This window comes from Alexandromys fortis, unplaced genomic scaffold (assembly GCF_014885135.2).
Source record: "Alexandromys fortis isolate MF-2015 unplaced genomic scaffold, M_Fortis_MF-2015_v1.1 scaffold_115, whole genome shotgun sequence".
Lineage (NCBI taxonomy): Eukaryota > Metazoa > Chordata > Mammalia > Rodentia > Cricetidae > Alexandromys > Alexandromys fortis.
The window spans coordinates 1,145,396-1,433,753 of NW_026067989.1; the positions used below are offsets into that span (position 1 = coordinate 1,145,396).

At 45.6% G+C, this 288,358-nt stretch overlaps 5 protein-coding genes across 16 annotated transcripts in view; 3 read left to right on the forward strand and 2 right to left on the reverse strand.

Moving 5' to 3' along the window:
* The window catches only part of Pcsk2 (proprotein convertase subtilisin/kexin type 2), a 210,155-nt gene extending 178,770 nt beyond the window's left edge, over nt 1-31,385 (forward strand). The window contains exons 7-12 of the mRNA XM_050159601.1: nt 1,771-1,859; nt 8,726-8,901; nt 18,601-18,816; nt 20,588-20,688; nt 22,090-22,317; nt 29,420-31,385. Coding sequence (XP_050015558.1) covers nt 1,771-1,859; nt 8,726-8,901; nt 18,601-18,816; nt 20,588-20,688; nt 22,090-22,317; nt 29,420-29,906 — 1,297 coding nt within the window. The 3' untranslated portion in view covers nt 29,907-31,385. The remainder of the gene's footprint in view (nt 1-1,770; nt 1,860-8,725; nt 8,902-18,600; nt 18,817-20,587; nt 20,689-22,089; nt 22,318-29,419) is intronic.
* A 9,693-nt stretch (nt 31,386-41,078) lies between these two features.
* Bfsp1 (beaded filament structural protein 1) lies at nt 41,079-123,952 on the reverse strand. 3 transcript variants are annotated; one of them, XM_050159593.1, is made up of 9 exons: nt 123,531-123,642; nt 75,646-75,974; nt 66,306-66,366; nt 59,028-59,123; nt 56,671-56,763; nt 53,244-53,351; nt 45,278-45,498; nt 43,492-43,577; nt 41,079-42,162 (listed from the first exon to the last, which is right to left on the reverse strand). In XM_050159593.1, exons 2-9 carry the CDS (start codon nt 75,900-75,902, stop codon nt 41,219-41,221), a joined length of 1,866 nt encoding a protein of 621 aa, XP_050015550.1. In that variant the 5' UTR covers nt 75,903-75,974; nt 123,531-123,642; the 3' UTR covers nt 41,079-41,218. The 3 variants fall into 3 exon arrangements, with proteins under 3 accessions (XP_050015550.1, XP_050015551.1, XP_050015549.1); XM_050159594.1 differs by lacking the exon at nt 75,646-75,974 and having other exon boundaries at nt 123,531-123,952; XM_050159592.1 differs by lacking the exon at nt 123,531-123,642 and having other exon boundaries at nt 75,646-76,182.
* Nucleotides 123,953-124,111: 159 nt separating this feature from the next.
* Dstn (destrin, actin depolymerizing factor) lies at nt 124,112-149,571 on the forward strand. The gene is made up of 4 exons (XM_050159595.1): nt 124,112-124,278; nt 144,141-144,448; nt 146,096-146,172; nt 148,367-149,571. Exons 1-4 carry the CDS (start codon nt 124,276-124,278, stop codon nt 148,474-148,476), a joined length of 498 nt encoding a protein of 165 aa, XP_050015552.1. The 5' UTR covers nt 124,112-124,275; the 3' UTR covers nt 148,477-149,571.
* A 3,233-nt stretch (nt 149,572-152,804) lies between these two features.
* Rrbp1 (ribosome binding protein 1) lies at nt 152,805-216,748 on the reverse strand. 9 transcript variants are annotated; one of them, XM_050159582.1, is made up of 24 exons: nt 216,451-216,591; nt 191,295-193,173; nt 177,058-177,206; nt 176,027-176,149; nt 172,549-172,701; nt 171,722-171,840; nt 170,244-170,397; nt 167,679-167,817; nt 166,113-166,282; nt 165,947-165,981; nt 162,745-162,835; nt 161,988-162,080; nt 160,351-160,440; nt 160,189-160,272; nt 159,981-160,070; nt 159,388-159,480; nt 159,192-159,263; nt 158,503-158,598; nt 157,806-157,889; nt 156,005-156,100; nt 155,261-155,344; nt 154,817-154,915; nt 153,713-153,856; nt 152,805-153,339 (listed from the first exon to the last, which is right to left on the reverse strand). In XM_050159582.1, exons 2-24 carry the CDS (start codon nt 193,150-193,152, stop codon nt 153,301-153,303), a joined length of 4,155 nt encoding a protein of 1,384 aa, XP_050015539.1. In that variant the 5' UTR covers nt 193,153-193,173; nt 216,451-216,591; the 3' UTR covers nt 152,805-153,300. The 9 variants fall into 9 exon arrangements, with proteins under 9 accessions (XP_050015539.1, XP_050015546.1, XP_050015542.1 ...); XM_050159589.1 differs by lacking the exons at nt 191,295-193,173; nt 216,451-216,591 and adding exons at nt 188,043-188,093; nt 188,200-189,278; XM_050159585.1 differs by lacking the exon at nt 191,295-193,173 and having other exon boundaries at nt 216,451-216,748.
* Nucleotides 216,749-256,331: 39,583 nt separating this feature from the next.
* On the forward strand, nt 256,332-271,350 carry Banf2 (BANF family member 2). 2 transcript variants are annotated; one of them, XM_050159616.1, is made up of 4 exons: nt 256,332-256,891; nt 258,982-259,119; nt 261,735-261,863; nt 271,174-271,350. In XM_050159616.1, exons 2-4 carry the CDS (start codon nt 259,072-259,074, stop codon nt 271,318-271,320), a joined length of 324 nt encoding a protein of 107 aa, XP_050015573.1. In that variant the 5' UTR covers nt 256,332-256,891; nt 258,982-259,071; the 3' UTR covers nt 271,321-271,350. The 2 variants fall into 2 exon arrangements, with proteins under 2 accessions (XP_050015573.1, XP_050015574.1); XM_050159617.1 differs by lacking the exon at nt 256,332-256,891 and having other exon boundaries at nt 258,886-259,119.
* The last annotated feature ends 17,008 nt before the right edge of the window (nt 271,351-288,358 follow it).

Genomic DNA, 288,358 nt, shown 5'->3' on the forward strand with positions numbered 1-288,358 from the left:
AGCTAATTTTGTGCATGTTCACACAGGCATCTTATGGTCCTCATGTGACAATAACCCTTTTCTCAAAAGAGAAGAAATACACCCAGCTACGATAGACAAATACAATATTCTACAAAATGGTTGGGGTGGGGTTGGTGATGCCTAAGTCAGTTTCCCTGATATAGAATAAATTAATGCTCTTGCCTTGATGGTTTGCCTTGGGCAGTGGAGACATGTGATGTATCCCCTTCATTTTGGTTAACTCCCATCCTTTTGTCTCCCTGTCATCCAACCCTTTAAACCTTCCTACTCTAAGTATCCCCCTCTCTACTTTTATATTACCTATTTTCTACTAACCCTCTCTCCAGGCAGCCCCTCTCAGTACCCTCTCTCTAATGCCCTGGTTCCTAAAGGTACTCCAATTAAGCACACGAAATTACAAGTTAGAAACTAGGGACCACATATGAAGGAGAACATGCAGTGTTTGTCTTTCTGTGTCTGGGTTAACTCACTCAATATAATTGTTTCCAGAGCCATCCATTTACCTGAAATTTTATTTTTCCTCCCATCCTAATAGAATCCCATAATCTGTGTACCACATTTTCATTCTCCATCTGTCAGTTGATAAACATATAAACTGATTTCATTTCTTGACTATTATGAATTAAGCAGTTGCAAACACGAACAAGCTAGTGTCTATGGAACAATATGTACAGCTCACATGTATATGTATAAGAAGTTTAAATGGGGTTTACTTATAATGGGGGGATAATACCTCAACTAGATTCCATATGCTACTAAATAAAGTCCCAGTACCAGGAATGGGCTACCTCTTTTTGACCTGTTGACCAATGGGGTTACATAACCCCCCCAAAAAAATTACAGGTTATTACCAGTCCTATTGACTACCTTCCAGAACCTAAGAGTAAGACCCTGTTTCTTCAGGCTTTTAAAGTTTTCAATACAGAATTCTCTCTTCTTGGTTAAATTAACTTAGAGCTTGGTTTGTTGTTGCTACTGTTGTTGTGTTGTTGCTGCTGTTGTAGTTGTTTTGTTGTGGTGTTGCTATTGTTGTTGTTGTTTTGGTTGTTGGGATTGTTTCCCTATTCCCTCTCTTGGTGTGTTTGTCATTGATATCTAAGAAAAGCTAGTGGATTTTATATTCTAATTGTGCATCCTACTACTTGGCTGGATTTTTATTTATTGGCTTAGAGTATTCTGGTGTCTTCTTCAGAGTCTTTTATGTCTAGGATATCTAACCTGAAAATGGGGGTCATTTAACTTCTTATCCAAAACTCTACCAGAATGTGCTTTTTTTTTTTTTCTGTGTCAAAGCGGAAAGCTAGTTCAATGACAGTGAGTGATCATCACTCCATCACTGAGAGGCCGTATCTCAGTTCTGTATGCTGAGACACCCTTGAAAGTAACTACCCACACATGGATCCTAGTCCTTCCAAGGAACCCAAGCTGACCAACCACCAGTCAGCACACAACTATTTTATATTGTGCTTCATTTTTTAAGGAAACCTGCGAGCTTTCCACTGGAAAATACTTCGAATTTTAAAATAAAGAAGAATTGTCACATTAGTAATATAATGTTCTCTTTGTAATAGGAACAACCTAGGGTCAGGAAGGTCACTGGAAAAAGTGGGGGAGAATAAAAGGGAGCTTCAGAGTGGAACAACAGAAAATTGGATATACCACCGGTGGCCTCAACCTCAAAGACTCAGCTAAAGAAATTCCCTACAAATGTGTGACCATTTGTCCGACTTGTGTCTGTTTTCCCCACAGCCATGGAACCAGGTGTGCAGGGGAAGTTTCCGCAGCCGCCAGCAACAATATCTGTGGAGTCGGTGTGGCATACAACTCCAAGGTGGCAGGTGAGCCAGCCCTGCCAGAGACAGGCACCGTGCTGGGCAGTCTGCCCTGGGAGCTGCCGCATTCTGATCTCCATTCTTGCAGGGGCCAACAAAATTCTCCCCTTGGTCAGGGTCTCTGAGACCCACAGGTGGAGCGAGCATAGGGAAGACATTTCATCTTCACCTGTACACAGCAAGCTTTCAATATCCCTAAGCATAAGACACCAAAAAAATAGGCAGGCCACAAGCACATAACTCAAATGTGAACAGATTTTCATAAATGTGACTTCTATGAAACCAACAAAATCCAACCAGACCCCAAAGTCCCCCTCCTCATGACCCTGTCCCCAGGTGTTGCCAGTACTTACCCAGCAGTAACCACACTCCTGTTTTCTGACAGCGAAAATGACCGTTTCTGGTGTTCAACTTGATATTAATGCAAGGCCGCTACTCTAAAGTATTGTGGCAATGTCACTAGCACTTTGAGAATCACATACAGAGCATACGGAGGTGGGTGAGGGCTGTTTATAAAGATGCCGGGTGGCCTGGAAACTGATTTACATGACCCATGACTTCAAGGAGACATGGTCCATGCTAAGGAACCTTTTTGAAGGCTGGATCCAATGCTTTATACGTTTCTCTTTACAAGGGTTTTAGGAATGGGAGCAGAAAGTCGATGGAGATTTAGAGAGAAAAGCAACCAGACAGGCTCAGAAGTTTTCAACAAGATGCCTGAGAACGGAATGTTTTCTGATTGTTCTAAGTTTGGGGTCAAACTGGTTCTTAATTCAGTCAAAGCTGAGTCGCCGACTCTTGTTTCTCTTTCCTTTTAACAATTTTCTTGATAATTTCTTTCCTAGCACCCTACTGAACCCTAAGCCTACTTTGTGCTGACACCTGCATATCTAGGGGCCTAAATAAAGCAAATGAAACACTACAAACCCACCCTTAACTGTTTCCAGAGTGCTTGCAGAAACACCTGCCTGAAACTGGGTGCAGAATTTCACAAAAGAATATATCTGGAGGGCTGGAGACTTTCCATTGGCAAAGTGCTTGCCTTTTGAGTACAAGGACCCGAGCTTGATTCTCAGAGCCTACATAACGTCAACAAATATTATTATGAAGTACAACAACCAGCATGGCATGATAATCCTAAGAGGACAAATTTGAGAGGGGAAAATATTTTACTCAGTCAGGATGACAGTTCTAAATGCTGTCGTGTGTGTGTGTGTGTGTGTGTGTGTGTGTGTGTGTGTGTGTGTGTGTGTGTTTCGCTAAAAATGAACCTAACTCTTCCCGAGAATTTTCCTTCAGGAACTTCCTATGCAATGTCGAGCTAAAGCGCCATCTGGTGGTCAACTAACATAATTGCTAGTCTGTGGCATTCTGGAGATGTTCAGTGACAGGTTAGGGAGGCGCTGGTGGGAACACTTGGTGGGTTTTGATTCAAGTTGTCTTGAAAAGAAGAAAGAAAAAGACTTGTCAGAGTTTAGTGGCACAGGCCTGTTATCCCAGAACATGAGAGACTGAATCAGAAGCATCTTGAGTAAGAAGCCAACTTCCGCTACTTAATGAAATTACGAAATAGAAAATTGATTTTCTGACGGGGATTAAAGAGACCATTAAGTGCCTCTTCATTTGCTTCCTGCCTGTCCATTTCTTCAGTGCATAGACTTTGCTCATGTTTCCTGTTGGTGGTCAAGCACTCTTAGTATGTCATAAATAACTGGTCATACGTTTGTTTCATTCGGTGCAAACTTGGACACAAAGCCACCAGTCCATCCAGACTCTACTTCTGTAGATGTGGAGCTAAGATGACCAGCGGTTCTACTTTTCTACAGTTAACCAGTACTCCCAACACTGTCTGTGCAATAGCTAACACCCACTAACCATCACGTGAATATTGTGTGTTGTATGCTAACTTCCCAAACACATACGAGTCAGTCTCTGGGTAAATGCAACTTAGGTAAAACCTCGTGAAGTATGAATTAGAAGGTATGGCTAGGATTGGCTGCTACCACTGAAGACAGATCTTACCCCGTTATGCCACTCGGGCTCAATCAGTCACTTTTGGAATCAGCCTCACAGAGACATCCAAAATGATGCTTTGACAATTCCCAAGGAATTCCTTCATCAGGCAAGTCGACACCTAAAGCCATCTGTGTCGCACATGGCCATGTGATTGCTGCTTCTCCCTTGTCGACCACAGTCTCCACAAAAGCAGTGTCTGTCTACTTGGTCTTGTATTAGCACTGCAGAATCCAGGTCAGATTCTGGCTCACAGTCTACGTGCAAATCCTATTTTCTGAATATGAAAAAAGAATGAAAAGGAAGTGGACAGAGGGAGTCAATGAATAAACTCACTAAGATATCAACGACCACTTCATGAAAGAATGGGTAGGTCAGTAGAAATAAGAGACTGGGGACATAAAGGCACAAAGCCAGTGGATTGTTACCCAAGGAGGTGAAAGAGGCCCTCATACCAGATTCATCAACCTTTGCGACTTTGCCTGCATGAGATCAGTTCCCAGCAATCAGAAGCCTTCTCCAGACACTCCTAGCTTCTCAAATATACTGTAGGAATGTCTGGGTACCAGGCATCAGTGGGAACTTCCCAGAGTGTAGCAAAGAGGCCTGTCTAGTGACCCTTTTCACAGTGCTCTGGAAACCTCCAGGCGGAACAGACTACAAGACCATCTGCCAAAATCTCCTGCAGTTCAGGTGTTGAAAATACAGTGTGTGACTTTTCCTAGGTTCTCATTTTCAGGGTCTCAAAATATTGGTACCCAGAAAGGCTCTAACAGTCCAAATATCCATGGGTACTTGAATAATGACAACTATAAAACTAACAATAACAACCAACATATTACCTGTCCGGCCCAATGCAAAACTCTTTGCTCTTCAATGCACTCTGCAATTATATCGCATTATTACATCTCTATATGACACATAAACTCAGATTTAAACTCAGTATTAAATCTCAGTGACCACATCTTATTAAACTATGAGATTCTTTTGTACCTGGTATCCCTGCTTAGGAAACTATCTTTACTGACAAAGCTGAATCGGGATGGAATTGCAAGCCTGTATGACTGGGAACCAACTCTGTCTTCATTTTTTCCATTCAGGGGCTTGTAAGACCCTCAGAAGTCCCCTTAAAGGGACACCTAAAAAACTGGGCACTCTGGTTTCGGGCATCTATTTTTAAGGACACAGTTGTTACTACTGTTTCTCCACATAGCCAAGGAAGGAGGGAAGAAGAGTTCCAACCAGGTTGGCTCTAAGAGTAATTGTCAAACATGGAGACTGGTGTCCCGGGCTTGTTGTTATACAGGCAGATATCATGCATACACACAGATACACTCACGTGCACACACTAAAAAGGGAAGATTGGAAAAAACTGAAATGTAAAATCTACCAGTCATAAATATGTAAATGTACAAAAATAAAAAAAAAAACCTTCCCAACAACATGACTTGCTGGTTTGTCAGCCTAACGCTGCTGAAAACTCAAGGCCATGTCCAGCCTTTGGGGAGATGCTGCCCCCCCAAAAAGCCTTCAGATCACCTTGAGCCTGTGTCTTGATCGCTAATAGTACTGTCATTTGCAGAATTAATACTGCATTTCATTCAATAAATGTGTACCTCAGTCCTCCTGAGGTTAACATAATTAAAAGAAATGCCAGGAGTCTGGCCCCAAGAATATGAACGAACTCAGCTCTCGGTCTGCGGCCACCCCTGCCTCTCCCAATGCTGAAGCAGTCAAATGAATACATATCAGCGATTACATTTCCATTCAGCACAGAGAGAAAGTGCATGATAGGATGAAGAAGGAGGGGCCCTCCAGAACCACAGTCGTAAAGAGAAAGAGGGTCCAAGGTGCAGGGCTGCCATCGGGCAGCTGGTGGGACAGCAAGGGCTACTTTGACCATTATTATGTTTCCCTTTCTTCTTTGTGGGGTTGGCTGCTCAAGCCTGGGTCATTAGTACCAGGTAAATCCAAAAGCATCTGAGCTTTCTCCTTAAAATAAGAAAATGTCCCTCTGTTTCTTTGCCAACTACAACACAGGAACGATTTCACTTAAAATACGTTCTGTTCAGTTTATCCTGTAGCCCAGTGGTCTCGGTGTCAAATTGTTGCTGGCTAGCTGATTGAACCCAGGCCTGGGTGTCTAGCACTGAGCGAATCTGAAAGCACATGAGCATTCTCCTTAAAGCAGGAAAATTACCGGCATCACCACTGTGCACAGGCTACATTTCATAAGTAAATAGAGTAGACATAGGTCCACAGCGAAATGTATTTTTAAGCTTTCTTACAACGCAACTTCTAAAAAGTTTGGAACAGTTCTTAATCCAAATGAGCTTCGTCCCAATGAAAAGACTCCAATCCATAATTGAACGTTAGTTGGCATAAATGGGTACACTGACTTAGGGGTTAAGGCAAAGGCAGAGGGATTAATGGCCATCTTTGGCCTTTATTGCTTGTTCTTCTGAACCTGTTGTTTCTGTTGGAGAAGAAAATACCCTAAAGAAAGCAATGACATCAGACACAGACATTCATTCTTAAGAATTCATCAGTCTTGCCACGCAGTGGTGATGCACACCTTTAATCCCAGCACTCAGGAAGCAGAGGCAGGCGGATCTCTGTGAGTTCAAGGCCAGCCTGGTCTACAACAGCTAGTTTCAGGACAGGCACCAAAGCTACACAGAGAAAATCTGTCTTGAAAAATGAAAAAAAAAAAAAAAGCCGGAGAACAGGAGCCTCGGTGTTGCTCATGTTTTAACAACTCATTCACAAGGTCCCAAGTGAACTACGTTAATCCCTTCCAAGAACAGTGTTCCCACAATGACGTAATTTCGTCAGCTCTCATACTGCTACTGAGTATCCAGGAGCCAGCACAAATCTTTAGGAAGCACACTCAGATCACAGTGGTTCCCATGAGTAAAGCCAGCACAGCTTCCCAACACTCTACGGTGCAGCTGGCACATCCCACATGGCAAAGCCTTGCAGAGAGCAGTTTAGACCAGATTCAGCTGGCTCATCTCACTGGCTGCTGGTGAGCCCTGGGGTCAGCCAGGTGGTCATATGATCAGTGAGTTTGTCCTCTTTGTCCTTTCTCCTTGTGTCCTTGTGTGCAGCTCTGATTTGCCCAGTTCAATCCTAAACATCAAGCTAGAGCATCTCCTGGCAAGATGTTACCCAAAGACATCAAAGAATAACAGATTCACGAAGATACCCCAGTGTATCATGTACCCTATTACTGAGCATTTATACTAACCTGCTCCATCTCTGTCTCCGCCACATTCCTTCCAAGCTGTGATGAGCTGATGGTTCCTCACCTCTTGTACCACCCCATCCCCTGCTCTCTGCACCCTGGAGCTTCTTGCTAAGTGTCCATTGCTTCTTTCCAGTCTCAGCTGCATCTAGAAACCTGGCCCCATCAACAAAGGTCAATTCTGCACCATAGGAGGCTGGGTTCCCACTTAGAGGCTTAGTAAGGATGCCCTTTCACACCTTGTCCCCCCAGTAAGAATTCAAATAAATTTTGTTTGGAGAATAATTCTTTTCTTCAAATAATTACTCAAGTAAGACATGAGTGAGGTACTCAACCTCATAGAAGAGAAAGTGGGAAGTACACTTGAACACATTGACACAGGAGACCACTTCCTAAATATAACCCCAGTAGCACAGACACTGAAAGAAATAATTAATAAATAGGGCCACCTGAAACTGAAAAGCTTCTGTAAAGCAAAGGACACAGCCAACAAGACAAAACAACAGCCTACAGAATAGGAAAAGACCTTCACCAATCCCACATCAGACAGAGGTCTGATCTCCAAAATATACAAAGAACTCAAGAAATTGATCATCAAAAGAACAAATAATCCAATTTAAAAAATGGAGTACAGACCTAAACAGAGAACTCTCAACAGAGGAATCTAAAATGGCTGAAAGACACTTGAGAAAATGCTCAGCATCTTTAACCATCAGAGAAATGCAAATCAAAGCAACTGTGAGATTCCATCTTACACCTGTAAGAATGGCCAAGATTAAAAACACTGATGAAAACTTACCCTGGAGAGTTGTGGGGTAAAGGGAACACTCCTTCATTGTTGGTGGGAATGCAAACTGGTACAGCACCTTTGGATATCAGTATAGCTATTTCTCATAAAATTAGGAAACAACCTTCCTCAAGACCCAATAATACCACTTTTGGCTATATATCCAAAGGATGCTCAATCCTACCATAAGGACATGTGCTCAACTATGTTCATAGCAGCATTGTTTGTCATAGCCAGAACTTGGAAACAACCTAAATGCCCCTCAACCAAAGAATGGATAAGGAAAGTGTGGTACATTTACACAATGGAGTACTATACAGCAGAAAAAATGGCATTTTGAAATTTGCAGGCAAATGAATGGGTCTAGAAAACATCATGTTGAATGAGGTAACCCACATCCAGAAAGACAATTATCATGTGTACTCACTCATAAGTGGCTTTTAGACATAAAGCAAAGAAAACCAGCCTACAAATCACAATCCCAGAGAACCTAGACAACAATAAGGACCCTAAGAGAGACATACATGGATCTAATCTACATGGGAAGTACAAAAAGACAAGATCTCCTGAGTAAATTGGAAGCATGGGAACCATGGGAGAGGGTTGAAGGGGAGAGGAGAGAAGTAGGGGAACAGAAAAAAATGTAGAGCTCAATAAAATCAATAGAAAACAGACATGAGTAAGGTCTGGAAAGGAGTGGGTAGGGTGATCTGAGTACCATTTTGACCCTCGGACTCCGTGAAGGTCCCCATGTCCTCCTTTACCCCCACATCTTCTGAGAGCTGAGGTACCAACGTCTTGTTTCTCTGTTCACCCCGTGCGCAGGTATCCGGATGCTGGACCAGCCTTTTATGACAGACATCATCGAGGCCTCCTCCATCAGTCACATGCCTCAAATGATAGACATCTACAGTGCCAGCTGGGGCCCCACAGATAATGGGAAGACGGTGGATGGACCCCGGGAGCTCACACTCCAGGCCATGGCTGACGGTGTGAACAAGGTAAAGAAATGCCTGTCCCCACAAGGCTCCAGGCCATACATGAGGTAGGACACGGAGGGTAAACTAGTGGTGACAATACAGTGGACAAAGTGGCAGGGTGTGGTTGAAGTGGGTCTCTAACTCTGAAGGTCCATTTAGATCCTGTGGAAAGTAGGGTTTAGCCATGCAAGAGGTGCATGGGAGGGAATTCCAAGCAATTGTATGTGAGTGAGAAGCAATGACGTCAGAAAAGGTGAGTCAGGAACAAGGCCTAGTCTGTGTGATGGGGACAGAGGAGGAAATTTGTACAAGACTCTGAGACTGTCATCCTACTCTGAAGGAGTTTCTGCTGAGCTGACAGGTTGTCTTCAAGCGAAGTCACCCATGCATGCCAGAAATGGACCAGCACTGGCCTCTTTGTGACATGCTCAGTGGAAAGTCAGAAGCAGCCTACAAGCTGCCGGTGGGAGTGTCTCAGCCCACACTCGATGGCAGACCCAGGGGCAGCAGCTTCCAAGAAAAGCCCCAGTGCTTCTACGATAGGAGGTCTGAGCAATGAATTTTGTGGCCATTGATTCCTGAACTAGCTCAGCAATGGACAGAGCCAAAGAAAAGGCACCAAGTTGGAGCCTCCAATAGGAGGGCAACCGGGAGACACAGCTTCATAGTTAACGAAACAATGCTGCCACCTAGACAGGACACAAGTCAGGTTCACAGAGCAAAGCACTCCAAGACCCCATTCCAATCCCTTGTACCTGAGAACCTATCAGCAAGTGATTGCACCCAGCCTGTCCTGTTTTGTTGCCTAGAGAACAGTCATATGTGGAATCCTTCAAGGGACTGGGATCATTATGAGATGTAAATTGGGTACAATGTGGTCATGGCACTGGGAAATGCCCACACCATGCACTGCTGACCCTTTGTCAACTACCCTAAGACTTCACGGCATGAACACAGCCTCTGTAGATATTGTGGGTCCCATGGATCAAGAATTCAGAGAGGGCACATTAGGGGTACCCTGACTCTTCTTTGGATTGCTGGGGCCTGAAAAGCCACAATATTTGTGATTTGAGCATCGGTTCCCAGACCATCTTCACAAGCTGTTTTTGCATCACTGAACTTCAAGCATGGCCACTGGCAAGCCTTGGGGAGAAAAGTAGTGGGAAATGCCATGGCTCAGCCAAGCCTGCCTGCTGGGGCCAAGACTTCATTTTAACAAGATTCTCTCAAGGGCAGAGGAGTGCTGCTATCAATGACTTGGGACTCCATGTCTCATAACCCTGAGATACTAAGACCCTAAAATAGCACCTTACACACCCACGCTAAACAGGAAGGGCATGACAACAGCTTACATTCTGGGAGTGACAGTGTCTTATAGATGTCTAGTGACCAAGCTGTATGTCCTGCTTAATCTCTATGCCACAGGAACAGACATCTAGGTAGCTGAGCCAAAGGACATCTTTTGAGGAGGCAGGAGTGACAAGAGCAATGGGGTGATTCAGGCAGGTCCTCACGTAGCTGAGGGAGAGTTAGGCCTCCTGGATCCCAGATAGCTGTGAGATGTACGAAAACCCACACTAGGGCTCTTCCACCCAGATGCTAGGCCACCTCATCCCTGTTTTCTCTGGCTTCAGAACTCCTTCTCTTCAGTCCCTTGGTCTTCCTTGGGACATGTGTTCAGGTAGTGGAAAGACCCCTTCCCATCCTCTCTTGTCACAGCCTGGCAGTCTCTGTACCACTTGTCCCCACTGCTCTCAGGGAAACCTTGGCCCCAGATTAGGAGACACATCCTCCCCAAGCCTAGGTTTCAAAATTAATGTGGTTCTGTTTAAAAGACTCAGGACCGTGACATTTCTAACACCTTCTTTTTCTCTTCTTCTTGGGACATCTCACAAGGTGGATATTCGGCCTCCCCCACCCTCTAATGGAGAAATCTCTCATGTACTGTTGAATTCTGCCAAAGATCTGAACAGAATTATAAGACCATATGTCACTCTGTAGCAGGGTTGAATAGTGTGCCCCATTTGTCCTCTTGAAGTCTTAACTTCAGAATATAGCCTAATTTGAGATTCAGGTCATTGCAGAAATAATTAGTTAAGATGAAGGCCTGTTGAGTGGGTCAGGCCCCTAAGCCAGTATAATAAGGATAAAAATCCTTAGTTATTAATTAAAATGATAGTGTTTGCCCACAGACATGCTCAGAGGGAGAATGTTGCACAAAAATAAAGACAGAGGTCCCAGGACCCATGTGTAAGCCAAGGAATACCAAGATGTCAGGAAATCACCAGAGACTGAGGAGGATGCATGAGAGCCTTCTTCCAAGGTCTGGGGGGGGGACGAAATTCAGTCGACACTTCAGTCTCAAACAATGAAATTCCAGGGGATTCCAGGGCAGCTCGGCAATTAATTTCTGCTGTTTAGAACACCCGATTTGTAGTACTTTGTTATGGTAGTGCTAGAAAATTCATGCACCCTTCCAATCTTAGAAAGGCCATCAGAAAGGGGCTTAGCCAGACTCTGTAACTGTGGAAAGACCTGGTCACTATTCCAGGTCACCTTGATATCCCCTGGCTCTCTCTTTCATAGGCAAGATAGCCAATCACTGGTCCGATGACAGTTTTTTTTTCTTCTCTTTTGCAAACTCAAAAGACCATCTTCCTTCATTCTGTACCATAGTTCAAGAGCAAACACTCAAAAAATTCACAGAAAACCACAACCAATCCAAATACAGAGTTGAGGAGACTAGTCCTGAGGGACAGGTCTACAAAACACTCCCACAACTATAGTTCAGAGATCAGTGTGGAAGAAGGGCAGGAAAGGTTGTGAGAACTGGAGGATCGGGGAGTTTGCTGTGAGATTACGTCACCTAGTAACATTAGAACCCACAAAGTCTCACCAACATGACTGCCCAAACATGAGCTGACCAAGAATGACACCAGTAGAATTGTCAAAGTGGATATGTGACTTCGGGGGGGGGGGGGGGGGTAATCTTAATGACAGAAGTGTCCCTGCATAGTCGGTGCCATGATGGAGCTGCTCCTGATGACGTCACACTGAGAGCTTGAAATCAGGGATGGAAACTGACAAGAAGAGCTTTGACTTCCTTCCAGAGAATGTGTTGTTCACCAACACCTCATTGCTTTCCTTCTGTCTTAGAAGTTTATACTCCACGCCCACCCTGTAAATAGCAACAGCCTTGTCCTAGTGAGGCTGAAAGTTCCCTTCGGGGGGATAGGACTGGAATAAAAGCACCTGACACCCTGAGTCACGTGTTTCTGCAAAATGACAGGTTTTCCATCCTGTGGCCATGGAGGACAGCTTTGCTAAGTAAGCCATGACCTCACTCTATAGAAGAGTTGTCTCCCTTACATTCAATACAAGTTTTAAGAGACACAAAGTCCTGAAAGTGAACAGCTTTGTGTCTTTAACGAAACATCCTACACTTGGGTGGGGCCTGGTGGGAAACCAGCAAAATGTCCTGTTCCAAGGTTGGTGGCGATCTGCTGTTGAAATTGAGCCAATCCGAATCCGTGTGGAAGACCCTGGCATTAGAACGGCACAAGCCGAAGGCCTACCAATGGGACCTGGTTGGAGAAGGTGGTGTCGCTGCTCGGCTTCACATACTCAAGGCTGGGAATCTTGACACATCACTCAGCTTGCTTTCTTAACATGTGACTCACCGCATGGTTGAAAAAAAAAAAAAAGCAGACATCCAACCCAGGGCCAGACAGCAGGAACCTAGGGGGTATTTGGCAGGTGTCCATTTATCCAGCAGACATGGTACGTTTTGGCACCTGAAGCTGGAAGGATCCAGGCAAGTAAGTGACAAGTGCCCTCTGGCCACATTTGCAATGCAGATGCATTTGAAACAAGGCATCCCTGGGTGGCTCCTGTCATTTCATGTGCTTCCGAATGTCACATCTCAGAGCTGGATCCCTCTCTCCGCTCCATCTGTAACCTCCCTGTCTCCACCTGAAAGGCATTTTCAAGCGCAGAGCTTTTGCAAAACATGCCAAGGTTGCTAAAAAGCAAGAGAAAAATCTTCATGACTTATCTTCCGACAACAGCATGCAAATATTTTGCCGAGGAAAGCGCACGGTGAGGTGGGAAAGACATGTCCTGTCATCTGGCTTCTCCCCAAGCTGTGGGAACAAGGCTTTGTCTCAAGATCACACTTTTTAGACAGTTTGGAGAATTCTGTAAGCGGCAGCGTACTATACAGCAGCGAAGGGCTTCTCATCTGTTCAGCTAATCTGGTTTACTCTAAAGACAAACCCACCTGGGAGAGACGATGTCCATTCACACATGGAAGTCTGACCGCTACACACAGTGGCAACTCTTACATTTGCCCTTTAATATTAACACCCTGCAGATAGGTTTTGTTTGACCAATATAATAACAATAAAAATGAGGAGGAAAATGAAGAAGTGGGTAAGAGCGCCTCAGCAGTGGGCACCCTGTTTGCCATGGATTTTACCATTCCCAAGTGCCTAACCCGCTTCACACGTAAACCTCATTTATCCGGATCTTTAGAAATGTCAGTTTGCCTCTTGTAAGTTTTCTCAAAGAACAGGCAAGATGGAAAGAAGGGAACTGACAACCTGTGTCGGTGCTCAAATGTCCTCCAGGCATGCATAGTTCTCTGGGTTTGATCCCCCACAGGCGAGGCAAGGGTAGCACCAGGAGTGAGTCTGGCCCTGTGATGAGAACCAGAAGGGACCAGCTCAGGCTGCATGCTCAAGGAAAAGAATAAATCGTTCCCCCTGCCCGTGCCATATGGCAGTCTTGCCTCTTTAACTTGGTAGTATTTATGTTCGGTTTAGAGTTAAGGCATTCTCCATAGTACACCAGAAATTGATAACAGAGATCCTGAATGATGAGGTGGCCAGTAACTAAGCTCTACCTGTGCTGGCGAGCTTTATGTCACCTTGACATGAGCTAGAGTCATTAGGGAAGAGAGAACGTCAATCAAGAAAACACGCCCCCTCCCCAGACTGGAAGGAAGGCCCGTGCTGCATCTTCTTAATTAGTGACTGATGGGAGGGCCCAGCCCATTGTAGGTGCTCTACAAATGCAGCCTGAGCAACTCACGGAGAGCAAGCCAGGAAGCAGCCCTCCTCCACGGCCTCCAGGTCCCTGCTTTGAGCTCCTGCCCTGGCTTCTCCGAAGACTGGAGTATAATAAACTGTAAGCTGAACAAACTCTTTCCTCCCCTCATTGCTTTTGCTTATGGTGTTTTATCACAGCAATAGAAACTGAACTGGGACACAGTCTTTACTTTGAGATCTCCCGAAAGCAAACCATGAGACAAGGCTTGAATTTGAGATCTGAGCTGAGCTTGTGTTCAACTCAAGTTCGAGATTTGAGTTGATGCTATTTTGGAGGCAAAGGTAGCACCAGGAGTGAGTCTGTCTGTGTGATGAGAACAAGAAGGGACCAGCTCAGGCTGTGTGCTCAAGCCAGCTACCCTATGAGCAATGAAAATCGTAGATTACCAGAAATACATGTAGATACAGTAAAACTATACTGGTCGGGTGCAGAGGAGCTAAGACAGAAACCAATGGATGAGATTTACTCCCGGGGGTGACAGCTCTAGCAGTCTAAGTCGGAGGGCAGGCACACAGAGAAGCCTTCGGCCTCTTGGGAAACAGCACTAAGACAAAGAGATGCCCATGTTGGCATTTGGAAATTCCCAAGCACAAGAGGTTCTGAAAACCAAAGGATCTGGGATGACACCGTCTGCCATCTGTTACAGTCACAGGAGCAATCTAGTTAGAGACAGACAGAGCACTGGAGAGCATACATTCACTGCGTGGATGGACAAATATGGCCCCTGTGAGGAGAAGGATGAGGCAACAGACAAGCCACCAGAGAACACGGACTCTCATCTTCCCACACCTTTTGCTCTGCCGCTCAGAAGAAGAATTCAGACAGCATGAGGGAACCTTGAAGATGACAGAGGACTCATGACGCTCCTCCTGCATAAAGGGAACAGAGACACCCAGGACAGTCAGGAACATTTGGGCTGGCTCTAATGACTATATTCCAGTCCCTTATTAATCTCTTTTCAGGACATCTGCTAAAGAGAGCCAAGAAGTTATGAGTAGTTAAAGACAAGCTGCAGGAATTCTCTGTGGTCCTGATGAGACTGCGGGCTGATAGATTGTCCTTGGGGCAGACGGAGGATGGAAGGACGGAGGGCACGGCACAAGTGTCAGCTTTCTGCACTAGAATGCATGAAGATGATGAGCCTCTTGCAAGAGAGTGACTCAAACACCACCGCCCAGGATGAGGGAGTAGAGGCTGACTGAAGAGAAAGTGATTAATCAGGTGTGGGTCAGGCAAAGCCCTGGAGCTGCTTGATGAAATCTAATCAGAGTGTGGGTCAGATACAGCGGCAGCAGTGCCAGGGCATCAGCAGGTGATGGATGCCTCCTGGCCAGAGCGCTCAGGGACACCAGTCCTGATTTAGCCTCTGAAGCCCAAAGGATGCTTGGCCTAAAGCCTGCAACCCCGCCTCTGAAACGGTTCACATACTATTACAATTCTTCCCTTCTTATCAGGGACAAAAAAAGAAGTGGAAGAAGGTAGAGGGTGTAGGATCAAGGGGTTCACGGTCATTTTTGGCGACAGAAGAAGTTCAAAGCCTGCCTGGGCCACGTGAACCCCAGTCAGGAAGGAGAAGTCTGCCTAGCATGTACAAGACCCTGGTCAATTCCCAGCACCATAAAAACAAAACTAGTTCATATTGGCATTTATTATTTATAGACATTGACACTAGAGTTATCATAAAGAGCATTAATACAGCTATGTGGATGAAGAATCTTCAAAAATGCATTCCTTCTCATCAAAAATTCCTTCTGTTAGTAGCTCCACCTAAGTAAACAGAGATATTTTTAAAAAAGACATAGACGAAATTATGCTCATTTTAAAAATTAGGCATTATTTTAAAACTAGAAATAATTCTCCATGTATATCTAAAAAGGAGAGAATAAGTTGTGAAATGTCTATTTAATAAGACTAATAAAGCATAATATAAAATAGCCTTAATCACATGAACAAATGTTAATTATATAATAGTAAAAAACGCATTTTTAAGCAGGTCAAGTAAAGTGAATCTATTTTATTATCCCAGGTCCATTGCAGAAGCTAGACTAATGCTTTGCCTCTCTATATAAAGCTGTCAGGAACCACAGAATCACGCTAGGAATCACTTATTCACAGGTTATAAAGAATTTCTATTTTCCGCTCCACCGTCTATGCATTTCAATTGTTCTACATTGCATGTAATTTTCACAATAAAAAGCTAAATAATTTCTTAAAGCATGCTAACATCATAAGACGTCAAGGTGAAAACCAGACGTGGTAGGGCACACGTGTGACTCCAGCATTTGAGAGGCTGGGGCAGGAGGGATTCTGTGAGTTCAAGGCTACGCACAAGGTGAGCTACAAAACAAGGCCTTCACTTCCATTCGGTGGCAGCTGCTCTGCAACCCAGCCCCCTCCTACATCCTTATTCATGCATTTGTGAAAGGCAAGCTAGTGACTGGCTGGTCTAAGGAAGCTTTTGAATTGACCATCAGCTGGGGCCATAAATTTGACTGCCATCTTGACAGGCTAAGTCAGATTCGTTGCCCTGTATAACCAAGGTCCAAGACATAGCAGGGATGTAGAAGGTTCCTTAAGTCTTGTATTCAGAATCTTTTCCTGCTTGATATCTCTCACATTTTGATGGTCAGATCAAGACATGAAGTCAGTCAGGATCCAAGTAGGAAAGAGACCCCCCCTTCTCTTCTTAGACAAAGCTGCAAAGTCATATTACAAAGGGTATTGATACATGGAATTATGCAAGCAGAGGTAACAGTGACACACCCTTCACACTAAGGTGCTTCCTTATATCAAGGATGCTTCTCTCTTCACTCACTGGCAGCCTGCTCAGGGACTTGCAAGGGAGGATTATCCAGGTATCACACCCAAATCTGAACCTGAGAATATGTCAACATCAGAAACCATCTGTTTCCTCTTCGCCCTGATTTCCAAGAGCGTTTTCTTATTTTGATGGAGCCTTTCAGCAGTATAGATTTACCAAGAGTCTGAAGACAATTCACAGTTTGTGGTCAAACAATTATTAGTGAACTTATCAACTCAGTCACGGGCTAATTAGTTCCTGGTCCTGTTAGAAGGAATTCAGAATGCCACTTCTCCTTGTCAAGAGGAACATAGACCTTGGAGGTGATCCGGTCCCTTGTTTTCTAATGATTATCTCCACCTAAAACCACTGAATCAGAACCACAGATTCCTGGTGGCCACACAGGGGTTTTCTCTGTCTTCCCCCACCCCTTTTCTTTCTTTCTTCTTTTCTCCCTCTCCCTCCCCCTTTCCTCCTCTCTTCCACCTCTCCCTTTAGAGCAGTGGTTCTCAACCTTCCTAGTGCTGCAGCCCTTTAATACAGTTCCTCCTGTTGTGGTGACCTTAACCATAAAATTATTTTCATTGGTACGTCATAGCTGTAATTTTGCTACTGTTATGAATTGCAATGTAAATATCTGATATGCAGAATATCTGATATGTGACACCCCTCCCATGAGGTCAAGACCCACAGGTTGAGAACCACTGCTTCAGAGGGTTTCCCAGCCACTCTGAACCAAGTTGTGGAGAAAGAGGAACTTGTACACCTGCCCGCCACTTCCCACACTGCATGGCTACCCTCCTCTCCACTCCCCACCCAGTTCCACTGCCTCCACAACAACAGAGGAGAAAGCAACCAACAAATGCCTAATCCTGGTTAAGGCAGACAGGAAGGAGACTACTCATAGAGGCAAGGAAAGATAAATAAAATAAAATAAAATAAAATAAAATAAAATAAAATAAAAATACTAAGGGCAGAGACTGGACAGGAGCAATACTGACTTGAGTCACTAATAACCAGTTTATCTTCTGTAACTGATGATGGCCAAGTGGGATAACTACCGTGCTACCCTCTGGAGCTCAGATTTCATTGGCTATTGTGTTACTTCCTTACATTAGGCTTTATTCCTAGAGTTGGTCCCTTGCCCCGGTCAAATGGTATGTATCATTTCCTATAGGATTCTCTTATTAGCCAACTGGATTTCTTAAAGCTATATGCACATATGTAAGATTTTATATCATACTGGTTAAACATATACTTCGTTTTTATATCTACATATACAACTTACGTAGTTTAATATAAGCATGTACACTTAAATTTCTCTGAACACTTGCATATAAGAATAAGATCACAATAATTGCCCCTGGGGGATTTTAACTTTTCTTTTCTATATACTTTGATACTTTTTATAATGAGCATGTACTACCTTTGAGGCATTTTGAAAATCAGTTCACTGGCATATTTTAAGGCTTTTTAAAAATACGTTTATGGGTAAATTTTTAAAGCAATGCCTCTAACCTTTGTTAACCTGTTAGTCTCAGCTAAAATTACAAATTCTCGTGAGCTTATATTTATCATTCTTGGGGCGGAAATCATTTCTACTATTTCCAACCGGATGAGAGTTTCCAGCCCAGATAAAATGAAGCTTTGGTTATTTGATTGCACACCAGCATTGGCTTAAATCCTGACCCTCCCTAGACAAGGATCTTACCAGGAAAGGAAACCCCTAACCCCTAGCCCCAGGCCAGGACCCCGCTGCTCCCGTTTGCTCAATGTCGGGACTTGGTGCCACATCTTCCTTGCTCTACCAGGGCCGTGGGGGAAAAGGCAGCATCTACGTGTGGGCTTCCGGGGATGGCGGCAGCTATGACGACTGCAATTGTGATGGTTATGCATCAAGCATGTGGACGATCTCCATCAACTCAGCCATCAACGACGGCAGGACCGCCTTGTACGACGAGAGCTGTTCTTCCACCTTGGCATCCACCTTCAGCAATGGGAGGAAGAGGAATCCCGAGGCTGGCGTGGTACGTGCAAGCTACTTCCGGTCTGGTTCATTAGCGCCAGGGGCCCCTCTGTGACAGACTGATCTCTCAACCACGCTCCCTTCTCTAGTTAGCACAGCTTCTGAGGAGAACATCCAATTTCTCCATGTCTAGTTTAGCTTAACCAAGGTGGAGACCGACCCTCTGCAGGTGGGAAATAAGATCCTGCGGCGAACCTTTTCCAGTTCATTTTCTGTAGACTTCCTGGTGTGGCATCTTGCTTTGGCATGCAAGTAATGACGAGCTCTGGTTTACCAATAGGTTTCCCGGCATGTCACTTACAAGGAGAGGAATAACTGTAAGAACTGAGACATCACATCAAGCTACAAGCACTAAGAAAGCACCCCTGCATAATAGCAGCTAGAAACATCCCCAGGCTAGGAATGAGGCTGCAAGGGGTAGAATTCTTGCCTTAGCAAATACTCGACCCTGGGTTGGATCACCAGTACAGCAAAATAATAATAATAGCAATAATGATAATGTCCATGGGTGGACTTCTGTGGCTCCTTAGCCCTCCTAAAGGTGAGCCCAGCTGTGTATTTACTCAGGGGAAAAAGTCTGATTTCCTCATATTATAAAATGGTCTCTGTCTCTCTCTTTCCTGAGGAAATCCTCTTCCTTCCAACCAGGTATCACAGTGAACTTTTCTTCCCATGCAGAGCACAGTAGCCCTTCCAGGACTTCTGCCTTTCTGGTTACTGTGCTCACATTCCAGTGTTTCTTTAGTCCTTCAAGCCAGACATATGACTTAAAGCCATGAATAAGCTACATCCTAAGTTTTAGGCCATATGGTCAGTCTTACAAATGAGCAAAGAGGGAAAGAACTTTTGGCTACAAGAGATGCTGCCCTTAACAACTACCCATCATCCCTCTGTGGCCCTCCTGGGTGTCCTTCTGAGATTAGAGAAGAAAACATGCCAACTCCTAAGCAGAATGGGACTTCAGCCCCTCTTATCCATCCAGAGCCTAGCAGAAAAAAAACAATAGAGGCCAATTTCCATCCTGTTCTCTTTATGATACCTTGCTCCACCTTCTGGGAGCCCAGTCCCTATCCAGAGGCCCCAGGTGATGAGATTTTTGTCGTCAGCCCTCATCTATGACACATGTTGTACTTGGCTTGAGAAGGGCCCTTCTTTTGAATATTGTAACTTTCCCAATAGACCACCTTTAAGCCTTCCTAAAATAATAAGCTCGCCTGAGAACCCTGTAGAGGGAGAAGAATTTCTGTGTTTTATACATGATCTCAATGAAAACCCAGCTCTCACAAATATTGAAAATGAAAGTGTTCTCATTGAAAAGTCCTGTAACACTCTATTAACCCCTAATACTTTATTTAGGGGATACCATGTGTCCCCTAACTGAAGCTGAGGAGGAAACCAGCACACACCAGGGTTTCTTGGCATGTCTCAGAATACCTTCGTAAATTTTAGGTAGAAAGGAATATTTGTTTTGGATGACCTGCCCTTTCCAGTTAGAATAACTTGCCCTGTCTCCAGAAACCTAGTCTTCCCACTTTGGGAATCCCACCTTCTCCTTCCGGGAGAGAAATGAAATGCTGATGCAGGTCATGGTATCTTAGAATGAACTCATGATGATGAATCCAAAAGCCAAGCTCAGCGCAACTCAGCCCACCACTGACCATTGACTCTTCAGAACAGCTTAAATAAGATAAATCGATACTACCGTGATCCTCAGCGTCTAGGGCTCAAACAGTGTGTCTTGTTCATTCATTACTCAACATCCTCTTTTCCAGGCCACCACAGACTTGTACGGCAACTGTACTCTGAGACATTCTGGGACATCTGCAGCCGCTCCTGAGGCGGCTGGCGTGTTCGCCCTGGCGCTGGAGGCTAAGTATGTTCCTGTTGAGGGCCATGAAAGTTTCAGGAGGTGACAGCTAGTGTTCAGATGTCAGCCTACCTGAGGAGTGATTCTCCGGTGGAGGCTAATCCTGTCCAGACAAGTCTGCAGGACCATCAACTCTGGAAACTGTTGCCCGCTTTTGCTAAAGAAAGCTTAGTGTCTCCCAATACCTGCATTGTAGTGTGTAATCTTATGTGATGTGTATATGTGATCTCATGATTGCACCTCAATCGTGGGATCTAATCTGCCTTTACTCACTCGGCTGCAAGCCCAAATAAGTGTCTCTCTTCAGCCTTTTAACCTCTATGGACAAGGCTTAACTCTGTTCCTTGGGATTTGGGTGAGCAAAATGCCACTTGCCCGGGCCCTACACACACAAATTGGACAGTCTCAGTAAGCTGGAGTGAGGAGGGATGAGCCTACTGGAGTCCTAAAGAAATGCATGGTTCTGCACTGAGCAATCACCGTTCTTTCAGCATGCATGCTTACTGCATGAACTTCCCAAGAACCCCCACCCAGAGCTGCTACTTATTTCTCATTGGCCAGCCCTAGTCACAAGACCACCCCATGCTTCAAAGGAGGCTGATAAATGTGCTGTCACTGAGCATGTAGCCATTCTGAATAAAACTGAGGTCTATTTTTTCCTTTTATTTTTTTTAATTTTGAGGTTAGAATATAATTATACTATCTCTCTCCTTCCTTTTCCTCCCTCCAAACCTTCTCATACACCCCTCTCTTTTCCAAATACATGACCTCTTTTTTCATTATCATTGCATGCCTATGTACATATGTATTCCTAAATATAAACTATTGCTTTTCTGTCAAAAATCAGATTTCCATAGGTGTGTGGATTGATATCTGGGTCTTCGATTCTGTTCCATTGGTCCTCCTGTCTGTCTTTATGCCAATACCAGGCTGTTTTCAGAACTGTAGCTCTGTAGTAGAGTTTGAAATCAGGGGTTGTGATGCCTCCAGAAGTTCCTTTATAGCACAGGATTGTTTTGGCTATCCTGGATTGAGTACTGTTCTTTTGAGGTCTGTGAGGAATTTTGCTGGAATTTTGATGGGCATTGCATTGAATCTGTACATTGCTTTAGGTAAGATTGCCATTTTTACTATGTTAATTCTACCTACCCAAGGGCATGGGAGATCTTTCCATTTTCTGGTGTCTTCTTCAATTTCTTTCTTCAAAGATTTAAAGTTCTTGTCATACAGGTCTTCTACTTGTTTGGTTAGAGTTGCGCCAAGATATTTTATGCTATTTGTAGCTATTGTGAAGGGTGATGTTTCTCTGATTTCTTTCTCAGTCCATTTATTATCTGTGTAGAGGGCTACAGAGTTTCTGAGTTAATCTTATATCCTGCTCCTTTCTCCCTCTGTACTCTGTCACAGCCTGGATCTGACCTGGAGAGACATGCAGCATCTGACTGTGCTCACCTCCAAGCGGAACCAGCTCCACGATGAAGTCCATCAATGGAGACGGAATGGGGTTGGCCTGGAATTTAATCACCTCTTTGGCTACGGTGTCCTCGATGCAGGTGCCATGGTGAAAATGGCTAAAGACTGGAAAACTGTCCCTGAGAGATTCCACTGTGTGGGAGGCTCCGTCCAGAACCCTGAGTAAGTAGGGGCCATACTTCTTCTGCCACATGTGGAAGATGTCCCCATTGCTGATAACCCCAGGTTCCCTCTCCATGACAGGAACCATACTGGGCTTCATTTGAGACAACCAGCTTCTGGGAAAAGCTATGGAGGTACACAACTCCAGAAGACAGTTGCGCAACTCAGGACCTATGCTGTAACTATTCCCATAGTTCATAGCATTATTTTTCGGTACACGGGTTAATCAGCCAATATAGCAACCATGCAGATCAGTAATAAAACATGACTAATGTCCCAGAGGCACCCTGCAAATCTCTTCCATCATCATCTACCTAAGAGCATTCACTAAATCACTAGTCTTGTTTGTTTGTTTGTCTTTGTTTTTGCTTTTCAAGACAGGATTCCAAAGTTACAGACCAGGCTGGCCTCTAACTCACAGAGATCTGCCTGTCTCTGTCTCCCAAGTGCTGAGATTAAAGGTGTGCGCCACCACCACTAGGCCAAGCAATCACTATTCTAACTCCATAGTTTGATTTGCCTATTCTATATTTAATATAAATGGAACCTACATTATGTTCTCTTTCACATACATGTGTGTGTGTATACATATATTCTTATGTGGAAATTTTTATTTGTGAATTTGATCACGTTCAATGTATGTAGTTTATCTTGGCTGTTGAAGGGTGATCCATTGTGGGACTACCACTATTGTTAATTCTTATCAGTGGGACAAGGGAAAGGTTCGATTTTATTCTGCATGAGATGGGCTGTGATTTAGAGGGGTTTGAGTGAAGCCACTGATTGGGTCAAGTATAGCTACCCTCCATCCATTTCCCTCAGTAAAGAGACCTCTTCGTTTAATTTCTTTCTCGCCTTATTGGCCCATCTGTAAGATGACGCAAATAACTTCTGTATTGCATATAGATCATGAAAATCACAGGACGTAAATATTTGTTTGCAAAAGCAGAATTAAAATAAGATATCACAGTGTAGTTTAGGCTGACGTAAGCTCACAATTCTCCTGCCTCAGCCTCCAGAGTGCTGCGATTGCAGATGTGTCCACCAGTATTATTTGGGTTTTGATGGCTACAGCCACTGCTCTTACCTCTAGCCGTAACTTCCTTCTACCAGTTCGTGAACTTAGCTAGAATCAGACAGCATGGGTGCTCCCATTTCTGGTTTAATTTGCTCAATTAAATGTGTGAGCTGCAGCTGCAGTGTTGCATGTAGTAATCTCTCTTTCATGCTCACTGCCGAGTTTTGTGTTGTGAGAATTCTCCTCTGTGAAGCATGCCGTTTAAAGGTGGTAAAAGAATCTACCTCCCTGTCCCTTTCAGGAACCTCCTACTTCTGCCTTTTCTGATGATCATCTGAGCTCAATGAGACTTGATTACACTAAGAGGCGTCCTCTCTTCTGTTTCCCTTTCTTCTTGTCTGCTCTGCAGCTGTGGTAGTCAGTTACCCAGACCTGAATTCAAGTCTGAACTTTACCTTTTTAGACCTCCCCACTAAGCTTTTGGGCTTCCTCACACCCCTATTTTGCCAGTTTCCAGTCTTTGTGATCTGACCCCGTTGGCAGTATGGAATCTGCAAACGCCGTCTCAGTATAATGGTTTTGAACTCGTTGGAGAAAATAGAAAGCGTTGTAAAGAAAGTCAATTATATTGAAAATACAACAGTGTTTTTAAAAGTCAATTTGTGGTGAACCAGTACCTGTTCTTTCCTGTAAACAAACAAGAAGTTCTAATGTGCATCTAATTTACTGTATGTATCTAATGTACACAACAAATTCGGAGCAGTGATTGGGGAAATGCCATTGCAAAGCCAGGCTTAGTTCCACACACCTGTGATCTCCGCACTGGAGAAACTGGGGCCAGAGAATTACAACGCCTAGGTTACATAGCAAGACCCTATCTTGTTTAAAGGTTACCGCAAGACATGTGCAATATGGGACGTGAACAGGCTCTCACAACGGTATGAGAAAGTTCTGTATCAGGCCCACATGCATGAACAAAGCAGAAGCAACGTCTCCCTTATGCGTTAGTGAAAGCTAAGATGCAGGCTTTTTTCCCGTGTGAATGAACACGCTTCTTGAGTTCCTTGGGCTCCAGAAGGGCATCTTCTTTTGTTCTTTACCAGCACAATGGCGCTGGTGCCTCTTCCCTTACCAGACTTCTGGGAGGTGTTAGTGACACAGGGTAGAAAGCTGGCACATGGTGGGCACCTAATCAGTGCAGCTTTGTCTCGTCCTTTCATCCGTGATTTCAAGCAGTCCTCGTTCACACTTTCGGAAAAGTGGGATAATAATCTCTTAAGACTCAGGAAGAAATAACTGTCTGGTTCTTGTGCGGATTCCAATTTGTACTTTATGTCTAAAGCATCCTCTGGTGGGAAGGTTTGGCTGTTCCTCCTCCAGTGAACTAGCCTATTCTCATGGGGGACAATCCACCTGTGAGCAGGCATCCTCTCCTAGGTGAGCTTCCTTCCACTGATGAGAATTCTCCCTAAATGAGCATTCCCTCCTGCGTAAGCATTCTCCCTAGTTGAACAGTCATCAGTGAGCATCCCCCATGGACGAACATCTTCCCTAATTGAGCATCCTCCCTGGATAAGCATCCTCAATAATTGAACATACTTCCATGGATGAGCATCCTCCCATAGATGAACATCCACCCATGGGTAAGCGTCCTCCCTGGATGAGCATCCTCACTGTTTACTCACTGGGTCCAAGAATGTGACATAAAACACCTCCTTGCAGAACCCCCACATTTTCCCCATAAACTACTCCATTATCTCATAAAGCATCACATCAATCCAAACTGAATAGGGAAGCAAAGATTCAGACCAGGATCTATGACTATCTAAAAGCACAAGCTCCAAGGAATTTTATGGATACCTGCATCAGGTAAATGCATTAAAGACAGCAAAGGCACCAAAATGCATTGGTGTTTAAGGAAAGAAAGGTCGGCACTTCTCCCTGGGATTGATTTAACCAGAAGCGAGCCCAAGTTTGAATTTTCCACTTCCCTCCCTGTGTCTTTCATCTGTCTGCCGTTATAGTTCCTGGCCTGTCTGTGCTTGTGTCTGTGTCCCGTGTCTGTGACTGTTACTATTGCTGTGTGTGTACCTATGCCTGCCTGATGTCTAAGTGTCCCTAGCAAAAGACATTGGTCTGTATCCATTTAGTCAGCATCATATGAGGAAGGGATGAGGGACACTTTATAGAAATCTTCAACAGTTTTGCAGGGAATTAAGTCATTTGCATCCGCTGACCCTGAAGCATTCAATACTGCAAGCGTGCCTCTATCAATATCTGCATGCTGCTTCCCACATTTATTGCAGGTATTGGTTATATAAGGTTGCTTTTGACCTGTTTGCTGTTTTCAACAAATGATTATCATAACACGCATGCATTGCCCTCTGGGCCCGAGGTATGGATAATTTAAGATTAAAGCTGTCAGTTAGCTTAAGTGGTAAAAGCAGATTACATGGGAAATCCAAGGCAAGTGAGATTGGCTGTGCACTGTTAAACAAACAGGCTGAGTACACAGCAGAAGATCACTTAAATCTTAAGTGGCCTCAAGTTATTTATTCATAGCTTGGCTGTAAGATCCAGTAAGAACAAAATCCTAGTCTCTTAGAAAATAGGAAGTAAAACCGGGTACTCTCGAGAGTTCCTGGAAGCTTTTACATAGAGTATATACAGCCAGTATGAGCCTGGGAGATGTGTTCTCTCACTGTTACCTTTTACAAATGAGGAGGCTGAGATGCAGAAGGCGTGAGAAATATGTTCAAGGTCAAGAGAGACCAAACCAGAACTAAAGGAAAAGACAAGGCCCAGGCTCTTTCCACTACAACTCTGACCTTAGTTCACTGATCAGATGACCTCCTGTGCTCTTGGGCCCTGTTTCAGGCCCTGTGGTAGTCCTGCTGCGAGCTCAGTGGGGTCCTCATGGATCAGGAGATGAAGTTGGAGAAGGTTGAGGGCATGCTGATGGTCTCCTAACTACTGAGTGGCCAAGATTATATTTGAGAGGAGGCCATACAGGCCCTTATGTGCCTCCGTGAGTCTGCATTGAAGGAGGTGATGCCTGGAGGATTTTTCATTAAGTCTCCTAGAGACTTTGAACCACTCCTACCTATGGAGTGGGTCCTCCCTGCCCCCCCCCCAAAAAAAAACCAAACATAATTGCTATTATTGAGACTTCGCCTCTGTGGCTCATCCTTTGGAAGTCACTAAACAGAGAGCACTGGGACACATGTCTGCCTGGGGTACTGAGGGCTCCTCCCTACTCAACATGACTACTATAACTGAAGTCAGTTCTAGAAGCCTTGAACACTGGGTCTCTGGGTGGAATTTGAAAGAATTTCTGGAGAAATGTGGAGGCTGTGGGGCTTTTATAGGTGGTGGGATTTATACCTGCACCATCCAAAATAATAGTGGACGGCTATTGAGCACCAGCAGGTAAAAGCACAAGTGAGTAGCTCCAGTTCCCATTCGGTCTGATTCCAGGAAGTTTGTGCAGAGGTGGCCACCAATAGCTAGTTACTATTGTCAAGACTAAGGCTCATCTGTAGCTCCTCCTTGGCAGGAAAGGTGAACAGGGCAAAAAGAACAGGAAATGGCAATTTAGTGACATTAGGAGCATGCCTGGCCAGCCCACGTTACTGTCTTGGACTCGCGCTCCTGTTGCTGGAAAGCCACTACCTATTCCGCACACACAGACAGCATAGCATCCTGGTTTCAGAGAACTCAAAGGCCAGACAGGAGGGCTGAGTGGGCAGCATAGGGCTGACCATGCCACTCGGCAGAGAAGACCCTGCTGACCTGGAATCACACTTCTAAGAAGCTTTGATAGAGGGATGAACAGCCTCCATAACCGCCACTTCCCACGACACTCAGGCTGCACAAAAACAGCTCGTACCGCTAAGAGTGGTGATTGTCAGGTATATGGGTTTCCTCGGCAGTTATCTTCCCAGAGAAGGAGGCAATTTGAAAAGCAATTTTCTAAAGAACTTTATCAAGAGACTCAGTGAAGGGTGCTCAAGGAGGATCAAAGGGAAAAGAAAGCCGGCTGTGACCAGCTGTGCCAGCCATGTGCAAAGAACAAAATGAACTCCACTGCCCCATCACCCGGGTGGAGGGGGGCGCTGAGTTCAGGACACTCACACCCCACCCTCTGTGCATTCCAAGGGCACCATTGCTGCAGCTCCTGTAACTGAGTTTGTGGTGCAACTGAATTCCAGGCAAATTTGGGAAAACGTGTTAAAACCTGATATGAACGCCGGAAGAGGCGTGGAGGAGAGGGAGAAAGAATGTGCTTTGCCCTGGAAAAGCTGCTGAGCTCTGCACAGCACTTCCGACCCCCAGTGTCTTCCTGTGGGGGTCACTGGGCAGCAAACCAGAGGGTCTGTGCAGGAACGGGTATCCCACTGGGGAGTGCTCACAAACGCAACACTATGGGCACTGTGGGCATTTTATGCCCTTGAAAGGAGTGTTTGTTGTCTATGATTAACGAAAGAATCACAATTATCAGTTTAGGATCCACAGCACAGGCATTGTATGGGGCCCACTAAGAAATGCTGCTTCTAGGCAGGAATCGACTGATTGCTCGCTTAAAGCAATATACACAACAAGATAAAGAGACAAGCCACCCACACACCCCCAGGGCTTTCTTTATGGGACTTGAGCACCAGGCTTTTGTGCACCTCCTTCTGTAAGGTCAGCTGCTCTGAAGTGTCCGGGAGCGTGTCTGCACTGAAGGCGGTCCAGAACACAGCCTAAGAATGGGCGCTCGAGGAAGATTCAAAAGATCTGCTCCACAGCCACCTGCCCTTTTAACTTCTTCTAAGCTAACTCTTCCTAAGCACAGGTCTCTCTTTTTTTTTTTTCATTTAAAATTAACTTTTTTTTCCTATTTTCTTTTTATAAAAACAAGATGCCGTCACTATGGTAAAAACCAAAACACAAGTGAGGAAAAGAAAGAAAAAATAAGAAACCCCTGAAAAAATTGCTATCCCACAGCATGTGCGGAGGCTTTGCTCCAGGACCACAGATGTTCAGGACATCAATGAATACTCCTCCTGTAAAATAGTGTCCTACCATACCCATAACACACGCCCCTGTGTGCCCTGCCTCATCTCCAGATGTGTATATAAAATTAAATAAATGTTAAATAGATAGTTCTTAAACTGTATTGTTTAGGGAAGAATGACAATGAGCGAAGGTGGCTCTCCTATCTGTGATTCTCTTTTTTCCTTTTATTTTTAATTCTTCTCTCATATAAAAAGGGGGACATATTGGGAGTCCAGGGGAGGTGGGGTGGGAAGTGGAGAGTAGATATGATCAAAATTCATTGTATACATGTAGGAAACTGTCAAAGGACAAATTTTAAATATTCTTTTTTTTTTAAGAAAAAGAAAGTCATTGTTGGGCTGGAGAGATGGCTCAGAGCTTAAGAGCATTGCCTGCTCTTCCAAAGGTCCTGAGTTCAATTCCCAGCAACCACATGGTAGCTCACAACCATCTGTAATGAGGTCTGGTGCCCTCTTCTGGCCTTCAGGCATATACGCATAAAGAATATTGTATACATAATAAATAAATAAATAAATAAATAAATAAATAAATAAATAAATAAATAAATATTTTTTAAAAAAAAGAAAATCATTGTGAAGTTTTGCCTCCATCTGAGTTGCTCCTAAAGCTAACCCTAAGACAAGACCTTGCCAATTTGGGACACTGAGTCATCCCACTAAGAGACAGGGATGCCACTCAATCCCTGATATTGTCAGGTGTCCTGCACACAGACTGAGCAGATACCCGTGATGTTCTTAGGGGAGAAGCTGGGAGGTCTGAAGTGGAAGGTGGTCAGGCTACGTGAGAGCTGTAGTTACAGGTGACTACAGGGGGCTTAGATGTGGGGACACCAGCAGTGGCTGCGTTCCCTTTACAGGGGAGAGTCTATGCTCAAGCTCACAGCTGATGTGAAGCCCAAAACCCAAGTCAGTCTCAATAAATAATCCCCAAAGCACTTGCTCTTCCTGCTTCAGATGGTGTCTTGAAGCCCCTTCCCATGGTATGCGTACCTTCTCTTACCAAATCTCCTCTCTCTGCCCTCAGAAAAATACCACCCACTGGCAAGTTGGTCCTGACCCTCCAAACAGATGCGTGTGAGGGGAAAGAAAACTTCGTCCGCTACCTCGAGCATGTCCAAGCGGTCATCACGGTCAACGCGACCAGGAGAGGAGACCTGAACATCAACATGACCTCCCCCATGGGCACCAAGTCCATTTTGCTGAGCCGGCGTCCAAGAGACGATGACTCCAAGGTGGGCTTTGACAAGTGGCCTTTCATGACCACCCACACCTGGGGGGAGGATGCCCGAGGGACCTGGACCCTGGAGCTGGGGTTTGTGGGCAGTGCGCCACAGAAGGGGTTGCTGAAGGAATGGACCCTGATGTTACATGGCACCCAGAGTGCCCCATACATCGATCAGGTGGTGAGGGATTACCAGTCTAAACTGGCCATGTCCAAGAAGCAAGAGCTGGAGGAGGAGCTGGACGAAGCCGTGGAGAGGAGTCTGCAGAGTATCCTGCAGAAGAACTAGGGCCATGCTTCCATCGCCACCGCCCCTCCTCCCTGTCTCTGCCTCTGTCCTTGCTCCACGGTCTGGCTGCCACCAGCCACCCAGCAATTCCTGTTACCCCCACACAAGCAACCCCAGCCTGGTCTGCAGCTTTGCTCACTGTCCATGATTATTTCCACTACAATGGAAGCAATCGTTTTTAATTCTGTAGCCCAAATACAGCATTCCTACCAACATCTATGTCCTATGTGTGACTCGACCTTTATTTCTGTCCCGTAAGTGGGTGATACACTGTAAACAAAACAGGGACATCTTTGCCCTCGATTTTTTTTCCCATATCTGAGAAGAAAAAAGAACGCATCTAAAAAGCCACACTTGGTGGCTCAGGAACACGTGTGGTCTCAGCCGAATTGTTACACGCATGGAAGTGCAAGCCGGCAGGGTGAGCTCCGCAGCTCCAGCACGGGGTGGGTGGTGGCTTGAACGAAGCTAGACTATTCTGGGATGTAAACTGAGGTTGCACGATGAAATAGATGATATCCCTAGGGAACCCTAAACACTGGGCAGGGTGAGGAAACTTCAAAGACACGCACATCGAAAATCACCACCGATACCCAAGTCGTGTTCCTTCCACTCTGCCAGGGTGAGACATAAAACTGAAACATGTGGCTCTTCTGTCCCCCAGCTGCTGCTCTGCGTTGGCATAGAATCAACTGGAGCAGCCAAAAAATGCCTGTCTTGCACAGAGTTCATCCACACACCCTCAGTTCCCCGGTACCCTTTACACGGCCACCCGAGGGGGAAAAGCGGCCAGGCAGGTCGCGCAGCTGTCTGACGAAGGGCAGTTTACCCGTTTTAGAAACAGGAGCATTCCTTCTCCTGGAGGGTTTTAGACTTCCTTGACGTGACACAATCAAGAAGGAAGAGGTTTTCTGTTTTGTTTTGTGTTGCGTTTTGGTTTTGTTGTTGACAGCTTTTACCCACATCCACTTGAGCTTGGATTTCCCAAAAGCATCACTGGAGTGCAGTGTCTCCCTCCCCTCAAACTGTGCTTTCATTGATGTGCCGGGCAAAAGGGCCACTGTCCCAGGAGTAGCCGGTAGATGAAAAGGGGTACATCAGAAGACACAAGTGTCCATATTGAAGTGGACCTAGACTTTCAAGGAGCCTGTTCCACCCCCTGTGACATGTGCCACCTCATTCCCCATAACTGGAGGGCCAGAAGGAAGCAAGCGACAGCCTCTTTTAGAAAAGCACATGTCATCTTGGCAACTCAAACCCTTGAGAATCTCTAAGAAGGGGACAGTTGTCAACCTTAAATGACACCATTTCATTTCCAAACAGTTATTACCAAGGTCACCCATGGTCACTTGGTGTCCCCACCCAAAGATTGGCTTCTTGCTCAAATCTCAGTGCTCAGTCATCCCACCCCACCTCCAGCCTCCCCAAGCTCCCACCCTCCCTTCCCTGAAGCACGAACAGAGTCTGGAGTTCCTTTACTGAAGCCAGTGACAACATAGAAGCACTGGGGTCCCATTCCCTGAGGGCAGCTTTAAGAGAGAATCATGGAAAGCTTCTTTCATTCCTTTTCTCCACCATATTAGCAAGAATCTCGTCTTCTCTGACACCTTGTAACTTTCCCTGTATCATGCTTTTCAGTGTAACAATATTTATGATTTTTTAAAGAAATTTATTACTTGTTGCAAAGGTCTTTTTCAACCACCTTATATTTAAAGAAAAAAAATGGTAATCACTGAAAATTCATTTCACGTTAATGGTCTGGAAATAAACCAAAGGACATTATGTGTGCATGTATGCATAAGTGCACACGGAAATATATATACATATGTAGACTATATACATGTGTATATGTGTGTATATATATACTTGTAAAAATGTACATACACACATATACCTAAATATGTGTATATTCTGTATGTACTGAAGAAATAGCCACCATATACATCTCTAAAAGAGTATTCAGAAAATATCATAATGATTCTGGCTGAATAAAAGGCCGGTGGATATTCAGGTGAAATGTCTGTTCATCTCTTCCCAATATGACACCTCTGTAATTTTGAAGCTCTCTGTATAAACATTAATGTCTTATATAAGCAGCAGAAATATAACATAGTTGTCCATATTTTCACATTTGTGGTATAATTTATGAAATTAGAGAGTAACTTATCAGCTTCTTAATATAAATGGCAAGTTTTGATATGAGTATATAGTATATAAAGGTATAAAATGCTAAATATAATATTTGGTCTCTATTTCATTTTTGGCATCAAATACACAAAACTATGTCTAGACAGTGCTGTTTTTATGATGCCCTTGATTTTAATGCAAGAGACAGTTATTTATTTTCAAAACTGAAAATAAGTAAATAACAATCAGGTTAATATTGTTACTCCATGACAAAAAAATTTTTAAGGAAATTTTAAAAATATGTTGTACATTAGGAGGCTAAACAATAAAATATACCTTCCAGAAAATATGTGGGATGTGCTGTATCTTATACAAAACACTTCCACCCATTGTAGGAGCCAAAGACAGATCTTAAAAGTCTGCTTTAGCAAATATGCTTGACAGATGCGTAATTAGCAGATAAGTCACATGATCAACATGTGATCAACAACAGCATTTCTGAGACTCCACTTACATTTGGTAGTGGGCTGTAAATTCAGTGTAGGTAATCAATACCAGAACTTCTAACAGGGGAGCGTAGGTCAATCATGTATATTAAGTACTGTTTCTTGAGGTACATGATCCCAGTGCATGGGGGAGGAGAGGGGAGGGGAGGTGACCAGAGAAAGAGAGGAAGAAGGACAGTGTGTGTGTGTGTTTGTGAGTGCAGGCGAGCATCTGTCTTTCTGCCTGCCTGAGCATGTGTACAGGCCCATGATGTAAAATGCATGTCTTATTGTGGGTCACAATCAAACCTCTTTTAGAGCAGGACTTGGTAGCACCCGCCTTTCATCCCAGCATTTGCAAAGCAAAGGCAGGCAGGCAGACACCTCTGGTGAGTTTGAGGCCAGCCTGGTCTACATAGTGAGTTCCAGGACAGCCAGAACTATGTAAGAGACTGTCTGTCTCAGAAAAAAAAAAATCTTTTAGAAACACGATTCTAGAACACACTACAGAGATCAAGCTATACTATAATAACAGAGAGACTCATAATCTCAGTGGCTTAATACAAAGGTTTATTTGTCATTCCCATGAGTTCAAGTGAGGGTTTAGATAACTTTCCAAAGTTACAGATCTCCATGCCCTGAGAAGGGATCTAGGCCATTTCAGTTTCGTGTTTCGCTGTCTGAACATGAGGTGGCGTCTCATCCTCCCTCTATGTTCATGAGACATGCATACACGCCTGCCCACAGTAGCAGCCAGTTCTCACCAGTGAACTGACATGAACACGGGACAGCTGGGAAATGTTGAAAAACTAATGAGATACTTAGTGGGCAGTGGATCCCACAGTGCCTGATCCTGTAAAGCAAGTTCCCAATTCTGATTTACACGATAACCTCTCCTCATGAGTGGTACTGTGCTTTATTGCAAAATAATTGTACCTCACCACCATGTGACTATATAGTATTCTAAATATAGTTCAAAGTAATTCATTATAAGCCAGTTATAATGTTCTCTGATCCTATATTTATTAAACTCAATTATTAAAACTTCAAGTGAGCCTATGGCTAAAAACAGATGTGGAAAGAAATAAGGCCCAAAGTTTGGTAATGGGACATTAAAACACTATAAACCAAATCTTTTGTTCAGGCATTGATACCCTAAATATTAAGGTTTGGTGTGTGTGTGTGTGTGTGTGTGTGTGTGTGTGTGTTTTCTCTGATCACTCTTTTGCTTAATTTATTTTATGTGTATGCATATTTTACCTGTGTGCCTGTTGGATCCTTTTGAACTGGGCTTACAGATGGTTGTAAGCCACAATGTAGATGCTGAGAATTGAATCTGGGTCCTCTGCAAGAGCAACAAGTGCTTTTAACAGCTGAGGCATCTCTCCAGCCCCATTTTTAAATTATTACAGTTATTATCCCATGCCATCATTACCCTTGTCATTAGAAATTAATGATCCATGTAATGGAAACATTCATTGATTCAAGGGATTGTAGGGAAACCACACAGTGCAAAACCATATAACCAAGAACTTTATATTTAGATAGAAAGAGAAGTGCTAAATAGATGTGTTGAACTCTTATGTTGAAACACTTCATAACTAGAGTGTTTGTAGATGCAAGAATCTAATTTGATTTTTTTAAAATAATAAAAATAAAACCACAATGGTTTTAGAAAAAGTGAATATATGCTTAAAATAGCATCAGCACATGTCTCATGGGTCAGTGCAAACGATTTGGTTATGTCTAGTAAAGTGATTCTCCACCTCCAAAAAAAAAAAAAAATGAGTTGATAGGAAGGGTGGGAGAAAGAACACTCAGCCTGAGGGGCTTAAATACATGGAGAGACAGGCTGGCGGGAGTTGGCAGAGAGAGACTAGCATGCAGGAGAATCCCAGTCTCTGAAGAGTGGAAGTCTGTTGAGGACAGAGACCACTGCAGCGGGGTGAGCCACATCGAGATGCAGTGCACTGGATACCATCCCCTGCCACTGACCCCAGTCCAGGTCCTTCTGGAGTCATTAACTGCATCTTAAGGATGGACACACCACACCGAGAGCCAGAAGACCTCACTCTACTACAATTCGCCCGTGAGCACCTGAGTTTTCCCTTTAGCCTCTTGTTCATTTAGTTTAACCCTTTCCTTTCATTTAAAAAAAAAAACTGATCAGACTTTATTTCAGATTTCTAAGGAATCAAGAAGCAAAAATCTGATCTGGAGGTAAATTCCTGAGGCCAGGCTGCTAACTCAGCCCAAGGAGGTGAAGGCTCTATGTTGCTGAACTCCTAATTCCCAGCCTGAGTGGGCTGGGGCAGAGTTAGGGTGAAAAGGAGGCCCAAGTCATTCAATAAAGAAGTTGTCAATCCCCTAAATCTAATGTCGACAGTCACCTATATATATCGAGGAATCTTCTGACCCTTTGGCCTTTCCACCCTAGCATGGAGTGTCTCACCCACTGCCTTATCAAAATCCTGCATCCAAGAGACCATCCCATGAACTCTTCCCAGCTGGAGGCTAAACCTTACTGTTTTCCCTTGCGATCCCAGGCCTCAGATCACTGACTTGGCCACAGGTGACAGGTAAGTAATGTGGTCACGGGATACACACTTGTGTTGGCGGAGACTGTTTCCCAGCCACCCAGAATTCTGAAGAAATCACTCAGAAACTATATTTTTTTTGCAATATTGTTTGGCTGATAACTTAAGCGTATTGCTAGCTAGCTCTTACATCCTAAACTAACCCATCTCTATTAATCTGTGCATCATGATGAGGTCGTGGCCTACCAGCAAAGCTCCAGTGGAGGCTTTGTCTCCTGTGGTGGCTACATGGCTTCTCCCTGACTCTGCCTACTCTCTCTATATATCTTTTCCAGCCTGGCTATATTCTGTTGAGTCATTGGCCAAAAGCAACTCCTTTATTCATTAACCAATAAAAGCAACAAATATACAGGACTTCCCATACCATATCCCTTTTTCTGTTTAAATAAAAAGGAAGGTTTTAACTTTAACATAATAAAATTACATATAACAAAACAGTTATCAAGCAAGAATTATAGTTACAATATTTATATCTACTTTCTCTTTTATCATAACTAAGGAAAACTATAATTATAACTATCTATTCCTCAACTCCATCAAAGACCCCAGAAGAATATGATATTACCTAAGTTAACAGGAAGTGCAATGTAAGAAATTTCAAAAACTCTAGAATTAACAGAGACATCTCACTGCCTGGACAGTCACCCAAAATTCTTTTGTAATGTTGGAGAATTCACCTTCAGCCTACAGGTCCATAGTATCTGACTGACTTTTCCATGAAGCAGGAAATGTCAACGACACTTCCATATGTATTGGCAGTTTTTCAGGTACTTTCTTCTGTGTCCTGCAGAATGTCTGGAAGGCTCTTTCATGAAGCAGGAACCCCAGACGACTGTCTCACCCTCTTTATGTAACTTCAGCAGTCATTTTTCTGTGTGTCCTGAATGTACAGTTCACACAGCATAACATCAAGCAGTCCAGGCAAGAGCAGTTTCTTACCCAAATGGCTAACAAACTCCATAAGGAGCTTCGATGCCCACTATCCTCTTGAAGGAGATTAGCTTTAGGACCTTTGGGGTTGCCCAACAGAAACCAACTCTAGCTCATGGAACAAAAAGAAGGTGGAATAATAAATAATCTCAGAAGTAAAACTGGAAGAACTTGGCCAAAACCATCCTAGTGAAGGGACAGAGATCACAAGAGTCTGAGAACCTGGATACAGAGCAGGAATCAGGGGTGACTTCAGGAGACCACACCCATTAGAGAAAGGCTGTAGCATGCTGTCTTGGGTTCACTGACTGATACCAATGCGAGGGTGTCTTATGGGTCTAGAATGGGTGATTCACTCAGCCCTACACCAGTGAAGGCAGAATATCTTGACTGACAGTATGATAGGAGTTGTATCCAGAGCCAGAAGAGCAGCTCATTACAAACCCAGTGTTATGGATACCCCATTATGGCTGGGAAAGGAAGAATAACCAATGTCAATTATTATCTTAGATTGTTTATTTTCCCAGAAGCCAATCCTAAGAACAGAGGTCAAGAGAAAGTGGCTTAGTTAAAAAGAAGCATCTGTGTTGAGACGTGAAATAGGGAAGGAAGGAGGCCAATAGAGGGCAGCCGACAGGTGGGTTTCCTCCTGGGCATTGGGACCCATCATGGACCTTCAAGAGAAAATGTTGCATATTCCTCGGTGGTACCAGAAGAGGAGGAGAGGGTTGGGTTTTTCATTCTGGGTCTTATCCATCCTCAGTTGAGGCTGCCCAGGAGCATAAGCTCCACAAAGCTCCCAGCCTTCTCAGTGGATAAAGCACTCTCCAATAGCCTTGGATATCCTAAGGTGGAGAGTTCTATGTGTCTGCAGCCGGATTTGAAACCTTTGGGTGCAGACATGGACCAGTACCACAGGGAACCTAAGCCAGGCATGCAGATACTGGCCTGGGATGTTTGGAACTGGACTGGAGTGGGAACTGCCATGCAGCTCCCTCGGGGAAGAGGCAATTTCAGGATATCTCACTCTGAAGAAAGAGTGAGAAAAGGTGGAGAGCTGTGCTGGACACAATGGGGAGGCTGCTTCCGAGTGCCCATTGCTACTAATGAGAAATGGAAATAAGAGGTTTGGAGATATGGAAAAGAGGGGCCAAGAACTAAGCCAGTTCTGCAGCTTTCTAGGTCAAAACAGAGCGAAGGAAGCCGGCAGTAGGCCCAACAAGATGAGCAAGTGAGGCTGGTCGCAGGGTAGGTGAGAGCAAGAACTCAGCCATACACCCAAGCACCCGCTGACAATATTCCCACTTTACACAGCATAACAGGAAACGGTGCTCACGGGTCTCTGCCTCCCACTCTGACCTCTTCTCCTTCCATTATATCCCTGAAGTCAGTCCTCCTCATTTCTCCTCTTCAAACAGGCCAAGTCCATTCCTGCTCCAGGGCCTTTGCACTTAAAATTCTCATGGCCTGAAATGCTCTTCCCTCGGATCTGCACAGGATGCCCCCCCTTTATTATTCAGATCACAGGTCACATCCCCATGGGCTCTTCTCTTTACTACTCAATCCCAGGTAGATGTCACCTGCCATTCCATCAGCCTACCCTATGGACCACCCTCCCCCCATTGCACCGTGTCTGATTTCCCATGTGCTATCTGTCTGCTTCTGTATTCTCTTCTTCCCCACACCAGAACAACAGGGTTGGGGAGCAGGGCTACAATTGGTCTCATCCCTACAGTCTTTACAAAGCCTGTCAGGATAGACTACTCCCAGTCTGCTTTTCCTGGCTGATTAAATATAATATAAAATGGCCTTTCATCCCAAAATGATACAGCATGCCTTCTTGTATAAGGATATTCACTGAACACAGAGTCTGGACAAAAAAAAAAAAAAAAAAAGCTTAGTGGGGAAAAGAAAGGCCTTTTGGTGGCTGGTGGCTGTTAGCGTCGAATATAATAGACACAGACACATGGGCCACAGTCCCGCAAGCCAGGGTCCAGCCTGTGGATCACATCATTCTCTCTCACACTTTTAAGCTATAAATATTTCAAACTGCAGAATGGACTGGCTTCTCCATTCATCTTTCAGAAGGGACAACAAAAGCATATTTCTTTCTTGAAACCAAAGCCTCAAATGAATTTGGAACAAGACCGTAAAAGGCTCTGTTTCCGGATGAAAGGTGTTAGATACGACAGTCTTCTGTCGTGTCTAACAAAGCCGTACCACAATGGCATTCATGACCCTGGCAGTTTCCTCACACAGCGTGCGCCTGTCCTGCCAGCCGCTTGTTTTCCCTTTTGGGGCCAGCACAACAATCTGCTTCAGTGCATTTACTTGGTCCCTCGTGTGTTCTGGAGCATCCAAGTCAAGAAACAACTTTTTAGACGTTGTAAGTTAAAACCTGTTTCTAGACTGTTAATAGAACACTAGATATATACAGGCAACTTAGAAATTTCTGTGGGCTGAGTATAGTTAGCCAGGTATAAAGTCCTGGGTTCAACCCCAGACACACACACACACTGTTTATAAACTTCCATGGCTGATACCGTTTCTATTTTATAGAATTTGGCATAGCAAGTCTGTGTGCCATGGGAGGGTGTATATGGGTGTGAGGGAGGTGTACAGGGGTGTGTATATGTCGTGGTGGTGGTGGTGGTGGTGGTGTGTGTGTGTGTACAAAAGATCTTACATGCTCAAATGTGACAAGGCTGTGCTATTACTTGAAGTCATAACAAATCTGAAAAATCTCCCCCTTACATGTCTGGCTGCAGTATTTAGTCAATAAGTGCCTGTTGGACCACTTCCCTAGCTTCTTACATGTGTGCATGTTTGTATACATTCGTGTTGGTATACACGCATGCACGGGGGTAGAGTAGAAAGTGGGTGAGTTCTTCGATTGCTTCTCAACAGTGTTCATGAGGCAGGGTCCCTCACTGAACCCAGAGCTCACCACCTGGCTAGACTGGCCAGTGAGCCCCGAAAGTCAGGCCGCGTCCACCCCCACACTCCTTCCCAGCGCTGGGATTGCAGTACAGCACTGTGCCCAGCTTCTTACATGGTCAGGGCTCAGGTCCTCGGGTTTGTGTAACTCCTCCCCTGGTCCTTCTTCACTAACTTCTAAACCAGCATTTACAAAGTAGCACGCAAGTTTGCTTCTGGAAACTGGATGGAAAACTGTACTTCCCGGGTGAGAAAGTTTTACACATCTCACACAGAAGAACACTTGGTGCATGTACTGTGGCAGACAGCATCTGCTCTGCCTACGTCCTCTTTGCCCTTGACATTTCCGTGGTTTCTGTGACTGACTTCCAAAACTCACAAGTACTTCTTTCCTGAGGACATCCTTGGCCTCCAAAGTTAACACGCGGAATAGCCACCTCCCACGGACTGACAACAGTTCGTGAGTCAGTACCACCAGGCCCAGGCTAACTCAGCCAGGCGCTCTCTTCACACCCCCAAAGCTGTTCGGTGAAATGCAGCTCTGCTGGACCTGCCTCTGAAGAGCACCTTTCCCATTGGCTGACACCATGACTGCCTCTCCACTTCCCACCTGGCTCTTCCTAAGGTCCTATTAGAAAGAAACTTTCTACATTCGAATGTCTGCTTGGTGGGTGGTGGCTCCAAGAATGCAAACACCACAAGCCTCAGTTCAATTATCCAAAGACCACATAGGAAGTCAGGCATTGTATGCTGGAGAGGCAGACGGGTGGGTCCCTGGGACTTGCTGGCCAGCCAGACCAGCCTGACTGATAAACTTCAATCCAGTGAGAGGTTCTATCTAAAACACAAGGTAGACGGCACCTGAACAACAACATTGTCCTCTGGTGTCCACATACATACACACACATACACACACACATACATACACACACATATATGCATACACACACATATCCAAGACATTTGTACAACTGCACACATATGAACACTCACACACATGCTCGTGCACTCAAACAAACACACATTTACTTCAGGACTGACTTTTGAGGGATCCCAAACTTACAATTTCTCACCAATTTGAAAGACCCAGATAAATTCAGACCCCTCTAGCAGAAAGAGTAGAGCCAAAAAAAATCTAGCAGGGAGAGAAGAACCAAATATCTAGGTTAGCCAGTTCAGTGCCTCTCTTCCAGGAACTAGCTGACCATAAAGTTAGATTAAAATCTTGAGAATAATCTTGAGAAACAGGGAGTTACCCCCTTGTGATTATCACTGGTATTTTCGGAATTTTCCAATGACGCCCTCCGTACCCCCTTTGGGTTATTTGGTTATGGTTTCTTCCCTTAAATACCCCTTCTCCCAGCTACTCGGGGTCAAACTCTCTACCCCTGCATGGGAAATGAGTTTCAGCCCCAGTGCACTGGTTCCTGTTCTGTCAATAAACCTCATGTGATTGCAGCAAGGACGGTCTCTCGTGAGTTCCTAGGGGCTCATGTTATCCCGAGACTTGGGTAAGAGTCTCCCCCACTCCGAGGGTCTTTCAAATTCATGTCTAACAAAACCCTCAGCCACCTGAACATACACTTGTGCTTGGAATGGAATGAATGACCCATTAACATCAACTTGCTTTTTTTTTTTCCTCTGTGAAACCCAGATACCATTTAAGATCCTCTTTTTTTTTTTTTTTTTTTTTGAGACAGGGTTTCTCTGTAGCTTTCGAGCCTGTCCTGGAACTAGCTCCTCTTGTAGACCAGGATGACCTTGAATTCACAGGGGTACGCCTGCCTCTGCCTCCCGAGTGCTGGGATTAATGGTGCCGTTTGAGATGATAATGAATCTATTATCTGCGGCAGCTGAGTCCCGACTGGTGGACCAGGCCTCTCAACCGCACACTTAAGGGGCTGAGGCAAAAGGATAAAAAGCTCAAGGACACACTGTGCTGCACAGACCCGGCCTCAGAAACAAACCAGTAATGAAGCACGCTGAAGAGCACGTCCCTTCCTAAGAGACGGTGGTGTGGTGACCGTTAAGAGAGCATCCTTGTTCTCAGCACGGCTGACCCGAGGCCCTATTAAACAGACAAGAGATATGGTGCAAGCAGGAAAAAAAATCATTTTAATGAGGGTCACTGGCAATGCCAGACAGGTCAACTATGATCTAATCCAAACAGGAAGCCATCTCGAGGCACCTCACCTACACTGGCCCCAGATGCTTTCTTCTGACGAGCCCTGGCATTTTAAGAGCCCTTCTCTCCCGGTTTCTTGTTGGCCTTTGTCTTTCCAATCACAGTCTCCACAATGACAGAGGTTTCTTCATAGGTCTGAATACTCTCTGTTGAAATCTTCTCAATGGATTCCACCACCTCTACCTTCTTAAAAGCTAAAGCCTTAGAAGGGCTTTTTGCTGGCAGGTTACTGCTCTTACTCCCAGGCCCCTCTGGTCCACCCTGATTGGACCCAGACGTTTGTGAATGGGATGTAGATGATCCATCAGGACCAGGTATGATCACAGAACAGGGTTGCCTGGGCCCCTCATCTTCCTTCTGGCCATCATCTTCTTTTGAGTCCAGGTCTTTTGGTTCCTTGGCTCCTATCCCATTCTTATCTGTAACCTGCTGGTGGCTTGAGTGGTCACCTTCCCTGCCCTGGGGAACCCCCTGTCCATTCTCCATGGGTGGCATGGGCTGCCCAGGAGAGGGCTCCACATGACCATCATGAGGCACAGAAACTACCACCCCTCCTCTAGCTGGGATGGAGGAGGAATAAAACTCAGGGGCCACAAAACTGGCATCCCCCGTGACCAGTATATGCCGCCCTTTGGTGAAGAGGTCAGGGGGCGGCTCTGGCACAGGCTCTTTGGGGCCACTCACTCTCTCTTTGATTACTTTACACAGCTTCCCAAAGGCTTTGCTTATTTGGGCCCCATCTGGTACATCCTCGGGACCCCCCTCCTGGGTTGGACTTCCTTCCTGTCCACCCCCTGGTCCCAGCTGAGAGTCACTGTTGGCTTTAAGTCCCACCTGCCCTGGGTTTGGTTCTTGCAGAGTTCTTAACTGTGCATCTTCCAGAGTTTCGCCCACTTTGTCTTGAGCTATAAGCTCCTTTCTTTTTGGGAGGCTCTTGGGGAGGATCTTTTGTCTCGGTTTAGCCGCCGTGATATCCTGCACAACCCTGGCGAGATCTAAGGAAAAGCACATGGGCAGTGAGCCAACGCATGTGTCAACGAGAGGGAATGATGAAAGCCACTGAAAAACAGGACAGCAATACTGAAGGGGGGTGTCCAGCAACAGGTGGGTGTCCAGCAACAGGCTGAGCCACAAACAACAGGAAAGCAGCTACGGATCTCTCACCCATGCTGAGGTCCCAGCTCAACCAGTTGGGAAACTTCGCGTGTGTCATATGGTCCCTCTGGATTTCCCCAAAGAGAAGGAAAGATGCTACTTTCTCTGACACTCACTTGTCACCCTCGGCTGCAGTAACACAGAGACACGTGTACTGTACCATGACACCAACGGGAATAACTCCTGTCTGGGTTCCATTCCCCCTGCTGTTCTCACAGCAAGGTGCCCAGATACAGAGCTCACAGTGGGAACTCGCTCCACACAGTCATCTCTCTACCTCTCTCAAAAGAAGCACAAGGCAAGACTGCTGGGCCTATGTCAGGTTCGGGTAGCTTCAGGCCTGGAGACGGCATCTACCTACAGTGTTCCTACAACCTGATTGTGATTATCCCTTGATTGGCATTCCCTTCATTTGGAGCTGAGAGAGGAATCGATGATCTCACATTCAGAAATGGATACATATCTGTATTTCCTCTGCAGTTAAATGTCTCCTGTTGAGGCTGGTGTTCCTGGGTGGGCTACCCACCATGAACTCTTCTCTTCATAACTTCTTGGCCCAGTTACACATTCTATTCAAAGGAGCATATCAAAGAGAGAGGAAAGGCAATCTCCCTCATATGAAAGCAACTTCTGTGCCATGGAGGGAGCTCAGTCTGTAAAATACTTGTTTCACGTGTATGAGGGCCTGAGTTTGACTCCCAGAAAGAAAGAGGTGTGGTGGTATGGAGAACAGAGGCAGGAGAATGAGGAGCGAGGGGGCAGATGGTTCAGCAGGCAAGTTCCAGGCCAATAAGAGACAATGTCTAAATAAATAAAGGTAGTGTGTGCCATTAATTACAGCACTCAGAAGACAGAGGCAAGCAGATCTCCATAGAGTTTGAGGTCAGCCTGGTCTACATTGCAAGTTCCAGGTCAGCCAGAGTTACCTAGTGAGACCCTATCACAAAAGCAAACAAACAAAAAAAGCAAAACAAAACAGAGTGAGCGTCACCTATGGAACAACACATATGCACAGCCACATGCACCTGCACACACACATGCACATGTGGAATTTCCAGACGGGTCAGAAGGGAGCATGGATGGCAAGCGGGACAACAATCACTTGGCTTTGAAGAAGAAAGCAGAGGAAGCCAGGGTTGGAAGGCAGAGCTGAGCTTGAGGCACGTTACCTTTCACACTGGATCCGAGGCTGAGAAAGGCCTCATGGCTCGGGGTGATCAGAGAGATGGGAGTCTCGATAAAAGCCGAGCTCAACCTGGCAGAAAGAACCAGAAAAAAAGGTGGCACCATCTTTAAGTCATCAAAACAAACAGAGTGAGGGACAAGATCAAATCTCGATTCTTGAGCAAAAATGGAAAATATATATATGGAGAGGGGGAATGAGAGGAGAGAGAGGAGGGAGAATAAAAGGAGAGAGGGGAGACTGAGAGGAGAGAGAGAGAGAGAGAGAGAGAGCTTTCTCTAGATGGAAGTGTGCATGAATTGCACATTACAAACTGTTAACCTCATCGACATTACCACACTGGGCAAGGACACCAAAGATGTCCCCATGTCTTCACACTGGACAAGTACACCGAAGATGTCCTCATTTCTTTAAGCTCAAATCATAAACAATGAAAAGGCCAAGGGCACTAAACAGTGACTACTTAAGAATCTAAAGCACCATTTCTTTATCAGATGGAGCCTGTGGGCTTTCATTTTTCAGTTAAAGAACAGCCAATCGAGGCTGAAATATTGAGGGCAAGCAAGATATTCTATATGGGATACACAATATATGGGATACATATATATTTAGGATATTGTGTCATATATGTGTATGTTACATATATGTGAAATATAGGGTTTAATGCATAGAATATAGGACATGAAATAATAAATAGGATAAATAATATATAACATTTTTAAATAACATAATATGCAAATATAAAACTGTTTAAAGAAACTGAGGGAAGATGTAAGAAATTACTGGACCTAGGTAGAATGGTCAGTAGTTGCTTGTTCCATACTGTACCATGTTTATCTCTTTTCATCTACTTTAAAGGTGACATTAACAAGCCAGCCAAGGGGGTACACCATTAACTTTTGGGGATGCTCTTTCCCTAACACAAAAAACTGTCAAAAGGACACGAGATGCAGTTCTCCAGTTCTCACAGGTGTGCTAAAGCATTCACAGAAATGGAGGCACAATGTGGGGCTACCCCAGGACACACGGCTCCTGCTAGAGGGAGAACAGACAAAAGCTGGCTTTCCTGCCAAGTCTTCATGCCAGGCGCACACAGCCAAGCTAGAGCACTGGGAGCAGGCGGAACTCTGCTGTGAGGCGCTTGGAAAAGGAGGACTCCTGGTCTCCTTCAACCTAAATTCAAAACATTGGGAGGACTGATGTTGAAAAGCCACCACTTGATGCCCGACCTATTCTCGGAAGCTTATCTATAGATGGCTATCCGCACAGCCCAGAGAGAGAAAGAGGAAACTGCCAGCAGTAAGTGGGGTTATCGCAGTTCTGTTATGGAGGAGACCGGCACTGATCACGCCAGACAGTAATCACAAGGGTAGCATTGTCAGCAATAGCAGCAACTCTAAGCACTCCTCAGTGTTGTGTAGCGGAGGAGACACAAACCCATGATCTCACCTGCTAGACCATCAGTTCCCAGGGGGAACACAAAGCAGCCCCCTAAAATCTGCTGTTTCTGGTCAATCTACTTAAAATAGCATGCATACCTGCAGCCATCCCCGCCATCCCTCCCATGCTCTCTGCCCAAACCTTCTCCAGTGCTCTGCACACTCCCTCTGCCAGAGTCAGCCATCTTCACGTCGAGGGTGTTTGCGTTTCCTGGCCCGCCACATCACTAGTCCCTCCAACGGTGCCTAGCACATAGCGGGCCCTCGACAGAGACTTGTAGAATGGAGACGTAGACAGAGCAGAAAGCCACGCGTACAGATACACGACCATACCTGTTGCCTTCGCTCTCAATGATCCGATGATACCGGTCTAGCTCGTTCCTCAGGGTCTGCTGGGCCACAGCCAGCTGCCTGCAGTCATAGGATGACCTTTCCAGAGACCGCTCGGCCTCCTCTGTCTCCTTCCGTAGGTTTTCGATCTGTTCGTTGTAAAGCTGTATCTCATCATCGTAACACTCGTGTGCGTGTTTAATGGCTTGTTCGAGGGATGCTGTCTGTGGGCAAACACAAACTGCGTGAAACGCCTCACGTCTTCCCCCCCAAGACAGATAAACGTTAACGCGGGGGCTATCAAGAGGGGGCAGTGAGTATGAGTGTTGCTAAGCAAGCAAAAGGACCTGAGTTCAAATCTCCAGCACCAACGCAAAAGCCAGGCATAGCCCCCACATGCCAGTAAGTTCAGTGTCAGGGGGATGAGACACAGGAAGATCCTGGGAGCTTGCTGCGGAGCCAGCCTACTCGAAGTGGTTATTTTCGGTACCAGCAGGAGACCCAGTCTCCAAGAATAAAGTCAAGAGTGTAGAGAAAGATACTTGGCATCCTTTTCTGGCTTCTCTGTGCATGCCCATAGGCACATGCATATCACACACACACACACACACACACACACAACATATAAATGTAAATTAAGCTTTTAAAGATGTGGTGGAAATAGAGAAGAAGGCCATTTTACATTGTTGCTGGAAATGTGAACAGCCTGTACATGAACTTAGAGACAAGCTTACTATATGCAATAAGACAAAATCTCATCTCAAGAAGAAAAGGATGTGCTATGTATGTGTCTTTTAAAAAATGAAACAAAACTGCTTCTACCAAGAGCAACACTTCTCAAACTGCTCCATGCATTAGTGCTGCCAGGCATGGGAATACAGGGATTCTGAGGATCTAGCAAACTACATCTCTGACCACTTCCCAAGAGATGCTGACAGTCATGGTCCATGGATCATGGTTGAAGCTACAGAAGGCTAGACAAACATTTATATCCAACTCCAGGCTTGTACACCTTAAGGTGCTTCCTGCATCCAAGCCTGTATATCCACACTAGGTAGCCTGGTGACGATCATTGCTAAGACAGATAGACACTTCCGTCAGTGGTAATATTTGGAAATTCAGCATATAAAGGTGTTTAGGAAAATATCCATTGCATTGGAAGGATGAATGGGTAAGGGAGCAAGTACATGGATTGAACTCTTTTATGAATGTGCATGTGTGGTAAGGAAGGATATTTGTATATATGTGTATCATATATGGTGTTGTAAAATATGTATGGGTATATGTGAAGATGTGGGAAATGAGTGTAGTATACCAATGTGTGGGTGTGATATTTGTATGTGGATGTATGTGATATGTGTATGGGTGTATATGTGAGGAGTGTGTACATGTGTCTATATATTGTGCGTGATGCATGTAGGTGTATGACATATGTGTATATGATGTGTATAATGTATATGTAAGTGTGCGGTGTATATGTGTATGGCATGTGTAATGTGTGTATGTGGGGTATGTATGTTGTATGTGTATATGGGTGGACTGGTGGGGGTGAGGTGTGTGGTAGAAGGTGTGATGTATGTACTGAGTGTGTGGGGATGTGGGCTCATGAACAAATGCTGAGGTCAGAACAGGATAGCAGGTATCTCCTTCCATCATCCTCTACCTTATTGTCTGGAAAAATATCTCACTTAACTGGAAGCTCATCATATTGACGAGGTTAGCAGGCTAGCAAGCTCCTGGGATCTGCCTGCCTTCAACCTGAAATATAGAACCAGAGTTGAGCCAACTCAGGAGAGCCCATCATATGCCTTGTGCCTGGGGCTCCAGCAAGGGCGATCTCAAAAGCAATGAAGTGGCGGCAGGTTCCAGGCTACCATGAGGACATGTAAGCGGGAGCCTGGGCTGCCATTCTGAAGCCACGACCTTTTGAAATGTAAACAGAGAAGCTTGTTGAGAGAGGTGTGTCTTCAGACAGAGAGATGGAGCCAAAGAGGGAGGATAAGCGGAGATGTAGGAGCCTGTGCCAAGAGGAGGAAAAGAAAGGAGAGAGACAGCGAGCCAGTGCCTTGGATCCAGTTTTTGGTCCCTGCTACATACCTGCTCTCAAATTTCATAAGCTTCCTGTTACAACCAGTTCCTTGGGGGGTTGAGGAAACCTTCCCAGCAGAGAACACAGCATGAATCACTTTAACCAAGACACTGAAGTCAGCACTGTTAGGAGAAATGGTACCTCTCACAGGCTCTTCCCCCAAAGCAAGGACCCTCAATCAGATCCTGACAATACATCAGAGGAACCCAAATGAGGAGAGGACGGGTCGTCAGAACTCCCCAAATCACCAGGGTTCGCAAGGCAGACACCCTAAGACATGGCAGGAGCTCAGGAAGGCACAGGTACTATCATCACTTGGGAAGTGTGGCATCCCTGTGAATTTGCTGTATTTCCTCATTGTACTAGGTAGTTCTAAAACGTGAACTTGTGGGAGGCTGGGACAAAGGATTGCAGGATGTGGTAGAAATTTCAACCTTGTAGAAATCTAAACTTATTTCAAACTACAATTTCCAGTTTAGGCCAGTCGCTGCAGGTTTCTAGTGCTCTAAAATCAATCTCCATCCAACAGTCACCTGTAATGTCAAGTGCCAAGTCACACCGCCACCTGCTGGGGCAGCCACATGCTCTTGTGCATGCACAGAGGTCACATACTCCAGGAAACGCTTTCAAGAAACAAGGGAATTGTAAGACCCTTCTGGGGATTGAATATTAGAGTTGATTCAGGGAAACATCAAGGGAATGTGTGGAACCACGTGTCAGGGGACGGAGACACAAAACTTGAGAGCATCCTTGTTCATCTTTTGCATGTGCATGAAATGGTCGTCAATCAAGGAAAGAAGGAAAGGGGAGGGATGAAAAGAACCTATGTCCTTCCTGAGTATGGCTTCCCTGTCTAGAGTGGAAGTCCTGATGTGTAGGAAAGTGTGTGTCCTAGTAACGAATCAACTCACCAAGTTCATTACGGTCTCATCAGGGCAGGGCTGCTTTTATTCTTTCTGCTACAGGTGAGGAAACTGAGGCATACCGGTGAAGTGACTTTCCCATCAACACCAACAAAATGCAAACCCAACTGTATAGGGTGTGAGACACTTCCTGAAACTGTGGCCTCTCTATCCTCCAAAGCTACAGGTGAGCTTTGTCGGTAAAGGTGCTTGTAACCAAGCCTGAGTTTGAGACCCAGGGCCCAAATGACAAAAGAAAGAATTGATTTCTAAGAGTAGTCCTAAGTTGTCTAAGAATTCCACACACGCGCGAATGAGCACACACACACACACACACACACACACACACACACGCACACACACACGCACGCACGAGCACAAAACCAGCAGATAAATGTGGTGTTTTGTTTTGTTTGGTTTGGGGGGAAGAGAAGCCTGTGTTCTGCACGGATTGAGCGCTAACTTCCAAATCTCACCACTAGATGGCAATGAGAACCTTAATGAAAAAAAGAGGCCTGGGTGCGCCCTGCTTGGCAATCAATAGAAGAGTTTTCATTCAGGTTCCCTCAAGACACCAAACTGTCATTCCTCCTCTGCCTGGAAGACGTGGCATCTCCTGGAAACTTGGGCATCTTGAAGGAGGGGTCCCCAGTTCCGTTCTCAGACTCTGTTCTTTTATGCTGGATCTAGAGTCTCTCAAATGCCTGTGGAATCGGCTGGAGGACTTGTTAAAACAGGGGCCAACAGGCCACGGCTGGTCAGAAGTACCCATGAGTTTGCATGAGTCTGCATCTGGGACCTAACAAGTTCCCAGATGATGCTGACGCTGCTGGGCCAGGGACCTTACCCTGAAGACCCCAACCATGGAGCATTCTGGAAGTACCAAAAACCCTAACCAGAGACAGAACCATCTGCTGCAGCCCTGTCAAATGTCCTGTCCCCAGTTCTAGCCTTGGCTTGGCTAAAAGGCTATGCAACCAAATCTCCCATAGAGGTCAGCCACTCACTGTGGGAACACAAAGGCTCTTAAACCAGCAAAACCCCAAAGGTGACCAGGCTCAAGCCTGGAACGCATAAGATCGGTCACGGAACATTCTGATCAATCCTACCCCGTCCCCTACACCTGCCACACCTCTCATATCCCCAGTGACCCATATTTGCACCTGTGGTTCTCAAACCATGATTCCTGAACCAGGACCATCACTGTGACCTGGAAACTTGCAAATTCATGATACATATCCACCTAGTGTCTACTGTTACACCCAGTGGCGATCAGAAACTATTGCTTTCAATTACAGCTAATTAGACAAGCCCACGGTCTCTGTGAACTCAGTCCCAGTGTTATCCCATGACAATGCTAGATGGCAACAGACTTTGTAAGTGTTAAGTTCTTAATTAGTCTTTCTTAAAAAGCAAGTTATTTAAATTAATCCTAACCACGTAAGCCCATACAAGAGGAAGGAGCCAAGTCAGTGAAGTTGGAGCCAAGGGATTAGACACAGAAGGACTTCGTGTGCAGCTGCTGGTTTTGAAGACGGTACAGCCTTGGGCCAAGGAATGCACCACCTCTACCACCAAAGTCAGCAAGGAAACGGGTCCTCCCTACTACGGGCTGGCAGAAGTGACATCTGCCAACAACATGAGTGATAAGTGACCCGGAAGCAAGTTCTCCCATAAGGTCCTCTTGCTGGGACCTTGGTGTGCCCACTCCTTCACGTCCTCAGGGAGAGCCAGAGCAGAGAGGCCAGCCGTGCTCGTCCCTCTGTCTGACTTACAGAGCAGTGAGAACGCGTGCTTCATGTACCTGGGTTGGGACTACTTGTGTAGGCAGCAAACTTGGGTTTCAGTAGACCCACAGCTGTCTTTTGTTACTGGATATAGTCACCCTCAAGTCCAAGGAGTCCACATCCATGGACTTGACCAATTGGAGATTGAAAATATTTTTATTTGTGTCTCTGCTGAGCCTTTTTGGTCATTCTTCTCTAAATAAAAAAATGAAACTACTTACACCCCACTCACACTATACTGGGTGGTGTAAGTTTCTAGAGCTGAGTAAAGCATATGGGAGAATTGCATAGGTTATATACAAATACCAAAACACGTCACAGACTTGAGCATGCATGAACATTAGGATCTGCGGAGATGTGACGACAAATTCCCCTTGGAAACTGACAAGCGGCTGTCCAAGCCCTGCAGACAGTCTCAGGCGTGTGCTGGCCCACTTGCTGATATGTGAAAGCAGTGCGCATTTGCAGAGGCCATGCTTCTCGTTCTGCACTTTACCCTCTTGCAGAGCACAGTGGGGGCAGCAAGCCATAGTTGAGTCGGCTAGAAGAGGACACATAAGACCATCTATAGGGCGCTGTGCTGTGAAGTCAGGATGTGCAATAGATGGGTAAGCAGAATCCATTTTCCCCTCAGCCTATCTCAGCTTGCCATGGACTCATCAAAACATGACCTCGCAAGTCAAGGATAGGTGCATAACACATGGAATTATTTGGTAGTTTTTTTGACAACTATCTTTATATAATTGGCTTGCTTTTAACATTTTCTGAGTAGGGGTTCACAAGCCTCACCAGACTACCAAAGCCTAGGAGGGAAGAGGGAGACCTAGATGAGGCTGTGAAAACCTGCCTTAGACACAGAGATCAACTTAGAAGTCTCAGAAGTGAAGCCGGGTCGTGGTAGCGCACGTCTTTAATCCCAGCACTCAGGAGGCAGAGGCAGGTGGATCTCTGTGAGTTCGAGGCCAGCCTGGGCTACAAGAGCTAGTTCCAGGACAGGCTCTAAAGCTACAGAGAAACCCTGTCTCAAAAAAAAAAAAATTCTCAGTAGTGGCATAAGATGAGAACAGGGCATGACCTGAAAGTTCTACCTCATGTTCCAGAAACCAAGCTAACCCTGTCATTTCACACTCAATGAATTGTAGCTAACAGTTTGAAAACCATGAGTTTCTGAGACATGGCAGGTCTTCATCTGCTTCCTGAGTCATATACACCACACATGCACAACACATACCTTCCATATGCATGCACATATATCCTACATAGATACATCACACCCTCCCTATACACATCACATTTGTACAGTCAACAAAAACAGATGTGTATCCAAAGAAAGAACATTCTTTGTGCCCCCAGACCTAGAATTTTCCGTACCAGGCTAGGGTTCATTTCATTAGTATCTAGGGCTGTGGTTTTCAACTCTGTCACCCTGGCCATGGAAAGTGACGTATTTCACACCATAAGTCACATTATATGTGTGCACTTGAGCAAAGGCATATGTCGTCAACCATATACAGATATATTTCAGACAAAGGTTTTCCAAAATTACTCTACACTTTTAACTCCCAGTCTGTTCCTTCTTATTCTCAGTTCTCAGACACGGAACTGTCTTCTTTCTTTCTACCAGTCCATTCTATTGAACGCATTTTACACCAGTGAGTTATAACTAACAGCTTGAAAACCAGAGTCTCCAGAACCATGACTGAACCTATACCCACTTCCTCAGTCACGTGTAAAGCACACACACACACACACACACACACACACACACACACTACACACATCCCACATACATGTACATATGCCCTATATGGATATATATCACATGTTTCATATAAAAATCACATGTATATGCTATACATATACCTAAAATACACTCATCTAACATACACATACATACAGGCTTCAAACACCATACTGCATGAACACACCACAAACACCCTTCACATTACACAAACATGTAATATACATACCACACACACTTTACAATATACTCCACACACAGCACAAATACATCACACCTGCTCACACATTACACACGACACAATATATACATGTACCACACATACCATATATACATCCCACACATATACACAGATATAACACACACATTCTCTACATAAACATTTCTTTGTCTCTCCCTTCTCCCCTCTCTCCCCTTTCAGGTCCTCAGAGGAAATCACAGTGATCAAAAGTATCTAGCGCCTGAGCTGTGGTTATATCCTGAGAAGAATGCATTTTAGGGTCATGACTCAACTTCTCCCCTGTAATTTTCAGCTCAGGGACAACCACCGTCCCTGGCTGCTTTCCAGTGTCCCCGGAAATGCTGCACAGTGCAAGCTTCTTGAGCAGCCCAGCGGGGATGGAAAGCTGGATGTCAGAGGCTGAGATAAAATGTGGGTCCGGGAAAAGTTTTAAGTTTTTCCCAATGCTGTGGGCAGGAAGGCAGGACTTGAGTGACATGTCCATCTAGATGTCAGAATTTTAGATCTTACTCTCTTTTGTTCCTTGGGTGTACTTATCTACTAAATATAATTTGATTGGTTTAGGACATGTGGCTACCCAGCTGTAGGAAGGGCAGCATTTAAACCCAATATTCTCCATCGCTGTGCCCAGCTGCATGGAAACAAGAAAGATAACATGAAAGAATCAAGACTGTGAACCATAAAAGCCACAACTAAAAAGAAACAGACATGGGAGCCTCGTGTTAGCAGATATCTAACGAGAGGGAAACACTGGCACAAACCACCTGCCAGCCACCATCAATTCCATAGAAGAGACCATCAAGAAAGAAGAAACAGGAAGGCCCAGATTTGGGTGAATGTGGGATTAGAACCCTGATATGTGTCTGCCTCTAACAGGTTTGACATAGGCAAAGTGACCCCATGAAAAGGGGTATTGCCCTTGGTTGGAAAAGGCACAACTCAATGGAAACACAAGAACTACCATGTGATTGGGTGTCCATGTGTTCCTAGCTCCATTTCCCTGGGACTCTTCTTAGCTATGTGCTAAAACACACAGCCTGGGAAGCCTCAGATCAGGACAAAGCAAGGCATTTAGTCACCTGCTCAGAATACTACAGTGTAGGACACAGAGGTGTTGAATCTGTAACAGTCACAGAAATGGATACCTATGCCTGCATGTTCCATTCCTATAAAATGTGTAGAGGACCCTGCTAGGGATGTGGGACATACCTGGGCCTGCAGCTCAGCTTTTTGTGCCTGCAGGTGAGTGAGTGCGTCCTTGCCCTCCTCCAGCTGGCTCCGCAGGGCAGCCACTTCCCGTTCTGTCAACAGCTTCTCCTGCATAAGGAGACCAGACTCAGGCTCACACAATGAAGAAATGCAAAGATGAGGGGGCAGTGAAAGAGTAGGGCCCCTTCTTTGTATCTCCCAAGTTCATGTGCCAATGCCTGATTTGCCAAGGTATTGGTGAGTGGGAACCTTTGGAAGGTGACTAGGGTCAGATGAGGTCATAATGTGGGGCTCCATTAGGAGCTCATATTTATGAGAAAAGAAAGAGTTAACAGGAGGTTCACCCTCCCAGCCACCACCATGTGGGCACACAATGAGGGTGAGCCTGCGGCAGGTGCCAACTCTGTTGGCAACTTGATCTTGGAGTTCCAGCCTCCAGAGCTGGGAGCAATAAACTAAGGGTTCCTGTGACAACAAGCTGAGTCAAACAGGCCCACAGTGGCCACTGTCTGAACTGTGAACTACTAAAGAGTAAAGTTCAGACAACCAAGATGGGGAGACACAGACATAGAGCTCTTAGTGCCCCGGACTGACTAGTCAGACAGACATTTGACTTTCAAAGCCTTTGTTTTCCCTTTTGTGAAAATAAAACTGTGGTGTGCAGATGCTCATTTGGCTCCGGGTTCTGTGCCTATGAAGATGAAAACCATTTTGTGCTCTGAGCCACGAGCTATGCAGGAGTCATCCGGCCCCACAAGGTGAAAGGGAAGTAGGACTCTGAGTAGACCACTGCACAGGCCTACGGATGATCTGGACGTCTGGAAGGAAGTCCTCTTCCAATCTGTTCACAGTCTGTCCTGACTTGCCTCTCCACTTGCTCAGAAATACCAGTGATTCACAAAGGCTGATTGTTTAGGAACCCTGCCTTCAGCACAGAGGCCACTGCACTCCCTCAGAACCCATCAACTCAAAGCCGAGTCTACACTAAGTGTAAGCCATGTATAGAAGGCAGTGTCTACCTAACTAACCAGTGTCTACCTAACTAACCAGTGTCTACCTAACTAGCCAGTATGCAGAACTCCTAAGTCAGGATTCACAAAGAACAGAATACTTTCTGAATCTGTGCCTCTCTGTCTTTCCTGTGTATACGTGAACAATGCTGGTGACAATAAGTACCCCATCCACTGCCATCAACAGTCAACAGCTCTTAGGGAAAGATTAGACCTCAGGAGCTCCACCCCATCCGTGCCTACATTGACCAGCACAGTCTTGAGCAAACCCTATGCAGGTAACCAGGGAAGTTGTAAGTTCCTGAGAGCAACAGCTGTTATCAAAGGCATTGGGGTGGGGGGATCTTTCAGCCTTGAGGCTTTCAGTTTGTTTGGTTTTTTAATTAAGTTAAAGCATATGGCAAGCCTATCTCTCTGTTCTATAGTCTGTCTGCCCTCTGCATGCCCGAAGAGCACAGCTCCGCTCTGAGGAGTCCAGTCATTGGTGCGGGGCATGGCTTGAGCACTCTTCTAGGAAACTGCATAGGCACCGGGGCTGAGAGTCACTGTCTTAGGTCATTCTTGAAACAGACAACAAAAATCCCTGTCAGAATCTGATCCATCACTCCAACCAAACTTTGGCCTGCCTACCCTAACCACCGAGGAAAGAACATGAAGGCATTTTATTTCTTTCATTATATTTGATGCCAAGGACCAAACCCAGGCCTTGAACATTTAAAGCACACCCTCATCTACTGAGCCGCACATCCAGCCCACATTTCAATGTTAACTGCATCACTTTATCTATGCTTACATGTAAAAAATGCCCAGTATCCTGTCAAGCAGCTGGAGGACTAACTATAAAAGGACATGGGAGTTTGGGACTAGATCAGGATGTCACATCTCACACGTGCCATAGGCTCACACAATCGTGGACAGAGCTGGCCCTTGCCAACGTATTCCTTAAGTGTCCTGAAGTTCCAATTGTATGGCCAAACTGCTAAAAAAGAATAAGAAAACAAACAGCCTACTACAGTTTGTATGCCCCCCCCCCAAAGGAATCCCCAACAAAGCAGAGTTTAGAGCGGGGAGTCTAGTTGAAGATTCTCTGTCCTCAGGAATGGACTTGAGCCTCTAGCAACAAGCTTGTAGGAGTGGCTTCTCCCTCTTCTGTTCTTCTGACAGTGAGGACTAGGAACTCGCCTCTTCTTCCCCTTTCCACCTACCACCAACTAAGGGAGCCCAAGATAGCCCCTAACCAGAAGCTGGTGCTTTGATCTTAGATTTCCCAAACTCCAGATTGTGAGAAACTAATTTCTGTACTTTATATATAATTCGGTCTGTGGCATTGTACTATGGCAGCACAAACAGGCTTTTGCACCTCCCTGCTTTAGGAATGAGCAAAAGAGGTGAACAGATATCTCAACAAGGAAGATCCATGAATAGTAAATTAACACATACAATGATGCTCAACATCAGTAGTCACTGGTGGGGGCGGTGCAAAGCCAACCCACAACCAGACTCACTACATACCTAGGAGAGAAATAAAACAAGAACCAAAGCGAAGATTGAGATAGCTAGCACCGGCAGGAATTCAAAACAGGAACTCATTCGTAACTACAGGGAGTGCGCAAATGGCCTGACTCAACAGAAATACGGTCTTTGCCCTCTGAGAATTCATATTGGATTTTAATCCCTTTTGGAACGCACTGAGAAGACGGGAACACATGCCCATAATCTCAGCGTTCAGGAGGCCGAGGCAAGAAGATTGCAAGCACCAGGCCAGCTGGGATTACAGAGGAAGACTAGCTCAAAAGAAAAATAGGGGTGCTTAGTCAAGACTATGAAGGGATCATTAGAAAGTAATTAGGGTTGGATAAGGTTATCAGGGTCCAGTTCCCTCGATGAATCCTGCTAGCTTTATGGGAAGAGAGAAATCAAAGGACACACACACACATACACACAGGACTCGTTGCTTTGTTGTGTTCTACACTATCTCTGGACACTACCAGCAAAAACACTGTAACTAGACGAAAACCCCAATCCTCTTTTATTCCTAGCTTCCCCAGTCTATTATTGCATTGTTGGCAACAGAAAAGAGACTAATACGGCACACCATTTTGAATAGCATCTTGGCAGTCACTTTTAAAGTATGTAAGAGAGAACAGCTCACACTTCCTAGGAGAAGATACCTAAGGCAATGTTAAGGGGCATAGATAGCTTATGTCCCTTACAGTCTACCAGCATTTACGGTCAGAACAAAAAACAAAAGACTAAACCTCAAACCTGAACATCACTCAGAAGTAGGTAGGGGTTAACTTACTGACCCAGTGCTTGTTCCTGAACCTCTGAGAAGGTCAACTGGGTCCACAAGACTCAGAGTATGGCCTCCCCCAGGCCTGGACTGCTTTTCCTGCAGCCATGGCTCCAATGCTTACCTCCCTCGTCCCACCAGTAGCCGGGCACACTTGAGGAGCGGCCTGAACAATCTGCTGCAGGATGCTGATGTAGGTCTGAATTTCCAGAAGATTCTGTCACGGAGGGAAAGAACTTTCATTACAAGTGGTACTGCCTGATGCGTCCCTCCCGTCCTGAGGGAGCCCAGAAACTAGTGCCTCCATGCGTCCTCCCACAGCTGTGAGCACACTGGGAATGACGGAAGGGTCAGCTGTGCTGCAGGGAGGGCACCGTGGAGTGGGCATCCCACCTCGTCAGGAGAGCAACCGGGCAGAAGAGTAAACCGAGGCTTGGCTTATTTTGCCACGTCCTTTCGGCTACCTTCCCACACTGCCTCTGGCTTCACAGAGACCTGGATGGCAAGCGAATGAGAGGAAAGGGGATCAGACAAGTCCTGGAAGCTGCAAAGGACTCTGACAGCACAGAACGGTGTTTCAGTGAAGGGGCAGGTTTAGCCAGCCATGCTGAGACTAAATGGCTTACTGGCTGTGCATGTTCTCAGGCAAGCTTTTGATGTCTCCTAGAATGGGAGTCCTTTTATGAGACAGGGCCAACTATCTGCAGGGGGGCCTGGTGACCTGTACCGGCCAATGCACCTTTCCCAGATATGAGCAATGACTGATAACACAGCCCCTCTACAGAAAACAGCCCTGACCAACCACCAGTCAACTTGTCCGAAAAGCACCATGGACCCTAGCCCATGACTGAAAAAGACCAACCTCGGAACGCCAAGCGAGACCAATGTTCCCCTCTCTCCCTCTATCCCCATAGCCCTCCACTCACATAACTGGGGTACATACATCACCATCTCAAGCTCTGCCCACAGGGGCTGACCTGAGTCCCTCCAAACCAGGCTGGGGTCCAACAGATAGTGAATGGGAGCGTCCCACCCTATTTATTGTTCTAAATGCTTTCAGGGTACTTTGGACTGCTTTGGGACTGCCCCCAGGCATTGCTCTCGGGATAGGCACAAGAAAGATAAATACAAGGAAGCTGCAAGGTGTGGAGGAGGAAGCTGGCAAGGGCCTGGAGAGAGGCTGGAAGGATGCCAGAGAGAGTTCTTCAGTGCAGGGTGCAAAGCACACACAGTAGGACGGAGAGAGTGAACACAAGGCTTGCTGGGTCCTACAAGTGGTTCTCCAGAGAAGGACCTGGGTGTGGAGCGCTGAACTGGGCAATGAAACAGGGCCATGTGGCTAACAGGACAGGGAAGTGACCAGGGAAGAACACTGGCCGAGCAGGGCATGCCATCTGTTGCATTTCTATGGGCACGGAGCTCATGCTGCCGAGGAGCTCTTCCAAGTCCTGCTACCCAGACAAGAGGAGCCCAGGGAGTTTACATCATACATCCCATCGGCCACTGGATGTGGCTGCTCCAGGCGTATGGAAATCCTCCCGTATTTCCTATGAGACAGAGCAGCTTCCACCTGCTACAGTAAGGTCCTTGGCAAAGAGGTACAGATACTGTATTAATGAAATGAGGACTCTTAAAAAAAAATGAACCCCACAGAAGGAAAGCGTCTTCAAGAAATTCCAGCCTGGGGTGAGACCAGGTAAGAATCCTAAGGCCAATTAAAAAATTCCCCATTCACCCTAGAAGAAGGGTCCTCACAGCCATAGCAACTTGTAGCTAAATCTACGCAGGTTCATTTCCTGGGTTTTGCTACTTCTTTTCTTCAAAATAACAAGGAAAATTGAAGGAAACGATGAATTCTGGCCTCACCAGCCCCTTCCTATCTCCATCCAGGTTTCTCCTGGTAAGTCAAGGCTCAACAGACCTAAGATTCGGGTTACAGAGGGAGACCAGCGCCCAGAGAGCATGGGCGTTCCTTTTTTATTCACCCATGGTTAGCCCACACAGTGACACCCGGATGCCACTGCATTCTGAAACACAGTGAGCAGCCTAGCGAGGCCAGACTGCTCACTCCCGATTCCCCACTGCTAGGATTTGATCTTCCAGCGTGTCAAGGCTCCTAAATAAAGGTGTCAACTGGCTGCCTTGAAGGCACAGCTAAGAGTTATCAAACAATACCTTAAAATGAAAGCACTCTTCCTTTTTGCATTTTTCTGAGTTGAAACAGTTGACTGCTTGGCAGAGATGCAGCTGTCTAGATAATTTTGTAGATTGCAGTGTGCAGTAAGGACACTAAGACCTGCTATCGCAATCCCCAGCACACTCTCTATACACCTCAGGCTGGGTAAGTGTTGTCCAGTGGCTGACTTGTGCTAGTTTAGGGGAATATAATCCCAGGTGGCTCACTCCAGCAATCTTCTGTCCAACCAAACCCAAACTGGGTTTTCTAGAAGAGAGGGTTTCCTTCCCATATGTGCTGGTTACCTTTTTGTACCTGTCCTTGGCCACACTGATGTCTGCCTGAAGAAACTGTGCTTCCAGCTGCAGGTGCAGGTTACGCAATAAGGCTTCATCAGCTTTCTGCAACAAAAAGAGTCACACCAGGGTCACACTTAGGTGTACCAGGAACCAGCGTGCGAACACGGGGACTGCATAGGGACTTACTAAAACAGAGTCTTGTTCAGTGGGTCTAGAATACTGCATATTCTCCCACACACACACCACGGCCCCTACGTGTGTGTGTGTGTGTGTGTGTGTGTGTGTGTGTGTGTGTGTGTTCAGGCTTGAGGTGTGTACAAGTACACCAGCTTGCATTTGTGGCGGTCAGAAGACAACTTTCAGGAGTTGATTCTCTCCTTTCACCATGGGTTTTTGGGGTCCCACTTAGGTCATCAGTCACACACAGCAAGTGCTTTTGCCTCCTTGTGCCATCTTGCCAGCCCTAGATGCTGCATCCTAAACAAACACTAAGCTAGTCACTGGGCCTAGTTGAGAGCAACAGTTCTCATTACGGGGTGATTTTGCACTCAAAGGGGACATTTGACAATGTCTATAGATACTTCTTGTTTTTGCTAAGAGAGATCTTACAGACGGACGAGCCCTTGGAAAGCACTGCTCACAATTTCTTAAAGCCACTGGTACCATCCTTCACATAAAGTATATCACAGAAGCCAGCCACTGTATAAGATCAAAACAAAGATGCTTATTTGTTTTTGCCCCCTTGGATGGAGATGGAGATGGACCTTATATGTGCTAAGGATAATCTTCCTGCAGATCATAAAAAGCCATAGACAGCCCATATGTCCAGCAGCTCTATTCCCTTAGTGACACTTCAACCAAATCCACAGAACTTAGGGGTCCGGCAAGGGCAGTTCAAAGTCTAAAGTCTTCCTTTGCAAGAGCACTTGGACCAGGCTGATCAGTGGGTCCCTCCAATGGTACTGGAAACTTACAGATGATAACAAGACTGGAACCTGCCATGGGATTTTCTGGGATGCCAAGCAGAGAGCCTATCCTGCCAGACACCTACCATCCTTCCACATCTCCCCCTGGGGATCATGCAGGACCGGCACTAGCTCCTACAGAGAAATATTGCAAAGCCACCTATGCGATAATAAAATGCAAATACTTGTCTTTAAAATAGGAGTTAATCAGATGCTCTGTAAGCACATGTCTTGCTTGGAAGACAATCGTGTAATAAACTGCCCCAAAAATCCCAGGGGTAAGCGGGTGCTTTGGGACTGTGCAGTTGCTGATATGATGAGAATTTGTTTCGGAAGCACGTTCCTTTATTTGTGCCAGAGTGCAGAAATGTGTAGACGCTTGTGTTTTCATTATGCCTGAGATGCTGTCAGCTGAATTTCCAAATGCCGCAGCAACAGAAGCATCTAGATCTTTTAGAATCAACTGCCTGTGTCAACTGTCTAATTTGAGAAAACAACCCCACCCTGACTTTGTGTGAGCTCGAAATAGAGTAGCTGGCTCACAAAACAGATCACAGTACCTGAGAGCTAGCTAGAAATGCAAACGCACTCGAGGATTCCAACACCCCTTCCAGGTGCGGGGGACACGCAGTGAAGTCCACATGGTCCAGGATATTTACAGCCCCGACCCCACTGTGCTGGGAATGGAAGTCAGGATTTTGCATATGCTATGAAAACACTTTTCTACTCACTGCATCCGAGACTTTACAGCCTTTTTTGAGAAAGGAACCAGAGAGATAATTGAAGTTCAAGGACAATCATCCTTGACAACTCTTTCACAGGAATTCTAGGCTTCCATCAACACTCGGCTGTTAAAGAACAGAGATCCCAAGTTCATTAACACCACTGGCAAAGTAGGAGTTAATTTAAAAACACATTTCCTTCAACCCTGGATCTCAAAAAACCTTTTCAAAAATGTTGCAAGTTGCTCTCTGCATCTGCCTAGAGGAGGCTCTGGGAGAGCTGAGACTCCGTTTTCCTTGGCCTCATTCTCCGCTCTCTCCCTCTGCTCTCTGGATGCCCTTCCTCCATGTTCCTTTCCTGCCAGCCTCTCCACACTCCAGCCTCCTGCTAAAGGCTTCCCTTCCAGGACCCCTTCTCTCCTCTTCTCTGGAGTGAGTAATTCTTGGTCATGTAGAAGCTGGTAACCCTGAAGGTGATTGCTTCATGTTCCCATCTTTTCTGCCCTGGGCCCCAGAGCCTCCTGCTCTTTCCCACAGGGGACTTTAGAGGCACATGAATTACATGCTCGTGGGCCAACCTTTGAAGGTTTTCATTGCCTTTAAGTAAACACATGTACCTAGATGCTACATCGATCTAAATTATTTTAAAGAGAGAGGAAAGAGAATCTCTTTCCTTTAAAGTTCACGGCTTAGAGCCGTCTCAGCTGATAAGCAAACTCAGGAATTATTGGCAGCCAGTAATCTTCCAAGTACATATATGTGGCCATGAGTTATAGAGACTGCACAGACTTGAACATGTACTTAAAAGTCGTCTGTGGTTCTTGCTCCATCTAAAGGCTGAGAATATCACCAACTCTGGCCGTACTGTTTAGGCATTCTGTTGAAGGTTTTATTTTCCTTCAAAGGGGGTAACAAAGAGCAGCTTGCTTTGGCATGTGTACTGTTGAGAACCAAAAGTGTTCTGTTCTAGAAGTCTCATTGCATGAGCAGCGTGACTATATGGCAGGTACGTGAACAAAGAGCCAAAGACTGTATCCGTGTCTTCCCATGGCCACACCGAAGGGTGACTCCTTCCTGCAAGTGACACTACTGGAGTTGGCTCTGAGACTATGTGGAGAGTCAAAAGTTGATTTGACTAAGCAAACATCTCCAGACTTGTTTAGCAAAATCACTGGTCCAAGGCTGGCAGGAAGGCTGAGCAGGTTAAGATACCTGCTGTCAAGGCTGATGACATGAGTTCAATCCCCATGCACCACATGGTAGAAGGGGAGAACCCACCCCTGCGAGTTGTTCTCTGACTACATGCAATGGCACATGTCAACATACACACACACACACACACACACACACAGAGACAGACAGACAGACAGACAGACAGACAGACAGACAGACAGACAGATAGATAGATAGATAGATAGATAGATAGATAGATAGATGTAAAGGGAAAACTGAATCACTTTTCCGAGCATCATCAGGATGAGACTCCACTCTTCCAGCCTCCTCTTTCTCGGCTGATGATGTCCACAGCCCACAAGGGTAGACAGGCAGATAGGTCACCATTGTGATCAAGGCTTGATTCTTCTGGAAACCCTGGGTACTTGTGAAACTCTCTGTGCTAAGGGGAATCAACTAAGGAACGTATCCACTCACTGCTGATCTTGGATGACTAGGATTCATTTCCTGGGGTGTGCACACCTTGCGCTTCTGGGATGAGTGAGTCATGTTCCCACAGCGAAGCACAGGAAGTCTTCTATGTAGCCTGCATATCTGGTAACAGGTGAAGTGACCCAGGACAAGGATCCACTATCTAGACCTAGAGGCATCTTTAACCTCCAGTACTTGACTTTGGGTCTGGCTTCTGAGGGACTCGGCTTCTCTGATTGCCCTTAGGAAACAGGGAGTAACTGCAAACACTTTCATCTATGCCTGCCATGCATGTGGGAAGGAGCTCTGGGGCTCCATTCGCTCATGGGTAAGTTCCTTCACTGGAGAAAGAAGACCCTGGACTGGTTTCTCTCTAGGAGTGAAATCTGCCCCGTCCGTAACCAGAGGCTGATCTGGGGCTCCCACAAACTGATTCAAGAACCTTCCCAATCCAGTATTTACACGACTTCACTAAACCCAAGAACTATTACTATTTGCTCTGGGTTTTCTTTAGATGAATTCATATTTTCCTTAGGTTTATTTGAAATGTTGAAGTGAACTTTTTATGTAATATGCTATAAATAAAAGGGCAATCATAAAAATCCATGATTCGGGGGGGCTGGAGAGATAGATGGCTAAGCAGCTGAGAGCACCTGCTACTCTTCCAGAGGACCCAGCTTCACTTCCAGCACCCATGTCTGGTGGCTCACAGCCACCTAGAACTCCATCTCCAGGGGGATCTGATGCCCTTTTCTGACTTATGAAGAAGGCACATACACTCAGCATGTTCTCACACAGTCACACACACACACACACACACATATAAATATAAAACCTTTTTTAAAAGTATTTCTAACTGGGGCTGGAGAGAGAGCTTAGCAGTTAAGAACACTTGTTGCTCTTACAGAGGACCTGGGTTCAAGTCTCAGCACCCACAAGGCAAGGTCATAACCATTGATAACTCCATTTCTAGGGGGTCCAACTCCCTCTTCTAACCTCTGCAAACACCAGGCCACACACAGAAACACATGAGAACAAAACACCCATGCACACAAAATAAAAGAAATCTAAGAATATACATAATTCGCAACTATGAAAAATTTACTCCTCCATGAACGAGTTAAAGTCATCTGCTATTCCATTAGCTTATACACTTCACAGTGCGGGGAAGCGAAGCTGGCACCTGTCATATCAAATGTTCTGCCCTCCCACAGACAAAGACTGTGCACTGCCATTTGACAGGCGAATCGCGTATATTGCTAAGTCATTTCATGCTCAGTGGGCGTGGAGACGTTCTCTCACTCCACTGAATGATAATTATCCCCACAGAGAAGGAAGTTGAAGCTCAGAAAGGTAAGTGATTCACCCCAGGTCTCACCCATACTCAGCAGTGTGTTATGATTCTACTAACAGGCAGCTCTCCTCTTCTGGACAGCGTAGCGCACTTGTGGGTAGGAGGGTCTTACCCGGGCCCAGGGCTCGACCACATCAACTCCCTGTGCTAGCCCTCACCTACACTCTTGGTGGCAATATCATGAGAGTTATTCTTGTGGGGCTGACAGTTCAAATACCCACGCTCTAAGTCACGATATACATTAAAGTCCTAGAGCTGTTTTCTCTGAGTTGGGGAAATAGTGGGACATCTTTTCCTTGGTGTTCACTTTCTCTGTTGCCTTATTTTTCTGTTGAAAATGCGAATTGCTTTTGTAATAAGAGAGAGATGACAAAAGTTTTTAAAGCCTTTGTCAATGTCCATCAAGGGTAAAGAGCAGGACGTCACTATGGTGGGGCTGAGAGGGAAATTCTAGAGAGCCTAAATTGCCACCGAGATGAAGGATGCTAGGAATCTATGTCCTTGAAAGCCTTGGCCGGTGAAGAAGGCAGTGGGTCCTCCTCCTGCAGCTTTGAACTATACCCACAGCCAAAAATGGGATGAGTTAAAAGTGTGAACAGAACACCTGGTGCTCATAAAAGAAACTCCCAGCTCTCCTACGATAGGCTTGGAGTCACCGTTCCCCTACCCCACACCCCCTTTACCATCAACCTAGAGCCCGTGTCCTTGGAGCTCTGCTGAAGCCTATCTTTGCCGCCATCTTTCTGTTATGTCTAGCATGTTCAAATACCCTCTCTTTGGCCTGAGACAGTCCCAAATGCTAACTGCTGGCCTGCCCACTAGTTATCAATGGTGCCCCTCTCCCAGGGTCATTGTTGAACAACACATAAGCTGCTCACACGAAGAATGGGCACCAGGTGCAGGTAATATTAATAAAGGCAAAATTAGGCTTCTCCAATTTTTAGTTCTGGTATTTTAATGCCACTTTGACAACAGAGGTTAGGCAAAACTAGGAAGTGGCAAATACCCTGAGTAACCCCTACTGTCTGAAGTGGCTGCCAGTCATACAGAGAGAATTGTAAGGCCAATCTGAGCTCAGGGGGGAAGAGCTTTGTCTAAATTAGGCTTTCTGTTGCTGTCGTAGCACCATGAGCAAAACCAAGTTGGAAAGGAAAGGATCTATTTCCGCTTACAGCCCTCTGATATCTCTCTCTCTCTCTCTCTCTCTCTCTCTCTCTCTCTCTCTCTCTCTCTCTCTCTCTCTCTGCCACTGAATAAAAGTCAGGGCAAGAACTCAAAGCCTAAACTTGAGGGCCAGAACTGAAGCAGAGATCATGGAGGAGTGCTGCTCACTGGTTTGCTCCTTATGGCTTGTTCAGCCTGCTTTCCTATACCACCCAGGACCACCACCAGCCCAGGGGGGCTCACACCAATCATTAATGAAGAAAATGCCCTACAGACTTGCCTACAGGCAACCTGGTGGGAGGTAATCTCTCAACTAACCTGTGTCGAGTTGACAAAACAGACAAGACGAGTTTGGTGTCTCATCAGCAAGCAGAATGAGGCTCTAAGCATGGGGGCATTGGGGGCTGGAAGCCTATGTGTCCTCAACAGTATCCTTCAATTAAATCATCTCCATGACTCTTTCTACCCCAACAGGTGAGCTCTGGCATGATCAGAAAAGATGGTTCTTGTAGCTATTAGCCATGTCTGTGTCTGTCCAACCCTTTTGACAATAAGAAAAAAGGAAACTATTCCCACTAGAAAGAGCTAGAATGTTCCAGAATCCCTGGCACCCCTCCCCCATTCCTCATGCTTGAACAGAGAGGGGGGGTTCTTTCTCTCTTCCCTGAGCCCTTTGCTTCAGAACAGCAACCTCATGACTACTGACTAGCCACAGAACAGAGGTATCGATTTACACAATACACATTGTAGTTTGTGATCAGTATATCAGCAGGAGCATTGTAATGCTGGCATATTGTGAGAGCCTAGAACTATGGCCCATGTGTTGAGAGCTTGATCCCCAGTGCAGAGGTGTTAAGAAGTAACAGGACATTCAAGGGGGGAATAGAGGGAGGGCCTTACATCCTCTACCCCAGCTATGGCTTCCTATCTTACCATGCAAGTTCACCTCCCATGCTCCAACACTGATGCCTTTTACCCTCAGCGAACCAAGCCATCAGCCCCTTCACCAGAACCAGGATCTAGTGCATGGGTTTGTACTTGCAACTTCCAAACTGTGAGATTAGAAACTCTTGTTTATTTACAAATTACCCATCCTCAAGTATTTTGTTACATTAATGGAAAGCAGATTAAAACACCTAGCATAACACATCAGCTTTGTGGTCGACATTTCTCTTATGAGATCACATACCATGCATCATAAGGTGCACTTGTCCATTAGCTCAGTCACAAAGATTCAGCTGAAATTAAGAAGTTGGGGAGTGGAGGGAAAATATATAGCACAATAAAAAAAAAGAAATTAACAAGTCAAGGAAGAAATGACAAGAAACAGACAAATCCTAAAATAGTGGAAAGGGGGTTATGGGAAACAGTTGCTCCTACCATTCAGTCCGATGCTGTAAGGAAGCTACTTACAACAAGGCAGTATTCCACTCACCTTGTTAAGCCGGTCCAGCATTTCTTTCAGCACCAATTGACTTTCACGCTCATTTTCGTATCTGCAAATCAGACACACGGGCAGAAGAATTAGACAGCTTCTAGGCTTTCACAGTTATAGATCGCATTACCAGTGTAAAGTTCTATCTCAGATAATACCATGTCCTTTTTTTTTTCAAGAAGGTAATTTCAATTTTAAAAAAATAGATCATTCCACATTTCATTGCCTGCTGCTTCCCGATAATTTTCATACCCTCAACCACAAATAAAAATGTGGATAACCTAAAATGATAAGCAAAACAGAAGCCCTCCACCCTGGAGCCTCAAAGCACCTCAGCTGCCACCCACCCAGCACCCGAGGGTGAGGGAATTATATCTGAGCATAGCTGTAACCCAAGCACAGCCTCCAAACAGAGACAGGAAGGGCTGCCCCATTCAGTCTGTAACAAATGACCGATTTCCCAAACTGTTCACACTTGCAACTTGTCAGTGTTTCTGTATTAATCATTTATCCTTACAACCAAAGGAAGTGATTCCTGTTACCTTTTGGGGAAAGATGTAGAACAAGGTTGAAAACCATGCCCCCAGGCTAGGGATATGGTTCAGCAGTAAAATAGTTACTGCACAATCATGAGGACCTGAGTTCCAATCCCAGCACCCACATAACAAGCCAGGCACAGTCCTGTACACGCCTGGAAAACCTGCACTTTAGGAGGCAGAGACAGGAGAATTGTTGGTGCTTGGTGCTTGTCAGCCTCGCTGAAAAGAATTCAAGATTCAGATGCAGGGAGAGATCCTGCCTCGAAGGAATAAGTGGGAGGATAATAGAGGAGGACACTGGATACCATCCTCTGGCATTCTAGTGCATGTACAAGACACACCCTCACACAAATATGCTTACCCCCCAGCCTGCACACACATGGGTTAGAGAAGGAATAGAAGAAGAGGATGTGGAAAAGGAGAAGGAGGAGGAGGAGGAGGAGGAGGAGGAGGAGGAGGAGGAGGAGGAGGAAGCTTCGCTAGAAGCTGCCCAGCACCATGCCCCTATCCTTACAGCACCACTCCTGCCTAGCAAATGGATGAATGAGCCAAAGACTCGGCACCCACGAGGAGCAGCCCTCAGCCTCTGACAAAGGTCAGATAAATTAGTAAGGTAAATCCGCTAGCTTGGATAACTGATGCACGCGGTAGGTGCCCATCGTGCTCACCTACTTGACGACACACTTGATGATACTGGCTGCCTTCCGCTCTTGTCGCCCTTCCTAACTCCCTGGCCAATCAATGCTCCTTGAGGTCTTCTCTCAAATAAGCTACTGATTGGGTTTCTAAACGATTCCAAACTAATAGAAGGGGGTGTAGGACTCAAAGTATGACTCTGATGTGTTTGATGACCACACCACCTTGGCTAAGCAAGGAAGTCCCAGTTCAAAACAGTTAACAGGGGCTGGAGAGATGGCTCAGTGGTTAAGAGTACTGCCTGCTCTTCCAAAGGTCCTGAGTTCAATTCCCGGCAACCACATGGTGGCTCACGACCATCTGTGATGAGGTCTGGTGCCCTTTTCTGGCCTGCAGACATACACACAGACAGAATATTGTATACGTAACAAACAAACAAATAAATAAATAATTTTTAAAAAAAAAAACAGTTAACAGCTCACCTGCCACGAGGAATACGCTAGTCTCTCCTATTTCATTTCTTCCCAAAGTTCTAAGAAATGATAGGCAAATATCCCAGAAATTATTATGGTCAGAGAGGGAAGGGCTCTTCCCAATGGACCCCGGCCCTCATTCTATGCAATCTGCCCCCAATATGCATTCATATCTTCTTCCAGGAGTTCCAACCCTTGGTGTTCAGCAAGCACCAGGCTGCTTAGATGGAAGCAATACTTCCCAGCCCTCCCAGCCCTTCATCCAGGAGTGGTTGTAGCTGAGTCTTAGCCAATAGGATGGAAGCATAGGTCTGTGTGGGCCCTTCCAGGTAACGTAGGCAACAGTAAGTCAGCATCACCTCATGTGCCCTGCAGTTTGAAACGTGGATGCTGCCATCTTGAAGTTCAAACAAAACCTTCAGAATTTCAAGTACTATAGAGCAGCACAGTAAACTGCACGCCTAGACTTTATCCAAGAGAGAAAAGAATTTCCATCTTGGATAAGTTAGTGTTATGTTTTGAGTGGTAAAATATACACGAGTAAGATTAACTGCTTGTTTAAATGATTTTACCTCTATTTTTAATTATGTGTACGTGAGGGGACACATGAGCACAGGTCCCCATGGGAGTCACAAGAGGAGTTGGATCCTTTGGCGCTGGAGTTGGAAGCAGTGATTGGAGGAAGTGGAGAGCCTCCTGAAGAGGATGCTAGGAACTGAATACTGGCCTCTTCAAGAGCAGTAATGAATGCTCTTCACCTTTTCTCTTTGTTTTTGTTTTGTTTTGTTTTGTTTTTGTTTGTTTGCTTGTTTGTTTTGTTTGAGACAAGGTCTCACTATGTAGCCCCAACTGGCCTAGAACTCAGAGATCTGCCTGCTTCTGAGTCCCAAATATTGGGGCTAAAGGTACGAGTCACCATGCCCAGCGAAGCGTTGCCACTTTTAAGCATAAGTGGCGTTAAATGTATTCTCTGTGTGTTGCCCAGCAATCCGCACCATCTACCTCCAGAACTCTTTCACCTCGCAACATTATGCCCATTAAATACTACCACCTCATCTGCCCCCACCCCAGGCTATGCCCATTAAATATTAATGCCCTATCTGCCCTCACCCCAGGCTTTGCCCATTAAAACTAATGCCCATCCATCCCCACGCCAGTCCTTAGCAACCAACATTCTACTCCGTCTCTGGGAATCTGCCTACCCTAAGTACCTCATGTAGAATCAGTATTTTTCTTCTTGTGTCTGCCTTGAGTCCTCAAGGTTTCCTCATGTTGTGATATATGCCTGAACTCCCTGGCTTTCTCAGGCCGAATGCTGTTCTGTGTCCTGTATATACCGCATTTGCTGAGACACGCCTCAGACAACGGCACCCCGGTGCTTATGCAGTTTAGCTATTGTGAATTGCTGCTATGAGTAGGGTGGGCAGTGCTAGTTTTCAAGTCTGCTTGTTTGTTTTTTCCATCTTTGTGTTTTTTTGTTTTATTTAGTTTTTATTTGGTTTTGTGTTTTTCTTTTGTTTGTTTTGTTTTATTTCTCTGGTAGCCCTGACTATCCTGGAACTTACTCTGTAGACCAGGTTGGCCTCGAACTCAGAGATCTGCCTGCCTCTGTCTCCTGAGGGCTGGGACTAAAGATGTGCACCACCACTGCCTGGCTAAGTGTTTTGGAAGGATTCTGAGTAGAAATGCTGTATCACGTGGTAATACTGCATCTAGCTTTTGGAGAGAGTTCTCTATGGTGGCTGCACCCCTTCACCTACCTCTCAGTGAGGCCAGTGCAGCCCATCCTTGCAAAGACTTGTCCCTTGTTAGCCATCCTAACGGATATGAAGTAGGCCAATGTCACTTTGCAGCTTCTGTCACTTACCACAGGAACCACTTCTAATTAATCCCATGCCCACCCCAGAAAGCACAACTGTCTATGGCCTGGACATCTTGGCCCATGAGTCAAAGTCAGGTACTGACAACCCTGTGCTATGTGTAACCTCTGTGTTCTCAGAATTAAAAAGGCCAGGAAGACAACCAAACCCAATCAAAATTGCATTCCAGTTCCAAATGGGCTGAGCAGCTTGCTGTTCTTTATGCATCTCTGAATTAGTTTTACATTTCATATCAAGACGCCATAGGTATAGTCCTTTTCCTTTGTGGGACTCTAATGGAGCCAGAACTTGTTTTCTTAATGGGTTATTATCTTTGAGAATAACATTGTTAACAAAAATCTAATTTTCTCCTGGCTTTTTCCTGCTAGAAACATCCAAGAGGCTGTGCAGTTTAACAGCATGTTTTGTAATGAGCACAGCAACACAGTCTCGTGGGTAATTCTCGTGCTACAAAGATCCATCTAGATATATTAAAGATAAGTGATTTCATTATACAAAATTAATGACACGAATTCCCAAATTCATATCGGTTAGCTCAAAAAGTAAAAATCATACTTTGTGTTTCATTATATAGTTTTTATATAAATTGTTGTTTTGTTTTCAGCAATTTGGATAATTGACAGCATTTATCATTGTAGTCTGATACTTTTCCTTGTTTTTATGATTCTTGCTGTTTGCTGTTTTCTCTAATCTTTGACGCACTGAAAATACGACTGTGAACTTATCCATGTTTCAGGTGGAGAGCGTCCAGCATGCTGTGGGCCTCGAGGCTCCTGCTTCCCACTTCCTGTGTGATTCTCACCTGGCTTTGGCTGCTGCCAGTTCACCTTGAGAATGCAAACGCATATATGGGATGCATTTGTGTGTGTGTGTGTGTGTGTGTGTGTGTAGTTTTTTATAATGATTTTCAAATCCCACTATCTAACAGAAAATATTAAAACTTCTCCATGGGGCAATGGTAGTGAATAAGTCAATGAGATATTTAAATCAACCTCAAAGCATGAAGAACTGCTCCGTGGTGGCCATACAGCTTGGAAACAAGATGAATTCAGAAGACCAGCAAAATTCAATATAGTTGTTGCCCGGTGAGGTCTCACAGAAGTTCTGCTCATTCAGGTCTGCAGTGACCATGTCAGAGGAGCAAGGGGTGGCAGTTTAGGTTCAGGAAATTGGTTCACCAGGAAGGCAAGCTCCTATGGGTGAATCTCGGCTAGTCAAGGCCCCTAGAACCTTGGCCTCAGAATGTCTCTCTTGTTACCACTGTGTCTTTACATGTTCACTGCTGCCATTTTTCTCTGGTATCTGTCATGGTGTGAATGGGTGTGGGGAGATCTCCACTGCCTTTAATGCAGTATGATTATCTCATGGAAAATCCTGTTTTACTGGGCACTTTTACCTGTGGATTGTTATGGAGATGACTTCCTCCTAAACTGTACCATTTAACTGAAGCAATAATTTTATACAATAGTGTTAGCTTATATAGAATTCTGATGCTTGAGAGCCTTTAATAAATATAGTAAGAGATTATGATCGAGATTAGTTTAGTGGGAAAATTAGCATAGGTAAAGGTAGGATAAAATGTTGGCCCTGCCTCTGATAAGGCAGAGGCTGCAGAGGATAAGAAAAATGAAACAAGAAAGTGGTACACAACTGGAACACACAAGTTTCTACTGAGGAGCTGTATAGACTGTGTCTTTGGTTAAGGATTAAGAAAATCAACTGAGTTCCAGAAGCTAAGTCAGCTCGAGTTCTTATGTTCAGAGATGTGTTCACGGGTTCCGGTGTGCATCACAGCTGAAACAATGCCTTAAAAATAACTCAAGGTTGCCGGGCAGTGGTGGCAAACGCCTTTAATCCCAGCACTCAGGAGGCAGAGGCAGGCGGATCTCTGTGAGTTCGAGGCCAGCCTGGTCTACAAGAGCTAGTTCCAAGACAGGCTCCAAAGCTACAGAGAAACCCTGTCTCGACCCTCAGAAAAGTCCTTGTGTGCCTGTTTATCTGTCCAGGAGTTCGCCTACTCCGCATCTCCTCTCCAGTTCCTCTGACCTGCTGAGGCTTGCCATTCATCAGCACCCTAGGTGGGATCCTGACATGTTGGAGATTGTGTGTGTGTTTCCCTTTTTTGTGAGCCCCAGGAGTTAAGTTTTGCCCCCTCACCAGCCCCAGATAATTTTCACTGCCTCAGATTAAAAAAAAAAAAAAAAAAAGCCAAGCTGAGTGATAGTCTGCCAAATCCGCTGGCGCCCCTCAAACCCTGAGCTGATATAGACTGGTCCTCATGGCAGCAGTACAAGTCACAGCAGATGATGGCATTCCGAGGACCCAGGGCATCCTGCCAGTCCATCAGGCTGCCTTGGGTGTCTGAGCTACACGACACTGTGAATGTATTTAATGCCAGCTAACAATATATGTCAAGTGATTAAGATATACACTTTACCACCCTTGCCAAAAGGGGGGCTTACTTGGCCCACCCAAATGAAGTTAGCAGTTTAGTACGACATTCCGTAGCCTACAAAACCCAGAAGGGGAAACTAGGGGTATAGCTCAGTTGTTTAGAAAGATTGCCCAGAATGCACACAAAGCCCTAGATTTGATCACCAGCCCCAAATAAAATTGGGTGTGGTGAAGCACAAGCTCCCAGCGCGAGGCAGGTGGAGGCAGGCAGATCCAAAATCCAAGGTCATCCTCAGTCCAAGACTAGCCTGCAGTTTTATACTTCCCTGTACTTCTTGGGCCACCAGCACCATCTGAAGGAAAGCCTACCTCTGAGTCACATTCTACAGGAATTCAATAATGGGTTTTCCATGACTCTGCTTTGGACAGAGTGTTAAGCCAGGACAAGGATGTCTCTGTTCAAGCCCTGCTACCATAGGCTCTTTTGAGACTTATTTCCCCAGAAGAGATTCTCGTCTTGAAAACTGGCTTCTGTGGCTCAAAATCAGGAACAGAGAGACTGATGGGAAATGAATCACTGAATAGGCTGTGGTAGATACGCTCAAGTGCAGGTGACAAAAGAACATGTTAGGGCAAACCTTTCGCCTACCCTAAAACAAAGGCTCCAGAATCCAGCTGATGCTAGAGGGACCAGCGGAGCCCATGAAACATGAAAGATCTCGCTGAGTATCCGGATAAATACTTGCAATCCCAGAACTCAGTGAGCAGAGGCAGTAAGATCTCTATGAATTCAAGACCAGTTTGCTCTACACAGAGTTCCAGGTCAGCCAGCACAACATAGTGAGACCCAGACTCAAAAGAGAAAACTCTTGGCCTCTTTGAAGTCTAGAAGAGAGCCTAGGCATATGCATTTTAGGTTAATTTATATAAATTTTATTATTTATCTTTAAGTTTTTTAAAAAAACAAAACAGATCTTACCCTGTAGACTAAACTAGTCTAGAACTCACTGTGTAGCTCAGGTTGGCCTTGAACTAATGGCAATCCTCCTGCCTCAGCTTCCCAATAGCTGGAACCATAGATGTAAGCTACTATACCCAAGAATTCATATAACTTTTTGATGGATAATTTTCTCACAGGCTTAAAATTTAAAATATATTTGAAAGTTATTTCAGTAAAAATAAAAGTCTCCCTCCTGAAATCGGTTTCCTCCAACAGAGTCTCACTGGCTGTACACGAACCCCACTTCGGGGCAGGGCCCCAGCCCTGCAGATGGACAACGCCAGATCAGTATTTTTGAAGGTTTTTAATGTCATAACACTTTGTCTGGGATCTTCTTAAACTTTACAGATATTTTGCTTATACATTATGGTTTCCATATGGTAATGAGTTTTCTGTGTAAACAAATGTGTGTATCTCAGCATCTTCTGTGTTATTTATACCTTTTCTTTGACATTTTTCCCCATTTGTTGGCTTGTTTAGTTTGCTTCTGTTTTTTATCTCATTTTATTTTATTATTTTTAGATACCTGCTTGTTTTCTAATGAGAAAAAGAAAGAAAATGTATGGTTTTGGGTGAGCGGGAAAATGAAGAGGATCTGGTAGGAATTGGGGGAGGAGGACCATGATCAAAATATAGAACATGAAAAAAAATCGATTTTCAATAAAAAGAGAAAGAAGTCTCCTGCCCTGCTCATTCTTCCTCATCCCCTCCAAGCAATCAGTATGGGTGGGGGCTTTTTTTTAACTTATGCGTAAAAAAAAATAAAACCCACCTCTCTCTTCTTCCCCAGTTTAAAAAACTTTAATGAAAATAACACATTGCTCTTTTTACCACTGCATTGTATTCCACTGAATAGACAAAGCTCAACTCTACATCCTGCCTCCAACTGACGAGCATCCAGCTTGGTTTCAGGCTTCCTCTAATGACGATGCAGCTGCAGCGGGTAGCTGTGCAGGCCCTCCATTTCATACCAGCCAGAGCGGATCCTGGAGAAAGTCCTTGGAGTGGCCTGCTGACTCAAAAGACACATCTCTTTCTCTACCTTAGAAAGGCGATAAGTTGTTCTCTTTCTTCCTAACAGCGCTAGGTGGTATCAATGCCTAATTCCATCTGTAGGGGAGGAGGCGTTCCCAAGAGCAAGCCTTCTAAACCATCTTTAAACTATTATTGTGAAAACACTGGCTCTGACTTAGGAGCTGTGAGACCCCCAGGCCCAAGAGGCTCCAGTGATCTCCCCACTGATGCTGATGCTGCCACAGATGCTACCGCTGGGCCTCGGACCACACCCTGACTATCCAGACTCTAGAGACCACACATGCAAACATAATTCCCAGATGTCACCCACGACACCATGAAGACTATTAGGCATTGCACGCATGGATGTGAATTCCATGTCCCGCACAGCCAATCATGGATCTGGCCCCCCTAGATCCCTTTACATTCTGAGCCTCAGTCTCTCTGCAAAATAATCCAGTAAGAACCTGGCTGTGAGGGTTACAACGCAAGGGACATAGCAAAAACCTAGTGCTGCACCAATGGTTACCGAAGCTCTAGTTACAAACGCTAAATTATGAAACCAACATAGGTATCCAACAACAGAAGAGTGAATGAAGAAAACGTGATAAAGGAAGATAGATGACAGACGTGTGTGTGTGAGTGTGTGTGTGTGTGTGCGTGTGTGTGTGTGTGTGTGTATTTCGGCCATAAAGAAGAAAGCCATAAAGACGCAATTGCAACTGGAGACAATCATATTGAGCCAACTAAGCCAGTTAGTCTCAGAAGACGAATATGTGTTCTCATTTGTGGTTCCTAGATTTTATATAGTCACATAAAATCATAGACACATATATGAGATGTAAGAAATGAAATTGTTAGGGGAAAGGGAGATAAATGAGACGGGGGAGAGATGAGAAAAGGGAAGGGAGAAGGGTACAGGGAGGAATACCGTTAATGTACAATATATACCTGTAGGAAAATTAAATTGAAAAAAATTTTACCAAGTCAGAGAAATTGGTCATGTGAGAGCGCACGTTCTGAAATTCTAGAACCAACAGAAGCGATGTCTGCTGGCATTAAAATCAAAACTGGAGGGGGGGGCGCCGCACCTCTAGGGTGCAAACCACCTTGCTTATTTGGGTGTTGGCTCAACGTAAACGCTGAAAACTCGAACTACGCAATTAAAATCTGTGTGTTTTGCAGCATATTACACCTACATCCCAAACCACATTGAAAGCAAATGAAACTATGCCCTGGGAACCGGAAGGTGCCATCGAATTGGAAGTTGGGTATCTTCAGGATCCATGCATCCGCACGCCCCTCTCTGCAGGGGAGTCTGCACCTGTCCCTCACTACCCCCACCAGCCCCCACCAACCCACCACCCCACGCCCGGCCTCGGTTTCCCTGACAGTGCCTCTTACTTGCTCCGAAACTCGTCGAGCTCTCGCTGTGCCTCGGCCTCCTGCCTCTCCAGCCGAGCGCGCTCGGCCACCAGGTCGCGGACGCGCTGCAGATTGGCCTCGACGTGGCGGGCGAGGGCGTCCTCGGGCCCCGGCTGCTCGCTCAGGCGCTGGAAGGCATCGAGCTGTCGCCTCAGGGCGGCATGGCGCTGCTGGAGCGCCCGGGCCCGCTGGACCTGGGCGGCCACGCGCTCGCCCAGAGCCTGCAGCGCCGTCATGCCGGGTGCAATTCCCCCAGGCAGGACGGCAGGGCCCGCGGGCTGGGCGTGCTCGTAGCGCTCCTGGTGGGCCTGGAAAACGAAGCTGCGCTGGTACATGGCTCCCGGGAGGCCGCGGCCCGCTCTGCGCCCGCTAAATAAGCACGGAGCTTGCAGCGCTGGGACGTTCCAGAGCCCGTCAGCAGATGTGCCCTCAGGGCGCGCGGCCAACAATGGGGAGCCTCGGCCGCTTTTGTGCGCCCCGGATTAGCCGTCCACACAGCGCCCCGGTGGAAGGGGCATCAGGTGAGGACCGCTTTGTTCCACCATTGTTGAGGCCTGTTGCTGCATGACTGGATGGATGGTCAGGGCACAAGAGGTGCATGATGCTCTTTTGACTGGTTCCCCTGGGCACTGTGTAGGTGACCCAAGGCCAGCTTGCTAAACTCTAATGAGTCTTGCAGCAGCGTGCCTGGCACTTTCTCCGGTCCCTTCCTGCTTTCATTACGGAGCTTAATTAATACCGGTTTGGTTTGTTGTTGTTTTCGGGTTATTTAAGCCATTGTAATTTTAACATGGAGAGACTGTCTTGGGTAAGGGGTTTCTAACTGTGCATGAAGAAAAAATGATCTATCACATAAGTGTTGAGGTGTGTTTCTAGTAATTTTTTTACTAATACCTTTATGTATGTATTTCTGAAGACTATGACACATACAGTGACTTAGGAAGCAAGACTAGTAATTCTGAACCTTTTTTTTTCCACCAAAGAGTTGATAGTAAGTAAGTGCTCTGAACATAACAGAAATCCTTATAGTCTAAGGATTTAATAAACACTCCAACTCTCATTAACTTTTATTATAGAAATAGCAGTTGTACTTTAAATTATATATGTTCACACAATTTGATAGCTAGGCTTTGGAAACTTCTAAAGTAAAATGTGATGTTGAAAATAATTAACTATTTGACAAGAATATCCCTGAATATAAATATCCCTGAAAAAAAATATCCATTGAAATATTTAAAGATTATTATCAGAGACCGGGGAAATAGTTCAGTGGGGAGGAGTACCTGCTGTACAGTCATGAGGACCTAAGTTCAAGTCCTCAGGGCCAATGCAAAGTTGGGTGTGGTTGAACAAGCCTATAACTCCAGCATTGGAGCAGGAGACAGACTGATGGAGAAACAACAAACATCAAGTGCTGTCAGAGACTCTGTCTCAGGACAGTAAGCAGAGGGCCATAGAGGAAGACACCTAATGTCCTCCTCCGGCCACAGCATATACACCTGTTAATGCTTACATTTGTATAACCACGTACAGTGCACGTATATTGCACACAATTTTTAAAAAAAACATTATCAAAAGGACTGTTCTTTTCTAAAATAAGGATTAACCATACCATATATTACCAACCATATGATTTGCACATAACTATAATTATGCTACAAATTAAAGCTATCTATTAAAAATAGAGAAGATCACTTAGATCTTTGTTGAGTTTATCATCACTTCAAGAAGCCTGTATAATAATTCAGTATGGACCTAATCCATGTAAAATCTGTATGTGTGGTGCTGTCCCTCTTTCCCTCCCCCTTCTTCTGTCCCTCCCTCCTAAGACATATAAATTTTCAACTGGAAGAGGGTGTGTGGGTATTTTTGTGGGTGTCCCATACACTGCCAGTAGCATGGTGAATTGATTTCCTGCATGAGCAAAACCCGCATGTGACAAGTACTGTAAATCACCCATGACCTGTGACATCATGTGTTAATCAGTCATTGCTACAGCACAAACCACCCCAAGCTAAGTAAGTGGCATGCAATGACACTATGCTCTGGCTCCCCAGCTCAGTGGGATGCTTCTTCTAGCTGCAAGTCTTTTGATTGGCTGAGGCAGCACCATCTGGACACCTTGTGTCCTTCTGAGTTAGCAATGTCAGAAGCCCTGCCAAACTGACTCATACAGGCCTCCTTTGTAGCAAGTTCACTCACATCCTCAAATTACAGGATCACAGACAACCAAAGTCAGGAATTAAATGGGGGTCTGGAGAGATGGCACAGTAAATAAAGGGCTCCTGCCTGAGGTCCCCCCAGTGACCATGTGAAAGTAGAATGTGCTGTTATTAGTCTATGTAACCTCAGTGCTGGGGTTGGGGGACAAACAAGCAGATCTGGGGGCCTCTCTAGCCAGCAAGCTTACTGAACCACTGACCCACAGGTTCAGTGAGAGACCCTGTCTCAAAAACTAAGGTGTAGAGTGAGAGAGGAAGACGCCTGGAGTTGAGCCCTGGCCTCCAAACATGCACACACAGGAGAGCATGCACACTTCAAAGGAATGAAGCGGGCAGCTCACTCAGACTATGACAAGGTTTTGGGTGTATTACCCCATCATTCTAGACTCAACACCAATCCCATCTACCCCACAGAATAACCCCATCGAAGACAAATATAACCCTGAAATCTAACAGAAGAGAAAGCATTGTTCCCGTTTCATACAATGCAGCAAGTATTTTTTTAAACTATCTACTAATAAGCCAGACATGGTGGTGTGTGCATCGACTCAGTTAATAATTGAGCAAGGTGAGTCCCTCCTGCCAAGATACAAGATGCAGAGTGGACTATAACCTTTCTCCCAAGTTGCTTTCAGTCAGAAAGTTCCATTCCAATGACAGAATGCAAACTAGGCCAATAGAGAACCAACGCCTGTGGGCTGTTTTATGCCTGTGATGACAATACCCCAGTGTTAGGGGCTTAACCGGCAGAGGTTTGTTTACTACTCGTGATACACATCTGTCTGAGGTTAGCTCTAACCTTTGCTCTGTGTGTTTATCCACTCTGACATCCAGGCTATTGACGTAGCCACTGTTTTTGAGTCCCGCTACTCAACTTAGAGAAAGAATGATCGCATAAGACTGGCTTTGAACATTTCCAGACAATATCATTGAACTGGCCAAAGCAAATTCCATGCCCCATTTAACTCCAAGTGCACTACTAAGTTAACAGAAGGAATAAGGACTGGTCCTACACATCAACAACCCAATGAGTGCAGCCTGCTGAGCAATCACTCAGTAGGAACAGAGCTCCTGGTATGATGAAGAAATCATAAATGAATGAATGAATGAGTTGGTCCTAGAGACAGGTTAGGAGAGAATTTCTACAGGCCGTAGAATTAAAAGCCTCTCTGGTTTGTAAGTAAAGGTAGAAAATGAATGCTATTAGAATAAAAGACACAAGGTTCAATTCGGGACCCATCACTTCAGTAGGTGATTTAACCAACCTGGTCACAGTATGAGCAGTGAAAACTGGGACGAACCACTTATAGGTACTGGATCACCACCCTTCTCATGTACATTCATATCCTCTACCCCAGAACAGTTACAGGAAGCACCCTCTTTCATGCTTGCATTCTGGGTTCTATAACTTGCGGATGCCCCAGGTGCAACCATGAGAAAGTATCCAGGAAACTCCAGATGAGAAACATCCCATTAACAAACAGAAAGGGGTGGTGTTCTTTAAAATGTAAATTTGATTTCTTGGTTATATCATTATGCCTGAAATGGGGTGGCATCTCAAAGAAGTATTTTTTTTAGTTTTATTTATTTATTATATATACAATGTTCTATCTACATGCATGCCTGAATTCCAAAAAAGGGCATCAGATCTCATTATAGATGCTTGTGAGTCACCATGTGGTTGCTGGAAATTGAACTCAGGCCCTCTGCTATAACAGCCAGTGCTCTTAACCTCTTAACCTCTGAGTCATCTCTCCAGCCCTCAAAGCAGTTTTAATTTGTATTTATCTGATGGCTAATGATGTTGAACACTTTTTAAATGTGTATCAGCCCTTTTTATTATTGCTTTTGCAAATAACTGATTTGATCTAAAGAATCCCTCACATTTCCTTCTTGCTAACTTGCCCCTCCTCTGACCACTCACACATCAACAAGCCCCACATGCTTGATTCCTGACCTCTGAGAATGTGATTTTCACCTGGAATCAGGACCTTGCAAAGGGCAATTAAGGATGCCTGATGCCATCATAGGGTGTGTCTTTACACGACTGGTGTCCCTATGGGAAGAAATTAGAGCACAGCCGTACGGAGAGATGATCAAGTGAAGACCGGGGAAGAAGACAGAGAAAGGGGTCCTGTGATACCTAATCCCTAAACCAGGAAAAGTAAACAGATGTTTAAACTCACTGGCCTGTGTCACTTGCATTCTTTCCCACGATGTAAGGATGTCTGCCACCAGAGGGCCACACTGTACTAAGGTTGAGCACCCTACCAGAAGGTCTCAGGGTAATTGCGAAGAGGATTTGTCCGGTTGCTGCTTGAAGCTTTCCTGGCAAACTGCACCTGTTCAAAAGCCAAGACAGCCAGGCAAAGCCTCCTTCTGAGTAAGGTATCCATTGACCCTGGAAAGACGGGGCAGACTCTGTTCCAGGATCCCCGTTTAACGCAGGCAGTGGTCCAAGCAGGCCCCGTCGCTACAGACATACAGCAATGCATGCTCAGTGTTGCAAGGAGTGGCAAGCTAATGTGAAGGGTGATGACACACTCAAAACTGGCTCCAACTGTACTCATAGTCGACTCGGAGAACATTCGGGAAAGTGAAACTTGAGAGTCAAGCACTAGAAAGGCAAGAGGGTGCTAAGCCTCCTACCTCTTGCAAACGGAAGTGTCAGATGATTCAAATTTATGGAAGGACAGTTGACTTCTTGGTTCTTTGACTGAAGACACATGCGTGCATGTGTGTGCACGCGCACGCACACACACCACAAAAGCAGGACAATAGTAGGTTGCTACTATGATTGCATGGTGCTGGAAACAAGAAATCCTGGAGGGAGTGTTGCTACACTCATTGCTGGAATTTGAATATGGGATGTGGATTAACTAATGTATCATAACAGATTGAAGCATCCTCATCTGGATAATTGTATTTAGGACATGTGAAAACTGTTCTTTGGAAACACACTGGGTTAGGAATAAAGTGGCAAGAATGTAGTTATATATGTAGAGTTATACACATACAAATAAATTCATAGCCTAACAAAGCAAGCAAACCAAAATGTGGAGAAGTGATGGGTTTGGTCAGGGATATAGAGGACTTTCCTTCAACTCTTCCCTCGGGTTTTCTGTAAGTTTCACACTATAAAAGAAAAAGTTACATTCCGGATCCCAAGCCCTTCAAGAAAAGTATCATGCTAGATAACATATATGTATGTGTGTGTATTCTTTGAGAATTTCATACATGTATACAACGTATTTTGATTTTATATAACCCTCACACCTCCTCCAACTCCTCTTAGGACCCTCCCAAGTCTCCCCAGTTTTGTCCATTTTTAACTTTTTAAAATAGTTTTTATTTTATTTTATGCATATGGATGTTTTGCCTGCATGTATGTATGTGCACCATGTACATGTCTGGTGCCCATAGAAATCAGAAAAGGATGTCAGATCCCCTGGAGTGGAGTTATACGTAGTTGTGAACCACCATGTAGTGTCTGGGAACTAAATCCTGGTCCTCTGCTAGAACTACAAGTGTCCTTAACTGCTGAGCCATCTCTCCAGCTCCCTCTTATCTTCTTTAAAAAAAAAAAAAAAAAAAAAAAAAAAAAAAAAAAAAAAAAAAACAATAACCCAGTGAGTCTAATTAGCTCTGCTCATAGGAACATGGGTGTGGAGCCATGCACTGGGGCAGAATAATTGCCAAGGGTCACATCCCTAAATAAGACCTACTCTCCCTCCCATAGCAGCCATCAACTCCAAAGTAGATACTTTTTCATGACAACAAGAAAATGCAAGAAATTATCCACTGATGCACAAGATAGAGTGGTCTCAGCAGCCATAACGTGGCTGACAGCTATGGGCAGAATTTAACTTCTGCCGTATGACTTAACATGCTGAGGGCTTTGACATATATCTAGATTTGCCTTTCTTGCACATAAGACAATGAGACACAACATTGGGATGTTATTGATCAACTCATCTTCACTCTGGCTGTGAATGAAAAATAGCCTTACTCAGAACCTCTGGGATAGAGAAATGTGTCATTGTCTCTGCAGGTACCATCACCCAGATTGAGTGTAGAGAAGCCACTTTCACAGCTAATGTTCCTGTGGATAGCAACCTCACTCTGGTAGTCATATTTTTGCTCTGTGTGTCTCTTTAAGATGTAATAATGAGGCTGAAAGGATGGCTCAGTAGCTAAGAGCACTTGTTGCTCTTGCAGAGGACCCAGGTTTACTTTCCAGTTCCCCCTTGAGAGCTTACAACTATCTGTAACTCCAGTTCTGGAGGATCTGATGCCCTCTTCTGACCTCTGTGGGCACCAGGCATATACAAGGTACACATACATTCATGCAGGAAAAGGAAAACAAACATATGCATAAAAATAATTTTTTATAAAGTTGTAACATCATGAAACAGATATACTACTATTCTTTCAAGTTAACCAGCCTACTTGGGAACCACAATCTCTTTCTTTCTGGAAGCTAACTGGTTTGATGTTTATCAAGCCACTGGCATGCCCACACTGCCTTAAGACAAGGATACTCTGAGGCTGGAGAGATAGCTCGGTGCTTAAGATCACTAGCTGTTCTTCCAGAGGGCCAGAGTCCCATCCACAGCACCCGCTTGATCTCAAAAAAGAGAGAAAGAGAGACTCTTGGACACTCCATAGTAATCAGTTAAAGATGTTTGCTGTCAAGCCTGATAACCTGAGTTCTGGGCCCAGAACCAATACACATCCCCACAAACACACACATACATGCACATAAAATAAGTAAATAAAGATATAATTTAAGAAACTTAAGGAGGATGGTTCAAGCCCTGCTTTGTATCAGTTAGGGGATGGATCCCACAGAACTGAGGACAGACACCTGGGTAGGTGTTTCTGATAAAAATTAACACCCACGAGCTGGAGAGATGGCTCAGAGGTTAAGAGCACTGCCTGCTCTTCCAAAGGTCCTGAGTTCAATTCCCAGGAACCACATGGTGGCTCACAACCATCTGTAATGATGTCTGGTGCCCTCTTCTGGCCTGCAGGCATACACACAGACAGAATATTGTATACATAATAAATACAAATAAATAAAAAAAAATTAACACCCACATTTAAGCACACAGCCGTGCTGGTGCACAACTGGAATCCCAGCACTCTCGAGGCAGAGGCAGGGGGATGGGAGTTCAAGGCAGTCTTGGCTCTATAGTGAGAATGGGACCAAAACCAGCCAGACCTAATGACCCCTTGTCTCAGAAACAAAAACCACTTAAACATACATTTAAGATAGCCATTGTTGGGGGGGGGGGCTTTCTGGGGCTGCAGAGTTGTCTGCTTTGTCCAGGAATACTTTCCCATGATCTGAGATGGGACTGTCTGAAATATTTCACAAGGAAACATTTCCAGATTTGACTGAAGCTGGGAGTAGTGCTATCCTAAACTGCCTATCTCCTGGGCTGTTTACAAGTCCTGCACACCAGGAGCAAGGAGGGACTTGTGGGGGCTGTGTCCTCTCAGTTCTCACCTCTCAACTCTCACAGAGAAGTTTCCTTTCTCTTTCTTTCTTTCTTCCCGTCCCTCCCCCACACAAGGTTTTTCCCTGTAGCACTCCTGGCTGTCCTGGAACTTACTCTGTAGACCAGGCTAGCCTCGAACTAACAGAGATCTTTCTGCCTCTACCTCCTGAGTGCTGAAATTAAAGGTGTATGCCACCACCAACCTGATTAAAAGTTTTCTTTTTCAAAATATGTAATTTTTAAATTTATTCTGTTTTCTCTGTCTCCCCCTCTCCCTCTCATCCTCTGTCTGTCTGTCTGTCTATCTGTCTGTCTGTCTGTCTGTCTGTCTCTCTCTCTCTCTCTCTCTCTGTGTGTGTGTGTGTGTGTGTGTGTGTGTGTAGGGAGTCAGTAGACACATGCTATAGCACTTGAGGGAAGGATCAGGCAACCATCTGTGGGAATCAGTTCTACACCTCCACCACGTGGGTCCCAAGGACGGAACTCAAGCTGTCTGTCTTGGCAGCACATATCTCTCCTTGCTGAGCCATCTCTCCAGCCCCTATACTTTCTATCAAAATTTCCTTGGTTGACAGGACTTAAAACAAAACTCAGAGAGCGACCTGTCCTAACCATCTGACCTCCTGCCCAACTACTGTTACATATTAATGTGTGCAAATAGATCTCACGAAGTCTTCTGCTCCATACATTCGTGTCCTTAAGAACGTCTTCATTCAGCTCTCCACCATCCTGGTAGAACTGCCCATTGGGTTGTTCTTCCTCGACTATAGCTTCATGAAGATGGGACCGACATTGACCTGATCAATTTCAATCAGTCATCTTCTACCTGTGAATCCTCAGAGCCCTGCCCTCCATCCTTTAAACCCTAGATGTGGGATGGAGAGATGGTTCGGTGACCAAGATCGTGGTTAAAAGTGTGCACTGCTCTTGCAGAGGACCAGTATTTAGCTCCTAGCATCCACAACAGGAAGCTCACAGCCAACTGTAACTCCAGCTCCGGGGAATCTAAATCCCTGCTCTGACTTCACAGGGCATTTTGCTCATGTGTGTGCACAGACGCGCACGTGCTCACACACACACACACATACACACGCTTAAAGTAAACTTGTTTTGTTTGTTTGTTTTGTGAGACAGGGTTTCTCTGTTGCTTTGGAACCTGTCCTGGAACTCGCTCTGTAGACCAGGTTAACCACAAACTCACAAAGATCCACCTGCCTCTACCTCCCAAGTACTGGGATTAAAGGCATGTGCCACCACTGCCCAGCTAAAACAAAATCTTTAAATCCTGAATGCCTGGCCCTCCCAGGCCACATCATCTGCCTCTCTTCCCACCACCCACCAGTGTCCTGTATAGTCTGGCGTGTGACAGTCACTAGCAGAACAAGGAAACTATCCTGACCCCTCTGCCACAAGCATACCCTCCAAATGTCTCTCGCTCTGTTAGGCTTAAAATGTTTCCCACTGTTACTCTTTTTTCCCTGGGCACCTGACTGTATTTTATTGATTTCTTGACATTGTCTATAATCTCAGACACTATCCCTGCCATAATCTGTCTTCTGTTAAACCTTCTTTTTATCCCATCTATTCCCATTAGTGACATAGGAACTCAGAGCAACCCGGTATCTCATTGATCAACTCAGTAAAAACTTCTGACACTAAGAGCCTAGTTACAAAAGGAAGAGAAGTGAGTGAACCTTAGATAGAAGCTCAAAATGAGAGATCAAATCGTTGGATGTTGGGAGGGTCATCTTGAAACTTTCACCAGGAAGCTAGATACCGTGCGACCAAAGATAAAGCCTTGCACCAGCTCTTATCAGCAGCTCTGAGGAAGGCCTGGCCTTGTACCCCAGATTTGCTGACTGGACTATTTCAAAGGGTAGAGTCAAATTTAGTAGCAGCAGCCTCAAATTGAAATCTACTCTGTTCTCCACTTCTCTCGAAGCTGATAGCTAGTTTTATGTCATCTTTCACCATTAGAGGGCATGTACAGGAACAGAACACCAATACATTCATTAAGAAAGAAAACAATATGCCAGTCAGCAGAATGACTGTAGTTATGAAACATGGGAGAAGGGAAAATTAATTCCTTGGGAAAGAGCTGCAAGGGAGCGAGAGAGAGATCTGTGAGCGAGCGATGGATAACGAGGACACTTCCCAGGCCTCCTCAAAGGCTGTGGCTTCTCAGATATGAGCCTAAAACAAAACCCGTCGCAAGGCATCCAGGCTGACTCCAGCTGCTCATTTTGCTCTGTGGTCAGCCTTTGCTGAACGCAGCAGTCTTCACCCCAGCCACAGAGCTGTAAGTGGCCCTTGTGTTGAAAATGCTCTTGGGCTGTCCTTAGTGACCCTAACTGTATGACTTGGAGATGCTAATTAAAGAGGCTGTGTTCTCCCGGGGTAGAGTGCAAAGGCCCAACTTTGTCCTCCAAAGTCAATATATTGGAATATTTAGGGGAGCTGCTTTGTTTTTGCTTTTTGTTTGTTTTATTTCTTTTTGAAGTGTTGGGATGAAATCTAGGATCCTGTGCATGCTAAGAAATGTTCTGCCACAGAACTATTCCTGAGCCAGTAGTTGGCATTGCCATCTCTACGTGTGGCAGTGTTGGGGAACAGGTTCATCAGCAGATGCTGTGTCCCAAGACAAGACCCTCAGAGCCAGAGTAACACCCGTCTCCCGGAATGGGCCAGTGGTGCTGGAGCCTGGCACCACTTTCTGTCTTCTTCATGTGGCCACTTGATCCCCAGCTCTTGTCTGCATGATGAAACAGCAGGAGACCATCACCAGAGGCTGAATTGTTGCCAGTACCATGACCTGGGACTTCCCAGCTTCAAGAACCATAAGCCAAGGGAGAAGAATAGGTTGGAAGACTTCCACTGAAGGTAAGAGATTCAAGATGTGGCCTGAGGCTGATTAACAAGGAGTCGTGCGAGCTGCTGAAAGTGACGAGGGTGTCCTGGAGGTTGCAAGGTTGCAGAAGTTGGTACTATCAACCACTTTAGACCATTTCTTGTGTCCTGGTGACCAAATTGACTCTGGTGACCCCATCAACCCTGGCAATCCTGGAGCCCCAGCATCACACACAACAAAGCAGGCGCTACAATTTTCCCCTACACACCAGGGTCTTGCGGGTGTGATGCCTGCAGCAGGAGACCCAGAGGATTGGCTGCTGCAGCTCCCGATCAGCTTCAAACTTCCATTTTTGCTGTTCTGATCCTTTTGTCCATGTGTTGTGCCATGGCCCCCTAAGCTGTATGAGAGAAAAGGGGGTGGACTCTGCCCAACCTTGGGTCCCTTCTCAGGAAGCTTGGCGGGTAGCTCCTGCAGCAGCTACTCTAGGGTATGAAGACTCGATAATTTTCCTGTGTCAGCCTTTGCACTTGTCTGTTTGGCTACCAAATGTCTGTTGTTAAAGAAAATAAATCTGAGCTATCATTCAAAAACAGTAACAACAGATTATTTTTTTAACCTGGAAACTAGAAACCAGAGTGATGGCTCAGTTAAGTAAAGCATTTGCTTAGCATGAGAAAGGCCCTGGCTCCAGCACTTGAGTCTCAAAGCAAACACAACAGAAACAGAGTCAGAAGCCAAAACAAGCCTCTATTCTTCCTAAATTATCTATTTTCAGATGTTCTGTTACAGCAACAGAAAACTAAGGCAGTAATGCACGCTAGATCTGAATGCGCCACTCTTTCCAGGGTTTGCTGTGTCCTGTTCTAGTAACCTCCGCGGTACGTCCCAGGATATCACAAAGATAACAAACCAAGGAGCCCAGCCCTGCTTAGGGGACAGGATTTGGCTGAGTCATCCCGCAGGACTGTCTAGAGCTGCTTCTGAGTGTCTCATGAGAGCCAATCCTTAAACTTGCAGGGCATCTGCCACATGGCTGACCTGGCGGATCTGCCACATGGTTGACATAACGTCAGCACCTTGAAGTCAGTCGTGGTGAGAGTATTTACACCATAGGAACTGACAAACCCTGAAGATGAAACTGTTTCCGTCTTGGCAAGTGGATTGTTAAAATTAACCATTTCCTGGTTTCACCTTACTTACGAAATCATGCCAACTCCTGACAGCTGAGACATTACTGGTGTCCTCTGTCTCTGTGAGCACAAGGAAAGAGCTCAGTCTTCCTGATCATATTGTCTTAACTGATGCTGGAAATTTAAAGTCCCGGTTTTAAAAATCAGATGGGGAATTCGTGAGATGGTTCAGCGGGTTAAGGGCTTCTACGGGGCAACCCTTACCACTGGAGTTAGAGGGCCAAAACCCTTGTTAGGAGAAAAAGAAAGGGCCAGGCGCAGTGGTGCACAGTTGGAATCCCGGCACTCTTGCTGAGAGACCAGAGGTGGAGAGCAGAGAGTGACCCACCAAGCTAAGGAGCCAGCCAGTTTGGGGTATGCAGAGCAGCGGAAACAAGGAAAAAAGAGCCGTGCCTCAGCGCAGTGAGAACCAACTCCAAAAAGCTGTCCTCCAACACCCACATGTGCACTGTGGCACTTCTACTCCCCAAATTCACACACATTTACACATGTACACACACATCACCAATAAACACAAATATCTTTAAAATCCTAAACTAAAATTAGGGTCTCTGACTCTAGAGTTCAATTTTATTTTACATTGACTCAAAAGTTTCTGAAACGGAGAAACCCTGTCTCGAAAAATCCAAACAAAAAAAAAAGTTTCTGAAAATTGATTTATGATAAATTGCCTTATAAAGTTAATATTTTACAGGGCAAATTCAAAACCTGGGGAAGTCAGCCAGTAAACTAAGACTATCTCTAAATAGAGAAAAAGAGATTGGCTTCAAAATAGCCTAGGCCCAGCTGGAAGAATTCTGTCTGTATTTTGGTGCAAAGAGAGACACAACCCCTGGCTAGTCTCAGGATTTTTTTACCCTGAAATAATAACTGACCCTCAGCTCTGTTGTTTTTGGCCAAGTCTTCTCTCAAAGCAAAAATATTGCAACGGCGATGACCTAACTTGGGAGACAACTTCATAACATTTTCGAGGAACACAGGCATCAGCTGTGCCGTTTCCAGAGCAACAGAGGAGGGAGGAGAAAGGAGAGGACAGTATTTTACATTGTAATAAAGGAAAAGAAAAATGAAACTTGACAAGGCCAGCAGCTCGTAGAACATTCCAGTTCAAAGGCGGGTCATCCAGGGTCCATGAAATGCTGTCTTTCAAATTAAAGATGAACACGCCACAGCCAGCGTCACATGCGGGGGAAACACACCTGCTCAACCAGGGGCCTCCAGCAGAAACGCTGAGCTCTGCTTATCATGTGATAAATTCTAAACTGGGCAGCTAGTTTTGACAAAATCAGCAAGAGGGGAAGTCTGACAACACATCTCCACACACTCTAACCAACGGGGCTAAGGGGCCACCTTAGCCTGCAAAGATAGATAGACTCTCCTGAAGGACAGCTCAGAGGGGGGAAAACAAACACTGCTGAGCTGTTTACCTGGCGAGAAGAAGGAAAGCTTCTTGCTGTGACTCGATTTCAGTAAGATGGGGGGGGGGGGGGGACCATTCACGCTGTGCAATATTATTGCTGAGAGAGCACAAACTAAAATCTGTACGCTCATCCATCAGCAAAACCCATCGGCAAAATGCTCTCGGGAGCCTGTTGAATGTGGACTAGTGAAGAAATTTGAAATAATTTGATGCGCCGTATCAAAAGGCATATGTGATTAAAGCCACGGGCTCTTGAGTTAACTCACCCAGGTTTAAAGCCTTCATGATTTGCTGCTAACACTTAAGCCCTCTAAGCCTCATGTGCCTCTGCTGAAAACGGGAAATGACAGTCGTGTCCAACGGAGTCGGCGTGAGGGCTAAATGATGTACTTAGAACGCTGTCTGGCACAAGATGCGTGCTTAATAGACACCAGCCATTATTTTTACAAGCGGCCTGATTTATTTTAACATCGGTCTTAGTTTGGAGTTCCCCAGAAGCTGACCTTGAAGCAAGAATTCAAATCCAGGTCACGTGTCTGGGACAAGGTCCAGGACGAGGGAGGCCTAAACAGGAAAACAGACAGTGATGGTAGTGTAGCTACAGCGCTACTGTGGGCAACTGGAGCTCGACTGGGCTCTAGGAGACAGAGGAAAACACAGAGCAGAGCTAGCCCGGGGAAAAGGCTATGGATGCTGACACCCAGGCAACTCCCTGGGTGGAGAGAGGCGCTTCAGAAGGTGTAACACTCACAGCACAGAAGATGGCAGGTGGTGCTGAGGAGGCCGCCTTCAGAGTGTAACGGCGACCGCTGAAGGAGGCAGGCATCCTGCATTGTCCTGGTTTCTGTATATAATGCCATGCAGAACAGAGCAATGGACCAAATGCCTAACCAAATGTAGAGCAGTCATGATGAAGCAAGAAGAGTTCCATCGCCTAGTGACATCACAGCTGTCTTAATGTTCTACAGCCATGCATTCTTTCTGAGTCTGTGTGACGCAGGTGTGAACACACCTCCAGCTTTGCAGCTATGTAAAAGTATGGCAGCATAGTTCCATATAGTCTATAATATTTGATAACAATTATAATTGGCTGTCTTACTGGCTTATCTATTTACTCCCAATATAGTTTGTCTGCTGAGTAGTCCCAAAGGCCCACATGTTAAAGGCCTATTTAGTCCACAGAACTATTGGGCAGTTGTGGGGTAATTAGGAGGAAGTGAGGTCACTGGAGGCATGCCCTCAAAGGGAAACCCCAGCTCCTTCCACCCACCCCCTTTATTTGGCTTCCCCAGCCACTACGAAGAGAACAGTTGCCTCTGCCCTTTGCCCCCACCTTAAGATGCTGCCTAGTGTGAGCCCAGTAAGCCACTGACCATGGAGAGAAACCTCCAAAACTCTGAGAGGCACAGATATATAGGGTTATAGGCTGGCTACCAGATATTTGTCACAGTAGTGGAATGCTAACTAACAGAACTATATTGTACTTTTTGTCATTCATTTTAATTTACAGTGTACTCTTACCCATAAACAATAATTGGGATGGGTGGGAAGCAGTAGAGAGAGCTGGAGGAAGTAGTAGAGGTATCTGTTGAAAACATATTGTATAAGAGAAGAAATTTTTCAAGGAATAAGTAAAAACACTATTTTTAAAATATTCTGGTTGGGCGGTGGTGGCACACGCCTTTAATCCCAGCACTCGGGAGGCAGAGGTAAGTGGATCTCTGTGAGTTCGAGGCCAGCCTGGTCTACAAGAGCGAGTTCCAGGACAGGCTCCAAAGCTACAGAGAAACCCTGTCTTGAAAAACCAAAAAAATAAAATAAAATATTCTGAAAAGAAAAATGCATCTGTACTGCAAAAAAAAAAAAAAAAATGAAGCTAGAGATGTAGTTTAGTAGTGGAGGTCTTGCTGAGCATGCTCAAGACCCTGAGTTCTATCCCCAGCACACACACATAAATGCACACACACACACATACACACACACGCATGGACATACACACACACATACATACATACACACACTCATGCACACATGTACACACACGCACACACACACACACACACACACACACACACGAAAGACATTCTAGCCAGGTATGGCACTACATCCCTACAATCCTAGCATTCTGGCTAGGGCAAAAGTAGGGACTGGTGAGCTGGCTCAGTGGGTTAGAACATTTGTTGCTCTTACAGAGTATCCAGGTTCAATTCCCAATACCCACATGGTAACGTACAACAGTCTGTAATTCCAGTCCCAGGGAATCCAACATACTCTTCTGACCTCTGTGTACACCAGGCAGACACATGGCACACAGGTATATATGTGGGCAAAACACCCATACACATAAAATAAAGTAAATCTAAAAAAAAATTGTTTTGGATTTTTAAGACAGGGTTTCTCTGTGTAGTTTTGACTGTCCTGGAACTCACTCTGCAGACTAAACTATCCTTGAATTCACAGAGATCCATCTATCTCTGCTTCCCAAGTGCTGAGATTAAAGTTGTGTACCACTACTGCCCAGCAAATCTAAAATTTTTAAACAAGAAAGTAAGTTTACTCACTGTGAATCAGTATGCTAGACTGGCAACAGATTACATACTTTCCTTATATTTGACTCAATCTCATGTTTTGTTTATCATGAACCCAGAGTAATAGATGGTTTGTATGAGAATTCCCCGTGCCCCCCCCCCCACAGGCTTCCATTTTGAACACTTGGTTCTCCGTAGCCGTGTCTGGAGAGATTTTGGTGGTGCCGCCTTGCTGGAGGAAGTACATGACTGAAGATGGGTTTTAAGAGTTCAAAACCACTTACTACTGTCCACTTACTCTCTCTTCTTTATGCTTCCATCTAAAGATGTGAGCTATCAGCTTCCTACTCCCGCCCTCATACCTGCCTTTTGCTACTATGACAGACTCTTATCCCTCTGGACCCATACACCAAAATTAATTCTTCCATAGGGTGCTTTTGGTTACGGTGTTTTACCACAGCTCAGAAGAGCATACAAACAGACAGACTGCTCTAGGTATGAAGGAGCCTGTGCCAAAGATTAGATTTGCATTCTTATGATGTATGGCTGGTGTTTTAATGGACCACCCCTCCAGAACACCAAGCCAACAACAATGGCAAGCCAGAGTTCACTTTATTTTTGCTTTATCTTATTTTTGTAGCCGGGGATCGGACCCAGGGCTTTTGAACACACCAGACAAACTGTCCTGCCACTGAGCTCCAACTCCGGTTCCTCTGTGGTGGTTTGGATGGAGGTAATAAAACAAAAAATAAATATTAACTTTCAAAATCATTTTATAAGTTCTCAGCAAACCAACGCAGAGTTGGGAATGATATGTGCAGTTTAAATGCTGAATCTTCTTTGAAGTTTTTACCTCCTCTTCAGTACTTATCTCTGGGAGTTAAAGCTGTAGTCACATTTTTTTTTTTTTAGTGCTGTCTTTCAGCCAAGCATTCATGGAAAAAGAAAATTCCTCTTTTGTCCAAAATCTCTAAGCTTTTAGCAACTAAATAATAGTTTTTTCCCCAGCAACTGAAGCCAGGCAAGGTTTTAAGACAAATAACATGTTAAGACTTTCCCATGCATCCAGAGAGAGACTCAAAGGCTAAGCCATTATTAACACTGTAAGTTCCATCCAAAACTGAGACGTATACCTAATACTTCTGAGGCTGTTCATGTCCTTTTCATGTGAGAAGAGAATTCATATGTGTGGTCACCATTTCTGAAATAAATGACTGCCTCAGGGCTTGATAAGGAAAAGACTGATAGGTCTGCCTTCATTGTTATAATCTTTTCGTGTATGCACTGCCTGAAAAAAAAACCAACCCATAAACAATGTTAAGGACTAATCAAAATATGAGTGTAAGGTCGCGTATTAGATGAAAGATACGGCGCTACATAAAGAAAACTTAGGGGCTGAGGAGAAGGCTCAGTGGGGAAAGATGCTTGCTGCCAAGCCTGGTGACCATCCTTGGAATTCACATGGGGAAAGGCAGGAAACCACGCCTACAAATTGCTCTCTGACATACCTCTACATGTGTGTGCAAACACACACACACATATACACACAATAAATGCACAATTTTTAAAAGAATTACAAGTTGAAAAGAAAAAGACAAACTTTCAATAGAAAAGTGGGCAAAGTCCAAGCAGTTGAAAAGCTTGTGTGAGCCGAAGAATCACAGCCTTTTTCTTTCCTGTCCTGGAAAGAAAATCAGTTATACTAAGAGGCTAATGCTGAAATGCAAGTTGTTTCTTTAGAGATCTACACAAAGCAACAGGTCTTGAAGAAGGCATATTGTCCCGAAATAAAAAAAAAAAAAACATCCAAACTCACTGCTCATCCAAAATACTACAAATATAAAGTGAACAAGTGGTACCTCCTAACTTGTTGGAGGAGAGAGCCGTTTGTTGGTGCCTGGCTGCCCGGCTAGCTTAGCCCTGAAATAATCATACAGAAACTGATTTAAATTAATTAAATCACTGCTTGGCCCATTAGCTCTAGTTTCTTATTGGCTAACTCTTACATATTAATTTAACCCATCTCCAATAATCTGTGTATCGCCACGTGGCAGTGGCTTACCGGCAAAGTTTTGGCATGTTTGACTCTGGTGGCGGCTCCAAGGTGTCTCTCTCTTACTCTGCCTTCCTCCTCCCATGCTATACGCCAAACCAGTTGTCTTTATTCATTAACCAATAAAATCAACACATAGACAGAAGGACCTCCCGTGCCACCAACAGAGAAGATGAAAGAACCCATAAACATCCATCTCATGCTATGAGCCAGGAGCCCAGACAGCCTGTGCATACACTAGTGGGCCTTCATATAGCATTTCTGGAAATAGTCAACAATAACATGGCGGTTCTTTAAATGAGTGTTGACCTAGTGGTTCTACTACCGGGGATTTAGCTAAAAGATACAGTTGGGTAAATTCATAAACTGTCAATAGATTCTGTCAATGGATTGTGAATTAAGTGAGTATGGGGCTTTTACTTTAAGAGATTGGCTCATGTGACTGCAGGGCTGGCACCTTTGAAATTTATAGAGTATCTTGGCAGCATCAGACAGGCAAACTGGATGGAAACTCAGATCGAATTCTGTTTTTCATTCTAGAGGTAAGTTTCTTTTTCAGAAAATAATATCCACTCTAAATAAGTTTTCCACCAGTTGGATGAGGCCGGCCATTTAAGGCCACTCTGCTTTACTTGAAACAGATAATTATTAATGCTAATCATATCCATGACATACCTTCACAGCAGCACCCACCCAGCAAGGTGACACCCAGAATTACAACACACAGTCACGATGTTGCCTCAGAGAACAGGAGTTATCCAAATGACTGTCACATTCCTGCCTCCTGTGTCAATGGCTCCTCTCCTTTCCTGGGAGTGTCTCATTAACATCTGAGTCTATAGGTGGCTGTGGCACTTTCAGTTTCACGATTCCACTGGCTTTTATACTTCCTCCCATTTCTTATTCTTGCCAGCCCCCTTCAGGGATCAGCTCCCACTCATGGTCTTGGGATTACTGAGATTCCTCATGGACCTATAGAAAGCTTTCTTCTCTCTATTCAGAGGTTGTACTATGCTAGACCTTTTGCTGTCACTAATCGGCATCACCCAAAACACAACAGACACCCAACAACGACGACTTACTCAGATAAGAATGCCCAGAATGGCCGTCTCCGCGATGATATGGAGCCCAGAGGAGGGTGGCTCAGAGCTGGTGTGGCCTAGCTGCTAGACCCAGGTTCATCCCCATGCTTCACTCCGCCATCTTGAGAATGTGGACTGGGTCCCATGTCCACAGAGAACTGCTGCCCGCAGGACTCACTTCAACACAACAACACTTAGGAATCTAATTCAGTTATTTATCCAGCAGCTTTCTGCTGACAAACTACTGTGTGTCAACAGTCTTGTGGGCCTTGATAGTAAAAAGGTTGAAAAAAAGAAAATATAAAAATTCTTGTTCTTGTGGAGCTTATACTCAAAAGAAGAGAACAGGCATGACTAGGTCAGGAAGAAAGGGCAGGGGTCACTAGAGGTTAAAGGGGAGAGAAAGCTGGGACAGAGAAGACCAGTCAAGGGACACCAAAATACAGTTATAGAGGGGAATAAATTCTAATCTTCTACTATAAAAGGGAGACCACACAACAATTTGCTATATATTTTAAAAGAACCAAAGGGGAGAAGTTTGAGGCTCTCAGTATAGAGAAATGATATAACTAAGGAAACACCAAATGTCAATCACCCTGGTCTGAATAGTATACATTATATGAAATATATTGAATATATTGAATTATCACACTGTCACCCATCAATATATACAATTAACATGCCAGAGTAAATTTATGCCCAGCTTAGTGGAACAAGCCCTTATCAGTCAGGAGGTTCCCTTGAGCCCATTAGTTCAAGACCAGCTTTTCTGATGTAGCAAACTTTCATGTAAAAACAAACAAGCAAACACCATGTTAAGTAGATAAGCAAACAAGTAAAAGCCACATTAGACTAATGGTGACAAGTGATACAGAGAAGAAGTAAACACTGAAGGGAACTGAAGGGGTGGAAGCAATATCTGGGCAGAGGATTGAAGTATGTCATAGGCAAGCCCTGTGGATGCCTGAAGAAGGTGTATCCAGACCCAGGGGAGATCTAGTGTGGCAGGATATGCCTTGTTTGTTCAGATTGGTTGACAGGTGATGAGGTCAGTGTGATCAGCATGGATCAGCATGAAGAAGGTAGAATGGACAAGGAGGACCGCAGGCCTGGTGAGCTAGGTCAGAGCGAGAGGCTGGAGACTACGGCATTTCTATGAAATCCTTCACAAGGGTTTAGCGTACCCATGAGAGGAAAAAATAAACCATGGCCAGTTTTAGCCAAAAAAGGGGTATAAACTGACATTTAATTTAACAGGACCACTTTGACCGCTGTGCTGAGGATGCCAGAGGCAAAGAGGCCAGTCAAAAGGTTATTGCAGGAACCTATAGAGGTGATGCTGAACCAGTCCAGGATGATGGGAATGAAGGTGCTGAGAAGCGATGTGCTTTGACAGTTGAACCAATAGAATTTGCTGGTGTGAGGTCAGGAGAGAACTGAAGATGTTGGCATAACTGCCATCCACAAGTTGGGGATAACTGGAAGTAATACAGATCTGTAGCCAGAGCTCAGGAGCCCCATCCTAGCCACCAACACCCACAGACAAATAGCAAATAAACAACTGTGCCTCCATGTTTGAAGCTCTAGAAAGAAGTCAACGACAAAGATTCAGAGTTCGGAAACCACCAGTGGAGAAGGTGATATTTGAAGTCCTGAAACTGGACCTCAGTACCAAGGGAACCAAGTCAAGCAAGTAAAGGAATCTAAGGCAAAAACACACACCCAACAACCTGAGCCCTCCCATTGGGCTCCACCCCCCTACACGTTGGCCCATCTCCTAACACCATCATAGGCTGTTGACCCTCAGTTTTGGCATATGGGCCTTTGAGAGACATTTCAGATCCAACCACAGCGAAGCCCCTTGGACTCTTTGGTGAGAGCAAGGATCCTGTGGAGAAGGAATGGTGAGGATGGAACACCGAACACCACAAGCCAAAATAACACCTGGAGCATAAGATTGATAGGGAAGATAAAAGAACATTCACTTCACTTAACAGCTTTGGCAGATGTGTAGATGTGTTGTCTCTCGTGGACTAAGTTGGGGTCTAGAAAACATCTGGCAACTCAGTATAGTTCCTCTACTCTGTATCCATTAATTTAACAGAATAAAAGATGTTGATTCTTCTACCGAAGCTCCTCCACTCATGCAGCATGGGTTTATCCTATTGAGGGTAAAGAATCAATGGACAGATAAACAATGAAATATGCACCGTGTCAGCTGCTGGCAAGCACTTCAGAACATGCACAGAAGAGAATGCAGGGAGGGCAGGAGGTGAAGCTTTTAGATAGGATAACCAACAATATCTTTCAGACCAGAGCAGAGATCTACCAGTCAGGACTGGGATCTTTGAAAAGACTGGCTTAAAAATAAATAAATAAATTCAGATTAATAAACCTTTATGGTGGCAAGATTGAGCAAAACAAGAGAAGCTATCATTTATTTTTGATACAAAAAAAGTAATAAAAGCTGTGGTTACAGGTGACAGACCTCTTAGTTTTTCGAGACAGGGTTTCTCTGTATGTAGCTTTGGCTGTAATCCCTGGAACTAGTTCTTGTAGACCAAGCTGGCATCAAACTCACAGAGATCTACCTGTCTCTGCCTCCCAAGTGCTGAGATTAAAGGCGTGTGCCACCACCACCTGGCCAGACTTTTAACAAATGGGACAAAGGATACTATGTTTATACTATCCTTCAAGTTTAAAATCCACATGAGACAATATTTTTCTTTTAGAAAAAATGACAAACTATCAAAATGAAGTAAAAAAGTAAAATAACTAGAGAAAGTTGACTTAAAACTTAATTTAAGTTAAATGTAGGTTTAAGAGCAGATTTAAGGCCCCAACAGTTTCTCAAGCTGATACCATCCGCATTATGGTCTAGTTTATTCCAGCTAAAAGAATCTGTTCAGGGTGAAGAGAAAGCAGGAATCCTTCTAATTTATCCTGTCTTGGGGAGTAACCTGGCCCAGGATAGTGCAAGTATAAGGCCAAAAAGGTATAAGTTTATCCCATTTATGAAAATAGAGTCTAAAAAATGATTAATAAACCAATGCAGCAATGAACTGAAAACAAGCCTCAGGGGTAGAGAGATGGCTCAGAAGGTAAGGGTGCTTGCTGCCCAAGCATGAGGACCTGAGTTCAAATCCCCAGAATCCACATAAGGGGCTGTCCATGGCTGTCTGTACCTGAACCCAGCACTGTGGGGAATAGAGACAGGAGGGTTCCCTGGAGCTTTCTGCCGCCAGTATAGCTCCAGGTTCAGTGAGGGACCCTGCCCCAAGAGAACAAGCCCGAGAATGGTAGGGTAGGACATATGACATCCTCCTCTGGCTTCTACATGTACGCTGGTGTGCACACGAGTGCGCGCACATATACACACACAAATATCAGTTCCTCCCCTGCCACATACACAAGGAAACAAGTCATAGCCATGTAGAATGAATCAGAGAGGGCAAGACTTGTTGAACATTAGAAAATCCATTAGTATCAATTATTCTGTTAAATTAGTGGGTAAAACTCCTACGGTCTTGTTCAGCTGGAATTTCCAGCTCCCTTCTTGATCCCAAAAGCCCTATTCCTCTCTCTAAACCCTGCCCTCTCAGAGAATCTCTAAGAAAGAAAAGGCACCGAAAAACACCAGTTCCACATTCTTAGAGGCTACAGAGGCTCCTACCCTGAAGTGGCCAGCAGCCCAAGTCCCCGTCTATGTGCTCAGCTTTTGACCACACTTGGGCACAAACCCAGCTTGTGGCAGACATGTTTTAGCCCCTCTCCTACAAGCTACATAAGCTCTCTGTTTTAGTTCAGGCGTGTAACTTCTCCTGCCTCAATCTCTGGGACTGGAGAACTCACCTGGGAGTTGCTTTGTGCAAATAAGCCTGATCTTTTACTTTTTCAAATTGGCTTGATCTGGCTTGCTGCATCAGCAGAGAAACCTATTATCGCAATACAGAAAACCTATTAGGTCTTTCCAAAAACATTTAGTAAGACTAGATAGGCATGCAGTACTGATGAAAAATAAAACTTAGCAAAAAAAGGATTAGAAATTTGCTTGGCTTCTTAATATATGTCTGCCTAAAACCTGTCACAAAAGAAGTAAGGGCTGGTGGGGTATTAGAAGCTTTTCTACCAGAAAGAAGGGCATGACAGAATGCTTGCCACTACAGCAGTGAGTATTATACCTTCAACTTAACCCATGAGATTACAAGAGTCATTGTTTAGTTAAAAGAACTGGAAGCCAAGAAACAGACCTGTCGTTGTTTATGGCTTGCATGACATTGTTCTCAAGCATCAAAGAAAATCCAGAAAAAAGGTACAAAAGTTGTCAAGGTTGACCATCATTTGCCTTCACTCAACAATTAATTACATGATATAATCAGCAAATCACAAAATACATTTCTAATGTTTCAGTTAAGTCATGCAAAGGCTCTACAAGGAGACAAGTATGAAGTTTTACTAGGAGGCTAAAAGCAAGACCTGAACAGATCCCAAACATGCACTGCTCAGCTAGAATCAGAAAGACACACCTGCTCTACAAGCTGATGACTTAGAAATAGGAGACACTGGGGCTGGAGGGATGGCCCAGTGGGGAAGAGTATGGACCAGTCTTGTATAAAACCAAGTTCTGTTCCCAGTGCCCATGTTGAGCAGTTCACAACTACCTGTAAGTCCAGCTTCAGGGGATCGGGTTCTCCTGGCACCTTTGAGGCACGTACCCCATTCTCACACACACACCACCACCACACCATACTCGGAATTTAAAATAAATATTTTTAAAACTTGAAATACTAATCAAATTTTTACTGAAAACTTTGGGGATTCCCCACACGGAGTGCCTTGTGTTACTAGGGAAACTGGGATCTTCTTTCATGAATTCTTAGTCTCATTAATAAATGAATTTTGAAATGAGCTCGAAAGGAATTTTATTAGAGCTTGAGAGAAAACAACAGGTCAAGAGGGCTACAAATTTTGGCAGTTTCCCAAAGGAGGAAGATAGAGAAAAGGAAGAGAAAAAGCCATGTTGTTTGTCAACAGCCACATAGCAAATTGTGCGTGTGTGTGTGTGTGTGTGTGTGTGTGTGTGTGTGTGTTCAGGGGATAACTTCAGAGGAAGAATGAGAAAGGCCAGAGCATCTGGGAAAGCATGCCTGGGGTTTGGACACAGATATGGGAAGAAGAGAAGGAAAAGTCATGCTTTTCTGAGTAACTTAGAAAAGCAGGCAGGCTTTGAGGCGGTGGCTCTGTGAGTAACTGCATAAGGATGGAGTTTCTGGGGGAGAACAAGGACATTATCCCATTAAGGGAAGGGGATAATTATTCTGCCCTCTCCTTAGCATGGCTGTAGGTGTATCAAGCTTTCCTGGGGGTAATCTCTTTGGTCATGTGATTGAGAGGCACAGAAAAGATGCATGTTTGCAAGGTTCTAATCTCTAGGGCAGCTCTGAATGACTCCATTCAGGGCCACAGGTAAATTTCATGCCTTAGACCATGAGAAAATAAATAGCTTTACCTTTATGGGCCTCAACAAAACTCTGATGTTCACTTTCAGCACCCTCAAAGATCTCTGTGGCACCGCTCTTCAAGAACTGAGACCGTGAAACTGTTAAGGAAATGGGCTGAAACTGACCTTTAAATATAAATATTAAACCATGAAGGTCTAGAAATCGAACTCCAAAGCTGTTCACCAAAATGGATTGGCAGCTGGACTATTGTTTTGTTCACACTCCCGTGTGCAGCCTCCAAGTTGGGGTCCTCATCTAAGAGAAACCAGAGCTCCCTCTGAAACAATTTGAGGAGTATTGGTATTAGTTCTTCTTTGAAAATCTTGTAGATTTCTGAGCTAAAACCATCTGGTCCTGGGCTTTTGTTCGTTGAGAGACTTTTGATGACTTTAGCAGTTATAGGTCTATTTAATTTGCTTATCTGGGCTTGATTTAATTTTGTAAGTGATATTTATCCAGAAAGTTGTCCATTTCCTTTAAGTTTTCCAATTTTGTGCAGTACAGGTTTTCAAAATATGACCTAATGATTCTATGGATTTCCTCCACGTCTGTTTTTATGTTCCCCTTTTCATTTCTGATTTTGTTAATTTGGATATTCTCTCTCTGCCTTTTTGGTTAGTTTGGATAAAGGTTTGTCTATTTTGTTGATCTTCTCGAAGAACCAATTCTTTGTCTCGTTGATTCTTTTATTGGTTTCTTTGTTTCTATTTGGTTGATTTCAGCTCTCAATTTGATTATTTCCTGCTGTCTAGTCCTTTTGGGTGAGTTTGCTTCTTTTTATTCGAGAGTTTTCAGGTTTTCTGTTAACTCTAGTGTGAGATTTTTCCCAACTTCTTTATGTAGGCATTTAGTGCTATGAACTTTCCTCATAGTTTTGGGTATGTTGTGTGGTCATTTTCATAGAATTTTAGGAAGTCTTTAATTTCTTCCTTTATTTCTTCCTTGACCCATTGATGATCTAGGTGAGAATTGTTTAATTCCCATGTGTTTGTGGGATTTCTGGAATTAGTGTTGTTGTTGTTGTTGTTGAATTCTAATTTGAAGCCATGGTGATCTCATAAGATACATGGGGTTATTCTAATTTTTTTGTATCTCTTGAGGTTTGCTTTGATACCTAGTATGTGATCAATTTTTGAGAAGGTTCCATGAAGTGCTGAAAAGAAGATATATTCTTTTATGTTTGGGTGGGATGTTCTATAGATGTCTGTTAAGTCCATTTGAGTCATAACATCTGTTAGTTCCCTTATTTCTCTGTTAATTTTCTGACTGACAAATCTGTCCAGTGGTGAGAGTGGAGTGTTGAAGTCTCCCACTATCAGTGTGTGGAGTTTAATATGTGATTTAAGCTTTAGAAATTTTTCTTTTACATATAAGGGTGCCCTTGTATTCGGGGCATAGACATTCAACATTGAGATTTCCTCTTGATGGATTTTTCCTGTGACTAATATGAAATTTACTTCTTTGTCTCATTTGATTGATTTTAGTTTGAAGTCTATTTTGTTAGATATTAGGATAACTACCCCAGTTTGTTTATTATGTTCGTTTGAGTGGAAAATTTTTTCCCAATCTTTTACTCAGATGTCTGACAAAGACAAAGATAGATGTCTGTCTATCTTTGAGGTTAAGGTGTGTTTCTTGCATGCGGCAGAAGGATGGATTCTGTTTTCATATCCAATCTGTTAGCCTGTGTCTTTCTATAGGTGAGTTGAGTCTATTTATATTAGTAAATATTAATGACCAGTAATTACGAGTTCCTGTTATTTTAGTTTTCATTGTTGGTGATGTTATTTTGTGTTTTTCCCTTCTTTGGGATTTGCAGCTGTGAGATCATCTATTGTCTATGTTTTTGTGGATGTAGCTAACTTCCTTGGGTTGGAGTTTTCCTTATAGTACTTTGTGCAGAGCTGGGTTTGTGACTAGGTATTGGTTAAGTCTGGTTCTGGCATGGAATATCTTGTTTTGTCCATCTATGGTGACTGAAAGTTTTGTTGGGTATAGTAGTCTGGGCTGGCATCCGTAGTCTCTTAGTGTCTGCCTAACACTTGACCAGGACCTTCTGGCTTTCATTGTTTGCATTGAGAAGTCAGTGTAATTCTGAAAGACCTGCCTTTATATGTTACTTGGCCTTTTTCCTTTGCAGGTCTTAATATTCTTTCTTTATTCTGTATATTTAGTGTTTTGATTATTTATGTAGAGAGAGGACTTTTCTTTTTTTTTTCTTTTTTGATCCAGTCTGTTTGATGTTCTATCAGCTTCTTGTATCTATATATGTATATCTTCATTAAGTTGGGAAAGTTTTCTTCTATGATTTTGTTGAATTTATTTTCTGTGCTTTTTGAGTTGGACTTCTTCTTCTATCTCTACTATTCTTAAGTTTGTTTTTTGCATGGTATCCCATATTTCCTGGATATTTTGTGTTAAGTTTTTGTTAGATTTAATGTTTTCTTTGACCGATGGGTCTTCTATCATATTTTCAGTGCTTGAGATTCTCTCTTCCATCTCTTGTATTCTGCTGTTTATGCATGCATTTGTGGTTCCTGATAGTTTTCTCATATTTTCCATTTCCAGAATTCCCTTAGTTTGTGTTCTGTTCTCAAATCTTGAATCATTTCTTTCACCTGTTTAATTGCTTTTTCTTGCTTTTCTTTAAGGGATTTGTTGATTTCTTCCAATTTTTTGTTTGTATTTTTCTCCATTTCTCTGTGAAAATTTTTTATTTCCTCTTTAAGAGCCTCAAACATCCTCCTAAAGCTATTGTTTAGGTCATTTTCTTCTGCTTCATCTATATTGGGGTGGTCAGGTCTTGCTGTTGTAGAGCCACTAGTTTTTGTTGGTGTTGTGTTGCTCTTTGCGGTATTGAGTGCGTTCTTACCTTGTCTACCCATCTTTTCCTCTGATTGGTGTAGTTGGTGCTGTCTGTGACTGTGGTGATCAATCTTCCGGGTGCCAGTGGATGCAAGGCTCAGATGGTTGCTCTTTGTGGTGCAGTCAGGGCCAGGGTTCTAGTCACTCAGAGGTCACTCGGTGTTTCTGGAGGTTGCTTGGAGCTTCCAGGTGTTGCTCTGCAATCCCAGAGGTCTTTTGGGCCTGTTTCTATGGAGGTTGATTGCGCGAAGCTGCTCCTGCTGTGGTCACTGCCTTGGGCCTGCTCTGACAGAGGTCATTGGCTCAGGCCTGCTCTGTCAGAAGTTACTGGCTTGGACCTGCTCCCTCTGAGGTCCCACAGAGGTCTCTGGCTCAAACCTGCTCAAAGGTGATATCTTTTTAATAATGAACAAGTTAGTAGAAAAATAGAGTAACCAATAACCACACGTGTTTCTACACAGTAACGAAAGCATAATAAAATTGAAATTCACATCAATGAGGAAGACCACTCTGAGAAATCAGATATACATTTAAGAAAAAATTAGATACACCCAAAATATATAAAAGTAGGTATACATCATACTATATAAAACTAATTCTAAATGAGGTCTTGTTGGTAGAGAAGGTCTGTGTGTTTGTGTGTGTGTGTGTGTGTGTACGCGCACACGCATGTGCACGATATATATGGTATATGCTCATTAGTGTGTAGGTGAGCACGTCTGCTCATGTGTGAAGAGGTCAGGAGAGGGCCAAGAGTCCCCTTTATCATTCTGTTCTATGGGAAGCTCTGCTTTGCCCCCTCCCCATCCCAAACCCCTCCCCTCTCAGGAAGCCTGTCAAGTGGCCGCTCCTCCCCTGGAGCTGCTCTAGACCTCACCTACAGGGTATTTAAGCTCCGGCCCCTAAATCTACCTTGTGATTTTTTTCCTCCTTCTTCCCCTACCTCACTTCTGGGGGGCCTGAGAGTCACCCGGGGATGCTTTGCTCATTAAACCTTTTTTAAAATTTTGGTCTTTTTAATTTGACTTGACCTGGCTTATTGCTTCAGTGGAGAAACCTCCTATCCAAAAATACTTATCATCTGGTGCCAACCTTGGTAGAGTTGAGCCTTTCCCATGACCACATGGCCATGGGAATCCACTCTCCATTTCATCCTGCCCTCTGCCAGACGAGGTTGGCTTCCAAGTCATTGCCTCCAGAGATCCATGACCTTTTCTGACCTTTTCAGGGTACAACCAGGATATAGCTGTGCCAGGGAAACCCGCATCCATTTACAGAGCAAAGTTTGTCTTTGTTCTGTGGAAACTTTGGCTAGAAAACATTCTATCCAAAGCCACCCCACCACCCCCTACCACTAGACCCCAGGATATCACGGGGGATGCCCTCCAGTCTTTGGTCTCTGGTACAGGAATTGGAAATGGGTATCATCACGGAATCTAAATCTGATCCCCAGTCGCTGCAAAATTTATCCAAATGGGGCTATCTCACACCGTACAAGAGCTTTGCACTTGCTCCCCTTTCCTGGTCTCTGTTTGCCTGCACTCCACTCTTCTCTCCCTCTCCGGGCCATGCTAGAATTCTACCCGCCTGCTTCACCTGTAGCAAATCCATTCTCATTGACTAGATTCTGCTTCTCTTTCCTCTCTCCTAAAAATCTTTTTCCAAATCCTCCCCTTGCTGTTCCAGCTTGCTCCTCCAGGCTTTCTTCTGTTCTGGGGCAGTCTGCACTGCTACTCTGTTTTCCTGTTTCCTCCTCAGTACCTTTTCTTTTGGGCTCAGGTGCATGAGGCACTGCCCCCTTGCAAGCCTGCAGTGCTCCACCCACCTTGGACCCCTGGTACCATGAGTGGCAGTGCCCAGCCATCTGAGGTGGGCTGACCTAATAGGAGCCGAGTTATGGCCAAGAAGCATCTTCTATTCCTATGGTTTCTAAAATGCTGATCAATATTATAAACTCTTATTTCAGGATTTTTTAAGCTGGTCATATGACATGGTTTCCCATGGGAAGTTTTGTTTGTCTTTCTGTTTAAAAAAGTCCAATCTATTTTGTGTATGGATAGAAATGTATGTGGCCACTGCATGCTTGTTTCTGGCTTATTGTGTTGGTGGGGAAACTACTACTGGGGATCCAAAAAAACTTATTGATTCTCGCCTTAATCCTTTGATTGAGGCAAGGTCTATAGCTGAACCTGTGGCTTGCTTTTTTTTTTTTTTCAGCTAAATTCGTGGCCAACCAACCCCAAGGATCCTCTTCCCTCTTCCCTCCTTGGTGCTAGGGTTACAGGGGTTTATGGGATCTCTCAGTAGGTTCTGAGATCTGAGATCTGGTCCTCATGATTATATAGTAAAATATCTTAATCACTGAGCCATCTCTAGCCTTCAAAAGGACTTCCTTAACCAAATTTTAAAATAAAAGTGCAAAGAATATAAGGGAAGGAGAAAAAAATATAAAAATTTGCTAGAAAGACATATTTTATATTAATAATTTTTACCATCAAAGATAAAAGTAAGGAGATAGGAGGAAACTTTTGGGGGTTGATAGATTTACAGAAAAATGGTATAGCAGAGAAAAAAAAAAACAAACAAAAACTCTCCTACTTATCCCCAAATATGAAAGAAAACAATCTATGGCAGCAGAAAGAAGAGAGAAGCATGGCAAGGCTAGGAAAGGGCACAGATAAGTAGTAGACTTCAAGAGACAAGATGAAATCCAGAAATGCTAACTTACGGTGTTACAGAAGTATTGGAGGCCATTGAGGATGGATATCATGGTTTTGCTGAGGGCCATGAAGGGAATGCTATTTCATTGGGTCTAAAGAGTGAAATCTGCCTCTGGCCTAGGCGATGGGCATGCCAGTCTGATCTGCTCCCAAGATTAGAACGTTATAGGCTGTTTTCTTCTTCCCTGAAACTTATTCCAGCTGGGCTTCTCAATCACCTGCCCAAGAGATTACTACTCTGGAAGGCTGATAGGCAGCGTAACACCGTGCTAAGAAGAGGGGAGGAATAATTATCCCCTTAACGAGATTAAGTCTGTGGGGACATTTGCAGAGCCTCCTTCGTGTAACATTGCTAAGCATAACTGACTCAGAAAGCCACAGTTTTTCCTTTTCTTCTTTCCGTCTCTTTGTCTGGATGCACTAAGCTTGCTCATTCTGTCTCTGATGCGGCCTTCCAGGCACACTTCCTGCCACGCGGCTGCTCACAAAACAACCTGATTTCTCTTCTCTTTTTTCTTTTTCTCTCTTCCTCCTTTGGGCAACTGCCCAAATTCATAGCTTACCTACCCTGTAGGTTTTTTTTTTTCTCTCAAATTCTAATAAAATTGTCCTCATGCTTCCTTTCAAATTTTGCTTTATAAATTAATTTTATTAACAAGACTAAGAACACAAATAAGGGATCCCTGGTAACATGTCATCCAATGAGGGGCTCCCCAAAGTTTGGGGTAACATTAGCTCTGCAAAGGAAACAATGGATCCCAACATGGCATGCTAAGTAAGGTGTTAAGGAAGGGAGAGAATCTTCCCTCCTCAGCTCGGGATCTGCAAATGAAGGGAGAAGAAAAGTCTCCGAAAGCAACTACGACAGAAGTAAAACTTCAGGCAGCAGATCCACAAGCTGCTGGGGGCAGATCCTGGGGACGGTTATTTCACTACTGCTGTGGGCTGAAACGAAGGGGAGAGACATCCTACCCTACTGGGGAGAAAAGAAAGCATGAAGCATGATGCGATTACATCCCAAACCCAATGCTACCCACTCCACTGACTAAGTACGTAATGACCTGGAGAACCACGAGAATTTCTGATGGAAGCCGACATGAACATAGACCCAGTGTCCACAAGTAAACTTACAGAAACTATGAAAGACGCTTAAGAAAGAAGCCTGGGCTCTGGAATGCGTAGAAAAATCCATCTGCAAAGATAATCGCCACCCTTGAGAGACAAGAAAACTGAAAACTAGGCAAGGAAAATGTGACCATATAGTACCCAAAGAAGGCAGTGACCACCAGGAAAGGAGTTACCTTCACAGGGCGAGCCTTCCTTGAGGCTAGGAAATCCTTATAGAAAAGCAGGGTCCTGGGGTCTGGAAGGATGGCTCTGCAATTATGAGTATGCACTGCTCTCCCAGAGGAACTGAGTTGGGTTCTCAGCACCCATGCCCAAGGCTCATGACAGCCTGTTACTCCAGCTCCAGAGGACCTGATGACCGCTTCTGCACTCCACAGGGACTGCATGCACACGCAGATACACACACACACACACACACACACACACACACAGTTAAAATGAAAATGAAATCGAAAACAGACAAGACACAAACGTTCTGACTCAGCTGCCCAGGAGACAAGTGGAAGGTCCTATTCACACAGCCCATTCCTGTCTAACCAGTTTGAACTCCAGCAGGATATCACTGACAGACCAGTCTTACCTGTGTGGACTCCAGAAACACAATCTGCTGTTCTCAGCAAAAGAAGCTCAGAAAGTGAACGCAGGGGACCATAAAAACTGTCACACCCAACAAGGAAAAAATATTGACTAATTTTATAATGTTTTATTTTTATTCCCCTATTCCTTGTCTCATCATATTTGTGTTATTATTTCATAATCGTCTTGGTCTAACTCTTATCTTGCTAGCTTGTGTTTTATGATTACTTTTTACTGCACTTATTCTATTATTCCCTTTGACCCACATGCTTTCCCTTTCTTGTTCTTACTTCTTTTTTCCTTTCCCCACTCCTTTTTTTCATTTAATTTCCTTAGCTTTACTAACTTTTAAACTCCATTTATAATAAAAGGTATTCTGACTTCTTTCTCCCCTAACTTTATCAATTCTTTTCCTTGTTGTCCTAACAAACTACCTGTCCAGACAACGTAAGGACAGGAAGAGTTTCTTTGGCCCACAGCTTGAAGGTAGTGTCCTTTGCAGCAGGGACATTGGGTTGTCACGCAGGTGAGGCAGCTGGTCACATTTCCCCACAGTCTGAAAGCACAGAGTGACGGATGCGGGTATTCAGCTTGCTCTCTCCTCTTTACACCATCAAGGAGTCCCCTGTTACTGGAGTTACAGATGGTTGAGCAACCATGTGAGTGCTGGGAACAGAACCCGGGTCCTATGTAAGAGCAAGTGTTCTTAACCACTAAGGCATTGCTCTAGCCCAAGAGCTAGATTTTAAAAGTCAGCAACATGGGTAAGAAACTGAACAATGTAAAGGAGAAAAGAAGCAGGAAAAGTGAGATTCTGGAAAAGAACAAAATTGACATTAGGGGAATGAAAGAACCAACCAATCAAATAAAAAAGCAGTGGGAAGCACCATCTACAGACAACACTAGACAGAAGAAATACTGTCAGGGATGGAGGATGTGGTTGAGGAACAATCATAGGCAGCAATAAAAAAAAATAACCAAAGACAACCCAACTTCTGAGAACTCTGTAACCTGGAGGCAAAACCCAAGACAGGTAGAAAAAAAGAGCTGAGATAGAAATAAAAAGATAGAAAAACTACTCAGTGAAATTAGACCAAAATAATTTCCCAAGACTAAGAAAAGATATGGACATACAAACCTCTAGAGCCCAAAATAGACATGAAAGACATCTCATAGTAAAGTATTGAAATACGGAGCAAAGTAACAATAGGAAACTGAGAAGGAGAAAAAGGCTAGCATAGTTACAAAGGCACCCATCACAGTAACATCAGGACTCACAGCAGACTCCCCATCCCATCCCCACACTCCCTCAACCCTCCAAAAAAAAAAAAAAAAACTCTAGCAAAAAAGTATTATCTCAAGTCCTGAAAATAAATAATTTCTAACAGAGGTTACTATATTCTAGCAAATATATCTTTTTAAGTTAATGGAGAAAGTTCTGCTAAGAAGCAAAAACTAAAAACTCATAATCACTGACACAACATTACAGAAGATGTTTGGAAGAAGGATAATTAAACCATAAAAACACAAGAAAGAATAAATACAATGAAAGCAATATATCAATAAATGAGAACTAGGAAGGAATCAAACATGTCCAACTCAGTAACTCATCCAGACCCTAAGATGAGTAAGGGACAAAGGAAAGAACAAACAGGTGAAGATCAACAAGAAACACAATCAACAAAAGTGTTGAAATCAGCAAATACATGTCAACAGTAACCCTAAATGCTACTGGGTCCAACTGTTCGAAGACACCGACTACTGAATCAAAACACAAAGTCTTAACTATCTGTCACTTAGAGACAGCATATCTCACTGGCAAAGACACAAATAGAAAGGTCAAGAGTGGAATACAATATACCAAGGAAACTGAAGCAGGACATAGGCAGAAACAGTCGTTCTTACATATGACACATCAGAGTTCAAGCCAAAACTTCCTCAAACAAGATAAAGGAGGTCACCATATATGACACAGACCACCAGGAAGATAGGATGATTATAAGTATACATGCACCAAGTATTGGTGCATCTAATTCCACTGGGGAAAAAAACACTACTGTACAAAAATAACAAATAGGTTCACATATAATAACCAGGGGGTATCTTCATTACCTCCCTCTCATCAGTAAAATGAGAAACTTCAGATGTAATCTGTGTCATAGATCAAATGAACTTGACAAATATCTACAGAATAATCTACCCAACAGCTGAAACAAATACCTTCTACTCGGCAGTTCATTGGAATGTTCTCCAAAATAAGCCACAAAAGATCTTAATGGAATAAAACTAGATATCAGTTACAAGAGAAATGACTGAATCTAGACAAATATCTGGAGATTGAAATACACACACACACACACACACACACACACACACTTTTTTTATGGTTTTTCAAGACAGGGTTTCCCTGTGTGATAGCTTGCTGTCCTGAATCTCGCTGTTGTAGACCAGGCTGGCCTCGAACTCATAGAGATCCGCCTACCTCTGCCTCCTGAGTCCAGGGATTAAATGCGTGTGCCAATACCACCAGCATACAACATACTCTTTTTAAAAATGTGGGTTATATGTTCGTGTTTGTGTTTCTGTAAGTATGTATGCAAGTGGAGGGAGTGCATGTAAGTTTATGTAGCTCAGAGGTTAATGCTGATATCTTCCTAAATCACTTTTCACCTTATAGTTTGAGACAAGATCTCTCACTATATCTGGAGCTCCCTTAATTTGGCATGGTTGAAGCCAATATGTTCCCAGGATATACCTGTCTCAGCCAGCACTCTGCATCCCACCCCTTCACACATCTCACACACACACACACACACACACACACACACACACACACACACACGCTGAGCACTAGAGTACAAAAGCATGCCGGCAATATAAACATATGTACATTTTACCAATTGGGCCATCCTCCTAGCCCCTGATCATATACACCCTTGAGGAAATCAAGAAAGAAATTGAAAAACTCCTAAAAATCAAATTTAAAAAATGAAAACGAAACTAACTAGAACCCTTGGGATACAGCAAAGATGATCCTAAAAGGGGCGTTCATAGCTATGCTTGCATAGATAAGTCAAATAAAACAATCCAGTGAGTGGGGCGGTGGTGGCACACGCCTTTAATCTCAGCACTCAGGAGGCAGAGACAGGTACATCTCTGTGAGTTTAAGGCCAGCCTGGTCTACAGAGTGAGTTCCAGGACAGGCTCCAAGGCTACAGAGAAACTCTGTCTTGAAAAACAAAGAAACAAAAACAAAAAACAACCCAATGATAAACCTCAAGTTTTTAGAAACACAAGAAGAAAAGAAAACTTCAAAATTAGTAGATGAGAAAAAAATAATAAAGATCAGGACAGAAATTGATGATATGGAAACTAAAATAATGTAATTACAATCATTGTAACAGGATTGACTCCTACCTGCTGTCCTCTGACCTCTACGGATGTGCCGTGGTACATACATGTAGGGACGTAATTGATTTCTGCATCACATCCTCTGATCTCCATACATGTGCCATGATATAGTAAGTGGGAAAAAAGCCAGATATTCTTTTTTAATAAATTCATTCTTGGACAACTTCATACATGTACAAAAATGCATTCTGATGACTCCCACCCCACTCTGTCTTATCTTCCCCCACATGCCCCTCCCCCACATCCATGTTGTTTTGTGACCTTTGATTTTTGGCAAAGGCTGTCCGTGAGACAATGGAGTTTGATAGTTCAACTGAAGAAAAGACTGTATTCCCTCCAGAATTCATTGGTAGCCAATATTTTAGAACGATAGGGATAGGGCCCCAGGAGCCACTCTTCAATCCCTGGCTGAATGTTGCCATGCCCAGTCTTGTGTAGGTCCAGTGCAGGTCAAACATTCAACGGATGGTTAAACTATGAAACATTCATCCTGTGGATCATGACTTGGCAATAAAACAGAACAAACTATTGACATATTCAACAACCAGAATGACCCTTCAGTATGAAACACTGTCCTCTGTACATGGCGTGCCCTCATGAACTCACAACAGCTGTGGTTTTCTACAGGAAATCAAGCCAGTCAGCATTCCAGTATGGATGGAGGAGCCTCCCCCCGCCCCCCAGAGGTTCCATCCCTGTGGTGCCTGTGGCACTATTAGCACCTGGTGGCTGCTGGGTTAGGAGTCACTTTTCTTTTGGGAGGCTGCTCCTGCTTCACGGGGCTATTTCACATCCAGGCTCAGGCCAGCTGCATTGCAGAAGAAAAAGGAAGAAGAGGAGGAAGCTGTTGTGAGGTGGGAGGGGAGTATCAAGGGGCTCCAGGGAGTGAGACAGGGAGTTCAGGTTGGATATGATCAAGATATATTCTCAAAGAATGAAAAATATTACTAAGAAATCCTCCAAAGAATTGCGCTAGTGAAATAAAAGCGAGCCTCCATTTACGTAATAGTTCTGAAATGACAGAACTGAACAAACGGAGAAGAGCAGATGTGTGAGAGGAGAGATGAGGAAGGACATAGGCGTGGCACCATGAGGGTCACCAAAAAAAAACGGTTCTGCAGGTTAAAGTGCTTGCTGTCAAGGCTGGTGACCCGAGTTCAACCCCTGGAATCCACATAGTGGAAGAGGAGAACCAACTTCTGTAAGTTGTTCTCTGACATTCACATTGTAGCGTGGAAAACGCATGTGTGTGCGCGTGTATGTGCATGCATGTGCACACGCGCGCGCGCACACACACACACACACACACACACGAAAGCCGCCATGAGGCATTCTCGTGTGCTCTGCACTTAGACATATACAATAGCTTTGCCACCCGTTGCGGTTGGGAACTGATGGGTCAGAGTCTGTATTTTTCCTCTCCCTGGACATGAGTCTACATGATCATCATGTAATAATGAGAATCCTAAATGGATGAGATTAGTCATGCAATAAACACACGTGTACACACACACGTGCGCGCGCACACACGTTTATCGAGACAGGGTCTCTCTGTGGAGTCCTGGTTGTTCTGGAACACACACTATAGACCAGGCTGGCGTTAAACCCACAGAGATCAGCCTGGCTTTGCCTCCCGAGTGCTGAGATTAAAGGCAAACACCATCACCTGGCTAAACTTTTTTTTTTTTTTTGGAAACAGAAAAAAAAAATATAACAAAATTATTTCCATTCTGAATTTATTGTTAACAGCATTTGGTTCAATCTGCAGAATTTCTTTGGCCCATTTGCATCTTAGCCCAGGACCTAATCCTCTCTCTTGGCAGACGGTAAGCCCTTCTTGCCAGTACCATCCCAATAGCTGTGGACGTGGCTGCCAATATCACCTTGGCTACCTACAGGGACACTCCCTGTCCCTGCCTGGAGGGTGGGACGTGCTCTATTCCCGTTAGGCTGAAACCCTGATTAATATAAGATGAGAAGCCAAGGACAGCGAAGTAAGAGGCTGCCCTAAAGGAGAAGCACTGCCCAGCATCAGCATCAGGCCTTCGCCAACGCCACTGGAGACGTTGGCCCCATTTCTCTCCTAAATGGAACTTCATCTAAGTATCCCAGCTGCTGGGTCAAAAGGCAGCCATTGCTTCTTCCTTCCCAGCCCACACTGCTATTCCAGACCACACGGCACCCAGCCCTTTGCCACTTTAGGGGGCATCTATGAAGAAACACATGGGGGGATATGGAAGTAACAAGACAACTCGGTGGAGTCAGTTCTTTTAGGAACTGAATTTAGGTTGTAAATGTCAGTGGCCATCCAGTCTGTTTATTTAGAAAGATCTTGCCATGTAGCCCAGGCTGGTCTGGTGGAGCCGGTGATCAGCCTCAACCTCCCTAGTGCCTGTTAGCTACCTTTGTAGCCTGACATAGAAAAAGAAATTCCACATAATTTCTTTCCATGTGCAGATTCTAAAAAGCACTGATTTAATAGAGATAGAAGATGGACTCGTGGCTACTAGAGGCTGGGAGGAGGTGAGAGTGTGACTACAGAGAAGCTAGTTCCACATGTAAAGCCGCAGCTAGATGTGGGGAGAAAGCTCTCAAGCTTTCTAGTGTAAGGAAGGGTGCTTAGAATTGGCAGTGTTCAACGATGCATTTCAAAATACCTAGAATTGGGAATGTTCTCGCCATTACAGAAACTATGGATGGTGGGTAAGACAAATATCCTGATTTCATCCTCACACCATACATAAGCATGTATCTTGTTTGTTTTATAATGAGAGACAGAAAGAGGGGGGATCTAGAGGAGAGGAGTGGTGGGGAGGAATTGGAAAGAGTAGGTAAAGGAGAAACCATAATCAGGATATATTATACGAAAAAAATCTATTTTCAATAAAAAAACCATAATTGTACATAAGTATAACTTAAAAATAAAAAAATTAAATAGCATTTAAGACCTGGATCTTTTACCTGATTTTCCATTAATCTTCCTTAGTCTATGTTTATCAGGACTCTAGACACTGTATGTTTATGTGAGTGTATGTGCATAGGGTATGTAGGTGAGTATGTATGTTTATGTGTTCATGTGTGTTTATGTGTGCTTGTGTGTGTATGTGGGTGTGAGATATATGTATGTGTTTATGTATGGTTTCTGGATATGTATGTGTATAATATGCATGTGTGGTATATGTGTATATGTATGTTTATATGTGTGGTGTGTGGGTATATGTACAATTATGTACATATGTGTGGTATGTGGGTGTTTATGTGTGCATGTTTCTGGTATGTATTTATGTGTGAATGTGTGTGTCTGTTTATGTGTGCGGTATGTGGGTGTGAGGGTGCGTTTATGTGTGCATGTGAATGGTATGTGTGTGTCTATATCTGTGGTGAGTGTGAGTGTGTTTATGCGTGCGTGTGAGTGATATGTGGGTATGAGTGGCTATTTATGTGTGTATATGTGTGCACATATAGGCACTTTGCATCCAATTTTAAGGAGCACTGCTGACCAGCAAGGCTGTTCTGTTAATAAATGTGTCACACAGGACACATCAGCTGAAAAGCAGATTCAAGCCATTTGCCACAAATTTCCTGGTTGTTTCATCAGCTTTTCAATGGGTCTAAGATTTCTGTGTACTTTCTTTAGAAAACACAGTCAGCTTCCTTCATCATTACCAGTAAGCACTGGGCTTAGGAGGAGCCGGGCTGGTGTCTCTCTGGATCCAGTTGCTATTCCAGATCTTGAGCTTCTCTGTGGCCAAGTTTCCTTCACACAGATGTTTTCACACAAGGAAATACTTTTTTCCTTTTTCCCTTTTTTTCCCCTTTCCTGAAGGGAACATATTTTTTCTTTTCACTCTCGTTAATTTTTATGATTGGTAAAATATTTTCATTATATTAGGCAAAAAGAATCTGAACTAAGGATAGAATCCAAACTATTTGGAATATTTTCCTGGCCAGAAAAGACACTACAACCAATCCAGAGGGAAGTTTCTGGTCGCAGGAATATCCAACAGAACGCTGGCCTGCCTGGAAGGCTGAGAAGCCAGGCCTGCCGTTCTCACTCTTCCCTGACAGCCAGGAAGCCGACCACAGTTTATTTGTTGAATGAGCTCAAAGAGGAGCATTGTAACCATGGCATCTGGTTTAGCGGAGTGTTTCTTAGGTCAGGCTGCTGCTGAGCCAATATTTATCATTTTAGAAATTTCCATGAGTCACAAGTGAAACCTGCAGCCGCAGCACCTTTTACGGGCCTTTCTTTCCTAGAGTCGTTTAAAATGGAAAGGAAGAAACGGCGAGCCTAGAATTCAGCACTCGGCCCCTGTTGGCGCACACGCGCAAACCCTCCTGCCTGGAGGATTTACCTCACAACATTCAAAGACTGGGTGCCGCCTGCCAGGAGTACCTTCCTGCCTGCAGTCTGAAGCTTCTGAGCTGGCCTGGGCAAGGAAGGGAACTTCAGAGGTTGGCAGGGAGGAAGTGACTCACTGGCTCAAGGAGCAGGCGGGACAGTTTCCCACAGGATCCAGAACAAAATGATCAACTCCAGCACAGAAAATCTCAGGAGGGGCTCATCTCTGAGAGGCGGGGCCCGAATAGATAACCAAGCACCACCTCCCCAGTGATTTAAAGCATGACAAATGGAGTCATCCTGATGGCAGGATGTGGCGCGTCGTGAACATGTGTGAGGCTAACGCTGTTCAGCCCTCAGTAGATGCTGAGGGAACCCCAGAGTATGCAGTGTGGCAAGTGATTGGTTTTGTCAATACGCCTCAGTTGGTAGAATGCTTGCATAGCCTGCAGGACACCAGGGATTCAATTCTCAGCGTTGTGCATACTTGCCTGCAATTCCAGTACTCAGCAGGTGGAGGCAAAGGGCCCCCGAATTTCAAGATCAAGGTCACCCTCAGCTACGTAGTGAGTCCAGGGCAAGTTAGGCTACAGATGACTTTATCTCAAAAGCAAAACAAAACAGTCAAATAATAGTCACTATGCCTAGTGCCCAAATCTTGGGGTTTATAAACAAAACCCCAAGGGCCTGTCTTCCCATGGCTAGTATAAAATACAAATTACCAATACCAGGTGAAACTCTCAATAATTTTAAAAAATATTTAGTTAACTATTTTAGTGCTGGGGTGATGTGGGATGTCCTTCTGTATATGTGTTGCTTTATTGGTTGATGAATAAAAGTGGTTTGGCCTATGGCAACACAGAATAAAGCCAGGTGAGAAACCAAACAGAGATATATAGAAACAATAGGCAGAGTCAAGGAGGTGCCATGTAGCAGGCGAAGAAAATAGATGCTGGAACCATACCCGGTAAGCCACAGCCTCATGGCAATACACAGATTAATAGAAACGGGTTCATTCAAGATGTAAGAGCTAGCTGGAAATATGCCTGAGTCATTGGCTGAACTGTGTTGTAATTAATACAGTTTTGGTGTGATTTTTTTGGGTCAGGGCGACTGGGAAACAAAAAAGCAGTCTCCGTCTTACACTGGGGACTGAACCCAGGGTCTGTCTCACATAAGCTAAACATGAACTCTTCTACTGAGTTCCACCCCCATTCTCAGTAAACCTTCTACAGCAGCAGTTCTCAACCTGTGGGTCACAATCTTGGGGGGGGGTCACCTAAGACCATCAGGAAACACAGATATTTACACTATGATTCGTAACAGTTGCAAAACTCCAGTTATGAAGTAGCAACAAAATAATCTTAAGGCTAGGGTCGCCACAACATGAGGCACTGCATTAAAGGGTCACAACGTTCTGAAGGCTGGCAGGCACTCTTCTATAGAGGGCCAGCATTCCATCCACACCTAAAGAGGTTGCTTACTATTGTTAACACCTTCAGTTTCTTCAGCAGAGGACGAGGGGGGTTAGAGAGCTGCTCCCACGGACGCCATCATGGCCAAGCTAGCGGGGTGGAGCCAAGACCAAAAACCTGTGACGTGCAGACTCACAGGACGGGGGTCTGGACATAAAATACTGGAGTTCTTGTGATTAAAGCAAATCCTTAGCACTAAGAGACATTCAAATCTCATATGCAGCCCCTACCCCTACCCTCTGCTTTTGGTAGAGGTTTCTTTGACCATACCATGCTTCCTCATTGAGAAGGCCTGAGTTTCCTTGACTGAGTCATTATTTGGTATCACTCCTTCCATGCCTAGATGGGAAATCAGGAAGTAAACTAGAGTGGCCCTTATCTAAAGAAACACACACACACACACACACACCACAGAACGTACATCAGCAAGCCCCATTCATTTCTACCTTCGTGTACCTTAACCCATGAGGTCTAACTTCTTGATAGGAGTTCATCTGTGCTCTCTTCCTCCAAACTTCCTCCTCTCAGTGAACCCTGCAGCTGTCTCTTTCCCAGACACATTGGCCAACAGGAAGAAGAAGCCACACGGGTGTCCTCTATGGTTTCCCTTGGCGGATGGCTTGCTGTCCTGGTGGCATTTCCCGGATGTCATCTGCCACACTGGTTAGGATCTGGAAAAGTCCCAAGGGAGCCCAGTCTCTCCTGTCTTTGATCTGCTGCTGCCTGCAGACTCCTTGTGGCAGGCCTCAGGACTTACTCATCTTTGTGTTTCTGGCTAATACCCTATGTGGGAGCCCAGGGAACATCTTCCAGGTCCAAGTCAGAATGTTTCAAAGGGACATGCCATTGGGAATGGAAACAAAATCCTTGTTTTGCCTCCAAACCCAAGCTTTTTCGTTTTAGCACTTGGCTTCTCTCTGTCATGGGGAAACATTTAGTAATAACAGGCACTAGAAAGACAAAAACAGCCTTTACAAAAATTAGTTCATCTACACTGACGTGGCTAGTATGTTATGAGACTGAACACAAGAAATCCTTGTTTTTGTAGGTCAAAAATAGTTTTGTTTTTAATTTTGCTTTTTTTTTTTTTTTTTTTTTTTGAGACAGGATGTTGCTACCAGGCTGGCCTGAAGCTTGCAATCTTCCTGTCTTAGTCTTCTGAGGGCTGGGATAACAAGCACACACTACCACAGCCCATCCCAAAGACAGCTGAATACTGTAAGAGAAAGCTGCTTAGCCCAACGCAACAGAAAATAATGTGTGCAGATAACATGTGCATGACTTCTCTTACATGCGGATCATAGACTCACTCTGTACAACAGGCTGGCCTTACAGGGTATGGTGGCACACATATTTAATCCCAGCCCAGCACTCAGGAGACAGAGGCAGGCAATTTCTGTGAGTCCGAGGCCAGCCAGCTAGTCTGCAGAGCAAGTTCAAGGACAGTCAGAGCTACACACAGAGAAACCCTGACTTCAAAACAAAAGAACAGGCTGGCCTGGAACTCTCAGTTCCACCTGTCTCTGCCTCCCGAAAGCTGGGATTAAAGGTGTGTGCCACCACTGCCTGGCGGCAGTTATGCTTTTATGTGTTAAATTTTCCTACAAAAATTCTATTCCCTCATTCCTATCCCTGACTTTATAATTTGTGATTGTACTCAACCCTTGACCTCTTCTATATTTTGGAAAGTTTATCCTGATACCAAATACTTAATTTCTTTATTTGTCCCTTTATGAACCTTTTCTGGCTCATCTCTCTTCAGAAAGGCAACCACTGGGTCAGAACTATAGAATAAAGACAGACAGCATGCTTCAGAAAAACCAGGAAGATAACAAGAATGCATGTTTCTCCGCACCTAAGCTACACTGCTGCATGAGCGAGTGGAAATTCCAGTCCTGTGGGTATTCTGGAGACCAACTGTGCATTGTAGATGCTCCAGAAAGGTCAGAAAGCTTTCCTGGGTGGTGGTGGAGCATACCTTAATCCCAGCACTAGGAGACAGAGGCAGGCAAATCTCTGTGAGTTCAAGGCCAGCCTGGTCTACAGAGTGAATTCCACAGCCAAGACTACACAGAAAAACTCTGTCTTGAAAAATAAAAATAATAATAGTAGTAGTAGTAGTAATAACAGTCTGAAGCTTTGTCTTATCTTCTGTTTTGTTTTTTCTTTTCATTCACTTTATTTTTATTCATGTAGCCTAGGTAGTTAAGGATGGCCTTGAACTTCTGATCCTGTCTCTACCTCCCTAGTACTAACGTTACAGGTGTGCCATACCATATCCTGTTTATGTGCAGCTGGGATCAAACCCACGACTTCTAGGCAGACATTCTACCAACTGAGCTGTGTTCCCAGCCCTGGGAAATTTTTTAAATTGGTAAGTAGGACAATGTGACATCGCTAATTTTGGTGGATCTAGGTCTAGGAATTGTGCGGTTGTTCGTATATGCTTACATGGAGCTTCCTTTCCAGAACACCTCCCATAAGCTTTCCTGGGATACCTAGGTTAAGCATTTGGGCTTCAGGGCAGTGGACACAAGGGCTCCTGGAGACTGTAAGCAAGCTTTGAGAGCTGGCACAAGAATTAATCTTTCTAGCCTGAGGAGGAGTTTAATAATTCCCCCCCACACACACACAAAAAAAAAACCATAGTAGTGGCAGTCCCTTCTATTCAATTCTCTGTTGCTTGCATTTCGATGGCCCTACAAAGAAGGGTGATTAGAAAACAGGGGGGGTGTTTAGCCATCAAGGAGGTGGGGACTTGAGAACACACCATCAGTACTCACACGCACATCCACGCGCATCTACCCCAGTGGGTTTCAGGAAGCATTTTCCTCTGGCACTTAATGAAATGCACAGATTTACCATGAAGGAGATAGGGTTCCCAGATGTGTGCACCGATACCAGGTTCAACACAGCTGTCTTGGTCAATGAAATAAGAAATGGTTCATATTCATGTGCATTTGCCCATAAAATGTGATGAAGCTCAGGAGTCACCAAACAAGACTTGTGTGTCGGTAACTCGTGTCCCTGCTCGTACATTCAGAATTTATAGACAGTCGATATGAGAAAAAAAATAACAGCTGAGTGATCAAATCAACTTACAGACAAGCAACACTCCACACAGAAATCCCTGGACGAAGAGGGGTTAAGAACAATGGTTGTACCATTTTCTCCTGGTTTACCTCCAGTAGCACACTGTTTCCTAAAAACACACACATCTGTTGAGTGCTTAACATCTGAAGAGTAACTTTTACTGTCCCATGAAGACCAAGAGATGCCAGAGCCTTAGGACTGCCAATCATCAGGACAGGCAATTCAGTCTTCCTATCTAACATCTATCTGTCTGTCTTTATGTCTACCATCTATCCATGCTCAATAAACAGCACCCATAATGTATATTCTACAACTTCCTTCTCTTTGTTTTCCCAGCAAATACTTTGTCATGTTAAGAAAATGCCAGGGGGCTGGAGAGATGGCTCAGAGGTTAAGAGCATTGCCTGCTCTTCCAAAGGTCCTGAGTTCAATTCCCAGCAACCACATGGTGGCTCACGATCATTTGTAATGGAGTCTGGTGCCCTCTTCTGTCCTGCAGGCATATACACAGACAGAATATTGTCTATATAATAAATAAATAAATAAATAAATAAATAAATATTAAAAAAAGAAAAAGAAAGAAAATGCCAGGCGATTTTGGTCATGTTGCCCGATGGTTGGAGTTTTTGGGCTTTTAAGGACTACCTTGTCGCCTTACCTTCTCGGCAGACCCACACAGTATCTATCCATGGCAGTCACATCTACTTGTCTCCCACGTCCATTTCTCCTTTGTGCCTTAGCAAAGAAACCTGATTCTAAGCTGAGCACACTGCTGGGGGACGGTGACACATCTCATTGACACAAGCAAAAAATTCCGGGACATTTCTTTAAAAAGAAAGAGGTGGCTTTTCCACATTCTTTTCTTCCTTCTTTCCACCAATAGCATGGAAGTGATAGCCAGCGCCCTAGCCATCTTTAGAACATTTTAGACTCTGGGAAAGGTATCTACATACTCAGCAAAACAAATTAATACACCAAATTGATACTGGTTGTCTCTGTACTTCTTTGACACGTGAAGTATGTTTCACATATCAAAATTCAATAGTGGCTTAAACACCTACTTTTTTCACATGCTAGGAATTGAACCCAGGGTCTCATGAAAGTTAAGTACGTATCCTACCACTAAGCCACATCATTAGCCTTGGAAGCCTTTGCAATATAGAACATTTAAAAAAGATACACGCCATATACACCCACGCATTCATTCACTACTGTATACTGAGGATCTGTCCAAGTTGTTATCTTATTATGAAAAAGAAAAGCACTAATGGTACAATTACTTCTATAAACACTTTGTAGAGTTTGGACTTAGTCTAGTCATAAACCAAATATCAGACTCCCTTATTTGGCCATTTGTGCGATGCGTACTAAACTTATGTATACAAGGGACAGTCAAAGGCTGCTCACTGCACACTGTTGGTGATGACTATACACCAGGAACCATCTGGATGACTATCACTGGGGACAGGTTTAATAAATGGTCAGTCATGTTTATAGCAGTTGCAGGGAATGGTAAGAAAAGGTCATTTGACAATCATTAGTTGCATAAAGTGATAGAACATCCAGAATAAAACCCTCACTCAGACCACCAATGTAAAGGAAATATACACAGGGCATTTCCACATAACGCAGAGACTATATCCACGCTAGTGGATACTCAGAAGGCACTGAGAATAAAGGCGAACAGGCATCCACGGTACCTTTTATTGTAGTTTGACTCTGCCCTAGTGGGCCCATACATCTTACCCATATGGCTAGTGTTATTTTCAAAGACTCTAGTTATAGATAAAACAGGGAATAGAGGAGAGATGACTAGTTTTCTATCTTACGTTCTGATAGGGTTATGACCTCTGGCAAAGAGTTTCCCCAGACCATTAATCCACAGCTCTTGGGTCTCATTAAGGTAGAACTTATTTTTCTCTGTTACTCACGTTGGTGGTGTCAAATGAGTTCACTTATATGTTCACAGATTCAGTACCCAAACCACTTTCGAAGTGAGACAAATGGAATGCACCTGTCTCCTATCCAGGGAGCCCTTATATGTTGTGGTCTGAGTGCCTATGATAAACTGATAGACCATAAGCTGGATGGTTTAAGACAAGAAACTTCCCATGATTCTGTAAGCTTGGGAAGTCCAAGATCAAGGGACCAGCAAATTTAGTATTTGCCGAGGAAATTTCTTTACTCAGATTGCTATCTTCTCCATTTGTGCCAGCTCAGACGTCACGTGACCCATTATCCTCCAAAGACCCACCTCCAAATATCATTAAATCTCATTGGGAATTAGCTTTTAATGTCAATATAACATTCTATTAAAACTTGATCCTTCTGAGGTTAAGGAGGAATAAAAATACCTAGAACAACTGGATGTAGATGTGGGGGGGGGGGTTAAAATTCAATGAGAATTCATTGGAACCTGCAGTGAACAGATACATTAATTTGTCTGGTAAATTCTAAACCGTCTTCAGATTCTGGCTTACTCAGGAAAACATTTATTAAGCATGTAGCATGTTGAGGAGTAGGGCCACTTCATGTAGAACACACCCCGAAATTCAGCTTTCCTTTTGGGACTTCCAGTCTATTCTGGAAGTAGTGGTAAAAGTATTTAAAAACAAAAACAAAACAGTTCAAAGCCACAAAACACTAGTGAAAGCCAAAAAAGGTGTCCCCCAAGGAGCAGTTGCATCATGGCCTCTTTGGTAGCAACATCTCATGATGGCATCAGAGACCCTAAATTCTAAAATCTGCCATTTAAACAGTTTCCCGGGTGACTTAGGTGCTTATCAATGCTAGATCAAGAATGAAGTCTAAGATTATGGAATGGCAGCACACACATTCCCTGCGGGGCTGTCAGAGAAATTTCCAGGCTGGCAGGTGATAGGAACACCGGAGACTCAATTATTTGGCAGACCCACAAGAAGAGGGAGTGAGCCTAACAGAGGCAGAGGGGACAGAGAGAACTTGCTTAGGATTCTGGAAGAAGACGTAGAAATTCTTATGTAAGTTAAGGATTCCATTCTTGTGTTTGGACATAACTAGTAGCACTGTGGAGGGTGTAACACAAATGAGATGTGGGAATAGCAGACACCAGTCCTTAAACGAGTGGATCTAATTCTGCACTGGAGAGGAAGCCTAATTTAGTGGGGGGCCAGAGCCCTGGGTAGAAAAAAACAAAAACCAAGCAAAAGGGTTCCAGTTGTAGCTGGATGTAGGCTCTTTCTCACGAGTGTGGTCCCCAACTAGTAATACCAAAGAACTGTTTAAAATGCAAATTCTTAGGTTACATTCTAGATGCCCCAGCCAGAACTCAGAAATCTTCTGAACAAGCTCTTCAGGTGACCCTGACGCCACTGCTGGAGCCAGCTAAACACCCTGTGGCCAAGCTGTAGACTTAGAATTGCCAGTCTGTCTTTTGTTTTGAGGGAAAGAAGAAAATACCCTACTGGGAATCGCGTTTCTGCTACGTAGGCAGAACAAAATTATAGCGCCCAGAAAATAGACGCAAAGAAACACAACGACCATCTTGTCCAAAAGCCTCCTATGTAGAGAATGAAAAGTTTTTGTAGAGATCGTGATTGTTGCTTAAATTAAGTCCAAAAGTTAGGTAATCATCCAACGTCTTACGGGTTCCTTTTATTCGCCACAAAAAAACAACGCTAGGATTCCTGGTGGCCCCGGGTCAGTTGTGTTTCCCTGCAACCACCCTTTGGGAAAACACGATTCCCCAATGAGAAGCCCCCAAGCGCAGCGGAGGGGCCGGGTCCACAGCCCCCCCCCCCCGGGCCACGAGGCGTCCGCGCCCCCCCCCACGCACCCCTGCGGGTCATTGAGCCTCCTTCTTGCCCGCTCCGAAGATAAACAAATCACTCCAGTTTTCCAGCCCTGAAATTAGCGCTGACTCACACAGGACTTTGAACAGCCACTGTCGCCTCAGGAAGGAGGAAAAATGTGCAGATTTTTCCTCTCACGCGACGACCGACGTGCCGGGCTGACCAATCAGCACAGGACGGTGGGAACAGCACCAAAGTAGGTAAAAAAATTCGAGAAGCGGCCCCGAGCGCCGAGCAGTGAAGTCCAGCCCCCCCCCACCCCCCGGGCAAGCCCTGCACCCGCCCGCCGGCGCTCGCCCCTCCTGCCGGTTCTCGCCCCGCCCACCCCGCGCTTCGGTCCCGCCCCCGGCGGCGCGCACACCTGGCCAGGTGGCGACTTCCATGTATGGGCAACAGCCGCGGGGTGGGCGGGGCACCTGTTGGCCCCGCCTCTAGGGCAGGGCCACCTTCCCGGGGGCGTCCTTTGCCCGCCCTTCGCCGGGGAGCAGCGGGCGCTCCTTAGGACGTCGGGGGGGGGGGGGTAGGATCCACGCGCTCCCTGACTCCAGCTCCTGAGCGAGGTTTCCGGCAGTCTTCGGACGGCTGGGCCTCCTGGGTGGGGCCTGGCCGGGGGGCGGGGCTGACTGGTGCATAGCAACGGGGGGGCGGAGCGCTGCGCGCGCAGCCGCAGTCTCGCTGGAACCCGTGCCGTCCGCCCCTTAAGAGGCTCGAGCTGTCGCGTCTGCCTCGCGCTCGATCTCCGGGTCTTGCTACCGTGCGGAGGACGTTTCTCATACTTTGCCGCCAGGCTCCTCGTTTCGAAGTCCGCCGCGGCGAACATGGTGAGTGACCCGCAGCTCGGGCGTCCACCAAGGGAGGGACTGTGTCCCGCGGCTCCAAGGCAGTTCCCGGGCCGCCGCCCGGGATAGTCTTCGGCCCGGCCTCGCTGCCTTCGATCCGGAGGTCTGCAGGTCCCCGGGGTGGGCCGCGGAACCCGGGGACCGTGCGTGTGGGCGCCGTTTCCCCCAAGGCCAGCTTAGTGACCCGTGGGCCTTTTCAGCCTTTTCCACCGAGAAGGAAAAGAAGGATTTTATTGAACACCCTAGAGGGCGGGGTGATTGCTAGCTAGCGTGATTAAGAACAGGGTGGCCTTGCCGTGGCTTTGTTTGTCGTATCTGGCAATCAGCTTCAGTGGCACTCTCGTTGGGCTTGTCAAGCTTGGCAGTGTCTCTTTTAACCCTTCCCTGCCGGGTTGTTCATCCGTAGCTAGAAATTTGCCTTCCCCGGAGAGCATGGCTTTACCACAACTTTGGGTGCGAGGGGTGAACATGATGTTGCTTTCCTGGTGCAAATATAAAAGCTCTCAGGAGGTCCGTTTAATAACTTCAGTCCGTTAACAAGAGAAACATTCTTTGTGCTGAGATGGTGGAGATGTTGAGTAATTTACAAACTTCTCTGTCTCTAAACTGTTACTCAGATCTGCTGTACAACAGTATCCCAACCGGGCGTTCAGGTAGAACATTTTGTCACTGTAGTCGGCATACACTGTTACCATTTTTGGTCAATGATTTGCTGGCAAGGCCTTGCCACACTGCTAGAAATACTATCCTGTTGCTGCATCTGTGCGCTTGGAAGCAGTTGGTACCCACTTATCTGTCTACACTGTTTTCACTAAATAACAACTTTGATTTTCCTTAGGATAGAGCAACTGGCTTGCAGGTGCCTATAGCTCATTGGATTAAATGGATAGTTTTCTTGGTAACTGACCCTGCTTAATAGTGTCTTGATACTAAATCCTGTTCTTCTTTGGGTTTAATGCTATATCAGCTACAAATAGATCAGACCCTGAAGTCTTTTGAACCTCTTCAATAGTTGGAATGTATCTGTAGATACTGATTTATTAAAGACTTATTCTTAGGGCTTTGAGTTCTGATCAGTTTGAGCACTCAGTGTAACGAAGTGCTGTTTAGCGGACTGGTGCCTGCTCTCTAGTCTGCTGATATAACAACGCCTTTTCTTTTAGTTGAGAACACAAACTTGATATTTAAAACAGGGCTAAACATTTTAAATGTCTTAATGTTTGGTTTTAAAGCTTAACTTTCCTGTGTACGTTCAAACAAAATGAAAGAAGAATCTGTTGTATTTCCTGGCACATGGGGGGGGGGGGACCAAAGGTGGGTTCATTCTTACATCCAAGTCCTAATATATGTGTTATGGTCTGAGGACGTGGGTGCAGGAATGCCACTGCCGGCATGGCACCTTGTGAGTCCTTGTGAGTCCCTCCTCCTTTCACTGTGAACTCTGGGTACTGAACTAAGGTAAGGTTGTCAGACTCACCTGGCAAGTGCCTTCACTGCTGAGCCTTTTCACCAGTTCTGGGTGTGTTTTCAGCATGAAAGTTTCAGAACACAGACTCTTATTATGTTTGATTTTATAAGCATGGAGCATCTCCATTCAGTCCAGCCATTAGAGAGTATTAGAGAGAGAAGGAGTGTTTCTCCTTAATCATCCCAGATTCTAGCACTCTCTATACTTGAAACCTTTTAGATTTGTTGGTGAGCTGCTTGGTGTCCTTTTCTGAGGCAAGATCTCACTCTGTGATCCAGAATGACACAGAACTCACTGTGAAACCCAGGCTGGACTTGAACTTAAGGCAAGCCTGCCTAAGCCTCCAGGTGCTAGACTTACAGGTGTTAGGGTCTTGTTATAGCCCAGGGTGGCCTAGCTATCTGTTCTCTTAGACTCCAGAGTGCTGGGATTATAGGTGTCAGCTAATATGCTTAGCTTTTCCCCCTTTCCTTTGTTTTTTCGAGACAGGGTTTCTCTTGCGTAACAATCCTGGCTGTCCTGAAATTAGCTGTGTAGAACAGGCTGGCCTTGAACTCAAAAGACATTGGCCTGCCTCTGCCTCCCCAGTGCTGGGATTAAAGGTGTGTACCATCATTGCCTGCTTCCCCCATTTCCTTTTTTGAGGGATGGTAGTGGGGAGATCAAATTTTAACTGCTTATGGGTTTAATTTAGAAGAATTGCTTCCTGGTACTCACTAAGTCTTTTAGAAGTGGTTGGAATAAAGCAAGTTGAAATTAGAAAAATGAGATGTCATGTTTTCAAATGTCTCACTACAAAATATCACCATAACTGTCTCTATAAAATCCCCTCCCACTGGGGGAAAATGTACCCTCTGTTTGCACATGTCCAATAAAATTTCTGTGTGTGTACTGGGTGTGTCAGCGTCCTCATATGTGCAAAGATTATTTTCCAGCTCACCATTAAATTCCTGACTTTATTTGCTCAGTTCTATTGGGTACAGCTTGACACATCACATGTAGATTTGGCTAGCCTTTTCTTTTACCAAGGAATGCATTTGCAGCATAGTTTTGTGGCTCTCTGGAAAGTAGGGTGTAGTCTTGCCTTGAAATACAGTCAAAGAATATGTGATAATGTAACTCTTATCTTTACACAGACAGAATTCTTCTCCAACAAACTAAGCTAATTGGCTTGGACTGAATTACCAGTTTATTCTGCACTTGGTACTTAGGAAAAACATTTTTAACAATTCAGCCCTTTGATTTTTCAAGACAGGATTTTTCTGTGTGGTGCTGGCTGTCCTGGAAGTCACTCTGTAGACCAGGTTGTCCTCAAACTTAGATCCATCTGCCTCTGCTCCTCCAGTGCTGGATGGAGTTAAAGGCGTGCACCACCACACTTGACCGTTTGTATGCCCATTTAACATGAAAAACAGGCTGTAAGGGATCAATTACCTCCCACAAATCACTTTTCTTATTTTACACCCATCTTTAAAATGATTAATTTGGAAGCATTTTAATTAGTGCAGAATAAAGTTCCCTTTTATCAAAAGAAAAATCATGATGAGGAGGTCATATTTTAGGTATTTGTTATTACTGCAGCTTCCTAGTTACTCTCTTCCTCCCTACTGGGTACCAATCCTGTGTCAGATCTTATACTGGCCCATTAGGAAGTGATTTCATTTAGGATGTTGTAAACTCAAAGAACATTCATGATGGAGAAACTTCTCCAATAGAAGGAATGTGAACCTGGGCAGGTAACCCTGGGAGTCTTGAGAAAGGATATGAGCAGATCTTGTTAAAGAATATATAATAGGCCTTTCCTTTCTTTTTTTCTTTTCTAATAATTGAGATGATCTTACTGTAACCCAGGCTGGCCTCAAACCTATAGAGATAGGGTGTGTCTTAAGTGCAAGGTTCAGGTCCATTTCACCACAGTTACATGAAGTTGATATATTTCATTCTTTGACATTTTTATGCCTTTTTTTAAAAAATAAATTTACTTATGTGTGTGGATGCTTTACCTACATGTCTGTGTGCCATGTGGGTGCAGTACACATGGAGGTCAGAAGAGGGCGTTAGATCCTTTGGAACTGGAGTTGCCATGTGGGAACTGACCCTAGGTTTTCTGCAAGAGCAATCAGTTCCCTTAATTGCTGAGCCAACTCCAGCTCCTTCACTTTTCATGCTTTTACATTCTTAATTCATGTTACATCAGTGTGTTAAATTTATATATATATATGTATATATATATATATATATGTTATGCTGTGCCTTGCCTAGTCCCTTTCAACTTTTTTTTTAAAGTTTTTGTGTTCTTTTGGGGAGGATGTTGGTTTTTATTACATTTACTTAATTTATTGAGTTGTTTATATATGTTTGCCTAGGTCTACATATAGAACTTAGAGAACAACTTGCTGGAGTTGATCCTCTACCATGTAGGTCCTGGCCATTGAACTCAGGTCATCAGGCCTATGGGCAAATGCCTTTACTCTGAGCCATCTCACCAGCCCAGGGTGTTGGATTGAACTACTGGGTATAGTGGGTATTCCACTATAAAACTGCACAAGTTTATTCATCCCTTTATTAGTAGACATTTGGACATTTCTTCAGTTGACTTAGCTATTTAAACTTTTTACAATAGTTGGTTTCCATATAAAATTATTATATATTACTTGTCTAGTCCCTGTGTGTCCTCTTGATATAAACACAGAGACTCTTGGATGGAGAGCATGCATGTGTATTTTCTTCTCCTCTTGGTATGTTTTACTTTGTATCTCATTATCTATATAGCCTTTCGATGGCTTGAATAAGAAATATCCTTCACAATCTCATATGTTTGTACACCAGATCCCCAGTTGGTGGAATCCTTTCTGTTTCTTTTACCTAATTTGAGCCTTAAGTCCTTTGCCTGGCTGATGTGTAGAAAATGGTTTCTATGTTTCATTATTAGTACTGTTTCTGTATATATTGTACTTTTTTTTAATTGATGCTAGAAATGGGCTCCGCCTCACATAATGCTAGGCAAGCAAGGTACCACCATGCTTCACATCAGCTTACATGTAATGTTTATATATAAGACGTGTATCTGTGAACCTGACTTCATCTGAGCTGAAACCCCAAGACCACGCTTGTCAGTGCTGGGTCCTCATACCGTGGACTGGTATTTCTCCACATGTGTCTTTCCAGACATCTTAAGCTGTTATATCACAGAAGAAAAATGCTTCCTCTTTATTTCACTTGCCATTTCCAGGCTTCTGGGGTGATGGACCATAGAGTAGGTAGCTCATCTTAGTTGGGACCTACAGAGATTCATCTCCTCCATTCTAAACTCATCTCTTTTTCCTGGGGCACTTCATTCAGACAGAATATTAAAAACCAGTGGAGAGATGGTACAGTAATGAAGAACACTTGCTATGTTTGTAGAGGGTCCAGGTTCAGTTCCCAGCACCCTCCTTAGGTGGTACACAACCACCTATAACTCCAATTCCAAAGGACCCCACACCCTCTTCTGGCCCCTGCAGGTACTGCATACACACAGTATCACATACAGACAAGCATACATGTAGTATTCATAAGTATAAAATAAGCCAAATACCCAGATACTGTATGGAAGCTTTACTTCCTACTTAAAAATTTGTTGTGAACTAATCAAACAAAGCCTTAAAAGTAACTATGCACAACAAATTCATTCTCATCCTCTGTCTGACAGGATCTCCAACCTGTAGCTAGCCCAGGCGGGTCTTTAGCACTCCATCCTCCTGAGTGTGGGAATTGCTTGCATATGCCACTTCACCAGACGTCACAACAGTTTTTCCACAAATAGAATTGCTTCAGTGAAGTAGTGTTTTAACCGTGTAAAGGATCTGAAATTCTTGTGTTTTTTATACTATTAAAACTTCCTTTTGGTAATAACCAAGTGTTTTGAGATGGATCATATCGTTCTTTTTTTTTTTTCTTTTAAAGGTTTATTCATTATGTATAGTGTTTTGCCTGCATGTATGTCTGCAGGCCAGAAGAGGGCACCAGATCTTATCATAGATGGCTGTGAGCCATTATGTGGTTGCTGGGGATTGAACTCTGGAGAGCACCCACTGTTCTCAACCTCCAGACCCTGAGCCTTGGGAAACTGACTTGTATATATAAATGCATTGTCTTTGTCTGTAAAGCTTGCAAAGTTGAGAAGTCTCTGCCCCAGTCAGACATACATGAGCACCCGAGAGACGGGGACCTCGGTGCCTCCTACAGCAGTACCCCATCGAAGGAAGACTATTCCTTTCAACATTTGTGTACTGTGCTATAGGTTGTACCTCTTTTAACCTGATCACAGAAAAAGAACAATGAATTTCCTATCGTGATTTTTCTTTTGGCATATCAATGTAATTAGCGTTTAGTTTTGAATATTTTCAACATAGATTTGGTGCATCCTCAAATGGTTATAGAGCTGAAGCTGACACAGATAAGATTATGCTCTCTTTTGAACTGATTAAGGAATTCTTGTTATGAAATTTTGCTTCAGAAATGTATATATTTTTAAAAATTTCTCAATGCTCCTTAAAGAAAGTAACCAGCAAAGGTGAAATTTATTTAAGCCAGTATAATCTATAATTCTTTGTGACGCTAGCTATCAACCCAGGACCTTGTGTATGCCTGGCAGTCACTCCACTAAGCCATCTCTAGCCCTATCTAAAATATTGTGTCAACATTTGACTGATAGAAAAATTAGTGACTTTTACATATTTTCATTGTTGGAAATTCTGTATATATTTTACACCTAAAGTACAACTCATTCAGGCTTGGTGCTGTGCAGCTATCGTCCTAGCTCTCTGGAATTAGAGACGAGACAGAGGCAAGAGGATCTTGAGTTCAAGGCCTTCCTGGATACTAAATAAGATGGTCTCAATGTAAGCACTTAAATATTCATTATACATATTTGACTTGTATTTACATACCATGACTGTAATTTAAAAATTAGGCCCACATACTCAGGTTTCTCCTAATATATTTAACAAATTTATTAGCAATGGAGTTTAGAATTTTAAAGTTGTTAATTAAAATGAAATAAAATTTAAAATTCAATTCCTTAGCCACATTTAAAGAAGTCACTAAACTGCATATGGTTAGTGGTGGCCTTATTGATCCAGCCATATACTTTATGAATTGGTTTATTCAGTTCGTGGTGGGAAGTTAGCTTGAATGCTTTGCACTTATATAATCTAAGAAGCAGTACTAGGAATGTCAATCTGTATTTCTTATTTATGTATGTGTACCTATGACTGCTTGAGTCTGTGTTTCCACATGCATGTAGGAGCCCACAAAGACCAAAAGAGTATTGGATTCCCCCAGAATTGGAATTATAATTACAAGCCTCCATTTGGGTTCAATCCAAGTCCTTTGCAAGAGCGATAAGCACTCTTAATTGATGACCCATCTCTCCAGACAGTTTCTTTTATAATACTTACTAAGATGTTTTTGAAAGTACCACTCTTTCAAGATGGGGCTGTACATATCAGTACACAATCCCTTTCTCATAGTAGCGCACATGGATGCTACTAAATTATAATATATGATTAAGAGGATGTTCTTAATTTTAACAGACAAGTTCCTATAGAGATGGATTGTTTTATTTATTTGTTCATTCATTCATTCATTCATTCATTTATTTATTTATTTTAGTGGGGGAGGTGTTTGAGACAGAGTTTCCCTGTGTATTTTTTGAGTCTGTCCTGGAACTCACTCTGTAGTCCCAGGCTGTCCTCAAACTCACAGAGATCCCTGCCTCTGCCTCTTGAGTGCTGGGATTAAAGGCGTGAGACACTGCTGCCCAGCTGATTGTTTTAATTTTTATATCTGTTCTTATTTTTATAAACACTGCATTGGAACTGAGGTTTAAGCATTGAAACAATTGGATAGGACTCTACCTTTGTATACATACATACAATTCAGTTTGCATCTTTTTATGTAAATCCTTAGAGATGAGACAAGAATTGCTGTGGTAACACTGTAAATGATTCTGGCATACAGAAACTCCTCTTTTGTGAAAGGAAATTGGATGGTATTTGCTTATTGGCTATCTTGAATCATAGAAAACAGCTTAAAGACCTTACACATGAAAAAGAAGGTAACAGCGCGACAACTGTCAGGCAGTGTGTTCCCTTGCTCATGCCATCCTTACACACTTCAGGTGTGACCAGTTCTGCTCAGCCATACTGCCAAGCTGTTAGAGGCGTCCTTTTGGAGTCTGTTTGCCACTTTCTCTATGGCTTCTGGTTAGTTGCTGCTTTGTTCTTCTATTTTATCAGTTTTCATTTCTTGCTAGATGGATAGAAAAAGCCAAAACCACTTATTTAATTGGGGGGGGGGGATTTCTGCCTAGCTGGGCCCAGCAAACTAGTCCTTCATAATAAGGGAGAGTGATCTGTGTGAAGAGTGTTTCAGGCAGAGAGCCTCTTCAAGGACCTTGGGAAGAGAATGAGCCTGGTCTGTGCCTGTAGTAGGTAAGCTTTTACTGCTGTGGCAGATAGCAGAGTTAATAGTTTAAAGGAAGAAAGTTTTATTTTGGCTAATGGTGTCTATCTGTGATTAGCTTTCCCCATAGCTTTTAGGTCCATGGTAGGACAAAAGCGTCATGATCCCCACCTCCTAAGAGCCACCGAAGTATGCAGAGATGGACAGTACCTTCAGTTTCTCAGGTCTTCAGATTCTATTTGGGAGCACTCACACCTCAGTTATTTCACTCCTGTGGTCCACCTGATGATATTCATGTTACCTTTAAATTCATTTTTTAAGAAACGTCATCTTGTGTTAAAACTTTCATGCATTTGCACAGTTTCTTTCAAAATAGTCTGATTTATGAAATTACCAAGTCAAAATCAATTTGAGTGTTCTATACAGCAGAAACAATACAGTAAATTGATAACTTGAAAACCAAGAGGGATTACTTGCCGACTGTTCACCCAACAAGGTGTCCAGAATATATTAACTCAGGAGCAAAGTCCCGAACGATCTGATTACAAGGTGCAAATAAATGGTGTAGAGTATGGTGGCACACATCTATAATTTCCTCATTTGGGAGGCTAAGGGGGAAGGTTTTATTGTGAGTTCCAGGAAGGTCTAAAAAAAAGTGGTGGTGATATCAAACATAGTGATTGTATATTAGATAGTTCATGTCTTGTTTTTGGGACTAGTGTCATGGTAAACATGGGTGTTTACCAGACATCTTTTTGACAGGCTGATTTGATTCCTTTTGTATATATAACTAGTTGGATAGCTAGATTGTGGGAGTTCTGTTTTTAGTGTTCTTAGAAACCTCCATATTGTTTTCCATAATGCTGTATACATTCATATTCCCACCAATGATATGTGGTAGTTCACCTTTTTCTGCATCTCTGCCAGCATGGGTGTATTTATGGATGGTGCGTGGTTGTGCTTTGCATTTCCCTTCCAACTAATACAGTCATTTTTCATATAATTCGTCATTTATTCTTTGAGAATGGTCTACTCAGCTCCCCGCCCCATCAGAGTTGCAATATTTTTCTGTTGGATCCCTTGTCTCTCTTGGATCAGCATCTCTTGTTGGATGAACAACTTGCTAATGTTTTTCATTCTCTGCTGGATGTCTCTTCACTCTTGTATCCTATTGTTTAGAAACCAGTTGGTTTGATTAAAACCCCAGTTGCCTGTTTTTACTTTTATTGCCTGTGCCCTGGGGAAGCTATCCAAAAGCCATTGTCTACTCAATGTCTTGCAGGTCATCCTTGAGTCTCCTGACAGTTTTATGGTTTGGGGGGGTCTCATGTTTAGGCCTTTGATGTACTTTGACTTGATTTTTATGTGATGAGAGATAGGGGTCTTGTTTATTGTTTTGTGTATGAATTTCCAAGACTGTCCTTGCTCTAATGTAGGTTTTTGGTGCTTTTTCCAATGATTATTAGTTAGCTGTAGATTATGGAATGATTTCTGAGTTCTCTGTTCCATTGGTCTGTGTGTGTGTGTGTTTTTACGCTTGCACCGCGTTGTTTTGCTTATTTGCTCTTTGTAGTATGTTTTGAGATGTGAGATAGTATTTTTTTTTTTTGCTAAAATACTTTGACAACCCAAGTTTCATTTTTTTTCTTTTCCTTTCTTCTCTTGTGTAACCTAGGCTGACTTCATAAGCAGGGTGTAGCCAAGGCTGTCTTTGCCTCCTGCTTCCAGTTCCCAGGTGCTGAAATAGCAGGCGTGTGACACCATTCCCATCTTCCTTTTTCTGTTTTGTGAAGAAAACCAGTGCTTTGTGGGTAGAGATCACATTGACTCTAAATGTATGGACATTTTAACGACGCCTTCAACCCATTAGCTTTTCTGGGATGTCTTCTCCTGTTGGTATGTGGTCTCCATTGTTCTCTCTTCCTTGTTTTGTAATTAGCATTGCATAAAAATCCACTCCCTTGGCTAGATGGAGGCCTAAGGGGTTTTGTTCTGTTCTTGTTTTCTTTGGTGTAGCACTAGGGATGGGGGGGGTTAGCTAAAGGTCTGCATCCTCAGTCCCTTGGAAGGGTTTTCTGTTGCTGTTGTTGTTTCTGGCTCTTTGTTTTAGCAGTGGGGATTGCATTTTTTTTCTTTTCTCTGCAAAAATGCTACTGATTTGGTATATGGCTTTTTGTATCTTGCAACGTAGAGTTCATTTGTCAGACTTTTATATAAAGAGTCACGTTGCCACAACAGAATATGTGCTTCTCCTCTCCTGGCTGGCTCTCTATCCTGTAACTCTTTCCTTGCTCACCTTGCTGCTCTGGGTAAGACTTCACATTCTGGGTAGGAATGGGTGTCCTTGTCATAGCCCTGATTTTACAAGGAATAGTTTTTGATTTTCCCCTTTGAGATGATGTCAAGACGTTTTTACTTTTTCAAATATCAGCAGATTCATGAAACATTCTCTACTTGGTAAAACTAGTAGACAACTCGTTTTAAGTAATGCCTCTAAATGTTTTCAGCTGCAAAGTAAATGGGCCCATGGCAACAACTTAGACCACATAAACTTTTAAATGTGTTGTTTTGTGGAATATTGATTTCTTAGTCATGTTCTTGAATATTGATTAGTATATACATTTATATCTCTTACAGAGCATTTATCCTGAAATTTATATGAAATATGAAGCTCACATATTAGGCAGTTAAAATACATATTTAAAGGTTTCAAGACAAAAATACTATTAAACTTTTATTGGTTGAGTTAAACATGTAGTTGGCAGCATCACAGTTGTAGCTGGTGGATGGTGGCTAAGATGTGAAGGGCAGAGTGGAGTGGTAGGTACTAAGAGGGTGGGAATGGGGGTAGCTAATAGAATGCTGGCCTAGCTGGAAGGCCTTGGGTGTGACCCTATCACACTGCATAAGCAAAAACAAAGTAACAATGTAAAAACCCACTAACAACAGCTCTTGTTCTTTTGCGGGGAAGCCAAGAGCAGGAGTCAACTAACAAATAGTTAGACAATATTGGATAGATAATACTGCAGTGATAGAAATAACTATAGTCCTCGTCAGTACATGGAGGATCATGCAGATTTTGGTTAGCACTGATGACGAGGGACACCTAAGAGCTGCTTTCCCAGAGGAGGATCTGAGCTGACCCTGAGGGCAACCAGATGAGAAGAGGAACGGAGATGTTCGGGCAGCCTTAATAATGAGCTCCTCCTTAAACAGCTCCTAAGTAGCAAGTAGAACTTCCATTTGTTCTGCTGCAGTGGCCATCCCAGCACATTTGTGCTTTGTTCTGAAGTGACTGAAGATTTTTATGGTTGGAATCGGTGGCAATTAATATTGTTCACTTGGCTTTTTTTTTCCTCTGTTTTTAGTTTTTAACTAACTTTTTTTTTTTTTTTTTTAAAGATGGTTTCTCTGTGTAGCCCTGACTGTCCTGGAACTCAGATTAGTCACAAACTCTGTGACCCAGCTGTCTCTGCCTTGAATGCTGCAATTAAAGGCATGCACTATCATTCCTGGCTTCACTTCGCTTTTTTCAGATGAGGCAGTTTTAAAGCAGAGTTAGCTTGAAACATTTTCTGGATCACTGGTATCTGATGCAGTAACTGCAACTAGAGTGTGGTGTGGTGGCCAAGGGAGGGAGGGAGGGAGGGAGGGAGGGAGGGAGGGAGGGAGGGAAGAGATGTCGTTAATGGCAGTCCTGCAGGCCTGAAGCTTGACAAATGGAGCAGAAACATGAGCTTACCTATCTTAGCTCTTTGGCCAGGATCTTTAACCTGTAAAACTGCACTTAATACCTCTGGATATTTTCAGTTTCTCAGGATATTGGAGAATCCCTGTGTGTTCCTTGACTAATATATACTGGGAAGGGACATAGGATGAAACATACTTACTTGCTACTCTGTCACTGCTTTTTTTCATTGTGGGTGATGGCTTCCTAAAGTAGTGTAATTGAACCTTTTATTTTTGAGATTATAATATAATTACAACATTTATCCCTTCCCTTTCCTCCCCCCAAGCCGTCCCATATCCCTCTCCCTGCTCTCCTTCAGATTCATGGCCTCTTTTCATTGTCGTTGCCCGTATATACATATACATTCCTAAGTGTAACTTATACGATCTGTGCGATGTTACTTGTATATGTGTTTTCAGGGCTGTTTGGCACTGAACAACCAGTTGGTGTGCTCTTCCCTGGGGAAGGCCACCTTTTTCTTTCCCAGTTTTCCTCAGTTTTCTGTAGTTCTTTGTGTACAGTTGAGGCCCTATCCGGTTTGGCATGTCTATTGGATGTGGTTTCATTCTTGTTCAGTTCACATTTGGGCAGCCACATTGGTGAGACTTTTGAATATTGCTTCTTACGTGACTAGAAGACAAAGATCTCAGCAAATGCCCTGATCCTCTGGCCCTTGCAGTCTTTTCATCTACTCTTCTGCAAAGTTGCTGGAGCCTTAGATGCAAGGGTGTTATGTGGAAGTGCCCTTCGGGACTGGGCTGTAGTAAAAGGCGTGGCCAACTGCATTCCCGCCCGGATCCCGGCTAGCTTACACCCAAAATAACAACACACAAATTGTATTCATTTAAACACTGCCTGGCCCATTAGCTCTAGCCTCTTTCTTGCTAACTCTCACATCTTGATTAACCCATTTCTATTAATCTGTGTTTACCACAAGGCCGTGGCTTACGGGGAAGATTCTAACCTACATTCATTTTGGGCAGGAGCTTCATGGTGTCTGCCTGACTCTGCTTTCTTTCTCCCAGTATCCTGTTCAGTCCACTCCACCTATCTAAAGTCTGCCCTATCAAAAAGCCAAGGCAGTTTCTTTATTAACCAATGAAAGTAACACATAGAAAGAAGATCCTCCTACATCACTGTGCTCCACAGCTCTGCCTTATGATTGGTTGTGGTTTTCTGTCAAGGTCTCTGTTACAAAGAGAAGTTTCCTTGATGAAGGGTGAGAACTATACTTACCTGTGGGTATAGTGACAAATATTTGGAGTGTAGTTAGAGATTGTGCTGTTTTAATAAAGTGGTGGTTGTAGATTCTCCTAAGATCCATGACTTCACTAGCACTGAGTAGCTAGCTGCACTTCCAGTACCAGACCTGGTTTCCCTCTTGCTGAGCAGGTCAAGTCCAGTTAGAGAACTGCGGGTTACTACCAAGGTGTGTGTGCCACTACTGCACTCTTTGCCCCTTTCTTTGCTGTTTAACCACTTAATATATTGTTTATTTTAGTTAGCATTGCAAAGTATTAGGTTTTATTATGGCAGGCTCAAAGAAATTTTATTTTTCTTTCTCCCTTCCATTGTTTCTCGTTTTTGTACTTTCTGTTGCCAGTAACAACCTTTCTGCTTGCATTGCACATGTGTTCTGATGCCCTGCTCCTTCCTCAGCACTTCCTTTCCCCTTTATCATCCCATTTCTAATTCATAGCCTATGCACATACAGATCTGTGGACATTACATGCTAAGATTCATACGTGAGCAAGAACTGCTTTCAGGTTACCTCACTTGATATGAGGTTTCTAGACCCATCCTTTTTCTTGATATGTAGGTTCTAGATCCATCCTTTTTCTTGCAATTATTGTAATTTCATTCTTTATGGCAAAATGATTCCATTGTATACATATCACATTTTTCAGTGTCTTTTTTATGTTGATGGCATCACTAAATAGTCAGGAGAAAAAAGAGATGGATACTTGCCAGATGCCACAGTTTTGGTGAACAGGAAGCAGGGAATCTGATTGAGGAGATAGTCAGTTCTTGCTACTGCCCTGCCCTCTGCTCCTTGTTACTCAGTGAACTCATCTCTTTTTTTTTCCCCCAAAATTAAATAAATTCTTGTTTCAGATGCAAGTCAGGTTTTTAAATTTATTTTTATGTTCACTGGTGTTTTTCCTGCATGCTTGTCTGTGTGAGGGTGTGAGGGTGTCAGGTACCCTGGAAACAGGAGTTACAGACAGGATTGAGCTGCCATGTGGGCACTGGGAATTGAACCCAGGTTCTATGGAAGAGCAGCCAGTTCTCTTAACTGCTGAGCCATCTCTCCAGCCCCCAAATACAAGTTTTAACTTGTCCAGTAACCTGAGGCTTTACTGGCAACATGACTTATTGAAGAGTTGAAGATGCCCTAACTGGATCTTCTGGTTAATAACAGTAATAATTAGTGTACACTTGATAAATGGCACTGCCCAGCACTGCATTCCAGTGTTTGGGGTATGTGGTTCCACCTGTCTTCTCGAGTTAAAGAATAAGCAGCTCTGGCCGCCCTGGGGGATGCGAGAGGATGCTGTGGGCTGCTGCTTCTCTGCAGAGAAAAGTCTTCTAAAGTGGAGCATTTCCAGCTCTGCTTAGGAGACAAGAGTAACCAGTTTGCTTGCTTGTTTAAGGAATTTTCTCAACTCATCTAAAGACCATATTCTCAGTTAATTACACATTTGTCAGAATGGTCAGGACCAAAGTTGCTTTTCCTGGTCTGGTCTCCATAAACTTTTCCAGTTCTTCACTTCTTTCCCAATATTCAGTGCATCTTCCATAAAGGATGAAATAAAATATTCTCTTTTAATCCACCTGGAAGAATTAAGCCTTTGCCTAATTTGCTGAAGTTAAACTGTTCTGCATGAAACTTTGACTTTTCATTTTTATTGCTTTGAGTCTTGGATACAAAGATAACCTACTTTTCATAAACAATGCCAGATTTGATGGTGCACACCTGTAATCTAGCACTTATGATGTTGAGGAGAGATAATTATTAATTTGGTGCTATCCTGGGATATATAATGAAACCCTACCTCACCAGTGTGTGGGGTGTATGTGTGTGTATTAGCAGTTTGTTCCCCTCAAAATTGCTTCATTGCCCTCAGAAATAGTCAACCATAAATAGATTAAATACTAAATGTGAAATCTTTGCCCTTAGAGGCATTAATCTGTTTTTTGCGTAGTATAATAGCTGAAGTTCCAAATGACGTGAGTCATTAAAAAAAACAGTGTACTATTTCCCAAGGCAGAAAGTTGTGTAATAATTTTATAAATTTGTTTGCCTAAAACCTACTATTTTAGTATTGGGTCAGTTTTATGTGCTGCTGCTTTTTACATTTCTTTGAAACTCAAAGTAATAATTTACTTTCTTATTGTCTTATATATTTCCAGTGTGGTGATGGCTACCACAGTAGAAGGCAGGAAAGAAATGCTAACACAGCTGTTATTGGCCCACATGTTTCCCTAGACAGCTGAAATAGGGATTTTGTAATTTAGGATCATACCTGAGGGTGACCAGGAGTCTACCTTCATTTCTTGTGGTCACTTATCTACCCCTTTCAGTAGGATGACCGACTGGAAAGATAGCAAGCTCTGTAGAGAATGAACTCTGGAATCCAAAGTCAAGGGGTGGAGGGATACATATGGCAAGGTGGGGGCACAGTAATTTCACTGGCTCCTCCCATTGCATTCCGTCTCTCTTTTCTGGCCTTGATGGAATTATGGTCTTTTTCTAATCACCTTCCTACCTACAGTGGAGCTGTTGTAGGAGGCAGAGGTAGGGACTCAGCCCGAGTCAGCTCCGCAGCACTGTCTTGTCTGTCTCTGCTGGCAGGCATTAGCAGTAGCCAGCAGCCCAGCTCTTAGTCCTGTCTCTGCTGGTCCTGTGCAAGGTAGAAACAAAGGGAATCCTGGACCTGGTTTGAAACGCCCAGCTCCTTTGAGAAACTGGTCGGGAAGGAGCTGCTGACTGTTTGCTGTCAGTTGTTAACTTACAGTTGTCTGTCTGTCTGTCTGCTCTGCACCAGTCTCACTTTTCAGACATTTTAGACCCTTACACAAACAAGGTTTTAGAAATTAATAATTTTCTTAGGTAGCTCAGTGACTTTAATTGTTTTCTTTAATTAGGATTAAAGTGTAGTGAGTTTTAATGGAGCCAAGGTGAGGGAGGTGTCCTGCTTGTGTTTAGCAGTGAGGATGAACCTCAGTCTGGTGTCCGGGTTTTGGGTGGCCTGTTGTTAGTGACCATCACATTTAGGTTTGAACTGATTCACTGGTTAATAAAAATTAAAGCCTCAAAACTTGATGTCTTAAGTTTCAAAGATTGTCACTCACCCTTGTGGTAGACTTGAGAGACTTGATCTTGCAGCTTATTCTGCCATTTCCAAGATGATGCCCAGTGTCCGTATTACTGTTAGCATAATTCTGTGTTTGACTAGGAGCTATTCAAGGAGTGTGTACTTCATGAAGCTTGATTTAATCTCAGTTGGTGAGTTTTTAAAAATGATTTATTTTATGCACATGGGTGCTCTGTCTGCATGTGCAACTTTTATATTAGAAGAGGGCATCAGATCCCACTATAGGTGGTTGTGAGCCACCACGTGCTTGCTAGAAGTTGAACCCAGGACTCTGGAAGAGCAGCCAGGGGTACTCTGAGCCACTGAGTCATCTCTTGAGTCCTCCAGTTGGTGAATTTTATAAACGCTCCATCTGAAGAGACTCAAGACAAACATATGACCCACTGTGCTTGAAGCAGCTGTTCTGACACAGGGTGGAGTGTGGATTCCTATTCTCCAGTGGTTCCTAGTACGGAACATGGAGACATTTCAGCTGTGACTCCATAGCTTTTTAAGGCAGTCAGAGCGCTTGTGGTAGCAGTCTATTTTTGCTCTCAAATTCCTTCCAACTGCAGCAACTTAGTGTTCCTGGTTCAGAGATTTTCAGTGGTCTGTATTGTTTCAGCTGTACGAACTTTAAATTTAAAATGGAATTTGATTTAATTTTATTTAAAATAAGTTTACAGGCTCTTGACTGCTGAGCAGTTAAATGTTGCATGCTGAAAAACAGAACTGGTAGGAGAGGTCTTCTTCTTCTCAGCTTTTCTTGAAGGAACCAGATAGGCCCTGCCTGGCCTTACTTCTGAGGTGAATGCCTTCAGGCTAGGATGGGTAGGCCTGAACAGGCAGCCTTTTTGTTAGGAGAGCATAGTGACTGCTCCAGTGTGAGGGCCTATGACGAGACTCATCCTGATCACTCAGGTGAGTCCTCACAGAAGTCCAGACTGCCAGGAGAGCTGTTTTAATGCAGCCAGCTTCTTCTGTGACCTTTTGTAGTTTGACTTGAGAAGCTGTGAAGGGGCCCTTAGGTTGTGCCAGGTGTCTGTGGCACAGAGTCTTGGACTCGAGCGACTGGGATTTGTAAAGCACTCTACTCGTTCATCACAGCCTACAGGGGAAGGGGTAAAGACAGGTAAAGTAAGTACAGCAGGAGTCATCGTATTCATCAGGTTTTAGGACTAAATGTTCGCAATAGTCACCTGGATCTTATGAATGTAGACTCTTAGGCTCTACTCATCATACTGTGCCACCACACATGGTAGGAATAAAAAAGCAGCATAGGTGATGTTTCTGATGGAAAAGGCTCGGACTCTGCTCACCACAGCTGCAGAATTGTGTTTGCTTTGTTTTCAGTTACAGTACATGACTGATTTCTAAATCAGTTTCAAGTTTTGTTTGAGAGACTTAGGTCTTTAGGTATACTCAGATATTGGTTGAATAAATACAAAGCTTCCAGTGTTGCCCTCTAGGAATTGGGCAAGCATCAAATGGACTCAGTAGGTATTTAAAAAATAGTAATAAATGAGAGCTCATGAAGCTGGGAAGGAAAAGTTGTGGGCTGGTAGGGGAGGAGTTAGAGGGGAGGAAATGGCAGATGGATTGAGTCAAACACATTATATGAATGATAAATTTTAAATAAACTATTTTTAAAAGTAAGACTTAGTTGTTGGTTAAAAAACTTAAATATCAGCATTATTATGGACTAGAGAAGAGTTAGAGTCTGTTTCTAGTTCTACCTTGACATTAATTGAACATTATTTTCCATTTCTTCAAAGATCAGAAAATCCCACTAAAGCAGTAAAAGGCTTGAAAGTGATTTTTAAAAAAATATAATAAGTATGCATGTGTAATAAGAGTGTAATCTGAATATAGTAAGGTTGTAAAGTTTGTTAGTTTTCTCTCTAATATTTTCTCAATGCCATTGTATTAAAATGTCCTTTCATTTACAGTAATTACATTTATGAGAAAAATGTGGATTGGTTGGCTAGATTGGAGGAGTAGACGCAGATTAGGTAGCACTTCAGTGTATGCAGAGCTTAACAGTTGGGTGATGAAATTTTGATAAACGCCAGTTTCCCAATATCCCACTCCCCCACATTCTTACAGGTACCTTTTTCTCTTATATTTTTGTAACTGGGTTTCACCAGTGTAGCCCAGGCTGGCCTTGAACTGTTGATCTTCTTGCCATAGCTGTCAAACTGCTTGCTTGGATATAGGCATGCGTCATGACAGCCAGCTCTTGCACATGTGTTTAAGCAGTAGGGTTTTTGCAGAGCATTTCTATCACCCTGAAAGAAAATTGCCAGTTAACAATCTCTTTCCTCTTCCCTTGACCCTGGAAACCACTAGTCTACTTATAGATCCGCCTTTGGGGACATTTTATATAAATAGAATCATACTGCATACAGCCCTTTCTCTTTGGCTTCTTTTTTGAGTGTGATGTTTTCTGGGGCTCATTTATGGTGCAGTGAGTCAGATCCTTGTTTTTGCTTTGTGTGGATGTACTACTTAAAAATCCCTTCACTTAATGAACTTTGGAGTAGCGTATTAACTCTATGATTAGTGTTTGAGAAATGTACAGGTGGGTGACCTGTGTGTCATTTTGCTGCTGCAGTATGAGATTACAGCTTGTCCAAACTCACTAACATTTGTTAGCGGAGTGTGTGTGTGTGTGTGTGTGTGTGTGTGTGTGTGTGTGTGTGTCAGGATGGAGATCAGAGGTCAATCTCAGATATTGTTTCTCAGAAACTGTCCATCTTGTTTTTGAAACAAGATCTCTCATTTAGTGTTTATGGAGTACCCTTGACTGGCAGGCCACTAAGCCCAAGATGTTCCCAGTTGCTGCCTTCCTAGTATTGAGATTACAAGTGTAATACCATGCCCAGTTTGCTGTGGGTATTAGGTATCGAACCCAGGTCCTTTTTGACTTACATAGAAAGCACTTCACTGACTAAGCTTTTCCCTCCACATGGTAAACTGAAATTAAAAGCAGCAATTAATGTTACTGAATATTGATTAGAACTTTGAAATCTTTACATAGTGCTTTTTTTATTGTGAGAGAAAGAGATGTTATAGGATGAGTTTTTCCAGCCATGAAGCTTAAATTTATCTGTTTTGCTTCATGTAAAGGATTTTATTAATATATAATAATATATTATTAATATACAGACTTGGAAAATGATCTCAGTTAAGGCTCTTAGAAACCTGTAAAAAAAAAAAAAAAAAACAGTTCAGCCAGGCTATGGTGGCGCACACCCTTAGTCCCAGCACTCAGGAGGCAGAAGCAGGTGGATCTCTGAGAGTTCAAGGCTAGCCTGGTCTGCAGAGCTAGTTCCAGGGCAGCCAGGACTATTCTATAGAGAAATCTTGTCTCAAAAAACCAATAAAAAAAGAAAGAGAAGAAACAGTTGAGGGTTGGCGTGTGGCTCAGTCAATAGAGTACGTGCCCAGCATGCAAGAAGCCTTGTATTCAGTCCCCGCACAGCGTTAGCCAGACAGTGTCAGACATAATCACAGAACATGAAAGGGGAGAAGTTTATAGTCATCCTTGGCTACACAGAGACCTTGATATAGCCTGGGATCCATGAGACCCTGTCTCCGAGAGACAGACTTGGGGGTTGGCAGTGATGACATCATTCAGCTGTCTGAGATCTTGGGACAGGAGAGGCTGTTACAGTCAGATTCCCTTCCCATGTAGTGTGAAAATGGCTTCCGTGGTATGTGTAAGTCTGAAGTCAGTGATGGTTGTGTGAGCGGATGCCAATCTAGAGCCAAAATGTCTTGTTCTACATTTGAAATTACAATTGTTGTCAGCCTTCTGCACATTCTGTTCTCCCCATAGGCCTCAGGAGTTCAGGTTGCGGATGAAGTATGTCGCATTTTCTATGACATGAAAGTTCGGAAATGTTCTACGCCAGAAGAAATCAAGAAAAGAAAGAAGGCTGTCATTTTTTGTCTCAGTGCAGACAAAAAGTGCATAGTTGTTGAAGAAGGCAAAGAGATCTTGGTTGGAGATGTTGGTGAAACCATAACCGATCCTTTCAAGCATTTTGTGGGAATGCTTCCTGAGAAAGATTGTCGCTACGCTTTGTATGATGCAAGCTTTGAAACCAAGGAGTCCAGAAAAGAAGAGCTGATGTTCTTCTTGTGGTGAGCACTTAGAATCAACCCCGAGCTTCTGTATATCCGAGCTCTTAGAGAAACGTGGGGACCAGAATGGTACTAGAGATGTTGGGGTTTGAGCCAGGACCATGCATGTGCCAGGCATTCCCAGACCCTCAAGATAACTCGTATTGAAGCTTCTCGTGTTCATTGTCAGAATGTTTCCCAGCTTTCATAGTCTTAGTTGTAGTGATAGTTTAGCTATGTTGTCTACTTGAAAGAACATCATTTTAGGTAGTTTATTTTATGGATTCTTAGAACTTGTTTCTAACTCAAAATTCCCAGCTTCTACCAAATGTTCCTACTGGTAAACCAAAGCCCCTCTTTGCTCTACTGGACACATATTCTTCATGTAGGTATTTGGAGTGTGTATTTTTTTGAGGCCACAGATAGTGTTCCTTCTTTATTGTAGTTTGCTATATGTTCTAGTTAGGTTACCACTATGTACAAAGGGATATTTAATTTTTAATTTAAATTTTAATTGGTTAAAAATGATACTGCTATATTTTGAGACAGGGTCTCAATGTATAGCTCAACCTGGCTACTTAGTAATAGCCCTTCCCAGTGTTAGAAGTACTGGCATAGTCTACCATGCCCAGCTAAAATGCATTGTTTAGCAGAATGAATATCTATTTCCAATTTGTAGCCACATATTACTGACAGATGTAGAGCATTTCCATTGTTGCCAAAGATTCAGCTGAGCAGTGTTCTCTAGTTAGCATTTTAAAGTAGTTTATTGGCCTTTTCTAGTTATTCTATCTTTTCAAGTATTTGACGTTAAGCCTTAGACAGAAGTCTTATGGCCAGGTATGGTGACACATACCTTTAATCCCAGAACTTTGGAGGAAGATGCAAGAGGATCTCTGAGTTCCAGGCCAGCCAGTGTAAAAGAGGTGCAGAACTGGAGGTCAAAAGCATTGATATTGGAGGAAAGTAATGGTGGATTCCATCACTTCTCTTCCACCAAGATTCCCGTTAAACCAGGATGTGAGGTCAAGGTCCGCGTGAGGGGACAGACAGCCACCATCTCTGGAGAGTAGTGTATGAAGATAATTGCTGAGGGGCTGGAGAGATGCACTGTGCTCTGCAAAGGACCATGGTTTGTTGTCAGGTAGCTCACAAGAGCCCGAAGCAGTTCCAGGGAGTGTATGCCCTCTTCTGGCCTTTGTGGACACCTGCATGCATGTAGTACACATACAGACAAGTACTCATGGACATAAATGAAAACTTAGAAGGTCATTATTGATAAGCCTTGAAGTTAGTAGAATTTGGATTTGAATGAGGTGCATTAATTAAACTTTATTTCTCCTATACATCACTCATAGTGCTAGGAGCTGAGGAAACAGCCCTATGAATAAAATCAGTAAACTCCCTGGCTTTGGGGAAGTTATAGCTGTGTGGCAGGTATATTGGCTAAATAGGCTTTTAAGTTGGACAATGGTCTTTTTTTGGGCATACCTTTTTTCTTCACTATGGTTATTGTACATATGACCATCTGTAACTTTTACCTTCAGAGGTGGGAAATAGAAATCTAGATTCTGAGGCCTGTCTCATTTCTGCTGGAGACCGTTTAACATGGTAGAGGCTGTGCTTTTCACCAAAGCCATCTTTTCACCCTGGCATCTTCCTGTCTAGGGCACCAGAACATGCGCCTCTGAAAAGCAAAATGATCTATGCGAGCTCGAAGGACGCCATCAAGAAGAAATTTCAAGGTATGGGCTAGACTTTCCTGTGAAGTTTTATGGGTATAATGAATCCCTGAATTAGGATAAGAATATCTCTAAAATCCCTTATTTTCTTCGGTGAGCTTTGGCGACAGAGAAGGGAGAAATGCCCTCTGAGCATCCTCTGTCTTGGACTGGTCACATTGCATCTGCAGGCCTGTGTTCATGGCCTTTCCCATTGGCTGTGCATCATTCTATAGCTGGTTTTAAGCCAGGTTCTTATATGGCAGGTGGTTTATGTTATTGGTATTTAACATTCTGTTTTTTAATGTAGCCCATGACAAGGCCATAGAAAGGAAATGTTCATAAGTGGGGAAGAATTCTCTTATCTCTCGCTTTACTGTTCAATGGTATAATTTTAGGTAATTGATTCATCTGGGTCCAAAGGAAAATACACTCACCTTGAGCTGGCCAGTTGTATTTGACTTGCCACTGGGTGGCTGGGGTCCGGATGAAGTGGCCTTGGCCAGACTCCAGCCAGAAGACATTGGTATGGTAGAAGAGCATGAGGCACAAGCCCCAGAGGCTTGCACAGGGCTGAGCTTGCTGTCTAACTGCTGTGTGACCTTTGGCTCGAATCAATAACCTCATGGACCTCAATTCTCTCTGCTCTGGGGCAGGAGGGTTGATCTGAGTCTTCTTTTGCCATCTCCCTTCCACTGTGATGTCCAAGTAGTGGAGGGAGCCCAGGTTACAAGGGTTTACCCAGTGCTGGTATCGTTTGTTTTCTGTGACTGGCATTTGTATTCTTGGAGTAGAACTGGTTCGCCCTAGCTTGTTTTAATGAGTTAAAGAATTCCTGTTTCCTTTTCCAAGTCCCGCTGCTGCTCAAGTAAGTGGGTTCTTCATGCATTCAGGTTGATGTTGGGGCTCCCTAACCTGTCAACTGATGCTTCAAATGACTTTCAGCTTCAATACTGTGATGAAATCTAATAGTTAAGAGGAATTGCTAAATTAGACTTGATTTAGGAATATTAAATGATAGACACCTTGAAAATTTAGTGGAATCATCAATGGCTTTCTCAAATTAGTCCAAAGTTGGCTAAAAACTGACCTGTTTGAGTAACGTTTGAGAAATGATCTTCAAATGGTAGACACTCACTGTGCAGCTGCTTTAAAACATGCAGCTCTGTGCAGAGAAACTGCTGTGTGCAAGCCCATGGGTGAGCTAGTTCTACAGTGTGCTGATGGAATTGTCCTAAGGCCCCCTCAGTGCCACGTCTTAAGTGTTCATTGCCTCAAGTGTGGTCGTGTGGTGTGTAATGCCACCACAGAGCTGTTTTCTGTAGCAGTGTTTTAGTTCATGCTTGCTTGCTTTTTAAAATTTATTTATTTAGATTTATTCTATCCATCCATCCATTCATTCATTTACTTTGGTTTTTTTTTTTTGGGGGGGGGACCCGGTTTCTCTGTGTATCCCTGACTGTCCTGGAAATCAGTCTGTAGATCAGGCTGGCCTCAAGCTCAGAAATTCACCTGCCTCTGCCTCCAAAATGCTGGGATTAAAAGCGTGTGCCTTTACTTATGTGCATATGTGATCTTCAGTGTGTGGGTTGGTGCACATGTGAGCGCAGGTGCTCTCAGAGTCCAGAAGAGGGCACCAGATCCCATGGATCTGGAGTCACAGACCATTGATTCTAAGTCACTCTAGTGCTGTAGACTGATCTCTGGTTCTCCACAAGAGCAAGAAGTACAAGTACTCTTATCTTAACCATTGAACCATGTCTCCAGCCCCCATATTTCCATTTGTTTTAAATAAAAAGTTACTACCCCTGCCTTTTTAGTGAAGTACAACATCTTTAATAAAGTATATATTCTAAATTATTATAGAACCCCACAAAATCTTTCTTGACACTCACTTTCATTTGTACCCTTCTCCTACCTTTCCCTGAACCCTAGTGTTAATTGGTACCCTAGCATCTAATGGTATACATTAGCTGGGGCTGATTTAGAGTTAAATAAATGGAATCATAACAGGATGTGCACTTGTTTTTCTGATTGCTTTCAGTCGGCCTTATGTTTGTGACAGGTCATCATTTTGATTCATGTGCTTATACATGATTTCTTCCTACAATTGGACAGCATTCTGTGGTCCGTTAATACACAAGGGTCTTTAGTTTGCTACTTTAGAGAAATAGTAAGCTACTGCATAATTCTAAATAGAATTTGTTTTTCTCTCTAGGCATAAAGCATGAGTATCAAGCAAATGGACCAGAAGACCTCAATCGGACTAGTATTGCAGAAAAGCTTGGTGGCTCCTTAATCGTAGCTTTTGAAGGATCCCCTATTTAGATCATCAGCCAGTGCCACAATTGAAAGCTTCCATGTTTAACACTATCCTTTCACTATAGAAGTAAAGCAAATATATTAGGCCAGGATCTCACTGAGGGGAATTTGTCTTGTCATCTTTATAGTAAACTAAAAATTTTATAGATGTATGCAAACACCAACACCTACATAAATCTAGCCTCTAAAGTTTCATTGGTGTGGAATTAAATTCTTATTGGCCAAATGCCTATTTTCATGAAGTGACTTACAAAGATTTTGTTGAGCTCAGGATTTTAATAACACAGTTCACAAAACAGTACAAGGCAATGTGAAGCGACCTCTAAATCTTGACTAACCTCAGCAGTTACTTTTGTTTCCTTTGCTTAGAAAACTGATTGTAATCTATGTATAATTTTCATCCAAATTCTCTATTTTTCCTTGACTTAAACAAAATAATGAGGTATAATTTTCTTTAGTGTATACAACACTAATATACACTAACAGCAGTAACTAAGCCAGGCAGTCTTCAGTCATCAGATACATCACGAGACTGCTTCAGAACTGTGTCTGCTTAGAATCACGCTGACCTTGCAGCACACCATCCAGAGCACAGTGTGGAATGCAGGAAGCAGCCCTGTACCTGCAGCAAGAGGCTCCCTGGGCTGGGAAACTGCTTACAGTGACTTTGTGTCTTAGAAATCATGGTATATCCTCAGGGGAATGTTCAGTGTCTTGTAACAACTAATTATATTGCAAATTAGGGCTTCATTGTAATCTACTTCATTAATGAAAAATGATAAAGCAGTGTATTTAAAAAAGTCAGGGTGCTGTCAATCTTTAATTTCTCCTTCAGAACCCTGCTGCATCTGGTACAGTAGGATGTGGAAGAGTGTTGAGTGTTTCCTCTGGGGCCTGGGAGGACATAAATCCCTAGAGCAGTTTACCAGCTGTGTGGGAAACGGGAACAAGTACCACGGATGGCACTCACAGGGGCCTGCCTAACGACACTTGGAAGTGATAACATCACAGGCACGACACCACACAGTGTAGATGCACAAGCAGCTCAACTTAGAAGTAGCAATGCTGGCTTTATGTAATAAAGGAAGCATTTGTAACTTACCTTTTGTGTGGTTATTTGTCTGAATTGGAGATAAAGAACTTGTCTTCTGCATGTTTTCTTATTGCTGTGATAAAGGTTATGTCCAAAAGCAACTTGAGGAAGAAGGGTATACTTTTATTTCATTTTACAGCTCCCAGAACCCATCACTGAGGGAAGTCAGCACACAAACTCAGACATGGAGGAATGCTGCTTACTGGCTTGCTTAGTTTGTTTTCTTACCCTAAGACCATAAACTCAGGGGTGGTGCTGCCCACAGTGGGCTGGACCCTTCTAAATCAATTAAGACAGTGCCCCTAAAGACTTGCCTATAGGGCAATCTAATAGGGGTATTTTCTTAGTTGAGGTTCCCTCCTCTCAGATGACCCCAGCTTACGTCAGGTTGACACCAAACAGGCTAGCATACTTTCCCTATGCAGTGAGTCCTCCAGGGTTTGTCACAGCTCACTCCTCTGCTTAAATGAGAATGCAGCTATAGAAGTTGGACACCTTTTTCTTATTCCATGTGTCTATCTGAAGGAAGCAAAGTGGTAATTGTACTTCCATCAGACTCCCTTTAAAAGTTGGCTGCTTGTCATTCATCCTGAATTTCTATGCAGCCATTGTAGTGGGCCCCATAGTCCGTGAGGTCAAGAACAGCCCGTGGATGGTCCAGGTATTGTCCAGGGCTTTTTAGAACTGTTTGTACTTGTGAAGTGTGACTGCTGCCATCACCACAGCTCTGTGCTTCAGAAGTTTGGGCACACAGGTTTAAGCAGTCTGTAAGTAAACATCTCCAGAATGTTAATGGTTCCTGGAACCTGTTTGTCTCATATAGGTGGCTTTTGGGAAATTTCAGGGGACACCTAGTCTGGGCCCCAAGTTGTGCTAACAAGTATTTCATTTCAGTTCTGCTGTAGTAGTTCAGGTTTACGTGTTTGCTGACATTGGTCAAGGAAATGCAATTCATAGAAGACATTTCCACTCTCAAGGGCTAACATACTAAAATGTCTGTGGTCACTGAGAAAGGTGCTCATGAGGCCAGTGCTATGAAGTTTGTTACTTCCGAGATTATTAGTCTCGGGAAAACAGCTGTGACTTGGATAGTTGAGTCCATCCTGGTCTTCCTACAAAGCTGCCTAGGCCCTTGGCAGCTTCATTCCTGCAGCCCACTGGAGAATGAACCTGCCCACAGGTTTGGATCTGTCACTGGAAGAAGGGACACTAGGTGCATGACACTGAATGGTCAGGGGAACAAGGGTTCCTCAAGAGGCTTCAGTCACACAGTGGATCAACTGTTCTGCTGGCCAGTGCAACTGGAAAGCCTCTGGGCAGCCCTTCAATAGCCAGCACAGAGGCAAAGCAGTTCACCTAACTGCACAGAAGCCATGACTCTAGCCATGCTGTCCCTGCTACTGTGGCGAGTTCCCGTTCTTTTAGCCCTTGGGATTTAAAGGTTGGGTTTTTAGTAGATGAGCTATGAGAGGGGTGGGAAAACTACCTCCTTTGGCCTCAGAACTCGTTAGATCCAAACCTGAAGCGAGCTCAGGGAGAAAGCGTTTGTGGAGGGTGTGTTAGCCTCCTGCCCACCAGGGTCTTTGCTAAGGTGGCCTATTGTTCCTGTCCTTACTGCACAGCTTCTGCAGGCCAGCATCCTGCCTGTGGACCACACTCTCAATGCGAGTCGTGAAAGATGAGAACATGCTTGTCATGGCAGTGGTCTGTGCGGTACTGCTTCCAGCTCGGAGGTAGAGGCCACCACGGACATCTCTGGTGGCAAGGTGGGATCTTCCTAAAAGGAAGCATTTGGGCAGCTCTGGTACTGAGACAAATGTGGCACCCCAGGAGAGCAGTATCTCCAGAGAGAGGATACCCGTTTTCCCACCTCCTCGGCCAAGTGACTGGAAGCCTCAACTGCTTAAGCATTTAGTCTTGGTGGCCAGGGAGCAGTGACTGACCAGGCTTCTGTGGTGGTTACCGTGTTGAACCTCTTTCACGTTCTGCAAAAGGCCACTGCTAGTCTAGTGTCTGAGTTGTTCTTCTCTGCTCCAGAGTCCTATGGTTAGAACCTTGTTTAGGAACAGCTGGGTAGCTGAAGCGAGATCCAGCACACTGCTGCTACCGTTGGCTGCCTAACAAACTCAGGCTCCCTCTGCTGGCCTGGGAGGTGGCGCTGCTGGGCCGGTTTGGAGGACTGATGGGCTCTTTGAGCCAGAGATACTGTGGTGTCCACAAGCTACCCAGGCCAGCTCCCAAACAGGCCTCACCGTGCACCATCGCTGGCTTATCTTCCCACCCTCTCCGAGGGGAAGATGGTTCCCACTGGTGACAGTAAGCAAAAGCCAGGGACTATAAACCCAGTTTGGGTAACTCCAGGATCTTGCCACCTTTCCTGTTCCTCTTTCCTTTCAAAATGGGTGTCCTAGTGCATGCCTTTAAATCCCAGCACTCAGGAGGCAGAGGCGTGAGGATCTCTGTGAGTTCAAGGCCAGCATGGTTCCAGGACTGTTACACAGAGAGACCCAGTCCTGTGCCATCAGAGAGCATCTTCCTAAGCACGGGGGTTGTTAGCACTCTTCCCCCAACTCCTGCGTCTTCAGAGGAAATCTCCCTAAGTATGTGGGCTGTTAGTTCCAGGTCTTCCCCCATTACTAATCCATATGGGCTTCATGAAATTTATTCCCGTCAGGTTCAGTTCCCCTCAGACTACTCGAAGCAGTAATTCTCAACTTGTGAGTTGTGATCCTTTAACAGGAGTCTCCTGAAACCATGAGAAAACCTATTTCCATTACAACTCCTAACAGTAGCAAAATTACAGTTATGAAGTAGCAATGAAAGTAATTTTATGGCTGGAGTCACCACATGATTGTGTTAAAGGGTTGCAGCATTAGGAAGGTTGAGAACCACTGACTAGCGTTCCCGTGAGTCATCCATAGCTGGACCCATGCATGTATTGATTTTCCTGTTACTTCTTCCTATTCGGTCTCCCAGTGGGAAACCAAAGTCTTGGGTTTTGGTGGCCCCTCTCCCCCATGGCCTCTGAGGGGTTCACGACAGGTGTAATTGTTCCTTGCTGACAGTCTCCTGTCAAGCACTGCCCAGCCACACGACCTTAATACCGTCTCAGCCTTACCCTCCCCACAGCTGAGGACCGTCCTGTTCATCAACACCGACACATGCCATGCCTTGGTGGCTCATAGGGGCTCGGCCGTGTGGTCTCAGGTGTGTAGTGTCAGAAGATCAGACAAGACCCCAGTGCCGGGCAACACGTTGGTTTTAATGGCATTGACATCCAGGCAGTCACATGTCAGTTCTGCTTGGCAATTTCCAGGGGTGAGGGCTGCAGCTTTGCTGGGCTGGGCTGAAGCCCTCCAGTCTGCTCAGCAGCCTCTGAGAACTCACCACCTGGCCTGTTGCTCCCCGACCCGGCCCCACTGAGAAATACAGACAATTGCACTGATTGACATAAATCCCGAGCGTTCTGGACTCCCAGCACACCCCGGTCTGTCAGCGTTGATGAGGGCTTTGGCGTCTGCTCGAGGTGGTCCAGGGCTGCTCCCGGGAATAGTGTTTATCAAATGTGACAAAAGTTCTTTTACAGACTGGGGGTCTGGAAGATTTATTTCTGTGGTTCTGAGACTTGTCTCCAATGGCTTCACTGGAAGTTGGGCCTGGATAACGCTGTGTTGGTTGGTTTATTTGTAAGGAATGTGTAAGGCATTTTGGTAAGTTGAACAGTTTGCCGAGGAGACTCAGACAGAGGTTCCCTCCTTTGAGCTGCTACCATTCTCCTGCAAACAAAGTGGAGATATGAAGGAAAGGCCAAGTCAGGAGTCAAGGCACCCCCTCTTGTCCCATGCCCAGGACCCTCAAAGCTTTTCCTGGGGAAGTTCCACAGACACCTCCAGACCTTCAGAGAGGCCCAGAGCTGACTCCAGGGGCTGGGGGTGCATGCAGAGGGACTGATGGGACCCTATGACGAGAGGAAGGTGAGGTGAGTGTGGCTGAGAGTCTGTGGTCCTGCCCCAAGAGGCCCACACAGGCCATAGAGTGAAGACAAGTTAGCAGTGCAGGTGTCAACTCCCTGGGGCCCTAAACAGCATGGACCAAACCTCTGGAGGTATGGAGGCTAGCCCTGCAGTCCAACCTGCACCAAGTACTTACTGCTTTTTCCAGCTGTTCTTGCAACTTCTTTACTGTGTCCCTCTCTTTTGTCAGCTGCCCCTGGGTCGTCTTCAAAAGTTCTTGAAGCTTGGTGGCGGCACGCCCCAGGTCACTTGTTAACCTCTTCTCCTTTTCTAGTCTCTCCTGTGGGCCAGAGGGTTGAGAGAAGTCAGGGCCCATGTGATATACCGGAAGAAGAGAGCTATGAGGACCTCCAGGAGCACAAGGCAAGTATCTGGTTTTCAGGGACAGTGCCGGCTGGGAGGAAAGCCTTTAATGACAATGTTGCCTGTGTCCTGCCAACTTCAGCCGCTGCCAGGACAGTTTCCTGGCCTGATGGTTTGCTGTGCACTGCCCAGTGTGAAGGCCACTACATGTGTACCTAAAACATGACTTCAAGCTGTATAGAGCTTACATTTAATTGACAACTAACTTGTGACTGAGGCGTGACTTAGTGCTGTCAAGTGCCCTTCACTAGGTGTGGCCAGGGAAGCCAGTGCCTGGGTGGTTCTCTGGACTGGCCCCTGTCTAAGGCCATGAATGACTGTGGTGATTTGAGTAAGAATAACCGACCTCCCTAGGCTCATATGAGACTGCTTAGTCATAAGGAAGTAGCACTTTTGAGAAGGATTAAGAGGTGTGGCTTTGGAGGAAATGTGTCTCTGGGGGTGAGAACTGAGGTGTCAAAAGCCCATGCAAAGTCCACTTCTTTCTGGGCCTGGGGATTAGGATGTAGCCCTCAGCTACTGTTTCAAAACCACGTGTGCTGCTATGATAATGGAATAAACCTTGGAAACCGTAAACAAGTCCTCAATTAAATTCTTACTTTTTTTGTTTTGTTTCTCAAGACAGGGTTTCTCCATGTAGCATTTTTGGTTGTCCTGAACTCACTTTGTAGCCCAGGCTGGTCTCAAACTCACAAGAGATCTGCCTGCCTCTGCCTCCTGAGGACTGGAATTAAAGGCGTGTACCACCACCGTCCAGCTAAATATTTAATTTTATAAGAGTTGTTTTGGTCATGGTGTCTCTTCACAATAGAACAGTGACTAAGACCAAAGCCTTGAAACCTACAAGTCAAACCGGTACCCCAGTTCCATCCTCTACCTTCAGCTGTGTAATCTCTTCTACTCCTGAAGACTCCAGGGGACCAGCAGCGCGGAGCTTCTCCAGCTCTTCCTGTAACCGATAGGCTGTGCTCTGAGCCTTGTCAGAGAGGAGAAAGGTCTGAGTCAGAGGCCTAGTAGGTCAAACCTGGTTAAATTCACCTAGGGGTTGCGGTGGGGGGCAACCCCAGCCAAAGAAGGCAATAGCTCAGGTTAATCCACATGGCTGGATCTACATGGGCAAGAAGCTTGGACATAATCTACAAGCACCCAAGCCTTCAGGATCCCCCAAAGATGTGGATACCCACAATGTTCCTCGGGTAGACTCAGTACTAGTGCCCACTCACTGGGGCCCTAGAGCTTCTTAGTCCAGGTGCCGCCTGGTGGTTAAGCTGGGAAGCCCTGAAAGCGTGTAGGGACTGAGGGCCACTTGGCAGGGGCTAACCTCTTCAAACTCAGCTGTGAGCTTCTGCCGCCGTGTTTGCTCATCCTCCAGGATGGCCTCTGTCTGTTCCAGCTGTGTTTTCAGCTGTATGGAGACACAACAAATGTGACTGCAGTCTGGGGACAGACCCAAACTGAAGCTCCACCTTCTAGCTGCTTCTAGGACTCCTTGGGCCTTTCCCTGCCCTGGGGAGTCACACTTAGCACTTTCCTCCTGGGGAAACAGTGCCTCAGACTCAAGAGAGAAGCAGAGAAGTTGAAGAGAAGTGGGGAAACATTACCATTCCAGGAGCCTTTCACAGGACTCACAGGATAGGAAAGACCCCAAAGCCATGAGTTTGATTCCAGGTTCGCAATGGGAGCCCAACAACAGGTCCCTGCCTCTGGCCAACTGTTCTTGGCAGCTGTTCCTTTGGTCAAAACACTAGAAGATATCCTGCTAGCAATGACCCAGGAAATGGCCACAGCTAAAGGCAAATCCCCTTTGTGCTACAGAACCAAACCCAAGCTGCAGGCCTGTCCAGGAGCCCCTGGTGTTATGAGGACTAAAGGCCCTGGTTACCTGCTCTTGACTCTACCATATGTTCTGGGTACCTCTCATCCAGACCAAGCAGGGTAGAGAGAGTGGCTAGCAGTGAGGACTGGAAACACCTACTATGCACAGTTTAGTCAGCACAGAGGCTGCCCACCCTAAGTACCACCTGGGGAGTTAGGGACACATCTTAGGACAGCTCATCACCCTAACCTTCATAGGGTCCTGCTCGGCTGGAGGGACAGCTGGAGACCCAGCCACGTCACCATCCTCTACGTGGCTCTTCATGTCACTCAACTGCTGCCTGACCTGAAACGGAGGGGTGCATTTGTGCAAATAAACAGCTAAAGGCATGCAGGTACACGTGTACACACACACACACACACACACACACACACACACACACACACACACACAAACCACGCATTCCACTCTGAGCCAACAAGCCTCCAGGACAATAAGAGCCATGGTGCTTATTGAGGTCAGCTGGTGCCACCTTCCAGCCCCTGGAGCAAAGTGACTTCAGTGGATGTAGACCTCACAAAGCCAAGGAGTCTTCATGGAACAGACAGAGCTGACAACATGCCACACTTTGTAATGTAATGATGTAATCTCCTGTTGATGGCCTTTGGGGGGAGGGGGCTCAGAAAAGGCAAAAATTATTGCCTTGTAATGCCTCATTCCTCTGAGTTCTGTTGCTGGGGCCAAGATGTACAATATAGAGGAGGCCTGGAGGTCACTAACCTCTCTAGGCCTCCCATCTGAAAGGTGTCAGGGCCACACAGTAACCTAAGAAAGGTCCCAGTCAGAAGGCCTGTGGTTAGAACTCAAGTACAAGTTCTTCAGGAAATATGGGCAGCCTCAGGCTCCACTTAAGTTTTACTTGGAAGGCCACCCCAAGTCTTCCTTTCCAAAAGTCCCAACAGGCAGAAACCAAAGGGCACAGTTAAAAGATAACAAGAACCCCCGGCAGGCATACTCTGTGTGCATATACTGCCTGGGTGTGGTGTGGGGTGGAGGCCTCTCACCCAGACTCAACCTAGCAAATGGCTGAGAAAAAGCTTTAGATTCATTCAGGTAACTTGGCCTAGATAACACCCACTTCTGGTGTGGTAGTCTGAGCAAGGCCAAAGAATGGGATCCAGTGAGCTAGGTGCCCATGATGGACTTAGAAGACAGCATGGAGGATGCTAGCCTAACATACCAGACTTGGTCTCTTGGCCAGAGCTCCCCATGTTCCATCTCCAAATTTCAAAAGCTGACAGCTACTTCAAGGTTTTCAAAATGACTGTGCAGATCCAACAGACCACAGCTCTGGCTGAGTGGGCTGCTGCCAATAGCCAGAGCCGGGGGATGGGGTGGGGGAGGCAGCCCAGTGAAGAAGGAGCTCAACTGGCCAAGCGGCTAGGGCATGCAATCAGACACTGCAGCTGCAAACCGGGAAAACGGAATGGCCTCCGAGGCACAGTGCAGCCCCTCACATCTCTGCAGGATTATCTGCTCCCAGTGCCTGACAGAGGGCTAGAGGGGGCAGGCTGCCCTGTGTAACTGTAGTGGCAGGGCCTGAGCCACCACTGAAGCAGGAAAACCTACAGAAAGCAAAGGCGTGCCACCAAAAGGCACCAAGGGACCCTTTGTGATGTCCTGGACTGGGTAGGTGACGAGACAGGCTAACAGGGCTGTCATCTCACAGCTCTCATTTGTTTGTTTGTTTGAGCTCTCAGTTTTGAGCAGTGGACAGGTCTTCCCAAAGACGGGAAACAGAATGCAAATATCTTGGCCTCTGGCAACTACAAGCCCAGCTCTGAGTTTTAGGCATCCTGCCAAAGTCCCAACCTAGTCTATGTAACTAACAGGACTAAAGCATGGCAGGACCTGCTAAGCTTCAGAGTCTCTGCATGGATGTTAAAACACCACCATCCAGTTAATCACACACACACACACACACCAATGTCATATTACACACACACACCCCAATGCCATACTCCCCAGCCCAGGACATAAGCCAACCTACCAGGGCAAGCTCAGCGCTTTGTTTCTGAGCTTCACTCTTGGCTTCATCCAGCTGACACTGAGAGTCTAACAGAAGCTGCCTCAACTTCAGGGGAAACAGCCAGGTAAGAGGTAGAGGAGAGAAAAAAAGAAAAGAAAAGAAAATCGGTTCTAGTGAGTCCATATCTAACCCTGGGATGGAGGAACCCAAGCCCGGAAGATTGACATAAAAGGGGCAGGTGTCCTCCAGCTACCATTTCCTGTCAGTTGACTTAGGAAGGCACACCCAGGCTTTAGAAACACCTGCCCACCACCTCTTGTTAAAGAGCAAAAATTTGCAACCAAAACTAGATGAGGGTGTGGGCTTGGGCGATCTCCTGAAATCAGGAGACTGTAGCAGACCGAAATCCAGTGGCAGCTAAAAACGACAGCAGCAAACCTGCGGAGAGGCCGCAAGCTCAAAGGCCAGCTGGAGCAGGAAGTGCTGCTCTGGCCCTGCCCTGCATTGGTGCCGCCTTTCCGAAATCTGCCCAAAGACACCTCAGGGCTGTCAGTGCAAAGGGGCATCAGCAGGGCTTCGGGTGAAACCCGAAAACCTAGCTTTTAAGGCTCCTATGGACAAGTTCTCCACAGTAAAGAAGGAACCACTCAGAATAACCCAGGCTTCATGGGGCAGAGGCCACTCAGGACCAGAACCTAGGAATGGTGGATTCACTCACCCCTGCCACCTCCTGGGCATAATTCTGGCACTCTGCACTGGCAGCTGCCATGTGCTTCTCCAGCTCTGCTTCCAGAAGTGAAGTATGCTCCCTCACCTAAACAGGGACAGACATGGACACTGGTCAGAGCCTCTCAGTGGCCAGCAGGGGCCCTTATTATACGACTGGGAATGATAGCTGTCAAGTCTGGCTGGCCCCAAAATAAGCAAGGGTAAATATACTACCAGGTACACTGAGGTCAGAAAGAAACAGTCCCTAGCAAGAGAACCCCTCATTGAACATCGAACAGGTCCTGAAAAGTCCTCAGGCTTCAGGGTGGGTAGAGCAAAGTTTATGTATCGGCAAAGCTTGGGACAGAGGGCACTTTTCCAAAGGCCAAGGCTTGCTGCAGTACCTTGAAGAGCAGCAGGCCCCCCAGGAAGCACATCCCTGAATTCTAAGGTCTACAACTAAGCCACTACTGGGCAGACTACACAGCTCATGGCTCCCAGGCCACTGTGGCTATAAAACCTTATCACTTAGGCTCAACAAGACAAAGCCCTTGCTCAGAAGAGCGATGGCCTCCTTGGACATGTGGTCTGTGAGGAAAAAAATAACAAGGATGCATACAGTCTTGGCATGAGTGTCAGAACATGACCAGCAAATTTATAGGACAACAAAAAGCAATCATCAGAACGGAGACAACATACCTGATCTGAGTTTTCAAGTTCTCCTTTTAGCTTCTCTACAATGTCTTCCAGATGTTTCACTGTGACCCGTGACTACAAGGGGGAAGACAAGACCCATCAGGCACGAGACTCTGGGAGAAACATCCTGGGCCCACTAGCTCAGGTGCCCACAGTGCTGTGGCCATCAAGCTCTGGGAAATATGCAGGCCAGCCATACCTTCTGGAGCTCCTCTTCAGCAGCCCCCACCTTGGCCTTCCACACACGCTCTTCCTCCTCCACGCTCTTCTGCAGGTCTTTGAGCATACCCTCCTGGAGAGGAGGCAACACTGAGGCAGGCCCCTCCCTCCTTAGTTTGACCCCGTAAACACAAACTATATCTTCTTCATCCTCTGCAGCACTATTCTTCTCCACTGACTGTTGAACTGAGTGTCACAGGAAAAAGAAGCTGGCCCTGGCAGGGCTTTATCAGGAAATGAGGTCTACAGCCCCTGTAAAGCTGCCAGAACGCCTACTATTCTTGGAATCAAAGGGCTCAACCCCATTTACTCCAGGCCTACCTCGTCCTTCCTGCCTGCCCACCCAAGCATCCCTATTGTAACTATCTTTCCTAGCCCCAAACCTTAAATCCATGCTTGTTCTTGACTTAATACCATCCAGCTAAAGAGATGAGGGCAAGGTGGCTACACGAGGGCATACAGAACCATGTCATCTGCCCCAAAGACTCCAGGCTCTTATTACTGGCAGTGCCCTAGGAACACCAAGCTACAGTTACCACTAAGTCACTACCAAAGTTAGCTCTGGCTGCTCACCGTCTCTGCCAGGATGGTGCGGTACTGGTCACACTCAGCCTGCAAGGAGTTCTGGGTCTCTTCGGCCTCCCTCAACTTGGAGACTATGTCCTGAGGGCAGGAGGACAATCAGGAGTCTGGTTAGTCCTTCCTCTTGATGACTCACTGAACAAACTGGACTCCTGATTCCCAAGAGCCAGAGGAGGACCCAGCCAGCAGTGTCACTTACCAAGGAGGGCTCTACGGAGGCAGGCGGTTTCTTTAGCAGCTCAGAGCCCTTCTCTTTGACTTCCCGCAGCCACTCAGCATAGTTCTGCAAAGACACAGGCATGGTGGGGCCAGGCTGCTCCCTGACAACAATGGGGACCTGGGGAGTCATCTTTCTCCCTACCTGTGCTGAGATGGAGAGGTCTGGGAGCAAAGCCAGCAGAACCTCCTTGGTCTGGGCCTCAGCCAAATGGAGCTGCTTTTCTGATTCCTCCTGGAGGATGGGGAGAAAAGGGCAGCACTCAGCCTGTGCCCCCGAAGAGCACATCCTCAGCACTGCATGGGAGGGACAAGTCAGAGGAGGCTAGGATGTTTGTCTATGGCCCTGGTTATTTGTGCAAACCAGTAGACACTCAGGTCCCAAACACTTTCCCTTTCCAGTTTGTGTGTGCAAGGATATACACACGTGTATAACCAAGCTGAGGTGTACAGTAAGGGCGGGGTGGGGGCGGGAAGAGACTAGAAGGTGCATGGTGTCAGAACAGGTGGAAATTGAAGGTGGAAGCAAGGCATATCCAGCAGCCACCAGGGTCAGGGCCAGTAGGAGACAGAGACAGAGGCTGAAGAGGGTCAGCTCCAGCTAGAGGAGGAGAAGGGGGACCAAATTCCCACCAGGCAGAGCTAAACCAACTTAAAGAACACAGTGAACGCGACCCAAGCTTGACTCATCCCAAGCTGTGCCAAGCCTGACACTACTCATTGGTCCGCCAGAGGGAGTCTGCAGCCCCCTACACAAGGCACAGCACTAGGAAAAGAGGCAGAGAAGACCTAAAGGAGCCACCAAACAAAGCCAAGGACAACTGCATCCCCTGAGGACACAAGTCTGTGGAATGGCTCCAGGGAACTTTGGCCTACAAGTTTTGTCTAAACCTGAGACAGACAGAACCCGCTGTGTATGGCTTGAGGCTTGACGTGGCAAGGACCCCAACCTTGTGAGCAGCACTTTGGCTATCTATCCCTGATCCATGAAGGCAAACAACATGACATATGAGGTCACCCTCTACCTCTATCTGCCTGTGTAGCGACAATCGAGTAAAGTAACAGCTTAGACCACAACTTCCACATCTGCCACAAACGTGGGCCAGATTCATGGGTCATTTCTAGGACTAAAAGTCCAATATTCCAGGAATCTGACTTCAGCTCTAAGAATGCAGTGTGGCTAAGGCTAGCTTTTCCCAGGTCTTTCTTTGGAAAACCACGAGAGAGTTACTGCAAAGCTGTCCTATGGAGATGGACGCTCCTGTGTAAGTGATGCTGGCAAGAGATAGCCTTTCATGTGTGATGGGCACAGGTGCAGGGAGCTCTAGGTGTCACCACTGCTGGGGATGAGATGCCATGCTGGCTCCTGGCCAACCAAGAGCCCTAGAGGACTTCACTGCCCAGATGCTCACTGCTAAGGCCATTTCCCTGAGATACAATATAATTTTCAACTCAGTCCAGGATGAAAAATGCACAGAATCTGTAAGCTGCATAACCCTGGGCTTGCTCAGGGTCTGCGCTCCTCTCAACAGAGGAAAGCGTCAGGGCACAAATTTATTTGCTCCATCTTAAGGAAAATGACAAAAAAGAAGGAGGGAGAGAAGGAAAGAAGAGGCCATGGAGCTTGGGTGGTGGGGGGCCGAGTTAGATACAGGAAATGTTCTAAAGCCAAGGCTAGCCCGTCCATGGCTTTTGAGTCTCATAGTGTTTGCTAAAGCAGATGGGTACTGGTGCTTCACCCGTGGCCTTACCAAAGCGCTCAGGATGGACAGGGGCTCTTACCTTGGCTTGGGTCAGGGAACGCAGCTTCTCCTCACAGGCCCGCTCAGCTAAGGCCAGTGCCTCCATGGCCTTCCAGTTCTTTTCTCGGAGGTCCTAGAGGGAACCAGAGAAAATCAGCTTGGGGCAATTATAGCACAGTCCCCACTGGCCGCCTCAAGCTGGTCTCAGCAAAAGCAGAGCTCACAGAGCCTCCTTTAGTCCACACCAGGGAATCTCCTAGGACCTGCTAGGAACTAAGTATCCTTTCCTTGGTCTATGTACACATGGCCTCTCAGGGCAGGTGGCTCATATACGAAGATAGATACTGTGGCCAGAAGTAGGAATGGTCAAGGCACAAGGTAAAATGGCCTGCCATTTTCAGGAAGAGAAGTGGGGCGCTGTAACAAGGCACTGCGACAAGCACAGCCTCAGTGGAGAGGTATGCCACCTGCGCAGCATGACTTCTTCATGGCTTCTAGTGTCGCCCTTCCTACCCTGAACTGTTCAAAGGGAGCTAAGTCCTGAGCCAGGCCAAGCACTGCAATCCCAGCCCAGAGGTGGCCCCATGCTTGGGCAGTCTGCTGTGGGATAGCTGTGGGCCGTGTGGGAATGGAGAGGCTGAAGAGCGGCTCAGCACACACTGTAAACTTCCAGCACAAACAACGGGGAAAGGAGCTAGGAGTGAGCCATATCCCATGCGGCCTGGGTGGTCACAGAGTGTCTTCAGGTGACTTGGGAGGACTTGGCCCACAGGCTCCTCTCTGCCCCTTCTACTCACATTGTTCTTCCCTTTCTGCTGCTCCATGGCCTCCTTGAGCTCACTGGTCTCCTTCTCCAGACATGACACCTGTGACTCCAGCTCCTTGAGACTGGGGGCGGGGAGAGGGATGGTGAGGTTTCAGACTTGGCTCCAAAAACTCATTTTTTTCTCTGCTTGGGCACCTGGCCCAGCTTGAGGCCCCTCCCATCTGCCTGGGCATATGCTTTAAAAAGCCTATTTAGCTGCCTAGCCTCTTTCTCCACTCACCTTAAGCGCAGGAATCAGGGCAAGGACCTGAGTCAGAGTTAGAAGTAAGGTTTTTAAGACGTTCTTTCTTCTAGCCTAGGTCCTTTCTGGGCACCACAGCCCATTGTCAGCTGACCCTTCCCTGTGGTTGCCACCCCTCCAGCTGGAACTCTTGGAACCACGGTTCTTAGCAGCTCGCAAGAGCCCACTGATTTCTAGCGCTTCGGAGACTTATAAGCTCCTTCTCCCTAGTTTTGGGGCTGAGTTTGAGGAATTAGCTGAAGACAACCTATCACACTATAGGATGGTCAAGTCCCCATCTTTCCAGTGCTCTCCAGTGACCTTCACCATGGAGAAATAAAAGCTATACTCAAGGCTCTTAGGGATGAGCCTCAAATGGACATCTTAATGTGATACCTTCTGCACTGAATATAGAACAGATGGCCCAAGCCAGATATAGGAAACCCAAAGTCCAGAAGTGGTCAATTGTGGTGGTTTAAATAAAAATGGCCCCCATAGGCCCATAGGGAATGGCACTATTAGAAGGTGTGGCTTTGCTGAAATGGGTGTGGTTTTGTTGGAGGAAGTATGCCATTAGGCTCTGAGGTCTCAGAAGTTCGAGCCTGGTTAGTGTGTCACTGTCACTTCCTCCTGCCTGCAGATCCAGATGTAAATGCTCAGCTACCTCTCTAGCACCATGCCTGCCTGCATGCCACCGAGCTTCCCATCATAATGAACTAAACAGCCCCAATTAAATGTTTTCCTTTTTAAGACTTGCTGTGGTCATGGTGTCTCTTCACAGCAACAAAATCATAAGATAACAAATGATATTCTAAACCAGCAGCTTGAGCAACTCTGAGATGCCAAGAGAAGCCTGACACAGAGTAGCTGCTACCAGTCTGATGCAGGGATCTGACTGCCAATGTCAGCTAGAAGGGAACACACACACACACACACACAGGTTTCTTTCAGGAGGCCATGGTCAAAAGCTTTTTGAAAACCACCATTCTAATTCACACTAACATGAACTATAAAGTCAGCATGGGCTGAACACATGGCCATCCTGACCACCCTGACTAACAATGGATTCAGTCTGGCACAGCTTCTGTTTTCAGTCTAAATATGGCAGACCTGGCCTAGTGGGCTTTGTGGCTATGGGTTTTAGGCTCACAAAACCTTGAATACACCCTGAAATCCACTTGGATCCCTCAGTAACTCCCTCTGAGGCCAGCATTATACAATCGTCTCTTCTGGCAGAACACCCCGAGCACGTCCAGGTAAGACCCAGGAAGAAGCATGCTGCACACCAGTGGCAAGGACACACTGACCATAACCTCCTTGGCAGTGGCTATAAAGTTCCAGAACATTTGGTTTGGTACTCCAGCTCAGAACAGGGTGGCTCCACTTAGGCAACTTACAGATACACTGTTTCAGAAGGAAATCAACCAATTCCTGCTGGACATACTAACACCAGACTTTAGCAGGTCTTATTCAGAGTCAGAGTGTGACTTAGTTATCTTAGTAATTTTACTGTGTGACACAAAAACCTGAGGTTGTTTGTTTTGATACAAGGTCTGGTAGGTCTGTCTGTCCTTAATCTTATAATCCTCCTGCCTCAATCTTTAAAATATTAAAATTACAGGTATGTCTTATCATGCCAGTCTTCAAAACTATGATCTTAAAACACAAGAGAAAGCCATAAACGAATACAACCTCTCCACCTTATAAGTATCATCAGGAGAAAAGAGGTTCATCCATGCATTCTGAGAGGGCTGACTTCTGGGTCTTCAAGTGAGTTTCTAGTTTATTCTTAGCATGCCCCTCCTCTCAGTTACAGAGCCCAGAGGATGCCAGGGGACACTCAGGCTGTGACTAGGAAGCTGCATTACTGCAAAGCACATGGAGAAACAACTCTTTGGCAGTAACAGTCAGAATGAGGGATCCTGGTGGCTGCTATCCTAGGACACTGCCAGGATGCAGGGAGTCCATTCTTCGTACCCCTCCTTCACATGGCTGCTTTGGGGGCCTAGACCATGGCAGCAGGACTCACCTCCCAAGCCTGTGGGCATCTGCCCCAGAGGCGCTGGTCAGAAAGACTTGAGCCTGATCTGAGCAGGCCATCCAGACACTTTGGCCTTAGCCAACAGCAAACAAAAGCCATGAGAATGACTGGTGTGAGTCTGTATGCAACTGACACTGAGGGGGAATAGTCTGGCCAGCAGGAAGTCACCTCACAAATGAAACGACTCTATAATGTGCTCTGGACTACTCCAACAGAAAGGGACACTTCCTCGTTTGACTTCTGGATCTCAATCCTTAAAAACCCCACACCTTGCAGAAACCGAGAGCCTTTATGAAGCACTGGAGAGAGGCAGCACAGCTTACTCTGAGTTTCGCTGTTATGTTCATCCAGGGATTTGGGCTAAGCTTCAAGTGTTAAGAAGGCGTGAAACCTCTAAGAGGCAGGGCCTAGGGGGAGGTAGTTCGGTCATGGGAGTGCTGCCCTAAAAAAAAAAATTATTTCTATAAAGGCAAGCTGTTGTAAACAATAAGCCTGACCCTGGTCTCCTGCCTCACCACGAACAACTTATGGATTCCTGCCATTGTGCTACACACCGGGATGTGAGAGCCAAGGCGGGCCCTCACCAGAGGCCAGATACCAAACCTGAGAGCTGAGGAAGTATCTTTTCTTTTGAAGGGTGCCCAGCCTCATGTATTCCGCTGTAACTATGGAAAGCAGACTAGTACAAAACTCTTGCAAGGTGGCTTTGTTCCCTACCAAGTCTGTCTTCTATCCTCTAAGTCACCGGAGGGACAGGTTAAGCAAGGGGACTCTAAAATCTAAAAATTCTGAAGGAGGATTTTCCCCTTCAGGAGACCCAAGCATTCCAGTGAAAGCTCCAGCTTCCAGGGGCCTATGGCCAACCTGGGCTGCAGCTGGAGCAACAGCCCTGCAGCCCTCCGTGAAGCTTACCGAGTCTGCTGCTGGTCCACCTCAGCTTGGCTGGCCTGGAAAAAAAAAAAAACCAGAAAGCTCCTTGGTTCCACAAGGCTCACAAGTGCAGGAACTGGGCAAGGCTGGAGGCCCTTTGCTCAGCGGAGTCCACCCTTTCCTCGCACTGGCCTGAGAAATGACTGACCTGGGTGACTTGGGCCTGGCCTGCTCCCAGAAGCGTCTCGATGGACTGGATCCTCTCTGTGAGCTGTAAGTTCTCTGCCTTGGCATCCTGGAGCTGCCCGTGGAGATTACTCAGCTCCTCACACTTGCTTTTCACTTCTAACTCAGAAGACTGTAATTTGCTGTGCAGCTCTGTACAAGGACAAGGAAAGAAGTCAGGGTCTGGAAATGCCTGGCTGGGCACCTCCTCCAACACACATAGAACGCCAAGGGCTCCCTCTTGCACTGTGTGCCCAGAGGCCTCACTTCTGCATGGAGCTGCTTATGGACTGGTAAGGAAAGGCGTTCCTGTGGCAGCGACATCTGTGAGCACCACAGGTAAAATAAACCAGTGAAGGAAAACGAACAGCAAGCAAAGCACATTCAGTGCAAGCTATACACATGTCACTCTCTACAAAGTACCGGCTCATAGGAGTGAGACTGAGAGCAGACGTGAGACATCCAGCAGCTGTGCCCTCCCAAGGACCTGCCCTGGCCCTTCTGTGGGAGACAGACATCCTCCCGCTACGGTCAGCTCACAAGTCCCACAGCTAAGTTAGCCCAGTGCCTCTGACGCGTCCTCTCCCTAAGGCTGATCTTCAGGCTCAACCCTAGGTGACGCTTCCAGAGGGAGCCTGAACAAGGCAAGAGAGACTGAGTCCCAGCTTCTCAGGGATGGGATCACCTCTCTCCCCATCTGCAGCATGGGGGCTCTGCACCCACCATCTCAAAGTCTGTCTCCACCAGGCCACTCTCTTTCTTGTCTAGACAATGGCAGCTGCTCCTATCACCGCTTCTCCCACTGCCCATCTGAGCCTGCACCACGATTCTGAGGAGTGCCAGTGGCTGAGTCATGGCCCTGCCCCACATCTTCCCATGTAGTCAGCTTTCTCATCCCAGTACATACTTGGGGCAAGTCCACTCCTTTCTCTGGGCTTTGTGCTGCCTGGGCTCTCCTTCTTCTGACCTAGTTTTAAGATCCCACCTTCTACCTCAGAGGGCACACAGTGGCCAAAGGCATACCTGGCCTTCTAGAGCAGAGGCCAGGAAGCTGGCCCAAGGCTGCTCACCCCCACCCATTGTAAAAAGAGTTTTGTTTCAATGCCAGGACTGTAGATTACAGGATATCAATGGCTGCTTTGCCCCCAGTAGCAGAGCAGTGTGGTTGTAACAAAAATCATCTATCTCAGAAAGTCAAGCATTTACTTCTGCCCCACCACAAGTTTGTCTGTCCAGAAGGCATTGTTGTGACTAGTCCTTGTGGCTAGCACTGCTGCCAGCCTAGCGCCCATGTCAGAGGTTCAGGAGGAATGGTAAGTGACTGATCACCACATTCTTATCACCAGCACCACCTAGGCCTCATCCAGCCCTTGCAGGCCCTGCCCCCGCTCTACCGTCCTCCCCTCATGTTTAACACTTCCAGGTTCTACTCTGTAGCCAGTGGTGGATAGTTTGGGCCCACTATGTATGGTTCCCACAATGAGACAAGGTCACTGGGAAGACTCATCTGGGAGAGTCATCCAGAAAGAGCCATAGACACTGCACTCACCTGCTACCCGCTGCTGCTGTTCCTGGGCCTTCTCAGCGTCTGCCCGGAGGCTGGCGTGGCTAGTCTGTGCCCTGCACAGCTCCCGGGTGACCTCCTCAAGGCGCTTCTGCAGAGCCTCTTCACTCTCTTTATGGGATGCCTGAGGAGGAACAGACAGGAAGAGGGCTGTGAGAAGCAGAAGAGGCCTAGCTCCTGTAAGCTGAGGGGCTGCAGAGAACACAGCTCTTTACATGGTTATCCTAGTCACTGTGGTCTCTGGATGGTGGGCAAAGAACAAGTTCAGGGCCAGTGACATGGTTCAGCTGGCAAAGGTGCTTGCCTCCAGCATGATAATCTGAATTTAGTCCTTGGGACCCACACAATAGGAGAGAATACTCTTATGATGTAATTTCAACAAGAAAGAAAGTCCATTTCTGGATAATTCTGAATCTGTATAAATATTCCCCCAGCTAGCACCCCTTCAATGTGAGGACAGCTCCTAGAGTTCTTGTTTGGGGGGAGATGGCTTCCCCATTGGTGTCAATTCTCTCCCTTGAAGTAGCTGCACACAAGCAAGGCACACAGTTAAGACATATAACACCGCTAGCCTTTTTACTTCAAAGTTCAGCCACACAAAACCATCGGTGTTCAACCATGCTTGATCCGTCAAACGGCCATTTCTCCTATTTTCAGTCTGCATCTCGAGGACTTCCATGTCAACACAGACAGGTCCACCTCATCCTTGTTCAGAGCAACACAACTGTTGCCCATTCAGTGGCAGAAAGGCCTTTCTCATCTCTCAATTAATCCTCCTCAGGGCATCTGTCAATCATTCCTAAACACTGGCCTCCTGGCGAGTGGGTACTTTACAGGCCAAATTCTGCAAAGGACCAGATCTCTTCAGAACCCAAGTTTGTCTGGATCACGGACGAGTGGGACGAGTGAGAGGGGACAGTCAACAAGTAACTCTAGTCAGCTAAAGTGGTATTCCAAGACATGCCTCAAACACTTTAAGGGGCTGACAGATTGAAAACACCAATTTCCTTCTCTTCCAGGGCAATGTCTGCACAGGGGTGCTAAGTCAACCATTTTAATGACATGGAGACAAAGCTGAATCCAGTGATAGAGCAGCTCTTACTAAGAATGTGCCCCTTGGCTGTAGAAAAGTGTGCACTATACAAGGGAAAGTTGGGGTAGCTTTAGGGTGGGTAATATTTTCTCTACATTCAAATGTGTCAAAAGGTTGGCTCAGCTCCAAATAAAAGGCACAAAAGTAAAGAATGGTTCAATGTCTCCCAGTGGGCAGGCATGCTTCTCCTCTGCCCACCCATCATAGCATATATAATATCCTCACCGCTCTGTCAGTACTGAGAAAAACAGGACAGAGACATCACCTGTGCAAGAATACCACCAGCCCGCCTGTGTCTCTCTTTTCATTAAGTAGGAGAACCAACCTGTCTCATTTTTCTTCTCACTGAAAAATGAGAGACTGCTCATTTTCTTCTCGTAGTCAACATTAACTAAAGTACTGATTTCAATAAACAATCACAGGAATCCATTCATCTATAGAAATTAAAAACTTCAAAACTTTAACAGAAAGCACATACATACACCTTAGGAGACAACAAGCCTTTTAGTCTGGAAGAGGGTCATCAATATAGCCAGGCTAGTTCTATGCTAGGCCAACAGGCCATGGACTTCCATAAATAAACACTGCTGGGACTTAAGTTCAGTCTATCCTGGGACAAGGAGTTGGGACAGGTTCCATTTACCACCTGGAAGATGGCTCTAGGGTCAGAGTTAGGGCCACCTCCTGATGCTATGCTTTGGGAACTAAGCCAGTAGGGCCTTGCCCGCCCTGGTCCCCAAAGAGTTAGAAAGGCAGAATGAAAAAGGCCTTTCTTTCTAAAAAGCAAGCTGCAGTCTCGCATGGCTAATCTTCAGTTGCACTGCAGACAGGCACTACTGTCATGTCCAGGAGCAGAGAGGAAGCTGGGCTCAGCCTAGGCCAATTCGTCTTCACACAAGCTAGTAGGAGCATCAGAAGTCCTAAGTCCCGGGGCTGACGGAAGCCTTGTGGGTGTTACCTAGCATGCTACGAGGACAACCTCCCTTCCTCTGAAAGAGACTGGGAAACATCTTCCAAGCCACAGCATTTCCAGCCAGAAGCTCACTGTCACTTCAGAGCTGCAGTAGCCAGACTCAGACCCAGAGTCTGACTCTGCCATTCCCCTTGCCATGCAAACTTTGGGTAGTTGTTTCACTTCTCTGTGCCACAAGCGTCCTTGTGAGTGAATGGCAGATGCCAACAGTTCCTACCTTGTAGAATAGGGTATAACATTTAGGGTATAACATTGGTACTTATTGGTACCAAGCACACTGATGCTTAGCACACAGCATTTCCTGTATGCTACTACTCTAACAAGGCAAAGCTCAAGAGTTCAAGCCCCAAACACTGAGTAAACTTCCAGCTATTCACCCTGCCTGGAAAGGGATGACTATGCTCATACAGAACACCCACAGGGCTATACAATCAGGTTCAGTGCGCAGTGAATGGACATTGAGGTGGCTACCACTGCTACTCACCTGCAGTTGTAGGACCTGCTTCTCAAAGGTGGCTGCTTTGGCTTCCAGAGCTTTCCGTTGTTGCTCCTCCTGCCGGGAGGCCTCTGACTTCTCCACTAGCTCCTTGTTGACCTTGTTAAGCTCCTGTCTGAGCTTTGCCAGTTCTGTGTTCTGCCTGTAAGACAGTTCCCAGCCCCAGTTGAGGAGGGGGATAGAGACTGGCAATTGATCCCTCTCTCAGGCATATCTGTCCTTTTCTAGTTTAGTGCCCAACTCTTAGGTTCATTATCTAAGAGTAAACCATGTGGCTTTTGGTGTGGATTTTATTAAAAATGGGTTGCCAATATAGTATGTGGAGCAAAAGGCCTCTCTCAGACACCACTAGAAGCAGACAGAACAAAGACAAGACAGGTGCAAGGAGCGTCCCCTCACTCCCTGCACGTGTGTCTCACTTCACTGCAGGAGAGAGGATGGCCAGCTTAGGGAGTGCCTCTTGAAGGCACTGATGGTCCTCGTCCTGGCTCCTTGTTCCACCAGATGACCAGAGAGGCCATTCAAGGCTAGTGATCAAGACACTTAGAAAAAGTGCTTCAGTGTGGCACTTTAAAGTGGGTGTCAGGCCACAAGAATATTCTGGAATTTCAGGAAACTTACTGAAGGAAAGTTTGAGACTAATCAAATGTCTACCTCTGTTACTAGCTAGAAAAAGCATAAGACAAGGGGACAAAAAGAAGTGAAAACCCAGCTGCGAGCAGCTGTGCTTCACTGACAGATGGGGTCCCTCCTCTCTGACAAACTATACCAGAGACCAAACCACAGCACCTTTAACTCAAGCACTGAACAGTGCAGAGATCCAAATGACCTGGTAAGGGTGGTGTGGCGCCTTCTCGGGACTGCTTAGGACTTGTGGATGGAAACAGGGCTGGTAAAACCCACTTGGCTGCTGTGGACTCCCGACCAGGCAGGGTTTCTGGACTGAGGGGAGGCAGCAGCCACTACTTGGTGACAATTCCCCAAGCTTCAGAACTTTCTTCAGAAAGAAAGTGAGAGATTCCACATGACAGAGAATGCCAGAGTTTCTCAGTCCTCAATATCCTCGCAGTAGAGGACTGAGACCACAGCAAGTCCTTGAAACACCTATACTCTCAACTAGAATAAATCTGGCTTTGATACTCTGTGACAACCCCCTCCGTATATCATGTATGCCAGCAAGGATGAGCAGCAGGTTGGAACACATCAGATCTTTCTGAAGCATCAATGACATGAGGGGCTCTGGGCCAGCTGCTAAAAGACGCAACTGCTCAGAACCCGCACAGATGCTGGATGTGGCCAAGTAGAAACTCACAGGAAGTCCTGTGTATGGCTGCCACACCAGCCCCACACCCAGAAAGACGCTTGACTGCATCTGCTATAGCCCACAAGAGACCCACTAAGTCCACCCAGGTTCTCAGTCCTAGGAAACATGTTACCATGGTCTCTACATGGGACACTCAGCTTACTTGCTTTCCACCTGGCTGGTGGCCTGGTTCAACGCATCCCTCAAGATGGAGTTCTCCTGCTGTAGGCGGGCCAGCTGGGTGTTGGGGCCATTCTCTAGCTGCTCCTGAAGAGTCCGGATCTGAAAAGTTACCAACAAGATCATCAGGGCTGGTCAGCCACACACAGCATTAGCAAGGTCACACAGCTCAGAGTGGAAGGTCTGGAGACTACATCTGCTCCAAGACAAGTCAGGAGTGTACATAAAGCAAGAGGTACAAGCACTGTGCCACTCCAGTGTCAGGGTCTCAGGGACAAGTGTAGACCTCCTTCACCATCACCCATCTCTCTAGCCAACGCCTCAGACAGATGCACAGGTACCTGAGGTCACACAGGTATACTATTCTGAGAGAAAAAAAGCACAGGGCCACAGAGCACAACTACCTCAAGGAGGACTCATCTCTTGCCTCCTGAGTCCACAAGGCATCCCTGAGACATGTGGCAGGGAAGCAGTCATGCCCACAATGAGCCAAGCATAGGTTTTAGAAGATAAATGTCAGTCAAGACAAGGAGTCACCAGTGCTGGTCTCCCGATCCAGGTAAAGGTATGTTCAGGTTTCCTACTTTACGGGATCCTCCCAACCACCTAGAGAAAGTGTAATCAGCATCACTGCAGCCTCACCTGATGCAAGGCTCTTTTGAAACGGTGCTCTTAAAAATGTATTTTAAACCTTCCTGGTTAATAACATCAGAGGTACAGAAATGCCCAGTCAGATTCAGATCCCAGCAGACTGCCTCACCCTCTGTGTCCCCATGACTCACCCAAGCCTACTCCTTCCCCTGTGCCCACCTTGCCCTGCAGCTGCTGCACCTCCTTCACATGGTCCTGGTAGCTGGCCTGCATTCGTGCCTGTACAGCTGCGATCTCCTGCTCCCGAGCTACCAGCTGCTTCTTCACCTTGGCCTCCCCAGCTGCAGCTTTGGCCTTCTCTGAAGCCATCTCCTAAGAAGAAACGGCAGGTAGGGGTGAGGGAACTTGACCAGGCAGGCAGAAACAGGGCCAGATTACTTTCGTGAAAAGCATTGAAAGGGTAATGTTCTAAGCGGAGTTTGTTCTGTCTATGTAGCCTAGAAGACAAGTATTGTTACCAGCACCCACTGGTGCTCTGATAGCACATTCTTCTGGGATCTGTTCCCATTCCCAGATTAGTGGAGTCCTGCATAGACTGGCAGGGCCCAGAAAGTGTCCACAGACCGGCCTCCATATACAGCCTGGAACCGTACCACCTCCCATCCTGACTTTCTCAGTAGTGTCTGGCTGGTGTTTGCAGGCCTCAGGCTCCTTTGCTGAGCAGAGCCCTATCTTAGAAGGCCACACACTTTGGCACTGGAGTGGACACACAATGGTCTTGTCCAGAGTGTGGTGCCTGGAAAGACAACTGCTGGAAGGGTTTCTAGAAGGTTTTGCCTTCCTTGGCCTGGAGTCTTCAAAGCTACACCTGGGCCCTGAACACTTAAAAGGGAGCGCTGCCAAATCATAGAGCTCCCAGGAGTGCTCAAGCCCATAAGCTCCTTCAGACACTGGTCACGGGCCCAACTCTGAGAGGCCCTTCCAGGTGAGTGGCACAAACTCTGCAGATGACTGGCATTCTCAGTGCATCCAGGACAGGTCTTTTAGCATGACTCCAAGAATGATCACCAAGCAAGACCCTTTCCCAAACATTTTCTCATATACTTTCTCAATGGTTTGGGACTAGGAGATAGAACACCGGCATGACATACACATGCTGGCTCTGCTGGAATATGATGGTCCACAATTGCAAGGGCACAAGGACGATAAAAGCAGACAAAATAATAAACATTCAACTATTTACAAAGGGAAGATACAAATACCAACAAAAGCTCCTCCCTCAGCTGCAAGCCAGCCAGGGCCTCAGTGGCCACTTGCTTACAAACAGTCTGTTAGGCTGGGCCAAGCAAGGTCAGAGTATTTGCTCTACAAGGCTCACAGTCTACCAGCAACCAGATACAGGTCTGTGGCAATTACAATGATCACCTCCATGAGAGTTTCGTAAGATTCCTCAGTGCTGGTTACAAAACTAAGTCATATAGGATATTAAGAAAATGTCCAACCCACCAGGGAAGTACAGGAGAACCTCAGTAGACGCAGGAAAGAGTAGAGCGTCCTGGGAGCAGTCAGCCATCCAAAGAGGGAAGGTAAGATGCAGAGGCCTAGCACTCAGGGTGCAGATTTGGGGATGGAGACTGGGAGCTAGTGACAAAGCATGAAAGAGGTTTAAGTAGAGATCAGCGTTGGATCTCCTGAGCTTATAGGAAACTGGACGTGGGTAGGGATAGAGGATCATAGCTGGACACTGGCATTAAATCTGGATCAGAGCCAAGGCCCAACTCTGGAAGATGAGGTGGGTAACAAAAATCAAGGCTTCTAGACCTACAGTCCATACCAGGAACAGATTCTACTGCCACAACCAAAGAAGGGTGGGACATGAACATGTTTGGTAATTAGGTGCCATTGTGGAAACCATGCCACACAGTCACCTCTGAGGGAGAGCATGGACACTGAGTGGCCAACACAGAGGTAATATCTAAGAAGCCTTACTTCCTTCAAACCTGCCACCCTGTCCTTGGTGAATATGACTTCAGAATGGGAAAGAGCCCACTCTATCAGAGGTTACAACCTCCTCATCTATCATGTCTTAAGCCCTTTCTAAATTAAAGGGTATAGACATAACTGACTAGTCAAGGAACATACAGCCTGCTAGAAGGGCAGACACTCCTGCAGCCTCTCATCTGTACTTCAATTTGGGAGTCAGCAAATTTCCATCAGGACTCCTCTGTCTTTTAAAAAGAAGGTATTTTTGTTTTTGTGTGTTTGTTGTTGTTGCTTGTTTTTTGATCACTGACATAAGCTGGAGCCATCTGAAAAGACTGTTGGTTATGGTGACCCTGGGCAGGTAGTATGCAAGCCAGTAAGCAGCTGTCCTCCACGACTTCCACTTCAGTTCCTGTCTTGAGTTTCTGCCCTGACTTCAGTGATGGAATGTGAACCGAGAGTTAACATGAATAAATCCTTTCCTCTCGAGTTGGCTGTGCTGTTTATTACAGCAACAGAAACTCTAACTAGGGCAGAAGGTATTAGAACAGCTCCCCAGAACTGCGGACTCTAGTCATCTCATCTAAGAAGTTGGAGGACTCTGCCAAGTTCTATGGTATAAACTCTCACCCTTCCTGCAGCCTAGGCCTAAATCCTAACATGAAGTGTGCATAGAGCTAGGAGGAGATGGTGCATCCAATTGTCGTAAGCTGAAGGCCTGCATTTCCAGGAACCCCAGATAGCTCAAGTAGGCCATGTGGTGACATCTTAAGAGGCAGGACAGAAGGTCACTGAACCCTAAGAAGAGGTCTCTGGTGGATGACCAACTTGTCTATCAACCAAATTTTCTGTCTGGCTCAGAGGTGCAGTCACTGATTTTAAGAACAAACTCAATTTGCCTCATTTCTAGTTTGTCTCAAGTAAAACAGATGGGAAGTACCTAAGAGAAGGGCTATGCCTCAGATGGGGTCATATATTTAATGGCCCAGGCCATTCCCCTGAGTCTGCTGCCTGGGACAGGGAGACGGCAAGAGAAAACCCACAGCACCTGGCACAAGAGAGAACTTCCTAACTGAGAGGATACCAGGCCCATGGGGATTCCCCTAGTCCTGCCCTCTATATCCTCTGGAGATTCTGGGACACCAGGATCCACCTCAGAAGCAGAGAGGTAAGGGAGAGGCTCCAGTGAGCTCAGCAGTGAGTGACTGTCCAAGCCTGGGGACCTGGTATATCCTGAACAATGCCCCAAACCTGCCCCCCCTTAGCATCCCTGGCTCACTGCTACCTGTCATTCAGAGTAAAAGCCTTCTGAGCAGCCACAGGCAGCCAAGAGCTACCCTGTACAATACTCCACTAACATCAGAAACAGGGAGGAAGATCAACCTCTGCCCCAGTTCTCAGGAAAACCAAACTGGATTAAGTGTGCACCTCCTCCTTCCTCAATGCACTAACTCAGAAGATTACTTGTCATCCTGGGAACCACCACAATCTGAGGTTCTGGTCTCCGCTGAGCTGCATGTATTCTTAGACCTCAGAGGAGGGACCCCAATACCACACCATCAGCTCTTTAGACAGCACAGAATCTTCAGTCAAAATATTCTTGGCTTGCTAAGACAGACAAGCCCCTATCCTGGTGCCCAAAGGGCAACTGTGGCTGAGATTCTCAGAGAACAGAAAGAGAAGGGGCTGCCTCACTTCTGAGCTTAGACAGTACCTTGTTGAGTTCCCTTAGTTTGCTCTTGGCGACAGCCGCATCCTCTTGCTCCGTGGCTAGCAGCTTTTCTTTCTCTTCTAGCTGGCGTTTCAGAATTGCTACAGGGTCACCCTTCTGCGTGGCCTAAAAATGTTGACAAAGCCATGTTAAAGAGGAACAGAAAGAGACATAGTTCCCCCCACTCTGGCAGTGAAACAAGAGCACAGTGGGTAGGTAGCTAAGTACCATCTGACCCTAGACACAGCCATGAGGAACAGACGGTCCAGCCTTCAGAAACTCCTAGACCTTGTGCACATGGATGCTTGCTGTAGTTTTCATAACCATAGGATTTCCGGTTTTAAAGCCAGTATATGCAGCCTGGAGGCCACTGGCTGCAGTATGGGAGCTAGAACAGGAAGTCTGTATTCTAAGGACATGGTCTGAGATAAACAGGGACTATAGTTACCTTGACTTCAACACTCATACCCAGGAAACACCCCCAGTGCTTACTTGCTGAGGAGCTCCTGCATCAGCGAGAACATACAGAGCCTGTCATCCCCCAGTGAGAGCCAAGACATGACTTAGCCCCAACACCTCCAGCCACTGAATTGACCAGCAGAGTTACTACCCGACTAGTTAGAGACAAACCCATGCATACCTCACTCCCTAGAACACAGGCACTAGAGTAGGAATCAGTCTTTGAGTTTGCCATGGTAGCACAAGGGACATGTCACAGGGCTCTGCCACACACTATGTCTGGATTTCTTTCCTTATACTCTAGCCCAAACCAGCTGGGCCAGATCCCTGCTCTGCCTTCCGGGCAGACAAGCAGTAGTAGATCACTGACAGCTGATGCTACATCCTGAGCACAGGCAGCAATGGCAGGATTCTCTAGGACGTGGAAGCCCTTCCAACCCTTCCAGAGACATTCTTTTTGCAGCTTGACAAGCAAGGTATGCCTTGGTAGACAGCTCCTGGGCAGGGGCAGGACTGAGGAAGACGTTGATCTCAGGGGGAAAGGCGTGAGTCATGCCAGCCCTGCAGTGGCCTACCTTATGCCAGGTGTCCTGAGTAACTCCAGTCTTCTCAGAGAGGATCTCAATAAGCCGTTGGGCCTCACCCTCATTGAACACCATGCTTCCAACTGTGGAGACCAGCGTCGTATAGGGCAAGAAGAGAGGGCTGTCGCAGTCTTGGGTTCCTGAAGAGGGAAGAAGGAGCAGGGGCTTACATTCCACCCCAAAACAAGGGATATACAACAATATCCCTCAAAAGGTAGCCCTGGTCGGAGCCAAGAACTGTTCCACAGCTTTAGAACAGCAGGCTGGTACAGTGGGCTTCTTTCTAAATGATGGGTCCACATCATTGCATAGAGTCCCAGCAAGACTAGGAGAAACATCCTCCTTATTTTATATTGGTAGTAAGAATCATATTCAGGATTCGGTGCATGCTAGGCAGATGCTTTGTCACTGGGCTACAACTTCCTTCTTTAAATTATCAAGACTGAAGCTGTGTGCGGGAGCGGGGATGAGGTAGCTTTGTTGATAGAGCTGCTAGCATACACAAAGCCCTGGTTCGATCCTTGGCACTGCACAAACTGGGAGCTCCAGAAAGGAAGAAGGGAGATCAAGGTCACACTGCACTCCACAGTGAATGAGGCCAGCCTGAGTTACATTAGACCATGTCTTAAACAAACAACAAAAAGGATGTGCAAAACTACGCATAATACATTTTCCTCTGAGTTTTTTTTTCCCTTTCTTCTTTTTCTAGTAAACATTTGGTTCATCTCACCTTCCATGGCTCAGTGAAATTCCCTTTTCTACCTCAGCATCTCCATGGGCACTGACTGCCCGTGACTAACAAGTGTGATCAGAACCACACATGCAAAACCTTGGAAAAGGCTGGCGGGTACCAGGAGTCTGCTCCCCACACTCAGGAACAAGCACTCTATCTCTAGTCTCCCTGAATGGAGCTTAACTAGTAGTGACTGACTTCAGGAGAGGAATGGCTGAGCCAGGTCTCCCAGAACGAGTTTGTTCACCCCCATCACAACTATCACTGCCAAAACCCAACAAAATCCTCCTAAACATCCCCATCCCCAGTCCCCTTGTTGATACTCATGCTGCCTACAGGCAAGAAATGAGTGAACGGAGATAGCTCACCTAAAATGACTAGGGAATTCCTTCTGCTGGTATCTAAATTTGCCCCACAGTTGAAATAGAAGGCCAAATGCACTACAACAGAGAGACAAGAGAGGCCTGCAACAGCAAATTCAGCTAAGCCTACCTTCCAAGGACAAGGATGAGAGGGTTCCTCCAGCAACCTTGAATCCTCTGACTTGTCACAATATTCCTACTTCTAGTCACAATATTTTCATCACAAGTGAAAGCACTTAGCACGATACTGTAATGAGGGGAAGGTGGGATGTGGGCGAGCTGGTTGCTATGAGCACCTTATTTTATAACTTCTTACCTTGGGAAAGCTCAGTAGATTTAAAAATAACCACATGAGCACTAAAGGCCTAAGAGTTTGTATTGCCAAGAAAGTGGAAGAGTGTGTGTGTATGTGGGTACCTCCTTAATTTCACTGAAATATGTATGCACAAACAACTAATGGTGGACTTACATACTAGACGTAATCCTGAATGCTACAGAGCCAAAATAAAACAAAACACCCCATAAGCTCACTCTCAGGAGGAACCCCCACTGACACAGTTTTTGTTGTATGTTTTCCCATGCAGCCCCAACCTTGGGTGGATATTCATTGCCCTAGGTTTAAAAACCACAGGCAAGGAGGCATGATGTCCTCTTAAGACTTTGTGGAGTGGAAGGCTGTACAGACATTCCATTCCTGATTCAGAACAGTCTAGACACAATGCTCCCTGAGAACTCCTATGCGACTCTTGCAGCCTGTGATGTGCTTCAAGCAGAAAGTTTACATGGGGTTTCAAAACTCAATGTAGACAAGAACGTAAACCAGTAACCTGACATACTGGATGTGAATTGGTAAGCTGGATGAAGTATGCTATTAATACTCATTCCAACTGTTTCTTCTTGGCCTATTCTAAAATGGCTAGCCAGGACTATTAAGCTACAGATGTGGGTCACACCATATTCCTCTTGGACTGGCTGTTCTATGCCCTTCCAACCCCGTTATCTTAGAAGGCCTTATCCTCTAGAAGTCCCTGAGTGGTTGAAATCTCAATTCTCCACTAGTAGACACTCTTCTAGTGGGCATGTTGGTATATGCCTGTAATTCCAGCACTTAGGAAATAGAGAACAAGAGTATTTAAGGCTAGCTTGGGATACATGAGACCCTGTCTCAAAGAAGGAGGGGTGAGGATCCAAATAAAGACACTGCCCTTCAGGCCCTATCCATTGAGCCTCACCCTTTACCATGGGAGTGAAACATTTGTCTATCACTGCTGGAGGAGGCCTAAATGGTCATCATCCCTGAAAACATATACACATAAGTAATATTATACAGACTGAGTAGGTTACATTTAGAAATATATATGCATCTACAAATACATATATGCATGAAATTACAACGAATGAAAAAAGGCCATGAATTTGACGGAGAGTGGGGAGGAGTATATGGGAGAGTTTGGAGGAAAGGAAAAAATGTTGTAAATATACATATATTTTATAAAATCGCAAAGATTTAAAAAGAAAAAAAGAAAGCATTTAAAATACAATAAAAACCAAAATAAAATCATCTTGAAGACATTTTTCTGTCAAGTTTTTTTAAAAAGTAGCATTCTAATGAATCCTTATTAAACTTCCTCTAGGGTAACTATGAATTTTTCTTAAATGTTTCAATTAAAAGTAAACAGTTGTAACAATTCAAACAACCCAAAGTAATGTAAAGTAAAATTGAGCCTTCTCTGCCTACCCCCTTTTCCACCACAGAAACTTCCATGGCCTTCTCCACATACATATTCTCCTTTACATTGCTTTTAGAGAATAAGAACTTCACAAAATATTTTTCATCGAATCTTTGAGGTCTATTTAAAAGGGGGGGGGAGGCAGTACCTCCACTGTCTCTGAATCAGAGGCAGTAAAACTGACAGAAAACCTGGGTCCCTGGATGAGGCACCTCCATACAGCTTGCCCACAGGAGCCCCGCAACCCACTCACAGCGCCCCACTCGCGCCTCTAGCAAATGTTTGAGGATTCTCCTAATCCTTGGTATTGCGAAATCTTAAGGTATTAGAATAAACTTGCCAAAGACTCCATAGCTAATCTGTTAACCACAGTCTTTAAAAAGAGCAAGGGTTAGGGAATTCCAGAGGAGGTCAGCTCCCTGCACTGCTGCCCTGGCAGCTTGGGTCTGGTTGGCTTTGGTAAGTATGCTCTGGAATGAGGCAGACAGACAGACGGCAAAGAGCAGCTACGAGAGGGAAACAACCAGATCCTGTCTTTGGGGGACACAGCAACACTCACCGTGGGCCAGGCCCTTCAGGAATGCAGAGCTATACAGACCCAGGACAGGCCTGTCCTGCATGGAGGGGCCTGAGGTACAGGGCTTCACTTTCACACGGGAGACAGTATAGAACCCCTACAGCTGCAGACTAAAAGATCAGGCTGGCAACACTGACAGCTAACTCCATAAAAAATAAAAATAAATGGATAAAGCCACCAAGGGGGTTAAACAAATATATGTGGGCCAGAGGCCAGCCTATAGGTCACCTCTGGCCTTGGATATATATATATATATATATATGTATATATACACATAGACATACATACATACATACATACATACATACATACATACATACATATATATGCAGTATCTATGGTTTCCAATGGCCTAGGCTAAAATGTCAACTTCCAACTCAGCTCCTCTGACAACTTTATGTCCTTGGACAACTGGCTTAATTACCTCCCATCTTTGTTTCCTTGTCTGTAAAGTCAGTAATAACTGTTCCTCCCTCACAACCTGGCTGCAAAAATTAACTTACAATGTGCCTGGAATGAGGCATGGGGGAAAAGCATTGAAAACTAACCCCCAGGGCCAACTTTGGATGCCCAACCATTCAGATCCCTCCTTGGACAGCGAAACACCTGCCCCTTCCAAGCTCAATAGTGAAGAAGTCAGGCAAGGGTGAGGCTCTGAGGACAGCCTCTCTGAGGTCAAGGCTGACACAGAGATTCAAAAAGGGCAGACTGTTCTTACGCTGCTAAGCCCCAAGGCTTGAGGGAAGATTATGTCTCCACTGCCAAGAAGCCTGAAGAGCGTCAGTCGGTGTGCCTAACACCTCAGACTTCAAAACTATGATGTGGTTTGCTACAGAAATACTTTATCACCTAGAAAATGAAACTTGTAAAGAGGCACTTAGGAGTCTCTTCTCTGTCAACTGTGGGGTCCTTTAGGAAAATTTGTTCTTTGCCTACATAACCACCAGCTCCCCAATGAACAGCTCAGCATTAGGAGGAAAATGTTAACATAAGGGGACTCTGGGAACTCAGCAGCCCACTGTTCCAGCAGCAGCTAGCCCGTGTCCAGCTACAGGACAAGCCTGTCCTGCCCATGTTCCACCTTCTCAACCAGCAGGGAGGGGATCAGCCCACTCCAGGACTTGCCCTGTGAGTACCTGTGGACAGCTAGACATTAAAGGGAGCTGAGTATTACTGTAGGTTCCCAAAATCTCTGCCCGGGATGAGCAGACCCAGCTTACTTCCCAACACAGTGGATGTACTCACCGTCCCTTACTACTGCCAAATACTAAGCTTGAAGGAGTAAGAAAGGAAGACCACCACTTCGCCACATAGCAGGCACAGGGAGGTCATCCAACAGACCAACATGCTGGGGTCTAGAGAGGCAGCCTGGCAGCAATGCAAGCAAAAGCTACACAGCAGACGCCTACAGAAAGGGGAACAGCCCAGAAAGGGACTCTGCAGGATCCAGGACTCTGGATTCCCAGAGGAATAGAGGGAGATAAGCCTGGAACAGGTGCAAGATTTCATGGGCCCCAGAGATCTGGATTTTATCCCACAGACAAAATGCAGTGACTAAAAGGGAGCATTGTTTGGGATGCCAAAAGGGACAAGGCTGAGGGCAGGCAACTCAGGTAAGAGCCCAAGTTAGAGAGCTCACTCAAGTCCAAGAGTATTCAGGAGCCTAAGTGTGAGAAGCCCAAGTGATAATTCAGGGACCCCTCACAGTGGGGCCCGACGGGAACATGGCTAGGGACTAATGAGGATCCGATGGCAAGGACATTCATTTTCTTAGGGACTGTCCAAATCCATCCTGAAGGCCTTCCCCTCAAACGCAAAGACCAGACCTGAACCCTCACAGGGCATGGCATGGATGGTGCAGGTCTGCGGCACGGCAGCATCCCCACAGGAAGGAAGCTACGTCCCAACCGGAAGCAGAGTCCAAGCCCAGTCTACCCCAACCACCCCAGGCAAAGTGGGCTGTGCTACAGAGCAGTCAAGCCCTGACCAGTTCTACGGCATCATCTACACTAACCACCAAAGGTCCAGAGACCAAAGGCAAACTCCATCCTGCTCATCTCAGGGAGGCATCCCTTCTCCAATCAGGAGGCCAGTTATCCTCAGGGCCTAGCCAAGCTGGGAGGTAACACTTTTTCTAATAACAAGGCATCACTGCAGCCTCTCCTCAACTGTACACCTATACATTGTGGCCACGAGTCTATGGGGAAGGCTAAGGCTCTCAAAGAAATAAAATACAACTTGACTGCTCCCACCACCACTTAGTGCTCTTCCAGCCACAGCCAAGACAGGCCGCAGGCAGCATGTTAAGTGGAGACTCCACTCCCAGACCAAGCAGCTCAGCCCTGGTCATCCCTTCCCAGAGCACACAGGCCAAAGATGAACAGCTACACTTGACCCCTAGATGGCCACAAACACTCACATCTGGAGTTTCCAGTGCCCTGGCTCCAAGCACAGAAGCTGTGGAGAGCAGCTTATTAAGGGCTTCCCTTTGGCTGGAGGAGAATAATCTACTACTAAGCTGGAAAGACGTGTGCATTAAATGGCTTCCTACAGACTGAATGATTAATTTCCTCTTTGCATGTCAGAGTCTTTCTCTTCAGACTTCCACACCAACAGTTTTATACCTGGAGAACAAATCCAGCATCACAATAGTTTTAAAGACAACCATGGGAAGGCCTTGCGCAAGCCCACGCTTGGGTTTGCGGGCAGAAAGGCTGAAGACCATAGAGTTTCAGCGGCAGGCACGATTCCTTGGTGCCTACAGAGGAAGACCACAGCTTTATCGGGAATGCAAGCACAGAGGCCTGGACAGTACCTGAAGTCTCAGCACTGCCACATCCAACAGTCACCACATGGAGATGTCCAGAAGAATGCCATCTAGATGCTTCTCACTTAACTTGCTTCCCTGGGGGATCGCTTTACATTCTTTTTGGAGAGAGAGGAAGAGAAGAACAGAGGAATAGAGAAGAGGGGAGAGGGGAAGAAAATGAGGGCCTGGAGTTTGAAGAACTCACACAGAAAGTGAATGGCTCTGCCGGGCATTAGTGATGCATACCTTTAATCCCAGCACTTGGGAGGCTGAGGCAGGCGATCTCAATGAGTTTGAGATCAGCCTGGTCTACAAAGTGAGTTCCAGGACAGCCAGGACTGTTACACAGAGAAACCCTGTCTCAAAAAACAAAACAAAACAAAACAAAAAAAAAAACAAAAACAAAAAAAAGGGGGGGGGGAGAAAATGAATGGCTCAAATGCCCCAAGGGTTTTATTTGGAGACTCAAACCCTAACAAAGAAATAAAGGTCACCAAGGCTTGTTCTGAGTGCACAGCTGGTATGTCTCCAGCCTGTAAACAGGGTGAGGGGTTAACTGTATGGATGGGAAGGGGCTCCAGGAGCGTTACCATGGAGACCCTGTACTGCCATCTGCTGGCCATATGACTTCTACCAAGTCTGAGCAGTGGCCATGTAAACAGGTAGAGCTGGGCAGTGAGGGAAAGCACCAGAAGCACCTCTACAAACCCTGGCTACCCAGGATGATTGACACGGCAGGACAAGGACAAGGCAGACGGGCACTTGAAGCACGTGTGAACAGGTAGATTGGTAGAGGAAAGGACGGGCACAATCATGGCCCATTGGTTTCAAGAAAGCTCCGACCCGCTCTGTGGACACCCTGAATAGGTCAGATAGCCCTTCTTCACCTTTTCTGTCTCATGCCCATTAAGCTATACTTTTCTTACATTGTGTTCCTGCCTGATCTGCAGGTGGAGAGGAGACCCCGCAGGGCTGCGCGTACAAAGAGCTCAGACACCGCCACCAGCACCCACAGGACACTGCTAGCTTCAGGGTACAGAAGCACCTTTGACATTCATCTTACCTCAGCTTACGAGCACTTACCAGGCAACAGGTACCAGGGGCTGGGTGGGCACTGGCATCTTGTGGGAGGCCTGAGAACTGGCTGCTGCCTCCCTCCACCCTAACTCTCCCGAAGGACTAACAGGCCTCCCTTTCCATCATCCAGAGACGCTCCAGGAACACACAGACAGGAGTTCCATAGTGGAGTTTTGTTTCTTTTCCAGTTTTTAAAAATATATACAAAAAGAAAAACTAGAAAAAAGTAAGAGGATGAATGAAAGATACAAAAAATTACCCACAATCCTATCTCCCAGTGGTGTCCTTTCTCGTGTAAGCCATGAGAGACTCATAAAAGCCTATTTCTGTTTTCTACATTATGGAGGCTAGTGAGATTCTCCTAGTCACAACATCATGATCACCTAGCCCCAGAACAATACCAACCTGCCAGCTGGGGAAGGAAATGAGGGAGAGGGGAGAAGGGAGGGGTCCTTCAAAAAGCCAATCCATGGATTATGACAAAAGTGCCAGAGCCCCTGGGTGCACCCCTGTCCCGCTGAGCAAAGAGGCCATGTGCTCTGTGGTAGACTCCTCCCTTGGACCCTGGTCTGAGCCCCTCCTACCAGCAACAGGAAACAGGCTCACTCCGGTTAACAGCTGCCCATTCTGGAACTCACACTATCTACAGGGTCAGAGAACATATAGTGTATTTCCCACATCCCAGACCCACATGGGATCCAGGCAAACTCACTTCCAGTGCAGAGCTCCTGACAGCACACCACCACGAGGCCATTCCAAGTAATCAGTGCGGCCCTCGGCTCAGGGTGGGAGGCAGGCAGGCATAATTAAGAAGGCACAGACTAAATCCAAGGATAAAAACAGATTTTAAAAACCACTACCACTACCACCATACACACGTTTACCGTGCATCCTAAAGTATGCTGGACACAGGTGCTGGACTACCCACCGAGCCAGCGGTGGTATCCAAACAGTAGCACTTTAGTTCATGGAGTTTTTACTTCTTTAGGATTCTACCACTTCCCAGTCCCTAAACATTCAGAAAAGAATCCCTGCTTTTTATTTCATAGACCAGTGTTGTCTCTTCTTTCCATGCAAAGGCTTCTAACACCCTTTTGAAACACAAACGCTTCTCAGTCCGACAAAAGAACCACACAGGGGTTAATATGACACAACCAAGCAGGCCTCTGTAAACCACCAACCATTTTTGGAAAGCAAGAGAGCACTCTTCCTAAATGAAAACCATACCCACCTCCTGACTTGCAATTACAGACCTAGGAATTTACTTTAAGAGACACTCACAGCAATATATGTACATCACTGCAGCATCAATTTCAGCATCCAAAAAAGTCTGCACACTATTTAAGTGTCATTTAAATAAATCACGATACATTCACGTTACGGAATGTTATACAGCTGAATGCAGCAACTTTGCAAGCCTGATGTGGAAAGATGTCACCAATACACTGTTAAGCAAACAGCAATTTCTAACTGGTTATATTCCATAGTTTGCATGTGACAACAGTGTCTCCAGGGTCCCCAGAAGTGAACAGTGACAGGGACAGAATGGGACAACTTTAAATTTTCACCCTATCCATACTTCTCTATTTAAATTGCTTGCTAGAAACATGTTTTTTTGTTTTTTTGTTTTTATGTAATGATACATTTTCAAAAGCAATCGGGATCAGGTGTTCATTGTCAAACACTGCCACAGACAAGTGGTTAATACCTATGGCATGGCCCTGATCAGTCCCTTAAAGTCTCATCAAAGAACAAATTCTGAAAGAGCTCCAGCTGGTCTGCAGAAATGTGCCCAGGCTTGCCTCCACGCCTGGCTTGTCACCTCTACGGTACCTGTACCAACCACGGACAGAGTGAGACTGACCATGCAACCCCAGCCCAGTGAGAATGCACTGTGATGTCATTCTCAGTGCCTCTCTATGTGAGGAACAATAGATGGACTGCTAGAACCAAGTAGGAGAGTAACTGCGCATGATGCCAATACTTGGCTGCAAAGCCATGTCTTCTTCATGTGGATACCTACCTGCAAGGTGACCCGGGAGGCCAGCTCCCCATAAATGGCTGCTACTTACAGCAGGGGTGTCCAACAAAACTTTCTGATGGTGACATTTTATCTCTAAGCTGTTCTAAAAGGCAGTCACTGGCGACATGTGACTACTTACAGATCATTAAAGACAGAAAGTATGATCAAAGAACTGAGTCTTATCTTGGGCTAATTTAAATGACTAGGGTGACCAGTAGCTCTTAGTGGACAGCACACCTCTCAACCCTCAAGATCTGCAGTCAGCTGTTTGAATCTCATGGTACAAGGGTCCTCCTCATCCTCCTCATCCCCTGCCCAAGTCTAGGTCTCCTGCATTTGTGGGAAGACTTCCCTTCCCAGCCTGTTCTAGACCACTGATGGGACCCACCCCTCAAGCATTTCCTGGATCCTCATAGCATCATCTCAGGCCACTTCATCTGCCCAGCCCTACCCTGTCAGATACCTAGCACCGACCTGCAGTTCTGCCATAATTCTTTTGTATTGGGCACATGTAGTCCCCAGAGTGAAGGCAGTTCTGGACAAACACTTAGTTGTGGCTAGGTTGCAAGGTGGCTAAAAGTAGGCCAACGGGGGCCAACCACAGACCAACCAAAGAATTAGAACACAGGTCTAGCTGTGTGAAAACATTCAGGTCTGCTTCTCATTCATGCCTGCTCACCTGACAACACTGTACCAGCTGCAATGTTCAATATTAAATCAGGCGAATTCTAGTACCCTACACGTACCAGACTAAAGACGATTCCATGACCCTCTGGTAAGTATCCATACCGTTAGATTTCATGCTCCAACTTGCAGTTACTACAGTTTACGCTTCAGTTCAGTGATGAAAATCATGTGCAAAGTTCAAGAAATTGCCAGACAAGGTGAATCTGAGTTCCCACTGCAGTTACTTTCTGAAGCAAGATGGCCAGTGATCCCAAGCACTTCACTGATACCTGGCTTTGTACTATTCCTTTGTTGTTTGTACTGGCATTTCACACATGAGACCCAAAATCAGAATCCTCCCCTGTTGGAAGTGAGAGCCCTACTTTGCCCCCCCCCCCCGTTTCCCTGGAGTTTTCTCTGTCCAGCAGCTGTGACAGTGTTGCCAGGTGAGCAGACAAGAAAGAGAAGCAAGTCTGAATGTATTCATAAAGATTATAAACATCCATTCACATGTTGTACTTGCAAACAACAGCACAACGAGGAAAGTGGCTTGCGTCTTACTGAGCCCACCCTGGGGCCTCTGACTCCCACCCACAGAGGCAGTGCGACACTGCAGGTTCTATGTAGCTATTTGTCTTACTCTCCCCATCACTGCTTAGCCATGGCTTGGGTTGGGTCACCCTTCCGTGCTACCATCAATCAGGAGAATCTTGGCCACAGGAATAAGAAATATCTTTAGAGCCCGTGAACCAGAAAGAATGGGAAATATATTTTGCTGGAGAATAAGCAGACTGTGACAGAATCCATTAGGCAAAGCCAAATGGGTGGTCTAGCCAAGGGCAGCCCGGCCCCAAGGAACCAGAGAGAGTATATATAAATGCAAACAGCAAGCTGTCCTCAACCCACAACCATCAGGGGCCATACCGACTGGGTCATTCTTAGATAATCCTAGCACAGAGCAGAGCTGTATACAGTACAACTATAAAAACAGTAACTCACGAACACGTTCTTGCCTGTTTGGGTCTGACAATGCCACACAAGGTCTGGCCACTGCAGTAAAAGACACAATGAGAAGACATGATTCTTTTATCTCCATCACCTTTCACAAAACCAGTCATGGAGTGGAATGGACAACCTCCACATAAGGCATGCTCACCCTGTCCACATCACTGCAAGCATGAGGTACTCAAAGTCCCCTACATCCTGAGTGTAACAGGAAGCTGAGGGGAGTCTTGACATCGCAGAGACGAGGTAGGGGCTCACTTACCTAAGGGTACTAAGTGGGAACAGAGTTATGAACAGCAAAAACAAGAACTCTCACAGACCTTCACATGCCCCCAAGGACATAAGAGTTTTCTGAGCTCACCGGGGAGCCTCACCAATACACTCTCTTCATTATTTAGGAAAAAGAGGTGGCTAACTCCGGGCATGACGGTTCATACCTACATCCCAGGATTTGGGAAGCTGAGACAAGAAGGCCATCATTTTGAGGTCAGCCTGTGCTATAGTGAGAGATCCTGGGGCAGAGGGCTAAACACATAGACCTGTCACTTGGGCAATACCTGGAATCTTAGGACCAAGTGCACAGCCAAGTGCTAGCCAGGAACACCCTTCACATGCTTATGAGTGCTTCCCATCACCTGTCCTGAACTTTTATAGCTCTACCCCATGGCTGGAGTTCCAGCCTTTCTGAGAGACCATACTCCCTTAGTGACAGCCCTGGGCTTCTCTGAAGCACCTTGGCTCCATGGCTCTGTGAGTGAGTCTGCTCTACTTTTCAACACAGAGTCCCTGATGGGAATCAACCCACTGCAGAGGCCTGACACACTATCCACATCCAGAGAGCTTGCCAAGCACAAGGAAAGGAATTCCACCCCCAACTTCACCCCTGCCCCATCCTGCAGGATTCTTTCTGGATTGTTACAGCATTTGGTAGTTAGCATTACTGCTTTATTCTTTTGGGGATGAGGAATACAGCATTTAAAGATAATATATCAAGACCCAATTTTATGCCCCTAATTTCAAAAGGCCATCAAATAAGAAAAGTTTTAATGGGAAATTATCTACTGCAACATCTCATTAGGATTCATGTCCCATGTGGCCTTGCACCAAGGTGAATGACTGATATCGAAGGCCTTCCACACAGGTGTTTCCAACTTCAGGGGGTGCTGTCACAGCCACAAGAGCCAATGCCTTCTTCAGGATTGCTTCCAACTTTTGAAGAATAAAATATCAGCACACTGCATAAAAAAAAAAAGTCAAAGAACAACTGGACTCTCACTGGGGGACAGCCAGCACTCTTGCCTCCATAGGCTTCCCATCCAGATCCAACCAACCTCGGATCAAAAACATTAAAAAACAAAACAAAAAGAGAAAAAAAAATGTGTCTCTACTTAACATATGCAGTTCTTTTCTTTGTAATTATTCTTTAAACAATATAACATAACAACTATTTACACAGCATCTGCTTTGTAGTAGGCATCTTTGGTAGTCTATAGGTGATGTAAAGTATGTGAGGCAGGCTACAAACATAGCTCATTGGTATAAAACTTGTCCAACAAACATAAGGGCTCTGGGTTTGATCCCCAACCCTATAGGGGGTGGATAATAGAATTTTTCTAAAAAAGGGATATGAAGCATATGGGATTTAGGGAGTTACTTATATGAAAAACATAATGCCATTTATGAGACTTCAACATCTGCAGATTTTGGAATACACAGGGCGGGGGGGGGGCTTGGAATCAATCCCCTGAAATATGAAGAAATACTAATTTTTAAAGTTGCTTTCATTTGTATTATCTCATATTTAATGTCTTTGTCTTCTTTCGTTATCACCTTTCAAGAATCTGGTAGCCTACTTTTCCTGTGTCATCTCTGTACTTCTCTTTGGTGTCCTAACATCCATCACCGTTGAAGCTGGTAGCTGTGTTATGCCTGCATAAGCAGATGCAGGGCTCCCAGGCAGTCTGGGGGCATCGGGTCCACTAAGCACCTGTGTACTACAGTTCAGTTTCCTCAGGAGAGACCTGGGAGAACTACTGCCTCAAAAAACCCTGTTTGCTAAAGTGCTTTTCACAAGTCACACAAATTCAACCTCTTTTTAAACCCTGGCTGAATCTGTATAGTTACTGTAACCCACTAAAAACACCAAGGCAAATCAGTGTTCTGTATTATCTATTTTCTCTCTATATAATATGGAATCTACATTAATGTTCTATAATGCTTTATTAATTAACTAGGGAAGAATGGTAGGATAATAGGAAGAAAACTATTTCCTAAAAATACTAAATGAATAAAGCTAAAATTAGGTGGGGGCATCAACACAAAGCAGACTGGTAAGACACAGCAGACCCTTGAGAATATCTGCCAAGACTACCCTTATCTAGACTGTTTCTCACACCGCTTCATGCAGTCCCTCAGAGGGGACTCAGTACCATTCACATGACTTGCCCTGAAGAATGAGATGCAGCTTGAAGGTGCCTGCTCAAAATGTCTTATGCGTCTGCTACACCCTAAGAGGGCTTCTGCCCTAGAGAGAGACACAGGCACTTCAGCTCAGGCCCCCAAATGAACTCATGCATGTGGAGTAGCCCTGAGCCTACCTAGTTAAGACACAGCATGAAGCAGAGCCTCCCAGCAGACAGGACCTACATCAGCCAACCTTAGCCAACCACAGACACGGGAGCAAAGACAAAGGACTGCTATTACAAGGCGGTAGAACTTGGGGTGCTTGTTACACAGCCTTACTATAGCAGCAGCTGACTGACACGGATGGCACCCAGTTATGTAGCTACATCCTCCAAACTCAAACATCCCTCCTGTAGAGGACTGAGGATCATAAAAATCAGAAAGCTCAGAAAGTCCCAAGACTCAAGGTTACACGACCACCACAATTACTGGGGAGACATGAGTCTTTAGTGGAGCTGCCTCCAAGTCGAACAGGGATAGAGAGCTCCAGGAGCACAGCTTTCCTAAACCCTCAGGGAGGCTGTGGTGGGCTTTTTGGTGGTGATACAGCTGCCTTAGACTTATCCATGCTCCTGTAGGTAAACCAGCACCCCTGCTCCTGTATAAAAGCCCAAAAGCTCAACAGTCCATGGAGCTGGACTTGTGTGGAGTTGTTTCCCTGGTCTGTCATCCGTACCCAATCTGGGGAGAACAGGAAAAGTGAATCAACAGAGCACTGAGAACACCGGCCAGTCACAGAGGAGCAGCTTTCCCTCAAGCTCACAGGACAGTCAGGGCACTCACCAGGCTCACCTTTTCTTTTTGAACCAGACTTCTTCTTTGCAGGAGCCTCTTGCTTTGGTGCCTCCTGGCTCTGGACCATTCCTGCATTTTTATCCTGGGCAGGAGCCGACTCTGACTTTTTACCCTGATTGGCAGCTGTGTCTACCTTTTTGCCATGATTGGGGGACTCATCTACCTTTTTGCCCTGATTGGGGCCCCCCTCTGCTTTTTTTCCTTGGTTTGAGACACCTTCTGTCTTTGTGCCCTGATTAGCAACTGCATCAGTCTTTCTACTCTGGTTGGGAGTCCCTTCCCCCTTCTTGCCTTGGTTGGGATTTCCATCCCCCTTTTTGCCCTGATTCTGGGTGCCCTCCCCTTTCTTGCTTTGACTTTGGGCCCCTTCTGCCTTTTTGCCCTGGTTTTGAGGCCCTTCCCCTTTTTTCCCCTGGTTTTGGGCCCCTTCCCCCTTCTTGGTCTGATTCTGGGCCCCTTCCCCCTTTTTACCCTGGTTCTGGGCCCCCTCCATCTTCTTGCCCTGATTTGGGGTTCCTTCTGCCTTTCTGCCCTGGTTTTGTATAACCTCAACTTTTGTGCTCTGGTTGGGAGATGCTTCTCCTTTCTTACCCTGGTTCTGAGCTCCCTCTCCTTTCTTACCCTGGTTCTGAGCTCCCTCTCCTTTCTTACCCTGGTTCTGGGCCTCCTCTCCTTTCTTGCCCTGGTTCTGGGCCCCCTCTCCTTTCTTACCCTGGTTCTGAGCCCCCTCTCCTTTCTTGCCCTGGTTCTGGGCCCCCTCTCCTTTCTTACCCTGGTTCTGGCCCCCCTCTGCCTTTTTTCCTTGGTTAGGAGAGCCTTCTAATTTTTTGGCCTGGTTTTGAGTACCTTCTCCCTTCTTGCCTTGGTTTGGGGTTCCCTCTGTCTTCTTGCCTTGGTTCTGAGCTCCTTCCACTTTTTTGCCCTGGTTTTGAGTTGCTTCCCCCTTCTTGCCCTGGTTCTGGGCTCCTTCCCCCTTCTTGGTCTGGTTCTGAGCCCCTTCCCCCTTCTTGGCTTGGTTCTGGCCTACCTCACCTTTCTTAGATTGATTTTGGTTTGTTTCCCCCTTTTTGCCCTGATTTTGGGCCCCTTCTCCCCCTTTCTTGGCCTGGTTCTGGGCCCCATCCCCCTTCTTAGTTTGGTTCTGGGCTCCCTCTCCCTTCTTGGCTTGGTTCTGGGCTCCCTCTCCCTTCTTGGCTTGGTTCTGGGCCCCATCCCCCTTCTTGGTTTGGTTCTGTGCTCCCTCCCCCTTCTTGCCCTGATTGCTGGTGGCTGGAACACTGGCCTTAGAGCCCACGGGGGGTACAGCCACCATAGGCACCTCCTTGGGTGTTGCTTCCAAGATGGCAGACTTTGAAGCAAGAACTTGGATGGAATTCACAATAGAACTGACTGCTGGCTCAACCTTCGCCACTTTTTTCTCCTTCTTCTTTTTGTCCTTAGGGAAGGAAGCCAGCTTTTCTTGAGGCATAGCTGGTACAGTGGCTACAGGGGTATGGACCATAGACGAATGGACTGAAGTTGGAGCCACAGCCATAGAAGGTACACGCACTGGTTCCTTGAGGATGATGGTCACGTTGGGATCCAGGTCATGGTCAGGTATCTTTCCATTAGGTTTTTCTTCCTTTTTCTTGGTCTTTCCTTTCTTCTCCACAGTCTTCTCCTTCTTTTTCTTCTCGCCTTTCTGGTGGTGAGTTTTTGCCATCTCCTTGCGCTGGTTGGCAAGTGCTTCTTCATACGATGTCTCCTTCATGGAGAAGGTTGACACCAGGAAGATACCGATGGCAGAAACAACCATAAATCCGCCAAAGACCACAACCCCCAAGGTCTGAGTGTCGTAGATATCCATCTTGGCTGGCTTGCTTTCCACCTGCCAATACATACAAGTAAATTACTTTCTGGAGAATCTGAGGAACTAGACAATTTCTACCCCTATCACAAACTTAAGGTTTCTTACATTTCTTCAGACTAAATTAAGAATAGAAGCAAACCCATGTTCTTACCCCCTATTCAAAAATGGACAATTTTTACCTATAGTCTGGGCAGTTCTTCTAGTACCCAAAGATACAAACAGGCAGATGGCAGAGTACAGGGGACAGCTGGAGTTTGTAATGTCCAGTTGATGTGGGAATCCCCTCTGTATGCTGTGATTACCATTAATGAATAAAGAAACTGCTTTGGACCTATAGCAGGGCAGAACTTAGGTAGGCAGGGAAAACCAAACTGAATACTGGGAGAAAGAAGAGTGGAGTCAGAGAGAAGCAATGGAGCCTCTGGCAGAGTCAGATGTGCTGAAACTTTGCTGGTAGGCCACGACCTCGTGGTGATGTATAGATTAATGGAGATAGGTTAAATTAAGATGTAAGAGTTAGTCAATAAGAAGCTTGAGCTAATGGGCCAAGCAGTGATTTAAATAATACAGCTTCTCTGTGGTTATTTTGGGGCTAAGTGGCTGAGAACTAACTAGCGGGATCCTTACTACAACCAGTAGCCTTCAAAGTCCATGACCATGGCCCAAGTTCAAGGTGCCCCTTAAATCCTCCCCACTACAGGATTCAAACCACTCATGGGCACAAGTGCTGTTTAGAAGTGATACTACAGGGAGTAGTGGCAATGTGGCAAAGATGCCAAAGCTAAGCATGGCTGCATGTGCCAAATACTTAAGATGTGATTTTGACTAATCTGAGAACTTTTCATTTTTCATGTTGGGCCAAAATTTTTATTTTTTGTATTTTTCTTCAATATAAAATTGGCTGGTTTTAGTTAAACAAACAAACCCACAAAAAGCCCAGTCAACCCCAACACATCTGCAGGCTTTCCCGGAAGGCCCCCGGCACACCATAATCTGCTTTGTTGCCAGTGCCCTAAGCAAAGCCCCTAGGGTCACAGACAAACACCTTGGTACTGCAATCCTGAAAAGTAATCAAGAACTTGGTTCAGGACAACACCCTTTCTGTAGCAATGCCCGGGTCAGTCACAGAGCCTACAATTTCCATATTGGGAAACAGAAAGCAAGTCTTGGGAAGCCCATGGGATTCTAGGATTGGAATTTCACATCTGCAGACTTCACAGAAGGGAGCAGTGTCACTAGGCTCTTTGTCAGACAACATACCCCAAATCAAGAGGCTGAAGCATACCATTCTTGTTGCTTACAGACCAAAGTCCAAAGGATCAGAGGCAACTGGGCTCACCCCTTCCTGGCTGATAGCCCCGGCTCAGTTCCACTTCACTAAGTTTTTAACTCATGTCAATGCTATCATCAGTTCCCAGTCCCCTGGGCTAGAGAGGAGAAGTAGTCTACTCCCTCTGAAGAGGATCAGCAAAGAACAAACAAGCAGAACTCCAGTGTGGATGAGAAAGACTAGGAGGGAGGGAGGATAAGAGGGAAAGGTGGGGAAGGTGAGGACACTGTGTCCAGGCTCTCTAAAAACCAGCTGCTTGGGCAGGGAGATTTATGTGCCTCTTCAGAGACATTAGGGCATTTTAAAGAAGGGACATCGTTTAAACACCTCAGCATCACATTTTAGGACACTCGGTCTCTTCACAGCACAAACCCTTTCTCTGCCTCATTCTGAGGAGGCCCTTGAGGAAGAACTGGACTGCTCACAACAACTGTCACTTCAGGATGTGTAGAACCAAGGCCCAACACTCCATTCCTGCTATTGCTTCTGGGGGGGGGGGGGAGAAGCAGAGGCCAACCCACACAAGCCTTCGAAGCCTGGGCAAGGCAGCATTCATATTACAAATGGATTCTGATTTCTAGCTATGGACCACTAGTGACATTTGATCCAAAGCCAAGGCCAAGTGCTCTCACAAGTGGTAGTCAAGGAAGGCTGTTAAATAAAGTCTTTCCAGGAATACACTCCTAGGTTAGGTGTAGAAATAAAAACCTCGCACCTGCCCACTCCTGGCTCCATTCTGTGTTCAGGAAGGCAGGGACAAAGTGTGTGATATGGCTGATCACCCCTTCCCGGGGTAGGGATCTCCAACCGAAGCTCCTCCAGGGCCTCACAAACTCTACCAACAGAGACATGCTCAGGTACAAATTACAGTGCAATCAGATGTCTAGTCAGATGACAGAAGTTCTCCAGAGCAAGACCTACAGTAAGCCTGGTTCAGCCTGACCACAGTTCTATAAACACCAAGTGGTCTCCAGACAACTATGCACTCAAGGGATGGCCTCTCGTAGAGTTGCAGTTGGCACTGGTCACCATCCCCTGACACAGTGAAGGGCCATCAACAAAGCAGGGCCTGTTCACAGCTGAGGACTGTGGAGTTCTGTGCAGCTTCGTGCCTTCCAACTGCTCAGCTTAGACAGAAAAGCCAAGGTTGGAAAATCAACCTTTAATCTGACTCCACATAAGCAAACAAGACACACAAAATACATTCTCTGTAGGGAGTTCAGAATCAAGGCACACAAACTTGAGTGAATATTTTTCACATACACAAAGTATGTTTATAACAGCATAAATGTGTCTTCCCAGCTTTTGCAGAACCAGCTGCTTTAAAAAGAAATTACATCGCTACCATTAATTCCTGAGGTAGAATTTTTTATTTATTTATTTATTTATTTATTTATTTATTATGTATACAATATCCTGTCTGTGTGTATATCTGCAGGCCAGAAGAGGGCACCAGACCCCATTACAGATGGTTGTGAGCCACCATGTGGTTGCTGGGAACTGAACTCAGGACCTTGGGAAGAACAGGCAATGCTCTTAACCACTGAGCCATCTCTCCAGCCCGTAGAATTTTTTTAAATGAAAGCTTTCACAGGAAAATGAAAAGCCCAGTCTTTAGCCATACACTGAAACATTTAAAGCTAAGGCAGTATCTCTGCAAGCAGCAAAGAAATGGAAACAAGAAAACAGAAAAATCACCTCTGCTTTCAAAGTGAGCTTACCTCAAGATGAACGACAATTGTAAGCTGAAATACACCCCTCCCCCCAAGTCAGCAAAGAGAATTTAGGTGGGGACACAAACACATCTTGGAGACTTGACTCACAGACTAATAAAAGCAGAAGGGTCTCTCTCCTATGCTTGCAGGAGCCTCTATGCTTGCAGCATGCTCACCGTTCTAAGACTGCAGAGTGCATCTCTTCAAAGGCTTTTTTTCCCCTGGGCTGTGCCTACATGGGCTAAGGTCTGGGCCAGATGTGTGTCCACCTGTACTTTATATTATCTCACCACAGGAATCTCTACTGTCATTTCCAGAAACTTCTGTGAAATTGATATTTTCCACACCTACTACTGCTAAAGTACTCAGTGAAAGACTAGCTAATGAAGCTAATGAGGGAAGGAAATCAAGGCCAATACGGAATTCACTACCATCTTTAAATCCCAGGAGAATGCTGCTTCTTCTGGTCTTAGGATTTGGGGACCAAAAGGAAATGGGAGCTCTCAACTCTTCAAATATGGACCATATCTACTAACTCAACTAGCACGATAAAGCCAGTTCAGTCCAATTCCGGGCTTGAGATCTAGATCAGTTTTAGGAAATGTCCCTCAACAAGAACCTGAAGTCTGTCTTATCACACCCAGTGGACAGCTGGTGTTCAGAGACGCCGTCTTGTAGAGGATGAACAAAGATAACAAGCCTACAGACCTAGTCCTGAGCCAAGGAATATAGATCTGACAGAAAGATACCAAACAGCAAGAAAATCAAAGGCAGCAATAGCTATAAGTATATCCAGATAGGCATCTCCTAATATTTTAAAATAAAGATTGAGTACCCCAAACCCAAAAATCTGAAATTCACATAATTCTTAAAGCCAGGGAACAAGAGATGGTGCTACATGCGGAAAATTCTCCATCAAACCTTATGTGATGGTCTCAGTCAAAACACAGGAACAGACCAGGTATGGGAACACATCCCTATAATCCCAGGGGCACTCAGGAGACCCATGTGGGAGAATTCTGAGTTCAGCGTAAGCCTGAGCTACAGAACATGACCAAATATCAAAAAAAAAAAGAAAAATTAAATCAGATACATTAAAAATATATAAAGCTGGGTGCTAGAGATGGTTCAATGGTTAAACCTGGGAGCTGGAGAGCTGACTCAGTGTCATTGCTTACTGCTCTTACAGATTTGGTTCTCAGCACACGTGTGTACCTGGCAACTCAAAACTCTAACTCCAGTTTTAGGGTATCTGACACTCTCCATGAGCTCCTGAGTGCCCATGGTACTTGTGAACTCATACAGGGATACAAACACACACACATAAAACTAATAAATTTATTTTTTAAAAATATCTTAAAATACGTAAACTTACTTGAGTACATAATGTACACAGGAAACATAAATGAAGCTAGCGTTGAGATTTGGGTTCATCCCTAAAATATCCACAGATAGATACCAAAGAGAAAAACAAAAACAAAAGCCCAAATCTGAAACACTTTTAGTCTTAGCATTTTGGAAAAGGGACAGTAAACTTGTATTATGATAGCTCAGATATACAGAGGTTTGAGAAGTATGATTATTTCCCAACCACATACACATGACATACAGGTATGTCAAATACTAACATTGTGCACACTAACTTCAGATACTGTGTGTGTGTGTGTGTATGTGTGTGTGTATCTGCACGCACGTGCGTGTGCCCAATGCTGTAACTGCTATGTAAAGGTATTATTCTGGGTGACACATCTGGCAATTTTTAACTAACCTTCATTTTGAAATTCATACAGATAAGAATAGCTCTGGCTCATTCATTTTAACTCCTATGACATGCTAACAGCCACTCTTTACATGCTCATGTTTTAAACTCTATGCTACTCACATGGAACTGGAGCGATGTGTTTACCAGAGTCTTACAGGGCCTATTTCATGCTCCTGACTCTTGACATTTGAAGTCAGTTCCTAGAAGTAACCACTGTGACAAACTCGCTGTTCAGTTCCTTTCTTCTACAGACTGGAGTACAAGAACTGCAGAGAGAGCTCAGAGGTAGCACACTCACCTGCAGGAAGCCCTAGATGCACTCACTGGGCAACTTCAGTCACGCTTTTTGCAAAGAGGTAGGTTCCTTCATTGGGCTTCCTTTGGTGGATGACAGACAAGAGTCACACTGGCTTTATCACCAGCACCACACCCTGTTGGGCCTCCCCCTTCTTTCTGATGGGTTCTATACTGTACTCCACTGAGGAATTACTCAAGTACTGTATCAATTTCAGGTTTTTTAGCTTATCACCATTCCCTTCAGAATTTCTACAGAGCTTTTAATTTGAATCATGCTGAAGTTCCAGATAATCACAAGAAGAACTGGCACTGACTACAGGGCTCCTATGCAACAGCACTACACTGACATCAGCGTTCACTTGAAGCCTTTAGAAATTCTCATGAGTCTTCTCCGTGAAGGACTTCCATGTATCTTTGTGATGTTCTCAAGATTATTGCTTTTTGTAAAGTCCTAGAGAAAAAGCATATATTGTGAATTATTTTTTCTATTCTCTCAGCTACATACAGCCAGTAAAGCCATGATGTTTATATATGTATCATTCATTTAGCTTTTATTATGCTAAACCCTTGTCCAACTGGAGTTTACAGATTTGCTTTGATTTTCTTGGCAAAAAACTATCTATGCAGAAAAAAGAAAGCCCTGTTTTTTGCTCTCTGGGCTACATTACCTCATTTCTAAGCCGAACTGGTAGCAGGAGTCTCCTTGCCGGGTCCCTGCGTCCCCACAGCTCAGGTTAAATTATCACATAGCTCACCGACGCACATTTTTGGTGAAACACTTTCCTCAGGCTATGTAGTGTATCCTATCCTCTCAGTTACTGTTAACAAAATGAGCACTAAATTTGAGCAACTGTTTTTTACATCATCTGACATTTTCTCCTTTAATGTGAAATATACTGAATTATAATACAGTAGCTCCCTTTTATCTACTAGGGCTAAATCTCAAGATTCCAAGGGAATCCTGACATAGTACTGGAGCCTATGTGTATACACTATACACATACATACCCTTATATACATACCTATGAGAAAGTTTAGTTTGTATACTAGACACAGTAAAAGGCAAAACAACAACAATCAAATAAAACAATTATAATTAATACCACTGGCAGAATCACTACTCTTGTATTTAAGGGCCATAATTAAATAAAGATTAGTCATATAATTCTACAACAGTCCATCTGATAATCTAGACTAATGGGTAGGTAGTATATATGATGTGCATGCACTGAATAACAGGACAATTCATGTCCTGGGATGACATTCAATAGTGTAAGAACAACATAAAATGTGAAAGTGATTCATTATTTCTGGAATTTTCCATTTAATATTTTTAGACCATGGTTAACTGGGTAACAGAAATATTTGACAGAAATTCTTTTTAAATAACATCTCTAGATTTGATCTGTCCATGTATTTTTTTTTCTTTTGGTGGCCTTTGTCTTCAAAGTGAGAGAAATCAGGTCATCCTCACTGTTCTCACCCTGGCGGCAGAACCACTAGAGTCTCATCGAATGGGCTTAGGATCAGCCCTTTACTCCGGTTCATTGGGACAGTTTGTGCAGGTTTAGAAGACCATAGGATGAGATCAACTGCCAAGGAGGAAGCCTTAGATCTCACCTTTGAGAGAGAAGGTAATAAGCGCACTGACTTAATTAACCACTGACGATGACTGTATATCCAACTTCTGGGTTGGTGATCCAATTAATTCTCATTATTCCCTTCATCTTCCATTGGTTTACATTGTTTTAGCAACTTCTTGACATGAATGTATATTATTTTTTGATCCTCTTCTGGTAGCAAATATTTAAGGCAATACATTTCTTCTAAATACTCATATAGCTTCATCTTAAAGCTATAATGAATTTTTCCATTAGAGCTCAATCTCCAAATCCCCATGTATTTTTTCTTTGACTTGTGGTGTGGCAATGTATTTAACTTTCCTAACATACAGAAAGATTTAAATTATCAGAGCTAAATTCTAATTTTAACTGCTGTACACTTCCACAATTTTAACTGATCTAAAACTCAATCACTCTCTCTGTTGCCATTTTGTCTAATCCAACAGTTATTGAGAGCTCTCAATATAGGCTCACACACTTTTCAGTTGCTTCTTGGAATCTATCAATTTGTCTTTTATTTGAGACCATCTTGTTAGAATATAAAATCACAAGTAATAGATCTTCCTGGTTAAGTACCTGCTATTTCTCTTCCCATTTGAGAATGATCCTCTTCGATATAGTAATTTTTTTTTCATTAAGTTCTAGTTTGTTCAATTATTTTCAAAGCTTCTCTAACTCTTGTGGGATTAGTATTAGACTGGCATTTTTTTTCTTTTTCAACCTTCCTGTGTTCATGTTTTAAGTGTTACTCTTAAAAACAGCATATGGCGGGATTTTATTTTAATCCCAGTGGCAATTTGTTTTAGGTTTAGTCCACCAACATGTAACGGTGATTTCTGAACGATGCACTCGTCCGTGCTCTTTATGTTGTGGTACCTATTAACAACAGTGGCTTTTTGCTTACACCCTCATCCCTTTTGCAGTGTTTGACTATTCAAGCACCATTCTTTCTTGTTTTATAACTTGGGTGTTAAACATTATACTTCTTTTAAAATGAGTTCCCTTTAATATTTGTTGAGACAGGGTCTCACTATGTATCCCTGGCTGGCCTGAAACTCTCTAGGCAGACCAAGCTGGCTCTGCCCCCCGAGTGCCGGGATAAAAAGGAGGGACACACTAGCATGCTCAGCTCCTTTAAAATTTTTAGCTGTGATGTTCACCCACATTTTCCTACATATTCAACACAGTTTCACTCCTCCACCCCCTGCTCCAACAGGAGAACCTAAAAGGCCTTAAGTCTGTTGCCGTCCACCCAGCAGGAGCCCTGCACCACCTCTCTAGTCACTGCTGCCCTGACAGACAGCTAACGCTCATTTAACCACTCAGAAGTGTGTCATTTGTTCATCATTGCTTCTTATATTTCATCCCACTAGGATCTTGCCAAAAACTCCGTCGGTCAATTCTCTGGACAAGTACAGCTTCCTACTCGGCTTTTATGGCCCTCCATCCCTGGAAGACCTTTGGTTCACCTTCAGTCTTCATGAGTGAGTGACTGCACAGAACCCATACAAAGGCTCTCTTTCCCCACTTCAAAGATCCGATTCTACCTCCTAGCTTTTCTTTGGTGCAAAGGTTACTACGAAAACAGGCTACCAACCTACTGCAACCTTTGACCTCTCACCATCTTCCACATGTGTGTGTGGTGTGTACACGTGTGTGAATGTCAGGTGTGAACAAACATATTTACATGTATAGAGAGGCCCCAAGTTGACTTATGTGTCATTCTTGAGTACTTTGTTGAAGCAGGGTCTCTCAGTTGAACCTAGAGCTTACTGATGGGCTAGTCTTACTAGCCAGCTTGCTCAGAGATCCTGCCTCTGCTTCCCAAATGTTGGGGTTACAGGTGGACCTTTATATGAGGGTCTGAACACAGGAACTTGTGCTCTCCCCAGCCCTTCTTATCACATTCAAGTTCTATTTTCAGAGTTCTGAGGAGTTCACAAAATACATATGTGTATTTAATCTTATTTAGGTTTACTGTGTTTTCCAAGTTTGAGGAGTCATCATATTGACATCAATTCTAGAAAACTCATCATCACTGAATTCCTTTGACAACTGTCTTGTTCCTCGTGTTCCTTCAAGGTATCACCTCTAATTAGACCTTAATAATTCTCTTGTGCAGCCATTAGGGCAGACTTCAGACCTAAGGTCCACTCACCACTCTCTCTTAGGCTGGATCCAAACAGCTCCTTAATGAAGTCTTCGAGTTGTTCTGTCCTTCTCAAGTCTGCCCACTTCTTTCACGGCACGTCTTAACCTCTGCTAGCTTTCCTGCCTTCTGCTCCACCTTCACTAGTCACCTCCGATTGCATTTCTGTTGGGCTTTATTGGTGGCAGCTCTTTAGGGACTTCCCTAAAATCACTTGATCTTTGCTTCAACCAGGCCTTGGAGGGAGTCACCAGCCGTGGGCTGATTGTTACTTGTGGCAGGGACTTCTGATGGAAAAATTTCAGCTTTTGACCCAACAGTTTGGCTGTCCTGTCATCTCTTCTTCCTACTAACTAGGAAACTGCCTGTCCTTTCGTGGAGGGTGCAGCCCTTCAAAAGTTCAGGACACACTGGGTGTTAGTCCCCACTTCCTATCTCAAATCCCTGTTCCATCTGAACACTGAAGCCGAAGATGACATCAGCTGCCCAAACCCCACCCGACAGTATCCCAAAGTCGGCTCAGGTGGGCCTCTGTCACTCCCCTCACTTTCCCCTGACAACCTCTTTGCTATCTTTGAAGCACAAGGCTTATCAACATTTAAGTACTATTTCCAAAGAAGCATCAGAACCTCTCATCTAAAAATGTAAGCAATGTTGGTTTTTTTAAAAACAGAGTAACTGAAAAAAATGTAGCAACTAAAAGTAGAATTTTGAAATAACTTATTTCATGTATAAAAGTAACTTCCTACTTTAAAGAAACAATGGCATTCATTTTAAAGAGTTGAGACACTAAAAATAGAAATATATTCTATTATAAGCCTTGCTTAATCATCAGCCATTTCGGATTCAATTTCTATGCCTGAGGAAAAAAATAGAGAATTAACAAGCTTTTGTTTCCTTTAAAAAAAAAAAAAGTCGTTGAAAAAAGACCTAAATCCTGGGGGGGTTTCAAGAAGCTACCAGTTTCCACTTTATTAAAAAAGACAGGCCTATACGGCATGATAAAGGATCTGCAAAATAGACAATTGGTCCAAAAGTTTTCTTACTGTAATAGACATTCATCCCCAGAAAGCAGAGGCCAGTTGGCACGGCATCCGACCAAATATCAGTTCTCAGTAGGTATTGGCTGTGAAAGGACCACTAAATATTCTATGAGAGTGTTCGATAACCAGCACTCATATGAATAAATCCAAAGAGAAAAATACAGTTATCTGGACAGAGAAAAATGTTTTGCATGTTGCTGGAGAGATGTTTCTTGGTTCTTCCGTTTTATATTCTTGCAAATGGTCACTAAAGTTCTGTTGTCTGTCTGTTGCTGGCATGGGAAAGTGTGAATGAGTCACGTCTACTACTTTCCTAAGCAACTCTGCCTAATTCTAAGTGATAAGCCTTTAGTTTTTTTTTTTTTAACTTTCCTGTGTCTGTAAGCATATAAATCAGTTTGTTCCTTTTTTCCCCCAATCTTGACCCATCTTACTTTCTTTAGTTTTTGTGGAGTGGGACCTCTGATACAATGCTAAAGGGAAGGGCTGCCGACAGTCTTTCCTCGTGTCCAAGGGGACACTACAGATGCCTAGCTGTTTTACCCATAGTATGCATGGTAAGTTTTATCACATATTTTCTCTGTATCTGTTAAGATAATATCATTCTACTCTTGTAACCTGTCAGTATGGCAAATGGACATACACTTAATTTTCAACACCAAAGTTTGCATTCCTAGGACAAACATCACTTTGTCGTTACATGTACTGTTGGGTTTGGCTTTCATTCCTAGGTATGAGATGACTGGTGATTTCCTCCTCCTACTGTTTCTATGGAACAAGATTAGCTGAGAGCAGAATGAGTGGATACATACATCCAGTTCTTCCTCTCCTCTAAGTTTAAGAACTGGAATGTGCATTCTTTACATGCTTGGCAGGAATCCATTTCCTCATGATTACAGGAACATGCAGTTTTCTTTCTTCCCTAAGTTTAGTACTGATAAGTTTGATTTAAATGTATCAGGATTGTCACAAATTGCAAAAGTTTTGTCATGTTAATCTGTAAAAAACAAGCTATGTATCTTTTTCCTCCACTTTCTATTAAATATTTCTTTCTCAAGACAGGGTTTCTCTGTAGCTTTGGACCCTGTCCTGGAACTAGCTTTTGTAGACCAGGCTGGCCTCGAACTCACAGAAATCTGCCTGCCTCTGCCTCCCGAGTGCTGGGATTAAAGGTGTGCACCAACCACTGCCTGGCTGTATTGAAATTAAATTTTTTAAGACTGCCTAGCTACATATCCTAGAGTGGCCCAAGATCTTTCCTACCTCAGCCTTCAGAGTGCTCAGGCCAGAGCTGTATGCCAACATAGCTGACTGTTTTAGATAAGCACCAATGGTATTAATTTTTAAAAAACAGATTTAACATGAGCTTCTCATAAACGCCACTTGTCTTTTCAGTGTCTGCCATCTGCAGTGAGGTCCCAATCCATAAACTTCATGTTGCTTACTTGTTCCCTGTTCACAGTTTTGCCTGAGAGCTGCCAATCCGGCTTGGCTGCTGCTCCTTGTTTTCTGTCTCCTTTGTTTTTCCTTCCACTACTTCATGACCGAGTTGGGCTAACTATGACTTTTATCAGGTTAAAGAAATTTCTTTTATCCTAGTTAGCATAAACTGCATCGAGATAGATGCTTTGCTCAATAATTTCCTTCTTCCCCTTTTGAATGTGTTTAAAGTTATTAATGTGTCAGAAATGTTTCAGCTACACACTATAAATTTAATATGTACCATTTTCTTTATTGCTGTCAAAACATTTTATATTTCCCTACTTTATGACTTATAAACATTAGAGGTACTTTTAAATTTCTAAATACATGATGATTTTTCTATTTTTTTATTCATATTTCTAATTTACTTGGAGTGACACTTGGGTTTCAATCAGTATTCTGTCTAACATTAGTGTCCCACCTGTCCTGGACTGTTTTTTTGCCCTTGACACAGCCATCTGAATACTATGAAGTGTGTTAGGTGGCTGTGGGGTTTTTTACAGTCACATATAGACCAAATCTTTTATTTACTGTTTTGTCTAAAGCTGTTCATTAGTTATATGATCACTAAAATTTCTCTATTGTGGCTATAAATTAGGCCATTTCCTAAAACTTCTGACCATTTTACTTTATATATTGAGATTATGTTAACTCAGAAAGTTAAAATGGGGCCAGAGAAAGGACTCAGCATGTAAAGGATTTGTTGTGCAAGCCTGACTGGTACCTAAGTTTGATTCCTAGAACCCACAGCAGGAGGAGAGAACTGACTCCCACAAGTTGTCCTCTGACCGTGTACACACACACACACACACACACACACACACACTTTTTTAAGCTAAAAATGCTTAAATTGTTTAATTCACCTCCCTCTACAACGCTTTCACACTTGATCTCAGCCAAAACGCTGCTAAGCAATCACGATGTGCTTTTTTTCTGCCTTAAAGTCTATTCTCAAAATACTGACACAACATCAGTTTTCTTTCCGCTCTCTGTGTAACACCCCTGGCTGTCCTGGAACTTGCTCAAACCAGGTTGGCCTTGAACACACAGAAATCCGCCTGCCTCTTCTTCCCAAGTGCTGGGACCAAAGGTGTGCACCACCACTGCCCACCTCTTTCTGCTTTTAAGATGAGAGCTTTTCTATATAGCCCAGGCTGCCCTAGGCCAGCATACAGCACCAGCACATGTAAACTGGCTTTCTCCATCCATTCTACCTATGACAGTACAACAGCTGTATTTTTAGAATGCAGCATGAGCAGTGTCTTTGGCTTTTACTGGAGTATTTAGGTAATTGGCATTTAATATGAATGCGAATGCACTGGGTTTAAACCTGTGTTTTCTCTAACATTAGTCTCCCATCTGTCCTGGGCTGCTTTTTGTCTTTATCCTTGATTACTTTTGAATGTTTTGTTTCCCCTTCTAGTATTAAAGAACTAACCCACTCTTTAATTCTTTAGCAGTAACCTTTGGCGGCGGGGGGGGGGGGGGGGGGGGGGGGGTGTCAATATTCAGTGATCATAAAAGTTAAACAAAATTTTTATTCTGTCCCACTAATTCCTTCACTCTCCCTAGATATTGTTTTTATGCGTTTGCTCTTACAGTTTTTCAGTCTCATCAACATATGGCATTATTAAAAAATTATCCAAATATTAAGCACCTTCTTCACTTTTCACTCTTCTCCTCCTGGCCTTACTTTTCTTCCAGGAACACCCTAGAGTTTCCTGATGATCTGCTACTAAAAATTTGCTTCTGCCTTAAAATAGTCCTTCCCCCAGCCCCACAGGGACTGGAGAGATGGCTCAGTGGTTAAGAGCACTGGCTGCTCTTCCAGAGGACCTGGGTTCAATTCCCAGCACCCAGATAGCAGCTCACTAAAGTCTGTAACTGTAGTTTGAGGGGATTCAACACCCTACCATCACACAGACATAAATGTAGGCAAAACACCAATCCACATAAAATAAAAATAAAGTAAAATAAAAATATATAAAACAGTTTCTCCCACTGCTGAATTCTTCTCTAGATACATCATGAATTATCTCCATGTAGATTTACTTTTATTCTGTTTGTGTTGTTGGGATCTTTAAAAAGATGGGTATCTCACCTATTATGTAAGATTTTCAGCTACTATCTCTTCGAACACTGGTTCTTTCTCCCCCCTCTGGAACTATAACTCGACACACGTCTCAGTTTGTTCCCCTTGGTTCTCCACTGCTCCCACAAAGCACCTGTCTTCATAGTGAATTGTGCATCCTTTCTTCTGCTCTACCTTACATTCCAGTTCTGATCAGTCCCGTCTAACCTACTACTGGACCCACCTGTTGTGTTTTTATTACAATTATTGGACTATTTATCCCTCTAAGTTGTACTTAGTCCCTTTCAAATGTGCTAGATCACTGTACAGTTTCTATCACTTGTAGATATTTTAAACCCTTTCTATTACTTTCAGCTCAGCAGGCGGTGGTGTTTAAACCGGGTCAACAACTCTACCTCATGCTCACAGAGCTGTTCTTCATCCACAGCACTTTGCAACCTTTGTGTTTATTTTTTGTGTTTCATAACCATCCACTGTCCATGTTCCTGTTATAATCATGCCTTGGGGATTCTCCAAGTCCAGGAAATAGGTGCAGTCCTTCAAATAGTCAAGGACTAGCCCAGGAGCACTGTTCAGTCACCTCCCAAGCACAGAATCTTAAACTTCCTAGCATGTCCTATGACCTTCACGAGGGACAACTTGTGACGCCCACATTCAGGCTGTGTTCCCCCTACCCTAGTAGTTCTACAGTAGGAAAAATGTTCTGTTTTTTTGTTTGTTTTGGTTTCTTTTCCACGGAACTGAGTCTGGAATCCAAGGCCTCCTCAATGCTAAGCAGGAACCAACCATTAAACTACACTCCAGCCACAGAAGTGTTTAATGCCCCTGTCTTCCCCTGGAGGTTCCATTGCCCTTGGTGATACCAGCTCTTAAAGGATCACTTTCTAGCATGTTGCCCACACAGACCTCTACCCTTTGACCCTGGAAATACTACAGTTTGTTCAGTTTGCTAAAAGCTCTACAGGGCTATGTTTGACTTCCTTGGAATCTTCTGAGCTATCCTATGCTTTTCCAAAGGCATTTTTACATCTTTTATTTAGAGTCTATCCAAATCAGAAGACTGATCAAGACAACCTCTATTGCCAAAAACCCAGTGCCCCTGCCATGACATCTGCCGCTGCTGCCACTCTCAGCTAAGCCAATCCCAGCTCACTGCATCTTAGGTTTAAAGAAAGACTACTGCTACATGACAAGAAGGCCAGCTGGGCCAGGGAAAGCACATCCCAGTCCACAGCTTTACTTCTGGAGGGTTCAATAACCCCCGACAGTCACTGGACTTACCATTACCACCATGTAAGCATGGCTAACCTCACCTTCTTACCAGAAATGTGGGTTCAGTGTAGAGTGATTTATGTAGGACAATCAGATAACTTTTACTACCGTATATTGTTACAATTCTTAAACTTCATTTGTTTTTCTTCTTAATTTCGCAGTGCCTACCTAATTTGTAAATTCAAGATTATCCTAAGTATTTAAAGGCAAAACAAAGTATATATTGAGGGTTTGGCTACCTGCAGTTTTAGGCATCTAGTGGGGATCTAGGGAAGTACCCCTCACAGATAGGGAAGCACTGTATTCCACAGCAGGTTAGGAGGTAGAGGAATAGGAAATCCTGGAGGGATATCCCCCTAGCACCAACTCGTGGAGGCAGACCAGTATCCTAACTAGAAATGTCTATAACTTCATTTTTATAAAATCCACAGGTAGAAGGCTCATCCAGGAAGGACTGCTCAGCTTCTGCCTTCACTGCCCACTGCTTTCCCGCTTGGCTTTGCTGCGAAGAACGTCAGTGGTCTGGCCCTCACTCCACAGCCCGCCCTGACCAACAAATCCTACTGGCCCGACAGTCCCACCCCCAATAACACAGACCTTCTTCTAGCATGTGGGAATTAACTCTTTTTATTATCAATGTGATTCAAACTTCACTTTAGCTTTTTTTTAAGTCAGCCATTTTATAATACACCCCAAGCTCTCAAATACTGTGGTGAGAGTATAAATTACTACAAGCACTTTGAAAGAAAAGCCTGGCACTTTTCTCTATAGCTGAGCATATGCCTCTTTATAGCCTACAATTCCAGATTTAGATAGCAGACCCAATAGAAATATGTGTGCATGCTAACCAAAAGTCAGGGCGAGACCAATTATGCCAGGGTTATTTATCCACAACAGCTCCTCCCTGGAAGCTAGCCAGATACTGTGTTACAGTCACACACTGGAAGATACAAGAGCAAATAAGCGGACCACAGCTATCTCAACCACATGGATGAATCTTACATACACACCAAGGGAATGACAAATGAGCATATGTCACGTGATCCACTTCCATTATGTTCAGACACCAGCAAAGAGATTGTGATGTTATGAACAGGAAAGCAGGTATCCTTGAAGAAGGCAATAAAGGGACACAGGAATACAAAAAGAACGAGTTAAACAAGGGTGTGCAGTTTAAATAAGTGTATTTTACCAGGACTCAAGTATACACATTCATTTCGGTAAAGAATTAAAAATACGCACAACTTGCATCCTGAAGAACGGGGGCACCCTTTAAGGATTGTCATACAGTGTACCCTCACCTTCCAGCTCTAACAAGCATATAGGACATTGTTCTCTCCAGAGAGAAATTAATGGGACCTCAGTCAAGGAGGGTGTCCCCTTCCCAAAGTGGCCAGGGCTTCTCATTAGCATTGTTAATATTCTGTTCTCTTCCTGTCTTTAAAAATGGAAATAGTAGCCAGGTGGTGGTGGTACATGCCTTTAATCCCAGTACTCAGGAGGCAGAGGCTGGCGGATCTCTGTGAGTTCGAGGCCAGCCTGGTCTACTAGAGCTAGTTCCAGGACAGGCCCCAAAGCTACAGAGAAACCTTGTCTTGAGGGAGAAAAAAGGAAATAGTACAAAAGGTGGCCCTAGATCATCCAACTTACCTGGGAAGTCACTTATAATGATGAGGAGTAGCTGGGCTTCAAAGGGACACATCTTTGAGAAGTCCCTCGGCACGCCACTAATAAGACTTTTCATTAAGGGTTTTAATAATTCATTTACTCTTCGTCTCCTTCCTTTTCTCAATCACTGTGATTACTATGAAGTGACTTTCTAACTACAAACGAACATTAACTACAGGAAATAATATAGCCAACAGAAATAAACCTATGTCTAATTCCTATCCAGGAACAGTCTTCATGGAAAACAAGGTTGGCTTTAACACAGATGAACTGTATTATATGAGAAGTTCTAGAAACATACTGCCTGGGTATGGACAAGGGTCTTTCGCCCTTCTACACAAGATAACTCATTCCCATGTTCTCACTCACCACAAAGGACAGGAACTCCAGACACACTTGCCAGTGCTTTGCCTACAGTAGAAAAGTAGAAGAGAAAGAAGGAAAGGGTCTGGACTCTGATCTTACCGAGCAGGCCACCTTGCCTCAGCCAAGTTTCCTTCACCTCAGCTAGCTTCCATGAAAAGTTCCTCAGAGGAGACACTGCCATGTGGGAAGCCAAAACCTCCTCTCACTCCTTAGCCTGACAAAAAGTCTGACCAAGAGAAAGGAAAACGCCACGCCAACCAACTACAAGACAGTAATTCTCCCCCCTGCCACCATGGCACACTTTTATTCTCCAAGCACAAAATTCAACTCATTTTAGAAAAAGCCACCACACTGTTCGAACCAAAAATAACATTTGGTTTCCTAGACAGACTAGCTCCTCTGCAGGCCTGACCCAGGACCTTCTGTACCATGGGAAACGTGGGTGATCCCTGCTAATACTCCTCCTGGGACCAGAGCAGCAGTGAAGACACAAGCTCAGTCCAGAGTTGTGAAACTGTCCTGCAGAACCAAGAGTCCAGGACAGAGCCAGCATCCAAGCCCACGCCCCTGCCCCAAGGCTCCTTTACACCTCCGGCTTCACAGGCAGCAAAGGGCTGACCAGTGTGACAGTACCATTCAACGTTCTTGTCAATTTCTCAACTGGAGCTGGGCTGGAGGGAATCCAAAACTCACTCCCATTGGCTCTAGGATGTTTTGTGTTTCTATTTTATGCTCCAGCAATTCAGACTACTTTAAGTTAAATGATTATGGTCTTGCACTAGAAAAGCCTCTTCATTAGCCTAGTGAGCATGGACATCTGCTAGGTGCCATCACTGTTCTAGACCTAGGAAAAGGAATCAGATAATAACCGTGTGTTGACAGAGTTCATCCTCCGGTGGAGACAATGACAGGCAGGTCAAACATAGGACATATCAAGTGGCAGGAATGAGGAGAAAGCTATACACAGGTTGGACAGGATGGGAGGGTGTCTGCCACTTTAAATAAGATGATCAACAGATGTGAGGAAGGTGGAGGAGCAACCGTGTAATCTATCTGGGAAAAGCTCCCCCAGGTAGAAAGACACATGCCAAGCCCTACCGCAGACACAAGCCTGAGGACTAAAGAAGTGGCCAGTGTGGCTGAAGAAGTGGGAAAGAAAGAGGCAGGAGTAAGGCCCAAGATAACTGGAGCCCAGGAGACCACAGGCAAGACAGACCAAGAAACAGACAGAGTGGTGATGCCATCAACTGTAGCAATTATCTAGAGGGCAGGGGTGAAGTTACAGCTGGGAAACCACTTCAAAGACTAAATAAAACAGGCTAGAGGTGAAAGTGACCCAAGGACAGTGGAGCCAGCAGAGTTGGTGAGAAGGGCCGAACTTGGGCTCCACTTAGAAACTAGAGCTGATAGGATTTGCAAGGAGAGAGAACAAGGATCAGAGATAAACCAAGGCTCATGGCTTGAGAGATGTAACCTCCTAGTCAGCTCTCATTTTACAGGGAAGGTACACTGAAGCCCAAGAAAAAGCAGTTGTGCTCCCTGTTCCTGGGATTAGACCCCACTCAGCCCACAGGCCCTCAAGGACTTCCAGACACATGCCACACTTCAGGGCAGAGCTGCACAGAAGGCTCACAAATGGCAAGAAGCAAACCAAATTCTCACTTTTCTTGTAAAAACTTTAAAAACCTAAAATTTAATGAAAAAAAAAACCTTTATTTTCAAAAGGTTGGTTTTGTTGTTTAGTAACAAGGGATTGGCCAAATAGATGTCATTTTTGTTCTAAGAAATAAATGCACACAGGGCACTCACTGGCTTGGAGTCTGGAGACACTAACAAAGGCCTTGTTGGCTCCCAGCCTGTCTAGGCTTAAGGCACAGAATTAAAGGTTTGAATTCAGGAGGGTTGTTTAATCCAACTTCTGAGTCAGGTGATGCTCCTTGTCACTATAAATAAAGCTGATCAATTCCGGAACCATCTCAGTGGACCTTCTCACTGACCAGCCAGAAAATAACGACTTGCCCATCACTGTTGGTTTCTTTTGAACTTGTCAATCTACCGAGCACTGACATGAGTACAACCAAGAATTCAAAAAGTCTTCCCAAGTCCCAAAGAGCTTGCAAAGTCATACAGAGTATAATAGGCCCTGCAAGCAGTCTCTGTAGTGCTCAGGAAATAACTTCTATCAGCCAGAGAGAACTCCACATGCCGGAATGCAAGAGTGCTGGGGACCAGTCTAAACAACCAGGAAACACATCATTTATATAGCACCCTTTATAAAGTTGCTGTTCATTTCAAAAAGTTGAGAGATATGTATTACTAAAATTTAAAAGAAAAGCAGAAGGTGAGTCTGGTTTTAAACTTGGGTGTGTGCCTGCTTGTTTCAGGAGACTCATTCAGAATTCGCCTGCCTAAGAAAACAATCTCCTAGGAAGCCTCCGAGTTAATATTCTATAACGCTAAGCAGACTCCATCGCCCAGGCTTTCTCACTTAGAATTAAATATTTACTTTCCTTACAAGCTGCATACTTTCCATCTAATGCCTACTTATTTTTTCTGCATTTGGTACATTTGGCCATCTTCATGCTGTTAGTTTAGGTAAAAATGCCTGTCCCCCCTGCCCTATGCACTCCCTTCCCTCATATGCACATAGAATTGAGAATGGGCTTCTTTCTTTAAGATTTATTTTTATTTTATATATGATTGCCTGCATGTATGTATGTGAATCATGTACATGTCTGCTGTCTGTAGAGACTAGAAGTAGATGTCAGATCCCCTGGAGCTAGAGAAATGAGCAGTTATGATCCACAATGTTGGTGCTGTTAGGAACATCAAAAGCTCTCAACTCTCCAGCCCCCAAGACTAATGTTTCCCAAAGGTCACAATTTACTGAGCTGGGTGAGCAAACTGCTATCAGTCGTCTGTTCTGACAGACAAACGGAACATTTCACCTGGTTCAACATTATTATGTTTCCATGTGATCAGGAGGAACAGGGACTTGAACCTTTAGAAAACAGCTACCTTGGCCTGGTGCTGTCTGGTCAAACTTGCCAAGACGATGGGAATGACATAACTCTATAAGCAACTACTCAGCACTTGCAAATTGACTAAGAAATGTAATGTTAGAATGTTACTGCCCCTTAACTTACATCCTTTAAACTTACACAGCTGTAAGTGGCTCCAGCCATACATGATGGTACGGACAATGCTGTTGTGAACTACAGCATCATTACACAAATTCATGTGTCATGCATTTGTATGTACAGAGTTTGAAAGCCTAGAGCAAAGACTATTCATAAAGGAATGAAATGCCAAGTGCCTTTCTGGACTGACAAATTTTCAATGTCTCTACACCTTGCCACTGAAACTCATTTTAATCTTCTAGTTGTTCTGTATCCTCTCTTGGGTAATTACTGTCCCAGCAGGATAGAATTATGTGGTCCTGTTCAAAAGCAGAAATGATGTCACTTAGCAGCTGGCAACAGGAACAGGTCCCAAAGCCTTCTTATCCTCTGGGCTTCCAGGTTCTCATCTACTGAATGGGTGACACCCACACCTACCCTAAACATGGGTCTACATGATGCCTACAACCACAGCAGTGTGGTATCTGATTCTGAATTGCAAGCCTTTTAAAGTTGGATTCAGATACTTAAACCATGAGACGGTAGTCTCTCTCATCGGTATGAACTACGGACACCCTGGGCTTCAAAATTCTTAAGAGCCCCGATCTTGGCCTCTTCCAGGAGCCAGATAGCCCATGTTTATACTACTCAGTGGAAAGGGGCTTACAAGGCCTTCACCACTGCAGACGTGGGATGTATAAAGGAACAACCTGGGATGTATAAATGTCCCACAAGGGACATTTCCCCTTCTGGAAAAAAGATTTGGGCAAGCACTGTTGGCTCGATCTGTCTGTCATGTGTCTATCAGTTAAAGCCCTCGTGATAAAGGCACAAGCAAGGATCTGGGCTCCTGTGCTTTTAAAAGGTATCCCTGCTACACAATAATCCAATATTCCAATTAAATCATTTGCATGCAACCATTTAAACTGAGTTTGGTGCTCTATAATTATTGTAGCATGTAGAGTTAAGGCTCATTTCAGCAAAGAGCTTAATTGCTCAAATGTGACTCGATTCAGGATGTATTTAAAACTCTCCCATCAAGCCGGGTGTTGGGGTGCACACCTGTAATCTCTGCACTTAAGAGGTAGAGGCAAGAGGACCAGGAGTTCAAGGTCAGTCTAAGCTGACATGGCAATTGGGACTGAGACTCTGTTCTGAAAACTGTAAAAAAGGAAGGAGAGGAGGAAGGAGGGAGGAGGGAAGGATGAGAGGAAGAGGAAAGAGAAGAAAAGGAGAGGGCAGGCAAGAGGAAGAAAGAAGAATGTTTCCTATCAACAACAACAAAAAATCCATATATTACAATATCACTCTAACTCCTTAGACACGGTAGAAGGTCAGAGTTCAAGTCCTATACACGAAATCCAAGAGTTCTAACATGCCACGACTTCACACAAACTTGCTGATTCCAAACCTCAAGCTCCCTTCTTGCCTTCGTCCCCCAATCTTGGCCTTCTCCAGGACTCAACGCGCCCAGGAGCCCGACAATCCAAGCTTGCCCTGGCCTCTAAGTGGAAAACTGACTGAGAGGTCTGCCCTGACCTCTCCTGCACTCAAACAGAAGGGAAGTGGCATCTCAGGCCCTCAGAACAGGAAGCTGCTTCTCAAGAGAAACAGGCTGGCAGACCATAGTGGGCTGACCTTGCAAAGTTCACTAACACATTAAGACAGCTCTCAGGCAGGCAGCATGGATCACAGAAATTTCTCTGGGTGCAGGAAGTTAAGACAAACAAGAACAGTTGGGGAAAGGTAAGAAGTGGTGTGACCGGTGAGGGCATACTCGATTGTAAAAGGCCGTGTCCAGTGTATGGACTTCGGCCTACAACGTGAGACTGTACACAAGATTCCACTCAGGACCCCTCACCCCCACCAGAAGACCAACTTAGCAAACAGAATATGTGGGAGGCTCCAGGATCCTCCAAAGTTTCATTTCCTTGGTGTTTCCCAGTCCTGACCTCTGACCTCAGGAGTTATTACCAAACTGCTCTCTGTTTAGCACAAGGTCCCACACTTCCTGCCCAGTTCCCCAACCCCAGGGATGGAGTGGGTGGTACTATCTTCAGGCTAGAGATAAGGAAACCCAGGTTCAGAGGTTAGGAGACATGAGCCTCAGGTGGTCAAGAGGGGTGGAATCCAGGTGTGTGACTTCAGCAGCCCTGCGTGGTCCACAGAGTGAGCCAGGCACCACCTTGTTTCCCTCCGTCTCCCACGTCCCTCAACACACATCCCACAAGAACAGTCAATACCAGCTGGCTACTCCCTACGTGTGCTAGGTCTCAGTTTGAGGGACAAACAGGAACCTTGTTTATTCAGATGGGGAAATGGGAAACGTTTGAGCGAAAACACTTGGTTGACTACCGTCCACGAAGAGTGACACCAACAGAACTCCAGCTGGTGGCTTACAGTACGGGCAGGAGACCCTATAGCATCCCATACCGCTGGAAGCGCGGGCCGGCTGGCCTCTGCCCCGGGCACAGCCGGGAAGCCAGGCGGGCCGGGACAGACGGCGGGCCCAGTGCCAGCGCGCTTGGCCGGCCTGGCCGGAGGTGTCTGCTTCCGCTCGGGCCTGGCACCACGGGTCCATTCATCGTGGCCGCGGGAGGGAGAGGCCAGGCAGGACCCCGGGTGGCCCCAACTCCGGCGGGGTCCGGCACCCTCGCGCCGGGCTCCGCGCGGCCCCGCCGGGAAACGGTGCTACGGCCCCGCCGCCAGGGGGAGCAGGGAACCTCATCCCGCACTCCGGGAAGTTGCTAAGGCCAGTCCCGGACTGCACCCGAGGCGAACCCCATGGCCCCCGCCCGCCCCGTCGGGGCCGCCGACGTGTCCGGTGGCCGCGGCCCGCAGCACTGGGCTCTGGGCCCCACGTCGCCCATCGGGTCTCAGCCCTCGTCCCAGGCCGGCCCACCGCCTTCCGCCCCCCCAACCCCCTCCGGCCCGGACTCCGGCCCGGCAACGTCATCCGGTGGCTTCCCGAAACTTAACCCCTTCCTTCGCCAGCTGTGCGCCGCCCCGCCCCGCCGCCAACTTTCTTAGCCCAACTTCGCAGCGCGCGGGCCGGCCCGACGGCCGGGCCAGGAGGGAGGGGTCGCCACGTCGCGCCGCGGGGCCACCGCAGCTCCCAGCCGGCCGACCGGCCAGGGGGTCTAACCCGAGGGGCGCGCTCGGCCGACGCCCCTGCACGGGCTCGGCCTGGCACACGCAGCTCCGTCCCACCCGAGGGGCCGCGGCCACCGCCAGGGCGGGCGGGCCGGCGCCGCCGGGGGAGGGGCCGCCAAGGAGACGTGTCACTCGCGGCGCGGCGCGACCGGCCCGGCGCACCGACGGCCCGGCCCGCGCGCCTCCACCGCCGCCGCGGCTGCAGGGCCCGGCCAAGTTTCTTACCTGCAGCGGGAGACGCGAGAGGGAGAGCGAGAGGGCAAGAGCAGCCGCCGCCGCCGCCGCGGAACCGCGAGAGAGGAGCCGGCCGAGCCTCCGCCGAGAAGCCACCCCTGAGCAGCTGCACACACCGCGACCCCGGCGCCGTCCGCCCCGTCCGCCGTCCGCTCCGGCCGCTCGCTGGCTGCGTGCGCGCGTGTGGAGTCGTGGCACTTTCTGCCTCGGAGCTGGCGAACGGCCCCCTCCGCCGGGATCGCCGCCTCCTGCCTTCCCCACCCGGACCAGCCATTCATCGAGCCGCCTCTTCCCATTGGTCCACTAGCCGCCACTCTAACGGCAGCTGTCCAATCGAGTCGCAGACTGCCGCTCAGCGGCGGCGGCCATTGGGTAAAAGGGAGGGCCTACGTCTCAGCCAATGGGAGAGGGGAGGAGCTGCGGGGAGCCGCGGGGGGCGGGGCCGAAGAGGGGCGGAGCCGCGCAGCGCAGCTCTCTGCTCTGCGCGGGGGCGGGTCTCTAACGCCCCGCCCATCTAGGGAGGTCGCCTGTCGGCCCCGCCCACTCAGGGCCGCTGCTCTCCACGCCACCGCTTTTTCCGAGTCGACTCCGCCTAGGCAGATGGATTGTGGTTCGAATCCCTGTGGCCGCGGGCTGCTCTTCCCCACATGGCCAGGCTGAGGTGGCGATGGGTGTAACCCAGAGAATTGCACAACCCGTGAACAACAGGGCAAATGCTTTATTTAAACCCATGTAACTTCACACAAAGCACCAGCCCCCCGGTCTAAAGACAAGTTATACAGGGGTGAGAGCAGGGAGGATAGGGCTTTATCCGCAAACATTCCTCTCCAGATGGTATTTTCTTGAATGAATGAAAGAACTGAGGTGGAAGATCCAGAAAGAACAAAGGAAATTGAGGTGGGCTGTGTGTCATTTTGTTAGGGAAGGCCACTCCCTAGACTGTATGAGATACCGTCCTTGTACAAACCACATAGCAGAGTTACATCCATCCTGTGACATTTGATTCCAAGTGATGGGACCATGAGGTTCTGTCTCAAGAAAATCTTCTGGCAATCCAGGAAATTGATCCAGTGGTATTCCAAATATTAGCTCCAACACACTCACTCTTGGAAAATAAAAAAAAAAAAATACAAACCCAAAACCTATTCAGAGGAGGGATGCACACACCACCATGTACCAACTCAATAGAGTTGGTTCTCCCTGTCTGCGGTGGATTCCAGGGGTCAAACTCAGGTAGTCAGACTTGCATGACAAACACTCTTACCCTGAGCCCTCTCACCAGCCCAATACACGCTCTTCAAAACCAGGTTGAAGTGAAATAATTTTGCATTGTGGTGCTTTTTATTTTGTCAGAGTCTTATTATATGGCTGTCCGTTTGTTATGTATAACAGGCTGGCGTTGAACTCGCAGAGATCCGCCTGCTCTTGCCTCTTGAGTGCTGGGTTTAAGGGCATGAATCCCCCATGCCAGCTTAAGTTTAGGTTATAGTCATTTTAACAGTATTTCTTAAAATTATGCCTCTGAGCCTGCGCCAGAGGCAGTCTCTTTGAAATGAAATTCTCCGTGTGTCTCTCTCTCTGTGTCGTGGCGAGGGCAGGGGGTGGTGAAAGTCTGATATCAGGCATCTTCATCTGTTGCTCGGGACCTCATTCTTGGAGACAAGTTCTGTGTCTGACCCTGAGCTCGCTGCTCTGGCTAGACTGGCGGTGAGGAAATCTTGGGGATCTGCTTGTCTTTGTCTCTACAGTGCTGGGATTACAGGTGGCGCCTGGATTGCTCTCATGCATGCTGGGAACTGAACTCAAGGCCCTCATGCTTTCACAGCACGCATTCGCCCACTGAGTCTCTCCAGCCTCTAAAATGTTTTCTAATTTGTTTGTTTGTTTGTCTTGTTTCTCTAGACAGGGTTTCTCTGTGTAACAACTGTGGTTGTCCTAGAACTCGCTCTGTAGATCAGGCCGGCCTTGTACGCAGAGATCTGCCTGCCTCTGCCACCCGAGTGCTGGGATTAAAGGCGTGCGCCACCACCGTCCACTCCTAAAATGTCGTTTTCTAAGAGCCCCAAACGACGATGACTCTATGGCCGTAGAATCCCTGCCTCAGTTTCTCCACAAGCACTGTGATTGGTCATTGCTTCTGTACATGCTGTTGGTAGAAAGTAAAGCTTTAGGGAGAGAAGACACAGGGGTTAGGTTGAATCTAAACCATTCGTTTCTAGTTTTAATCTCAGCAGTTCCTTCACAAACTGATTAGTTGGCAGGAATTAACATAGATTACCTTCCCACACTCAGTCATTTTCCAGGACTGAGACTCACTCGATATAAAATTGAAGGATTCCCGTTCCTAGCCAGCTGTTGGCCTAGGCATTTACCTCTCGGAGAATAAATGGACTTTAAGACAGTCACTCTTCTGGGGGTTAGTAAGCACATTCATCCATGCGTCCATTCACTAGTGTTTGTTAGTGCCTGGGGAAACAGAAGGCTGAACACACCTCCCAAAGCCATGGGCCCAAAGACTTGTCCATAGCGGGGTGGCCCTTTATCCTCTTCACCGTTGGCCTTTAAACTGTCCCAGAAGCAGATCCCGGCAGGAGGAATTGGTTCAAATCTAGTAGTCCTTCAACATCTGGCAGAGATTAGTTCCAGGACCCCCTCTACCAGGTGGCAGCGTCTGGGGATGGGCGAGTCTGATAGAAAATGATTTGCTTATAGCCTCTGCCCGTCTTCCCAAATGCTTCAGATCCTCTCTGCATGACGTACTCTGACTGCCACGCAAGGCTGTGTAAATAGTTGTGATACCGTATTGTTTTGAGAGTCATGACAAGGGGGAAAAGTCTGCCCATGCTCAATACAGACAAGTGCTTTCCAAATGTTTCTGATCGGTTGGTTAAATCTGTGGATATAGAGCTGGGGGTTGAAGGGCTGATGGAAATTCATTTGGGAGATGAGCTGGGAAACACTGGTGGAGAACTGGGGAGGGAAAGAACCAACAGAGAAAGCATGGTATCAAGCAAGCAGCTGCTGGGGGGTGGAAAGAGCCAAGGCTTGTGTCACAGGGGATGCAGATAAGCCCTATAGAAGACACCCCCAAAGATCCTCCCCAAGAGGAATGAAGACATGGCTACCCATTACCCATTCCGAGTACTTGTTGGCTAGAAGGTTCCTCAGCAGGGGGAGAATTTAACTCCTCCCCACACCTTTATCAGTAGAGAAAGCATAGAAGCAAGAAGCCCTTAGCAGACTTGTGAGCACCAGAGGGTGTTACAGGGGCTGCTATTATACTTTCTACATGGGAACCTGCACCTGACACAGGGCCCCACAGAGGAGGGGCTGGCAAATATAGGTTCTGTAAATATTATCCATTGGGCAATAGGATCACAGAGTCCCCAGGAGTAAGGAGTGTTTACAAAAAGGGCTCCCTATCTGTTCCTTTCCCTATTTCAATATTTGGTTCAATCTCTCACAATATTCATTTCAGGACGGAAGAGTGTGGCATGGTGTAAGCTCTGCCTTCCTTCTGCCCCTGCCCCTTCCTCCTCTGTCACCCTCTAGCTGTGCGATGCAGACTCCAACCTGTGGCTCCCTTTTGCCAGGCCTCTTCAGCTCTTCCAAGGAGTAGCTGGAGAAACAAGTCACCTCCAGAACCCATGAATACAATGCCTTTGAGGGAATGAAAGGCGCTCTGAGGCTAAGGACTTCCAAGATGGGCCTCAGTCGGCTAAATCACCCATTCCCCAGCCTTATGAGGACGATCCTATGTCACTGTCCAGCCTCTGGGTGCCATCTGCTCAGTGACAGACTCCAGGCTGAAGCCTAAGAAACAGGTTTCTGCCGTCCACAGATGACCATCCACAATGTAGTATTCTGGTGTGGTTAGGAGATTTCAACACAGTTTCATCAGAGAGACCTGGAATAGTCCAGGCAGGGAGTTAACCCACACACAGCAGAGGCGAGCAGAAGTTTGAAGGAAGTGTGGAAGGTACCCAGGCCAAAAGGTTTGCATCTGGCAAAGAACAACATGGGCAAAGGCTAGGTGGTAGAGACTAGGATCCCCAGGGTGGATATCTGGCAAGATTGACCAGGAAGAGAAAGGGAGGGAGAAACTGTTTCCAAAGCTGATCACAGGAGAATGGGAGTAATGTGCATGTTCCGTATCTTGATAGAGTGATGGTTACATGGCTGGAGCAAAATTCATCAAATGGTGCACTCTCCAAAAGGCTAAAACTTGGTCTGCAAGCAAATATACTTGAGTCAACCAGACTCCAAAAAAGGGACACCTTTGGTTTCAGTTGCATCTTTAAAGCAAATGAAGCATTCTTATTAGAAAGAATTAAACACATAAGATTAATTACCAAGCACGGTCTATGAGTTCATGACAATGCTTTGATTTCTATTACTAAATTGTGGGTATTATTTTAAAAGAGTATGTGGAAAAGTAAAGGTATAGTACAGTTTTAAAGGTGGTTTTGCTTTGTTGACTATAAAAGGATGCCAAATGAAATTAAATTTCACACACACAAACACACACACACACACAAGACACACAGTACTGGAGAGATGGCTCAGAGGTTAAGAGCACTTGTTGCTCTTGCAGAGGACCTGAGTTAGGTTCCCAGCACCTACAGGTGGTTCACAGCCTTCTATAATTCTAATCTCAGGGGACCCAGCACCCTCTCCTGACCTCTGCAGGCACCAGGCATGCACACGGTGCACAGTTGCATACACACTGGGTAAAACACTCATACGCAGAGAATAAAATAAATAAGTCTGGTGGGTTTTTTATTCAAGAAAAGTCAGGGTAAAATATACAGTATTTTTATGGCTTATCACAAGCCAGGCATTGTTTTAAATACCCTACAAATGTGTAGAACTATCTAACCTTCAGAATGGCTCCCTAAGGGACGGTCTGTAGCTATCTCCATTTTAAAGATGAGGAGACTGAGGTTTTGAGAGGTAATGTGAGTAACCTGCCCATTGTCCCCAAGGCTAGTCAGAGGAGGAGTGACTGGCTGCAGGGCCCATACATATAAAGATTGCATTTTGGAATGTGTCCTGTATCTCTGGGAAGAACAGAGACGGTCAGAGTTAACCTCCTGGTGGTGGGACCTCAACAAAGGATTTGTGACCGTGACATCTGTGATCATTTCCTCAGGGTGCTCTTAGAGTAACTGAGTCACAGGTTGGGGACCCACAGGGCTGGGAAGTGATGCCCCACACTAATTCAACTAAGAAGTAACAGGAGAACTTGAAAGGGGCAGGATGGGGTGGTAGGAGTGTGTTTAGAACTGTGATGCAAATGAGCTTGGGGAACCTCCATCAGCGAGGGACAGGAGTCACCTGTGAGCTGAGGTTCTGGCCTGAGTGAAACGGCTATGGTGGTGTCACTTCCAGGACAGGGTACATAGCTGGAAAAGGGAACGAGGGAAATGCATTTTACACACGTGTCATGTTAAATTAAAGGCACTGAAGGAGGCCCTGAGGGAGATTCTGCAGGCAGCGGCACACTTACTCTCCGGCATACATTCTGAGGCATACAACATCGGGTTATGCTATCTCACAAACAACTTAAAATGTACCACACAAACTTAGACAGCTCCAGCATCATTAGGTCCACAGCTCCAACATCATTAGGTCCACAGCTCCAGCATCATTAGGTCCATGGCTCCAGTATCATTAGGTCAAGGGCTCCAGCATCATTAGGTCATACAATCTTATAGGACCACATTGTTTATGTACCAATGTCTGTCACTGAACTATTGTTTCTGTGGAACTGAAGTTCAAGGTCCTTGGCAAAGTTTGGAAGCCTAAACATGCAAACAGAGAGACAATGTCCATGAGAAGGACAGCAATGACCATGCACACAGTACAGAGCTGTAGGTACTTGGGGACAGGAGTCCTGAACAAAGAGAATAAATCCCACAAAAGAATGTATCAGTCAGCTCTTGCCACATAACAAAACATTCTGAGAGCCAAAGGCTTAAAACTCTGATTTTACATTATATAGTTTAGGCTTCTGTGGGTTAGCTAAGGCTGAGGGTGGTTGGTTGGCTTGCTCACAGGTCTCTGGGTGGTCTGGACACATGCTCTCTAGCCTGGGCTTGACTAGAGTGAACTAGAGGCTGACTCTCTCTTCCGAGGATCTGCGAGGACAAGTAAACATTGCCATTGGGTTAATGATGGGAGCAGAAGGAAACAAGAGAAATGCACGAGGTCTCCTGGAGACGAGGCTCAGAACTCTGTTGCTTCTGTCTCATTCTTCTGGCTAAATCACATCACATAAACAAGCCTGGATCCAAGGAGAAGGGAGGTATGGGCAGAGATGAATGTTTGGCACTAGAGATATGATGTACAGCTGAGTCCAAGAAGGGGTAGGGTGCAGTCGGACTTTTCTTTGGGCCTCCAGCTCACAAATAATGACACAGACAAAATAATTAATGACAAATTATAATTTATTAATTATAAAAGCCCAGACTTAGCTTAGGCTTGTTCATAACTAGGTCTTTTAACTTAAATTAACCCTTTTTTTTTTTAATCTATGTTTTTCCAAGAGGCTCATACTGCCCCTCCTGCTTCTGCCAAGTCTGGTTGGCAACTCTGTCTTTTGCTGTCCTCAGAAGTCCGGCCTAACCTTTTCCTGCCTGGTTATAGCCATTCAGCTCTTTATTAAACCAATCAAAAGCCTCCTTGGCAAAGACACATCTTCACAGTGTAAACAAATATTCCACAACAGTGGAAGGAACTGTAAATCTGGAGAAGGTTGGCTTATGGAACTGAAGGTTTTAAGGGGTGGGAAGGAATGACCAGTGTTCAATATAACCTGGAAACCCAACAGAAGAGAGACGGGGATAGGCAGTAAATGTAGCAATTCAGCAGTCACAGGAGACTTGGGGAAACAGTTCTGATGAAGAGAGTGGCTGGTGAAGCAAGCTCCAGATTGAAAAGGGCTGAGGAATAAACAGAGAAGCCATGAGTATCCCTCCATTCCACAGGTGTATCCCATGAGTACCACTGCATATCCATCTCTCTCTGGGGTCTGGGGACACAGCCTTGAGTAGGGTAAAGGGTTTTCTTTCATGAGCATAGTCACAGTACAGGGACCATAGAGAAAGAAAGCCATGAACAAGCAAGAGGGTTCCAAGTGGAACAATGAGCTACAAGAAAAGACAATAGGCTCATGGGACAGGAGGGTGAGGATTTAGAGACAGGGTTTCTGTGGCTGTAAAGATGATCAGAGAAAGACTCTGGGGCAGGGTGAGGGGTTTGGTGGAAGCTGCATAAGACACAGATCTTGTCTCCAAACGAAGAAGAGGAAGTACAAAAATCCTGGGGGGAAAGGAAGCTCAACCAGTGGTTCAGGGAACAAAGGGAAAGCTGGCCACTTGACGAGGCCTTAGGGAGGAAGGAAAGGCAAAGTAGATAGGTATGGAGGAGATGCCTAGAGATATGACAGGATAACGGCTCCAGGGGAACCTTACACAGTGGACAGCAATCTGATCTGCATTATAAATGGTCACATTATAAGCACTGCAAAAACAGAATAGATTGTACAGTGTAACAGGATAGGAAATGCATGAAGTTGGGGCAAGATTCCAGGCAAGGTGTTGTTGATATCGTGCTGGTAAATATTTAAGCACTGACTTTTATAGGCGAGGCCTTCCTTGTTTGTAGCATTTGCCAATTCCTGTGGTGTAAATACTTGCTTCAGATCCCATTGTGTTCAAGTCAAAGGTAGGGAGAATTCTGTAGTCATGTGCCGCTATATAGCATCTCTACTGTGTAGACATAAGCAAAACAATGATATTTAGTATTAAATATCTTTGGGGTTTTTTTTTTTCGAGATAGAGTTTCCCTGTGTAACTTTTTTTTTTACTCTCCTGGAACTCGCTCTGTAGACCAGGTTGACCTCAAACTCACAGAGATCCACCTGCCTCTGTCTCCCAAGTGCTGGGATTAAAAGTGTGTGCCACCAACGCCTGGCTAGTATCTTTATTTTTTAAAATCTACCTCATGGCAAATTTTAGATGATTTAATTTTTTAACAATGTTTGTATTTAATAAATGCCTCAAAAATTCTTCCAAATGTAGCAGACAGCTCTCATAAGAGAACTGGTTCCATTACATCACTGACCAACAAAGCATAGTAGTCATCCAGACCGGAGAAGGGTGCACGTGTGAATGTGTCTATGTATGAGCGTGTGTATGTGTGAGTATAAGTGCAAGTGTGTGTGTGTGAGAGTGTGCATGTCTGTGTGTGTGTGAATATATGTGATTGTGTGAGTATGGGTGAATGTGTGTGTGCGTGTATGTGTATGTATGAACAGAGCAGGATTTTAAAATATTAGAAACAATGAAATACTAAATCAGATACAGTAGCATACACCTCCAATATCAGCATCTGGAGGCTTGGGTAGGAGGATCATGACTTTGTAACCATCCTAGGTGACATACTGAGACTGCCTCAATCCTCCCCCGAAAATATAATAAAGAAAAATGATGATGCGGGGCATGTTGTTGATGCCTGTAATTCCAGTAGTCAGGAGGCTGAGACAGGACAATCGCTGCAAATTGAAAGCCAGCCTGGAATACACAGTGAATTCCAGGATATCATGGGCTACGGAGGGAAACTCTATCTCAAAAAAAATCTATATAGAAAACAGGAAAAACAAAATATCATGCATATTTTGTTGACATTTGTGGGTTGACATTTTCAGACTCTCTGAGGTCAGAGTGTCCCTATGTGATGCATCATTGCGCAGACCCAGGCAATGCCTTGATTCTGGAAGATTTAAAAAAAAAAAATAGCCACAGATCAGATTTCCCCAAAAAGAGACCCTAGAGAAAGATGGAAACACAAGAAGTATACAGCAGGGATATCCAGTGGGAGAGCAGGGACGTGAGATGGGGGAAGCCATTCCAGAATGCACCAGAGAAACTACTGAGGACCACTAAAGCAGGATCCCAGAGATGGTGTGGAATGTACCTCAGGAGGAAGTAAACTGAGATGCAAGGAATGAAGCTTTTTAAATTTTTAAATTAAATTTACTTAGTGTATATGCGTGTGTGTGTGTGTGTGTGTGTGTGTGTGTGTGTGTGTGTGTGTGTGTATGCATGTGTGGAATCAAAGGATATTCTGAGATTCGGTTATTTCCACCACCACGTGGGTTCTGGGATTGACTACAAGTCCTCAGGCTTGGCACCACCAAGCACCTTAGCTTGCTGAGCTGTCTCACCAGTCCAGGAGGGGAGTCCTTATTCTCCAACGTCTGTCCATCTCTGGTTTCAAACTATGCCGGTCAGCATTAACTCACTCACTGGTCTTTCCAGCCCACATACCAGAGTAAGCACTTACTCACGCTTCTGGGGGGAAAAGGGAATGGCCAAGGGCCATTTTCAGAGTAACTTTTTTTAACATTTCAGTTGCATGCTTGTATTAAGCATCTTTTTTAAAGTTATGGAAGAAGGTAGCCCAGGTTTGTAACCATAGGCCTAGGAATGAGAGATGGCTATGGGCAGGACACTAACAGTACCTGCTTCATAACTCACAAACAGTTCTTGAATGCATTAACAAATGAATGAATGAATGAATGAATGAATGAATACTGGGCCTTTTGTACCTAAATTTAGAATTTAAAGGCTTCAAAACGTAACGAGTATCCTTCTATTCCCCTGTCAGCACATGCCTCCTGTACTCTTGCAAGATCTAGAGCAGAGAATTTGTGTGAGCTCTTAGATAATTTAAATTCTGCAGCTGTCCTCCTCAAAACCAGAGTAGTAATATACACGGAAGGCAAAAATCTCTAGACTATAGTGTCTAAAGGAAGATAAGAGAACATAAAGTAAATAGTAAGTTGAACCAATTTACCAACATGTGTAGTTGTTAATGGTATTGAAAGGTAACTTAGGTCAGAATATTTGGTTTGTTTTGTGGGTAGGACTGGAAGTGAACTAAGAGGAATTTTGCAAGTGGCAATTGCTGATTCAAAGGCAGGTTTTAAGTTCCCAAAATAATGGCTTCTGAAACGCTTTGCAAATGATCCTTCACCAGTCGTGACGGGGAAGTGTCCTGACTGTTATCTTCAGTTTAGGGACAAGAAGCTCAATTTCAGGGAAGTACAATGGCTTGCCTGGGCCTTCCCACTTAACAAATGACTAAGTAAGCTTTGAAGACTCCCAGAGCAACATGTTTCCAAAGTACACCCCCACCCCCAGAGCCACCAATGGAGAAATGAGCAGGTATAACAGACCCTTCACAGCTAATGAAACCTTTCTCGTGTCTACTCTCTTTCAGGCCCCAGACCATTCTTTGGGTACTAATGAGCAGGAGGTAACCTGTCAAAAGGGTTTTAGTTGAAGCTGAGTGTGGTGGCACATACCTATAGTTCCAGAATTTAGGAAGTTGAGGTGGAAGGACCCCAAATTTGAGACCAGCCTGGGCTACATAATGAGATCCTGTCTTTAAAAAAAAAGTTAGCTGAATCAAAGACTCTGTCCAGTTGTGTTCTTTAGGATCTGAAGAATCATAGCCAGCATTCTCAGATAAGGGGAAGCGCTGATACAGAGAAACAATGGTCCTGATGTCACCCCACGCCACATTGGCTAGATGCTGCACACTGGACACCATGGATAAAACCCAAAGACCATTGGTTTGGAAGGTACAATGGGCCTTCATTGTTCTATCCTCAAGCAGACAGCATCCTTAAGTAGCCTAGCTAGGCAGATACCTCTTCTTTAATATTACTAGAAGAAGGGATTTGGCTCAGTGCTAAAGAGCTTGTCTAGCATGGACAAGTGTCCTGAGCCAACCCCCTGTACCCACCCCACCCCTCCCACGCAAAGATTGCCAGAGGCGAAGAGCTAGAGTTCAGAATTCTATCCCTCATTGCTCATTTACTTATTCGCTTACTCAAAAACCATGTAGGGAGCCCTGAGTACACAAGTCTCTACCAGTTGATAGGACTTCAACAGAGAGTGAGACCAATAGGCCCTCTGCCCTCAGTGTGCTTGGTCTTAGTGACAGCTGACGGCAGGCAATTGGTTTATGTAAATAGACTAAATTTTAACTGTGGGATACCCTCTACTATTAGTGCACAGGACAAGAGATGTGCAGAAACCATGAAGGCCAGTGCTGGGTTCCATTCTCTTTCCTCTTTCTAGTCCATTTTTCCTCAAACTTAACCCATAAAGCCTCCACCTCCCGCTTGTTTAGCCTCACCTGCAGAAGCTTAAAGTGGTCCTCGTCATAGTCAGTTTCTTCCCCGACTTTTGTAGACCCTACCTCCATCCATCAGGTTCCACATCCTCCCACCTGCAGACACCTAGGGTCTCAGATGGCCCCGCCCCTACCAAGGCCACACCCATCTTTTCACCTGTCAGGCCCTGCCTTTGGTCATTTATTGTGTAACTGGGGCTGAGTTTTCCAAATGCCCTCTTGTCACGGGGATGAAACACTTATTTGAACTGAATTGTATTTTGTCCCTAAGAAGCTCATGAACCCCTTTCTTGCACGCCACTGCTTAATACGTTCCCGTTGCCCTGGATCCCCTTGAAGGCTGCCACACAGAGTAAACCAGGAGACCCCGTGTTCAGGAAGCCGTACTTCAGCAACAGTCATACTTAATACTTAAAAGGCTGGGTTTGTTCTTTTCTCCTCCTGAATTCCCTGTGATGTCAGTTCTACAGTAAGCCACTTTTAGCTCCAGGAAGTCCTTTCTTACATCTCTCTTAAACCACTCTGCCTTGGCTGTGTGTGCTTATTTCTTATGTGTCTTGTTCTTTGTGGCTTTAGGGCAGAGCAGAGGCCCCCTGCTCGATGCTGGGCCTCTGCTAGGGGATCATGGTGTGGGTAGTGGTTGATTAGTAAGTGCCTGGCACTTAAACCTTATTATCCCATCTCCTCTTCCAGGTTCATCCTTGCAGGCTTAAAAACCGCAGCCCCAACCTCTCTTCCCCACTTCATCACTGTGTGGCTCTCCTGAAACTCTGCTAATCAGCCTTTCCGTTCTTTATTTTTTAATCATTGGTGAGAGTTTTGAAGACGATCCTTAAGCCAGAAGCAAGGGGGGGGGGCGGAGTAAAATAAATTCTAAAAGGGCCCAGCAGGCCAACAGAGCTCCATCTGTGTCTCAGGCTGAAAGGCCCGACTACCAGCTGATACAACAGCGCCATCCCAGCTCCGCGGAACCCTCCCCACAACCCATTTCAATTGCAATTGGAGAAGTCTGCTTGCAAAGGGGGAGAGCTTAGCCTTCAGCGTGAGCAGCCCTGTTTTTTTATACTGCCGATGGTCACTCTCATCAGAGAACTCCAGGTTTGGGGAGGACTTGGTGAAATGGCTTTCTTATTCCCCCTTGTGGTGCCATCTCCTTATGTGGCCACTGATATCCCTGGAGCTCTGGGGTGGGGTGGGGTGGGGTGGGGTGGGTGGGGGAGGGTCATCTGTGGATGTGTATATTTTGTATGGGTGTGATGAGTGAAGAGGAGATGACGGACTCATTTATACTAAAGTTTCCTTGACTTCTTATGCAGTACTTTTCACATATTTTCCCCCAATTATCTCCAACGGCAAGTAAGGTTTGGGGATTCGGGTCGTTTACTTATCCTTTTCAGGATGATGTTAAAGCCAGGTGTGGTGCCTGGGCACATGTGTATGAGAGTGATGCTGCACATGTATGGGTGTGATCTGTGCCTATACACACGTGCATGGGTGTGATGCTGAGCCTGGACACATGTGTATGGGTATGATGCTGAGCCTGGACACACGTGTATAGGCATGATGTTGCACCTGGACACACGTGTATGGACGTGATGCTGTGCCTGGACACAAGTGTATGGACATGATGTTGCACCTGGACACGTGTGTATGGATGTGATACTGCACCTGGGCACACATTAGTAGGTGTGATGCTGCACCTGGACAGGTGTGTAGGGACTAGAGGAGGAGAGCAAGCATCCTGCCCATCCATCACTCTCCACTTCATTCCTTCAGATAGGGTCTCTCACCGAGCCTGTCCCAGGAGCCTCCTGTCTCCTCCCCGCACAGTGCTGGGGTTGCAGGAATGCAAAGCCATGTCTGACTGTTTACATGAGGGCTAGTGTTGAAACTCGGGTCCTCATGCTTGTGTAGCAAGCTCTCTTACGCACTGAGCCATCTCCCCAGCCCCAGTTGCATTGCAATTTGTATAACATAAAATTAATATGGGTGAGTGCAGATAGTGCAGGAGAACCTACCAAGAAAAAATACAAAAGGGAACTGGAGAGATGGCTCAAGGAGTAAAGTGCTTCCCTGGCAAGCATAAGGACATGAATTCAATCCCCAACCCCCAAGGAAAAAGCGGGGCATGGAGGCACATGCTTACAAACCCAGTGCTGGGAGGATAGAGACAGGAGACCTCCTGCGGCTTGCTGGCCATGCAACCCAGACTAATTTGAAGCCCCAGGTCCCACTGAGAGAACCGGTCTCAAAAAATTATGATTCCTGAAAAATATGATACCCAAAGCTGATTTTTGGCCTTCACATATATACACGTTGTGTGTATGTGTGTGTGTTTACTTACGCATAAGTAAACAGGTATATACACATAACTACACATATACAGGTACAAAAGAAAAACACATGAAATCCAACTTTCTGTGTGTTCTAATCTTTTCCTTCTGCACTGTTTTCCTTTTATGAAGACTCATTGTCTAAACACAAGATATTTGAAAAGACTAGCTACTAGGTAGATGTTCTAATGACACACCTGCTTGCGCCAGTCAAGGCCTAGGAAATCAACCTAAACCGTCTTCTAGTTTGGAAAGCAGGCGCTTTCGGGCAGCCCCTCCAGGAACCTGGGCATTCAGAAAAGGAGGGAACAGGAAGGGACAAAGAGTGTTCTGGAAATGTACTGGGTGGTCACTAGAGGAGGAGAGGCTCTGCCCAAGTCACCTATGACAGTGCTGGCGACTTGTCACTGTGAGCAGCACACGTGGCAGCGAGCTGGCGTTTTCTAGAACGACCCACCCACAGACCTGAGCTTCCTGGCACTCCTTCAGCCGAGCAAACACCAGCTCCTGAAGAAGCGTGCTTGCTTGCTTGCTTGCTTGCTTGCTTGCTTGCTTGCTTGCTTGCTTGCTTTCCTCCCGAAGCAAAAACAAATGAGATTCATTTTCGGTGTGTGTTGGAAAACTCCACTGTGGTTTTGGCAAGGCGTGTGCCCCCACCAGGGTCTCGCAGTGCCCTCGGTCTAACAGCTCTGCCCTCTAGGTCTATACCTGACTGGCAGAGGTGTAGAAGTCCTGGGAGGGACTTCCCCAGCTTCTGAGAGCACAGCTCTCCCATCCCTGCAGGCAGGACAATGCCCTCCTTATTCCCCGGTGCTCACTGCTCACTGGCCAATGTGGAGCCTTGCTGGCAGGGCAAACATTCAGACCTGAGGTCGGCAGACACATTTTGGGCCGAGTCCTGCAGCTATGGGTGGAAACAAACAGAGCTTGTCTCAAAGAGTCTCCTCAGGCAGAGACAGTTGGAAAACAGAGCAGAGTTCATATGGAGCGCATGCAACCCTGCGTCAGTAATTAATAGCTTCTTCATTCAATACGTGACATTTGTTTGTTTGTTTGTTTGTTTGTTTGTTGAGCCAGCAGGTCACTGTATAGCTCAGCAGGCCTCAAACTTAGTCTCTTTCTGCATCATGCACCCGAATGCTGGGGTGGCAGCATGCACTATTGTGCCCGGCTCGGTGTGTGATTTTGGAACAGCTGCTGTGCTCCAGGGCTGAGGCTGAAGCAGTGAGCTAACACCAGCCACGAGCCCTCTGCTCAAGGTGCACGATGGGAGTAGAGAAGCAGCCTTGAGGGAGCCAGAGCTTCTCTAACAGTAGTGCCTCTGGCCTGAGGGTTCCTCTTCATTCTCCTCAACTGAGGGCCAAAGCTTTCTGACGAAATTTTCTCAGAGATAAATAATCTGTAAGTGTGGTGGAATATTAATTTAAGATGTGCTACGTTCGTTCATGCTGTGGAACGTTTGTTTAATGATGCAAAGATGTGTTGCATTCTTTTAGGCTGCATTTGTTTAACTCTTTTGAAGCCGTGTTACTTTGCCTAAAACACCTGATTGGTTTAATAAAGAGCTGAAGGACCAATAGTTAGGTAGGAGGGAGAAATAGGCGGAGCTCTCAGGCAGAGAGACTAAATAGAAGAGGAAGGAGCCAGAAAAGGAGAGAAGGATGGGGGGGGGGGGAAGACAGCCACACAGATACACAGACATGGAATAAAAAGGAAAGATACACAGAAATAGAGAAAGATAAAAGCCCAGAGGCAAAAAGTAGATAGAATAATTTAAGAGAAACTGGCTAGAAATAAGCCAAGCTAAGGCCAGGCTTTTATAAGTAATAATAAGTCTCTGTGTGATTATTTGAGAACTGGGTAATGGGCCCCCAAAAGATCAAAGAGTAAAAAAAAATCAACAATACATAAGTCTTAATGTGCATGCCGATCTGAGCAGCAGGATGGATCCTCACACGTAGGCAGCGCCTCTGTCCAGCCTATCTGTACTGTATATGCTACTTCCCCATGAGGTTCTTAGCTTTGAGGTGGGGGAGTAGGGGGTCTGGGCTCAGTCGCATACTGCTTGCGTTCAGACAACACTCACTTTACGTAATAACAGCCCAGGACACCAGAGCAGTGGTGCAGAGGAGGTCCCTGAGTGTAACTCACGAGAGGACAGGGTGTCTCTGTTATTGCAGAACTGAGGAATGTTGCCCCAGATATGGCAGGACTCTCTATTAATTAAGCAGATGAAAGCACCAGAAAGGGGCAGTGGGGAAAGAAACTAATTTAGGGTAAGGCCTCAGGTGCCATGAGAGATGCAACCTAAGCCATCTGAAGAACCGAGTAGAGTAAAAGACAGGACACAGTGTGTACAAAGGCCCGGAGGTTGGGAATCCTTGACAATTTCAGGGAACTGAGTGGAAGCTGATAAAGAAGTTTCTGGGAAAGAAGAGAGTAAAGAGAGACAAGGAAAGTTGGAGGCGGGAGAGACAGCTCAGCAGCAGAGGACCCAATTCGGTTCCCAGTGCCCATGCCAGGAAGCTCATAACAACCTGTAATTCCAGCTCCATGGGATTTGACACCCCCTTCTTGACTCCAAAGGCAGCCTCACACATGTTGGCATGCACACAGAGAGAGAGACACACACATACAAATAAAAATAAAGGAAGTCAGGCTCTAAATGTAGTACATGAGTAACTCACCTATTACTGCAGTGTATTTAATAATTTCTAGAGTGCTTCTATCATACACTATATAAACTTAATAACCCCAACAATCCATTAAACAGATAAAGAAATAAGCTTGAGAGTGGTTTTTCTAAATCTCAAAGCTAGGATGTAGTGGGACAAGGACACTGATCAAGAACTGTTGGCATAAATCTGGAGCATGCCACCCACATTACAAGAGGGTCTATTTGTATCAAGGCTTGGAGGTTATGAAGCAGCCTGTACCCCGAGACCTAATAGGGGCTCTGTTACATCATAGGATTGTTTTCTTTGTATGTATGTGATTTTTCTCCCCTATGCTAAAGGCTGGTAGGAATATAAAGAACAAGGATTTGTTCCCTGGGCTGGGATTGTAGACTGGTGTCCCCAGCCTTGTGGGTAGGGAGGTTAGGCAGGTAAGTATTAAATGACAGAGAGTATCCTAGCCCTTGTTGAGCACCAAAATGTTATATTTAAAAAAGAGACAATGTAGCTGGGTGTGGTGGGATACTTCTGTAATCCCAGTGCTTGGGGGAATATAGGCAGAAGGGTCAGAAGTTCAAAGCCAGCCTCTGCTACATAGAGTTAGAGACCAGTGTGGGTCACATAAGATTCTGTCTGAAGAAATGAACGAATGCGTAGAAAGTTGGTAGATGACATAAATGAATAAATAAAGTATTTGTTTTTATCAAGGACACTGTGGCTAGTGAGGTTAGAGCTGCCTTAAGATTGCAGGGATGGAGATACAAAGAAAAGCGTCTACAGATTTCATCATACTAAAAATCTAGTGTGTTGTAGACCGTTGCAAGTGCTTGCTCCCAGTAACTTGCAGCTTAAAAATGGGGGGTGCTCTATCACACTATAGAAAAAAGAGAATCACAAAGGTAAAACAAATCTTAATAAATCTAAAAAGAAGAAAAGAAACACTTAAAATATTATCCCAGAAATACAATCCCTATCATATTTTGGGTATATTTCTTTCTATTGCCCTCTAGAGAAACAACATGTAAGCATGTATGTATTATACGCATATACCACAAGCACACACACGTTATCCATATAGGTTTACCTTCTTGGGGTATCAATTATATGTTTTTAATTTACGTACTAAACTGTAGTGCCTTTAAAAATTTGTGTATGTGTGCACACACATGTGCCATATTGTGTAAGTGGAGGTCAGAGGACGACCTGGGCAGTTAGTGCTCTCCTTCTACCACCTGGGTCCTGGAGATGGAACTGAAATTACCAGGTGCAGAGGCAAGTGGTTGATTTTGGCTGCTGAGCCATCTTGCTGATACAAACTTAATGCATCTTGAAAGTGCAAAACAGGGCTGTGGATGTAGCTCAGTTGGTAGAGTAGTTGTTTGGCATGGAATAGGTCCTGGGTTCAATTCCCAGAGTCTCTCCAAAAAAAAAAAAAAAAAAGTGCAAACCTACAAATTTGGCCAAGAGAACTCCAGTCATTACTAGAAAAAGTTGTAAGATGTTCATTTACCCCCATAAGCTTGTTTTGCACCCTTCATCCTACCTTCCCTTCTTCCCTACTCCAGGTAACCCCTGAGCTCACTTTTGTAACCTCAGCCCAGTTTCGCCTGCTCTGAGAGTTCGTGTTCACAGAATCACGTGTGTGTTCTTTTCTCTCTGGCCTCTAATGCTCAGCAGGATGTCTTTGATGTTTACCATATGATCCTGCCAGTGCCAATAATTTCTTCAGTTTTATTGCTGGCTTATCTCCCAATAGAAAAGGCCACTGGAAGTGGTTTATCTTGTCCCTGTTGATGGACATCGAGATTGTTTCTGGGTTGCAGGTGTAGCGCATAAAGACGCAATGAACATTCTGCACAAGTCTTTCTCGTGGATGTGTTGCCTTTAGCTTTGAGGAATGCCCAGGAGTAATGCTGGGCCGTAGAACAGGCGTGTATGGTTACTTCTAGAGAAAGCGACCAGTTGTTCAAAGTGGCTGGACTATTTGTCATTAAATGAAAGTTGTAGTTGCCAGCATATTTGTCAGCACTTAGTAGGGCTGCTCTTTTGATTTTCGCCATTCTGGTAAGGGTGTGTTGGCTTTAATATGCATTTCCCTAATGACGGTGACCATTTTTTCATAGGCAAGTGTTTTCATAAATGTAATTGTTTGTTCCGCTGTTTAAATCCATTCTTTGTGTTCTTCTGTTACCCACGGTCTTCATAATCACTATATTAATGACTCCTAATAGTCTAACAAGAGAACTCTTTGCAATTTACTTAATTACCCTTCTATTAAAATTTAAATTATTTCCAATTTCTCACAATTCTAAATAGCACTAATGCTAACATTTTAGTCATAAGCTTCCCTCTATGCTTTAGATTTATGCGTTTCAATGTGTAATATATGTGTGTTGTCCATATTTTGGATTACTTTCTCCAAATTAATCCTGGGCATGAAATGATCTGCTGTAAGCATTTTCATGGACTGCAGTGTAGCTTGGGGTAACACACAAGGTCTTGGAGCTGTTTGCCACAGCAAAAAAGAAAAGAAAATTATGTTTCATCTTTTCTTTTTTCATATTCTCTCTCTCTCTCTCCCTCCACACACACACACACAGTCTTACTGTGTTTCTGACTAGCCTTAAACCTGCTATCCTCCTGCCTCAGCTTCCTGAGTGCACAGATTACAGGCCTATGATCCTATGCACTTCTGCCCGTTTCCTTTAGAGCCCTGGCTATGGGGGAAGGGTTGACAATGCTCCTGATAGGTGTCATGCTGTCTTGAGCCAAGTGAAAATGGGGGAAAGAGGAACTCTGGAGGCTTTGTCCCTTAAGAATGACCCACCAGCTGGGCGGTGGTGGCGCCCACCTTTAATCCCAGTACTCGGGAGGCAGAGGCAGGCAAATCTCTTTGAGTTCGAGGCCAGCCTGGTCTTCAAGCGCTAGTTACCAGGACAGGCTCCAAAGCTACAGAGAAAACCCGTCTCAAAGAAAAAAAAAAATGACCCACCCAAGGTGACCAGCAGTGGCACCTCCAGAATTCCTGCATCTGAAGTACTGAAGTATCTGGTAGGAGAAAATGGCGTTCGAGGCGTATTTTCCTGCCATACCCATTTCTGTTGGGGTGTGTATGGATTGGCGGGGGGGGGGGGGCTCCAGCAGGGATGACAGTGAGAGAGGACACCATGAGAGGACCTGGGGTGGGAACTGGAGCTCACTGCAAAGGCAGTGGGGGGATTGAATTGATCCTACTCTGATGCATGTGGAAGGCTGCACAAACTCTCAGCATTGTGCTGGGTACCCAAGAGAGCGCACTCATTCTGTCCACCAGTGCAGGCCCTTCTCAACCACTCTCCAAACTTCCAACGCTTCTCAAACACTTGAGCAGGAACTCTGCTACATATGCCCAGCCCCACCTCCACATTCTTGTTTCCTGAGGGGAAGTCGAACACGGGGGAAATGTGCGGAATCCGTGAACTCCCATGGGCAGCATGAGAAGCCTCCCCACGTGGGAGAAAAGGCCTTTGGGCCAGGTTTCCAGGCCTCCCCCTGAGCATACCCACTGCCCGTTTCCTCAAGGTAATCTTGACTGAACTCCAAAGGGCAGCCAGTAGAATGCCTCTGTCTGCCCAGGGACCTCTCTCTTGCCTGCATTCCCAGACCTTCCACGTTTTTCTAGCACAACTCACATTGTGCTCTTCTTCGGCTTGGGATGTAATTCAGCATAGCATGTGTCTAGCATATGTAAATTCCTCAGCACTTACAAAAGCCTGACCATGGTAGAGTCTGAGTCAGGTGTGGTGGTATAAACCTGTAATCCGAACACTCCCAGGAGGTAGAGACAGGAAGATCAGAAGTTCAAAGTCATCCTCTGCTGTACAGTAAGTTCAAGGCCAGAGTAGATTGCACAAGATCCTCTTTGAACAATTAAAGTAAATAAATGTGACTCTCTTGAGGACATACAAAATTTTGGTTTTTTTGTTTTTGGTATTTTGCTTGCTTTTTTGTTTGGTTTTGGTTTTTCAAGACAGGATTTCTCTGTATAACAGTTCTGACTATCCTGGAACTTGATTTGTAGACCAGGCTGGCCTCAAACTCACAGAAATCCCCCTGCCTCTGCCTCCCAAGTGCTGGGATTAAAGGCATGTGCCACCACTGCATGGCCATACAGAATTTCTTATTAATATCTTAGGGTGATTTCCCCTGAGATGAGAACTCAGGGAGCAGAACTCTGGGGTTTCTTCCTAGTGGAATACTGGGCAGAGCTGGCAGAGCAGAGATGAAGGGAAGCAAGAAACGAGTTGTGAAGTCACTGAGGTACCAAGGGTTCAGTCCTGTGTGGTCCTCTGCCATCTCCGTTAAGTGTTCACCACTGGGTGAGGGTATTCAACTGGAATGCTTGAGAGTTGGTGACAATGGTCCCTGACTGCTGTAGGCAGGATGGGCAGCTGTGGGAGGCTCTGGAGCAGAGATGAAGCTTGGCAGCTGGAAATCAGACTGCCTTCTTGCTGAGGTAGAAGAGCCACGGGGCTGTGGGCAAGGTCCATAAAACCAGTAGGGAGGCCCCCATCAGGGCTCAGGCTGACCAATGAATAGCTCTTCAACAAAGTACAGGCTCTGCTAGCTTTGGCCTCAAAGGCACCGCTCCTGTTTGCTCTCCAGAAACCTCAGAATTCTGTCATCAGTATGGAATATGTTGAGATCAAACCCAGCATGCCTCACTAGCCTTCAGAGTGCAATTGTAGTTCCTGCACCTATACAGAACCAGCTCTGTCTGCCCACTTCCTAGAAACGTACATTTGAGGGTTCCACCCCAGACCTACTGACCCAAGATGGTCTCCTGTGGAATCCTTACCCGAGACCCCACTGTTCAATTCTAAAATTGAGGCTAGCTCAACTTTTCCAAAATGAAGCCTTTTTAAAAGTACATATTGTGAGGATGGAACCCATGTGGAGGTCAGAGGGCACCTTGCAGGAACCGGTTCTCTCCCTTCCATCACATGGGTTCTGGGAATCGAACTCAGGTCATTGAGCTCGACAACAAGCACCTGTACCCACATCAGCTGGTGAATCCATTCTGAATGCTCTCTGTGATAGACTCTCCCTAAGCACCCGCAGAAAGAGAAGACTGAGATCTCAGGACCGGTTTCATTTCGTTCCCTCCGAAGAGCCCTTTGCTTCTTGGCCCTGCTAATTATAAAGTTTATCTAATTATTGATTGCCACTGGCGGAACAAAGCCAGGGACCACGGTAGAAGATAGCCTGAATGACATCTGTGCTGGATGCCATGGGTGTGGGGTGGACTTGTGTGTCCATCTCCTAAACTAATATTGAAATTATTTTGTTTGTCTTGAGGCCACACCAGGCGGACAGAAAAGGGGAGCGTCTAAGATATTGCCATATGGGGGGAGTGGCAGCCGGGGTGGGGGTGGCGGGTAAAAAGACAGAGGCTGCCCTGGCATTTTAAATGAACCGCAGGAAGTGTGACAAGTTGGGTGTGCATGTCAGTCAATTGGTGTGGACAACCTTGACAGAGAAGACAAAGACGGGATTAGTGTGGCTGTGCCGGCCTAAGGATAAGCGTGCGATTGGAGCAGGAAGTGGCAGATGCGGTGTCGTACCTGGTCCCACAGGCGTATGCTCGACAGTGTCGCTAGATCTCACTACTTCTCAGCCCCCCCTCTTATACCCTGTCCCTGGAAACCACAGCAGGGCTACCTCAGTAATGTGACATCACAATGGCATCCATTCAGAGTCTTGGGACTGATTTAGCCCGAAGGCCCTGGACACTTGACCACTGTTCACGTTGAGCTCACCTGCAGTTACAGATCCGCAGTGACAAGTCACCTGCTGCCCGCCTCTGCCTGATCAGGTGCACCTGTAAGTACTGACACCTTGTCCCTTAGCCCCCAGAATCAGGACGAAGCCAACATCGGCTAGCTTAATGCCCTGGGGTCCTCTTGTCACACTAGAACAGGATGGGCCAAACTGGTAGCCAGGAGTATGCACAAATGAGCCCAAACTCATCTTGGGATGTTGACTAAGTTGTATCAGACGTGCCTCCTTCTAAGCCCTTTCCTGCAGGCTAACCACCTGGAGGAGGAAGGGCTCGAACTGGCACTAGGTTCTTAATGGATCCCTGAGGCTTAGGCTAGGTTTGCAGGTGACAAGCCCCCATCCCTCATCAAAGCCATAAGCAGCTGTTGGCTGAGCACAATCATAGTCCCGGTATCTTCGTGCTCCCAAACTAGTGGGGCTTGTTTTGGGCGGAGAAGAAGGAGGGGCAAGCACGGTGTCTGGAACATGGCAGACCATTCGCTTCTGTTACTGCTCTTTGTTCCTAGCTCCAGTCTGAGAAACTGGTTCTTTTCATCTCCTCACGGGTGAGCCAAGGAGCTGAGGTCTGTGCTGGGCATGCGCTCAAGGAGGGAAAGTAACCGGAAATGTATACGCGTTCTGTACTCACTGTCCCCAACAAGATCGCTCTGGAAATAGAAGTGAGAACACATAGGCGAGCCTGGCCTTCTGTCAGCGTGCCTGGGAATGGGGATACTCAACACAGTAGGGCGTTAGACTAAAAGATCTTAAAGGCCGTTTCTCGAGCCGCACGGCAGAATTCTGAATCCCATAGCTTGCTTGCGTGAACCCAGACAAGCCAGCCTTCCGTGCCAGTGGTGGAGTCTGTGTTAGTTTGGCAAAGCCGGTAGGACAACTGAGGATCATGCTGGCCCCAAGAGGTAACAGCAGCATGAGCTGGCTACCCAGGTTATCCAAAGCCACAGTGCCAATACAGGGTTCATGCACACTGAGCGGATGAATGAGGCAACTAGGCCTGGGCATGAGTCAACGCTCAAGGGCCTCCATCTTTCTTACAAAACTACTATTAATTAGATTGTGGTGTCGGCCTACTGGAACATGCCTGTGAGCCCAGCACTTCAGTGATAGAGACGAGAGGATCAGGAGTTCAGAGTCATGCTCAGCCATATAAGAGTTGCAGGACAGCCTGGGCTTCGTGAGACCTTGTCACAAAAAAAAAAAAAAAAAAAAAAAACACACACACACACACACACACACACAAAATGATGACTACGTACGGCTGGCTTTGGGGTGAAGAGTACCAGAGTCCCCATTTCACAGATGTGTGGTGGTTATTATACATCTGGCCCAAAGTTAAGGTACCCGTCACAAGCATTCAGGTCCTGTAAATGGCAAGGAGACAGCCCATCTCCACTTGCAGCTACCTCCTGGCCTGCACAAATAGCATTTCCTTATCTTGTCTCTTTTTCTTTCTTTGTTTTTTTTTTTTTTTTTTTTTTTTTTTTTTTTTGAGTCAGGGTCTTATGTAGTCCAAACTCTGTCGTGATCCCCCTGCCTCTGCCTCTGCTCCCTAGGTCTGGGATCACAGTGGTGCGGTGCCATGCCAATCTTTTTTAATCTTCCCTTTGGACAAGTTTCCATCGTCTTGCCCGATTCCATAGTTTGAGCCCCTTGTAGGCTTCGTCGCTGATGGTGTCAGCTTCCCCGCAGACTGTTTCAGTGCCTGGACATTTCCTTCAGACGGACAAGGCAGAGCAAGTATTTCCACGCCAACAGATGTTCTGTGCTGAGGAAGAAAATATGCTAATGGGAATGAGCCTTGTCTAATTGTGGCAATTTCCCTTCTGTGTGTCGCCCTGAAATAGTAGCCATGCCCTGTGCTTTTTTTTTTTTTTTTCACATCAGGGAGCCCCAAATTGGTAGCTGAAACGAGGCTGCCGCGGAGTCGGTGAACAGACCTCTGGCGCCACTAAACCGGAGGAAGACTCCAGCGTGAGGCACGCAGGACCACAGTCGGCGCATTTGACTGTTGGTGGACTTTACTGTTCCCCACCGTTGAGCGTGAAGAGCCTCATTTAACTCAAGGAAAATAGAGACTCTGACAAATTCATGCAGAACCAAGCCCCATAGCATATGATCTGACCTCTTGAGCCCAAATCTGAGCTTATGTCTGACGTGTCCTACAGCCAGCACTAGTCAATAGAACTCTCACCAAATGGTTCTGTTCTTGTACCAACCAGTAGGGCAGCTGCTAGCCCCGGCGAAGCCATGGCGCCTTTAAAATGTGGCTAGCAGAGCTGACGACCTGCTTTTAAATATTTAAGTTAGAGCACATTGCCCTTCTGGGCTACAAATATCTAATGAACTGGGCAGGGTAGCTCTAGCTCCCGCCCACTTCTGTGACGTCATCTCTGACCTCAGCCCCGCCCTCTCCAGCTCTCTCAGAGCAGCAGTCACTCTGGATTTTCATGTGTTGTTTCCCCTGCTGGTACTGCGGCTTTTTCCCCCTTTTCTTTTCTTTTCTTTTCTTTTCTTTTCTTTTCTTTTCTTTTCTTTTCTTTTCTTTCTTTCTTTCTTTCTTTCTTCCTTTTTTCCGTTTTCTTTTCTTTCTTTCTTTCTTTTTTTCTTTAAGATCATCTCATGGTCTGTCTCTTGCCACCTCTCACTGTGAGGGTTTCCGGATCGGGTCTCTCCTCAGAGCGAAGGCCCTGGCTTAACCAGCATTGTCCCCATTCTCCCATCCCCACGACAAATCAGTCCTCATCTTTCTGAAGTCATCATCCTGCTTGGTCTCGTTTATTGGCATCTCCCGAGAGTTTCCGATCCCCCGGAGCGTGGGTGCTGTCTTCTCACCCGCCGCCTCCTACTGGGACAGTGCCTGACGGGACAAGTGCTCAGCTAGCATCTTATCTAAGCCAAATGGACCAGCTGCGGGCGGACGGGCGGCGCAGTGCAGAGAGCCGGTCAGGGCTTCTGTACCCGGGCTGGATAACCCCAGCCGAGTAACCTGGTGCGGCAAAGGCTACCGATTTCTCCCAATTCTATGGCTCAGAAACTTGGTGTTGACACTGGTGAGGGTCACTCACTCAACTGTACTCAGCTCTGGCCTAAAAACTGAACCAGGTAGCCCAAGAAGGCCTCACTCACGGGCGTGAGGCTTTTGGTCCCCCCAGGTAATGTTCCTCATGAGGTACTTGGGTTTCCTTACATCGCGGTTATCTCAGGGACCTCATTTTTTTATGTGACAGTTAACTTCTGAGAGAGTAAGTAGAAGATGCCAGTCCATTTTCTTCACGTACATTGATCAAGCCAAGCCATGGAGCAAACCTAGACAAAAAGGAAGAGGAAGTTCTTTGCTTGGCTGGGCAGGAAGTACATGGAAGGAGGAAAACTCCACAGTAGTGCCTTGGCAGGAAACCATGGTTACTACAGCTAGGCAGACTCCCCACAGTCCTCCAACCAGAGGGGAGAGGCAGTTTAAATCCACATCTTCTTGGTCAGGGTGGAGCCTAAGACTTCATTCTCAGCTGGCCCTAAGAGAGACCATGACAGTAGGTCCCTGGGTGCTCTTAGATCACAGCCCATGAGGGCTGACTTTACACTTAGATTTGTCCCCAGTGCCACCAATGGGCATCCTTCCCTTGTGGTAGCATTACCCTCCTCTGCTAGGTCCCATGTGCTCAGCGCCTTCTAGGTCACCTGCACAGGTGCCCACACAGTATCATGGAGTGACTACCTTTTGTGGAATTGTGTCCTCCAGACATGATGTTCTGATGCTTCAAAGTCAGCAGCTATGGTTGTCTTCACAGGGCCCTCACAAGTTTAAGGTCACTGACATTTCTTCTTGGAGGGGAAGAATGACTCACAAGGCTCAGGAAAGGCAGCTCACAAGCAGAGCTATGAGCAGTTCATGAGGCCATGCATGAGATTTTGGGGAGATGCCTCAGGGATGGGGCCTTGCTCTGACTCTCCCTGATGATGTTTAAGAAGTTAGACTTGCTGGCGGGGTGGAGGTGGGGGGGCGTGGTAGGCAGAGCGCAGTAGTGCAGCATCCTAAAAGTTGTCTGTGCCCTTGCAAGTTATCAGTTCAACTCATTGGGTCGCTAAGGTAGTCTCTGGTGGAGTGGCTGTTTTGGTCCGTCGTTGGTACCCAACCTGCGGTAAATACATCTTTGTTCATGTCTTCTCAGGAAATGTTAAAAACACAATCCTGCGTCCCGAACACTGCCAGACATTCCTTCTTTTCTCTGACATTTGGTTCTCATCAGGCTCCCCTTGTAAAATTGTTGGGTAAGGCTCTCACAGCTACAGGATTAGAAACCAAATTCAAGCTGCACACTGTCCATGACATACGACCCTTTGATGTAGGAGATTTCAACTATGTTTAAACGCTCAAAATTTTTATAAGTATTTTGTCTGCATGTACATATGTGTACTGCATGCATGCCTGGTACCCCCAGAGACCAGAAGAAGGCACCAGATCCATTGGAACTGGGATTATGGCTGGCTCTGAGGCACCATGTGTGTGTAGGGACTCAAGTTGGGGTCCTCTGCAAAAGCAACAAGCGCTTTTAGCTGCTGAGCTATCTGTCCAGTCCTGATAGTTAAATCTTGATGATGGCGTGAAAACAACACACATTCAGTAGAAATGACACCTGGGATTTTGAATTATGACATTCCTAGGCTGATGACATGAGATCCAATCATTTCTTGGGATGCTGGTCAAGGGTTGTGAACCCTTGTCAGTCAGCCATCTGTTTACGTGTAATCATGAGATTGAGCCAGAGATTGTACAGGATTCTGCATTCAATAGTATACTTGAGATATTCTGTATTTCATCAAAAGAATTTTTTTTTTAGTTTGGCCCAAATGTACGCTAATGTTTAAGCATGATTAAGGTAGGCTAAGTTGTGATATTCAGTAGGTCAGGTCACTAAATGCAATTTCAATTTACAATGTGTTTATCAGGATGTAAACACCTAAGTCAGGGATCATCTGTAATTTAAAAGATTAGAATTTTCTGGAAGTTGTGATACAGTTCGGCAACTCCAGCTGCTTGGGAGGCTGAGACAGGAAGATCAGGGCCTGCCTGGACTGTATGTGTAGTTAGAGGTCAACCTGGGCAACCTGGACTCTGTCTCAAAAAAACTAAAAAGCAAAAAACCCGAAAAGGGCAGGGATATAGTTCAGTGGTACAGTGCTTGCCTAGTATGTGTGAGGCCCTGGATTCAACCCTCAGTGCTGAAGCTGGGTGGGTATTGATTGGAGCATATTAGGGCTTTGAGTTTTACAGACTTTGCAGCAAAAGTGCCAGGGTTCTCTGGCTGACCCAGCTGGAGCCACACAACCATGTGTAGCAGTTACTGTGGGAAAGGGGATTACCAGCTTGTGACCAGCCTAGATGACTGGAAGTTCCGAGACCAAGATGGTGGGGTTGGTCCCTTCCCAGCTACATGAAATGAAATCAGGAAAGGGTTCCTTTTTCTCAACGGAAAGGAAGGAGAGTTACTGAAAAGCAAACAAACAGAAATCCCCCTTCCAGTTCACCAGGAGATCTGATACGGGTATCCTGTGCCCCCTCCCCTGCCAGTTAGCCATGAGAGCTGACACGGGTTACCTGTGTCGGCTGAGACATCAGAGGGAGGGCAGGGTCCTTGTAAGTTCCAGAGAGCCCATGGCAAACCAGACCTCCAAAACCATAGAACAGCCTCAGAGAGACCATTAAGTTAAACTCTAGGACGAGAAGAAAGCTAAAAATTAGCCACCACATGCTCCACCCGTAGCGTCCTGGCTCACTGAATGATGATTGGTGTTCCTTAAAAGGCTGTTGAGAACGTCTAGGTGGTGACAAAAGAGCCCAAACTAGCAATTTGTTTGTTCTAGAGGACACATCAGAACCTTAGATCAGCAGGGGGTAGCCTGGATCCTCAAGGGTTGAGGGAAGATAGTAGGCAGTTAAAAAATTATTAATCCAACTCTACTGTCTGAGCAACCTGCCTGGTTTTCCTCTGCTCTCACAACGTAACCAGCATAGAAAGACGCCTCTGACCCACAGACAGTCCCTCAAGTCGCCAGTGCTGAAGCAGAGGATAGCAGCTGGGGGTCTAATCCCAGGCAGTGCTGAGGTGGCTTACCTAAATGGGTGCCATCCGCTGTTATAGCTCAGCCCCAAGTTGCCCTCAACGCTCAGAGAAACAAGTTCCCTGCTTGACATGCAGAGCATTAGGAAGGACACTGGGGAAAGGCTGCTGGGACAGGCGAGGGATGCCGAGCCTCTGACCCCTCCCTCCCAAGGCTCTCCCCTCCAGAATCCCCATTCCTGAACTGTCTGGAATCCTCCTGAAGCTTATCTATACATTGTTTTGGTTTCGCATTTTTTTTTCTGGAGCCGTTGCTCCAGAAATTGAAGCGAGCACAACCACGTGCAGAGGTGACTGGGAAAAAGGTCCGACTCAGCACTAACGGGCCGGGTAAGGAACCCAGTAAAGGACCTATTCAGATGCTCCAAGGCTTCTCTCGGCAGCATTCCTTTCTCTAGGCATGGGCAGAGATCACTGGCATGAGGAAGGCTTATACCCTGCTGTCGGGGGAGGTGGGCTGGAGAATGTCTATGAACAGTTAAAGGTGGGGGAGATGACACTTTCCATGGACCTTCTTTGGGGAAGAAGTTGGAAGCCAGAAGTGTGGATGGACCTCAGAATATGTTAGAATATCTCTCTGTGTTATCCATCTTATAGATGAAGAAACCAAGGTCAAGGAAAAGAGGGTGAGTGAGTTGGCCAAGTGACATGACTAGTTATATCTGTGGTTGTTCCCCTGAGCTGTGATGGGGTCGTACCTCATACAGTGTAGAAGTATCTCCTTGTACCATCAGCAGACTCTCCCTCCTATCCCACCCTTCCCCTGTGTGTTTCTTCTATATGGAGAGTGCCTGCTGTTCTTTCTCACACCTTTCCTTGTGGAACTGCTCACAAGTTCCTAAGTAGGACCCTATGAAGGACAGTGTGCCCTCAGAGAACCTCAGTCTAGTCTGGGACCTGCCCCCAACTGCCGCAAGCCAGAGGCAGTGGGTGAGAAGTGTGGAAGGCTCCACGGGGTCTGGTCTTAGGAAAACACAGCCACCCAACCATCAAGATGACGTCATTGCAAAGCTAAACAAGCTCACCCTTAGCCAAAGCTGCAAGTCAGTGCCGTGAGCCCCAGAATATGCCAAGCAGGAGGGCAGTGGGAGTTAATGCTCCCAGCGCACAGCACAGCACAGCACTTCCTGCTTTCTAGTAGGGAGCCTGGGCATCTGTGTGTGGTGTGCTGATACAGGCAGCTTTGGTTGACGGTGCTCGGACACCCTTCTGAGCCTGGCCCTTCCAATGGGCAGTGTCCTGGCACAAGCTTGATATGGACCACACAGAGAAGAGAAAAACAGCCATTGTCTCGTTGGCGCAGACACACAGAAATCAAGCTGTGACTTCTCCTGATCACATATATGACCTTAGATATGTTATTAAACTCTTTGGCCCTATTCCCTTATCTAGCGAGCTGGATTATAAACTGATTCTGAAATAGCAAGTCCTAGCCCTTCTAGAATAAGGACTTCTTCAGTGGTGTCCAGAATGGAGGTTGCAGGTATGTGTGTCAAGTTCAAGGTATCCAGCCAGTGAGTAGCAAACCAGGGTTGTCACGTGTCCATCTGTGTCTTGGTTTGGCTCCCATCTATCTCACAGTGATGCTTCTCAGAGTGAAGCGAGCAGCATTCAGTGTGCAGATGAGATGCCCAGAGGCACAGAGATGGGCAAAGGGCTCTGTCAGTTCCTCCCTATACAGGAGCGCAGGTCCCATATGTGTGCCCTCAGTCACTCCCAGGTGACTCTACCAAAGTCAGCACAGAGAAGAATCAGACTGGGGGGAGGGGTAAGGTGTGCACACTTGCCCTATTGGAGACTTGAAAAGACGTCCAGATAATACCAGAGCTCGTAAGACTGAAAGAGATGGTACCTGAACAAAGCATATTAAGCCAGGTTTGCAGGTCTGGAAATTCATCCATATTCAGAGCATGCCCACCGAGACGAACGTCTTATTGAGGGGAACATGGAGGTAGAGGTGAGAATGGCAGACATCTCTTTGCAGACAGCTTCTTGGGGAAGGGCATAAATAGCCCAAAGTGGTGTCGCTCAAAGTTTAAGAGGAAACCACTAGACCCAAAGTGAAGGTTTCCTAAGAGATGGGATTTGCTTGAAAGGACTCTTAACCTGAAGCTCCTGGCATACAGTACCTGACTATATGATGTCAAATTGTATTCATATGTACAAATGACATTATTTCTTCTGGAAGCAAAGTCTTCAGTCACAGAGGAAAACTGGTGGTATAGATTTGTTTTGTTGGGTCTGTGTGACAAATACGCGAATTCTTTCCCAACATTTTAAATCTAGCAACTTGAGGCAGGCACGGGGGCACGTATCTATAATTCCAGCACTCAGACTACTGAAGTAGAAGGATCATTGTCAGGATGGGGCCAGCTCAAGGCAGGTTGTGGCTATATAACAAGGTCTTGTCTGGGAAGAAAAAAAAATGACTACTTTGTGTGATAGCACACACTGTAATTCTAGCACTTTGGAGATAGAGGCAGACGACCTCCGGGAAGCTACACAAGAAGTTCAAGTGAGGCCAGCTATGTGAGATTGTATCTCAAAGCAAAGCAAAATAAACACCCCTTACCCTCTAAAACCTGGTACTTGGAAGGCTGAGTGAGGCAGGGGGGCTTAGGGGAGTGTGAAGCCAGCCTACACTACATAACAAGACTTTGTCTCAAGCAAGCAAATGAACAAGCAAACAAAATGAAAAGTTGTGCATAAAAATCTAAGTTTTAAATTTTGAACTTGCCAAAACCTCCCCAAATCTGGTCATGTGAGACTAACTATCCAGAGAGAGAATGACCTTTAGATGGAATGGGGGACCCTGTTCAGCCAGAGTCTACTCCTCTTTAGTGCCCTCTCTCTCTCAGATGCAATTCCAGTCCCCTCTTCCCAGGGCCTCTGCACTGTCTTTCCTCCCAGGTTTCTTTTCTTCTCTTGCCAGTTCCTTCTGCTTTTGCATTTGTCACTTCGCCCTGATCTGAGCCCTTAGTAGGTGTTTTATAAACTTCTCATTTCAAAAGGGTCACGGGACTAAGACTTCTAGCTCTACACCTCCTGATGATCTAGTCTTGAGGTTGACCCTGGGAAGGGACAGAATATCTCTGCCCAGACCAGGAAGGCAGCTTCACTTCCTCTCACATTCTCTACCATGGATGGGCAAAGTTTTCTAACATTTTAAAAAAACATCCAGTCCTAGGAACTGAATACGGGGCTTTCTATATGTTAAGCAAGCATTTTACCACTGAGATGCATCCCCAGTTTCCTCTTAAGGTTTTCGTTTTATTTGTTTCATTTTGAGACATGGTCTGACCAAGTTGCCCAGGCTGGTTTTGAACCTGAGGCAGTTTCTGAGGTTATGATCCCTACTGAATGGCTACAAATTCTGCAGATGTCCAGAAATGACTGCGCTGCTTCCTACAGCTTGCAAAAAGGCTCCGACGATAACGCCATCAATGAATGTGATACCTATCTTTAGAAATCCTTTTCTGCGTGCCATTGAGGACTCCGAATTCCAGTCAAATTTAAAAGATAGAGCTCTCATGCTGGCTCCCCTTCTGAAAGAAGACCCAATCAGCCTCCTGATATTTATTTCGGAGGGGGGGGGATGTCTTCATTTTCTGCTTCGGTGACCCAGGACGGGATCTTGGATAAGCCTTTGCATCATACCTGCAGAGACATTAGCTGTTTTCTTAGGCTTCTGGGCCCTTGAGACTCTAACCTATGTGCAAACACAGCAGTTCCCAATCTCTGTTGGTTCGACTGGATGACTTCCAACTTTGTGGTGGTGTGAAGTCCATGCGGTAGGAGCTGACTGTGATGTCCAGTGAGCTCGTCATATCACGTGCGTTTTCCTAAGTTGAGAAATTGATTTGGGATGGGATCCATGTCACACAAAAGGAGAATCAGAAGGTGAGACAGGGTGGAGAAGGTGGCTACGTGCAGGCTATCCACCCCACCCCCCACTCCCCCACCCCGCCCCCAGCAGTGTGCCCCCTGGAGACATTTGGGAGGTGGGAGTTGTCCCACCTGAGAGGATGGGAGTGTTATCCACTGGCGTCCCTGCCTGGCTGGGTAATACTCCCAGACACAGGGCAAAGAGCCACAACATTGGCTTTTGTGGGAACTCTTGAGTCCCAAAGGATGAGAAGCAGGGCTGGGGCAGCATCTGCTAAGGTTGCCATGGTTCTGAGTCCCTGTCTTAGAGGACAAACCTGGTCTGGGGCTCCCCCAACCCTGAACTTAGAGCACACCTCTTTTACTGAACAGGACACCCTCTTTGCTGCTCGGAGCCTCAGTTTCTCTAAATCAATCAATCAGTTAACCAATCAATCAATCGTGGCAGAGGCTGTGAAGAGGCAGGCATGCCTGGATTGCTCAATCCGTCTAAGTCCCAGAACTTGTCAGTGCAATTTGGTTTCACATCTCTCACTTGCCCACAGTCTCTACTCCGTTTCTATTCCCGGAGAGAGCCTCGCTGGCACCAGGCCTTCCTTCCAGATGAGCAGGGACTTGCTGACAGCCAAACAGGGTTTGGCTCCCAGGCGACTCGAGACACACCTCGCTTTGCCTCCGTGGGCTCTCTAGTTGTGTCCACGCATCCAGGGACCCCAGGAGATTTGGACATCAAGCTTCCTTCCTCTGTGGGGAGGAAGAAGAGGGAGGATGAGGGCTCACGGTCAAGGCAGGAGCCAAATTCCAGAGGGACGTTTCTGACGTCTGCGCCTCTGCTGCTTTGACTCAGACATGGAGGCAGCTTTAGGGGCTTCTGAGAGTCCAGCGTGTGGGACGGCTGCAAGAGAAGTAAAGTTACAGAAATCAAAGAAATGAGAGGTCATTGATCTGACTGTGACTGAAGCAGGGGTTGGAGTATGGGGGCATGAGGGGCCTAACGAGGGGACATGGAGGTCTTAGAGGGATATAATTATATTTTAATTTTAAAAATGTGTTTTAAAAACACAAGATGCCCAGCTATGGGGCTGGAGGGATGACTTGGCAGTTAAGAGCAATTGCTGCTCTTCCAGAGGACCTGAGTTTGGTTTCTACACCTCCTTGGGGCAGTTGCCTGGACTCCAGCTCCAGGGGATCATGGCTGTCTTGTGGACACTTGTGCTTTAAACGTCTCCACCCCATAGGGTACAGGGAGACGTAGGCTAGGCCTTGAAACGTTTACACCTCGGTGGCTTTCCTAGAAGCAAACCAGGGCAGTGAAGGGACACAAGAGGAACTAACAGTTGAAGGTCAGGTGTAGTCAGCTCCTCCCTGGCTCCAGGGTGCACTCTACGGCCCAATCTTGATAAGGGAGACTGGGCCACTGTGCTTCTGCAGCTATCTACCTACAGGCCATGAAGTGGGTGGGGGTGTTGCTGGGCCTTCCAGGTGACTCCAGGTGTGATGGCTGTCTCCTAGGCAACGCTCCTCCCTCTCGTATCAGAGACAGTTACTGTGAACCTACTGTATCAGATGGTTTGCTGGCTGGGCAGGGGACCTGAGCACAGCCCCCAGAGCACTTGCCACTGTCCCCAAGTTCCCTGGGTCCATGCAGGTACATATGCAGTCTGCTTCTATCCAGTCCATGGGGAGATCTGATGTCCTTGGAGACAGCTCTTCCCCATTTGGTGGTCCTAAAGTAACACGGCTGTCAGGGCATTGATGGGAACAGGTCCTAGCTCTCTGGTGGCAGCGGAGAGAGATTCTGAATACCTGTGGAGTCTGCAGGATGACGACCGGATCCTTGTGGCACTGGCACCATTCTGGCTGTCTGTAGAGACGTCTTGATATCCTCCCAGCTGCTCCTTGTGGCCCGGTCACTGACCCTTGCTGGTACGTTTCTTCCCCAGGACTCCTCTTCACGCTGACACCGGGCTTCAGCTTCCTCTCAGTCCTTGAGGCACACTCACTGTGTCCTGTCCTGGACAGGTGGGCTGTTTGCTGCAAAATGCCAAGGTCAACCCCACAGACTCTCTCCCCAGACACTGGTCCTGCTGTGCCACCATCCAAAACACTTGGGAAATGGCTCTGCTCTGGTCTTTTCCCCATAAGCCCATGGAGGCAGCCCCTAACTCCACACATGGTTCCCAAGCTCACCAGACATTCAGACCCACCCCTCTGGGAAGTTCATGCCTGCTACTTCCTGGTTCATGAAGAGAGTGAAAGCCAAGGGCCCAGCTTTCCTTGGTCTGTCCCCTTTCTTCCTCTGCATCTGGCACTGATTAAGGCAGAGGAAGGGGGAGTCAGCTCATCAGGAACTACAAATAAAGAGGTCTAAAGCTCACCTGTTCTAGTACCCCCCCCCCCGTATGCACAGCGGCGTTGTTCACGATAGCCAAGAGATGCCCAGTTTCCAGTGACTCATGAATAAAGGAAAAAGTTACTCAACTCTCCATGTCGGTGCTTCAAATCCCAAAGTTCAGTCGACCTCAAATCAGGAAATATTCCTTAGAAAAACTGCATCTATGCTAAACATGCACGAACATTTTTGCTGCCTTTGCTCCTTTAACAATATTCTACTTCACCTATTACATGGCATTTATATTTCTTAGGTACTGTAAGTTACTTAGTGGTCACTTAAACTAAGCATTCAGGAAGCTTGTACAAATACTACAGTCATGAATAGAGGAGACTTGAGTGTCTATAGGTTGTAGTATCATGGAGGTGGAGTATGTCTTGAACCAAAGGGCTGTTGTACTATTGTGTATCCATACGGAGAAACAGTAGTCAGACTCCAAAAGGAAAGAGATATTATATATGATAGTGTGGATGAACACTAACGACACTATACTAAATAAAACAAACAGAACGCCAAATACCATATGATTCTAGTTATGATATCTCTAGAGTAGGCAAGATTTGAGACAGAAAGTAGAATCAAGTCACAGTTTAAAATGTGAATAGTGAAGGCCGGGCGGTGGTGGCACACGCCTTTAACCCCAGCAACGTGGGAGGCAGAGGCAGGCGGATCTCTGTGAGTTTGAGGCCAGCCTGGTTTACAAGAGCTCGTTCCAGGACGGTCAGGACTACACTGAGAAACCTGTCTTGAAAAAAAAAAAAACCAAACCAAACCAAAATCTTTTTCTCTTTTTATGTTTAATTGTGGAAATTAAAGGCTTAATACGTTCCTAGTCCTTCCTCAGCATCTAAGTACCATGTTAGTACATCTTTGGATCTGCCTGCCTCTGCCTCCCGAGTGTGGGGATTAAAGGTGGGCACTACCACTGCCTAGCCTGAGAGCAGAAAAGTTTTTATGCACACAGTAGGAAGACTGGAACTCACATCTCACAGGAGTTCCAAGCCTGAGCCAAGCTGTTCCACGCTGTGTTTGCTGGTGTCACGTGGGTGTTGACGCGTGCGCTTACAGCATGTGTGCTGCATGTGGAGTACCAAGGCTTCAAGGAAACGTGTGTCCCAACACAAGTGCGCACTGGCAGAAGCACTTGGGTTGGTTGCGTGTTTGATTTTGGCTCATTGCCATATTTTTCATGCCCCTCCCCTATGCCAAGTTATATGACCTCATGTGGAGTCACAAGCCACAGTTTATGACACTGAGTGTTAGACAATCGCTCCACTACTGACCTACAGTTCCGCCTTCAGCTGTTCTCTACAGGACTTTCATTAAATCTGCTCTCCATCTTTTGCGGCGAATGGGTGTTTTCAGGAAGGGATACAGGACTGGGAGCAGTCACAGCTAGAATAAAGGTACTGTAGGCTAGGCAGGATTTCACAGAAGCTGAAACATTACAGACGTGTTGCTTAAGGCTAGGGAGCTGTGCTGAGGAAGAGAGGAGTCCACGGCTGTGCGAGCATCAGAGAGCATACTTAGACACATCTAAAAAGTCTAGGTCGGTCATGTGACATGGCCTCCTGCTGCCATCAAGAAAATGGCTGTGTAAGGCTGTCACAAGGTGTAGGTGTGAACCTTGGAATGACTATGCCAAAATGCCTGAGGCAGCTCGGTTGGTAGAAGAAGGGGTTTTAGGAAGCTCGCAGATTTGGAAACTGAAAGTCCAAAAACCCACAGTGCTCTTGGTTTGGTGTGGTGCCACTGTACATGGCACGGTGGAGGGCAAAGAGAGGAATATCACAAGGTAACCCAAGAGGGAAGAGCTTTGTGAAGCCAAACTCACTTTTATAGCAAGACTCCCGGAGAACTACCAAGGAGTCCCATGAGAACTCGTTTCTGAGGGCACACATCAGTGACCCACTAGGCCACATCCTGTGAAGGGACCCAGCAATCATTACAGTCCCTGGGAAGACACTCAAACCACACCCAAACTGTAGTGAAGGGCATACTTTTGCACACAAAACTTTTGTAAGCAAAACTAATGATAAGAAGTACAATGGCATAACTATACAGGCTAGTCACACAGGGGTTTATTATCGTTCTCAAGTCCTGTGTAGTGCACATAACTGACAGTTGTACATGCTGAACTTTGGGTGTGTATAAGTAGTACGTACATTCATGTGTGTGCGTGTGTGTGTGTGTGTGCATGTGTGTGCGTGCGTGTGTTTGTATGTGTTTATGCATGTAAAATGGCATGCGTGTAGAGGTCAGAAGACAGATTTTGGGGTTTTCTTACTCTATCTTTATGTGGGTTCTGAGAATCAAAGCCAGGTTGTCAATCAGGCTCTTTACCCGCTGAGCCACCTTTCTGTCTCTCTCCACTTTAATTTTTTTTTTTTTTTTTTTTTTGATTTTCGAGACAGGGTTTCTCCCTAGCTTTTTGGTTCCTGTCCTGGAACTAGCTCTTGTAGACCAGGCTGGCCTCGAACTCACAGAGATCCGCCTGCCTCTGCCTCCTGAGTGCTGGGATTAAAGGCGTGTGCCACCACTGCCCGGCTCTCCACTTTAATTTTGAGACAGAATGTGATGATTGATGTACACTTCTAACTTGATGAGATTTATACTGACCAAAGAAACAAACCTCTGGGTAAATCCACAAAAGAATTTTCTGGATCCAGTTAACTGAGGTAGGAAGACTCATCCTAGATATGGCTGACATGACTCTCTGGGGTCTCAGACTAAACAGGAAGGAAAGAGGGAGCTGAGCTAAGCAGGGACATTCATCTCTCTCTCTGCTTCTAGCCAATTAATGCGGTGTGACCAGCTGCCTCAAACTCCTGTCACCAGGTTAGACTTAGACTTTACTCATGAACCGTGAGCCAAAACTAACCCTTCTCTTCTAAGGTTGCTTCTTTTCAAGCATTTTAACACAGCGCTAAGAAAAAACATCTGCTATGCAGGGCCTCTCATGAAACCTGGAGCTCACTGATTGGCTAGCGTAAGTGGCCAGCGAGAGCCAGTGAACTTCTTGTTACAGCCTCCCTAGTGCTGATGTCATACGTTATCACATCCGATCTTTTAACATAGGGGCTGGGAATTCAAACCCAGTCTTCATGCAGGCACGGCATACACTTGACTGACTGACTTATCTCTGCTAAACAGTCAGCAGTATGTTGGTTTATCTGTAAGCATTGTGCCAGTGATAGGATGACTGACATCTCTAGGCCATAGGGAGTTTCAGCTCCATTGTAATCTTACAACTGGTCCCTTTTCAGACATAATGTCCATTGTTGACTAAAATGATCTGATCTGGTACATAATCATATAACCTGAAAGTCTGAAAGAGTGTTGAGGGACTTATAGTTATGGAATGAGATGGGATGTAGATAAGCTTTGGGTACCATTAATTTGTCCTGGGAACATGGTAGGTGTCTTGGCTACACACTGACCTTGGTGTAGATTTGTAGAACCTTATTTAACATTGGAGAGGTGGGTGGAAGTTTTGAGGAGTTCAGACATTTTTAATATTAGGAAGGCAATATAATATGGTGCCTATTCTGTGTCTCCCAGACATTCCCAGTGGAGTCTGGCCCAGCACCCTGTAAACAAACCCATTAATATTCTCATGATGAAATGCATAAATACTCACACCAAATGGGATAATAAGGACTATAAATAGCCTCATGTCCATTCAGGTCAGGTTTGGCTCCTAAGTCAGTACTCCTTGCCAAAAACATGGGGGAAAAAAAGAGAAAAAGGAAAAGAAACCACTCTAGTTTTCAGAGCTATTTGGATTTGAAACTGGTAGGACAGAGCCTGCTTGAGCTTTGTGCCATCTGAAGACTGTAAATGAACAGAGAGGCACAATGTGGCAGGGATCCAGCGTGCAGAGTTCCAATCTGCCTAGCATTCTGGTTTGATGAAGTACAGATGATTGGCCCACACTTAGTGAGCTGGCTATGGGCAGAGCTTGAACCAAACTCAGGACTCTTGCTTGCAGCCCGGGCATTCCAGCAGGAGTTGGCAGTCACCTTCAGACACAGGTGCCTTAGAGCAGAGCCAGAAGTTCATGACCTGCACTCATATCCCCTTCCCAGTTCCCCAAGGATGGGAGCCCTTTCTTGCCCTCAGTGATGTCATGCTCACCCCTAGATCACTCTCCTGCTATGGACTTAGGGAGAAGCCTCTGCTTGGAGGTCCTGTCCTACGAATTCAAAGATTCAAGTTCTTGGGTATGGATGATGCTCATTGAACCCCTGGGAATCGTTGAATTTAACTGGTCATTACATGCAGACTGGTCAAGAGAAAAGATTTACAGTAGAAGGCTCACGTGCAAGCCAGAACATAGCAGAGGAATTGAAGATCTTGCTTTCTGCTGTGGAATAGGAACTAAGGGGAAAGACGGCAAATATGACCTTTGTTTTTGAAAGATAAACATCAAAGGTCATTGACAATGACTTTTCTGCTCCCAAAGCCTGGTGATGCCCATCCCAGGTCTCTACTGAATGAGTGAGCTAATAAGTGAACGCTGAAGGTCTATTATCTGGGATCCTTTGTTATAACTAATGCCATCCCAACTAAAATACAATGGGTAACACTTTGATTTTTTTTTCCCTAAGATAATGGAGAAGTTCAAGGGTAGACACCTTCAGGCACGGCTGAATCTGGCATGCCAGTGAGTGATGGGAAGTCTGTCCTTTCCCTCCTCTCAGGGCTGCTACTGCTCCCCTTGTCATGTGGGGTCTCCACTGGTGGCTGGCAAGCTCACATCCGCCAGCCACGCAATCCCCACAGAGAGGGGAACTTGAGTAGCCAGGTCAGGAGGACATTGAGGTGGGCCGTGTTCCCCTTGGAGATGGTTCCTGAACTGACTGTACAAAATGCAGCCTTACCACACCTCCTGTGGCTCTGAGCGCCTCAGAATCGGACCTCAGCATCGAGGAAACAATATATAGCCCATGCTCCCCAGCTTTAACTCTCAACTTGGCACAGCCTAGGATCATCTGAAAGGAGTCTCAGCTGAGTAACTGGCTTTATCAGGTTGTTCTAAGGACTTTTAGGGGCGTGGGCAACATGGTTTCATATATACTGCTTGGTTTCATAATTTAATTATATGCACTTAAAATCATAGGCTATATAAAGTACTTTAGAACACTATTTTTTTTCAAATTCACATTTTAAGAAAACCATTGTGTTCTAATGGGTGTCATCTGATACAGTTCTCAGAGACTATAAGCTTCACTTTCAGTTGCTGGGAGATGTTCCATTTTGAATTCCTATTACATCAGGTCCAACTTTTTGACCTTGTGAGGCATGTTGTCATTTACAGAGTTCATGCTCAAAAGCCACACAATGGAGTCTCTCACTCTTCTCCCACCCGCAAAAAGAAAAAAAATACAAAAGAAGAATTTGTATTGCTTTAAGTAAGTTTGCAATTTGGTACTCAGCCACTCTGTCCTCGGTACATGTAGCCCTATGGGCCAAGGGGTGGACTCACCTGCTAGAAAGCCCCAACTGGAGCTTGCACCCCAAATCCTATATAAGCATTTTCATGGCATTTCTGCAGTCTCTCGTCTCACCCCTTTTATCTGGGGTTGTGCTTATGATGGTCTCTTCTTTCAGACTTATTATGTAGCCTTTGAAAATGACCTTTAAATAGTGTGGCGCTTGTGAGGGGAGGTAGTTCCTTTGGGAATTGTGATTAGATCCCTCTGCCTCCTTCTTTCTTTAGTTAAGCAGGTGACTTGCTGAGTATCTCAAGCCAGAATTGATTGAGGTCATTCCTTGTCAGTGTGTCCTCCCCAAGCAGTCCTTTGTGGTTCAGGACGCAGCCACCGAAGAGGATGCCTGCAAAAGGAAGGGCTTCCCTAACAGGATTACGCTGAGACGTTTGCGACCGCTCTGATGGAATCTGGTGGCTGAGGACTCAATCTTGTGCCCAGTGGGGGATACCCCTCTGTGGAATGGTGGATACTCCATTGGGAGACAGAAAGTCAGGCTACTGAACAGGTTCGTTGTCTCTGGCATATGAACTCAGCTCTGAGTCTTGATTTTCCAATAAGTGGAATAATTTAGACTAGATCAGAGATGGATATGGGGAGCACTGGCAACCAGAGAGGTGCTCCTGGATCTCAGTGATCTCGCCTCAAGTGATCTCACCTCATTCCCAAGATCCTAGAGTAATTCCACTTTGATTGCACTACATAAATACATTCAAGATAAATTTTCCTTTGAAATAAAGAAATAGTTTTGAATTTCAGAAGAGAGGGGGATGAGGGAAAGGGAGAAAAAGAAGAGGAGGAGGAGGGAGGGGGGAGAAAAGAAGGGAGGGAGGAAGCAGGTGATTTTCAAGGCCTACCTGCTCTGAAGTTCTCTGAGTTCAAAGCCATAGGGGGGGATCATTGTCTTCTTACTGGTGGTTAACAAGGATCCAGTGTGCCTGGTAGCTGGGAGGTAACACGGCCTCGGTGCTGGGCTGAGTGTACCATATGGTGACACAGACAAACCAGTCCCAACAAAAAATCCTACCCAGCTGGAGCCCATTCTGGTGAATAGCGCCAGAGTAAGCATGGGCGTGCAGATGTCTGTGCCATGCTGGCTTAGATTCCTTCGTGTATATGTCCAGGAGTGGTAGGTATATTCGGGCCATGTGGTAATTCTGTTTTTATTTTTGGGGGAAATTCCAAACAACCACTTTCGTAGTGGTTGGGTTGATTACATTCCCATCAACTATGTATAGTGGTTTAGGACCAAACAATTATCACTGTTACTAATAACAGAACAATCTCCCAGCATTCCCTTGTAATAACATAAAGGTCATTAAAGCAAGATAGACAAATGTCTTAGAACTATTCTCCCAGACCAAGAGAGCTTCAGAAAGACAGCTGAATCGCCTTTCCTACAGTGTCTCAAGTCCTTAACAGTTTCTAGAAGATACTTCGCAGCAGAACACTGTACCCTTTTAGCATGGTCCCACCCAGTTGACTTTCCTTTGGATTCTTTTACATCATGTAATATGAGAATCAAGTATTTGCCTAAGCCGGTAACGGCCCTCTATCTGCATCTTCACCCACTTAGATGTGTGGTGGTCTGTAGAATAGCACCTGAACTCAAGAGCTCTCTCTCCCTCCCTCCCTCCTCCCCCCTCTCCTTTCTTTCCCTCTCTTCTCCCCTAAAGACCAGGTTCATTGTTTATAAAGGAAAAGTGCCTGTATGAGCATTGGCTGGGGGTACCCTAAAGACTCTGAAAGAACCTCCTAGCCACTGGTGTCTCCTCTTTCCAAACAGCTCTGCTTTCTCTCAATGCCCCTCAAAGCTATCTTGCCATTTCCCCACAAAGTCTACCCTCACCTATCATCAGTTCATCCACCTGTGTTTCCACCACTCTCCCAGATAATTCTAGACTGTGGGGACTGTCCTGAGCAAGGTTTCTAGTGTCTGTGGACTTGTCCATTGGATACTGGTAGCACCCCCTACCCATTGGCTTCCCGTTTTTGACAACCAAGACGGTGAAGCCAATTGACCCCCAGTGAGATCCACTGCAGTTAAAGAACGCCGAGACCTTTGACTGCTGTGGGCCCTGAGAGGAGAGCCACTCCTGCCGTCTCCCTTGGAGGTGTCTGGAGGTATTTCAAGGAGCTGAGTGGGCTCAGCTGTGGGAAAAACAAACACAGCAATTGTTCGGGTCTTTGATGGGGTTGGCAGCCTGATAACATTGTGGTAGTTTCCATTTGTTCTTAGGTCCAGTGGGTGAGGTTTATCTTAACACAGATGGCTAAGGTGGATAGTAGGTGGAATTTTCCCTCAGCAAAGTTAGCATGGCTCACGGGACTTCCCAGCTATTCTTCAGTCAGAAACCCTGAACCTGGCTTGGGCCCCAGCAGACCACAAATTCCAACCGTTACCTTGTAAATCCAAGGGTCCTGGGGAGTTCATCTGCTGGTGCTGGCCATACGTGGTCTTTTGTATTCGGATACAACACACAGATAAAAAGAGGGCTTGAACACCTCCATATGGCTGTCAGAGTTCAAGCTTCTAATGATCTGAGTTGCCGTGTCAGGGGACCCTCCACAGCCTCTCCCATCTTCTCTCCTTTCTAGGGTCTCCTGACTCACAGAGCCCTCTAAAAATCAGAGCCTCTGGATCCATCCTTTCTCAAAGAGTTTAGTTTCAACTCAAGGTGTTCCAAAATGAACCGGAGGACAAGAAGTCTTTCGAGAGACCTGCTTCTCAGAAAGGTCAGGATGGGGGAGATGGGGATGGAGAGACTGCATCTGATCACACATTTCTGTTGTCAAGTGTCTACCATGTGCCAGCCATGGTACCCTAAGCACCAGGCTGTGGTGGGGAGAGAAGGCCATGAGGAGGTAACAGCAGCTCCTGAGTCCTTAGGATCTGCTGAGGGTTTATGCGGGAGATTATCTCTTGCCCTATTCTCATGCTGAGTAATTATTCCTAGCAACATGGTAAACATCCCAGTTTTTGATCAGGGCACCCCCACCCAGGCAGCTCATGAGCTTTGCAATCCTAGAGGAAGAGCATGCATTTCAGGCCAGAACCGCTGTTGTTGGGCCTTATGGATGACATTAGGGTGGAGTAGAGTCAGCGTTCATTAAGGCCTTGGAGGGAGGAGGGAGCGCCATTTGCAAAAGTCAAGGCGGGCCCTTGTACAACCAGCTTGTTTCTGAGAAGAGTTTAATTAAGCTAAGCATTGAGCTGATGAACAAATGGAGGCTAAGTCAAGAGAGCTGTGTTGACCCAAACACAACTGACCACTTATGGACTTTTTGATATCGTGTACTAATTAAATCTTGTGTGAGTCATTTTAAACTGGATTTTTTTTTTTTGTCCCTCAAATCACAACAAACCGAAACAGAGATTGACATCAAGAAAAGGATACTGCCATGAACAAGCCTCAAAGGTGGGATCAGTTGAGAAGAGAGGTTCAGACCAGTTCAGCCAGGAAAGTGGTTATGCTGGGACAAAGACCTTCTGCTCATAGAGCTAACGCTATGAGGCCATGAATATTCCCCCAAATTCTCCAGTTATGAGGATTTGATCCAGGGCCTTGGGAATGCTAGGCAAGGTGCTCGACCATTTGTGCTAATTTGACTGAATTAAAAGGTGTCCAGAACTGGTGTCTGTGGGGTGTTTCCAGAGAAGATTGGCATGTAAGGCAATGACGGAGTGGGGGCTGACCTGAATATTAGTGACCCCGTTTGGTTGACTTAGGGGCTTTGGCTGAATAAAGCTGGGTGAGAAGGATATATCTTTTCTTCCTTTGAATGAGTATGACAAACTATCTGACAGACAGTTTCTGAAACTTTCCAGTCCACGGAGGCAGGAAAGGTACGATGGGAATAGCTCCTGGTGGGGGGAGCAGGTGGCTAGGATTCCTCACGCTGTAGCTGACTGGAAAGCAGAGAATACAGGCTAGAACCATGGCGGGTAGGACCTGCAAAGGCCCCAACCTTTGAGACCTAGTTTCTGCAGCCAAAGCCCTTCCTCCTAAAGGCTCCATGACCCTCAAAATAGTACCCCAAGTTGGGGCCCAAGGATTCAAAATATGAGCTGGTGGGGGACATTTCAAACTGTGACAGAGTCCAGAGCGTTAGGAGTTTTTTGTTTGTCTGTTTGTTTGCTGTTGGGCAGTTTCATTTGTTTGTTTTAGCTTCTGGAGATCTATCCAGGGCCTTATGACCATCAGACAAGTGTCTTACTTCTGAGTACCGCTCCCAGCCCCGGTGTGGACATCTCACAGGAGAGACTCAGAATATGGGCTGCTGCCAGCAGTCTTGATAAGGAAGTGGGGGCATCGCCTTGATTTACCACATTCAACCTCACCCTAGACTTATATAAGTATGACCAAAAATTATCAAGTGGCTAAAAGAAAGGAGAGATTAGCTGGGCAAAGAAAGCAGTTCTTTCTTAATTCTTTCTTTCTTTCTTTCTTTCTTTCTTTCTTAAAATGTGTTTCTTGGTAGCATTTTCTTTGAAAACTTTCTATTTATCATTCTGGTGGCGGTGGGTCCATGTCACAGTATGTAGTGGAGGTCAGAAGGCAGCTTCATTTCTGTTGCTGTGACAGATCCGAGGACAAGCAACAGCACGAGGGGGAAGGGTGATCCCAGCTTACAGTTCCAGCTTCCCGTCCTTGAGGGGCCGTCCAGGCAGGAACTCAAGTAGCCGGGCACACTTAGTCCACAGTCAAGAGCAGTGCAGAGAAGAAAGAATGCACTCAGGCTACCTGCCGGCTCGGCTAGCTTCCTCTTTTATATAGTCCGGCAACCGTTGCCTAGGAAACAGTGCTGCCCACAGTGGGCCAGGTCCTCCTACACTGATCAGCAATGCAAACCCTTTAGACACACACGCCCATAGGCTAACCTGATCTAGCCAATGCCTCATTCAGGCTCTCTTCACGGGAGACTCCAAATTGTGGCAAGTTGACACTTAAAACTGAGCCACCACATCCGGGTTTAGACGATTAAGCTCAGGTTGTAAGGCTGGTGGCCTGACCAGTGTGACAATTCTTTCTTTAAGTGTGCTGAGTGAAAACGTTGGCATTCTTAGCCCTTAGCTCATCTTCCGTTGCCATGGGGCTAGACCAATCTAACTCATCCACAGCCATCAGCACACTACTTCTCCTCTATCCAGGTAGGAATGGAAGGGTTAAGGCCTCCAGCACAGGACAGCACACCTGGCGTTTGAAAGCCCCCAGTAGATGCCGAATGACAGATTCCAGTCTGCCATCTGTAGCCCTCCAACCCTTGGACGGAGAGACCTCCCCAGTGTCCACTGAGGGATGAGCAATCGGACATCACCTAACACTTTCTCCTTCACCTGTCTGTTGCAGGAGCTGGAGCACATGTCTCCCAGACTGAAAACCTTCCTCTCTGAACCCATTGGGGAGAAGGATGTGGCCTGGGTGGATGGAATCAGCTATGAGCTTGCCATCAATTTGGTCACCAAAGGTTTCGACAAGGTGCGTTGTTTTTCCTTCTCTAACTCTTCTTCTCAGAGTTGTCTTTCCCTAGCCAGATGGCAGCTCCTGCCACAAGTCCCAGTGAGAAGCCATCAGAGAAAAAAAAAAAAAAAAGCTGCCGCTTGGCAGGGTGCCAAGGGCTTCACCACCACTGACCTCATGCGCTTAGGAGCCTCCCAGGCTTGTGGATGATGGCAAATAGAATTGTCTCTGTGCGGAGCGTCAAAGGCTGATGGGATCAGCTCAGTATTCAAACACTCAGGACTTGATAGAGCCAGGCCTGCTACTGAAGTCTGGGACAGAACTGTCAGGACCAATGGTGAGTGTGCTCTCCACCTCCAGAAAAGGGCCCGTGGCATTTTGCTTGCCTTTATAAGGGCACCAGCATGCCAATGGTATGTGGAGAGCCAGCAGCCTGGGTGCTCCACCTGGATAAGGAGATAAGAGTTATTCTAAGATTCATTCCGAGCCCGAGAATGGCTTCAGTGATGGCCAATGGGATTGGGATGGATTACTTACTTTCCATTTCTGTAACAAAATACTTGACTCTGTGAACTTTATAAAGGAAGGATTTCTGCTTAGCTAAAAGTTTTATAGATTAAAAATCCACTATGGGGTGACCTTATGTGTTTGGCCTCTGGTGAGGACCCTCCCAGCCGCACTACAGCCTGACAGGATGGCAGGAGCAGGGTGAACTAGGAAGCCAGAGGGTGTAAAAGGACCCTCGAAGGACATTTGCTAAGCATGTCCTCCACTGCAAGCTATATCCCCAAGGCCCTATTCATGCCCTTTTTATACAAATTGCTTTCTTAAGAACTAATCAGGATCCCATGATGCTCCCTTCCAAGGGCAATGCCATTAACATAATGACCAAGTTACTAATATAACAAAAGCATTAGAGTCCAGGAACTGTTGTCTGTGTATATATGGCTGGCATTATATTTGTTTTGTGCCCAAATCCTAGCACCTGGGCCCATGGCTTCTGACTAACATGCTACACTGTGTCTGTTATTACATGTTGTGAACTCACCCCCCTTACTTAGCTTAAGTGGAGATCCACTTTGTGGTACTATCAGAGTAGAGCCACATGGCTAAGGGGACTTGATGCTTGCTTCCCCTGATAGAGGGGGAGGACCATTCTCAAGCAGCTAAGCAAAGGAGGCAAGTCTGACTAGGGGGAGAACTTTTTAATTAAATATCTTTTCCTTTAAAGAAATGATCGTTCTTTTCAATTTTTTTTTTTTTTTTTGCATTACTTATTTTTCTCCTGGTTGTGGCCAAATACCTAACACAAAGGAAGGTTTATTTGGGCTCACAGTTGAAAGCCATACAGTCATTATGATGGGGAAGGCACAGTCCCTGACATCGCCAGGAAGCAGGGGAAGGAGAATGCCAACGCTCATCTGGCTTTCCCCTTTGCCCTCTTTCACTCTGCCTGGGCCTCTATCCATAGGATGACGCAATTCACATTCAGGGTGGGTTGCCCGGCATTCAGTTATTCTCTCCTAAAACAGCTTTGCAGACAAGCTCGGAGGAGTGTCTTATAGGGGATTTCGGACAGTGACGCTTAAGCAACACGTTCCTCTACCATGTGTAGTACACACAGTATGAAGTGTGCCCAGTACGTTTGCACATAGACAGATATGCTCGTGTGCCCACCACCTAGGTCCAGGGACTCTGGACACTTGCCAGCTCCCAGCCAGCCTCCAAGACCTCCTAGCCAGAGTGAACCCCATCCGCAAAGATGCCCATTGTTCTGTTATCTACGTTTCTATAATTGTGAATTTCTCTTTATTGTTCCTTTATGCTCACTATTTTTTGTTTTGTTTTGTTTTTCAAGACAGGGTTTCTCTGTAGCCTTGGAGCCTGTCCTGGAACTAGCTCTTGTGGACCAGGCTGGCCTCGAACTCACAGAGATCCGCCTGCCTCTGTCTCCTGAGTGCTGGGATTAAAGGCGTGCGCCACCACCACCTGGCTATGTTCACTATTTTAAAAATACTCTTATTTAGGTATAATTGTGTACAGCGATTTTATCTTTTTGTCACATAGTTCTATGACTTTGGTTTGTTTCGTTCTTTTGAGATAGGGTCTTGCGGGTCTTGCTGTGGGAGTCAGGCTGGTCTGAAAGTCACTGTGTAGCCTAGGCTGGCTTCAGACTTCTACCTCATTCTCCTGTACATTACAGACATGTGCCGCTACACATAGCAGTTCTGTGCGTTTCTACAAAGGCATGGTCAGATAGCCTTGGCAAAGAGCGGCCTCAACTCTCCAGCCATTTTTTGTGCCTTGAAACTCAACATCCTCTTCCCTGCCAACTTCTGCTTTGTTTTGTGGCCCTGTAGTTTTGCCCTCTCTGCCTCAACTCTATTCGAAGTAAGGATTAGAAGTACAGAGACAGATGTGGAATGTTGGAATGAGGGAATAAATCGACATTTTTCAGTTTGACTCTGGTCTGCACACACAGGACTACAGGGAGTACTTATGGACAGCTTGGTCCACAGACAAGCGCTCTCTCAGTGCTCATGACCCAGCTGACCAGCACAGTGTCCAGCATTCCAGTCAAGGCCCTGAGCATTCCCAGAGATACTGACTCCTGACCCTGAGAGGTGCTGATAATTGTTGGCCTTTGTTTTGAGTTTCTTTACCTTGGAAGGTCAGTGCAAATGGAGGCCTGGCAGATGTGGCTTGGCCGTAGTGCCTGCCCAGCACCTGAGAGGACCTGGGTTCCTTATCCGACACCACATTAAGATATAACACAACACAAATAAAGTGATAAAATCAGGCAAAATAAAAATGCAGAGCAGAGGCTTTGGCAGTTGGCTCTCTGAGGCCCCCAGTGGGAAGGAGAATGGCCCCACTCATTGTACTGTCAAAAACAATACAAGAAGATTCGTGCACTTATACCCAGCAGGAAGGGCTTAGATTAAGAAGATTTGGTAGTTATATTCCACATCAGCTCCTGAGACCCATCAAACCCTGACTGGGCCCATCAGAGTACCCAGGAGGATGCACAGGTGTGTCACCTACAAGATGAACAAATGCATCAGGATACTGATGAGTCTGTGGGCACAGTCAGAATGGAAGCATCCAAATAAGCAGATTCCATAAGGCAGGGATCTCAGGACTAGTTGATAAAAATGCAGCCCATGGGGGTATTCATTTTCTGCCCACAGGGGACCTATATACAGGGAGGTCTTTCAAGGCCTCATCCCATCCTCTGTCTTTACCAGCCTCCGTTGTATGGCCATCATTTTCTTCCTTTTCTCTCCCCAGGCTAAGTTCTCATCTTTGCCCTAAACAAACGTTGCCTCAGGGGCCACACTTGTTCGCAAAACATTCTCGGCATTTCCCCAGCTGACTCTCTCAGCTCATACCTGCTTGCCTCGGCTCTTTACTTGGCCATGGGCTCTCTCCAAAGCTACCAGGCTGCTGAATGCAGAGAGCAAGAAGTCACTTATTAAGACAGCAAGGATGCCCTCACACACCTATCTCTCTAGGGGTGTGGCCTGAATTGAGCAGATATCTTCCCTAACTCTTACCAGTCCTAATGCCTTCTCCCCTGCCCCAGTGCTGAGCTTCCATCTCTTTAGCAGATGGCTAGCCATGAAGAAGGGGAATGTGTGTCTCCTCTATCCCCCAGAGCCTTGACTACAGGAGACAGACTACTGGTCTAACCTTCATGGTTAAACCATGATTTTTAAAACTCTTAATTCACAGGGTGCAGGACTGTGTGCTTGTAGTCTCAGTGAGCTGGGAGACTGAAACAAGAGAGTTATTTCAGCCTATAAATTCAAGACCAGCCTGTGCAACACAGTGAAGCCTGACTTCAGAAAGAAAACATGGGCTAGCTGGGGAAAGGGCTGAAAAGGTAAATTATTTGCCATGCCTGTGTATGATCCCCTGAACTCATGCAAAGCCTAGTATATTGGCGTATGTCTATAATACATACAGACAGCAAGTTGGGGGGGGGGGCAGAAACAGGAGTCACCTGTCTTACACAGGGGCAAACAAGGCTCTGTCTCAAACTGGAGGGCAATGATTGACACCTGAGGTTGTCCTTTGACCTCCACACATGTGTGCTATAGTACACAGGTGCCCACGCACACGCCCTCTACACTAGCTTGCTCTCTCTTGCTCTTTCTCTCTCTCCCCCTTGCTTCCTCCTTTCTCTCTCACACAAGTTTTTTCTTTATAAAGAAAGCATTAACTATTGACTCACCTGAACCTTTTCAAGGGACTCAGAGACCAAAAAAAAATGTGGCAAGTCGTTCTGGTTTCTCAGCACCTGCTGTTCACTGGGGAAACCAGCTTTGGCCTGAGGACCTAAATGCAAAGTGGTAGCTACTGATCCTCTGCCTGCTAAGACCTTGTCTGCAGGGAGATGAGTTAAAAACATCAAACATGCTCTTTGATGCTAAAGTCTTCCCCTAAGAAGGAATGTGAAATGTCTCATAACATTTTTTATTGATTACATACTGAAATAATATTTTTGAAAATATGGAAGAAAACAAAGTATATTATCAGAATGCATTTCATCTTTTTTTTTCTTCTCCCTTAGTCCTTCTATGGCCTCTAGAAGATTAAAATTACATATATGGTGGGCTTATTTACTATTTCTCCTAAACAATACTGGTCAAGATTTAAATTGTGGCAAGAGAGTTTCTAAGTAGAAAGGGACACTGTGAGTGAAAAAATCCATCACATACATGGTGTCAGACCTGTCACAGCCAGGTTGGAGCTATGTCTCCTGACCCACTGTCTCCCACACATAGTCAGACTGTGAGCATGAGCATCTGTGAACCCACCCTCTTCCAACCTGGGCTCCTTCAAATGGCTAATCTCATCCCAAAGTCACTTTGTTGTAATTTGAAGAGAGGCCAGAAGGCTGAACTCAGGACCAGGAGACCCCAGGACTACCAGTTGCTGCCTTCTTCATGTCCCCAGGTTTCTGCTGAGAAACCCAATTTCTCCTGTCCTCTGCTGACACTGGGCCCTACCATCTGACGTATGAACCTTGCAAGGGACCAGTCATTTAAGTTTGGACCTTACTCTGCATAGCATGGTGAGATAAAATACAAGGGATCCGTTGAAAGCTGAATTTTTAAAATAAATAAATAATGTAACAATATGAGCATGTCGGCACTTGGGAGGCAGAGACAGGCGGATCTCTGTGAGTTCGACGCCAGCCTGGTCTACAAGAGCTAGTTCCAGGACAGGAACGAAAAGCTACGGAGAAACCCTGTCTCGAAAAACAACAACAACAACAATATGAGCATGTCTTGGGAGCATAGAGAAGAGAGAGCAGGGCCAGAACCTGCTATGGATTGAGCACTCACACCAAAGGCTCAGTACTTTAAGCCTGGAGTGTGACCGAGCAACAGCAGGTTTGCAAGGTCGCTCCTGGATTTGTCTACTGAAGACCCAAGCATGCATACGTGTTAAAAGGAAACCAGAAAGGTCATACAATCACAACAGTGCCTTGCAACAATGGGAGGCACACTGTGTACTGGGGCTTGGGAACTGTTGGTCAAGGGCAAGGGAATTTGCTAGGAGCCTGATCATAAGAGAACACACGATAGCTCATCTCAGTCTGACAAGGCCAGGTACCATGATGAAGGTTCAGCGTTTCAATGAGTACTGATTAGGGCCAGCTACCTAGTGTGCAGGGCCCAGCGCAGAATGACAAGATGGACCTTTTGTTTACATGTATTAAGGCTTAGCACTTCCCAGTCTGGGCTAAGATCAAGTGTAAATGTATTTTAAGACAGCATAGCCTTAAAAGGGGTCTATGGATGTTCTTTGGGCAGGATCCCAGGCAACTCCATGGATCAGCCTCTGTGCAGATCCAAATAGCTGTAGTTTAACCAGGATACCAGTCATGAGAGACCAGGTCACACAGCTTGGGGGAAGACCCTGGCAGAGTTTCCCTGTGTGGAGTTGGAGCTGAGAGCAAGTCTGCCTTTGAGTTACCATCTGTTACTCCCTGGCCCCTGGCCAGGGTGATAGAGATAGAAAGTCCTGCCTGGGGTGTCTGTGTTTCTGTCCCACCCTCCTTACCTCAGGGTTTCTGGTTAGGGGTTCATTTTCTGGAGGTAGCGGGGAAACCAAGAAGGCATTGAACAGGGGCCACAAGAGCCATGGGCTCCCCCTTCACTCAGGAGCAATATTAAGTTCTTCAGGATAAAGTAAGGCAGTCCATCTCTGAGCTCTCTGGAAGATGCCAGCGTGGGACTCCAGGGAAAGCCCAGAAGGAGGAAGGCTCAGATTGCAACTTGGCTCAGAGACCCTTCTGCCTGCCCCGTTCCTGGAAAGCTTGCCTGGGCCCTGCCTGCCACGCATTCCTGGGCTTCCTGGCTGCTGAGCCCTGCAGGCTGCAAAGGCTCTGATTACCACACCAGCTGAGGCCGCAGCCAGCCTCAGAAACAGGCAGAGGATGTCTTTGCCTCCAGACTAGACTACAGATGGCTGGGATATGGAAGAGCAGGGTGGGCAGAGGAGGGAGTCTCAACCTCTCAGGAGTTCCTTATTTGGGACACCATCTAAAGAATAGGTGGGCAGGGCACCCCTGAGGATCAAGTGGGTTGGTTTAAGAGGGTGGCTTGCCAAAGGGCTCAGGAGTATCTCTAGGTGTTTGTCATTCTTCCTCCTGGACCAATCAAGGGCCTTGTGCTTTCGAGGGAGCTGAGCCCCTAAGCCCTACAGCGTGTCGTGACAAATCTCACGGATGTTTCTCCCCGTGTGAGCTCTAAGTGCACCCTGTAATACTCACCTAGGCACACCAACAACTGCAGCACGGGCCTCAGTGAGTGCTTAGTGAATGCCAGTGCTTCAAAATACTGACTTAAACCCACCTCAGCAAAATCCACCAGTGAAAACGGGAGGATACCGATAAAAAAGGAGATCATGCTAAGACGCTGGGTTTCGGTTTTCTATTTTTAAAATAAAGCTGTGCCTTAAAAATCACTGCAAGTCCAGAGCTCCTTTCTCTTTTCAACAACTGGCCAGTATCTAAAATTAAACCCTGGGCGGGGGAGCTCAGTGGTAGATTGTTCGTCTAGTGTGTGCAAAGCCCTGGGTTTAATCCAGCTCACTACAAATAATAAAGTAAAGCCTACACACTATAATGCTCAAGCACCTTTGTGACAAGGCTTCAGCTTTTATTTGATTACACACACACACAGCACACACACACACACGTTCCCTTTATTATGAAATATGCTTTGTTTTATGTAATGAAAAGTCAACACACAGCCAACAGTAGGTTTTCCTGGGAAGGGCCCAGAACTTGGAGGTGTGGATGGAAGCTAACTCTCCTTCATTCTAGACTAGAGGGCCCTCGAGCCAGGCCCCAGTGATGGATACATTCTGTGACCCGAAATCTAGCCTCCGCCGTACAGTGGTTATCTCCATTCATGGCTCTATTCCCCTGTTCCTTGCTAATAACAGCCTGGTGAAGATGTGAAGATGGGGGGAGGGGGGAGTAGGCAGAAAATTCCTGATGGCAAAATTGCTATAGAACCAGGAAGCAGGGTGGACTTAATGTATATGCCTTATATGTGTCTTGACATTTTTCCTTTCTGGTGTGTGTGTGTGTGTGTGTGATGTGTGTTACATACACATGGGTGTACATGCAGACTGGAGTAGGATGTCAGCTGCTCTGGTCCACCATTCTCTAACTTTCCTGAGACAGGGTTTCCACTGACTCTGTAGCTAGGCAGTTAGCCAGCAGGCCCCAAATCTCTGACCACACAGTGCTAGGGTTAGAAGTACACGCACGACCACAACCAGCTTTTTATGGGGGTACTCAGGACTTGAACTCAGGTCCTCGTGCTTGCAGAGAAAACGTTCTTACTCACTGAGCCATTTCCCCAGTCTTTAATTTTTCTAAATTAAGTTTTAGAGTTAGCATACAAAGTAACGGCTTCTGCGGTGACATTTCTGTACATCGGTGCCATTATATTTTGCTCATGTGTTTTGTTTTTTTTTTTAATCCACAGACATTCTTGAGAATTATATTATCAGGCGTTTCCAGAGATACAGGACCAGGAGACTATATATAATTATTAGAGGGGATTTGTTTATTATCTATTTTCACACAATTAGAGCTTCCACCTTGGCTGTCCACAGGCTGGAAAGACAGGGAAATTGGGAGCTTGTTGCTCAGTCTGCAAGGCAGAAAAGCTCATTCAAAGAGAGAAAGAGGCCAGTGATACAGCTCCAGTTTGAGGCTTGAGAAGGGGGTTCAAGGTTAAACATGATTTACGCTGTAGGTGCTATTCCCACGGGAATGACTCCTCGGCATTTGTGTCTTCCCCTGCCTTCCCATTTGACACCCTCGTGGGCAGGGCAGGGCAGCCCTATGCCTCTGGCCCTGCGAATCTCCTTTCCACTGAGTTACTAAGATCACACAGGTAGTTTGCAAAGCCAACTGGATGCTACCCGGTCCTTCACCTGCCAGCTACATCTGCAGTTCTAGAGTGAGGAAGATTTCTCAGCAATATCTGGAAATCCTTATGATTGCTCTGTCTTGGAAACTGGGGAAGGGGCTACTGGCATCCAGGGGGTAGCATAGAGGCTGTTAAATGTCCTGCTGTGCACAGGACAGTCCCCATGATGCAGAATCATCCAGCATACCAGCAGTGTTGAAGTCGAGGTGCCCTATATTCCAGCTGTTGAGAAAGCAGTGGGCTAGGGAGTCACACTCTAGCTTGGCTTTTGTGTGTTTTGAAGAAGGAACTACTTGAACAGCAGATGTAGCTCATTGGTAAAGTACTTGCCTAGCACACACAAGACACTGGGTTTAGTCCCCAGTGCACACATATACACCCACCACCACCACCACCACCACCACCACCACCACCACCACCACGAAAAGCGAGATTAAATGACAGGCCTAAAAGTAGCTCAGAGGTATGTTAGTCACCTACCCATGATCCTCCCAAAACAGTCTTTGACCCAACCTCATCTGGGAGCCTATTAGAAATGGGGAGTCTCGAAACCTGCCCTAGTTTTAGATAGTCAGAACCTTCTCTTCTACAAGATCCCAGAGAATTTTTTCAAGTTTGAGGACAAGGCCTAGTGGTCACTGCAGGACGACAGACCTTGGCCCAGGTCTGAGAGACACATGTAATTAACTTGACCTCACCTTTCCCCAGGGTTTGTCAGGAGTTGACCTGACAACCAACCCCTCTCATCTGACCCACACCCCAACTTTTGGTTGTCAACTGAGTACCGATGGTGGCGGGAGGGCAGGCACTTCCGAGTGGGATTCTGATAACTCCATCTTTCTCCCACACGTTCTTCTTCCCAGGCCTATATCCTGCTGGGACAGTTCCTTCTCATGCACAAGAACGAGGCAGAGTTCCAGAGGTGGCTCATTTGTTGCTGTGGGGCCACGGAGCATGAAGCCCGCCAAAGCTCCACCTGCCTGAAGAAGTGGTGTTCCTACTTCCTGTAAATACCCGGGGCCTGGCCGCTCTACCCCAGATAAACGACACAGTCACCACCTACACCCAGGATCCAACTTGTCGCTTGTGTTTCTAATTTCCTTATCATTTGTGTATGAGTGTGTGTGTGTGGTGTGTGTATGTGTGTGTGATGGATACCTGTTGGGAGAAGTGCTGATTGACACCAGAAGTTGACACAGCTGTCTCCTATTGCTTTCCACCCTTAGGCTTTCAGACAAGGTCTCTCACTGCACTTGGAGCTCACTAATTTGGCAAGGCTAGCGGGCCATCAAGGATGGGGAATCCTCTTGTCTCTGGACATGTGCCGCCATACCAGATTTCATTGGATGTGGGTGCCAGGGATCCAAACCCAGGGCCTCTCTCATGTTGCCGTGGCGTCATAGTTAAGAGTTTCTATTGCTGTGAAGAGACACCATGACCACAGCAACTTTTATAAAGGACTGGCTTACAGTTTCAGAAGTTTAGTCCATTATCATTAGAGTTCCCATGGTCACTGTGTACATGGTAACACACAGGCGGACGTGGTGCTGGAGAGGTAGCTGAGAGTTCTACATCTGGATCAGCAGACATCAGGGCACGGCTTGAGCATGAGAGACCTCAAAGCTGGCCTTCATTGACACTTCCTCCAACACAGCTCCTAATAGTGCTACTCCCTATGGGACTATGGGGGATATTTTTGTTCAAACTACCACACGTGACACTTTCCTGATTGAATCATCTCCCCAACTTTTACACGCTTACACACACTTACACACACATACATACACACACACTTTAATTTTTTAAATATTTACTTTTTTAATATTTGGGACAAGAGTCTTCCTCCAATAACTCATCATGCAGCCTCAGCGGGCCTCCAGCTGCTGAGTTGTGATTACAGGCATGAGCCATCACATGTATTTTCCTTAAAGATGCATGAGCATCACAAGGGTTTATAAGTGTAATAAAACAAGAAACCCCAAATTCACCTTGAAACACACCCAGAAAACTCCATCACTCACTTCGGATGACATAAAGCTAAATTGAGCGCTCCAAAACTTACGTGACCTATGCATAGTTTTAAAAATGAACATTGAAGTTTCAGTTGGTGTCTTAGCTGCTACCTATTGCTATATAGCAAGTTACCCCAGTACACGGCAGCTTAAAACAAGCACCAATTCTGCTACAGGCGGAATAAGCTGGCAACCAGAATCTTGAACGGGGTGGGAGGAGTGGCAACTGTGCGGTGCAGATCTAGAAACATTTTTGCCCCCAGAGCCCCCACAAAGGGGGAAGGAGGCCGACAAGTCCCAAAAGTTGACCTGGCATGCTTGCTGTGGCACACCTGCACTGCACACCGTGATATAACAATACCAGTTTTAAAACTCTGAAATACTTCAAACTTGGATTTCTCCTTCTGGAATGATCCAGATTGAGGGGCTTCAAATGAGCAATCGGCAAATAGTCTTAAATCTGAACGCTAAAATTGGAAACACCATTTCAGACTTTCTCAGCCTATGTAGAAGGTCCTAAGGGATAGGACCCTGAAGGTGACTCAGCTGGTTTGGTCACAAGCGGTCATAGACTGTTAGCTTGGGTAGTAGCTTCCTCTAAGACGAGGGTGGAGGAGCCATCTCTAAGGAGGCTCCTTCTCACGGCTGTTGGCTGGAGGCCTCCATTCCTCATCGCTGGGCCTTCTACAGGGCTGCTCATGGTACGGCCTGTGAAGACAGGAGAGAGGGAACCCAGAGGCAGAGACAATACCACCCTGCTTCCTGTCACCTAGCCTCTGACTCATGCTATGTCTCTTCTGCCGGATTTCAGAGTCTAGATTTTAGAAACAAGTCGTTAAGCATCCTGGGAACCATCCCTCTTCCTTGAGACATCAAAGAAGGCAGATAAGTTTGTAAGGCTATTGCTGTGGAGGATTTTAGGTACAACTCCACGCAGTGAAGCTTGTCTTTTAGTACGGTCCTGCCTCTCCGTAAACATCCCCTCCCCCACTCCTAGCTCCTGGTGGCTACAAGATGATTTTCTGTCAAAGTTTTGGCTTTTCTAGAAATTCATGTAAAAGGAATAACACGGTGTGTAGCCTTTTCAGGCTGGCTTTTTAAATTCAGCATAATTCAGCTGATGCTAATCTGCTACACAGGCTTTTTACACTGAAAGGTTTTAACTCAACGTTGTTGATGCCTTTTTCTGCTGGCATTCACTCTTCCAATAAAGTTCAACAGTTTCTCCTAGGACATAGGCTCTCTGGCTGCAGGAGCAGTCTACAGAGATAGAAGAAGGAAGAGTACAGTCAAAAACCAGAGGGACCCGTGGATGGATGAAGTCAGTGGAAAACAGTGTCCTTGTCGTCTGGACAGGGCAGCTGTACGACAGGCACCCCAGTAGGGCCAAACTCCACTTATCCAAAGTAGCCATTTTCTCTCTGATGCCCTGCATCTACACCCTTCTCTTCCCACTTCACACCCTGCAGAGAGTGACTCCTGGGATCCCTCCTGTCTTAGCGTTCTTTTTCTGTTGCTGGGATACAACATCTTGACAAATGCAGCTTAAGAGAGGAAGGGTTTATTTGGCCTACAGGTCCAGATTACCGTCTATATGGAAGGTTCCCAGCTGTAGCGGGGGCATGAGCTGCTTACATTGCCCCCTCAGTCAAGGAGAGAGCAATGTATACATGTAGCTTCCTCTCTCCACTTAAACAGTCTAGGATGCCAGCCAGGGAATTCGGCCACCCACAGTGGGCAGGTCTTCCCATCTCAAGGAACACGAGAAAATCCTCCACAGGCATTCCCAGCAGCCCATCTGGCAGTGAGTCTGGCTTCTGTCAGGTTGACACAATTCGCCATCATCCCTCCTTTCTCCCCTGTGCAACCCAAAATATTCAAATTTAGTGTGTGAGTCTGCTTCTCAGAGAAGCCAACCTAAGACAAGAGTGTTGGCAATTAGCTTTATTTTATCAAGAAAAGTAGAACTAAAAAAAAAAACCACTGAATCTTGCTGAATTCCTTTCATCATTAGACATAATGATACATTTCTAAATCAAGGTCTTACAGGCACAAGGATGGAGTTCAATAGTGGAGTATTTTCCTAGCGTGCATGAGACCTTGGTTTGAGGCCCAGCAAGAAAATTTATTTTCTTGGTTAAAATCTCAAAGTGTTGGGTTGGAACAATAACTCAGCTGTTAGGAGCACTGACTTCTCTTCCAGAGGTCCAGATTCGAGTCCTAGCACCCACATGGCACCATCTGTACTCCAGTCCCAGGGAATTCAGTGCCCTCTCTGGCCACTTTAGACAGCAGCCGTGTATATGGTGCATGTATTTACATGCAAGCAAAAACACTCATACATGTAAAAATAAAGGTTGAAAAGTTCAAAGTATGATGTGGAGGAGAAATAGTATCATTGGGTTTCAATTCCAGTTTTTAATGATATATGATGCGAATTCCCACTATAAAAGTAAAAAGAACTATATTTAATTTCTCCCTCAATTCATTTTATTGGTTTTATTGATACTTCCAATTTCTTTAAGTTTTATAACATTTACAGTCTTCCCATAAGCATAATCGCGTGTATATTTTAGCACTTGTCAATTTTTGTTAGTGCCAGAATTTTCAAGGTCACAGCTTTGTCATCCCAAATTCTTTGATGCTCCTCTGAGCTGTCCCATATCAGCCAGCTCAGGCAGAGCTGTACTGTTACAATCACCTCAAGAGTGACTTGGCCAGCAAAGATTGACTTCTCTTTCATGTTACAAGTCTGTTACATGTCATCGGGAGAGTGGTCCCCATCATCACTCTGTGACTAAGGTGGTTGGAGATCCCTGCTTTAGGCATGTTCTTCCTTGATAACCACAACAGAAAGGAGCCAGGGTAAAGCCTCTCCTGGGAAGTTGTACATCCTACGTGTACTCATCTCTCATGGTCCAAATGAAGCATGATTAATAAAAACTCAGAGAAATTGGGGTTCAACCTGAAGATCTGAAAAGCAAAGCAGCCAGTCACTGGCTCTTACCTCGACCTCAGTCCAAAATGGCAATCCTGCCTCCAAGAATCTTAGAATGAGACTGTGTGTTGAGAGCTGTTTCCTCCTGTTTTATAATCCCCTCTAGGGCTGGGATTAAAGGTATGCACCACCCAGTTTCTATAGCAACTAGTATGGCTACTGGGATTAAAGGTGTGTGTTACCATTACCTGGTCTCTAAGGCTGACCAGTGGGGCTGTTTTACTCTCAGATCTTCAGGCACACCTTATTTATTAAAATACAATTTAAATGCCACTACACCCAAAGCAGCTCATATACCCCCCCCCACACCTCTAAAGAAAAGATAGGTCTTTTCTGAATTCAGAAGAAATGGGAAGGCTTAAAGATCACACTCATCAAGACTGATATCAATTAAGCTCTTTATGTTTTTCCCAGAATGCCTCACTGATGACCTTTCTGACCTCATGTGTTGGGATATATCAACAAGAGCCTGCCTACTCCAGTGTCTCTTCCTTTGTTTTCCCCACGGAGAAAATAGGAGTTAAGCAGCTTTGCCTTCTGAGACCCCAGGGACTGACCACGCAGTCGGCCATGCCCATCCTTGGAATAATTCCCCAGTAATGGTCATGTATTTAGAAGTCACTCGTTTGGAAGATAGGAGCTGATTGACTCCAAAGGAAAAGAAATGGTGGTTGTACCTCAGTCTATTTCCACTTCCCCCAACACTGCTGAAATCCATCCCTTGGACCAGCAATATCTAGAATCATATAGGGGTGGTAGGGAGATGAGACGCCTAAAGAATATGAGGTCATCAAAACTAGAGGGCTTCTACAGAGGGACCCTATATAGTGAAGGCAAGAGTGGCTCCTTCCTGTATAACATGATTTGTAAGATAGCAGAGTGAATAATAAGGTTCCCCAAACCTTATTCAAGGCGAGAAATTTCCTTCATCTCTAATTCATTATCTTGTACTGATTTTCTTGTCTTCTTTGTAGATAAAATCAATGGCCTACATTCCTCAGCAAAAGTATCCAGTCTTCACTTCTATTAGAAGCCTGCCTTTGTCACGTAATCTTGCAATCCCATCTAGAAGCAGGTGATTTCTCGTCCTGTTGACTTACTCACCTGGCTATGTGAATTGCCTTGGCCAATGATATGGGGCAGCCATGATGCCACACCCATCCTGAGGATTCTCTCGCACTGATGTCCACTCTCTTGTACCCCTACAGACACCCAGAGAAGAACTATTGCCTTAAGTAAGAATTGGTTCTTTGTCGTGGGCCCCAGAATGAATCTCAGGTGGGTCTGAGCTTACCCTAACAATTAGCAAGGATTAAAGGCCTACCAGGCTGCAGCAGCTACCCAAGTAGCCCTATGTGGACCAGTCAACCCTTCACTGGCTCACAGATGTACTTACAAGAATCAAGGCTTGCAATTTACGGCAGCTGGTGTTTGGGGCAGTTGGCTCTGCAGCAATGTCCAACTGACACCTTCCTTCTAGTCCAGAACGATTGCGTCTACCCTGCCAAAGTCCAAACACACCTTCACCTGAAGAGTCCAGGGCCGGGCAAAGAATACTGTTTTCAGAGCTAGTAGGATACGGCTCTGAGTTCTGCCTCTGCTGACCACCGCCTCGTCCCAGGAGAGTTACTCAACTTCACTGAACCTCAGGTTCCTCCTCCTCAAACTAAGAGCAAGACTGTAATTGTGTTTTATTTTACTCTTTCCCCTTGTTGGAATGCCAAAATGTAGTTGTTTGTTTTTACTTTTTTTTTTTTTAACTCTTGTTTTTCGGAAGGACCCACCACCCAACTCCCAACTAAGTATACACAGAGTCTTATACTTACGTATCAATGCCCGGCCTTAGCTTGGCTTGTTTCTAGCCAGCTTTTCTTAACTTAAATTATTCCATCGACCTTTTGCCTCTGGACTTTTATCTTTATCCTATATATCTTTCTTTTCTTCTTACCCCACGATTTGCTGGGTGACTGGCCCCTAGAGTCCTCTTCCTTTTGCTCCTCTCTCTCTTTCCTCCCAGATCTCTCCTCCTATTCTCTCTGCCTGCCAGCCCTGCCTTTCCTTTCTCCTGCCTTGCTATTGGCCATTCGGCTCTTTATTAGACCGTCAGGTGTTGTAGATGGGCAATGAATCACAGCTTCACAGAGTTAAACAAATGCAGCATAAACAAAAGCAACACATCTTTACATCATTAAACAAATGCGCCACAGCATACACAAACGTAGCACACCTTAAAATAATATCCTACAACACAAGACAGTATGTTAATATTGCTGCCTTGCACAGTGGATCAATGCAAATAGCATATGTAAATTACACGGTGCAGACAGGATGAAATAAAAGGCCTACTGTCTTCTCTGGTCTCCTTGGAGCTCAGGTGTCCTAAGGGCCTGCTCCTCTCGTGGTCCTTAGGAAAGAATGAACAGCTGTGTGCTAGTAGAGACCCCAGAGAGCAGTTTATTTGATCTAGGCCAGATCTTCTCCAGCCTCTGAGCCCCGAACCACATGACCCTTAGGCCCTGCACACTCTTTAATGTGTGGGAAGGAAGGACAGTGGATGAACGTCAAATGTGTTCAGAGTTTAACTTTGTGGAGTCACCTTAGCCCTCTGTCTCCAAAGGTGTTTTAAAGGACACACCAGGAGTGGCTTACCTGCGGGTCCTTATCTAGCCAATGGTGTCTCTTAGCAGGGTGGTGAGTCCATGATTTGAGAATGGTGCTGAGAGCTTTGCCCAGCATCTGAAGCAGTAAGATGTCTGTGAGCTGGAGATCTCTGATCTTCCTCTTGGTCCTGGATCTGGTCAGTGGATTTGGATTTGGCCAGGAGTCAATGATTTTGATTAGAATTTATTAAGTATCTAAGGTTCAAAGTATGGTTAATTGCTGAGGTCAGAGTTTCTGGCTTCCGGGAGCTGAATAGCAATGTGGGGATGAATGAGAGATGGATGGAGGCCCAACAGGGACTTAGTTTGAACCCTCACCCCACAAGTAATCCTCAGGTAAGAGTCCTACAGGGGTGTAAATATGAGGGGAACCCCAGGAAACGGAGGTCAGAGCAGGAACATAACCAGAGGGGAAGGTAGTCAATAAAGGGGTCTTGCCACTACTTATCAGTGTGGGCAGGAAAAGCGTACCCTGAGGGGCAATTCCGGCAGCCTTCAGAGAGTCAGCCAGTGACATGACCCCACCCTGGGGCAGCCACACTCAATTACCAGTCACTGGTGGTGGCTGATCCCAGGACCTGAGCGGCTCACTGGGGAAATGTACCTCACAGGAAAGACAAAGGAACCCAGGGGCTAGCCACTGCCAGGAACTCAGGAATGGGGAACATGGGGGCACCTGAAGTTTCTGCCCCGGGTGTGTTATGAAGACAATGGCTCTTAATATTGAAACAGAACCCACCCCTTGCCATGAGTTATATTATCTCTGCAAAGCCTCCCTTTGGCCCTGCTGGGTGGGTGCAAAATGGCTATGGATGTGTCTATAGGAAGATGGAGACTCCTGGAACCTGGTCAAAACTCACAGTGACCCTGACAGTCAAAATATTACAATGTACAGCACTGTGTCTTGTCACTCAAAGAAGTGACATTTAAGCTTAGTGTTAAAAGGAAGGTCCCACTTGAATAAGCGGAGATTGAGGAAGGGAGAAGGGGAGGGAAAAGGAGAGTGAAAAGGGGTAGGGGCAGAGTGGACCATGGAGGGGGCAAAAACACAACCCAGTTGATTCACTCCAGGTCTTGCTAATGCCAAAGCTGTGTCTGCTGCCTGATAAGCCCTCTTTGTGGTAGGGACTCATTTGGTGACCTAGAGATGCTTTCAGGGACACTAGGGTGACGCTCATAGGAACAGACAGAAATCCGAATGGATGAGGATGTCTACAAAATGCTAATGAGGCCGAGAGTATCATTTAACTGGAGGAAACACTCAGGAAGGAAGAGCCTGTGCAAAGGCCCTGGGGCAAGAGCTCAACTGATGAGTCCAGAAATGAGCAAGGCAAAGGGGAAAATTAGGAACAGGTTGTGTAGGTCCTGGCTCTTCATTCATGGGACTTTGGCTTTCACTCTGGTTCAGACAGAAATCTCCTGGATGGTCACATGATTTGATGTGTCTTAGAAGGGCTACTCTGTGGTGTTGACAGTCTGGAGGACAAGGGTGAGAAAGATCAGTTAGGAGATGTCAGTGACCCTGGGAAAGATTATTGGGTGGGGAGCAGGATCGAGCCACAGACTGATGAAATAGATGATTTTGGATCCACGCTAAAGGTTAAACTCCTACGTGAATTAAAGAGCAAAAGGGTCAGGGTCTACCGAGAAGACAGTGGAACTCCCAGGGAAGCAGCTGTGTGGGCCACACCCTGAGAATCCAAGAAAATCTGGGGATGTGAGAGAGGTGTGAGTGGCTCTGGAACCTGTCCTCAAGAAGGTGGCAAGCATGGGACCAGGCACCCACAGGAAAGACTGGCCTGAAAAGTGGAGGACACCCATAGTAGACCAGAGGAGGGAAGACAGAGCAGGCTGTCACACTGAGGGCTGGAGGACTTCTCATCTGATCGTTCCTGTTTCTCAGTACTGTGGGAATGAAACAGGGAAGGGAAGACAGTGCCGGCTGGCCATGGAGGACAAGAGGTGGACAGGCATTGGGGAAAGATTCAGTAGTACAAATAATATAGAAGATAGATAGATAGATGATAGATAGATAGATAGATAGATAGATGATAGATAGATAGATAGATAGATAGATAGATAGATAGATAGATAGATAGATATGATTGATAGATGATAGATTAGATGATAGATAGATAGATAGATAGATAGATAGATAGATAGATAGATTATAAATGGTCTAATGTACTCTGGCTAGGTTATGAGAGATACACACACAAAACATGGAAAGAAATAATTGTCAGCGGTTGCTATTTGGGGGATTAAAAGTCACATTCAGTCTCGGTACTATATCAAATACAAATCATCTGGATATTTTTGCACTGTTGCTGTGTAACTCAGAAAAAAAAGAAAACAACAGAAGACACCCCCACCTTGGAGACACAAAGCCGTTGAGTTCTAGGACTGTGACGAACAAGGCCCTTAGACTAGCTGCTCCAAGGAGTCTCCTATGACCGCTGCCACCCCAACAGCTTGGCCTTTCTGAGTGGAGATGAAGCTCCTCTTGCCTTGTCTGGGTTGCAGACTTGGGAATCTCTTCTTCACTCCCCGGCCTCTAGTTCTTCTCCTTTCCCAAGGCCACGTCACTTTGGAGAAAGAGAAGAGGGCGGTGATCTCTTCGAACTCATTTTCTTCTCTCCCATTTCCACCAGGTTCTTCGGGACTCAACATCTGTTTTCCTCTGCCAGGTCTGCCTTATTTTAAGGACTGCTCTCACTGGAGGAATTTGGCTGCTGTGTTGCGGGGCCTGGCCTAGTGCCTGGATCAGCACGGAGCAGGCTGAAGGCCTCTGCCACCAGACAGGGAAGTGGCACATGATGCCACTGAGCAGGGCCAGGACCATGGACAAGTCATTTCAGATGTCTGCATTTGTTGTCTGGGCTGTCTCCTGGCTCTGTTTTGAAGACAGCTCCAAAAATAGACATAAAGGCATTTTAAATAGCAAAGGAGGTGCTGCGCCCTACAGCAATGAGATGTGTGCTTGCTTCTTGATTTTGGGGGGAGGAGGGGATGACAGGTGTCAGCTAATACAGTGCATCTCCTCAGATCTGTTTGCCTGAGTTAGTATAGTCTGGGTTTGCTGCGATAACAACCACCACCAGAGACTCCCGTTGAAAACACTTCATTCCCCAATAACAGCCATCACCATCTTAGTCAGAGAATCTGGATTACCTGCAGAAACCTGCAACAAGGCCTGGTCTGAGGTGGGGAGAGCCATCAGCTGTAGCGCAATGCCTGGTCAGGTGCCATGTGCTATAGTACCGTTCGCAAGTCGGGCAAGGGCCTGGAGATTGAAACACACACAGAGACACGGGTAACGCCAAGAATGCCCAGAATGTCCCCAAATGCCTCTTCATTGTGTTCCAGGGAAGCTTATATAGGGTGTCCTTGCCTAATGGCCACGCCCTAACTCTCAGCTGCAAGCACCCCAGAAACCACTCCCCGGACATCAGAAACTCCTGAGGGTCTCGTGCTCAGAGCAGCTGCAAAACAAGTTGTTTGCTCAGAACAACTGCAAGCGTAGGAAAACACATTGTTTACTCCGGCAGGCAGGAGGTCACAGGAAAGTCAGGGTCTTGGGGTTCACAGTCCCCAACAATCAGCCCGTCACCTGAAATTCCAGCCATTCGCTCCTGCCCCTTTCTCCCAGCTTTATGTTATTCTGCCCAAGCTGCACAAGGTCTTGGGAAGTAGCAGAGTACCTGAAATGCTGAGTGTTAATAGAAGCAGGAAGTTTGTCTGCGCATGCCAGGGATCACCTACGTTCCTATAAGTCACCCATCACCCATACTTTTGGAAGTCAAATCAATAGACTCATTGGCTGACCAAGCTGGACTTGGGTGGGAGCATTACTTTGGTCTGTCGTTGGTGCCTTATCCGGGGAAGCAGACAGTGTTTATGCCTTCTAGGAAAAGTTCACACAGCAACCGTAGTGTCTTCAAACAGCACAGCTTTGTACCTTACTCTTACGGCATGGCCGCCCTGCCTCTTACTCTGTTCTCCTTCTACAACGGAGCTGGCACAGCGGCTCCCATCTGAGTGTTCACAGATGGTGCATCAGGGAGAAAGCTCCGGGGCTTTGCACTGGTAATTAAATGCCCTGGCTCAGAAGTGTCCCATCACAATCACTAACATCGTTCACAAGACTAACAACAGGGCCTCACCCATCCCCAAGGGTAAGGGAGTGAGAACAACGGAGGCAAGCATCCTGCTGCACTGTGGATCTTGAGTGTCCTGCACAATCGTGCGTGTGGACTATTTGGCCCCTAAGCAGCACTCTGGAGAGGCGGTAGAGCCTGAGAGGAGAACCCTTGGTTACCGGGAGTGTGATAACAAAGGGGACTCTGGAATCTTGGTCCTTTCCACCTTCTTTGCTTCCTTGTTTCAAAGTGAGTAGTTTAGCTCTACCATGCACTTGCCATGGTGTGCCAGTGTGTGCCAGGCCAGGTCAAAAGTTATCTGCCTGATAACAATGGACTGGCAGCCTCGAAACTGTTGAAATGAACGTTTTCTCTTTATAACTTGCTTGCCTCCAGCACTGTGATATAGCGACAGGAATGTGTTCAACACATATCGACTCCATCTTAGGGGCCAAGGTAGGAATCACAGGACATCCATGAGAAGGCTTTGTTTTCTATAATAATTGCTCCTTTGTTTTTTTTATGTATTTACCCTAATTTATGACATTCTGGAAGCATGTATGTGGACACAAGTGAAAAACAGCATTCTCATTGTGGGGTACCCTGGAAAGTAGGGTACTAAAGATCAATAATCTAAGATAGTCCTATCATCAAACAGTTTGTTTCTTTTCATGCATTTTCCAAATGGATTTTTCTTTTAAAAAAATAAGTTTTATTTATGTATTGGGGCATCACACAAGCACGTTGTGGCAGGCATGTAGCATTCAGGGGACAACTTGTGGGAACTGGTGGTCTTCCTTCCATTCCTTCCTTCATATGGGTCCTGGTAGGAACTCTGGTTGCCAGGCGTGGCAGCAAGTGCCTGATGTGCTGAGCCATCTTGCTAGCCTCACTGTGAATTTTCAAGGACACTTTTATTAGAATAAAACTCATGTGACATTAAACTCAACACGTGAAGGTGCACAGCAGAACCACACAGGCTTCCCTGAAATTCGATTTCAGAAAGTTCCAGTCAGCCAACAGCAGGGCTGTGGACGGTCACTACCCACCCCCACCCTACCCCACCCCACCCATGCCGCCTATCTGCCCCACCCCCAGGAACCACTCATCCTCTTTCCCTCTCCACAGATTTGTCCAGATACTTCATATGCATGGAATCCTGTGTTATGTGGCCTTTGCCTTCTGGCTCCTTCCACTCAGCATCATGATTCCATGAGCCATCTGTGGTGGAGCATGTGAGTCTGTGCAACTTACAAAGCAAGCTGAGACCAGAGTAAGCAAGCATCATCTTGCTTTAAACATTTACATATTTTTAAACAATTTCCTTTCATCATTAAATCTTTGAAAGGTAGCAGACGAGGCCTGGTACAGACCTACAAATCCCAGTTTCCAGGGAGGCTGAGGCAGGAGAATCACAAGTTCAAGGTCAACCCTGGGATATAAAGATCATTCGAGGCCAGTCTGATCAATGGAGTGAAACCCTGTCTTAAAAATAAAAACTGGGGGCTGGTGAGACGGGTTACTGGTAACAGCACACGCCACCAAACCTGACAACCTGAGGTCGATGCTCAAAAGCCACGTGATAAAAGCAGAGAACCAGCTAACTGCCCGCAGGCTGTCCCCTGACTTCCCAAGCATGCCATGGAATAGCCATATACAAATAAATAAATAAATGTAAAGGAAATCAAAACTGAAAAGGAGATTAGTTACACAGCTCAGTGGTAGAGACCTTGCCAGGCCTGCAGCAGGCCATAGGTCCAAGCCCTGGCAGAAGGCAGAGGGAAATGAGGAAGTTTAAACAGCTCTATACATCTGCATCTTGGTTTCCAAGGAGAACCCAGTTCTAGGGCTTCTCCATCGCTGGGCCTCGAGCACTTGTGGCCGTGTGTGAAATGTTTTAGTGTTTGCACACACTGATACGCCCCTCCTGTGCATGTCTTAGCCTCTCCAAACAGCACAGCTCTGAGGGTGCCGTCGAGGTGGCGCTGAGGCCCTGTACGACCCTGCAAAGAAGAATGTCAGCGGGCGAAAGTGGCCTGTATTCCATCCAGATGCCATCTGGAAGATAAAGGTTTTGATCTGTGGCATGTCGACCTGTGCACACAGAACCCGTGGACAGGAACGGAGAACCGACTGCACAGCAGCACCGTGTGTATATGCCGCATTGACTTGCACCCTCCATGTTTGACTTACACCCCCCCCCCCATCTCCATGTTTCCTGATAGGGTTTTTTTTGGTGGTGGGGGGGGGGGGGACAGTACTATTATGCACAAAGCTCTGACAAGCAGCTACTCACATTTATCGCTGCAGCCTGTCCCGTTCTCCCTTCAGGAAGATGCCTAGAAACAGACTTGAGTGTGTGTCGGGGAGACAGAGAGATGGAAATGTAAAGCTTTTCATTCCGACTGCTATTCTTTTTCCAGAAAATTCTGACCCAGTATCCTCAAGTCACACACCACAGCAAAGCCTAATTTATTAGACTGCTGGAAGGCCTGGCACCACCTGGGATGGGTTCTTTCTCCTCACCTCTTTTCCATGGCTCACTACCCCTGCTCAAGGCCAGGATGGACCTCCTTGCTCCTAACACATCAGACCTGTTGTTGGTACTGAAACCCATGGTCATCCTCACAGGCTATTCCCTGTGCCCTGAGCCCCTCTGCCCAGCCTCTGCCCTGCTCACTCACCTCTGCCAAGGCCCTCAGATAAAAACAGCCCCTCCAGCCTGGTCTCCTCCCTCTGCCCTGCTCACTCACCTCTGCAATGGCCCTCAGCCTGGTCTCCTCCCTCTGCCCTGCTCACTCACCTCTGCAATGGCCCTCAGCCTGGTCTCCTCCCTCTGCAGCTGTGCTGTTACTTTTCTCTCCTTAGCATTTATCAACTTCTAATCAACCACACCGTTTACTTAACTTATTTTATTAGTCTGCCCCCACTACGATTAATCATTAGAGCCTGGCCCTGTGCCTGGCATGAGTAGGCACACAGGAAATAAGTGTTGAATCGAAGCCACTGAGGGCATTACATGTTCGTCTTACAAAACTGGGGCCCACCCTGCCACCCACGTCCACAGTGAGAGGCTCTGTCTTCCGCCAGCCCCCACCCCATCAGCTGTGTTTTTTTCTTGACTCAGCTCTGAAGTACATTGGGAGGCCGCTTCCTTCGGAGTTGTTTGTCCTGCTGGGCTAGGCTGACCCTGTCAGATAAGCCAGTTTGTGACCCAGGAGAACAAAGGTCTGTTTCTGGAAGTAGGGCAAATGCTTCCGGGGATCCCAGGGAGCAGAGCCCACCAGGGCACCCCGCCTCCCCAGGACCTCCCAGGTGCTGGCTCCTCCTGCCAGACAAGGACTGCCACCCACAGTACTTGGAAAGCAGGAACTTCTGAGAGAGTGTGCTGCAAACACAGGCCTGGGGACCGGAAAGGCAGGTCCAACCAGAAGCGGGGAAATCCTTTCCCTGGCCCAGCCAGGCTATGCAGGGAGTCCCTGTGGGGCCTCCCCATTGTACCACACTTCCGGCCAAGCTCCTGGGCTTTCAACTGTAGCTAAGGAATGAAATTCCCAACCCCAATGTGGTCTTGTTTTTAAAGTGGCCACAAGTCAATGAACAAAGTTCCACAGTTAATGGTCTCAGACTCAAGCCTGCACAAAGGAGGTATACTCAGAGCTAAATCTAAGTCACAAACTCCCTCCGCATTCTTCTTGGATGCAAGCAGGCCGCACAGCCAAAGGCTGGCCCTTCCCACAAAACCTATAAGCCTGGTGCCAACCGAGACTGACCTCAAAGACCCAGATCCCGGCCTGCTGACTGGAACATCCTGGAATTCTCTTTTTGGGGAATTGGCTGCAAGAGTCTCAAATTGTCCTCTGAATCTTTTCTGAAGATGTATGCATGTGTGGTGTCTGAACTATGCAATACGGTCTTTATAAAACCCCATTCCCTAATAATGTTCACACAGAAAGCATGGAAATCACCGGCAAACAGATCTGAGTTTCTAGAAACAAACCCTCCCTCTGTAGCTGCCCAGGCAAGCACTGCTCAAATCAACAGAGTATCCCTGGCCACTCAGCTTCTCCACAGACCCCTCTCAGCCCCTACATCCCACGCCTCTATTCTGCTAACATCTGGCAGCCGAGACTGGCTAGGCTAATCTTGAACTTTGGGCTTAAATGCTATGCTCTCCTGTGTCTGGCTTCTTTCAGTGGTGTGTTTGTGAGATTACACACAGTCGTTACCATTCTTTCTTTGTTGTGGCTGTGCAGTATTCCACTTTGGGGATAGGTTAATGGACTTAGTGGCCATTTCAAAGGCTCTCTTTGCTGTCTGTTGGTGCCCTCCCTTCCCTTGGGTGTACCAGGAGCGGGACTGCTGGGTGACAGGGCACATATGTGCTCAGCTCTGCTAGATAACCAGACAGATCCCTAACACGGTTGACCTCTCAACAGCCATGTCCGAACTCTTGGATGTCTGTGTCTGCAATAATTTTGGTGGGTTGGCCCTTTGAGTTTCACTCATTTTAGAAGAAGCCCAGTGGCGTATAGCCCAGCTTTCATTTACACTAAGACATTTCATTCAAGCTGTCTTCATTTAAAAACTCTTGGTGTACGAGGCACACAGCAGACACTCACACTGAGGATCTGAAGACAGGGTCTGGAGAGGTGTTCACCAGGACCCAGAAATCAGGGAAGCCATGATAGTAAGGGTTGGGGGAGGTCTACTTGCCAGGGACAAGAGATCTGATGTCACCGTCCACCCTGGTGTACACCCAAAGCTCAAGGCTCTGTCTCTACTCTCCACAGAGTGACCACAGTTCTCAGTCGTCTGTGGGCAATGCTTTCTGTCACCCCCTCCCCCGTCTCCTTGCCATCACCTTCTCAAAGTGCCAACCAGGGGTCGCATCCTGCAGACAGTTCCCTCTGCCCTCCGCTGGCTTTAGCTTGCTGTGAGCCTCTAATTTGCAGCATGTCAGCTTATGGCCTCTGACACGCTCCAGTGACCTGTGCAATCTCCTCCTCCTCCATGTGTTATAACATTCAAAAGTTTGGAGACATCGCGTGAAAACCTAGCTCTCTAGCGATTCTTGAGAAAAAAAAAAAATGAAGGAGAGGGCACCATGGCAACCAGCAGCTGGAAGCTGAGTGCCAGCTGCTACCTTCTCAGGCATGCTTGTGCCCAGCTGACCACAGTCCTTTCACACCATGTTACGTGACACCGGCTACTTCCCAGCGCTATAGTGTGATCTCCTCTCAAGTAGCCCTTAACATGTGGCTGCCAGTAGGGGTTTGTTGTTGTTTGTTTATTTTTTTGTTTAGAGGTGTGTCTAGGGATCTAGGAAGGGGAGGACCAAAAGGGAAGGGGAAAAAAAAAGCAGTAAGAATGAGAACTGGCTAGCTGTGAGCAAGTCAGCTCGGTACACAGAACAACATGACTTCACCCAAGTGACCCTCACCAGTCACAGCCCTGTTGTCACATTTCCTAAAGATTCGAAAAGGCAGGAACCAGAGCCAGGGGGTCTCATGGCCATGGCAGTCTGACACAGGGATGTCGACAGGCTCTTGTCTCAAGGCCCTCTTGGCCTATGGTGCAGTGCCTCATATGTCATGAGTATTTGTATGTTTGCATGGGTGTTAAGGCGTGTGTGTATGTGTGTCTGTGCGTGCACACGTGCGTGTGAGTGTATGGGAACCCAAGGGTGCTGTCAGGTGTCTTCTTCAATCTGTCTCTACTTTATCTCAGATCAGGCAGGATCTTCCTCTGAACCCAGAGACGCCAATTGGGGCTAACCTAGCTAGTCAACTTGCTCTAGGGGGTCTCTGCCTCCCAAGTTTTGAGATCACAGGCTGCCACCAACATACATGTCCAACTTTTAGGAAGGCTCCAGGGGCTGGAGAAATGGCTCAGAGGGTAAGTGCACTGGCTGCTCTTCCAGAGGTCCTGAGTTCAAGTCCCAGTAACCACATGGTGGCTCACAACCATCTCTAATGAGATCTTGTGGCCTTGTTCTAGTGTGCACGTGGGTAGAACACTGTATACATAATAAAGAAGATCTTTTTTTAAAAAAAAAAAAAAAAAGAAAGATTCCAGGACTCTAAACTCTGACCCTCACAATTGCAAGATAAGTGTCTTATCTGCTGAGCCATCTCTCTAGGCCCCAACCCTGTGTGTCCACACCTTCCTCCGCACTGAGGGCATGTGTCTGTCTTTCTCATAGCCTCCACTCAGGTTCACAAGTAGTCACAGGGTGT

Coding starts and splice junctions, on each gene's coding strand:
- Bfsp1 (XM_050159592.1), bottom strand. CDS start 76,001: ATGTACCAGCGCAGCTTCGTTTTCCAGGCCCACCAGGAGCGCTACGAG. Junction 56,764..59,027: donor CCAAGGACAGGTACAAAAAG/GTAACCAGCACA, acceptor CCTCCGTGACAG/AATCTTCTGGAAATTCAGAC. Junction 53,352..56,670: donor CTACTGGTGGGACGAGGGAG/GTAAGCATTGGA, acceptor CTCCTTATGCAG/GAGAAGCTGTTGACAGAACG.
- Rrbp1 (XM_050159582.1), bottom strand. CDS start 193,152: ATGGATATCTACGACACTCAGACCTTGGGGGTTGTGGTCTTTGGCGGA. Junction 167,818..170,243: donor AGCAGGTCCTACAACTGCAG/GTGAGTAGCAGT, acceptor GTTCCTCCTCAG/GCATCCCATAAAGAGAGTGA. Junction 159,481..159,980: donor GCACCATCCTGGCAGAGACG/GTGAGCAGCCAG, acceptor CCTCCTCTCCAG/GAGGGTATGCTCAAAGACCT.
- Banf2 (XM_050159616.1), top strand. CDS start 259,072: ATGAACCGGAGGACAAGAAGTCTTTCGAGAGACCTGCTTCTCAGAAAG. Junction 259,120..261,734: donor GAGACCTGCTTCTCAGAAAG/GTCAGGATGGGG, acceptor TGTCTGTTGCAG/GAGCTGGAGCACATGTCTCC. Junction 261,864..271,173: donor TCACCAAAGGTTTCGACAAG/GTGCGTTGTTTT, acceptor TCTTCTTCCCAG/GCCTATATCCTGCTGGGACA.
- Dstn (XM_050159595.1), top strand. Junction 144,449..146,095: donor GAGCTGATGTTCTTCTTGTG/GTGAGCACTTAG, acceptor CTTCCTGTCTAG/GGCACCAGAACATGCGCCTC. Junction 146,173..148,366: donor CATCAAGAAGAAATTTCAAG/GTATGGGCTAGA, acceptor TTTTCTCTCTAG/GCATAAAGCATGAGTATCAA.